At 43.0% G+C, this 287506-nt stretch overlaps 14 protein-coding genes across 40 annotated transcripts; 1 reads left to right on the forward strand and 13 right to left on the reverse strand.

Moving 5' to 3' along the window:
- Positions 1-2840: 2840 nt before the first annotated feature.
- On the reverse strand, positions 2841-36876 carry pam (peptidylglycine alpha-amidating monooxygenase). Of its 4 annotated transcripts, XM_056402899.1 has the most exons (28): positions 36799-36876; positions 35807-35906; positions 35561-35705; positions 30917-31037; positions 29984-30041; positions 29283-29370; positions 27712-27803; positions 27293-27376; positions 25945-25993; positions 25705-25772; positions 24981-25061; positions 24820-24896; positions 23835-23938; positions 22034-22227; positions 21870-21926; positions 17475-17750; positions 14307-14436; positions 13082-13198; positions 12914-12986; positions 12274-12484; positions 10276-10479; positions 9424-9539; positions 8856-8952; positions 8621-8671; positions 8156-8413; positions 7438-7497; positions 6564-6783; positions 2841-4905 (listed from the first exon to the last, which is right to left on the reverse strand). In XM_056402899.1, the coding sequence occupies exons 3-27, from the start codon at positions 35653-35655 to the stop codon at positions 6605-6607; spliced, it is 2940 nt and encodes a 979-aa protein (XP_056258874.1). In that variant the 5' UTR covers positions 35656-35705; positions 35807-35906; positions 36799-36876; the 3' UTR covers positions 2841-4905; positions 6564-6604. The 4 variants fall into 4 exon arrangements, with proteins under 4 accessions (XP_056258874.1, XP_056258875.1, XP_056258873.1 ...); XM_056402900.1 differs by having other exon boundaries at positions 2841-6783; positions 9424-9536; XM_056402898.1 differs by having other exon boundaries at positions 2841-6783.
- Positions 36877-37915: 1039 nt separating this feature from the next.
- Positions 37916-42751, forward strand: pomk (protein O-mannose kinase). Its single transcript, XM_056402903.1, has 3 exons — positions 37916-38047; positions 39402-39674; positions 41182-42751. The coding sequence occupies exons 1-3, from the start codon at positions 37943-37945 to the stop codon at positions 41950-41952; spliced, it is 1149 nt and encodes a 382-aa protein (XP_056258878.1). The 5' UTR covers positions 37916-37942; the 3' UTR covers positions 41953-42751.
- Positions 42752-45280: 2529 nt separating this feature from the next.
- Positions 45281-51710, reverse strand: LOC130186135 (thyrotropin receptor-like). Its single transcript, XM_056402902.1, has 11 exons — positions 51515-51710; positions 51367-51438; positions 50008-50082; positions 49827-49901; positions 49671-49745; positions 49496-49573; positions 48499-48567; positions 48218-48295; positions 47835-48023; positions 45682-46771; positions 45281-45603 (listed from the first exon to the last, which is right to left on the reverse strand). The coding sequence occupies exons 1-11, from the start codon at positions 51676-51678 to the stop codon at positions 45463-45465; spliced, it is 2106 nt and encodes a 701-aa protein (XP_056258877.1). The 5' UTR covers positions 51679-51710; the 3' UTR covers positions 45281-45462.
- A 2678-nt stretch (positions 51711-54388) lies between these two features.
- On the reverse strand, positions 54389-89244 carry nrg1 (neuregulin 1). Of its 9 annotated transcripts, none has more exons than XM_056404186.1 (9): positions 88803-88916; positions 87707-88651; positions 77404-77542; positions 74146-74204; positions 67667-67690; positions 65523-65625; positions 64175-64328; positions 63957-64078; positions 54389-56711 (listed from the first exon to the last, which is right to left on the reverse strand). In XM_056404186.1, the coding sequence occupies exons 2-9, from the start codon at positions 88410-88412 to the stop codon at positions 56126-56128; spliced, it is 1893 nt and encodes a 630-aa protein (XP_056260161.1). In that variant the 5' UTR covers positions 88413-88651; positions 88803-88916; the 3' UTR covers positions 54389-56125. The 9 variants fall into 9 exon arrangements, with proteins under 9 accessions (XP_056260161.1, XP_056260162.1, XP_056260160.1 ...); XM_056404187.1 differs by having other exon boundaries at positions 87707-88536; positions 88803-88888; XM_056404185.1 differs by having other exon boundaries at positions 87707-88655; positions 88803-88875.
- Positions 89245-93622: 4378 nt separating this feature from the next.
- slc38a9 (solute carrier family 38 member 9) lies at positions 93623-113783 on the reverse strand. Its single transcript, XM_056404231.1, has 15 exons — positions 113385-113783; positions 110213-110352; positions 107269-107398; positions 105948-106066; positions 105793-105856; positions 105562-105655; positions 103977-104147; positions 103776-103835; positions 102251-102460; positions 101188-101295; positions 99806-99912; positions 99469-99582; positions 98593-98741; positions 96110-96199; positions 93623-95087 (listed from the first exon to the last, which is right to left on the reverse strand). Exons 2-15 carry the CDS (start codon positions 110308-110310, stop codon positions 94922-94924), a joined length of 1680 nt encoding a protein of 559 aa, XP_056260206.1. The 5' UTR covers positions 110311-110352; positions 113385-113783; the 3' UTR covers positions 93623-94921.
- Positions 113784-116474: 2691 nt separating this feature from the next.
- On the reverse strand, positions 116475-126196 carry purg (purine-rich element binding protein G). Its single transcript, XM_056402806.1, has one exon. It carries the CDS (start codon positions 125485-125487, stop codon positions 124426-124428), a length of 1062 nt encoding a protein of 353 aa, XP_056258781.1. The 5' UTR covers positions 125488-126196; the 3' UTR covers positions 116475-124425.
- A 134-nt stretch (positions 126197-126330) lies between these two features.
- il6st (interleukin 6 cytokine family signal transduce) lies at positions 126331-142548 on the reverse strand. Of its 2 annotated transcripts, none has more exons than XM_056402804.1 (16): positions 142355-142548; positions 141952-142033; positions 139402-139704; positions 138815-138962; positions 138176-138333; positions 137828-137982; positions 136585-136747; positions 136117-136199; positions 135043-135307; positions 133288-133458; positions 131861-131962; positions 131000-131146; positions 130780-130920; positions 130147-130243; positions 129799-129880; positions 126331-129228 (listed from the first exon to the last, which is right to left on the reverse strand). In XM_056402804.1, the coding sequence occupies exons 2-16, from the start codon at positions 142019-142021 to the stop codon at positions 128629-128631; spliced, it is 2685 nt and encodes an 894-aa protein (XP_056258779.1). In that variant the 5' UTR covers positions 142022-142033; positions 142355-142548; the 3' UTR covers positions 126331-128628. The 2 variants fall into 2 exon arrangements, with proteins under 2 accessions (XP_056258779.1, XP_056258780.1); XM_056402805.1 differs by having other exon boundaries at positions 138176-138330; positions 142355-142546.
- Positions 142549-145153: 2605 nt separating this feature from the next.
- tpm2 (tropomyosin 2 (beta)) lies at positions 145154-167704 on the reverse strand. Of its 8 annotated transcripts, none has more exons than XM_056403561.1 (9): positions 167399-167703; positions 161392-161517; positions 157348-157481; positions 156189-156306; positions 155647-155717; positions 153866-153941; positions 152952-153014; positions 152793-152862; positions 145154-146284 (listed from the first exon to the last, which is right to left on the reverse strand). In XM_056403561.1, the coding sequence occupies exons 1-9, from the start codon at positions 167510-167512 to the stop codon at positions 146202-146204; spliced, it is 855 nt and encodes a 284-aa protein (XP_056259536.1). In that variant the 5' UTR covers positions 167513-167703; the 3' UTR covers positions 145154-146201. The 8 variants fall into 8 exon arrangements, with proteins under 8 accessions (XP_056259536.1, XP_056259534.1, XP_056259540.1 ...); XM_056403559.1 differs by lacking the exon at positions 153866-153941 and adding an exon at positions 154865-154940 and having other exon boundaries at positions 167399-167702; XM_056403562.1 differs by lacking the exon at positions 145154-146284 and adding an exon at positions 150697-151076 and having other exon boundaries at positions 167399-167704.
- Positions 167705-168990: 1286 nt separating this feature from the next.
- Positions 168991-224687, reverse strand: tln1 (talin 1). Of its 3 annotated transcripts, none has more exons than XM_056403140.1 (58): positions 224497-224687; positions 211892-211959; positions 209347-209509; positions 208290-208387; positions 205652-205781; positions 205382-205534; positions 204987-205129; positions 204416-204543; positions 204262-204322; positions 203815-203919; positions 202515-202670; positions 202259-202360; positions 201432-201508; positions 201056-201236; positions 200573-200686; positions 200363-200471; positions 199209-199417; positions 199004-199102; positions 198371-198427; positions 197116-197283; positions 196718-197012; positions 196168-196334; positions 195959-196087; positions 195252-195365; positions 194916-195029; positions 194307-194441; positions 194028-194156; positions 193595-193697; positions 192621-192829; positions 192384-192503; positions 191762-191959; positions 191026-191165; positions 190844-190937; positions 190439-190528; positions 189728-189850; positions 189504-189647; positions 189249-189410; positions 188280-188420; positions 187973-188154; positions 187546-187678; positions 186685-186786; positions 186381-186551; positions 184874-185122; positions 184136-184255; positions 183891-184037; positions 183458-183624; positions 183172-183355; positions 182918-183043; positions 182433-182549; positions 182117-182302; positions 181817-181924; positions 178351-178456; positions 177314-177438; positions 176917-177042; positions 176412-176474; positions 176146-176328; positions 171346-171471; positions 168991-170297 (listed from the first exon to the last, which is right to left on the reverse strand). In XM_056403140.1, exons 3-58 carry the CDS (start codon positions 209474-209476, stop codon positions 170163-170165), a joined length of 7683 nt encoding a protein of 2560 aa, XP_056259115.1. In that variant the 5' UTR covers positions 209477-209509; positions 211892-211959; positions 224497-224687; the 3' UTR covers positions 168991-170162. The 3 variants fall into 3 exon arrangements, with proteins under 3 accessions (XP_056259115.1, XP_056259114.1, XP_056259116.1); XM_056403139.1 differs by having other exon boundaries at positions 211892-211962; XM_056403141.1 differs by lacking the exon at positions 198371-198427 and having other exon boundaries at positions 211892-211962; positions 224497-224686.
- A 4110-nt stretch (positions 224688-228797) lies between these two features.
- Positions 228798-238068, reverse strand: hmgcs1 (3-hydroxy-3-methylglutaryl-CoA synthase 1 (soluble)). 2 transcript variants are annotated; one of them, XM_056404152.1, is made up of 10 exons: positions 237927-238068; positions 236037-236494; positions 235401-235526; positions 234876-235040; positions 233578-233746; positions 232972-233142; positions 232195-232301; positions 231979-232104; positions 231529-231686; positions 228798-231084 (listed from the first exon to the last, which is right to left on the reverse strand). In XM_056404152.1, exons 2-10 carry the CDS (start codon positions 236482-236484, stop codon positions 231007-231009), a joined length of 1548 nt encoding a protein of 515 aa, XP_056260127.1. In that variant the 5' UTR covers positions 236485-236494; positions 237927-238068; the 3' UTR covers positions 228798-231006. The 2 variants fall into 2 exon arrangements, with proteins under 2 accessions (XP_056260127.1, XP_056260128.1); XM_056404153.1 differs by lacking the exon at positions 237927-238068 and adding an exon at positions 237375-237589.
- A 1093-nt stretch (positions 238069-239161) lies between these two features.
- ythdc2 (YTH domain containing 2) lies at positions 239162-258493 on the reverse strand. 4 transcript variants are annotated; one of them, XM_056404301.1, is made up of 31 exons: positions 258373-258493; positions 257220-257385; positions 256951-257041; positions 255946-256142; positions 255386-255588; positions 255117-255283; positions 254694-254796; positions 254425-254581; positions 253648-253755; positions 253412-253560; positions 251701-251836; positions 250740-250866; positions 250432-250497; positions 249554-249732; positions 249363-249459; positions 248863-248950; positions 248190-248270; positions 248030-248112; positions 247833-247938; positions 246981-247100; positions 246593-246865; positions 245835-245961; positions 245334-245533; positions 244503-244692; positions 243651-243742; positions 242987-243106; positions 242694-242845; positions 241947-242088; positions 241524-241730; positions 241212-241394; positions 239162-239875 (listed from the first exon to the last, which is right to left on the reverse strand). In XM_056404301.1, exons 2-31 carry the CDS (start codon positions 257377-257379, stop codon positions 239804-239806), a joined length of 4176 nt encoding a protein of 1391 aa, XP_056260276.1. In that variant the 5' UTR covers positions 257380-257385; positions 258373-258493; the 3' UTR covers positions 239162-239803. The 4 variants fall into 4 exon arrangements, with proteins under 4 accessions (XP_056260276.1, XP_056260277.1, XP_056260275.1 ...); XM_056404302.1 differs by having other exon boundaries at positions 241524-241727; positions 258361-258486; XM_056404300.1 differs by having other exon boundaries at positions 258361-258486.
- Positions 258494-259681: 1188 nt separating this feature from the next.
- On the reverse strand, positions 259682-269488 carry dcp2 (decapping mRNA 2). 2 transcript variants are annotated; one of them, XM_056404379.1, is made up of 11 exons: positions 269222-269488; positions 267866-268017; positions 267481-267608; positions 266396-266494; positions 266156-266308; positions 265960-266072; positions 265521-265622; positions 264317-264425; positions 263210-263299; positions 262857-262932; positions 259682-261263 (listed from the first exon to the last, which is right to left on the reverse strand). In XM_056404379.1, exons 1-11 carry the CDS (start codon positions 269287-269289, stop codon positions 261136-261138), a joined length of 1218 nt encoding a protein of 405 aa, XP_056260354.1. In that variant the 5' UTR covers positions 269290-269488; the 3' UTR covers positions 259682-261135. The 2 variants fall into 2 exon arrangements, with proteins under 2 accessions (XP_056260354.1, XP_056260355.1); XM_056404380.1 differs by having other exon boundaries at positions 262857-262908; positions 269222-269487.
- Positions 269489-271180: 1692 nt separating this feature from the next.
- On the reverse strand, positions 271181-276231 carry LOC130186243 (uncharacterized). Its single transcript, XM_056403159.1, has 5 exons — positions 276129-276231; positions 274254-274439; positions 273088-273209; positions 272718-272792; positions 271181-271669 (listed from the first exon to the last, which is right to left on the reverse strand). The coding sequence occupies exons 2-5, from the start codon at positions 274378-274380 to the stop codon at positions 271541-271543; spliced, it is 453 nt and encodes a 150-aa protein (XP_056259134.1). The 5' UTR covers positions 274381-274439; positions 276129-276231; the 3' UTR covers positions 271181-271540.
- A 361-nt stretch (positions 276232-276592) lies between these two features.
- On the reverse strand, positions 276593-281868 carry psmb10 (proteasome 20S subunit beta 10). The gene is made up of 8 exons (XM_056403155.1): positions 281673-281868; positions 279824-279917; positions 279624-279721; positions 278570-278710; positions 278134-278249; positions 277979-278037; positions 277062-277213; positions 276593-276874 (listed from the first exon to the last, which is right to left on the reverse strand). The coding sequence occupies exons 1-8, from the start codon at positions 281735-281737 to the stop codon at positions 276763-276765; spliced, it is 837 nt and encodes a 278-aa protein (XP_056259130.1). The 5' UTR covers positions 281738-281868; the 3' UTR covers positions 276593-276762.
- Between the last annotated feature and the right edge of the window lie 5638 nt (positions 281869-287506).

Genomic DNA, 287506 nt, shown 5'->3' on the forward strand with positions numbered 1-287506 from the left:
GGAAGCAAACCTGTTGTTCTCTGTGTGGAGGGAAGGAACATGAGGAAGACAAACACTGGGCTTCAGATAAACTGGAAGTGAGTGTCAGCTTGTTTGGCAGAAATCTTTGCTCTGTGCATTCTGGGATATCTTACTTTACATGGAGGTGGAAACATCCCAGATACGTCAATACAACAGCAGCATCAATACTACAGCCACTACTAGTAATAATGATAATGGTTATAATAATGATTAAATGCTGAATCAGCTCCACAGCTCTGATCTGAAGGAATATCACAGGTGTTTAAAGGTACATGACTGTGTGACCACGCCCATCAAACACCTGCACCTGCACCTGCACCTGCACCTGCACCTGCTGCTGCCAACAGACTGAACCGATCCCTGATTAAGCTGCTGGTCAAAAGTAAAGGATTCATTCAATCTGAATGAACTCTGGCTATAAATAGATAAACCTGGAAACAACTTAATGTCTAATAATTACAACGTTTACATGAATATATTTTAATGAGAAACACGAGAAAACAGATGATTTCCACATGACAAGCACAGACATTCAGTCTTAATACAAAACTGACAGAGAAGCTGCAGAGATGCTTTCAGAAGAATAAAGAAGTTACTGTTATTTAATTACTTGTTAAAAAGCTTTGATTTCTGGGGTCACATGACCTGGTGAATTAGAGTTTACCTTCAGAAACACAAATAAACAGCTGACTTACCTTTGGTGTCTGATAAGTCCTGATATCAAAGCTGGAAGAGTCAGATCTGAGAAAGACCTGCGGACTGTATGTCTCTGTATGTCTCTGTGTCTTTGTCTCTGTATGTCTCTGTGTCTTTGTCTCTGTATGTCTCTGTATGTCTCTGTATGTCTCTGTATGTCTCTGTGTCTTTGTATGTCTGTATGTCTCTGTATGTCTGTGTATGTGTCTGTGTGTCTCTGTATGTCTGTATGTCTCTGTATGTGTCTGTGTGTCTCTGTATGTCTGTATGTCTGTATGTCTCTGTATGTGTCTGTGTGTCTGTATGTCTCTGTATGTCTGTATGTCTCTGTATGTGTCTGTGTGTCTGTATGAGTCTGTATCTGTGTCTGAGAGCAGCTGCTGCGTTTCCTCACTGTCCACATCGTCTGCTCCACTTCTTATTGTTTCTATTCTCAACGTAAAGCAGCTTATTGGACCTAATCCCATGAGCCACTGGTGATGTCAGCTTGAAGCTCGTCTGCTTATTCACTGGTGAATGAGACGACTGAGATAAAACCAGATCCTGGAGCCGTTTCAACAGGGTCCTGCAGGTTTACATGCTAAATGACTGCACTTATACAGAGCTGTTATCAAAAGGCCCTGGAGGAGTGGCAGATTGCAGCCAATTACCTCCTGAACAGAGAGATTGATACACTGCAGTTTTATTTTTACTTGAACTGACATGGTTGTACTTCTGATACTAAAATATGTGTGAAATATGTATATGTGTGTGTGTGTGTGTATATATATATATATATATATACACAAACACACATATATACATTTTTACACTTTTACATTTTAACATCTAAATGTTATTTTCACACAGTCTTTAGATCTGCACCTGACACAGCAGCTCCACATTACTGTCTAGATACATTATCTCATCACTTATATCAGACTGTGTTGTCTTGCTGTGCTCCCCGATCTCAGAATTAGAGGTCAAAACTATTAGAATATTAAACCATGGTTTTCCTTCAAAATTACGCAACACGGTTCAAAGAAAATCCATCACATAAAGGAGGTAAAGATGACACCTCCATCAAGCCTCCATCGTCATCAGTGACAAATCCATCACTTCCATCATATATTAGACGCACAGTCAATAACTTCTGCCTCTAGGGGTCTCAATCGAAACAATAAGACAAGACAGCGTTGGATGACGTCATGAAATAGTGTGGGATCATGGGAGTTGTTGTTTTCACCACCATCACCGTAAGCTCCTCTCGGTTTGGATTCCTTCAGTGTCAGTGGTTCAGGAAATCAAACAGACCTGGTGATTCTAACCATTAAAAACACTGAATGAAGCAGTTTGACATTTAAAGTCAGAGTTTGAGCGACGCTGTACGGAGGACAGAGACTCAGGGAAGAGCTGGAGCTGAGATTGATGCTAACCTTTGTTCTGATTGTTTCTCTGATAACTTATGAATCAGACTGGTTCAAACATAGAGCTGAAAACCCCCAAGGTGTAAAAAGTGTATTTGGCTGAAAATTAGATAAAAGCACATTGAGGATATGATGTCATTGACAGAAGACCAAATGACTTTACAGCAGAAATAAACATGTTCACAGCCTGGTACAAAAACAGTTTTGGTCTCTAGAGCTAATTTCCTCCTTCATGACAACTGTTCTGGGGAGAATCTTTATATAACACACCCATTTACATTTTATTGTGGATTAAAGTTCTGCATAATTTAGGGAATGGCCGCTTTGAGTGACTGGTGGGTAGTTCACTAGCTAATTAGCCAGGAAATGAATTACCTTTGGGTTAGCTTTCTAACAGTGCTAACGGGAGCTATACTTGTCACAGTCTGGAATCATGCACCTCGATGAAGTCTCAGCTCCACACACGCCTCACCTCTTTGTCCATCTTTGGATTGGCTGGAAGTTAGGCGGAGCCAGACACCGCCAAGGTGGTGACAGAGGAGCAGCTTCAAGAACTGCTCTTCAGAAACCTGCGGATGACGTTACGGAGACTACGTCCATCTTTATTTACAGTTTATGGTCTGAAGAAGCATACTGGTTGATGTTACCAGATGTCTTAAGAAAAATCATCAGTCATCCAACCTCTGGTCTGACACAACAACCTCTGGGACACTCTGATGCTTTGCAGACACTTTATTACACAAATAACATAGTTACTGAAAATAGTACTCTTGCAGCAAAACCAGTGTGTTACAATAAATATCAGATAGCCCACAAGTGACTGCAACATCAGGAATGCATTTCTCTGGCATGCTGTTGAGGAAATCATTCATTCAAACTTTATGGCAAACTGACGGATGAAGGATGAAAAGAGCTGGGAATGAAGGAGTGAGCAGATGAAATGAAACCTGAGAATACAGACTGAAACTGAATGTTCTGAATGGACAAACAACACATCTGTGTTTCTCTGTGTGTGACTGTTTATGAGGCGTGTGCTGGGAATTAGCTTCTATTGATGGTTATATTAGTTGTTACATTGTTATTCGGGCGACTCGTGTTTGTTGACACCAGATTTCACTGAATAACTTACTTTGATATTTCCAACCATATTCTCAGTTTTCCATTCGTTCTACTCATAAATGAGTCATTTATACAATCACAAATGATCGATTATTCATTCATCATTTGAAGTTAAGTCTGAAGCAGTGGACAGAAAAGGAGAGCGTGAACTGAGGAATGTTAGATTCTGGTGGAAACTATTCAGACTGAACTGAATAATGACAATATAGATTTTTGTTATCTAGATAAATGGTAAAGAATCCTAATCCTAGCCCTTTTATACTGTGCAAGTCCTGACATTGAGTCTAATCCTACATCATTACTGTCCTACATGATACAGTCACTGCAGCGTAAATCAATAAATGAGCCCAGTGGAATGTTTTCATTAAACTGGATTCTGATGTGGATCCATTCAAAATATGAAGACAAACATTTAAAGGACAATTCCAGCTGTTTAGGCTCTGGGGAATATATGTGGGTATTTATAAATGTTTTCTGAAATTTCATAGATGAGCTGATTGATCAAGTGATCAAGAAACCAGCTGCCAGATTAATCAATAATGGGATAATTGGTAGTTGCAGACCTGTAATGTTAGGTGATGCAGTGCAGACCAAGTATCAGCCTCTGGGGCTGAAAAATGAAGTCAACACTGGAGAACCAAAGACTGCAGTTCCTCTAATGACCACTAGAGTCTGGCTCCAACAGTGAGTCAATCCCCATAGATGTTTAAATGTCCAACTTTACAGCAGAAATAAACGTGTTTACAGCCTGGTACAGAAACTGTTTTATTAAGCCTTAAAGTTATGTAGAATTGAGGGCGTGGCCTCTTTGAGTGTCTTTGAGTATATGCTTGCCATAATCCAGCATACACCAAAGTCTCTGCTCCACACATGCCCCTCCTCTTTGCCCAATTTAGGATTAGCTGGGAGTTAGGGGCGGAGTCAGTCACTGCCAAGATGGTGACAGTGGAGCAGCTCACTCTGAGCTTCAAAATTGCTCTTTAGGAACTTGTGGGGGACATCACAGAGGCTACGTCCATATTTATTTACAATCTATGGTGCTGACTTTTCATTCCGCTTTAAACTTCAATGTTCATTACTGTTAATTATATGACTAAAGGACAGCATGTGTTTCAAATGGAGAGCAGAAATATAAAGTACAGTACGTTCTGTAGGAGCTAAAACAGACGGACTGCTCCTTTAAGTCACATGTCAGATGTTCATTTCTCAGTTCACGCTGTTTCTTCAGTTGTAGTTTGATTATCAACAGTGACAGTGCTAAGACTTGGCTGTTAACAATGTTAGATTGGCACCGCACACACAATCACAATCTCTCTCACACACACACACGCGCACACACACACGCACACACATGCGCACACACACACACACACACTTTTGTCTTTGTGAGGACACTCATTGACATAGTGCATTCCATAGCCCCTTACCCCGATCTAAACCTGATTCAAACCTGAAGACTGGACAGCGTCCTCACTGGTTCAGGTCTACGACTCAAAGTGGTCCTCACAGCGACAGAATTACAAGTCCACACACACACAAACATAAATATAGACATATATCTATTAATATCTTGAATGGAAGAGAGATCAGTGTAGTAGAAGCTCTACTAGCAGCAGCAGCAGCAGCTGTTTTCATCCCGTGATACATGTTGTAATGGCAGGTGCTGAAGAAAGGCAGAATACACACATGAAAAGGCACAAAATTACAATGAAATGTCACCGATGTAAAACATGAGCAGTTCAGCTTCAGTTACGCTGTGAACAGCTTCACTACATGGAAGAGATTCATGCAGGGAGGGATGCATTTCTCCGGGTAAACTCAGCTGTATATTCATCAGTGCTGTTAAACTGTGTGTTTGTAAAATCATCATAAAATATCAAACTTCTGTAACTGATTCTGCTCAACTGAGTCTCACTCACATGTTTACATGTCATTAAAACACAAGTCCAGACTCAGACACAAAGCAATAAAATAAACAGTAGACTACTAAACAGGTGACAACAGCAGTTTCCTGTTTTTCCTCAGGGCCCTGTTTTAATGGAGCAAACAGTGTGACCAGCACAGAGGCCGTGGCCCTAATAAACACAGAGCAGAACCAGAGACGTGAGGGCGTCTCCACCTGCTGCTCTCGTTCATGGATGTGCAGCAGCTCCAAGTGTAGAAGAGCTGATGGAGGTGAACAGAGATCAGAGGAGGTGTTGCCTCATAAATACACTAAATAATATAATAACTACTGTCTCATGTGTGGTCACATCATATCATATGAAATGACACTTAAACTAAAAACCTGGAGAGGAGCTGATGCACAGATTCATGAGCTGCTGACATCTGACCAGTGTGATGTAGGTGGAGGTGAGTGGTTTGTTCTGTAGCAGCCTGTAATCAAGGTAAACACAGTGAATGGCCAGGTGTGATGGCACCATGCTCTGGTTTGGCACAGTCAGAGGCTGCAGGGGTTTAATGGTTTAATGAAGCTGCTCTTAAACTCATCAACATGCACCAATGAAGAGTGTTTCATTAAAACATTCTCTCCAAGCGTTTAGTTAGCTCCTGTTGACAAACTCTACAAACTGACAGCAGTGTGACGTTGCTCCAGAGATGTGGTTCTGAGACAAGAACTCAGCTCTGAAGACCCAACTTCTCCCAAAATACCAGGGTTTCTCTTTGTGAGCCCACCTGTGTGTACCCCTCTCTCACCAATGTCACGGTCAGGAAGCTGTCAGTGTGCTGGTCACAGCTCCACCATGAAAACAGAACCCTTAATGTTTTCAAACAGGTCACTGTCAGTGTGAATGAATGAAGACGTGAACTGACCATGAAACACATTTCAGTCGTAGAAATTCTCCTTCTAAAAAAGTCATTCAGTGAAGTTTGGTACATTTCCTCATGAATTCAAAATAAAAGTCCAGTCACCAGCTCAGACGTGTTTTCACCTGTTTCCATTAAAAAAAAAAAAAAAAAAAAACTCATTTCAGGAATTTAGACAAAGTTCCTGAAACAAGGGAAACTCCAGGATAAACTGATCTGAGCCCATCAGCAGGTTCTTCTTCTCTTTTAAGGCTAAATCTTTGTCCCTGTGGATTGTGCTGATCATAATTATAATAATTCCACTAATGCTGTTTGATTTGGGGAAACAAATCTTTGACACTCTTATGTGTGAATGTGTCACCGAGGCTGTATCAAGACCTCGGCTAAATTAAATAAAGATTAAATAAACCGCCTAAATTATACCAAATTATTTTATATACAGTATATATTTAAATATATAAACAATAAGATTGGCAGCTAACACAACAGTTACACACTTGATGAATAACATACATCTTGGCAATGTAAGCAGAAGGTGGCTGGGCCCAGAGCGTCTAGGAGGAGGACTGAGGAGGCGGCAGAGCAGAGTACTCCTCGTTCTCAGAGTCACTGCTGTCCTCGTCGTTCCTCTCTTGGTCGCTGCCTTCGGTGCTCAGCTGGTCGAAACCCTGACGACTGTAACCCTTATGGGACGCAAAGAAGTTCCCCAGATTCAGAGTGCCCACCGCTTTACCTGAGCAGAGGAGGAAGCAACACGTCACTGACAGACCGATGTATCCTTCTCAACAAGGACTCAAGAATACATACCTTCAATTCATAAGTTTTTCTTAACTAAAGGTACATTAGTATTATAAGAAAAATATACTTAGAGTATTAAAAGTTTTTTAAGCTGTCAGGAGTGACAGTTTCAGCAAATATGACAAAAAGTGTTTCCTCTGAACCTTTCAAGGATGGGATTGGGGCCGAAAAATAGGTCTGAGACCAGTTATCCCTAGTTTCAGATCGCAGAGTGAATCATGTTACGAGCTTCACCGGCTGTCAAAGAAATGGAAATGTTCATGTAACTCAAATGTGTGAGCACAGTAGCTGAGAAAATCTATTTGGTAGTTATCAGTGGATGTTGTACTAACAGGTGTAGCCTGCTAGATGACTGCACAAGCACAGGCTGTTCTTGTTCAGAGCTACTCTCTGTCTGTCTGCATGTACTGTCAATGTTCAGTAACACTGATGTCATCCTGTGAAATTCAGATCCACTGGTGTGTAGAGAAACCATGTTTGTTTGGAGATTGAGGTCATAGAAATTACATAGTACAGGTCAGAGAACCGGTTACCTGCACAAGTGAAAATACAATGGGTAAAAATTATCTTAATGTCAGAAATGACTTACCTCGTATTTTTCCCAAGATCCCTCCCACAGAACTGGGTTCAGTTTTCACCTCACATCGGTCTGAAAATATACAATATTCAGAATATTTAGCTGAACACTGACCAGCTGTTAGAAAAGACCACAGAGCAGAGTGAACCGGTTTCAGGGTTCATTCCTATTTTCAGGAAAAGCTTTGTATTTAGAGTAAAAGCTAAAAGGTAAACATGTTTTACATTAATGCCTATGCTTCATTGTATCATCTGATCTGTGTAAGAAAGATGCGAACACACTCTCTATCGGCTTCCTTTATGTCGTTGATCTTGGTGTTGTGTCTCCCCTCCCTCCCTCTCTCCCTTTCCTTTTCTTTCCCTGCTCTTTCTCTTCTTTTTCCTGCTCTGAACAAATATCTTCTAACTCAAGAGCTTCCTCAATCGTAGAGCTATAAAAGCTTTAAAGATGTTTCTCTCCAAGTCCAATTGTTACGGCTCCTCTGTCACATAAACTCGTCCTGATTGGTCCTGTGGACTAAAACTGTGCAGGTCATATCCTCAGATACCACTTACTATCAAAACTGATTTACAAGCACCAAACGCACACTGAGGAGCGCTTCTTGAATAACTTCATTGTTTGGGGACAAAATCCACTGATTTATATATAAAACGTGTCCTGCCATATGGAGGTCTGTGGCCTGGTCTATTGACGGACCCTCTTCACTACAGCATCTAACCGTCATACATACTGTTCCTCCTCCAGCAGATGAAGACTCCTATGGAGATGACCAGCACCAGAGGGATGAGCAGCAGTGTGGTGATGATGGCTGGAAGTACACCGCCCCCTCTGTTGGGCTTCACTGCACTCTTCTTCTTCTGGTCCTCCTCCTCCTCTCTCTGTTTCTGTGGTTGAGGCGGTTGAGCCACAGCTTGCTTCTCTTGGACGGCTGCGGTCTTCGACATGTTGTGTTCAGGCCTCAGCTTCGTTTGGATGATCGTCTCCATTTCTACACAGAGAGAAATTTTTTATCAGGGTGACGAGCCTCTGATGTAATGGCCTGTACGTTAAACATTGTGTGCATGTGTTTTGATGTGTCTCATATTCCACTGTTGTGTGTGTGTGTTTCTTTGTCAGCAGCATCGGGCAACACCCTCAGCATCAGGAAGTACATATACTAACATGATGAACACAGTGTGAAACTCTGAACACTCACCTTCAAGCTCTTGAACCTCGATTCCCGCTTTCTTTACAGAACGATGAGACTCTGGAAAATTAAGAAGGAAAAAAATTATAATTGTGGTGGTGGACAGAGTTTAATAAAACTCTTATACACAAGTTAAATTACAGGAAGGCAGTTAAACTTCTGCAAACACTGAAGAAAACAGTGGATCTGTTTGACCTCACGCACACACACAAGTTAAGACGGAGAACGTCCGGTCTGATCTTACTCTCAGTGGTGAACTTGAAGACTGATTTACTGCCTGCATCTCCGACAAACACGCTGCCATCCCTGGTTTCCACGATGTCATGAGGCATTTTAAACTCCTGCAGATGAAGGAAAACACAGATTAAAGGCCGGTGTCATCGCAGTCCAGTTCATGTAGAGGTCCGGAGCAAGACAAACCAACTTACTGTAACGAGGTTAACTCTGACCTGTGTTTGCATCAGCAGTCTCTAATTCATATAGTAGATACATGTAATTAATCTGCTTTAGGTTTTCTGGATCACACAGACTGGAACACTGAAACCAAACCTGGACAGGTACGTCTCACCTGCTACTCAGGTAACAGAATGAGAGTCACAAAGGTTTCTGTGAGTTGTGGACGACCACCAGAGACAGGATGTAATAACTGGACATCTGTCACATGTACGTGAAGGAGGTCGAGACCTCGTACCAACAACTACGTCAAAACAGCCGCAAAGATGATGAATGAGTGTTTAATCATACACAGCCTACACCACAGAATATATAGGACTGAATGAGTGAGGTGTGTGTGTGTGTGTGTGTGTGTTTACCTTCTTGTTTGGGCTGAACGTATCCAAAATGTCCTTTGTTGAGTAATTTATAACAAACCCTCTGAGTGGAGCTGAGTGATACGGAGATTCTCCATTTACTGCAAAGATCAAGCCTTCTACACACACACACACACACACGCACACACACACACACACACACACACACACACACACACACACACACACACACACACACACACACACACACACACACACACACACACACACACACACACACACACAGTGTTAAAGGAGCATTTCTAGCTAATATCTCCTGACTTTTATCCCTGCGTATCGATCACATCAGCATCTTTAGATGTGTTCGACTTTATGTGACGATGCGCAGCGCCGACTTGACGTGATGCTGGACTTATTAACACATTGCATGCTGGTTGGAAATTTTGTCAGGCTTTTGCTGGCGCTGTGCAGCGTCACCATGTCACATGACATTAAAACCTTGCGGGAAGCAAGGTGCCTTCAGTGTTCAGGCGGCTGCAGTTGCAGCACAGCACATTTCTTTTCTTTTCAACTCCTGGCAACATGGTGGCCCTTGTTTTCTATTCTAACTCATACAGAAATGTAATATTTAACATATATGTCCCTGTATTAAGAGTGATGTTGCTATATATGTCACCTATAAGAGGATATATAATTATCACATTGATACATCCTCTGGATAAAAGGATAAATGTCTATTATACATTTTTATATGATGTTATCAATATATATTTTATTTATTTATGCAAGTTTATTAAAAAGATATACATATAAATATTTTTCCTATGAATTTCTCATTCACTGTAATGTCCACTTGTTCCATGAAGGTCCTGCCCAGCTCAGTCCTTCACTCACCTCCAGCAGGGCTGTAGGTGATGGCAAACACCTCCCCTCCAAACTCCTCCTTCTTTATTTCCTTGACGAACTCTCCGGTCTCAGCGATGAAGCACTGGATACGTCCGTTCTCCCTGTCGGCTACACACACCTCCCGTCTGTCAGGGAGGAACACCAGGCTGTGGGGGACCTGGAACGGCACCCGCCTCCTCCTGTCTGACGAGCCTGCAGCCAGAGACATGAGACCAGAGAGCTGAGGGTGTGTCCAGCGGTGTGTAAACCTACTGAAATATATAAATATATATACACATAGTACAACAGAAGCTTACGGTGTCATGTTATGTAAGAAGCTGAACCAGTTTTTCAGATTCACAGCTAAAGAAGGTCAAATTAAATTCAAACAGGACGACTCAAACTAAACATCTCACTGCTCGGTCAGGATTTCATCAGTCGGATTCACCAAACTCTCTCTAACCCTGTGTAAGGTTTCCTGTTTTGCTCCATTTGTGGGAAAGTTTGATTCACTATATGAGCTGAGTCCCATTTCAGGGGCTTCATCCTGCAGACCACGTCCCAGTGGTGCCACTAGTCTGTCCGATTTCAAAGGCTCCTTCAAATGCGTCCTTATTTTATTAGACAGCAAAGGCTCCAACATGTGGATCCTTCAGGGTCCAATCAATCCCAAGATTCATTGTGTGCTGGTAATGTAATATCCAGCACACAATGGTAATGAAAATATTTTGGCAGCAAACAACACTGACAGAGAGCCTGAGGGTTACACTGTTAAATGTAAGTTCTGGGTTTCAGCTCAGTTCAACAGCTAACGAAACAGCTGTTAAAACCAAGGGCCTTAAAACCTCAAGTTTTTGTGGAAAAAATTTTGTGTCGTCAAAGTTGCTAGGCGACAGGAGCTGCGCTCTCTGATGCAATGGTAAGGGCGGGAACAGCTGTTGACGAAGAACCCCACCTTCGTAGGCCGCGTCCTCCTAAGGATGTGGCCCCTAAATTGGGACACAGCTGTTGTTTCCCAGGAGCAAAACTAAAACCATCCATCACAGAGCTGTGACATCTGGAAGGACAGGGGAACACAGGTGATGGAGGCTGTTCACCTGGACAGAGATCTGCATAAAGACCATGAGACAGCTGCTGGACTGACAACGTTTTCTAACAACTAACAAACTGCAGAAAGTGTCACGGTTAAACAGTCATGACGAAGAAACGAAAGGAACGAAACAAATAAACAACAAAACAAACAAAAAAATCATCAGCGCTCTCAGTGAATCAGCCGCCATGATGACTCATCATCATAATGATCTGGTGCAGGTGCAGGTATTCTGACCTAAAAATGTAATTATTCCACATTCATTCACATTAAAGTTCTATGTTTATGAAACTGTAGAGAAACGTAGCGTCTATATGACTTGGACCACTGTTACTGTCAGTTGTCAGAATGTTAAATTCATTCTGATTTTAAGACCCAAGCCGCTGCGGTGAGTAGTGAGCCCAAAGGTGCGTTCCTGTTCATGTTCCCCTGAGTCAGTGTGTCTGTTACATTCACTGACTCATTAGTGGGTGTGTTAAAAACAGATGCAGAAAGAGGAAAAGTGGACATAAACACAGAAATAACACCTGTAACACAACAGAAGAAATTTGGGTCATTTACATTTGAGGGAGGTGAAACTGTGAATGTTCATTCTGTTAACACACGACTGAACCAGGAGCCTTGGTCTGACAAGACCTGCTTTAACACATGCAGGTGTGTGTGTACGGGCTTGTTTTACTATATTCATGGGTTCCAAAAACCGGGAGCCCACTTTACTTATGGGGTCCACCAGCTTTGTGGGGACCAAAATGCTGGAGCCCATAAGTGTAAATGTCCATTTGAGATGTGGTTTAAGGGTTAGGTCGGGGTCAGGTTTTCAGTTGTGATGGGTAAGAGGCTGAAGATTGCATTATGTCAATAACTGGTCCCCAAAAACATACTAAAACAAAAAGGTGTGTGAGGAGTCCGGTTCCTACCTGCTCCCCACTCAGACAGGTACTGGCCCTCAGCAGAGAACCTGAGGATCCTGGCGTTGCAGTATCCGTCAGACACAAATATGTCTCCGGTCTCTGGGTCCACGGCCACGTCAGTGGGCTGGCAGAAGTGTCTACTGTCACTTCCTGGTGTGAAGGCCTCTCCCAGAGCCAGCAGGGTACTGTCTCTACCATCGTTGCTCACCTTTAACACCTGGTGAGAGCACAGAGGGGGAGGGGCTCTTCACTGGTCCTGTTGTATCAAACCTGAGTCTGTTCTGAATACTGAAGCATTAGAACTGACTGACAAATGATTAAACAGTTTATAATGACTGATGATGTTGATACTTCATCATTAGCTCATCATCATTATGAACTGTTGAAGAAATATTGTTCTACAGTATATAACACTGATCATAGTTTCCACTGCCTAACCCCACCCCTAATAATATCTAACACCTGATGATGAACACCTGTGACTTTCATGGTGACAAATGAAGACAGGTTTAAACACAGTTACAGGATGTATTAAAAATGCTAGAGTGTAAATATGTTTTTGTAATTCATTGATTACTTACTTTCTGAGTTTCCATTATCAATAAACTGATAGTGTGATCAATAATGTGTGGAGAGAGTATCTTACCTGATGAAGAGCCACGTCAGTGACCCAGTAATTATTCTCCTTGTCTGTAGTTATTCCATGAGGCAAATAAAACCTGAAACATCACAGACATGAATCATTACATGACAGTTGTCACTCTTGTCTGTGATACAACGTCACACTCATCTCCGTCATCACACTGTCACTCACATGTTTCTGCCCGAAGCCTTCAGGATGTTGCCTTTAGCTGGATCCACAACCAGAATGGTGGACTGCTGGATGGGACCCAGAGACCTCTGCTGGTACCTGGCCTGGTTGTTAAAGGAGCTGAAGAACAAAGAAAACAGCTGATTTTATAAGTGAATCCACAGGGAGAGAAGAAGTGATTTTTCTCTATGTTTGGAGGATTTCCCCTGTGAATTACATTCATGATTTTTTTAAAGGCTAAAAGCCTGTTATTGAATCATGAGAACATTTCAGAGCGATAGAGACAAAGAGCGCTGCCGTAACCACAGTAACTCACTCACACACCTGACTGCATGTTCGCAGCACAAGGGAGTCATGGCATCATGGGACAAAAAATACAACAACAGATTGTGGATGTTTCTCTCTTTGCCCAGATGTCTGAAGAACTCTCTGCTACTGTGTCTTGTCTGTCAGTGTCTTATCACGCAGCAGCGTTATCAGTTATGAATTAGTTTTTCACGCTCCGCTCTCTAGCTGTATTTTTGTTTCTCTAATTGAAATGTCCAGGTGGTATCTGGACATTTCAAGGGAGAGGAGAGAACACGTCTAGTTCGCCATGGAAACACAGCTCAGTAAATACTCATAAGATGTTAATGATGCTGAGCTAACTCAGTAATTAACTTTAGAAAAGTCACCACAGAGCAAAGCAATATGACTGAATGTCAGACGCTGCTGTTCACACCATTAGAGACTATGTGCCTGATGCTTCTGATGATGTGTGACATCTGATATCAGTAACCTATAGAGCTCGTCCTTAACAATGACCTCAAATCTTTCTGTTTGTAGTTTACAGAATTACTCACCAAGACCCAACAACAAGATAGAGTGTTAGGTTTACTAGGAGATTTTAAAAAATACAAGCGTGATGTGTATGATGATATGATTTAACGCCTGGATAGAAGCTGCTGCTAACTGCTCTGCCAACATCTGCCAAAGCCAATGGGAGAGGGAGAATGGTTCAGTAACATGTATGTGCTTTACTTAACTAAGACTGTGTTTGTTTGTTGGCAAAGTGAGGTTTGATTTTTATTGTCACAGTTTGACTGCAACAATAAGATCTTACTATTGTGAGATTGTCACACCTTGACTATGAGCAACTCACATGACATCTAAAACAATATTCATTCATATTGTTCAGTTTGATGGACTGACGGCAGTCCTGCACCCACAGACAGGTGGTGTAACTCACTTGGTCCCCCAGTGGTGGTCTCCTCTGTGGAAAATGACCAGGTTAGAATCTGAGTCCAGGGCAAGTCCTGATACCTGACCCAGCTGCAGAGAACTCTGTGGCCACCCTGACACTGGCTCCAGATGGTAGTCTACAACACACACACACACACACACACACACACACACACACACACACACACACACACACACACACACACACACACACACACACACAGTTAACAAAAAGGCTTCACAGAGATGCGTCTTCTTCTCTCAGTTAATTACACCCACACAATGTTGAAATGAGTTAACATTCAAACACACACGTCAATCACAACAACAACATGTTGCTTCTTGCAGACTGAACTACACTCAACTCCTCATAAATCCAAACAGTTTGCTCTTTAAGCTCTGAGAACAGGTTATACTTGTAAATAACTCATTCCTATGATGTGTTCTTCCATCTCATTACAAAGCTAGAAGGTTTACAGTTGTGCCAAACAGCCACATTAAAAAGCGGGAGAGGGGTGAGATGTGATAATCTCCCACAATCCACCTGAGAGGTGCCAGAAATATATGAGTAACCCTTCATGTCCACAGGATCTGGACGTGTTGGTTTCCCTCACTGTTTTAAAGTGGACAGGAAACATTTGTTGCACAGCAGACTGAACGTTTCAGCTCCTTCAGATGTTCTGTGACTGACTATGACAGAGACTTGTGTTGACAGAGATCAGTGCACATGTGTGGAACATTTCCTCCAAGTGAAGTATAAGTGAAAATATCTACACATCTGTGATGTCCAGAGTTGTCCGTGTACGCATTCACAAGTCAGTTTAACTGAGGCGTAATGAGATGGATCAGCTGATCAGTGCAGCACTGGCAGTGATGTGGGACTGTTGTGAACTGAAGCAAAGTTTTCTATTTAACAGTTTTGTGTAGTGATGGACAGAACGGAGCGCTGCGTGATGTCAGCAGAGCACTCACATCAGCTGACTGCATTCATGCTTCACCATCAGCTGCTTGACTACCAGTAACTAGTAACATCCAATCATATTCAGTGTTTACGTGGCCCTTATAACCTCAGACGTATCACTGACTACTGTCCTGACAAACTTAAGGCTCCTCATGTCTTATATTACTGGTTACATTTATTCGTATCAATAACGTATCAAAACACTCCAGCTGATCTCCAAACCAAACCAGATAAGATCATTAAGATTATTTAACAATCATCAAATATCAACACCCAAAAACATGTGAAACTCACATCAGACAAAAACCCGAGTCATGATTCAGTCAGACCTGAACAGACATGAAAACACCACTGTAAATAAACCTCCATACATCTGATGAGAAGATTCTATCTGTGTGTTGGAGCAGATTTACTGAGTGAAGTTGTGTTGCTGTTAGTCTGAACTACACATCCATGGTTTGTACAGACTATATTCTCCGAACCTTTGGGTGAGCTACTGGGAGAGCCCTGATCTACATGTTATCCTGACAGATTTCTGAGGGAGATTCTGAACAGTGTCAGTCCCACAGTTTTATCCTCTGTAAACTGCTCTGTGATGTTTCCCTGATATTTTAAATTTGAATTATCTGAATACACAGCTGTTCTCATTAACATGTATTAATTATGATTTTGTCAGACAAAGACACCGTTATAACATCTGATCACCATGACAACAGTCATGTTGTCAGCCAACACCATGACGACGCCCGGTTAACCTGCAGTGTTCATGAGCCACGACTCAGTCACTACTTCATACCTGTTCTGTTGTGGCAACAGAAGCAGAAGACTATGATGTCAGCTGCATTAAAACACAGTACAGCAGGAGGAGACCGACACTCAGCAGAACTGAGCTGTGTGACAGCAGAAAACAACCTTCAGCTGTCTCTAACCTCCTCCGTGACCACTCATGTTAAATGTTGATGTAGTCAGTGATCCAGCTCAGCTGCTGTCATTAATAAAGTAACCTTTATTAATGCGGATTTCATTAAGATGACGTCTGGACCACAAAATAAAGATAAGGTGAATGTGCTGTCTGTTCTGCTCTTCACCAGTTGGCTCTAATGTAGTTTTACCAAATGAAGAGGATGGAACAGAAGAGATGGACTCAGGTCAGCAGTCAGTGTCACTGTGTGATCTAAATCCATACAGGACGCACATACCAGGAAATCTCATGGTGACTAAAAAATATTTAAGACTGGTCTAATCTGAATTTAAGACAATTCAGACTTTTAAAGACTTGAGGCCTTTTATAAGAAAATTAAGATATTTCAAGGACCTGTGACAGTGCAGGATTTAAACTTTGAAGCAACATTGACAATGTTTTTATGAGAAAGAAAATACATGGCATGTCTGTTAGACTTCAAGAATACACCTGATTTGTTTTGGTGAGAAACACTGAAACCTCCTTTAAAACAACAACAACCTTCTACACTGAAGTGTAGCCAAAACAAACGAGGCCTTTGGCTGTTTCCAAGGGGAAGATGACTGAGATATCAGACAGGAGCCTCTGAGCCTCTCTTCTGATTGGCTGACTGTTTCTCACTGATCTATATAAATATAGCAGATGTCAGGCAAATGGATTTGGATAATGGGTCCAGGTGGGCGGGGCTTGGGGCATGGCTGAGAGCAGTGACTGCTTTGTTGTGACATCACAAAGTTCCAGAAGTCCTGTTGGCTGGTTTTGGGCTCAGTGTCTGAATACAGGCTGTGTGCATTTCTCAGTGGACTGAGGCTTTGATACTTTCACAGTGTTAATATAGAACCTAGACCTGCTTTATAATTAAATAGACATCTACCTTTAGACTGGATGGGACCTTTAAAAAAATGCACCAGGCTGCAATGGTGGGGGCTGGTTTGAGTGAATGTCAGTGAGTGACAGTGATGAAAGGGATGAGGAGACAGAAATGAGGAGGAAACACAGGATGCTACAGCCAGGGAGGAAAAGACCTCGTGAAACAATAAGGTTCACATACTAATCCATACATGCATTTTTCATTGATTTTAATTTCATCAATAAAAAAAGTCTGAACATGCATTCAAAAGTTGAAGGTGTGTCCAAACATACATGTAGTATGTATGTTACATACTGGACCACGCAAAGAAAAAATAGATGTTTTCAGCACCAATGACAAAAAATAACAAAAAAAAAACAAAAAAAAAAACACCAGGACCCACCTTGTCCTGTAGCTAGCAGCTTGCTTCCTGGGGACTTGGCTGTGGCCTCAAGCTGATGGAATTTGTGGACTCTGTCCCTCACCAAAACAGGGTCCTCCCTGGTCTGGAAGGCTAATGTGGCACTGGGAGAGCCCAGGTCTGTATTTTGTATTAAGCTATCAATCTGAGCCACCAGCTCAGCCTGGGCTCTCTGCATCTCGCTGGGGTTGTACTTATGAATGTGAGCTATGTCCTTACTCTGGCCTAGCAGCTTGGACATGAGAGAATAGAGGTCACCTGTACAGACAGACAGAAGGACAGGAAAGAGAGGAAACAGAGGACAAGGAGGTTGAAGGCTGGAAGTAAAGTCCTGACTACACAGGGAAAATGCAGTAGTATAGTTAAGAGGACTGACAGAGAAAAATGACAGAGCATGAGAGAGGGCCCATGAAGAGCTGGCTCCAAAGAGGGACAGTTGTTAGCTCATAGCGTCGACTCACAGGCTAGAAAACTCTCGATTCCTGCATGAGCTGAGACAGCAAACACAATGAGGATGTAGGTAAAGGGCTGGACAGAGCTTAGCAGAGTAGGGAGAGGGAGGGGTGGGAGGAGCAGAGACGCCGGCCTGGAGCACAGACTATCAGTGTCTGAGAGGATGATAGACTGGAGTCAGCAGACGTACGATCAAGAGTTGTTGGTTTGAAAGTAAATCTCAAAGATCTCAGATATTCATCAGCTCGGCTAAAGTTTGTGCAATAGCACCTCGACACTCCACAACGCTAAATCAACCGACCAATCACGACAGACTAAGATTCTTCTGGTTTGGTCGACTGTTAGGGAGCAGCCCTACACATGAGACTTTGTTTCCATATTGTCTCGACCTCCTGTGCATGCGATACATATAAGGTAATACATACTGTCTCAGTTGGTCAGGACGGTCAATCAGCCACTTAATTACAAAAAGATAAAATTACCATTTTTGCTCATTAAAGTTTTTGCAATTTCATTAAAAATCAAAAACTGAAGACTCTCATTAACAAAAGTCTTCAGACCTTTAATCCAGTTCTTTGTAGGACCCCCTCTTCAAACTCTGAACCTGGATCTGGTCCATCTTCCTGACGGATCCTCTCAGATTTAGACTGGACAGGAAGTGTGAACCGTCCTCTTCAGGTCTCTCCACAGGTTGTCTAAGGTCTGGATTTTGGCTGGGACACTCAGGGACAGTCACTGTGGAGCTGAAAGGTGGACATCCTGTTTGGAGTTCAGAGAGTCTTGTTCCTCCTGCTCTCAGAGTCTTTAAATGCTGTCAGTCAGACTCTGTCTTCTGACTCGTCTCTCCCAGAGGACTTCTGAAGCTCTATTAGAGAGGCCACTGGGTTCTTGGTCACTGACCAAGACCCTTCTTGCCCAGTCACTCCTTCACTTGGCAGTGACTCATTCTTCACCTGAAAGGAGTAATCTACTATATTCTGTAAGTACAAAAGTCTCTAATCGCCAAATCTCATTCTAAGGCCGTGTTCAGAACGACAAGCCCATTTTTAATTTAAGTGGAGCCAGTCCGGACTCTGCAAAAATGTTGAACCAGGACCAACTTTTGCTGCAATGCGGCATCGTCCAGCAAGACAGCAGTGACCAATCACATGAGAGTCAGCGCACACTCCATAAACTGCTGTATAAACTGCTGTTCAGTGTCCTGGTGTCAGATGAGCCTTTCCGTTCACAGATCTGTTTCTCATACTGAACTTCCTGGACTAGATTTCTTCATCTCACTCAAACAACACAAATCATTCCCACCCTGTGCACTGTTCAAAAGACTGTCAGTTATTCTCCGTTCACCCTACTACAGGTGTCAGTTGACCAGGTTCGTCTCCCCCACTACCTGATACACCGTCACCACCAGCTGTTGAACAGTTAAATCTGAATCCAGTACTGATCTATAAATGAGCAAAAGCTCAGTCATCAGTGTTCAGCCAAAGGAGCTCTAATCATGTCCAACTCTTTCAGTTAATGATGACCACACAAGTCAAAAGACAAAGCAGATTCAGATCAGTGAGACCAGTTTCACAAAGATATTTCAGACTGGTCTGTAGTGTTGGTCCAGTTTTCATTTTGCTCATGAATTAGTCTAATGTTAGTCAGACCATTTCACAAAAATAAAGCCAGAAACATAAGACATCTTACCCCCAGGCTAACTCAGGCCTGAGACCAATGTTACCATGGGAGCAATCAGTGACACCTGCACTGAGCAGTAGCCCCCAACAACAGAAAACAGGGAAATATGGCTCATCATTTTATGGTTTCTGGTTTTATTGTTTCACTCTGAATTCTTCCAGAAGACAAACATTTTCTTCCTCAGTGGTTGGATGTTGTTCCTAGGTCGGCCATTTTTTTATTTTGAAAAGTCTCAATTTACCCAGAACTCTGGGTAACTAAAGCAGTTTAGTTGTCATGATAGTCAAGAACCAAACTGCTCTGTGCAACAGATGAATTTATACGTTTATCTGAAGTCTGGCTGTTTGTTCTATCTAAGACACAGTCAAAGTCTGTCTCTGTGAAACCAGCTCCAGGTTATGCTTCAGACAAGTGAACGACCTGTAGGGACGTAATGACAATATTTACCAGAGTCAAACAAATAATCAAAAAGAGAAAAAAAACACGCAATGCACACACTCTACACACTGTATCATGCGGACAGTGTGCGACAACAATGGAGACAGATCACACACAGCCTGCAGGGACAGACCAGTGTCAGCTGAAAAACTACTGCATAGTCTAATTAAAGTGATCTCATCAAAGTGTAAGTGGTGTACCATTAGTTAATCTCAATATTTAATATTTCATAATGAGAATTTGAGTCAACCAAATACACATCCAGAGCTTCATCTTCTGCAGGCCCCGGAGCAAAGCTGTTATAAGGAGGGACATGATCACTGAGCTCGGAAATGTAGTGATCTTCATTACTAAATATTCACTTTGGCTGTGGTTCAACTGTTACTGTAACCCAAAATATAACTCATAAAATAAATCTATAATAATCTTTAGAATATACAAAGCATTCAGACAGTCTTCAGACCCCTTCATCTAGTCTTCCACTAAAATCCTTTAAAGTCATTTTCCCCTCATCAATCTAAAGGCAATACTTCATAATGATGAAGAGTAAACTGAATTTCATATATATATATATATATATATATATTTTTAATTTTATTATTTCTGGCTTTTTGTGCCTTTATTGACAGTGCAGTAGAGAGAGACAGGAAATGGGGAGGCAGAGAGAGGGGGTATGACATGCAGCTAAGGGCTGTCCGATGAGGGACTCGAGCCGGGGCCGACTGCAGCGAGGACTGTAGCCTCTGCACATGGGGCGGATGCTCATCCAACTGAGCTACTCGCCCCAATTTTATATATTTTTAAAGATTTAGCTCCATCATTGAGGTGTCACTCTGCACAGCCTCGCTAGGAAAATTTATTCCAGGGAGCAGGAAATGAGGCTCTAACCAACTATCAAACCTGAGATCCAGAAGTACCAATCCTGGCTGCGGAACAGTGACCAACTCAAAATCTTGTAAGGTTACTACAGTAACGGCAGTCTCCCACAGTGAGTCTTGAGGGGGCACAGCAGGAGTATGGGGTACCAGGACCTACAAGCTTACAAGGTCCTCATATAACCTGAGTGAGAGCTGTGTTCATATTCCCAGGAAGTCAAACACGTTTCCAGTTGGTGTTGGCGTCCAACAGGGTTGTCCCTCGTCACTGATCCTGTTTGGATCTGAAGGCACAGCCGAGAGGACAAGAGTCCAGTTTGAGGACCACAGAATTGCTGCTCTTTGCAGATGATGTGGTTCTGTGACCTCCAGCATGCACTGGGGTGGAGCAGAGTGTGAAGCTGCTGGGATGAGAGTCAGCACCTCTGAGTCTGAGGATCTCTCCCTCCAGCTTTGTTTCTAGTAATCAGGTTTTGGTTAAATTCATGCCTTTACTTAATGTTAATTTATCTCTGCCACTACAACCTTACTTCTGTCTCTTGTAAATCCTGCCTGTGCCACGTTTGTGTCTGGTTTTAAAAGGTAGGGAAAATGGACAGTCGAAATAACATGACCTCTGTAAATGCAGTGGAATCATCCTCTTTTAACATGTCTCCTGTTGTCTGTGTGATCCTGCCTTACATGCAATGAGGAGTGAGATACACACTGAACACACAAATGAGACACAAGCTGATACTCCAGCCTGCTGCGAATGTTTGATACATACGGCACATGTGTCACATCTACGCCTCCAGCTAACCTCAGTAAATCTGGACAGGAGTCTGGACATGACAGTCACTGAGTTACTGGTGAATGTAACAATGAGATGGGAATGGGCTTTTGTAGTGAAGCGAGGGTGAATACTTGTGCAGCTTATTGTCCTTGAACTCACCCTGATCCAGAACCTGGTCTGCTTTGCTTGCATCCAGCGGTGATCTGTTACCTTGATCTGTGGGAGAGAGGTGTGTTTGAATCTCACATTAGAAGAAGAACAAGTCAAACATGCTACACTGAATACTGTAACTCTGGGTTAGATGTGATGTGATGCCTTTGTACCTTTTGAGTGTCCCATGTGCATCATGGAGTTCATGTGACCTGGACTGACAGCGATGGGAACACTGGCCTCTGCTGGAATATGTTCAAACAGCTCTTTGGAGCCCGTCTCCATACAGTTCATGAAGGGGATCGCATGTTTGCTGTCCATGTAGTACATTATGTAGAAGTTGCACATTTCATCATCAGAGGTGCCGCTGCAGACAAAACAGAAGAGGACATGCAATAAATATATCGCTCGTCTAGAAACACGGCCTTGTGGTTGTATTCCTTCACCAACCAGTCCAGTTACAGAATTCTACACTTTTGTCCAGCAAAATCTAATCAGTTCATTTCTGAGTCCGAATGAATGTTTGTGCCAAATGTGAAGAAATTCTGAGATATCACGAGAGCGTGACAGACGACCTGAAAACATCTGACCACAGAGGTGTAAACAGACAGATCATCTTTATGGAATCTATGGAGATAATTTCCCACCAAAACAAACAAACAAACAAAGCATGTTTTACAAATGTCCTCCGATTCACTAACAGTGGTTTGCAAATGCAAAAACCACATTAACTAACTAATGCATTTTCTTTTGCAAATGCAAAATGTACCTCATGTTCCACAAAATATTTCTAATATGTCATGCTTCAGAAACAAATACAGCAAGAACAAAAAAACATGTCCCACGAAGACAAATAAATATCACGTGACTTTGGCACAATCTTCCCACCATGACTCTGCTGAGGATTTATGTCCTGAGAATTTCACCCTCAACAACAGCAGGTGGCACTCAGAGTCAAAGAGAGCAGACTGAACATTTTAAAGCTTGATGTTGGACATACAGTCACTCCACATCCAGCCAGGTCTTCTCATGAATTCTCACCATGTGTCTGCAGCAGGAGGAGGCAAGCTCAGCTCGAGCCATCCTGCTGAACTACTAGGGGTTGACTTCAGGGACTAACACTATTTATATTGTACCACTGTAGAATACAATGGGCTGTGCCCTCACTGGGCCATGTTTTCCCTCCCTTCCAGACTGCAAGTGTGAAGAAACAACAATCCTCTTAAACAAGGCAGTTAAAGTTTAATTGTTGAACTATTAAAAAGAACAAAAAAGATATGTGGCGCTCCTAATGACAGTGGAGCCCAAGGTTCTGAGCCAAACCTCCTCAAAAATTACAAGCCAAGGCTACGGCGCTTATACACGGCTTTGCAATGTTTACAATAAGCTTTTTCAGCTCCGACACCAAACTTCGCCTTGCTCTCTTCATGTTTACCTGCGATGCCTACGGCAGCCAGCTGAGTATTAATTTTTCTCTGTTGAAAATTTAAATTGCGCCCCGGCTGGTTGCTGCCGCGTAGTGAAATCCATTGCGTTGCTTTAAGACACACTACACAACACAACCTCGTTGATACACGCGTTAGATCGATCAGATTGCACGTGACAAACTACAGTGATTTTAGAGCTGTTTTCTGTCAAAAATAAATCAGAAATTAATTATAGTGACAAGAAATGCAACATTCCAGTAACCGGCAAACTCTATGTAGAGAGAGAGAGCTGCAGCAGCGGCAACACAGCTGCACTCTGCCAGCAGTTGGTGTGAACGCACACGCAACGCAGGCAGAGTGTTCCAGTTGTTACCTGTGATTCATTTATATTTACATTTATATTTCAATACAAACACAGACCACAGAGAGCAACAAGAGCTCATCTGTTATTCAAGTGGACTGAGCAGAACCTTGAATTGAGTTACAGGTCATCTACAGTGTGCTGCAGTCATGCATTAGGTGCCTCAGGTTCACCAACAGAACTCACCCAATGTAGGTTTTGGAGGTTCTGCCCTCACCAGAAAACACACATCTGGCAGCGATGGTGTCACCGTACTTCACACTCAATTCCTTGTTGGCAGGATAGAAAGCCTGGAGAGAAACACAATCACTGCTGAGCAAACAGCAAACAGCACAAACACTGTTGTGATCAATATGTTCCTGGTTGGATTCAGATGTGTTACTGGATTTCATCAAATAAAAACTAGGAGTGAATTAAAGCTGGGTCTCTTGTAACGGCTGGGGGTGTGGTCATCATGAACAAATAAATGTTAATTTCTACCACTTTAATTTAATGAATTCATTTTCAACACATTGTTGTTCTGGATTATTTATCTGAAGTACTTGGCACGTCTTTCTTAAATCCTGTTGTTGCATATGGTATGCCTGCAAATGTTTCACAATAAAAGCCCTGTTAAAAAATAAGGTGTTACTGTCCACCGAAATGCTAGAGGGATTTTAATTTGAAACGCTTACAGGACGTGTTGAGCTTGTATTAACAGTGTAATGCTGTAATTACAAAAGGGCTAACAGGAGCAGAATAAAATATGTATGAGGTGTTTGATGATAGAATTCAAAACAGTATGAGTTGGAGGAAGTATTGATCATCACAAATAAAATCAGACTTTGATTTTGAAATTATTTTCCTTATACATCTGTTATTTTAGCCTACTTCCTGCCTTTGTGTTCTTCCTGCCAGTTTCCTGTGTCACCTGTGTCTCGTTAGTTAATTAGCCTCTGTGTATGTGTAGCCCCTTTCAGTTTCCAGAACTTTCTGTAAGTTTCCTGTGAGCTTCTTGTCTTTGTTCCCTGGACTGCCTCACCTTCTCAGTTGGAGCCTTTTTGGCATCACACAGAAAACATCACTAAAAATCACTCAGAACGTACGAGCTGCACCTTGAACCTTTAACCAATCAGCTACCAGGACACTGATAGACGTCAGTATTTAATTACCTTCTGATGTGATGACATACCTGTGGTAGCTGAGGGGACTGTCGTCCAATCAGGCTCCACTTCCCATCTCGGATCCTGTAGCCACTGACCACTTTCCCTGTAACACAAACACACATCCAGACTACCGCTGATACCGATACAAGTCTCTCTGAAACGGACTGAGTTCTGTGGTTTGACTCACCAAGGTGGTGTGTGTGGGTCCTGAAGGCGAAGGGGTAGATGGGATGTGAAGTGTAATCACAGGCGACGTCTGCATTGGTAACTAACAGAGACAAATAAGAGGATGTTAAGGCCCATTCTGTGACCTCTGTACAGCCTCTTTCAGCCCCTCCAGTCCTTTATCTGCTCCAACAGTAACATGTGAAGGTCGACGATCAGGTGTAAAGTGAACTGGAAACTAGATGTGGATCTGTTCTTTAATCTCCTGCAGTTAGACCTGAGTAACGTACCAGTACAACACTGTGTTCACCTGCTTTGACCCAACAACTTCCTCCACAAAGGAAAATATTGCGTCAGTGTTTAATGTTGACTCAACACGATGGACAAGAGCCTTTAGTAAAGTGCGGCACAACAGATCATTTAACAGTGTTGACAGAGGGATATATCACAGTGACATAACATATTGATGCTTGTCAACATGTGGGTTTTCACACACAACAGCACGCACAGCTGTTTCATACGTTGACGCTGTGAGTTGCCTTTAGGGCTGGGTTCAGAGAGCTGGATCCATTTTGGTTCCACAGAAGAAGAATAATCAAGTGTACATTATCAGGTATAATCACTTCTATTTTATCTGTCTTTTGTGTGTGTGTGTGTGTGTGTGTGTGTGTGTGTGTTTCTATAACAGAAAAGTTATATCTCTGAACCTGACAGATTTAAATGTAGGAAACATACAGTCAACATACCTCTTTTCCCTGGAAGGATGACTGTGTCCACAGACATGAGCAGGTATATACCAGCTATGAACGGCTGCCTTTCAGGAGGGAACACAGAGCCACAGTTAGAGGACCGGAGGCGCTAAGGTTTGACTCTGACTTGGCTCAACACACTGTGCTGCTCTTAATTCACACACAACAAACAAACTTTCACAGCTCCCTCCTCTAAGATTCTCTATTTCAGTATTGATCAGAACACTTGATACTTACGGCTTGGACGTCATTCTTAAGGAGAGTCCTGAGCAGTCTCTGTGATGGTCTGCAGAGCAAAATAAGAACTTATGAGCATCATAATCGCTAAATATGTCATTAACATAAAGTGCATAAATAAAAAGTGGATGATAAGCTAGAAACAGATGATGATGATCCAGTCAACCAAAGAGATTTCAGGATGAATCACCATCTCTAATGTCAGTGAACAGTCTGAGGTCTTATCGCTGTATTACAGCGCGCAGGTGTTTCTAATAAACTGGTGAAAACAACAAACAAGACGAGGGGCTAGATGCGTAAAATGCATACGTCATTTCCCATACATAAATTGGTATTTATAAACACAGAATGTGTCACTTCACACATTCCTTTGACCGTGTATACACACGATTTTCCAAAGCGCTCCAAGTTACAGTGAAGTGACAATACAAAATAAGACACGTAATTCAACATAAAATAACCAACTTCAGAGAGCGTCATTCATTATCATCATTATATGTTTTGCTGTTTAAATGATAATAAAGGAAACATTGAGCACAAACATTATTTCTGTATTATGAATTGTTAAATTGTTATTGCTGTGTAATCTCCTTATTATTTCTGTTTTGTACTATTTTAATATTTACTAATCACAGAGTCAGAGCCTCTGGAGCCTCATTAAGACTCTATAGTCCCAATAAATGAAGTTCAGAATAAACCGATTTACATTTGGACTGATTGAACTCTAGTAAACTCATGCATGTTTTTGCCTCAGTTTCACAATCATTGAAATTGTGCTTCTTTCTCATCTAAGGGAGTGTCTGTATCCATTTATGGTTCATAGTGGAAGTGGAAATGTGGCTCGTGCACATGCGCCCAATTTCTCAATCCCACGCTGGGACTGATGGGAATGGTTTTGCAGGTATTTGTAGTACCATAGAAAATGTGACCTGATGGTGGCACTAAATGAAAACTGAGCTGTCACCAGAGTCACCAGGTTCTGCTCTAATGTTCACACCAATCCATCCAGTGACTGTAAATTGTATATTGTAGTCTGGACCAACAGCTGATGATCCAATTCTCAAACTCAAAAACTGCAAATGAATAATCATTATTTGACCAAACAAAAGCTAAGACATTAACAATGAACTAAACTACGTATATCACAGTATTAGAAATATTACATGACAGCTACAGCTGAGGGGAAAAGTTACTACACAAGTTCCTTTTTGCTGAGTTCATGTTTATTGAGGAGTGACACCTCTTACTTCTACACTCTTGAATCTTTCCAGACTTTTACTAAATTTGATTCAAGAATCATCTCTACGAAACTTAAATGTCAGTAGTTAAATTTTCCATTAGGACTCACCTCTGAAAGCACTGACATCTCCATAATGGATCTGCAGCACAAAGTAACTTATTCCTGAATTTCTTCCGACTTTAAAACCAACATCTGAGGAGACAGAGAAAGAGAGACATGAAACCACAGAGAGATAAAACCAACAAAAGACAATAAGATGTATTATTGTACTTTCTTATAATAAAAGCTCTTTGCTTTTGTCTATTTTCAGTGAACTAACCACTACTAAAGAAAATAGTTGCTATGAAAACAGTGAGGTCTGTGGATCATACAGAGTAACAGGGACACTGAATACTACAACATAAACTGCATTTCCCTCCATTGTTTTGGTGAGGGGACACACATCCGTCCACATGGTTGGATACAACCAGAGTCCAGTGTAGAAACAAAAAGACTTTTAGTTCTTGTGAAACCCTTGAAAGACAAACCTTTGGGGAGTTTAGTGGGGGGTGCGTTGCGAGCCCAGGCGTACATAATGGAGGCTTCATCCTCACAAGTGCCTGGTACACTGCCACAGTCCCTGGAGAGAGAAGTGAGAGATCAATAATCAATACACTTTGTGCTTATGGATGAACACAGAGGCAGCCACAGAGCAACACAAACACCGACTCCCCACTACAGTAATGTGCTGCAGTGTTTGGATGTGAGGGACATACTGGTCCTGGAGCAGTTCCTCTGACACACTCAGGAGGTAAACAACAGAGGGTCATGTTACAGTAGATGTTACTATCATACAGACACTTACATCATCTACAAACTGATCCTTTTTTCTCCTGGAGGAACCAGAACAGGAACTAACCACTGACTCGTTATCACCTTATAAAGTTGTTATGGTGAAAGTGTTTATAAAACGTGTCTATCTCCACCTCCAGCAGCTACAGAGCAACAAGATGATCCATGTGGATCCATGAATCTCTGTGTTTGATGTGTTTGGTCTCCACCAGCTCCTGAGGGAAATATCTGGCTCTTTAGCTGCTAAATACTCCACTATGTTCAGAAGCTGCTCTCTGACTGTGTGTCTGCTGTTTGCTGCTCAGCAGGTATCGGACAGTGGCTTTTTACAGCTGAGACAAACAGCAAAGATGCTACAAAGCTCCACAGAGCTGAGGGGAACTGCAGAGCTGGTGATAACTCTCTGTGGGTTTGTCACTTTGAACATCTTTCACATTACATGTGGTTATTGGACCCAGTAAATGTGTCAGAGGCCACATTTTTAGCAGCTTTTAAATGTTATGTAATACTTCCTGCTGTTGTTTGCTGCACTACTGATTACAATAAAAAACAATGCAATGTCTGATCACTGCTGAACAACGCAGCTCTTATATGCACTGGGGTTAAAGCTATGATGATCCGTGACGATGGAGCAGTATAACACTGGTCCTGAACTTTCAGGTTCAGGTTCTGGAGCTTTGCAGCTCTTCACACCAACCTAACCCAAGTGGTTCAATCGTAACTTGACTTATCAGGTCAAATAAAATATTAAAACTTTCACCCAGTAAATACAATTGTTTTAATATTCATTTGGAAACTGTAAAATGCTATTCAGGGCAGGTATAAAATGTCATTTAACTGGTGCCTTTACTTGTTTTGGGTGATATCCAAAATGTCAATACAGTCCAGTCCTAGTATTGCAATATACAATATTATCAATATAATATTGTATAATTATATGATGGTATTTTATGTTTCAGGTATAAGTGATGCTGCCACTAAACAGCAGTTCAAAGTTTTGTCAATGTACAGTAAAGTAGTGAATGAGGGTTGGACTGAGCAGCAGGGCAGACTGTGCAGACATGCAAAAAAAAAACTGACATTATGAAAAATATCACATATGGTGGGAAAATATGATGATAATTTAATATTATTGAATATTGGCCTGAGCTTAGGCTTTGTTTACCATTTCCAGGCTTCCTGCTGCAGCAGAGAAAAGAGCTACAGAGACCTTACCAATGAAACCGTTCAGATACTGTAAACACTGTGCGCTGAGGTTGGATCTTACCAGTAGCTGCTGGTGGAGACAGGAGTCTGGCAGCCAAACAGTAGCATGTGATGGACTGTGTCCATACTGGCATGAGGTATGAAGTCCACTGAGGAGGAAAAGAAAAATTTAATAAAGAACTGAGCTCTGTTACTTAACACACTTTATGTCTGAAGACTTCACTCGAACCATTTCTGTCATCTTGATTCACACACACACACTGTGTTAAATCATGTGCCCACAGATCAGACAAAGTTGAGGAATAAACACATGTTGCAGCCCCTCAGTGTAGAGGTGTAAGAGAATATTGATACAGGATATCATGTTTACTGATGCTGTATCGATTCTCAACAACACTGCATTGATTTTAAGGTAATAGTTTACATGCAAAGGTTAACACCAGACAGTGATTCATTCTGTGATGGTAGTGTTATTATCTATCTTCAGCTATTTCACTCTTACACTCCATTGTAACAGCATAAACTGAGACAGGAATTAACATAAGTGTTAAGTCTACTACTGCTACCTGTGCAGTGTCTGCTTCAGCTGTTGGTGCAACTGTGACGTTTACTACAGCTCTAACTCTGACATCTCGTCCAGCTGCTAACAGCTGGATTTACCCAGACTATGACCATCTAGTCAATGCAGGTGCAGATGATTTTTGCTTGTAAAGTAGGTCTACAGACAGATAACAGATGAAAATACTTTGAAGATATACTCACCTATATACGCATCTCGACTCGTTGGCACAGGAAATGCCATGCACAGGTAAGTGTCCGACTGAAACATCAAAGACACGCGTGATGATATACATTCATGAATGAAGAGAACAGTCAGAGAACAGTTATGAAATGTTCATTAATACAGGTGTGTTCATTTTCAGACTGAAAGTTATGTCAGCTTCTGTGTGTCATGATGACCGCTGAGTGACAGTCAGCGCTCTGATAGAGATAGATCCTGCAAAGTCCATAAGTTCGACCTCACAACAGAAACTTATTTTTCTCCATGAACTACAGCTGAGGACATAGAAATATTCTGTTTCCTTCAGCCCACGTGGAAGTGAACAGGCATAAATCAGATCCTGTGCTCTACATAAAGTAGTAGAAATATGAGATAAAAAACTTTTTTTTCCTTCATTGTTTTGGCTCCCAGCTCTGACAGGATAATATTGTGAATGTGTTCAGTTGTGACACAAAACTCAAACCCATAAAACTCAGGAACTGAACTCACTTTTCCTGCACAAAAACTCAAAGACACACTTCATTCAAAGTGTTGAGATGTGTTTTAAGAGGAAATGAGTGTGCTGAGGCTGGAAGCATTTCAACACCATCTGGTTTCTAATTCCACAAGCGATTATGATAATTATGGCTGCAATTAACGATTCATTTCATTCATTATCAAATTGTTTGCTACATGTTTCTTTGGTAATTAATTGTTTGAGCTCTAAAAAAGTGAATAAAAGTCTTCAGATGTTTTCTTTTGTCTGTTCTACAGGAAAAGCAGCAAATATTGGCATATGTGAAGTCTGAAAATGTTCTGCTCAAAAATGACAAAGATTAAGCAACTATTGAGACATCTGCTGATTAACTTCCTGTAGATTCATTAACTGACTCGTGGTTTCACAATGAGTTAACATTTCAGAGAGACGGACTCACCCCGGCCGGGATGACACCAGGCATCCGAATGTCCACAGAGAAATTGTGAGGGTTTGTAAAGACCTGCTGCTCGGTCCTGGACGCACAGCTGCTGGGATCCAACAACAGGTTCTCCTGAGACCTAAGGGAGGAACAGGAGGGAGGTGTTTACTGACAGCTTTATGACGGGACACTCAGTTAATAACAGCAGACAAAGCAGAGTCATACTGCCTCGTACACAACTGTCTATACACTCAAAAGAACACACAGTCAGAAAAATGATGTTTTCATGTAATGCTATTTTTTTTCAGTTTATGTAACCGAGGACTTCTTCACTCAGTCAGACAGTCAACACACTGACAGCACATCCAGCTGCTGCCTTAAAGGACAAAACAAAACAATGGATTCATCCTACTCACAAGTGACTGTGTGTGTGTCCAGAACCTGATAATTCTCATTCTTCTGAGTCCAACGAGCCGAGTGACATGTTCCTTCGTATGGGTGTGCTAATTCTAAACAGATCCACAGACTAACAACAGTGATCACTCTCAGTCTCTGACAGTAGTCTCTGTAATGCAGGGGGTCACTGCACATGCTCAGACACACTGTGCTTCCCTGGTTTGTTGTGCATCACAACCTCTGGATGTGATGGAGTTTTCAGAGGAGGAGACACAGGGAGAGGCTGAGGGCAGCAGTGGACACTATAATGTTACTGCAGCGACTGACAGCAGCACTGAGGAGCCAGACAGAACTTCAGGTGCAGCTGCTCAGCAACACCAACAGAGGCAGAATGTAGATGCTGCAATGAACTGTCTGATCTGGAGCCAATACTGCAGGAGCTGCAGGAGACCAGGATAAACACCTGGGGCCAGTTGCACAGCACCTGAAGTTTTCTACTTAAGTATGCCACTTCAACAAGGTGGAATTTCTCCTTAGCCGAGGGAGTTACTTAAGTTTGTTGACAGAATAACTTAAAAGGTTTATTTTGCTAAGGAAAAACGTTAAGGCACTTGCAGCAATAAAAGAGATTTTACAGCGGTGAAATTCAACAGTTTCCATGGTGACTGTTTGTTTGCTGGCATTAGCGTTATCCATTGGGTTCTTCTGACTGCTGAAAAACTCTTGTTGAGATATTCATCCTCTTCATTTATCACCATAAACTCATGTTGCGGTTAAGATACAATCAGAGGGACCTTTAGGTTTTTCTTTACTTTGGTCACTCAGGTCTTCTGTGCAAGAGTTTAACTAAGTGATTCCTTAAGTATAGGACTAAGATAAGGAGAAATCCTTAAATACTTAAGTGAACATTTTAAGGAGACCTTAAGGAGAAGACTTAAATGTGTTTTGTGCAACACTTAGGAAACCTTAAGTTGGACTTTAAGGAAAGACTTAATTTAAGATGCTTTGTGCAACTGGCCCCAGGACTTCTCAGAACACCTGAGGGCCAGGAGAGTAGGAGACTTCCTTCTGAGAACATCACACAGGATCCACAGGGACAGAGTGGAGGATCTAATGCTAACTCTGTACAAGCTCAGAGGGTAAAGAAAAAATGTTCATATTGTAAACAACATATATATATTATGTGTCTTCTGCCTAATACTCCCAATATAAACTGCAACACCCACATGTTTTCAAATGAAGAAAACAATGTCACCCAGTGCAACAGTAAGACTAAGTGCTGTGCAACAAAAGGAGCTGCACAGCGCAGATGAAAAAGATAAATGAGGCTCTGCATACACAGATGAAACTTGTTGGTACATTCAATATTGTTTTGGCCTTTTCATGGGATTTGTTGACAATAACCAAAAAAAAAGAAAACTGTAGCCTTATACTTTCAGCTGTGTTCAGATCGTCATTAGCACAGAACTGTCATTGATTTCTATGAGCCCACATGTCGATACAGAGTGGCTCTGGACCAGAGAGCGCCAGAGAGGTGCAGGATTATCTGGTGTTGTAGTATTTCAGACTATTAAAGTTAAAACTGTTCAATGATTTATGCTAGTGGATATTTAGGTGCTAAGGGTGAGTTGTTGTTTAAACATCTGCCTCAGGGAAACTATTTACAACCACTGATAAAGATCACCCTATGGGCATGTGTAGGGGGGCAGCCGGAGGTAACAGAGGTAGATAATTGGTAATTTATATGTATACATTAACTGTCTTCCTTTGAGCGTGCTGAGCTTTAGGTTATACTTGAGGTCGGAGTCAGACGGGAAGGAGGAAGCCAGCAGAGCCAATCAGAAGACGACAAAACGCCCATGCACATTTCTTTGTTTGTACTTGTATAAATACACTGGATCAGGGAAAGTTAGGTTGTCAGACTGTGGACTGACCAACACTTGTTATTGGTTAGGAAAAGGCACATCTGATCCAGAATTCTGTAATTGTTCATTGCTTGCTGAAAAGATTCACTAAAAATTTGAACTAAATTCTTTGGTGTGGACATTCACTGGTCTTTTGAGTATTTTGAACACTGCACTCACCCCGTGGGGGTGAGAGTTTTTTTCTCTAAACAGCAAAAGCTCCTTCACTGGTAAGAAACTGAACGTCTCATCTTCAGCTGCAGACCAATGAAACATCATGTGACAACAAACTGACCTGGACAGTCAGTTCAAATGTGGCCTTACAAAATCAGGTACAAGTTACACAAAGACTGTCAGTGTAAACTGAGACTCAGCAAAAATGTCCCCGTGTTTTAATGTAAGTAAACCTGGGGCCCAGTGTATAAACCATGCAAACACCATTTACCACATATTGGTATATGGTATAACTGGTATTCACTGAGGATGCAGACAGGATGTGAGCACACACAGACACACACTTCAGACCAGAGGGATCTGAGAGTGATGAGGTGATGAACAGTTATAAACTTAATTGATGCCATTTGTCTGGTCAGTTTTTTGTCTTTTTATCTCTGTTGGAGTCTTCAATTTATTTCCCTTTCATATGATCCTTTATCATCAAGCAGGTTGTAAAGGCTCTTTTGTAAAGGCTATAAACTTATTGATCCTCTCAGATGTTTGGTGATAAGTGAGAGCTCATCGCTGAAGTTGAATGACTGATGATACACACATTATAAATACACACACACACGTATAATAATTGCATGTCATGGTGGCTGCTCTGGCCTTGTTGCACAACCTCTCTGGTCCGCCACAGTCAGTGACATTACTCTTCTTTGGCATTTCTGTTCACTCAGGTCTAGAAGCAGCAGACTGAGCAGCAGGATGAGAACAGACCGGTGTAAGGCTGACTGTGGAGGGGGGATGAGGTCCTGCAGCAGAGCCTGGTTGCACAGTGACTGAGGTTTATAAAAACTGGGGGGCTGCCCATGTACTGCTTTATACATCTAATGAAAACAATGTTAATGCACATTTCTTTTCATGTTTTATTTCAATACTTTTGACAATTAATTATTTCAGATTTAGATTTTTTATAAATTTACTGAGTGCAGATTTATGGGCAAAAATGGCTATTTAAATCTACAATAAAGTGAAGGGATGTGAATACCTTCTGAAAGTATTGTATATTCTGTATATTCTGAGTTCTGAGTCAATTACATGACTGTTGACGATATTCTCACTTACAGCATGTCAGTACGTAACTACACAAGGAGGTTTTCACTCTCTCGTGCATTTTACAGAACAGATTCTCTGTCATTTCAATTAATCCATGGACATGTGTTTTACTCACTGTCCGTAAATGCAACACAAAGAGTGTTTACGCTTCAAGTCCATTTTCCGGCGTTTTACACATATAACTACTGTGACTGTACCTAGTTTGAGCATAGGTAACGTACAATTCAACACTGCACCTGAACACATCCTGTGAAGTAAGGCTGTGCTGATAGATGCTGATCGCTGATAACCGATAACTTTGCCAATGTCAAAACGATATTTGGCTCATTTTCTCATTAATGTATCAAATTAATATTATTAGTGGTAGTAGTTCTATTAAACTAATATTAAACTGAATTGTCGCACCATGGTTTCAAATTGGCATCCCCCACATATTAGTCACTTGCTACACCGAAACACACACACACACACACACACACACACACTCTGACAGACTGACTGTCATTGACACATTTGTTGTGTGTATGTGCTGCGCCATGATTAAACAGAGTGGAGGAGACCTCACTTAGTTCAGTTTCTCAGCTGCTGCTTTTTATGGGTGTAACTAAAACTTTCAGCTCTAACAGGGAAGTGAAGGGACAGTCAACAAGAGGGAGAGGGAGAGAGAGAGAGAGAAAGAGAGAGAGAGAGAGAGAGAGACTATAAGCCATAAATAGAGGTGTCTCTGCACCTCCCCTGCTGATTTTGTGTGATTATTGTGAATGCTACGGTTATTACATATGAATAAATAGGCTAATGATTTGTGATGACAGTTTAGTTTTAATATAGCATAGCACTTAAACATACTATACACTATAAAATGTCTTTGTTATCCTACTGCAGCTGTGTTCACTATAAACATAATTGTGTCATTAATAGGAAAAATCCACTGGTGGGTGAAATGTTGTTTTGAACAAGAGGAATGACTAAGATCAAAGATTTAATAATAATTTGATTTCTCACCAGATTAACAGCTAAAACTTTTACAGATCTACCATTTACATTTCTAATCAAATTTATCAGGAACAGAAAAAGCTTTAGTTCTTACCTTTTGGACCTGTACAGAGGGTTTTGTATTTCCAGGCTGTGGCTGTGACTGATGAATGCTAGGACCACGACACAGAGCGTGGGGACTCCCATCATGCCTGTGATGGCACCGCGTGTTCTGCTGCTGCTGCTGCTGCTGCTGATGTCTGGGATGGAGAGGTGAAACAGTGGCAGTGAGCACTACCCTGTAACCCAGGAAAAGACCAGGTAGATATACTGCACTGAGTGTCAGAGTGTCCTGTCACACCTGGTGTCCTTGCTTGGCTTGGTTGAGGAGAATGTGAAGGTGGTATCCCTGCTGGACCTCACTCCTTCACCATGTTCAAACGTCTGTCTGAAGCAGCCACCTGAAAAATGCATGTGTGTTAAAGGACTGGTGATGTGACAACCCAAACACAGTAGACTCTGTCAGTGCATCTCATTTATTTACATGTTGGTAATAGCGTTGGTCCATTTAATATAACCCATAGATACAATATACTGTATATTCCTCCTGGTTCTTGAGATGCACACTAAGCAGGGGTACAGAGTTTGATGCTGCCTCAAACTGCACACTTGCTTGATTTTAAAACCATCCTCTCTGACCAGGAGGACAGCTTACAATACTACAGGATAATATACTCATCAATCATCAGCACTATTTCCTTTTATTCCCAATTAATTCCACTGTTACCTTCACAAACAGCATCGATAATCGACTTAATGGGGGTTTTACTGCACTGACATAGTGGTTCAACTTGTTTCCAAGTCCTCAGTAACCACGCACTATTATAATACAGATAAACTCCCTGTGTCTGTGTGTACATTTCTCTGTCTCATAAACCTGTTTCCTCAATAAATTAAACTGGTCAGACAGAAATGAATCAAAATAAACCTCAGACAGAAATGTAAATGACTCTAGTATTAATGGTTCCCTGCCTACTGTCATTAGTAAACATAGTCAAATCCTCTGTCAATATTCTGATGTTTCTGAGGAATAAAATGAACAACCACAGGGGAACGTCTGCTTTGTCTAATCAAGAAAAATGTAATAGCTAACAACTCAATGCACTTCATCACATAGAAAAATCTCAATATTGATATATTAGATATAAATCAGCCATGCTCATTGTTGTGTAATGGTCTAACACACCCAGAGGTACTAACCTAACAGCAACCACGGTATAAACAGTTAACTACCCGCCATGGAGCTCCAGCCTTTCTCGTGCAAAGTGTGAAGCTGCTGAAACTCACATTTACCTTGAAACCCAGAGGATGCTGATAGATGGCAAAGAGAGAATCAGTGAGATGAGGAGCTGGCTCGGTGACTCATCGCTGTTGACTGAGTAAGGTGGAAATAACAGGGAGAGGAGGAGGAGTGTGGAGGGGCAGTGCTGCTCTGACATCACAACCCTCTGAGCAGATACATGAAACTATGGAAACAGGGCTCATCCCACTCATGGACCACAGCACGTATTCCACCAGGGTTTAACACTGAACATGTTCACGGTTACACAGCCACCTCAGACCCCATTTATAACCACCTTACCATCCCAGCATCATTATAACACGGCTGTTACTTTTATTATCCAAGTAAGATAACAGCAAAGATGGGATACGAATCTACAAAGGCTACGGTGAAAATGAAAGTATACCTAAATACAAAACCTGTTTTATTGTAGCAGTTTGAATATGTTCACAATTAACGGCGCTTCTTTGTTTTTCATAATAGACTCTGTTGAGGATAAACATATGTCACGACTGAACTAAACAGGAAGCGACAAAAGAATATAGCCAATTTTAATTGGCGCTTAGCCATTAGCTATTAGCTAACATATAAACACGCCAGACCGCTCAAAACAAGCTAACTGTCAGGGAACCAAAGCAGCCACAGGTAAGCTGTCAGTCAGTTAGCTCCCTAACTGTAATGTTGTTTGTCATGTCAGTATGTTACATGAGCTAACGTTAGCTATCTTGGTTGCGTTGGTGTGTTTTGACAGGTTAAACATGGCATTGAATCTTAGCTGAGATCAGTTTCAGTGAAGATGTCTGAACTGTAGCTCATGATAAACTAAAAAGATAAAGGGGGAAATATTTAAGAGATAACACGGTACCTGCTCGCTGCAGCTGGACGTCTTTCCGTCGCTTGTACTGAGGTGATAATAACCTGTGTCGTTGATACGAACCAGTATCAACCATACTTCCATCTTTTCACAATAAAAGCATCAACTCTACAAACTTGTGCGCACGCACGCGCACACCGACACGAGCACGCACGCACTCACAGTCTGGAACTGGGCAATATGCTCTGACAAATGTGGAATAAAAAATAACAGTGCTTATTCCCATTAAAGATATGAGGCTTTTATTCTGTAAATCTGACCGGAAGTTTTTTCCTACATGGATGCTGGTAGAATTCCAGTCTGTGTGTTGTACTCATGCTAGCAGTGAACCCGTCCGCTGCTTGTCGGGCTGGATTATTACACCATGTGAACCTGCGCTGCGGCAGGTATGTTAGTAACTGTCTATGTCTGATGTTCAGTTGTTGTTTTCACTGTTTTAGCCTCTCTACACTGACTGGACGTTAGATTACTGTGCTATACTAAGCTCTGCCTGCTCACAACTACCTCCCGCTACAGCGACAGCTCCCAGACACTGTGATGACTTCTAGAGCAACGTACTGTTTAAAAAGAATATTAGCCTCTTTGTCGGGTTCGTCACTGCTGATACACAATCTGAAGTCCATAGAGTATGAACGTTTAAGGTGACCACTGTTGCCCGAGGCATAAGCCCCTATGGCCACCAGAGGGCCTCCGGGAGAGCTGGGCTGGCTAACTACTAGGTTACTACTAGTTTAGTTACTACTGGTTTAATCAATTATATCTCTGAACGTCTTGTGATCGAGATACTCAGGTGTTTTTTAGCAGGAGCCAAATTTTCCACTGAGGTCTCCTCTCCAAAAAACAAACAGACCAAGTGATTAAAACTAGTATAAAAACAAAATAAAGCATTTTCACATTAAAAAAAAATCTGCATAGTTAAAAAAGTGTGGCTTAATGTGGCTTTGATGCTTCTGGTAGACAACCACAATGCTGATACATTAAAATCAGAGCTTACTTTAGGTTTGAAAATTTGGGTACACAAGTCAAAAAATGTATAACATAGATCTAGTCAGTTTTAGATTTTTTAATGTGGAAAGGTTACGCATTATACCGTTAAAGTATTAGTAAAATTACTAATTGAAAACCACTGATTTAATGTGTTATCCTTTAAAAACTTGTTATATTATCTATTGTATAAAATCTTCATCTTAAAAATAACTAGTAACCAAACCTGTCAAATTCATGTAATGGAGTAGAAGTTAACAGTAAAATAGCATAAATGGAAATATTCAGATACAGTACCATAGAACTGTAAATAAGTACTCGAGTTAATGTAAGTTAGTTTCCACCACTGTTTAAGATAAAACAAGCCTCACTCATAATCTTATTGCACATTTCCACTGAATATGACTATGTGTTATTAGTGATTGTATGTAACAAACAGAGGAAGTTAAACTTAAAAACATTATACAGTATAATACCTTTATCGGGACATATAGTTGGGGGTCATTCATGTAGCAATGCAAAGCAATTTCATGGCTACACAAGACTTGCCTCCAAGGCGTGTATATAGTAAATAAAAGGGAACCCAAAATAGACCCTAGGGGGACTCCACAAAATATAGGAGCAGAAGAAGAGGAGGGATCGCCAAGCATTACAGAGAAGGGCCAGTTTGACAGATAGTGACACAGTAATGAAGTTACTCCTCAGTGTTCTGGACCTAGTATACTGATGCTCTCACACTTTTGCTTTCCATTTCAGATACAGAGCACCATGGGTCGGAGCAGGAGCAGTAGTGGTGTTCCTACGGTGGTGGTGGGCCTTGCTGCCTTGCTCTTCAGCAATGTTTTAATCTACTTATATCTAGCCTCTCTGTATCAGAGTGATGTGCAGCTGGTGTCCTCTCATATAGGCTGTCAGCCTCAACATTTTAAAATGGCCACCATGAAGAACTGCACCCCCTGGCTCCAGTGTTCACAGATCAATGCAGAAGTACGCAAGCTGAAGCTGATCGGCCAGGGAGCCATTAAGAAGGTAGACGGTCTTTTTCACTTTATGTTGCATTTGTTTTTTATCTGTGATTGAAAAAAAGAAACCTGACAGAGGTACAGGAAACCTCAGGCGATGTCTACTCCCCATCCTGTGTTCATGCTGGATCTACCAGCCCAATCAAGTTTACTGCTAAGGACTACAAATAATATTCTGCTAGGAATGAGGGGTGGGGGGAAAACAAACAATTCACATAAAATTCCTAATTTTTAACTTCTATGATTCTGAATGATTCATAGACATGAAATTGATTTTACTACATCATTAATATGCTGTGTGCAGCACCCTGATGGTATAAACACTAGAGTTATTTTGAATCTCTTTAGGTGAAAGGTGGACATCTGATATACCTTGGTACTATAGTGCTACACTACATCACTACTGTAACAATGCTTTCCCTGCATGGAAGAAGCAAATTCTTATTTTAATGCTGCAAAATCGACCACCTGTACGAAGTGGTTGATCTTGGGTGTGTGCACTACACGGTGTTCATTATTTTATTGTTACAGATTTGTGTCTTTATTTAAATGTGACAATACCTGTTGAAGATGTTTCAATCTATTTTGTTTCCTTAAAGTTTTTATCTTCAGAAAGTCCTGTACAAACAGCTGTTCTACAATGAGCTCGTCTGAGTACTGTGCACTCACTGCCTGTTTGTATTTTCATGCAGAAACCGCTCAATCAAATAAAGTCATAAGTGCTATGAACCAGTGATTTAAGAGAACTTCAATAAAACTTAATGGAAAATGAATATTCAGTGCATCAGTGTGATGTGCATCATGGCTGCCAGTTTACTTTTTTGTTTGTTTTGTGGTCTGTTTACTGTTTACTTCCATAACTTTGACAGTATAAAGTACAACAAAGTATTCGAGTCACATTGAGGAAAAGAAGGAAAAGCCTCAGCTGCTTCTGGCAGCTGCTGTTTGTCTGTCTAACAATAGAATAAACTCAGTTTCTCCACAATCTTTTCAATGTCCTGATGATGATGATGATGATGATGATGATGATGTCATTATATTATGACTTTATTTTCATAATATTATTACTCTTTTCTTATAAAATTATAATTTTATTCTTGTAATATGACTTTTTTTTCTTTAAATATTATGATTTTTTTTCTCAAAATTGCACCTTTATTCTGGTAATATTATGACTTAATTCTCTAAATTTCTTTTTTTTTTTTTCTTCCTCAATGTGGCCCCACTACTCCGTCGTAATAAAGCCAAGGGTATACTTTAAACTAACTAGATCTCCCTAGTGCTTAGAGCTGGGGAGCAATGATGATGCTAATCTCGTGAATGCACTCTCCTACCGAAGTACAGGGGACATTCATCAAGTTGAAATGAGCCATTTAGAGCAGTTGTGTCCAGTTTAACATAAGAATACAAACGTGTTGTTGCATGAAGCCCACTGTTGTTGGCCGTGGTCCATATGTTGTGTGCACCTGTAACTCTAGACTTACTAACCTCAGCATCCACTCTTCTTTGCTCAGGTGTACCTGGCTGAGTGGAGAACTCAGAAGGTGGCTCTGTCCAAACTGTCCTCTCTGGATTACCTGGAGGATTTCCTCCATGGATTGTCCATGGTACAGGCCCTGCAGGGGCCCCACGTGGTGCAGTTGGTGGGGTTTTGCCTTGAAGAGCACACCCTGGTCACGGAGCACCACCCGCACGGCTCACTGCTTAACTTGGATGTTGTCCTTGCACAAGAGCAGCACCAGCAACATAACACGTGGCAGACACGGCTGAGGCTGGCGACGGACTACGTCTCCATCCTCCATTACCTCCATAACAGCCCAGCTGGGCGGCGGGTCATGTGTGATTCCAACAGCCTGGAGAAAACACTCTCCCAGTTCCTGCTGACTAATGACTTTCACCTGGTGGTGAACGATCTGGATGCGCTGCCTGAGGTGGACGCATCCAGAGGCTTGTTGGTGAAGTGTGGCCACCGAGAACTCACTGGGGACTTTGTGGCCCCGGAGCAGCTGTGGCCGTTCAGAGACAGTGGGAAGCCATTTTCAGACGATCTCATGCCTGAGTATGACGAGAAGACAGATATCTGGAAGATCCCAGACGTGACGTGGTTCCTGATGGGGAGGGTACCTGGAGGAGACTTAGCCCACTTCCATCTTTTTCAGATCCATGACCAGTGTAAGAAGGAGGACCCAACGCTCCGCCCCTCAGCTGTGGATGTTTTAAAGGTGTACAAATCAGTCTACAGCAGCATGGTGCGAGACAGTGTTGGCTTTAGAGACATGCTGTAGAATAATGACTCAGTTTTACAGTGTGGTGCAGTGTAATAAATGCTACTTGGTCTGGAGCCGGTGGAGGATGTGGGCATTTATTTTTACAGTTTTGTCACTTGAATTAATCTGTTTTATTTTATATCAAGACTCTTTGGAATGTGCTGTTTTCACACAAGTCCACTGGAAAGGAGGAACAGAGTGTTTAAGTCATCGTGCACCCAGGGACAAAATATCAGCTGCTGGGCCCCTCGTATCTTCTCAACTCTTTCTGTGCAATATGTGCAATTTTTCTATGTGACACAAACTGATTTATGAATATCCAAATATCAGCCTAGTACTGAAGGTCTTGGAACTAGATTTTGCCCCCGTGCCAAAATCCAGTTCCAAGACCTTCAGTCTAACTAACCTTCAGTCACACTGACACAGAGTCTTAAAAACCAGGTATTACAGCAGGATCACAGGTTCCTGGCTCTGCTTCTTTCACTTCACGCCAAATTCAATCTGACATGGACACAAAATCTCCAATGCCCAGCTAGTCTGAGAGGGGGGTGGGATTGACTTCTTATTCAAGAACATGAAAATATAAGCAGCAGAGAAGGTTGGATACTGCCTGACTGTAGTCAGTTCATGAGATTAATGACAGTAACATGTTTGATAAGAAATTATGATTTCCACCTTTGTAGACTACTGTTGTTAGCCCGCTAGCTATGTTAGCTTCAGTTTATAGTAACAATGCCACCCACTCTATTTCCTGCCCTGCTTGCTTTTTCTGACACCACATAAGTAAATATAAAAAAATAAAAATGTATTAAATAAATTCTGCCTGGTGACATCAGGTCTGACTGGTATGATGGAGTGTTACATTGAGGGAAAAAGACATCTGTAATTTCGAGGATAGAATCATAATATTACAAAAATTAAAAATGTAAAATTTCCCCTCGAAAACACAGAACTTTTACAATTGTACAACTTTATTGACATTATATTATGACTTTTCTTGTAAAATTACGACTTTATTCTTCTAATATTATGACTTTTTTCTTGTAAAATCACAACTTTATTCTTGTAATATTGTGAGTTTTTTTCTTGAAATAAGATTTGTTCTCAAAAATTAGTGCTTTATTGTCGTAATATTAGACTGCACCCTAAGTCAGGCCAAGATGAGCAGGGCTATCATAGGGTCTCTGTCTGGGACTGTATGTGATGTCTTTTTAAAAATGTATGGCACTGGATAACTAATACGATTTCAGACAGGCCTAAAGCTGGGGTGTATGTAAATACATAAGAGATGGATTTAGATCATCTCAATAAAGTAAATTATACAACAGCTAGTTCCGACCAAGTAATTTGATTGGTCGAGAGGCTTTCCATGAGTGTTTATATATAGAGCATAACAGCACTGGGACTTTTAACTATGACTCAGCTGTACAGGTGTTCTATTAACCGCTAATCATCGTAACATTAACGGTCGTTATCTTAGACTGTAACAAACTTTGCAAATATGAATATATTCCAGAAATAACAGTTGAACTTAATGATGAGGCCGCTATGACCGAATCACAGCCGTGATATTCAGAACATCATCGCTCCCTCTCATGTCTTATTGCTGGATTATTGCCTGAGAGGGAAAGACTGTGGCTGCACTTTGTTTGTTTTTGTCGTTGTTGGTTTTTTTTTTGTTAATGCGCACTTGAAGAGTGAAAACATTTATCAGCAGCACTCACACTCCTCAGTCGTGGCATTTAAATTGCTCTGAATGCATATTCAGATGTGTGTGAACACTTCCCAAGTCACTAAACTGCCAGACACCTGAATGCAGCATTCATCAAGTGAAGAGCCTCAAATGAATGAAAGCTTTCAGCTACAACAGCTGAGTCAATCATGTTAAAGATGGAGGAGTAATCTGGGAGATGTTAGTCTGAGTTAGCTAGATTTGAAAGTATCCAACCGAAAAACTTACACGTACTCGTACTACGTACTGTGGTCGTCTTGTCAGGTAATCCACAATCCAGGAAGCAGGGATCCACCCCTATCCCTTCTTCATTGTAACAGATATAAGATGCTGATCAGATTTTACAAAGTAAAAAGGAAACCAAAAACAAATTGTGTAACAGGAATTGAACCATTCCTTCTGTGTAGTACTGTCCAGTTGGAGTGGAGTATTTAAATGAAGTGCTCAGTGCAACGCACAGAGCTACAGCTACACAAGACGCCACAGATTGCCTACGACTATCTGCATGTGTCAACGCAACATGAGAGATGAGGGACAAAACAATATACAGTTCTCTGGTGAAACTGCATTCTCAAGTTTAACTGAAGCTGATAATAAGGCTTACGTCTGGTCTGAATGAGACGAATCAAGTGGAGATCTTCCAGAGCCAGGCCTCTTAGAGAGAAATTCCCTCTTTGTACATGTACAAAGAGGGAAAGATTGTTAACTGCTCTCTGTCTACTGGTATTTTTCTCTCCAATTGTGAACATGCCACTATTTACCCCTCTTAAAGAAGGCGTCTCTGGATCTTTCTTTCTGTTTTTTCTTTCTGTATTCAATTTTAGAAATTTTCCAGACTTTCAGGTTTTTGCTCTGCAGAGCACTGGGACTGCTCCGGTCAAGGTCAGCAGTGACTTAATGCTTCCCACTGATGCAGGCCTGTATGTCTAAGTGTCCTTGGGCAAGATACTGAACCCCCACTTTGCCCCTGATGGCTGTTCCATCAGTGTATGAGTGTGATGTATGAATGTGTGAGTGAATGGCTGAATGTGGCAAGTATTGTAAAGCGCTTTGAGTGGTCAGTAAGACTAGAAAAGCTCTATATAAGTACAAGTCCATTTACCATTTACCGTGGACACTCAGTAGTCGTTACTGCATTACTACATGAGTACTCAGTAGTCATTACTACATTATTACATAAGTATTCAGTAGTCATTACTACATCTATACATCACATAATAACACCTGAACATCAGTACAGAAATGACAGAGACTAATGTTAAAGAAAGATTATCGGAAACCTAGATAATGTTAAGAGCTATACAGAGATATTAAGAAGCAGGTTATGTTCAAAACTAGCATAAGACTTAACTAACATATAATAATAAAGACTAGTGCATATAAATATACAAATTTACAAATGATATTGATGACATGATACAGTCCAGAAACCGAGTGAAGCTTAATTAGTTTCTAGTTTAGTTACAGTTGAGCTACCTAATGTTAGTTAGTTTCTAGTTTTAGCCTAAGTTACAGTTTTACTAACTAAGTTAGTTGTTTGTTGTTGTGTTTGCAAGTACATTTATATATGAGGACAATTGTTGCTCTTCACGTCTACTACTACTACTACTAGTACTACTACTACTACTACTACTACTACTACTACTGCATGAAAGATTAATTGATTTCAAAAGCAATTTCAGGACATCTTGTTGCTAGGTGATTCCCATATTTCGATGTTTTGGGATGTGGGTGATGGACTGCGGGGCTCATACTGTCTTTCTGTATATGTGGGGATTAGTACTGACAGGCTGGCTTCAGTAGAGGTGTGCTTGCCACTGACAAAGTCCCATCCGGCTCAGCAACATCAGGATGTCTCTGTGAAATGCTTTTGTCAGGATAACATAAAAAAATGGGTGTGCACAAGAGTTGAGAGGATAGAAAAGCACCAGCAGCACCTGTGGAGGAAAACATAAATCAGCCTTTATTTTATACACAGAAAAAAATCTGGATTAAAACCAAAGAGCAAGTCGTACCTTTGAATCCGTGAGAGTCATCAGTGGTTGGTGGAAAGCTGCAAACAAGCCATAGAAGCAAATGGGAGCCAGACACAGGAAGCTGGTGAAAATGAGGACTGCCATACGTTTGGCCATGCTGGTGTCACACCTGCTGGACTGGTGCTGCGGATTGTGCACCATGCAGTAGATGTGGAGGTAACATAAGCACACCACCATGAAAGCCATGATGTTAATCATCAGAATGGAGACCACATAGGCCTGAGCAGCGGTAGTCTCGGTGTCCATGGGTAAGCAGATGCTCACTCTCTGGTAGCTGCTCACACCAAACAGCGGCAGCAGTGCAAGGACCGCACAGAGCAGCCAGCCGACGAGCATCAGCACAGCCGCGTGACGTAACCTCATGTTTCTGTCTGGCCTCATGGCGTAGAAGATGGCGTGCCAGCGCTGAAGGCTGATCAAAGTCAAAGTGTACACAGACAGCTCGCTGGCAAACACTGATAATGTCCCTGCCAGATTGCAGCCACTTCCTGTTTGCCAGGCGATAGCATAGTGGTAATAATGGGAGTGTGTGTAGAGGTCGACAGATGCGATGATCAGTAAGTACATCCCCATACAGAAGTCTGCAAACGCCAGGTGGCCCATGAGGAATCGGGTGACAGACAACTTCTGCCGGCTTGTCAGCAAGATGAACATCACCAGGAGGTTAGCTGAGATGGCTAACAGGCTAACCCCCCACACCAACACCCTGAGGAAGCCTTGACTCATCACATCCTCACAGGGGTTGAGAGCATCAGGCACGGGGCTGCACCAGGGTCCATGATTATCTGTGTGAAGATCATCACACAGTGCAAAGTCAAACCCTTCACTGAGCTGCTCTGTGGTTAACTCCACATAATACAGATCCTCAGTTTCAGACGGCTCAGTCGGACAGATGGGGGTGTTGTAGTAATGACTGTGATTCGTGGAGCCGGCAGTTGTGAGACCAAAGCTGCCATTCAGACGTTGGTAGATTTTGTGTCCCCGGTACCTCGGAGAGAGACCTGCAGAAGATCCCTGCAGCTGCCCCACAGCAGTCCGGGTCAGGTTGCAGACAACTGCCTCAGCGTGTCTGAACACAGATGAGAAAGATCATTAATCAGAGAATGAATCACAACATGTTCTTAGATGCACTCAAATGTAGAAATTGTCAACTTGTTGCAGGGATGGACAGTAACAAAGTACTTTTACTTGAGTACTGTACTTAAGTATATTTTTCGAGTATCTGTACTTGAGTTTTGTTTTTCGGAAACTTATGACTTTTACTCTTTACTTACAGTATATCGTACTTTTGACTCCACTACATTTCTATGAAGTACTCCAGTACTTAAACTTAAGTAAAAATCTGAGTGAACAACTTTCACTTGTATTGGAGTCATATCTGACCAGGAGGATCAATACTCTGACTCAAGTAATGGAGTCGTGGACTTCATCCACCTCTGATCGGTTGTAGTCATTTTGTTATCAACGTGTCAGTCAGATAAAAACCATAGACCACCTGCACCATATACAGTACATATAAATCTAACATGTGAAGGTGAGGTCAATGAGCTCTTCAAAAGATTAAGTGAAATCTGAAGGAATAATTCTGTATACAGGATTATATCAGAGAATATATAGATACAGAGTTTATAGAGAGCATAAAAGAACAAATACAAGATGAACCAAATAAACAGACAATTTAAAAACCATTATGTTTGTAATTAGTGTAATTAGTTATTCTTTGGTATGGTCTGAAAAACATTAGCAACAAACACATCCTGTGTGTCGTATTAAAACCAGGTGTCATGTTTGGCCAGACCTGTAATGTATTGCAGTGACAGTGAGTGGACAGTAGGAGGAGCCTCATTGTGGACTCTGTCTCCTCTGATATGTATCGGGTGGGGGTTCAGAAATCAATAGTTCTGCTGTTTGAGAATTAGAATGAGTTTTACCTGATGAAGACTCAGTACTGAAACATTACTGCGACTAAAGGCCATCAACAACAACAACACACAAACTTTCTCTTTTATTTCATCAGTCCAGACCTGTCCACCAGCACACACTGCAGGTCTGAGGGCGCTTTGGTATGTGAAGGACAAAATACACAAGGAGAAGAAACCACAGTGGGAAACAATCTCTATTGTCGTACTCACCCTCTCCATCTGTTCAACAGTTTTAGACCGCAGCAGTGGCTTGGGAACGTCAATTCAGCACTCTGTAAATGGAGGAAGGCCCTGAAGGGGGGCAGCGCTTTGAGGGCCCAAGTGTTTTTAGCTTGGAGCTTTTCAATGGCCTCCAGACCTCTTGAGGGCAAAGAGCTAAGTTTGGTTTCTGAAATGTCTCTGGAAAGACAAAGAGTTCAGGTTACTTCACGTGGACACAGAGCTGGAGCAGGTCCTGGAGCCAGACTCAGACTCAGCATCTGCTGCATGCACAAAATAAAGATTCTGTTTGATACAAAGCAGCGTTCCTTCTGTTTTCTCAAGAAGGGCATTCATTCATTTTTTATAATCATGTGCAGATATCCTTCACTCACAGGTGAGTCGGGCCGTGAATCACACCATGGAATGCATTTTCATCTATTTGTTCCAAATCCAGGTTCCTGTGAAGATACCTGAAGAACAGAGAGCAGGTGAACGGCAAAGTGCTGCGATCATAGTGACACATACAGAACTCCACATTACTACATTACTTCATCAAAACATTTTAGTAATTCAGCCAGTTAAAGCTCAAACACATTAAAAGGAGACTAAAAGCACAGGAGTTGTACATAACCACAATATTGTTGTTTCACTGCAATAATTCAAAATGACATACACTTCCTCCAGTCTGCTCCCGTTGAAGGCAAAGCTCTGGATCTCTTTCAGGCCGTTGCTATTCAGCATGCTTAAAAAAAAAGAGAAGGGGGGGGGGTGTTATCAAGTGAACCCTCCATTCATTTATTCCATACAGAGGAAAATTTGTGAAGTCGTGGACTCAAACCGCAGACATACGTCTTTATGGTTTATAAGATTCTGTCTGTGAATATTTTACTGAGATTAAATAATGAAACACATTTAAAAACATCAACTCTGTTGGGTGATGTGTCAATACACAAATATACAAAAGCGAAGCCAGAATTTTAAATGACAGTGATAATGAATAGATGGAATATGAGACCGACACAGAGAGAACAATTTAAAAGTAAATTTAAAAGACACTATATAGACATATTTTCTAGAATCCCAGATTATTACTATATATCGTATAATCACAGAAGTCGACCCCAAACGTATCTATAGCCTGCAGTTGGTCTCCGTCTGCGTCTTGTTGAAAAGACACCTCGACGTCTCTTCTGGTACTCTGTGTCTTACAGAATTCAAAGTGAAATACAACTATTTTCATTTTTGCTAAAAACCAAAAGACAGTGATATTTATAAACGGCAGCCGGGAGGAGATAATGTGAACACAAGTTCATATGTGTCTGCACGAAATGAAGACACTTCCCAGCAGCAGCAGCAGCAGCCTCTGTGTGGACCGGTCCAGATGAGACGTGGACATCATGGCTCCTCATAGACACGCGTCATTTTAATTATCTTGTCTCTCAGCCAAGTTAATTACAACTCTGGACTGATGTAAGATGGATTGACATGGACTTTTGACAGAAGTTGTACATAAACAAAAAGAGAGGGGGAAAGAAAGGAAGTGACTGGTATTGATAAGTATTGATAAGTATTGGTAAGTATTGGTAAGTATTGGTAAGTATTGGTAAGAGAAAATGATCCTAAAACCACCATAAAGTGACATTCGAACCACTGAACTGAGGCCCACTCACATGCTCAGAGCGTTCTCACATATCCCACTGAAGGAGTTAGCAGGGATGACGTGTATGAAGGCGTTCTCCAGTATCTCCCTGTTAAAGACGAATGAAGGTGAAACATTTTACACTAGTCGTACACTTTATCAGGCATGACACATTTTCAGTTATTTCTATTTAAAATGCTACATACAAGATAAAATCCTCTTGGCTGGACCGGATGTACTGTAGTCCAGGAAAGGAGGTCAGACCGGTGTTGGTGATCCCACTGGGTTCAAACAAACCTCAGTTAAAAGTTTAGACAACAATTACATTGTTTTCTATGATGCACTGAGAAGATTTCACTTACAGGTATTTTAAATTAGGCAGGTCCTTAAACGCCTCATGGTCAATGTGTGACAGTGTTTTGATACCATTCAGTTGTCTATTGGACACAAACACACACACACACACACACACACACACACACAGATACTCTGTTATTTTCTGGCTTCACTTTAATCACAATCAGGTGTTGAAGGGTGACGTACATGTGGGTGACTCTGGACAGGTTGTAGAAAGAATGTCTCTCCAGATGTGTTAAAGTGTCGTCATCAGAGATGTAGCTGAAAAAAACAGACAAATACAGCATGAACACAACCAGATGAGAAAGATCCATGTCTTTCTCTAGGAATCTGAAGTTACAATACAACCACTAGTTGTATATTGTATTCTTGGAAAATTCAATCACGATTCTTTATAACACCTGTCATCCAAACAAAGCACTCTGAGGAGGCGACTCCATTTTCCTGGAGCAAATGTGGGAAGGTAGAAGGCAACTGCACCCATATCTTATATTCCTGCGCTGTGTTACAGAAATACAGGACTGAAATAAGACAAGTTATGGACACTATTTCTCAGTGCAAACTCTTTTTGAAATTATTATTTCCTAATTATTATGCCAAATTATTACTTGGCAGAATACTGCAGCATCTTTCTCAACTAACTCATTACTATCTTTTCAGAATATTAAGAGTAGTGTCAAGGTTATGAGGTAAGTAGGACCCAAATGCAGGCAACACATTGGGGACGGTGCAGACAGATTTATTTGGCACAAGATCCAGGGAACAACAGAGAGACAACAGGGATAAACAGATGAACTGGAGCACAAAGACTATATAGACACAGGAGGCAAGGTTCACACAGGTGAAACACATCAGGGCGGGGCAGACAATCACTACACAGAAACAAGACGACGACAAGAAGCAAAAACACTGTGACACAAGGAACTAAATTACAAAATAGAACAGGAAGTGCGAAAAGTCCAAAATAAAACTAACAAAAAGTGTCTGCCATGGCAAAACATGACAAGTAGCAGTATTTTAACACGTAACACCAAATTGGCTGAAAACAGAGGCACCATAATTAAGCAAAGGGAGGGACACAATTAATGACATTTATAAAATGGAGATAATAATTGGCAGGATTAGAAATCTAGCAGAACTATTGACGTAAGATGGAAGAGGATCCAGAAAACAAGTATTAAACACAAATAATATTAATGATAAAACATAAATAAACAAAAAGAGAGGGGGAAGAAAGGAAGTGACTGGTATTGGTTAGTATTGGTAAGTATTGGTAAACCGGCCCCCTGGCAGGTCACCCACACCAAAATTGTACTGTTCTGCAAATGATTTGTCGGCCCACATGCAATACCTTTGCAGCCCACCAGTGGTTCCACAAGTTGACTGCTCTGCAGTCTGTTGAGTCTCACTGTGTTGCACTCTGCAGCCTTGGCGGAGGGACTGCTGTCTTTGTTAGTTTTAATACTCTTTATTTTTCCTGGTTAGTGACTCTTCCTGTTGTTGGTTTGAAAGAAAAGTTAGTGATGGGAAAAAAGAAAATCTTACATGTGAGAAACGTTGGCCAAGTTGGCGAAGGCGTTCTGAGGAACAGAGGAGAGTTTGGTCCCAGTAAGCCACCTGAAACAGACAGAGACAGTCTGGACTGGTTTCAGTCCTGATGAAAAGCCTGAGCTGAGAGAATGTGGGTACTTACACCTCCTGTGTGCTGCGGTGGAAAACAGGCAGGACCTCAGCGCCGACACAGGACACACTGAGGACGTCCCAGTCACAGTGGCAGTGAGCCGGACAGTGATCCAGAGGGAGACAGACCTCCACAGTCACAGAGACAAGAAGCAGCAGATTCACACCAAGCGTCATTGTCAGAGCCGTGAGTGGATGGTGGAGACACAGTCAGAGGTTCACAGAGGGGAGGGGCTGTCCGGGGTTCAGACCAAGAGTGGAAGCAAGAGGCACTTCTGGTCAAGACCTTCAAAATAAAATGGATGAACATATGTGTAAATGTAAAACAAATTATGTCAGCTAAAGTTTAAATTCAGGGCTTCTCTATTCAGTTCCATTCAAAGAACTATTTTATTCAGCTTTCATAAGCGGTGTATAAAGATTTAATAACTGGTTTCTAACACATTATTGAGATGGGGCCTTTACTGTCAGAGGAGATCAGACTCTCAGAGTCAGTTCAGTTTTGTCTCACTTATTTACATATTTATAAAAAAGTTATTGTGTGATGTCTTTTTAATTTCACTTTGATTTGTTTGGATGTTTCATATTTGACTCATGTGAAGCACTTGATATTTGTTATTTGGAAGGTGCTATACAAATTAAGTGTTTTTATTATTAAAATGTAGTTGTAAGTGTTTCTTATGTTAACAACCATAACTCCTCTTGTGGACACCCATCAGTGGAGGCTGCTGTGTGAAACACAGCTGTAATAATATAAAATACATGTAGAATATCAAACAAGTAATAGTCTTCATAGGAGACATTATAATTGCTGTCAAATGCTATACATTAATTAACACTTGTACAGTATATGAATGAAAAGTGTTTTATAAATCGTCTATTAAATATTTATAGACCGACACTGTTAATATAAAATGATCAGATAAACAGGGTTTTGGGGAAATATTATTAAATGTTCAGTTTCCATCATGTCAGAACAAGATGGAGGGTGTGATTGTTGTTGAAGGTGTAGATGTTAATTCATGTTGTATATTTGAGTTGATTTAGTAAAAAATATATTTACAGTGTTTATACAGTTAATTATTGACATATTTATTTTATACAATTATTATTTACATATTTACAAATTTAAATATTTACATGTGCATCAGTTACAGTAACCTCCAAGTGACCCATAGCGCCACATATCGAAGCCTCACGTAACAAACAAATAGTGAACAAAAGGCAGAGCTGAGGCTGAATCCTGAAATCACCCCGATATACAATGACTGGTGGAACTGGTTTTTGAGTGTGACAGACTCAGAATGAGGCTTTCAGCTGAGTTTAGGGTTGATTAATGAGCTGGAGTGACGAATCTCTGCGACCCCTCCTCCTCCTGTGCTTCAGGTTGTGAACATTAGTATGAGTTGGAGGTGTTGATTCATTTATATCACTGGTTCCCAACCTGTGGGCTGAGGCCCACTAGTGGGCCGCAAAGGTATTGCAAGAAGGCCGACACCATTTTTGAAAGAAAACTATTTTGGTAAAAAGATTTAATGAAAAAAAATGTATGTTTCAAAGTTATATCCTGTAATTTTTCCACATTAAAATGTCTAAAAACAACTGGACCTGTGTTCTATATGTTGTTGAGTTGTGTTCTTACATCATCCCAAATGTTTCCATCAATTCTCAAACCAGAGGAATCTGTGATTTTAATCATGGTAACGTTTCATTGGTCGCCTGTCAGTGACATCATATCCTCTATGATCATGTGTCAGTGTGTTTGTCTGACAGAAGCTCGACATTGACTTTTATCTAGTTTTAAGCCACATACACTTTTTCCACCTTGGTGGTTTTCAGCTCTATATTTGAAGCAGATGAAGGATTTTAGTCGTCGGACGTCTGGATCTGAAGTTATCAGAGAAACAAGCTGAGGAAATGTTAGTTGTGGAGAGGAGGACACCTCTGTGGATCGTTCAGCTGCTGGTAAAAACCTGCTGAACGTCTGCTTCATAAGTTTTCAGAGAAACAATCAGAACAAAGGTTAGCATCAATCTCAGCTCCAGCTCTTCCCTGAGTCTCTGTCCTCCGTACAGCGTCGCTCAAACTCTGACTTTAAATGTCAAACTGCTTCATTCAGTGTTTTTAACAGTTAAAATCATCGGGTCTGTTTGATTTCCTGAACCACTGACACTGAAGGAATCCAAACCGAGAGGAGCTTACGGTGATGGTGGTGAAGACAACACGCTATATCATGACGTCACCCGTGTTTTGATATTGTTTTGATTGAGACCACTAGAGGCAGAAGTTACAGACTGTGCGTTTAAAATGAAATGATTCTTGTCAATGACAGGAACTTAAATGTTATCGTACACTTGTTCGCTATCTCAGTCTGACGAAAAGATCACATCCATGGTAAAAAAAAACTGGAGAATCAGAATAGCTGATCACTGACTGAGGAGCTTCTTCTTCTCTGGTTTCTCATCAGATGTATGGAGGTTTATTTACAGTGGTGTTTTCATGTCTGTTCAGGTCTGACTGAATCATGACTCTGGTTTTTGTCTGATGTGAGTTTCACATGTTTTTGGATGTTGATATTTGATGATTGTTAAATGATCTTATTGATCTGATTTGTTCTGGAGATCAGGTTGAATGTTTGAACCGGTGATATAAGACATGAGGAGCTCTCAGCCACTTTTATTTTGTCAAAGCAGCTCTCAGAGGAGAAAAGGTTGGAGACCCCTTGTGTAGGTCAGTGTGATGATCAGCTATCAGGGATTTACGATACTATCAATGGGCTAAAACCATCATTATTTCACACATATATAAACAGATGTTAAACTGAACACAGTGTTCATCATTCCCGCTGCAGGATCAATGAACAGAGATCAATCATTCTGACACTGAGTCACAAAGCACAGAAATGATTTAATGTTTAATAAGAAACAACAGCGCTGAAGGTTTTCATGGTGTATTTACATCATCTGAAGACACTCCTAGACCTAAAAGCAATGCATCGTGGGTAATGTTACGCATACAAGTGACAAAATATGACACTTAAAAGTCGTTTTTTTTTTTTTTTTATCACTAATGACCATGTGGAACAGATGGCTACATATATCTGACATTTTAAATCATGTTTGTTAAAATATAAATGTGTATATCATATACTGTCATAGTAATGAATGCCTGTGATTAGCAGGAATTACCAAATAAATAAGAAATAATCTTAGTGTAAATATAAAATACAGAAGTATGGCCACCATTTAAACAGTGTTCATGGGGCAGCAGGTCTTTGTCTTCATATGCTGAGTCTACATACATACATAAGAAACTATGGCTGATTACAGAGCCCAGTAATGGTTATTTACTCTTCATAGATCTGTTTATTCTGGAGGAGGTGACAGTCTTTGGCAGGTTTTATAAACTCTGTTCATGTTAGTACACAAGTCTGTTTTTAAAATCACACACACAATGAGACGGGACATGTGAACACAAGCAGTGGTGGTTGAAAAAATAAGATAAGTGCGTACACACAGTCTCTGGAAACTGTGACAGGTCCGGTCAGGACAAAAATAACTGTCTGTACAGATAAATGAACCAATTAAAGCAGGTTACCATCAGGTTCATATTCAGCTTCTTTAATCCCAGAATGCATCAGGAGCACATGACGTCTTTACACAAACGAACCAATGATTCAGTCTTTAGTTCAGCACACACTCCGCAGACACAACCAGTAACACACTGGTGATGTATGAGAACTGCTGGTCTTCACCACCTGAACTGAGTCAGGGTGTGGACGCCTGCCAGCACGGACAGAAATGAAACTTTTCAAGCATTATGGGAAATGTAGTTCTGCAGCATTAAGTCTGACCCATAAACCAGTGCAGGTCCACATAAACATTCGAACTATAAACTTCAAAATGCAGATAGAATAAAAAAATCTCTGGGGTTTGTGTTAAGCTCATAACTGAGTGTTAGTAACAATAAAGACTCGACTGACTGCACCTGTTCCTACAACAGCAGGAGACCAGGTCGTCTGTGGTGTCGTAGTCCAGTCATCAATAAAAACATTATCATCTCTAGCATCTTCTCCACCTCTCATCAAATGCAGGTAATCAGCTGATTCATCATTCACTCATAACCATCAGTCCAGATGTTAAAGTTCAGCCCACAATCAGCTCGCAGGTGACCGGGTAACAAGGGGCGGAGCATGCACCTCGAACGCACAAGACTTATTCCAAACTGTGGTGTCACTTCCACCTGCAGGGCGGAGCAGGTTAAAGGCAGCCAGCAAGTTATTTTTGATTGTTAACTGGAGGATTAGGATGGTGAGTATACGGCCCAGTATGCACTGCTGCAGTTCCTTTAAGCAGACCAAACAGAAAGGCACCGTTGATATTTCTCTGCACGCTGCTACATACCAGTGTATGGCACTTTTCCTACAACACATGAACACATACATTTTTTTTTCTTTTTTTTTTATAAAACTCTTTATTCACTACGTCACTAAAATAAAAGTTTCATTTTTCATCATTTATCTTTAAAAGTCTTTACACAGCAAATCATTTATAGAAAATAAAGGTTTAATAGTGATTACTTCTTCTTCTCCTCAACATAAAGAATTCTCAGCGTTTCTTTGACTTTACACAGCAACTGGATGTTGTTGGGTGGAGCTGAATGACCTGACTCGCATGTCATGGTGTGGTGCTGCTGGGTTAGTCCTGCTGCTGTCCAGAGCCCTGAGCGTCAGGGCCGCGGTGCTGTCTGTGGTGAGGAGGGGCTCCTCGTGACGCAGCACGTGACCGTTGGGGACCGCTGCTCTCTTCTTGGTGCTGCAGTCACTGACGTTGTTGTTTGTGTGGATTACCTGCTCAGGTGATGCTGAGAACTCGTGGCTGGCAGCTGTGTCGTCATGGTTACCTGTGTAGTTGACATCCTTCGTAGTAAACAGTGGGCTGGGCGGTAAGCTGTGAGCCACGTGACCGTAGTTGTAGTGGGCGGAGGTCCTCTTCTGGTCGTCCCGGTTCGAGGACTTGTTTGGCTGACGCCTGTTTGACAACAGCAGGGGGCGCTCCTCCTCCCCAGAGGGGCTCAGAGCCACTGAGGGGACGGAGATGGCCAGGCTGGACAGGGGGGCCGACATCTCTGAGGGAGGGGACCCTGGAGTCGCAGGAGAGGTCTGGGACACTGGAGACAGCTGAGTTGGGGTTGTCATAGCAGATACAAACCTGCAACAGAAAGATTCACGAAATACAGATATTATTGAACATATTCTGAGTGTGACACACAACAAACAGTATCACTGCAGGGCTGAGGACATCCGTCATCCACCCGTTTCTCCAACCTGATTATCCTGTTGAAGGTCAGGAGGCTCAGAAAAGTTCATAGCATAAAGGTCGTCAGTCTGTCAGACGCCCGAGACGCGTGGATCACTTCCTCTCTGTGACTACATCACTACAGATCGTGGAATTTGTTTCCAGCGCACATGGTTCACAGTGTTAGCAGCAGCTTCATTCATGACATCATTCACATGATCTTCAACATCATCCGTGACCATCTTTCATTCATATGAAACCGAAGTGTTGTTGTTGTGAAAGACAGGTTCAGGCTGAGAGGAGGGTGTGGTACAGATAACAAGACAATTATTGATTGGTTCTCACAGTCACCTCTTAATTAACCCTTTAATAGACAGCTATTAATCCAGTTGGATCTGCAGGTCTGGACTGTGGGAGAAAACCAGAGGAACCCAGTGCAGCAACAGGAGCACCCCCCACACAGAGAGGCCCTGAACCTGGCTGAGGTGACAGCACCAGCCAGAGTCATCATGTCACCTACAGTATGATGCATTCATCAACACATCAACAAGTACACAAGTAGTAGTACTACTTCTACTTTAAATGTACATTCCTCTGATTCTGTTGTAGCAGCCAAAAGCACATAAACCCACAAATATCCTCTGATCATCAACAACCTCACTGGTATGGTACAGTCACATTATATCTGATCAACACACTCTCTGTTTCACCCTCACTTCACTGAAGCCAGGGTGACGGACACATTCAAGGATGTGCTTCTTGGTAAACTACAACCCCCAGCTGTCTCTGCGCTCAGAGTTCACCAGAGTTCACACTGAGTGGATGTGCACAGCCGGCCAATAGAAACCTACATCGTGTTTAAAACTGCAGGAGGTTTTATCATTAAATTAAAATATCATTACCAAACATATATATATATATATATATATATATATATATATATATACATATTTATATATGTATACAAAATATCACTAAAATATTGTTGACAGATGAAGGGAAAGCTACGGCGTGATGCGATGACGTAGATTCTATGTCGACACTTCCTACTGTTGCAGCCCTGCTGTCTACTACAGGAGAAAGACCAGTTTACGCTGTGATACGTCAAAGAGTTCGCAGGTAATTATATGTTTTTGTCATATGTGACACTGTCATTTTGTTTATATTCAATTATATCATTAGTAGTTTTATGGATTATGAGTTTATTTGTTAAAGATACCTGATAATTTGACTGATTCTTCCAGTTTATTTAGTGACATCAGCTGTTATCAGCAGCACTCAAGATGTTGATAGGCAGAGGTGTTCAGTAACAAAGTACATTAACCTGAGTACTAAAGTATATACTTAGAGTATCTGTACTTTACTAAGTATTATTTTTTTGTAAACTTATGACTTTTACTCCACTACACTTAAAAGACAAATATTGACTCAACTACATTTCAGAAGTGGAATACTCTTATTTTGAAGCAGCTTTTATCAAAGGAATGAATTTTTCTTTTATTTTGAAAATGTGATAGACCACACACTGTCACAGCCCTGCCGTATCTTTCTCCCCTCCCCTGTCATGTCTCTGTGTATGTGTGTGAGGGCGTGGCCTCTCTCTCCACACCTGTGACTCATCACTTCATCAAGCCTCCAATACAAACACCTCGGCTGATTACCCGCTCTTCACCAGATTGTTCAGTCTGAGTTACAGTAGCGTGCGCTCGGCCACGTTAACTCGCGTGAAGATCTCACAGAGCTCAGTGGTAGTTTGTTTTGGAAATTTTTGCCAACTTGTCCTTTCCTGTCTTCACTGCTCTCGAGCCAGTCTCTGCCTGTCACACCACCTCAACAGAAGACCCCCCCCCCCCCCCCCCCCCCCCCCCCCCCCCAGCTGTCTCCAGCACACACCACCCAGCAGCCTTCCCTTCCCTCACCATTGTTTTCATTAAAACCACTTTGTCACCCCTCACCTCTGTCTGCTTTCGTGTCCAGGAAACTTACAAAACCGTCACATACACTGTGTTCATCACAGGAGAAAAACCAATCACAGCCAACTCCTCCACTGTCAGACACGTTTGTATCTGTCAGTGTCCTAATGATGGTGATGTTAGATTAAGATGAGGCAGAAGATTCTTCAAGTCATTGTTTGTTTAAAATTTTGTAATAAATGAAGATTCCTTTTGTTGTAAATGTTTTCTGTGTGTAACACGACCAAAAACTCATCACTACCTGTAGAAGTTTGCCGTCCAGCTTTGGAAAGCATGCTGAGGTATTAAATGTTTATTTCCAGGTATTTCCAGGTGCTACACAGACTCGCTGCTAGACAAGCTGCATTGCCTCATTGTCTGTGCTGCACGGGCACAGAGGGTGGAGGCCTTCTCTCTGGCCACATCACTGTCTCCACCTCTCTACAGTCATATCTCAGGGAAATGACTGCAGGCTCATTTTGATGTTTAAGTTGTATAAAGTGGAGTCAGGTTCAGGCTCAGAGCAGAGAGATCTGGGATGGTTACAGCCTGTTAAAGGATGGAGCATATATGACTTGGTGATGCATTGTTCTCTGAAGCTCACACAGGCTGTGTTGTGCTGCCTGGCCCAGTATAAATACTAATTACTCATCCAGGTGCAGGATGGTGCAGCTGCAGTGGATATAAATAGTTTGACGCAGAGCGAGCAGGATACCACACCAGTGTGTGAGTAGAAACATGAAGCTGCTGCCGTCCTGTGAAGACAGCTGTGCTTTATTCTGAACTCTATCCTGTGTTCAGCTGCATTAACACAGTGTAGGTGACCACAGAGAGGGACAGGAGGTTTAATGGCCTGATGTCCATTACAGTCCATGTCTGCACAGTGTTATATTTTCAGGGTTGGCGAGGCCTGTGGTGCCCGCTAATGTTCAAGCAGTGATGTTTTGAACCTCCGTCTCCTGGTTGATAAAGTTTGGACTGTTCCCCTAAAAGTCGATGCATCATTTTTAGGTGCCTCACAAACACAGAGTGACAGCTGTAAACTTCACAAACCTCACAACAGACTGAGATGGAAGTGGAAACATAGTCTTGTGAAGCAGCTTGATTTATCACAAGTGAGAATCATAAGCTATTGGCTTGTGGCTGAACCACAGTGGTTTGGACCAATCAGTGTCCTCTCAGGGAGGAGCTACTGGCGTCTCCAGGGCAGTGACTGTTTCGGTTTTCATAAGAGAGGCAAGAATCATCTACTGACATGCTAACGAGCTTTCAAAGCTCCTTTAACTGAAGCTTGTTGCGTTTCCTCTCCTGTGTGCTCCTACTGATTGACAGATGGTTTATCCAATCACCTGCAAGTCTTTTTCAAAGCTCCTGCCCTTTTGCAAACAGCTTCCGGTGAAGCCCTCCCAGGTGACTCAGCTCAGGTGTCCGGCTGACACACACTCCACAGAGCGGCAGGTTTCATAACTGAGCCACGACCAAGACGCTGATCATGTTCCACATCAGAGATGATGAACAGAGACATTGAAGGTGAATTCTTGGGGAGAATTAGTATGGTGTGGTGCTGCAGGACTGACATCACATTCAATGATGTATTTATCCTAATGAAGAAAAGACATCAGTAATATTGAGTGTGGATAAAAACAGCATCTGAAACTCCTGACTCAGCACCAGATGGAGCAACACCTGTGTGAAAACAACACACTGGATTCTTGTGTTTGCAATTTGTCGTACAAATTAATTACTTGTAAGAAAGAAATGGGATGTTTGAAGATGTTTATTATTATCATTATTATTATTAGGAGCTGAGAATGAACCTGTGGAGAGCAGGTTCTGTTAGCTGTAGCCTCCTGAAGGGAATTGATGCTTTATGCAGGTGAACAATATAGGCCAGAAAACGTCATAAATAATTACTGTTTTCAGATCAGCTGCTATGGGTGATTTAGTCACTGTGTGTTTTAGTCTACTTTAGCTCCACTTGCTGTGTGTGTATTTGCTGTGTTGTTGTCAGTTTGCCCTCCTTGTTCTCTGTTAGTGATGAAGAGTTGAAATCAGTCAGTTACCTTGATTTAAGGCAAGTCGCTGTCGGTGTTGAGTGTGTCTTGGCACGTCTTTGAACGAGCACTTAAGTCTCTGGTGCCACCAGTAGCGTTCAGACGACCCCGGCCGCCCTGTGTGGCACTGTGGCTCTTCTCCGCCAATGACATCACCGAGACAGACTCAGTGTCTGACACAACACTGTTGGTCCAGTCATTACTCCAGCTGCAGAGACAGGGAGGGGGGCGTTTACATGGGGAAGGTTGCAGACAGGCCTCTAGACCTTTATGACATAAATATCATGTGGGTTCAGTTTGTTCACAGTCTGCAGGACTTTCAGGGTCCGACTCACTGACGCAGCAGATTTTTATGTTTTACGACCGGAACTGTATGTGAAGCTGAGGACTGAGTATAATGTAAGAAAATGGACCCAACAAAAATGTTTGGTCTCATTCTGTTTTCACCGTCTTCATCTCCATCACTGTAGTAATCCAATTCGATTCTACAGGGTGACTTGGTGCAGAGGAGGCGCAGCACAGACCCAGGATCAGTCTGTCTCCAGCTAACTGCTCATTAAGCAGTTTGACTGCTGATGAAATGGTCTTTTTCTGTCTTTAGAAACCCCCCCCCACCCTCGTTGTGATGACCGTTCTGTCTGGATGGGTCAGGATGACGTTAGAGTCGACCCGCAGAGAGCTGCAGGTCTCAACAACATACCGGACCGGTTCTGATTGAATGTGCCTACGAACACACATCCTCACAGACACCTTTAACACCTGCCAGGACATTGGCTCCTTGGTTTCAAAGCCACCACCATCACACCGGTGCTGAAGAAGTTACCAGTGTTGTGCCTCAAGGATTATCAGGCTGTAGTACCCTCCCCACTCGTGATGAAGTGCTTTGAGAGATTGGACAAGGATCACATAACACCCAGACTCCTCGTGACACTTGACCCCAAACCATATCATCAGCATGTCTGGAAAATAATAGCTGCTATGTCGGGATATTCTCTGTATACTTCAGCTTAGCCTTCACTGCAGTCATCCTGTGTAAACTGGGTCTGAACACCCCACCCTGCAGCCGGTGCCAAATACAACATGAACTACATGGTCAGGTTTTGAAACGACAGAACACAAAAGAGAAGGAGAGAACATCAACAACCGGTCAACAGGACAAAGGAAATCAGTGTTGACTTCATGAACTGCACACACACTCCACACTACATCACCAACACCGCTGTGGAGTCAGTCAGGAGCAGGAGTTCCCAAACAGCAATGTAATATATGACATATATGTATATCACAAGTGATGTTGCCATATATGTCAGCTATAAGGGGATATATTACATACACATCCTCTGGATATATGAAGATATATGTTTACAACATATATGAAATACCCAGAGTAAAATTTGTATATGTACAAATATTACGTGATGAATTGTTATATGGTATAACATGTTGTGACCATATATGTTAATGATATATATTCAATTTATATATGCAAGTTTATTAAAACAACATACTATAAATATGTATATGTTTATTTGTTTTTCTTATTAATTTCTCATTCACGTCTATCTTCTCATTCTAGGAAAGTGGTCTCAGACTCTTGGAACCCCTCTGTTTATAACATCAAAATATATTGACAGGCTTTAGGATGGATATACTGTATATTTATAAATATACATGTCGTACACACACTCATTCACACACACAACACTGTCAGAGACTCACACACACTCAGTCCTGCTGTACATACTGTTTACACTGTGCAATAATTCAATGCGCTGCTGTCTCCAGCACTCAGACTACAATGCTGCCGTTGTCAGTGTTTACTTGTTGTTATTCATTGTGCATGTTTATATGTTGGATTGTTTGATTCTTTTTGTTGTGTATTGAGTTAGGAGAAATGTGATTTTGTTGTGCTGTGCTCTCTCTACCGCGTGGTTTTAAATGTCAGTAAAGTTCACAGTGACATCATCATGTGATCAGACCCAGGATTAATGTCCTTAGCTCCAGTCAGTGAGTCAGTCGCTTCAACAGGAGATGTAATGATAAACAACGATCTACAGCCTGTCATTAATGTAACTGATGTTCTGATTGATCCAGGTGTTTTGATAGCTACTCAGCCTATCAGCCTTAAATCCAGATGTTTTCTGGGCACAGCTGTCACTGTGCTTCATTAAAACACAAAGTTTCACTTGTATGAACTCAGTGAACAGTGAAAACACCTTCCTGCCTCAACACACTCACACTGACATCACCTCCATCTATAGATAATATGCAGAACACTGTAAGACACAGTGGGAATATAACAGGAAACAAGCACGTGTTCTTAATGCTGAGCTGTTCAGCTGTAAACATCTCAAGTGCTTTATTCATTTTGATGGAGGCTTAAAGTGCAAGTGTGTGAGTTGCAACAACCAAAGCCCAACACTTGGCTGACCAATGACTCCATCACTCACTCTGCAGTGAGTGTTGATTACATATGTGAGCCCAGGACCGAAGCAGCATGCAGATGGCTCTCAATAAATAAATAAAGTTAACTGATTTTTTGACTGGCCCACTGATGTGCTACTGATGGCCAGTCTGACTATGGAGCGGTCAATAGCACAATCAACAATAACAGTTTGTTGATAGAATGTTCTGAAAAACTTACACACAATATGATCTTGATATATGTCTTACTCTGCTTTATGTAAGTGCTCATTAACCCAGGATATTGTTTGATAAACATGCATTAACAGTGCATTAAGCTAGAGGTTCCCAACCTTTGGGCCGGGGCACACTGGTGGGCCATGAAGGTGTTGTCAGTGGGCCGACAAATCTTTGGCAAAACAGTAAAATTTTGGTGAAAAGATGTAATTCAAAAAAATGTTCTTAAAAGTTTTCAAATGAAATGATCTTTAAAAATGTTGAAAAGATCCATCCATTTACATTTGTCTCATATTAAGGCGTATCACTATGATGAGCCAATGATAGATAGAAAAAACACCATCAGACTCCTCTGTACTGAACAGTGGCAGCAGGAAACACTACAAAGTTAAACTGCACCACACACAAGTGGAATTACTTTAGTTTTGGACAGCTGATGCTGACCTTCCCCTGAGCCAGACCAACTTCAAACCAACTTTACCAAACAGAATAATTGTAACTTCCCTCCTTACCTTTGGCTGGAGACGTGTGTGAGTGTTGTGGCTTCATGCGCAGATAAGGCATATTTGCTTGTGGAGAAGGTGGTCTCTGTCTCCTTCTCAGCTGCATGCTGCAGGGAAATCCCATTACATTGCTATAAAAGAGGAGCAGAAAACAGATTGACAGCTGACGTGAATGCAAAGACTCAACAGCATGTGATTTTATTTGATACCCACAACTAACAGCATACATTGATGAGCTGCAAATCTTGAAGAGGCAAGTTAGAAATCTGACGTCCTCTGGCTGAGCTCGCCAGGTTGGGGCCAGTACCAGTTTTGGTACTATGGTTCCTCTTATTCCTCAGGCTCTGCCTCAGACGGTCATGGAGCTTCTTCCTCTGCTTCCTGTTTGTGAAGAAACAAACTAGATTGTGAGGCAGCCCAGACCACAACTGGACAGCATATCTGAGGGGAGAGTCCCAAATGTACCACAAGAGAAACATTTGCCCCAAACTTCATCTAATGTTATAATGACTGAGTGTAGTAATGATAATTAATATTTAATAAAAACAAAATACACTTCATGATATTGTTATTGTGTCCAGTAGCACCACCAAATCCCCAAACTTCTCTCAGCTCATTTGGTTTGGTTGTATCTCTGCTTGTTATTATGCAGACGATGTTCCTCTTTACCCTGAAGTTCAGTGGATGTGTCGCAGCTTTCTGCAGCTACATCACAACAGCCAAGCATCTGAAATATGACATAAGGCGTCACCTGGATGCTAACTCAAAGCTGGATCCCAGGAACCTATGGGTCATTGTTCATACCCAGTAAAACCTTGAGAAATAAATGAGTTCAGTTACTCTCATGTTGACTATGGTAATGTCCAGCATTAATGTTTAATCCAAGAGACTCTAGCACAATTACAATTAACATTCTGCTGAGCAGTTACTCTTTAAGTCCAAGCATCAACCTCTGGGGCTGAAAGATGAAGCAAACACTGAGGAGCCAAAACCTGTAGTTCCTCTAATGACCATTAGTGCCTGGCTCCAAAACTGAGTCAATCCCCATAGACTCCCATGTTAAACGTCCAACTTTATAGCAGAAATAAACATATTTAAACTTCAACTGTACAGGAAGTGAATTTTTACATAACTGGCCTGTTTACATTTTATTAAGGTTTAAAGTTATGCATAATCGAGGGCATGGCCACTTTGAATGAAGCGTGGTTGAGCGTATGCTTGCCACAAATCAGCATGCATTGAAGTCTTGGGTCCACCCATGCCCCACCTCTTGACATGTTTTAGTTAACCAGGCATGGCGACAGTGGAGCTGCTCACTCTGAGCTTCAAAACCACTCTTCAGAAGCCTGTGGATGACATCATGCAGGCTACAATATTTCTTTATTTATAGTCTACAATTAAGATTCAACAGTCATGTGACCCCTGTGCTGGCTTCACTACACTGCTTCCTGTTGGGCCTCTCGGGTGGTCAAAGTCTCACTCTTGGGGATTTGGGGGCACTATTGGACACTACAATAAAATCAGGGAGTGTTCCTTTAAGTTATAAATCAAACATAAAAATGTGACTTGAATTACTTTGTTTTGCAGTAGGCAACCACACACATGATTCCAACGACTAGGAGTGCAATGCAGATTCCTGATATTGTTAAAATACGTTTCTGATACAGCTCCTCAGCTTCTGAAAAAGAGGACAGTCCACTCTTAGAGCGTGGTCTACAACACACACAAACACACACAGACACACACATAGAGACCATTCCAATCATAAACCCAAACAATGAGAATTGGCTGTGTATGGAGGTTATTGCAGTTAATGCACCTTCGTATTAGAGGTTTACTACTGTTGATATGACTGACCCTGTGGAGACCCTCAGGCTCCCCTTTGGTCTGTGGTTACTTAGGCTGATTGTTTACCTCTGAGTGTGACCAAAGCATTAGCATGAGAGTTAAAGCGGTACTCCAGTGATTTAGTGTTGCACCTGCACAAAGTTTGAGGGGAATGGTCAAAGCTGAAGCAGCAGACACTGAGACATCCTGACTTTAGTCCCAAGTATGGTTCAAGCTCCAAAAACACTGGGTCCTACACTTCCCACAATGCACTGAGTCTCTTCACAGTTGATTCTTGCATTTCTTAGAAAAAATCAGTGGAGTGTCCCTTTAATATAATGATCTGATTACATGCTGCGACTGAGAGCCCAACCAATACATCACCCGGGTTAGGTTTACTGTATAACATGTGGGTACACTGGTATCAGTGTATTTGTCAGCCAATGAGTCTCCTTCACATACACTGGTCACACTTCTTTAAAAACCAAATTCAGGTGGCTCCTTATCAAAAAGGTTTAACTTGTGTATTTATGTTAAAAAGGAGAATCAGCTGATACACTGACCTCAGATATTTTCACTCCTTATTAATCCTGTATGGACAGGGCTCTCGTCAGCTATCAGAGAGAAATGGCTCTAACATGCACTTCACCAAATCCAGCTCTCTACTGTTTCTGTTCAGGGATGGTGCTGCAGTCGAGGAGGTGTCAGGTCTGACAGTGCTGCTTCTCTATGGGGAACAACCCTGCGGTAACTGAAGTGGGTCAGTTCACTCAGAGAGGATATACTGTGGATATACCTGCCTGGGAAACATGTACACTGATTTCTACACAGTATAATGTTAAACACTTCATTGTTTCTATTCGCTTCTCTTTCTCTAGCATCGTCCTCCACTGTTCGTCAGAGCCTGAACCCTCTACCTACACATTTCACTGAGTCATGTTTTGTCTTTGCTCTGTTATTCACTCAGTTTATTTTCTATGTGTCTTCATTCTCTCTGGGACGTCCTGCCCTCTGACTGTATTTCATACTGTGACACACACTATGCATAACTAATCTTATTTCATAGTGCATATTTTTGAACATCCAATAGTTAATGTGAGTTTCACTTAAACATCACAGTCTACCTGAATGATCTCAGACTCTTTATGGAGGAACAGAACCTGCAGTAACTGCATCATGTATCTATATGTTTAAATATGCTGCTTCTGCATGGCTCAGGGGAGGCTGATAACACACACGTTAGTACATTTAAGCAGATAAAAGATGACCCTGCCCTCAGCGTGATGAGAGGAGGCAGAAACTACAGAGCTGCTATAAGGAAGAAGGGATATGAGGAACAGCTGCAAACATACAGAACATCTGGAGGAGGTGGAGACAGGGAGGCAGGAGGTGGATGGAGAACATGATGCCGCTCTACTGTTTCATGCTGAACACTGGGTGCAACAGAAGATGCAGGGAGGGAGAGCTGAAGGGAGGTGAACATACAGCACCAGGTACGTACAGCCTCTTTGGCTTTCAGGGTGGACTCAGGTAAACTGGACTGTTTACCTGGATCTGAATGGTACATGTGACATTTGATGTTAACACAACCGCCCCACACACACGGAGACACACATACATACACATATATACATACTGTATATATTACATATGTCTGTAGAGGTTATCGTTTTGACTTCGAATGTCACATGTACCATTTCTAATCTAGCTACATATATATACAGTATATATATATATATATATATATAATATATATATATGTAGCTAGATTACTAGATTATGTGTATAATGGTCAGGGCTGTATGATCCCTTCATCTGAAGACGTAGGTTTAGTAGAGGGTTGTAGCTTACAGTCTTACATCTGCAAACTAAGAGGAAGGAACAGTCCATACCCATAAATTCAATCCCCAGATGTTCTGTCAGTGCAGAAGGTGACAAAAAAAGAAAATTGGATTTTACAGACGAGCTGGTATTTATATTTTTCACATGTGGTTTAAGGTGAAAGAGATTTTTCTCTATGGATTAAGGGTAAAAAATAATTATACACAAACTTATACACTGTCAATATACACAAGCCTAGACAGACCCTGTACAGTCAGTGAGCACTTTATTAGGAACAGCACACTAACACTGGGTAGCTCCTCAGCTCTTCATGTCATGGATCCACCAGATGTTGAAAATTTCCTCTGAGACTCTGCTCCATGTTGACATGATGCAGCACATCATTCAATCTGCCAATCTCCTGTTCTACCACATCCCGAAGGTGTTCCACTGGGTTCCACCAGTTTGTGACATGGAGCATGATCCTGCTGGAAGGAGCCATTACAAGAAGGTGAACTGTGGCCATGAAGGATGAACATGGTCAGCAACAACACTCAGGGAGACGGTGACATTCAGACCATGATTGATTGGTGCAAAGAAGAAAACACTCCCCACACCATCACACCGCCACCACCAGCCTGGCCTGTTGACACCAGGCAGGTCGGACCATGGATTCCTCAGCACAGATCCACATCCATCAGACCAGGTCTTCAGCTGTCCAGTGTTGGTGAGTCTGTGTCCACTGCAGCCTCAGGTCTCTGGTCTTGGTGACAGGAAGTGGAACCTGACGTGGTCTTCTGCTGTTGTAGGTAAGACGTGTTGTTCACTCTGAAGCTTCTCTGCTCAGCACAGTTGTACAGAGTGGTTATCTGAGTGACCATAGCCTTTCTGTCAGCTCCAACCAGTCCGTCCATTCTCCTCTGACCTCTGACCTCTGACCTCTCTCATCAACACAGAACTGCTGCTCACTGGATGCTTTTGTTACTTTAAAAACTCTAGAGACTGTTGTGTGTGAAAATCCAGGTGATCAGCAGTTTGAGAAACACTCAGACCAGCGTCTGACACCATCAACAAAGTCACTGAGATCACATTTTTCCTCATTCTGATCTTTGATGTGAACATTAACTGAAGCTCCTCACCTGTACCAGCAGGAGTTTATAGAGTGAACTGCTGATAAACGATGGATGATTGGATATCTACATGAATAAGCAAGTGTACAAGTGTTCCTAGTAAAGTGCTCACTGAGTGTATACATATATTTATTTACATATACTTGAATAAACATTAAGTCTCATCTCAAACTGATCCTAAAGGTACAGGAAACAACTAACATCACCAGTTTACTTTGATTTCCAGAGACCATTTATATTGGATGCAAATAAAATCTTGCCATGTGGTGTAGGTTGCTATGGCAATACACATAGACATATATACATAAACACTGTACACATTGTAAAGGTGATACAAGGATATCACAACTATTAACTGTAAGTTTTATCCATCATATACTGCACATAAAAGACACAAGCAGCTCCCTGTGTCACTGTCTTTGTGCAGCTCTTTTTCCAGACCAGAGTGCTGATATTGGCCCGATCTGTAAAACCCCACATTACATTCAATGATGTCTTTTTACATCCACTGCCAGATTAGATTCTTGCATTCTCCAGTATTAGATGTTGTTTTCAGGTCTGTGATGGGCACAGGCTCCAGTCTCCTACACAACATCGTCTGCACTGACCCTGCACACTGACCGACCGGCTCTGAGGCAGAGAGAGGAATCAACAAGCTGTTCAGTGTTACTGTACAACAAAGCTACAGACGCAACTGTGAAACATCACTGTGTCTACACTGTAGATAACAAACACACTGCTGTCACTCCCTTTTTTGGCTGGACTGCAACAGCAGGGACAGCCCTATAATAATACTGACTGACTGACCGAAAGTCTGACTGACTGACTGACTGACTGACTGACTGACTGATGATATTTCCACCACTGGTCAGCAGAGTGCCGAGCTGCAGTCTAATGAGCCGCTCTGGTTTCCTGGCTGCTCTGGGACTGTGGGGAAGAGGAGGAGCGCTTCCAATACACTGAGCCTCGCCTCCATTACAAACAACTTTGCTTCCATGTATCATTATTACTAAAGGAGTCAGAGGAATAACTAAACATAACACACACAGAGCAGAGAGAGCAGGAGAGAGGGAGGGAGAGAGAGAAGTCATCGGTAACGAGGCTTCGTACTAACGACTATGACCAACTCTACATATCAAACAGAGGGAGTTCGACATGAAGACCTGCCTCTAATAAAAATCTGTTACGTTCTGGAGTTGAAGTAAATAAAGACTAAACTATTGTGGATCCAGACGGAGGCTGTGCTCTGTGTGAGAGACTAAATAACAAAGATAGTCTGTCTCAGAGTATGTGCCATTTGGGCTTAGTCTTTGCCCAGGCCGGGTTCAAGTCTGACTTGTGGCCCTTTGCTGTGTGTCATCCTCTCTCTCTCTCTCTCTCTCTCTCTCTCTCTCGCTCTCTGACTGAAATAAAGGAAAAAGCCTGGAAAAAATAACTTTAAATAAGAACGATATTGTGTCTCTTCTAAGTTTCTCTTTGAGTGATCATGTGACAATAAATACAGTCAAAATCACAGCTCAGTCTTTGTGCTTAATTAATGTGTTTAGTGATTTTATCAGATGACGTCACGGTTATAAAATCAGGATTTGACCATAGGCAATCCAGACATGTTCTAGTTTTTGACCTAGTCTTGTTACTTTGAAAACCTCACTCATTACCAGACTTTACAACAGTCCAACAACAGAGCTCCTGTTTGTTCTGTAAGACTGTGTCTGTTTAAAACCAGCATCAAACAGGAAGTAAAAAAACACAGCAAAAATGAACATTTACAAATTCACACTCCAAGTTTCCTGTACCTTTAAAATACTAATGAAACCATGTTTTCCTATCACAACACCAGCGCAGTGTTTACTGTGATGAAACACCTAAACTGATCTGAATACAGTTAATGGCAGTGATTTGGTTTGATACATGCACTGAAACCAGTGTGATTGTATTTAGACTGAGTCGTTAGTGGGGGTGGGGGTGGGGGGGCACGCTCAACAGCCAACACTGTAAATCAAACATGCTATGATCATCATGCACCATTTCAAACACATACTTCAGCCTTACTGTTATTATATGACTATTTTCAGCTTACAGCAACATTCAGTATAACACTGGGATAAGAACATGTGCAGAGTATTAACAGTCGTCACTCTGGACTGTGGACAGTGCTGCTGCTCTGATCTCCATCACACTCACATCAGGTTTGTTCACAGTGACACTTTCCCTCAGCAGAAACATGCAGATGTGAAGACAACCTGCTGGTTGTGTAAATGCTGGTGGAGTGGTGTGGTGTTGTTATAGGAGGCAGGGGGAGACTGCACTGTTGTTTCCATTAATGATGAACCTTAAAACAGTTTTTTAAACCCTAACCAGGATCAACAAGTTGTTTTGGGGCCTCAACATAAACCCATCATGACAGCAGCTGTATATTATAACAGTGAAGGGTTGTTTGGAAGGCAGTGACACACAACTTGTCTTGTTCAGTTTGGAGGATTTCTTGCTTCAGGCACCTGGATAAGCTCCTAGACCACTTCCTAGAGGGGACAGAATCTTCTGATGTCTCAGTGCAGGTTTGACCTCCCTTTAAGGAACACAAGCTCAGGTTTAGATCTCTGCGGGAGGGAGTCTCTGTGGCTGAGGTCACACAGTGTTGCATCTCGGTACCTTATCCTTCTCACCTATTTTAAAACTCAACACCATCTTCTAAGGTTTAAGGTTTTTAACTTCTTTTGATTTGACTGAATCCAGAAAAACTTTGGCATCTGGTCCAACGTACCTTTTTGAAGCATCCAGCCCTGATGATGTCATTGCCTCCTTTCACTAGTCTACTCAGAGGTTTCTTCACCATTCGCTTATTTTGTTACACAGTCGCCTGACAGCAGCTGCAGCACCTCCTGTTCCAGTTACAAACCAACAACTACTGGGCAGGAGGGAATTCATCCACCTCACTGCCTCAGTCCGGAATCAGGTCCAGAGGAGCCTCACCATGAGGACCTAGTTCACATGGGCATATAACCCCAACCCTGGATCCGGTCTGTCAGACAAAATTCAGACACACCGCCGCCAAAAAACACTGCTCTGCTCTTCTTCTATAATTCAGCTAATAGTCTTGTTGGAGAGATTCCAGCCGACCACACAAAATGGTGGCTCCTGACTTTGTAGAGCTGACTCAGCTGACTCAGCTGACTGTGCTGCCCCCTGACTCAGCTCAGACTCTGACCTGGAGTGCCTTCTTGGCTCACTCTGCTCCACAGAGGCTTGTTACGCTCCACTCCGCTTGAACACACCAAAGCTGGAGGAGCAGTGGAGTTTAGTGCTGTCACTTCCTCAGGTAGATCTCAGCCGGCTGTGGAGATGGATGGGCAGTAAGGTCATCCACCCTCTGCAGCCTCTCAGATACTAATATTTTTTCAGGATTGCAGGATTTAGTCTTGAGAAAGGAGACCTGAACAATATCTCTTCCTCAACAACCAGAATGACCGACCTCGGCTGCTACAGCTACAGCGTCCTCTGATGCAGCTGAAAGTCCGTACAGTACGGTCATCTCCTCGCTGAGACGTGGAACAGAGGGAACGTGTATGTGGACAGAGACAGAGACTCAAGGGCACAGTGAAACTAGAACATGAAAAATACAACTAAGGTAAAATGTTAGTGTGTGGTTCATGACAGGACACATGTCGAAGGGATTTCCAGAAGAGTCTCAGTTCCTTGTTACAGTTACTGAAGAAAATGACACGCCCCATGACTGAGAGATGCTAATTAACCAGAGTATGTGCTAATGCACCAAACACTGGCTGCGGAAAAGGGTCAAGAGGTCAAGCAGCTAGCTGCCTGTTATGGATGTTACACACCTTGTAGCTATTCTTGTTATTCTTAGTCAAGTAGCTGCTAAAACTGGAACAGCTGTGTCACCTTCAGGGGCAGTGGTTCTCTTTTTATAGCGAGTGTTAGATGTTTTATATTTACTGTGAAGCCTGTACCTCTGTTCATCAGAGTGTCTGACTGTCTTGACCTGAGTGTAGCAGTTTTTCAGCTAAATCACAGCTGAACTCTCAGAAACTGCTAATGAGGGTCGGGTCAGGGTCAGGAGACAGGTGATACTGTCTGCCTCTAACTGCTGAGGAAAGAGCTCAACAGCAACACAGAATAGTAACAGACCTTGTTTTTATAATGTGTAGTTAATGTTGCACATATATTTTCTTTTTCAGTCACACCAGTAATCACCTCTGTCTCCTTAAAATCTATGTGTATGTGTGTGTGTGTGTGTGTGTGTGCATGGCAGACACTAGCATGTCTGCACCTGCAGCTCTAAACAGCTGCTACAGGGTCGGGGCAGGCTGCAGCTCTACAGGTTGATATTATTGATAATTCTGATAATATTGATTATTGCCTGGTTTAAACCTCTGTGAATTGACTCTTTGTCCGTATCTTATTAATGGCGTATGTATATTTCTCTGTTCAGTAAAGGTTTTTGACATTGATGGGAAAAAGTTAATAACTGATATAAAACAGTTGCATCAGTGCTGTTTGCCTGATGATCACAATGCATGACTCCTGCTGGCAGCTGGTGTATTGGCCAATCGTTTGACACCTAACAGAGGGTGTGGCATGCCCTACAGCAGTGGCCTAATGCGAGGTGATTACAATCTTTTTCTTCTTTTTCAAAACAGAACAGATTTGGTGAAGACAAGACGTGATCATAAAAATATCTATATATTAATAACTTCAATGTTGCCGGACCACATCATATACTAGTTTGCTATCTCAGTCTGATTGTGTGCTAACAGATTACATCCATGGCAAAAACTGGAGAGTCAGAATGCAGAGCTGATTAGAAACAGGAAGAATTAACAGGAAAGAGAGACAAGAGACAGAGGGTGAAGCAAAGTGATCACAACCCCCATCAAACAGAAAAGAAACATTGATCTTCGCCTGCTTTTAGTTCACTCCTGAATAGAAACTGTGCTGAGAAGGCACAATTTGACCTCCATATTGTTATGGGGTTGGATGTGAGCCATCAACATTTTTTCAGGTGGGTCATGAGTTGTTGAAGGTTGGGAACTGCTGGTCTAAATCAGTTTCCTTGACAGTTTTGAAGCATGTTGTTGACTGGCAGGTTTATACAGACTGAAGCATACAATACGTCTGAGCACACACAGTAAGGATTGGAGCACTGACAATTTGCAAATCTTCCAGTTTAAAAATGTAAATGTTCAAACTTAAATAAAAGTTGTGTAACTTCTACAGCAGCACATGCAGCATCAACATCCAAAATAAAATGAGCACAGAGACACAGAGTTGAACATGCAGGGAGGTTCTGGGCTGCACAAACCACAGATCTAAGGAGGAACAACGAAACAGGAGCACGGCACAGGAAGTGTTAATTGAGCATGCTCAGATAGAGCCATAGACTGAAGAGGAAGTAGACATACTGTAAAAGCTGGCCATTACATAGTTTTGGCAGCGATCACCAGTAAATTCATTTGGACACCTGGTTAGGAAATAAAAGAGACAGAGAAGAAGAGAGAAGGAGTTAATTTATACAGGAGCTGAGCAGAACCCACGACAGTCACCACTGGTGTTGGCAGGAAGGGCCAGCTGGACCTACATGTCCAGGTCCTGTCTGTAAGGCTGGGTCCTGTTAGTCACCTCAGACCTTCACACACAGGTGAATCATCATCTCCAGGTGAGGGAGATGATGTGAGAGACACGAGCCTCCATCAGGCTCTGAGGTTGGAACGGTGTCTTAGCAGCTGACTGAAATTTGCATGTATGTAAGTGGCCACTCAGGGTAAGCCTCGTGTTTGGATGTAATATAATCCTCTATAAGGGAAGTCAGGATCCCACCTAAAGGCAACAAAGGCCCAGATGTGTGGCAGTTAAAAAGAGCACTGAGGGCTACAGAGATGGCTCACTCAGCCCTGAAGTGGCAGCAGCCCAACCACCAGTGATCCCTGGGTCTCCTGCATGTAGACATGTCTTTACTGACTGAAAAACATCAAGATCATCGCTGCTTCACCAACCACACAGCGGTCAGTCCAGCACCGGACCAGTGGAGAAGTCTGGATGCAGAGAACACCCATCGTCTGAGTGTTTTCTGGGGATGGTGGTGAGGCTGGATGGGAGCAGCAGGAGGTCGTCTGTCTTACCTCCAGACGGGACACACCTTCACCTGAGGTGGAGGCCTGCGCCTCACTGCTCTGAACAGAATGATGGGGTGTGATGAGATGTGACGTACATGCAAATTTCAGTGCACTACTCCTCCTGTGCTCATTCAGGGGCTCAGGATTTATCACTGTCTCTAAAGGAAACATGGATTTCTCCTCCGTCTCTGGGAGAAAACATGAGAGGGTGAAACACCAGCAATGACATGTGGGACTGATACAGTTGTGTTCACATACGTTTTGGGTCTGAGACTTTCTTAAGCACAGCTTGTTCACATCGGTGCCCAGTGTATCCCGCCAAGCACCTGGTTGAGTGGGTAGAGAGGACAAGAGATAAACAGCACTGACATGTTACACACAACACATGAACACACATGGACAAACACAAAGACATCCAGTGTACAGTCACAACACATGGCAGGATCCAGGATACAACCCTGTCACCAAACAACTGAGCTGATGAGACCGTCCTGTAAAAAACAAGTCCATAGGTCGTCTGTGCAGCAGGTTATTATGACCCATAGTTACGTTTTGTTGCTAGGCGACATCTAGTGGTTGTAGTAATGATGACAGGAGCAAAGGGAAAAGTGCGGAGACAAAGTCCCCGTCAGGAGGAGGTGGTGGATGGATGAATGTGACACAGAAGAGCGGTGTTCCATTCCCATGAGAAACTAGCTGTTCATGTTGTTTCTATTTTCCATGACTGTTCCGCAAAGTTAACCACTTTGTTATTATTGTAACCATGACAACAAAGATTGTCTAATGTTGAGGAAGTACTTATTTGAACCCAAATCATTTTTCCTAAACCTAACCAAGCCATGATCAGTATTATATTTACCATGGCGACGGGGGTAGGTCCACGTGTTTATTATTGTAACCATGACAACCAAGGTCTGGAAAGCCTGCTGCCGTAGGGGCTTTATTTCAGGAGAAACTATGGGTCGTATCAGAGGGTTGAAAGAAATGACCTGTGTGGTTGTTCAGGTTGGAGGAGTTGTTCTTTCACATTCTCATGAGTTTACTGGGAATGGGGAATGGGTGCTGGGAATGGGTGCTGGGAATGGGTGGTAATGGGTGCTTTTGCCCAGAGTCGTTCTCTGAGGTTTACACCTCCATTCAGGGGGTGGACATCTGTGGTGGTCCTCATGGTTTTTGGCAAAAGTGCTGTTACTGTTGGGGCCAGAACCCATTATCCAGACCTCAGACTTCCAGTAAAGGTTGCTTTCTGTGGCCTAGCGCCCAGGACAGCGAAGGCTAGGTTCAGGAGATCAGGTCTTCCATCAGAGGAACAGAGCAGTATTCAGAGCAGCAGAGTCCAGCTTTGTCAGCGGTCTGAACATTAGCTGTGAACACTTTGTTCTATCCTGACAGTTTCGTGAGAGCAGAGATTTTGCTCATTTAAGGCTTCCTGCTGGGGGTCAGGTGACAGCAGCCTGTGGTGTTCAGAGCTCAGATCACCTTCAAACTGCTATCCTACAGCTACCCTTAACTTAAACCCTCTCCATCTAAAGTCAGAGACAGTTTGTTTGGATCCAGAGTTGTTTCCATTTCCTGACAGAGATGAGGTGCTTAAACATCTCTTTACTTCACAGACTTCAGACAGGTTTGCAGCTGCTGTATTACAGAGGAATCCAAACACCAGCTTCCTCATGCGTTCTGCTTTCAGAGTTTCTGTGTCAGTGGGTCAGGTCTCAAGAGGATTAACTTCCTCTGCTCCTCAGCTCTCCTAAAAAAAACTGCAGTGCCACACACTTGCATGGTGACCTCGTGCCCATTTTTACCTGCATGATGCTCCTGAGATTTTGTTCGAGTCAACGAGCCTCAGCCTCTCATACTAACAGAGTTTAGTTTTATATGGCATCTGTTAACTGTGCAGGTGATTTAGGGTAACTCATCACAAATTTCAACAAGAGTCCTCATTTAATGTGACTCCTGCATGAGGCCTGATTATTTGATCAGTGGTGATCAGCTGTGAGACTTTCACACACAAACGCTCACACAGAGCATGGCTGTGTGCACCACGCATATGTTTGGGCTCTGAACAGCCTGTTCCGATTGGAAGCTGATTGGAGTTTGATAAGGACCAAAGCGCCTCAGAGAGGTGGTTCCGTGTGCTTTGTATGAATTATTACAGCAGCTAACACTCTTTCACTGGTTTAGACAACAAACACCATGGAAGATTATATCAGCTGTAACCCACGCGACTCCCAGCTGTTGTGTGGTTGACGTGCTCTCTGTAGTTTCGGAGACCTTTGACTAGTGGTGTATGTCGGTGTGCCAGTCACTGGATAAAGCCACTAAACAGCAGTTGCAGACCTATAGTTAGTCTGTACATATGTCCCATAGAAGGGGATGTATTCTGTATGTGTAAGAGTTACTGTTCTGTTGAGGACAGTTTCATTCAGCTCCATGGATGCATGTCGTAGTTCACAAGTCATTTCATTAACAGCCAAAGTATAGAAAAACACAAGCAGTGACATTCATGTTCAGTCTGAATCAAGGTCAAACCTTCTGTCCATGTCCTACCTGCAGAGAAACTTTGTGCTGCCTGGCATGATTTCAAGGGTGAAGCACTCTCCTCCATTAACGCAGTAGTTCTTCTGGCTGTCGCTGCAGCGTGTCACATGACTGGAGGTCTTGGCTGTACTGGTGGTGCTGGTGGCAGCTGCAGAGGACAGTCATAATTAGTGCAGCAAGAAAACAGTACAGACACATAATGTAGGTTACACCGAGCTCAGCTCTGTCTGCATGGTCGTTGAGTGTGGATGAAACATCCCATGGTTCAATCCTATTTAAAGGACTCCTCCAAACAGAAAACATCCATTCACTACAACACTCTCCGTTCATATGATCAGTGTGTCCCAAACACTACTAACATGTGAGCCAGTGAACCACTTAACACACTCTTCACTGCAACGAGCCTTTTTGGGCTGGACCGCCACAGCAGGGCCAGCCCCTGAGTGAGTGAGTGAGTGAGTGAGTGAGTGAGTGAGTGAGTGAGTGAGTGAGTGAGTGAGTGACTTACTGAGTCAGTGACTTACTGAGTCAGTGACTTACTGAGTCAGTGAGTGAGTAAGTGCGCAAGCGACTGAGTGACCGACTAAGCGAGTGACTGAGTGAGTGACTGAGTGTGCGAGTGACTGAGTGACCGACCAAGAGAGTGAGTGACTGAGTGACTCAGTAAGTGAGTGACTGAGTGACTGAGTGACTGAGTGACTGAGTGACTGACTGAGTGACTTACTGAGTGAGTGAGTGACTGAGTGTGCAAGTGACCGACCAAGCGAGTGAGTGAGTGAGCGAGTAACTTAGTGAGTGAGTGAGTGAGTGAGTGAGTGAGTGAGTGAGTGAGTGAGTGATTGATGAAGTTACACCATTTGTCGGCCAGCTGAGTGTTGGATACTCTCAGCTCAGGTGTCAGGTGAGAGCTACCTGCCTGTCACAGGAACATGAACAGCTAAAGAGAAACTACTGGTGTTAAACAGAGTAACACCAGCTGACATCACTGTCTGCAGCCCAGCAGGAGAGCTGCTGCACATTACTGCAGGATGTCATTACTGAGCTGGAACCGAGTGTCAACTTTATGTCTACATGAAAAACAAGGAACAAGGAGTCGAATCTTCAGTTTCACAGTCAAACCAACCAGGTTTTTACCTAGTCTTCTTTCATGAGCAGCTGGAAGCTGTATATTTATTCATGCTTTGGTGAAAACAGTATTTGGAACATGAGTGTAAAGTGTACTAGTGGGCAGAGAACTTTCTAAGGACTATTGGAAACTTTTCATGGTGAGATAAACCAGGTCCTCATTGTGGGTGTCTGCTCTACTGTTGTAGCCTGACTACAGCTGCCATCCTCCACAAAGAAGCAGGCTACAGATCTTTCAGAGCCATCTCTCAAACCTACGAGCAGCAAGTATTTCATCATCAAAACATGGTTTTTGTTTAAATCACATTCTACTTTTACACAAGGACAAAAGTCTGGTATAAAATCTGTATTTTTAAAAGATGGAGATGTCATCAGAAGATATTGTCCCTACAGTGAAACAGATTTTTAACAGTTATAGTGTGAAGCCCTGAAAGACAGAAAGAGTCACAGTCAAACATCTCCACAGAAAACAAAGTGATGAGTCATGTGATGTGTGGAAGAGCATCTTCTCCATCTGACTCATCTCAGCATCACTGAGTGAAAATAGATAGATAGATAGATAGATAGATAGATAGATAGATAGATAGATAGATAGATAGATAGATAGATAGATAGATAGATAGATAGATAGATAGATAGATAGATAGATAGATAGATAGACAGACGGACAGACGGACAGACAAACAGGTAGACAGATAGATATATACAGGTAGACAGACAGACAGACAGACAGACAGACAGGTAGACAGATAGATAGATATATAGACAGACAGACAGACAGACAGACAGATAGATAGATAGACAGGTAAATAGATAGACAGACAGACAGACAGATAGATAGACAGGTAAATAGACAGACAGACAGACAGACAGACAGACAGGTAGACAGGTAGATAGACAGACAGACAGACAGACAGACAGACAGACAGACAGACAGACAGACAGACAGACAGACAGGTAGACAGGTAGATAGAAAGACAGACAGACAGACAGACAGGTAGACAGGTAGATAGACAGACAGACAGATGGCTGCTCTCTGAGGTAGAAAGTGTTCTTGCTTTCCTGAATGCAGATGATCAGAGAGCATCTATTCTTAAAAGAACAGAGGAAGTACGCCTCAGGCCTCGGTGGGTGGGTGGGTGCAGTGAACACAACACTGCCAACATGTACGTAGTGCCATTATCTGAACATTACACAGCACTCTGCAGCACTGCAACAAACAGCTAGCTCACATTACTGTCCCTGAGAACACAATGAATGAGATATGACCAGACATGATGCAGCAGAGCAGAGATGTCAGTGAGGCTGCGAGACAATGAAGAGCTGCTCTCCATTCATGTCTTTATTGAACATGAACTCTTAATGTTTCATAAATATCGCTCCATGCAGTGGTGTGTGTCTGCGGTGCAGGGCTTCAGTTACTCTGCCCGTGTTCATCCTCATCATGGATGATGGAGTGCAGTGGGGGGGGGGGGGAGAGATTTCCCTGCTTGGTTTTGCTGGTGGATCAGAAACATTAAACCAGAGAGCAGTGACGGTGCTGGAGCTTCGCCAACAGGCGGCTTCACTCCTCTGCTGTTCAGCCTCTTTGGGCAGAGCAGCCACTCTGCTGCAGTGGATGGTGTTTCTATCAGGTGCTGTCAAGGACAAACCAAGATGCACTGCAGCAGCAGAACCCTCCCTCCGCATGATTAACTGGGGTCACAGCAGTCACTTCTGTCAAGGTCAAACAATCATCTAAACACTGGAGGTAAAACCATTCTGCTGTCCATCCAACACACTGATGACACACTGACTGATTCAAGTTTGGGACTTCGAAAATGTTTTCGGCATCTGTCAGAGCTTGGTTTACAGTTCTACTATAGTTCAAAAAACATTTAGAAAAATCTACTGTCAGTAACAAAAAAAAAACAAACAAGATAAGAAAAGAAACCCTGCCCGTGCAGACACACACATGCACCGACTGATCCATTTCAGTATTTGAGGTATTTTAAAAACAGCATGATGCTGCATGTTGGAGAGGCAGGATTGAGCAACTAGAGGCATTACAAACCTCAAATAAATGATCCATACACACAACAAGGTGGTCTGTGCTACAAAACTGCTGAACAATTAAAAGCACAAGGCAACTCTTTGGGCTGAAGTGAACTAATTGTATAAATTATGATTTTATCAGCTTGACCACCTTTACAGTGTTTCACTACAGCAGTCCTCTCTCATTCTCTCACTGAGCTTGTCATTGCTCCTTTTCTTTACGTTTCATTTAACTGTGAGACAATGTTTTTGCTGCACCAGTTTCATGATAAACACATGTTAATGTGAAGGAGTCACAGGCCTGAGTTATGACACTACAAGAAGTACTGACCTCTGTCAAGGTTAATAATGAAGAAATGTTGTGTGACTCTGTTGAATGAATCTAAAATAGATTCTCACATTTTAACATTTTGTTTTATCGTCACTTTAAAACAAAAATAATTCTATTAAATCTTCAAAAAAAAGCACAAAAAGAAGAGCGGGTCAGAAAACAACAAGGAGTGATAATGAATCAACAATTCACAGTTTGTCAGAATTCAGATTTGGAGTTGTGCTCAGCTGAAATGGATGAAGGAAGAGGAGCAGCAGCTCCTGAGGACAAACAGAGGACAGAGTGTCTGCAGAGTGGACTCCAGCAGCTCAGAGCTGTAACACTGACCCTACATCAGACCAGTCGAGCTCACACAGAGGAGAGACGCCTGGAAAGGTAAAATCCTGTCACAGGACATTTAACACAAGAAGGTTTTGTGGAGAAACTGTTTCTGAGTGTTTCTGACTTCGCCCCAGGTACACAGTAACTGTAGCTCTGACATTTGGCTCCTTTGTGATGTCACATTGTTAAAACATCTTGAAGTGATTCTATCATCTTTTAAATGTTCAGTGGTAAATCTAAGGTAATCTTTTACTCTTCACAGTGTGACACAGTTTGAGTGTTTGAAAATGGCTTCCTGTTGACTCATCCTCCTGTGCCTTAACTGTACTGCGTCACGTTCTCCTCCCGCAGCACACATCCTCAGTTATCACACTGCAGAGATAATGGCCCTCTCAACACCATCTGTGTTTCAGTCACATTAAACAGTAAGATGTCTCCATTGCAATTGACCAAGGTCAAGATAATGACATGGCCACACCAAGCATCAACCTCTGAGGCTGAGACATGAAGCCAACACTGAAGAGCCAGAAGCTGCAGTTCCTCTAATGACCACTAGAGTCTGGCTCCAACAGTGAGTCAGTCCCCATAGACTCCCATGTTAAACTGTCCAACTTTCCAGCAGAAATAAACATGTTTACAGCCTGGTACAGAAACAGTTTTGGTCTCTACTTTTGGATTCGGTTCGGTTCGGAGTTCGGTTCGGAGTTCGAACATTTGAGCTAACGCCGTATCTCACTCTCATTCGCGTGTCTAGCCTTGTACATTTGTATATGCTATAATTGGTGAATCCAAGTTTTTGAGAGTTCATACCTTGAAAACGGTCAGTCTCAGATGTTTGTATTATTGTAATCTGGATAACTTTCCCCCCAGATGAACAAAGTGGCCAGATTTATTACTAGTCTGTCTCGTTACATGAACAAACAGGGTTAGCCTACAGATTAGCAATCTGTTGGTTTGCATGGGGGTTGACTCGAGGAGTCAAATTCCCAGCCTAAATTATTGTTTCAGTCTGGACATGTCCAACCACTTCAGGTGTGAGGTCTCTCCTTATTGGCCAGGAGGAAACAACAACAAAACTCAGTGGAATCCTTTCACCTGATGTATTTGGGACATAAATGATCTGACCTATGACTACTCATTGGTCATTACTACATTATTACTACATTATTACATGACTATTCAGTAGTCATTACTACATTATTATATGAGTGCTCAGTAATTATTACTACATTATTACATGAGTGCGCAGTAGTCATTACTACATTATTACTATATTATTACTTGAGTAACTTAGTAGCCTTTACTACATTATTGCAGGAGTGCTCAGTAGTCATTGCTACATTATTACTACATTTTGACATGAGTACTCAGTCTTCATTACTACATTATAACTACATGACACCATGCCCACTGAGACCAATGTTTTGTTTTAGTGTTTGTCAAACCTCTCACTTCTGAGGAGGAAATAGTGTTTCCAGTAGGAGAAAGCTACACGCTGACTCCGGAGCTGCAGATTTACTAGGTCTCCTGTGCAGCACATTAGGATGCACTAAAGTACTGTGCTGATAAATTATATATTCATCTTAAATTACTAAAAATGCTGAATGCATAGAATATAAAAGGAACTGTTTCTGCAGTTCAGCTGCACACACACACACACACACACACACACACACACACACACACAAAGCACATGGCTTTGATGAAACATCCTCTTTGAAAAGCTAGTGTCCGTCCTACAGATGAAGTTCATTCATAAATACAGTTCATGTATTAAGCTGACCTGTCCATGTTTGACCGTGACAAAACTCCAACATTTGGACTGAGGACCAGAACAACGCCGCACCTTAGTGTAGGTACAGTCTATTCCCAGGAAACAATGTAGGTGTATATAAAAAGCTAACACTTGCAGTTTGTTCTTCAGAATTGAAATATCCTGATGCTGATCGCCATTGAGATAATTAAAACCAATTTGCATCATATTCATTCATAAGTAAATGCTAATTAAATTCAAAAAAACTTTACGCAGCAACAGAAAATTTCTACCCATAGATTAGGAGTTTTAGATTTACTAGGATATGTTTTAAATGGTATTGTCACAACAAAGTGCCTTTTTTTATGGGGAAATATTGGACTATTTGGCCTCTTCACAAAGTTCACAGAGGAAATTCCTCTTTTGTAGAACTGATAACAACATCTGAAACGTGACAACGAGCCCCAGGTTCTTCATGGTGTGACAAGTAAAAAAGGTTCAAAACACTGCTTTAATCTTTAGAAATGTATATTATTTTATGGCAACATAGACAGACGAAAGAAAAAGAAAACAAAAGAGTAAAAGTAAAATCAATCCTATTGTGAATAGGATAAACTTCTGTTCTTTCACTTTGTGTCAAGCATGTCATGAAATTATAAAATGTAAATTTAGATTTAAAAAGTGAGGTACACTGATTTTCTGCTTTTCAAAAAACAAAAAAACAAAACTGAGAAACTGCATGCTGGAATTAAGGTAGTGGCGGGAGAAGAGACCAGCTCCTGGTAAAAATTTATCATTTATCTCATTTAGCTCAGGTTTGTTTGAGACTGGTGTCAGCAGTTACTGTATTTTCTTGCCTCTTCTAACCAACTATTATTATAGCTCATACTGTAATTACATCACACCTGCATGTCTCTGGGCTGTGAGGTAACCGGATGAAGTCCATGCAGATAGAGGGGGATCGTACAAACCCAGATTCAAATCCAGGACCAGAACTATGTTGTATCAGATACTGTTGTTTATCATGTTGGAGTTGAGTAACAGCCATATGTTTACATGTTAGCCAATTTCTACTTATCACAGATATGTCAGTATTGTTCGCCAATATCTGTCAAGAAGTTAAACTGTCAACGTTGAGGTCATTTTAGAAGCGGCGTCTTCAGGACATCGTTTGTCCGCTGGGTCCGTCCAGATCCTGTTCACGATTCTTTCAGAACTAACACAAAAATCTTTACAATAAATGTGTGTTTGTGTTAATTGGCCAATATGCTGTTATCACATTTAAACTGTCAAACATCCCTATTGGCCTAAACAGCCTACTGATACTGTTACGTATAGTCTACTAATGTTCACAGTGAAATATTTAGTGTATAGAAAATTAACATGTAGTAGAGTTTCATGCACCTAAGCTGCAGTTTTCTAATTGAGCTTCATAGATCTGAGTAAAAATATTTTTTCCACAGATTTATTACTTTATTTTTGAGTTACATGCTTGGTTTTTTATACTTTTTATCACTTTTTTTTTTATCAGCTGTGTGTTTCAATTATTTCACTATGCAGTGTGGTGTGGGCCAACAGTCATCACCATACTCGTAAAATAGATTTAACTTTTTATGACTGTTCAATAAAACACCACCACTGACAGCAAATCCTACCGTAGGTCTTCCAACACACAGCAGCAGTCATTCAATTTTAAGACTAACACTTCCATCATTCATTGTGCCATCTGTGTGACTGACTACTCCATCGTCACACCAGCTGATCTTCAGCTGGAGGAGTGAAGAGAATCTTGACCATCCTCATCTCATTGATGCCACATATCCACAGAAGCATTCGTAACCCGACTATTTGAAAAGATGAATTTAATTTTAGAAGGTAGAAGTGTTTGCAGAATTAGGGTGGACGGCGGAGGATCTCACAGACGGTTGGGGAGGAGGTCTATGGACAGGTTTAATCTCAGGAGTGCCAGGAGTTATATATATATATTGCAGATGCATGACTGACTGGTCAGTTACTGAGGCTATTACTCTGCTTCAAATCTGATCGGCTGCTGCATAAATCATCAATGAATCATCAATAATCTGCTTCTGCATGAATCATCAATGCTGACTAAAGTGATGAATGCAACACCATGTGAAAACAAACAGCTTACGTTAGCTAAGCAGAAACTGCACATCAGTCACATTGCAGTCTAGCAATCATAGGATGTAGCAGTCTAATGATAGGGTGACATGTTGAATATAATAACAGGCTGGTAACCTGTAGTTCAGTGAGGAGGGACAGAGCTTTGATGAGTATCAAGTTCTTGCATCCACTCAATGTCCAGATTGGGGCTAAAACTAAAACTGATGCAGTCTAATCCAATAGACTGCCATAAAGCCTACAGTCATCAAGCTCCTAAAGTTCTGTGTGTGTTGGGACTATTTTGTAGGGGTGTTAATTTAACTCTGTGATCACACTGACCTGAACTCTGGGTCCAAACCTTTTACAACATTCCATATGTGATTTCTGAAAAAAAGGCGGGTGTTGCCCCCTGGGTATTGCGTATTTGTCAGTCTCAGTGGTTTTGACAAACCACACATGGATCTGATTTGCACTGTTTTCCCAAGAGATGGGGCCGAACTGGCCTTTGACCATCCAGAGTAAACAAGCGCAGATCGAGATGCTAACGGGGCCTCCTGTCAACATCAGGGCTGATGTGCAGGTGAGTGGATATGGGACAAATTTTTAAAGTCCTTATAGGACATGGAACCAAGTTTAATATGTCCTTCGTTTCTGGTCAATTGATCTTTCATCCATTGTAGCTCAAATACAACCAGCTTAACAACTATTGCAATTTCAATTAGCTTGCCAGTGTAGTGTTGCGTTCCATTTACCTTGGAAGTTGGATGTCAGAGTTGGGAATGATGTCACATCTGAGTTGATCGATTGCAGTACAACAAGTGGGAAGCTTGTTATTGTTGTTGCTTGCTTGTTGTTTTTATTGTTAGCAATACCAGTTGATAACAGCGCATTACTCCATATTTTGCACATACAAACACAGTAGCAATAGTTTTTGCAATTACTCATGTAATAACTATTAAGCACTCATTTAAGAATGTAGCAATGACTACTGAGTACTCATGTAGTAAAGTAGCAGTGACTACTGAGTACTCATGTAATTATGAAGCAATGACTCTTTTTCTTGGTCTCTCACCAGTTGTGTCATTAAGACATAACATAAACTATAGTTTCTGCAATGCCTTAAAAAATATAGGATGTCCAGAAAGACCCTGGTGCATCCTTATTGGAGGCACACTGGTGGTTTAGCAGTGTGACTGAACACGTCCATAAACTATTAAGGAGGAGAAAACTGCCTCTAAAATCATAGCAACACCACTGCCACAGATTGAGGTCATCTACATCTCCTGCTGCAGTAAGACGCTCCTAAGTATTATGGGGGAGACCAGCAACCCACCACACGGTCTGTTCACCCCCCCCCCCCCCCCCCCAGGAGAAGAGCCACAGAGGATCAGAGCTGAGACAAACCTCAAAGACAGGGTTTATCCCCAGGGGGTCAGACAACTGAACTAAAAGCACCTTACATGACTCCGGGATGAGCACATTGTGGGATTAGTTGTTGTTCATTGTTGTGTTTTTTCTCATGTTATTATATGTAGTTTTAATGGCTGAGAGCCAGGGCAGATGCGTTTCATTTGAATGTAGCTGTACTTTTTAAATGTTCATAACAATAAAACTTGAACTTGGTTGGTGAATCTGTCTTGAAACAGTCACACAAACAGACCTCACACAACAAACGATCAGGAGGCTCATCTGGTCTATTGATCCCTCACTGGCTTCCCACCAGCACAGCCGGGTGGGGAATTAAATACTAGCAGTTAGTTACAGGCAGTTAACTACGCAGAGATCAACCCTCTGCTGATTAAGTGGAGCTAATCCCTCACTGAGGCACTGGTTGGAACCTGACCCCCTCCACCCACACCATCACCTTCAATTAGCTAACCTAGATCCAGTGTAATAAATCACACAGTGATGTGACTACATCAGGAACGTCATGGTGGCGAGCCACTGGCAGACAGACAGTATTAGTGGTTGTTTTTCCCTGCGGCAGAGGAATGGAGGGGGCATCAATTAGCCTCCAGCAGGCTCTGACCTTGAAATGGAGCACAGGCAGAAAACAGGAAGTCTCCCTGTACCACAGCCTGGAGTTTCAGTTTGTGTCATGCATCATTTATTGATTTTCACTTTTTCATTCAACTGGCAATGTGCAGCCACACATTTTAGGGACCTTCCATATCGTACGCTGTCTACCTTCAGAATAACACCATCACAACATCCATCACTGTTGTGTGTATAAATTATTGTGGTATAAATTAAGGGATGGTTAATACTTAATGAGGAAGGAATGGATGTTAGAGATTACACATCCACTCACTGTGGGCATGAAGCAGTTTATCTATGGAGCAACATTTCAGAGGCTTGGTCATGGGCCTTTGTGCTGCACTCTGCAAGTCTCAACGTGCCTGCTTTCAGGCAAAGAGTCTGAAAGCAGATACTTCCTGGCTCAGCTGAAAGAACGCTGCATTTACAAAATCAATGGTAAGACAGAAAAAAAAAACATTTGCATACGTAGTTTGTCTTTACGCTGATGAAAATAAGTCCAAGGTTACTCAGGACTACAGCCTGCATCCCTGCCCATCACTACATCCATACACACCGCGTTCACTGAACATGTGCTGGGTACTTACAGATCGTGGGGATGATGATGTCGTTGGATTCCTCTGTTGACTGAGGGTGGGGAGTCTGCTTTGAGATGGTGGGACGCTCTGCGTTGTATTGGAGTGTAAAAGAGGAATCAGACTGAGTCACTCGTGGCGTCTGGGGCACGTACGGCCCTCGTGTAGATTTCTCTTCCACTACAACCTCGGGACGTCCTGGGGTAATGGCGATGGCGGTGGTCAGGGAGACAGTAGACGGAGATGAATGAGGAATCGACACAGTTAGTCCCAGCGTGGGGTCAATGGATATTATAATTGGGTCCTGTCCAATGGGTTTAGGATCCAAGTGAGTGGGTGGTTCATACTCAAAGATCTTATCCACAAAGACCCATTTAAGACCAGCTGTGCAGAGGGCTAAGCTAAGCAGACAGGCCAGGATAGGCAGAATGCAGATTTTCTCAGAGTGCAGGCAATTGTTAATCTGTTCCACCTCTATGCACACACAGCAGGACCCTGGCAAGGCCACAATTCCCAAAGCCCCCAAATGCTCCCCATCACCATCACCACCTCCCTCCGCAGTTCCCTCAGCACCCTCCTCCCCACTCTCACCAGCTGCCTCTGTCTCCTCAGGTTTCTCCTCAGGGACTTGTCCAGTATCAACAGTAGAGCCGGTGGGGGAGGCCGATCCGGGAGGGGGGACTGGCCCTGCAGAGAGGTCCTCCATTCCCTCAGTCATCCTGTCCAACTGCTGGATGAAGGGTCTCTGAACAGCTCAACTCTTAACTGAGAGCATCACACAGTGGCTGTCTGCCACCGGTCTCCTCAAGTACGTTTTCCATCATGAGGCTGCAGAGTCAGAGCTGGGATTTCAGAGAGAAGTAAAAACGCTCTTCAGACTGAGTCGAACCTTGTTAACAGTCTGGGAGGTCTGCAGACAGCCTTCTGTGCACGAGGGACAGGAGTTCCTCACTCATGCTTTCTTACAAGAAACACAATTATGAGTCTATAAATAGAATCATCAAATTAGCTGCAGGCAAAAACGAAAAAGATGGCCAAAGAATTCGATTCCTGAAACGTCCTGTACGGTCTAGCAGTGAGCAGTGGTGGAAGAGCGGCGCTCACTCACCTGAGCACTTGGGCAGAAGAGGCGGTGTCGACGTGCTGGGCCGGCTGCAGCTGCAGTGGCTGTAGTGCAGAGGACAGGACGGCCAGGCACTGCAGAGGCAGGAGGGACATGCTGCCTTGTCTGTGAGCTCCAAGCTGAAAGGCTGAATCATCAGGGAGCGGCAGGTGCCCTTCCTCTCAGCGCAGCCACAGAAACAGATGAGTAAGGGGAAAGAGAGAGAAAGAGAATCAGAGAGAGAAGGAGGGGGAGGGGGGGCTGCAGTAGCACAGAAGGGCAGAGAAGACGGGATACTCCCCTTTTTCTTCTCCCACCCCTCCTCTCTCAATCTTTCCTCTCCAAGTGGTGAACAGGGCAGCCTCTGGCCTCCTCCCTCTCTGCCTCTCTTCCTGTCTGCTGGTGTGTCCGTGCTCTCTTTGCCGGCTGCTCCCAATCCCAGCACAAAGCATCCAGCTAAGCAAGTTCCTACTTGATCCAATTAGAGAGCTTGTCAGCCAATCACAGGCAGACAAACTGCTGTAGCCACACCCTCCAGCACCACTCCCCATTGATTATGCTGATACTAAAGGGTGTGTTTTTTGTCAAGGGGAAGGAGCCAGGGGAGCAGACATATAATCCACCCCAAGAGGATGCTGCCATTGTGTTCTACTCTTCTCAAGTATCTGCATTCAGTAGTGTAATAACATAATAACACAGATGATAATGATAATGAATACAGTGCAAGTCAGTCGCACTGACGGGGCGCGCGCACACACAAACACACACACACACACACACACACACACACACGATAGTGTGTTAAATGCTGCCTGATTTTGTTATAACACCCACTAATGGGGCCACAAAAATTAAAATCAGGGAATGTGACTAATTTTTAAATGAACTAATTCAAGAAAGGAAAAAAATCATGAATCATACTTAGAACTTTTATTTTGGTATCCAGTTCATCAGATGTAATACTGTCTAAACTGGGGATATTGATCAGAAAACTCACACTGTCTCCAACAGCATGCACGTGTGACAGAAAGCCCCCAGACCGCCAATAAAACTATTAACTCCACAACCCCCAGCCCTGCTGGCTAATGGGCTAGCAGGACAAAGTCTTCCTGAGGAGTTGGGGCTTAAACAAGATGAAAACCGTCAGAAAGGTCAGGTCACCGCCACACTGAACACTGACACTGCTGTGACCCTTTCAAATCCTCAGACAGAATTAATACCAGTAATGGTATCTGTGGGAGAGGACTTCCTGTCAGCCCCCTGAATTAGGGACCTCCATATTGATTTATTTCTCAGCATTTCCATACACTTTGTAAGGAGGACAAAAAGCGCCCTAGAAAATAATTAAATGAGCATGATAAATTAAAAATGAATAAATAGATTTTTCACAAAAGAACCAATAAATATATCAATTGGTAATAAATAAATAAGATTTTTCTGTATTTAAATAAATGTGGAAACAAATATATAAATGAATGAATACAGAAATTAATTAATCATTAATTGTCTGTTTTCAATGCTTTTATTCTGGATTTTAATTCATAATTAAATCTAATTAAAATGATATAAAAGTGACAGATTTCATTGTGCAGTTGAAAATATTGAGCAAACATTGTATTAATCCTGCATAAATGTACAGAATGACTCAGTGAACAATGATAGGAAGAAAATACATGGTCGAGTGTTGGTGAACGATGTGTGAAATTTTAGGTTAAGTCTATACCACCCTGCGCCGCTCCGGTACACAGTCTTTACCAATGAGCTTCCTTCACTATTAAAAAAGGCTTGTACTTCAGTTTGTGCTGATGACGCCACAATATATTTAGCAGAAGCAACAATTGGTGATTTAAATACAAATCTTGATCAGGAGTTGATGTTAGTTGTAGACTGGATCAATAGCAATAACGTTATTTTGACTATGTCTAAACAACCAATGTTATAGGAATAAATAATTATTTATGTAACACATTGCTAAAGCAGGTGGATGAAGACAAACTTTTGGGAGTTGTCCCATGTAGCTCTTTCTTGTGGGTTAAGAACAAATGTTGTCTCTCTTGGTTTGAAGTAAAAAATAAATTGCTGTATTCATTGATGGTTTACATTAGGAATGACATAACAACAAGGACTGGAATGGAGGAAGGAATGGAATTCACTGGGCCACAAACTAAATTCATTCATCTCAATGGTAATGGTGAATAATTTCAGAGAAAGACCTCACAAAGTGAATCTATCTGAATGACTAGATACCACCAAAGAGGAGGAAGAACATTTCATTCTTATTTCAGCTATTTTTTGTAGTTTGGGTGAAGCAACTCATTAAAATGAATCCGAGGGGGAAAAAGTTCGCCTACATAAAGTAGAGTCAAAAACACAATAATGCCAAACCACAACTATACAGGCCTTCACCCACAGACACGGACAGTGGAAGTTAATGTTTTTGCATAGATTTATGGGTCACAACATGATCACTGCCGCAAGTATTGTTGCATATAAACAACAATACTGAAAACTGTGAAACAATGATTCTCCAGATGAAATCATATGTGGATGCTAAAAATAAAAAATGTAGTTCAAGTCAAAGACAAGGAAAACTTTGGCTAGTCAGATGTTTCAAGTGTGACAGCTGCCAAGACGGTGACTGCGGGATGATAACAGTAAAGTAATAACAACCACACCATTGTTAACTACACACAATGACATATATATATATATATACATACATATATGTATATATGTATGTGTATGTATGTCTGTATGTGTATATATATAAATATATATATACACACATACATACGGCACATCACTGTAATGTAATACAGTGATGTGTATTGTAATACACATCACTGTATTGTAATATTTACAGTAAGAGGTAAGAAGGATACATTAGTTAACCCCCCTGAACTGTTGTTTCTGCCTCTTTTGGGGGGAATCCAAGTCTTAATCAGGGGAATGCAACCACCTCAATACGTCACATAATTCTGACCCTCCTCTCTAAAACTGGACGATAACCTTCCTCAAAGTTACTGAGCTTCCACAAAAAAACTATAAGTCCGTTTTATAATCTTGTGAACATCCTGGATCCCTGGAAAGACGAGAGGATCACACATGAGTTTTAACAAAATATGAATGAACTAGGGGGTAAAGTATGTATCAGTGACATCAGTGGTGTGAGTGCATGAATGAGGAGACGGTGATGTGTAATGAACAAAGGAAATGAACACAGGGGAAAACCATTCACCCAGGGGAGACAGCGACAGATGACTGGATCCGCCAGCCTATACCTGATGAACAGCCAGCTCAGGTGTTAGTCACCTCCTGCTTATCTCCCAAAAAATGGAAAAGGACCACCCACAAAGATCAGCACAAACAGGAAGTGAAGAGGGTGATCACATCATTGATTTCCCATTTAAGGTTTGCAGAGATTATAAGGACACCTCCCTCTTGTCTGCTTCATCTTATCTGCTCACTAACCCAACCTCTGTCGTACAATCAGCAGATTCAATATTTAAACTGAGTCACTGTGAGCACAGTCTGAGCAGAAGAATAAAGCAGAACCAGGGGTGCAAACTCACCAGGGGGTGAAAAATGTGACAATGATGTAACTACTACTAACCCACCACTCTCTTTCTGATCTGTCTTCTTTCTTTTCATCATTGTTTTCCGCCAAACGTGCTCTGAGCTGTCTCTCTCTCTCTCTCTTATGACACAAACTTGATGGAAAGTAAACTCCACCGCTCAGTGCGTTTGAGCCAATCAGATTTCGACAAAAAAACGAGGGTCATTCGAGGGGCCGCTCGTATTTAGGTGATAAATGTAAGTGACAGGTGACAGGTTTGCGCCCCTGAGGGAGCTCCAGCTGCCGTTTCCAGCTTATTGGAGACAAAGGAAGTTCAACCAGTTAATAAATCCAAGGTTCACTGACTTTTTCCACCAGAACCAAAAATGATTAAAGACTGTGTTTAATAAAGACTCATCTTCAACTGTTTGTGTGATATCAGGTCAGAGACACTGTTTGTCTACACTTGTGAGGATCAGGTCACAGTTTATGATGTTAATGCAGTAAACCAGCTCATTCAGAGGCTTACTGACTGTTCTTCAAACTGATCATATGAGGAAAGAGACTCCAGATGTTTTGACACAGGTTAAAGACACAAGGACACTACACCGTCTACTGATCTGTTCCCTCTGTAAATAAACTGGTTGTGATCAAGTTGAATATAAGAGAATTCACTCTGATCATGTGATCGTTTAAAGCAGACAGTGTCACTGTGAACTGTAAACAGCTCAAAGGCTTCAGAAGCTAAACTGAAGATCCCACTGACCCGACACTCTGTCTGCTTTAAATCATCTGACCAGATAAATCCAGTTTTCCATCATTTTCTCAACCATTTCTACAGTAACATTGAACTCACCACTTCAGTTTAGACAGAGCTGAACAATGAATCAAAGTATTATTGAAATCTCAATGTGGTCAAGTGCAATGTTCAAATCACAGCAGCTGAAATGTTTTGATGAAGGAGAAAATGAATCACAGCAGATCAGAAATGAAGCGCTGTGAAGCTACAGAGACGCCCCGGCCTATAAATCATATTCTCCTGATGATCACATCACTTTTTATATTTTCTCAGTGAAAATGACATGAAAACAATAACTTCCAATTGAAACCGTTACTCATCTGTGATGATCATTTTACTGTTTTCATTTCTAACTAACTTTGCAAGAACATTGTTACTAATGACTAATTAACATTACTAAAGTAAGACCTACATAAAATAAACCAGTTATTCTTCACATTGGGTTAAAATACAAACACCAAACTCCTCCTCTTCCAGACTGATATGGTTTATTTTCACACACACATTCCCTTTGTCTATCCTATCATTAATAAAAAATACAACACACTGAGGACAGCAGCTAGAATATAGGCGTCATATAAACATGTCAAACATGTAAATCAACACTATTCATAAAATTAAAAGGTTGTGCATAAAGTTTCTTCAACAGAACATGGCTGTCCTCAGAACATACAACAGTTTATATGATCACAAAGTTAGTAATGATTCCCTGGTGTCAGACAGACACACATCTATATGAAAATAAAATCACATGTAACAAATTTAAACCTGCAGTAACTGATTGTTTTGGTCTCTAGGGGGCAGTGAAGTGAAGCACTGACGTATCACCACCTTTTAAACAGACAGTGACCTCGTTATCAAACAGCTGCTTATTTCCACACATCACCATGGTGATTCATGTGGAGAGGTGATGAATCTCAATCCAGTGTCCCCTCTCTTTTAGCTCTATGTTTGATCTCCACCAGCTCCTGATGGAAATCCACTATGTTCAACAGCTGCTCAGACTGAGTCTGTCTGCAGGTAGAGGACAGTGGAAACATCTGCTGCAGCTGGAAAAGACACGGATCAAGACTGAGCTGAAACTCAGTGTGAAGCTCTGTGAAGCTGCAGATTCAGACTCTCTGTAGGTTCATCACAAAGAGCAAAGCCTCTCATATTACACATTATTATTAGATCCATTGTTATTATAAAAATACTGATTACAGCCGCTTTAAAGTTCACTCGCTGTAGTAGAATTAGTGCTGGATTGAGCTGCTGTTTGAACGGAGATAAAAACAGAGCTTTAATAGTTTAAAAGACACTCCCCTGCTCGTGACCACACACACACACCACAGGTTCCTGCTGCTGCTGATGTTATTAAAGAAACAGTTTCAACACACTGTTTGCCTGGGCAGGTCTGGGATCAGTCTGGGCAGGAATAATCAACAGTATCATTCAGGAAATTATCTCCCAGGAAGATTTGATCATAGAAATACCACGGGCTGGAAAATAAAAAAGATAATGTTATCAAACCGAGACATTTGACTCCTCTTCTTCCTCTGAAATGGAAACCTTTACAAATGACATCACTCTGAGTGTGTGATATTTAATCTGACATCACAGCCACACACATTAACGCTGACCGTCTGCAGGGTGCTGTGGGTTATCAGGGCATTACACTGGCAGCCATGGCCTAACTGGGATAACACACACCATTATTTTCCATCTGAAATCTAGCACATCTTTTAGTCTTGCCTCTGATTGGTTCAGAGCATCTACGTCTGACCGTCTCTACATGAAGAACTGAGCCAGCAGGTTGGCCAGGCCCAGCAGGATCAGGAAGCTGTGGAAGAGGGCTGAGGGCCAGCGCAGCGTCCCCTGACGCTTCAGGGAGATCATGTGGATTAAAGCAGGGAAGACGAACACGAGAGCCAGGCCACATGTCGCTCCAGAAAACCTGCAGGAGGAGACAGAGTTAACACCAGCACAGTTAGACTGATCACTGATGCAGCCTCGAGACTGAAGTCTGTGATGATGAATTAACACTTCAACATCAATGACCAAGACAGACAGGTTTAGATTCTTTTGTTACTCCCAGGCTCAGTCATGTGACACGTGCGTTATCCAGAAGCATGAAGGAGGAGAGGATACTTCAGAAAGAACCAGGTTTGACTTGATCAATGATTTCTTGAATAATGGAGCAGGGTATGAAGTTTTTATTCTCTACAGGTTCATGTGTGTGTTAGACGCTGACAGTGAGCAGTCACACCAGCTCCTCTCCTCCTTTCACATCAGCATATTTACAGACAAAGGTGCTGGTTGTCAACACTGCTTGTTCGCGCCAAATCATTTTGAATGAGCAACAATCACTGAGGAAACTCCAACACACAGCTGACTGACCAATGGTGTAACTCCATCACTCAGTCAAGTATAAGGCAGGCTGCATTATTGGTTCAAAGAAAATCGTTGACAGAAATTTGTGTTTGTCCCACAAGTGTCTGATTCTGGAGTTTGTTGCGTGATCACTGAGGAAGAATCTCAGTAGTCTTCCTCTTTCACACCTAACAGTGATTACACTGTTCACCTCCTGCTCACCGCCATCATGGCCGAAGTTTCCTGTCTCTGCTACCTGGACATCGTCTCCCACACACTGATTCGTTGACCATCACGTATTGATTTTCTATTTCTTTTTCTACCATTTTATTTCATTGTAGAGCTGTGCAGCCCCTTGATTCACTCAGCCTCTCTCTCTCTCTCTCTCTCTCTCTCTCTCTCTCTCTTTCTCAACTCTGTTTTCTCAGTTCAATATGTTTTGAGAAAAGAGAGGAAAAATGTACATACATAAATATATATATATATGTAAATTTTTCCTCTTATATATATATATATATATATATACACACAGCTGTCAGACACCAGCTCATTCACACACATGCATTAGTCACCATGCAGCACATGTGAGGAGGGAATGAGACTTACCGTATGATGGATCCAATGTTGGGATAGTACTTGGCCATCAGGACGCCAGCTGCAACTATGACCAGGTTCAGAAACAGAACGTGGAAGAAACTACAGAGAGACACAGTGGAAACTGATCACGTGATGAAATATTAAAGACGACTGAACAGACTGTATCAAATGTAATAACACAACATGTAATAACATAGTACTACACTTTAATATTTATGACCGTAACAACACACAGTTCATCTCCAGGAGTCAAAGTTTGCGCAGCCCAAAGTTACAGCAGGATGAGAACATGAGGGTGAACTGGCTCCAAGTAGGGCTGGGCCATTAATCTCATTTTATTTTCAATTACAAGATGAAACGATTGTTGTGCCGCACCCCCCCCCACAAACACTATCCCCCATCCACTTCCTGGTTGCATTTTGGAGTATGTTAGCAACGTACGTAGGAGTGCATCATCTAGAGTAGTTTGCCAGTTCACTGACTTTCTATATGCAGTCAGGAGAGACCACGCCCTGTTCGGCTGCTGTCCCACGCTCACATAATCTTTTTTTTTTTAAGTTCAAAACATGCATGGTGCTGCCAAAGTCACTGACTATGATTTTTGCCATAATTGAACAGCCAGAGCTCCAACACACGTCTGACATATCATCACATTACACTGAACAGACACAGAGCAACACGATCATCCATGTAGTAGTGTTTGAATGTTAGTGTGTTCTCCAGCTGCTCTCTGGCTGACTGAGTCTGTCTGCTGAGCAGGTCATACACAGAAGCTAGAAACATCTGGAAACATCTGCTGCTGCAGCTAGAAACAGGATGATGAGAGTGAAGTCTGTGAGAGTCAGGAGCCAACTCAGAGACAGAGATGGAACAGATCATTCACACTACAACAGCTACACAGTCACATTACAAACATCTGATTCTTTAATATTAACATATTGATTAGAGCAGCTTTATTGTCAGTGTGAAAATAAATCTGTACAAATTGACCTACATTATTAAAAATGTCAAAAACTGATAATTGATTACATTCACTGCCCTTACTGTAAATGATCACATAATGAGTTTGAAGGTGATCAGCTGAGTGTAATGAAGGTGTGACCAGCTGTCAAACATATGTCTCTGTGTGAACATGACAGTGATGATGAACAAGAAATGACAGCAGAGAACTGTCAATTATGTGTTTGAGGTCATTTAGTAACAGTGTGTCCATCACACAGTTTGTCCAGCAGAGAGCGCGCACCCTGTAAAATCTCCCCTCAGTAAACACAGTCTCTTCCTGAGTGACTAAAACTGATGTTTTATAGTAATAATGGATCAGATCACAGTGTGAAAGGCTCTGCTCTTAGCGATGAACCATCATCAGCTGAGTCTGTAGCTCCCCTCAGCTTCACAGAGCTTCACAGTGAGTTTCAGCTCAGTGTCTATCTGTTTACTGTTTCACTCTCTTTGCCTGGTTTGGAACAGAGTGGAGCGTTTAGCAGATAAAGAGCCAGATATTTCGCTCAGGAGCTGGTGGAGACCAAACACAGAGCTAAAGACAGAGGGAACACTGAGAGTCATCAGGTGACACAGACACCACAACACATGGATCTTCAGGATGATCTGTTGAAATAAGCAGCTGTTTGACAAACTATATCACTTTAAAAGGTGATGATATGCCAATGTTGTGTTGACAGCTTGTTTCAGCTGCCCCCCAGTGGTCAAAACTAACAGTTGCAGCAGGTTTAATAATCAGTTTCATGGATCTGATGAGTTCAAAAATGACTATCAGCATTTTTTTAACTTTCACTGATATCTGCAACAGCTGCTGTTGGTGGGGCTACATTAAAGACACCCGGATCTGGGTGGTCCTGAAGCTGGTGGGACATGATGGACATGATGAAGACAAAGAAATATTCCAGACTGAAAAATTCAGATTTAAGGAAGAATACAAGAAAATGTGCAAGGCACTGATTAATCCCTCAGAGTTCAGTTTGGTCAGTTATTTAAAATGATAAAAAAAATGTAACATAGCTTTGACATGAGTCTGAGCAGGATCTCCTTAAAGACTCAGGTTTAAGTGGATCAATGATTGTGGATCAGGTCTGGCCCAGAAACAACCAGTACATGTATAAAACAGGTGCTGCAGGCTGGAATCAGAAAGTTTGCAATATGCCCCCCTCTCCTTATTACACCATGTGTTTGAGTGAGGAGACGTGATGAGTCCATTAATCCACCACAGAAGTTTCACACAGATCTCAAGATGCAGATGTTTTGAGTGGAACTGACCTGTTAAAGTAAATCCAGTCACTCACTAGGACACATCTCAGGTCGGAATGAATAACGTGGTGCTGCCATTTGGTCTGACTTTCAGGTTAGTAATATTTGACCATACCTTAGTATGTTTTGTTAAAATATGTAGTTTGTGTAAAAATGATCAGTTATCATCATCATCAGTCTGCTTCCACAGAAATAAGAGGAACATTAATGATGAGGGTTAGGGGTCCTACCTGGGGTAATGATTGCCAAAGATCTGGCCCATCATCTGGACCCGCACCAAGTACCCCAGCAGGGGGTAGACTGTGATCATCTGGAACAACAGGAAGGTCCGAGCCACAAACACCATCACATCACTGCTGGGGAAGTTGTCTAAGAAGTTCTGTAGGAGAGAGGAAAGTGGAGGGGGATTGTTTGAAAAAGCTTCAGCCTCTGTGGAAATTAAAACTGTGAGTCTGTAAAAATGGTCCGGCAGTTTGTGAATCCATACAAAGACACAGAGAGAGAAAATGACACTGACTGATTTTTAGAGAATCTGACTCATGACCACTGAACCATATGTGTCAGAGGCATGTGCTGATATGAACAGATAAATCTTAAATCACAAAGAGCCCAGAGACAGACATCTTTGTTATTTAGTCTCTCACACAGAGCACAGCCTCTGTCTGGATCCGTCCTGAACTCCCTCTGTTTGATATGTAGAGTTTGTCATAGCGGCTAGTACAAAGCCTCGTTACCGATGACTTCTCTCTCTCCCTCCCTCTCTCCTGCTCTCTCTGCTCTGTGTGTCTTATGTTTAGTTAATCCTCTGCCACCTTTAGTAATAATGATACATGGAATGAAAGTAGTTTATTTGCTGTAATGGAGTCGAGCCTCAGTGTATTGGAAGTGCTCCTCCTCTTCCCCACAGTCCCAGAGCAGTCAGGAAACCAGAGCGGCTCAGTAGACTGCAGCTCGGCACTCTGCTGACCAGTGATGGAAATATCATCAGTCAGTCAGTCAGTCAGTCAGTCAGTCAGTGAGTGAGTGAGTGACATTTGAGATTATAGGCCTGGCCCCACTGTTGTGGTCCAGCCAAAAAAAATAAGACACTGAAGTGTAAATCTTACTGGTTCGATGCAGTCTTTGAAGAGAGGAGGTGAGGGGAAGGCAGCAAAGATCAACACTCCCACATACAGATAGGTCAGTCCTACTAGAAGATAGGCCACAGACAGGTCCCGCACCTGAAAACACCACAACACATTTACCTTAAAAACAGTATCACTACCTACTGCGTTTCCTCAAAAGGGGTGTTTTGGTAAATTTAGTTGATATTTTATTTGAAGACTCTACTTGATCACGATGTACTTCAGTCAGAAAAATGGACTAAATCAGCAGAGACCAGATTAGTACAGTGTAAGACATACAGGTATATATATATATATATGTTCAGAGTGTGTTGCTCACATTGTTCTCTTGGTTCTTGTTGCTCTTCATTAACGTGATGACGCAGTTGTGAATGAAAAAGGCCAGAGTGAGGACTCCAGTCAGCTGAGGGAAGAGCAGTCTGAACTCTGAGAGAACAAGACAGAGATGATTCATCTGAAACTGCACAGAAACAAACACATCCACACGTCCTCTGCAGCGCTCCTCTAGTGGTTAAACTGTCCATGATCCTCAACAGGGTTCATCCCTCCGGGAGCATGAATGTGTTCAAATCTCATAAAACTCTGACTGACAGATTAAGAGATAAATCCTGGCCCTACGTGGCACCAGAGGAAGCTACAGCGAAGGTAAGGGAGATCCGATTTACTCTCAGGGAACCGCTGAACCATTTAAGTGCTCAGTAACAGTCGAGCTGTCTGTCTGTGGAAGAGTTGGACGTAGACACAGAAGAAAACTCTCTCACTCATGTATTATCATATAGAAATATTTCTAAAAGGTCAATTGAGTAATAGATGATGGATAATAAATAGATGGACAGGAAAATGTATCTTTTTTTGGCAAATTCATCACAGCCAATATCTATTTAACAAAGGTCATCACCCTGAGGAAAAAATCTTAATCATAAAACAAATAAAAAATAATAAAAATCAAATACTGGTTTAAACTAGTTATACACATTGATCAGCAGCACTGTCCAGATTACTTTATACACCCACATATACTGAAGGGACAAATACCACTGTGTTCTAGTAGGAGCCAATATCCTCATATACAGGATACCTCGACCACAGGTAGGTATAAGAAAATATATAATAATAATAATAATAATAATAATAATGAGTAGAAGTCTCAAATATAAAACATCCAATCAAATCAAAGTACAATGTAAATAAAAATGAAAAAGAAACCACACAATAAAAGCTTCTTTATAAAAATGTGTCTTAAGAAGTGAAGAAGAAAAAACTGAACTGACTCAGAGAGTCTGATCTCCTCTGGCAGGTTGTTCCACAGTTCAGGGCCCTGACAGCAAAGGCCCCGTCTCCTTTGATTTTTAACCTAGACCTTTGACCGACCTGCAGTGAACTACCAGAGGATCTCACACTGTGTCCTGGATCATAAGGGGATAAAAGCTGGGGGGGTCAGCCCAAACCTGACCTTAAAAGTCATGAAAAGAATTTTAAAATCAATCCTAAAATAAACAGGCAGCCAGTGTAGAGATGCTGAGTCCAGGGGGATGTGAACACATCGTTTGGACTGGGTTAGGAGCCGAGCTGCAGCATGCTGAACTAACTGTAGTCGGTGGGCTGATTTTTGACTGAGACAGATATATAGTGTCTGTGTAGAGTATGTCTACCAGGTTCATCTGTGGAAAGAAGAAGCACTAACACCTGCAGCAGGTTTACCTGGAACGTAGAACTGTGTCGTGTCGATCCAGTGGAACTCCAGGTGGAACCCGAGGCGGACAGCTTTAACGGTGACCAGCGCGATCAGGTAGACCACTGATATGGTGCCTGGGTGAGACACAGGAGTTCAACATTCAGAGGGAAAACCCACAACCGGAGGTCTGACTCTAAACCTGAACCCCGAGCTGGTAAACTCTGGGTCTTTAGTACCACAACAGCTGATCAGGGTTAGTTAGTGAAATAAGCCAGTTCACCGTGGAGCATCCATCTGATAACACTGCAGGTAGAAACCTTAAGGAGGACGACACACCTTAACCTCAGAGAAGGAAAGTGCAGGAATCTCACTGTGTATTATACATTAAAACTTTTTATGTTTATTAGCTGTAACCTGACAAAACACAGACATGAAGATGAACCAGATGACGCGTCTTTTACTAAACCTGGACTCTAGTTTACATACAGAGCAAATCTTAGCTCAGCAGCATTTAATGACTTTATCTCAATATGTAGTCAATTTAAACACAGTAACTCAAATGCTATTTATGACGGAGCATTGGGGTCACATTGAGGAGAAAAAAAAAAGAGAAATTTCAAGAATAAATTCGTAATATTTCAAGAAAAAAATTCAGCATCAGGACATTGAAAAGATTGTGCAGAAACTGAGTCTATTCTATAGTTAGACAGACAAACAGCAGCTGACACTGACTGTCTTTTCACCTGTTTGATTGGCTGATGAAATATTCCAATAAATTATGTTTTTCTCTCTCAAAATTTTATATTTTTAATTCTCGTAATATTACCATTTTTTACTTGAAATATTATGATTTTATTCCAAAAATCAATATTTTGACTTTATTCTCAAAATTTCAGATTTCTTTTTTTCCTCACTGTGGCCCTGATACTCTGTCGTGCTGTTTAAACCGGTTTGGGCTTTTAAGCTAACTTTAGTCCAGTTTCAAATGTCTTTCCAGCTCTACCACTGTCATCCTCACTCAGAAATATCCCCATCATCTCCAACATGACTCTGATACTCTAAACACCACTGCTCCTGCTTGCATCTTACCCAGGAAGGTGAACCTGGCGAAGAAGGAGGCTGAGCGGAAGCAGAGCAGCGGCAGCAGCAGGATGATGAGGTAGAAGGGGATGGTGTTGGTTTTGCTCCACCAGTGTTCAAACGAGCCGGTGTCAGACGTGTCATTTCCGCTGTTGCTGAAGATGAGCGTTGTGGTGGTGTGGTTCCTTCCAGGGTCAGTGTTCGGGTATGGACAGATGACTGGAAAACAAACCAACAGAGCGTCACCATCTGTCCTCTTACTGTATTTACTAAAACTGAGCTTTTTCCTGCTTGACATTCAGGAAGCAAGTTGTTTGTAAATGATGGAGTGTGCAGTCAGGGCACAACCAACATACACATGTACCTACACAGAATAAAACAAGTGACTAGATAAATATTCACAGTTAACCTGAAAGGACAGAACTGATCTTTACTTACACCAGCACAACATGCTGTATATCTGGAGTGTGTACTGTATTAATGGACTGTGCTGTTACAGAAAGGCTGAGTGAGAGTGTAAGTGCTGAACAGGTCATCTGTGGTTTCCAAGAAGTTGTGTGTAAATGAAACTGTAAGTGTTATAGTCTATAAATATAGTTCATTAACAGACTTTATGGAGCTTGTAGTGTTATCTGACATCTACTTTAATAGCAGCACTCACATCCTCTGTTCTGAATGTAATTCCAAATAGATTTACCACAAACGTGATGTGAATATTCAACTCGAGTGTAATCCTTTTAAGCTGCCTTTGGCGGCCATATACAACATGCTGTAGATCCCTTGTTGCAGTCAAGGAAGCCATGAGGACATTTGGAATACTGGTTACAGCAATGTTTAGTTGACTGTTTCTAGCTATTATCCTATTACTATTATTGTAGGTTTTTGTTTTCACAGAATAATTTGCACTAATTGTTCATATAAATAAAACTGTATTTATATGCAGTATATATAATTATACTTGCATTGCACTAATTGTATATTTTTGTTTGCTTTTGTTCCCCCAGATAAACACAACTCTGTAAAGTGAAATGTGCTGAAAGACACTGAGATCTGCCCTTACTGCTGTGGGACTTGAGTACACCAGCATCTTTACATATCTATACATTCATATTTCACAGTTAAGATAAAAAAAACTGAAACTTGACAAAAATGAAGAAAAATGAATTAGCAAAAAACAAGTATTGGCCAATAAACAAAGATAAAATGATTTGATTCCAGGTTGTATATTACTACCAAATACACAGGCTCTAATCAGCATAATAATTTTTTTCTGATGCATCCTGTCTATCTTTGCTTTAAATTCAAGGTTAGCCATGGTCACCCAACAGGCCGCTCTACACTGTGTGACTCTGAGCCTCCCAGACCAGAGCCGTGAGAGAGACGTGGTGAAATCTTTGATGACACATGTCCAAGGTGAACTTAGAGACCAAAGACTGTGTCTGTGTGACAGTATCAGAATGTCAAAAAATGTAGGACCACACTTTCACTGTGTGTCGACTAATGAAACAATAAAGTTGTAGTTCAAGTGTCTCACCTCTGTCTGAGCCGTTGGTTCCAAACTGTGAATCTGACATGTTGACGTTGTGAGCGTAGTCTGGAGACAGACGAGTAAACCATCAGGTCTTCTTACACATTTAAAAAGGTGCAATCACTAATAATTTATCAATAATTTACCAATAATTTATCATCTCTCTGTACAAAACAAGCAGGCGCTGATGAGAGCTCTGTGACTTACTGTAGATAAACTGTCCCGTGTTGTAGAGGAAGTTAGACATGAGGACCCAGTATACCACCATGGCTCCAATGAGGGACACCATGGAGAACACCAGGCTGGACCACTGGCCAAATTTACCAAAGTAGTACCTGCACACATCCGGGAACTCCCAGTCCGACGTGTCCACATAGGCTGGACAGAACAGAGAGGGGACAGAGCAGTGAACAGCTGATCACATCATGGATGAATGGTTGGTTGGATGGATGGATGGATGGATAGATGGATGGATGGATGGATAGATGGAAATATATTGGATGGATGGATGGATGGATGGATGGATGAATGGTTGGTTGGATGGATGATAGATGGATAGATATTGGATGGATGGATGGATGGATGGATGAATGTTGGATGGATGGATGGATGAATGTTGGATGGATGGATGGATGAATGGTTGGATGGATGGATGGAAATTGGATGGATGGATGGACGTAGTAATTAGAGCCTTTTACCAAACAGCCAGAGAAAAGAGAACAAACTAAATATTTTAACTGTGACCATCACACAACTGTATCATCACATCGTCCCACATGTTTCCAGGCCTCTCTACTGAGCAACACTGAGTCATCACCGCACTGCATTCATCATTACAATGTGAATTTAACAGAGAGAAAACGACCTGTGGCTCCTCCCACTTTCTCTCTTTGTATAACACAGCTGACATGTAGAAGAGTCAGGGAGGGAAATCAGCTGCAGTGAAATCTGATCAGAGATCTGTGACCTATGAGTCAGTGTGTGTGCCGCTCTGAGGTGTGAAGGCTGACGAGTACATGCTACAGGAGTCACTCCTCTGTGGAAACATCCAGACTCTCATCACAAACAACCACTGGAGGTTATGAAGCAAGCTCCTGGTTAAGTGGAGCTGGAAACGTCAGCTCTCCTGCAGAGCCCATTGCAGAACCTGCTCCTGCCTTGGATCAGGGAGTCTGACCTTCAACTGAACCTCATTCAGGAGTTTCTTCATTCAAGTGTCTCCTGGGTAACTAGGCAAAAATAAAAACCTACATACTGACTCTTTCCTGCTCACTGATTTCTTATAGATAGATAGATAGATAGATAGATAGATAGATAGATAGATAGATAGATAGATAGATAGATAGATAGATAGATAGATAGATAGATAGATATAGATAGATAGATAGATAGATAGATAGATAGATAGATAGATAGATAGATAGATAGATAGATAGATAGATAGATAGATAGATAGATAGATAGAGCACACCTAGGTATTTATAAGTGTGCATCACCTCAATGTTGTGTGCAGAGGGATGTAATTATGAAATATCACATAAAATATAATGAAGAGATAGCATGACGTTTTCAGTGTAACGCATTACATGAAATAAAGAATACAAGTTTTCTGAATGAAGCAGACGCTGAGTGATGGAAACAGCAGATTATTTAGGTTTTTGATGACTAGCAGCACACGCAGGATAATTCAGTATATTACCATTTTTAAATGTTATGATGACTGGTAGGAAAAAAGAGATAACTGATTATTAGCAGAATAATATCAGTATAATCGCCAGTGCTGCTGACTTACGTATGGCCTTTGGGGATTTGAGGACGACGTAACAACAGTAGAGCATCAGCAGACCGACGAAGATGAGGATGAGGATCCCCAGAGTGAAGCCAGCCTAAAGACACAAACACACACTGACGAATCAGATTTATTGTGCACACACACTGCAACACAGACATGTCAGTAACAACTGTGGTCAATACAAAAATACTCATTTGAGATTCAGTCTCTGAATATCAGGGGGTAAATCACCTGCTTTATACCCCAGGGGATGCTGAGGATGGACGTGCCCATCATGGTGTTCCATATAGCAAATCTGTGAGGAGAGCAGAGCAGGTGATGAGCACAGCAGACAGACACCTTCATCACTGAAGAATGAGGAGAGGCGTGCTGCTGACAGGGCTTACATGGTGATGATACTGGGGTTTTTAGAGGAGGGGTCACTTCCGGTCACCTTGAAAGCCGTCCCCAGGGGGCTGTAGATGTAGATCTCCTCCGGCCGGGGGATCACATGGTTTGGAGGACTCTGGAGGGAAAACAGACAAGAGAGTAAAGATGGAGTCCTCACAGGTACAGCAACATGAAAACAACATGTAACGATCTCATACAATCAAAATATACATGAAACCAAATGAATCAGACACCACATGGTGGATTAACTGTTGTGGTTTATCATTATACAATGGGTTATCCAATTGGGGTTAATTATTGTGCTGGAGAGTATGATCTTTGAATGTTCTTCAAAAGCTGGTTCCCAATATATTTACAAACCTCACTTTGCTAGAAAATGAACAAATAACAGACTTTTTTTTTTTTTTTTTTTTTTTTTTACAATAAATCAAATAAACAGTGTTATACACATAAATACAAATAAAAATCCTCCACAGTCTAATTCAGGGGTTTTCAAAGTGTGATAGTGGGCACCCCCCCACCACACCTTAGTTTACTTGATTTGATTCGCTCGATTCCTGGATACCTATGGACTCATGGTTATGTTATTAGCCTTATACTGCTGTTTGACATAACTGGAAACTAAACCAAATACATAAAAGAGGTCTGTCCTGAGGCTTTTATTAGTTTCTGACTCTGGGAAATAAGGAAAAACAGTAAAGTTCACCAAAACTACTCTATCTTTAATCTATGTCTTTAACCAAATCACACACATTTAGGCTAATTTACATGATAACTAATGGAATAACTCGTTTTTCTCTCTTCTGTTTACTGAGCCTCCCCTGGATCTGATTGGAGCCCCCCCGGTGAGGACTGTCTCCCACTTTGAAAACCTTGGGTCAAATTCACTCATGCAGCACTGTCCTAACTGTAGAACCACAGTATCATTAACTGAATACATCAGAACAGCTTCATATTTACAGCCTGTCAGAGAAAAACATGTACTTCAACAACCTGCTGTTTATAAGTGAACTCCCTGACTTTCAATCTACTTATTTATTTGGAAAAGAACGACTCAGTCCCTCCAGATACTAACATGAGAGGTCGACTCAAATACTGAAAGAAAAGGAAAGTGACAATACAACCCTGAGAGGAAACCATTCTGTTTCTCTCTAACCCTGATCCTGGTTCTGTTAAAGAGTTTTTCCTTTCAGTGTCACCAGGTGCTGCTCACGGTGAATCTAGGTCTCAGTAATAACATTACAAAGAGTGTAGACCTGCTCCATGTGACCAGAGCCCTGAGATTCTTCTACATGAACAGAGATGCAGTGGACGTACCAGCAGCCTGTCAGAGGAGCCCGTCAGTCTGCCGTAGTAGTGGACTCTGCTGTTGAGGATGGCGGCCTCAGCAGTGACCCTCTCCTGAGGTTCATCATCCACGATGTTCCTTGGCTCCACGTGGAACGGCCTGGAAACAGACAGAGAGGAGCAATGTTCAATCTATCAAACAATAAATCAATTAAATCATTAAAGGCCCTGTATGTAAAATTGTTATTAATGACATCAGCTGCAAGGTGAACTGCCGTCAGCTTCCTGTTGCTTGTGCTTTGTAGGTGTGAGTGAACATCCTGGACATCGACCAAAACAGTGACGTGACTGAATGTGATCGACCTGATCATGTTGATAGATGAGGTAACTGAAGTTCCACTGTTATTATTGTTTGACTATAAACTAGATCTGAGATTATAGAATATATTTACCTCTCCAGTGCACAACACTAAAACACAGTGTGGAGATACAGAACGTCTGACTTGGTGAAACTACAGTTTCACTGACGTCATGTGTTTTTGAAACAGGATTCAATTATAATGTAATATCATTATCAACTTGTTAGCTAGTACAGAGACTGTCCTGTGAAAAACGAGCCCACAGGTCGTCTGTGCAGCAGCTTATTATGACCCACGGTTACGTTTGGTTGTTACGCGACATCTAGTGGTCGTAGTAGTTATGACAGGAGCAAAGGGAAAAGTGCGGAGACGTAATATAACGTTGGATGGATGGGTCAACAAAACACAGGAATATGACATTCCCATGTGAAACCAGTAGTTTATATTGTTTTTTATCCATGACCGTTCGTTGTTATTATTGTAACCATGACAACAAAGATCGTCTGATGTTGAGGAAGTACTTATTTTAACCAATATCATGATCTTTTCCTTAATCTAACCAAGTCATTACCGTTATTATAGTAACCACGACAACGTTCGGTACGCCGCTCTCGGTACAGTCGCATATTTATTGTGGTAACCATGACAACAAGGTCATGTACATGCCGCCATAGGGGCGCTATTTCAGGAGACACTCCTATGGGACGTATATTTGAGGGTAGGAACAAATGAACAACCGTATGGATTGGAGGACTTGTTGCTAGTACAATATAAGCTAGTGACATTGAACTAACCTATTCTTGTTACATGATACATTACCTGCATTTATATGACACATTCCTGTTGGCTAGTTAGCCACTGTTTGTCTAGTTTTCACAGAGAGGCTCAGCACAGTGACACTTACTGGGTGATAACACTAACAGTTAGTTAGCTCAGACAGAACATTATAAATAAGATGTGCTGTCACACTTCATTACTGATGTTTCCATGACAACTCTCATGTCACTAAATCAAAGCTCTGATGTTAAAGACATTTTATATCGTAAGGTTATGTTTCTGTACTGAGGGGGCACAATGATAATCCTAAACTGACATCAGTTATAAACAGATGATAGGAGCAGGATGAGTAACAGACTGGAGATAATGAACATGAAACTTATAAATCACAGGCATTTTGTTTTGTGCTGGGAGCTGTTTTTTACATTACGCTACAATCCATTCTCATGTTGGCAATAAAAAGAGAGTTTACATGTAAATTGCTTCTTACATATAAAAAGCCATAAACTGTGTAAACCTCCTGATTCCAGCTTCTGCAGTGTGAGGAGAGGCAGCTTCTCTCTGCTTCGGTTGGTCATTGATCTGTTTGTGATTTTTCCAGTTTTCTGACATTTTATAAACATGAAATTGATCACATTAAAATAGTTCATTGCATCTGGACTGGAGGAGCTCATAAGTTCATACACATGAACACAAACACACGTGTGTGTGACTGATGTGGCGGGAAGCTCATCGGTTACTGTGAAATACCTCACTGATGAAAATTAACACAAACTGTTAATTCAGCTCGGGCACACACACACACACACACACACACCACACACACACACACACACACACACACCACACACACACACACACACACACACACACACACACACACACACACACACACACACACACACACACACACACACACACACACACACATATTACGTGTTAGTGTCTACCTGTCAGTCCCAGGAAGTCTCACTTGTTTATTATCTAGTGAACAGTGAGTAAAACACAAACAGCCTCGGTCTATCAGCTGACCAGAGCCAGACTGGATCCAAAGATCATGGTGATGAAAGAGAAACTATGAGATCCTCCATGTGTTTAATCAAGTCTTCCTCTAAAGATGTCTAAGCTCACTTTACACAGTGTGAGGACATGATGCAGTTTTTAACAGCTCATACACACAGACCACCTCACAATGTACCTCCACAGTAAACACATGGAGACACATTTACACCATCACACATTTAAAATTGATTGAAACCTTTGGGATGATGTAAGAACACAAATCAACAACTTATAGGACATAGGTCTAGTTGCTTTTAGGCATTTTAATGTGGAAAAGTTACAGATTAGAACTTTAAGTCACAAGGTGTGAATACAACTGGTCTGTTTCTGGTGCAGTAAACATGTCTCACATGTCACTGTTTATAACAGAGGGGGTTTACCATTTACTAATCAGTTCATCCTTGAGTCCAAGTGAATGTTTGTGGCAAATTTAAAGAAGTTCCCTCAAGGTGTTACTGAGATACCGCGTTCATGAGTGAGCGGGAGAGGGTTTACTCTTTATTATGCCTCCATTATGTTGAGATGGACAACATAATGCTTCTGGCCCTGGTTGTTGCCGGCATGGAGGCATAACAAAGAATAAACCCTCTCCTCCTTATTAACATGTCTATGTCTCTGTTTCCCTGTCTCTGTGTCTCCTCTTCCAGTAAATGCATACGCCTCCTTCATGTTATCTATTGAACATCCTGAGCCTATGAGCATCTGTGTCTCACAGAGACAGCTCAGTGCTGGTAAGTAGTGTGTATTGATTGGTGTAGAGTTTCAGTGTAATTCACCTTTTAGCCTTGACGTCCAGAGAGTCTGTGGAGCCTTTGTGTGAGTAGCTCTCTACAGTTTGCTCTGAGCTCAGCAGAGGCCTGTAGTCGTCCTCCATGATGCCTCGACTGTCCGCTACAGCTCAGCTCTCATCACCTGACTGAGAGGACACATGTTGTAAAGTACAATCACAGATAGTCACAATAAAACATTATTTGTGTGGTACAGTTGTTTACTGCAGTCATGTGTAGCTGACATCACAGTGAACCTTCTTCAAATCTTGTTGTGTTGTTCCACTGGTTCACACTCACCTCAGCACACTGTGAAAATCTACCAGTAAACCTGGGTGAACTATAATACTGAATATTGTGTCTGATGGATTATCTGACTCCAGCAGAGTTCAAATCCCTCAAAGCTGATTTTCATACAGTGAAAAACAAACTTGGCCAAATTAAGCTGCTGCTGGGCCTCGATCAACACCCACTCCTCGACACAATATCACATGGTCCAACTAATACATGAGGAATATGAACCATGTGGGGTCGATAATGAAATAATGAAGGTGTTAAAACACAGGTGCTCAGGATCATGTAATTACAACGATGTATTATGGCCACATTGAGGTAAAAAGAAATCTGAAATTACGAAAACAGTCATAATAATAATAAGAGGGTACCAGACCCTGAGGGTACCTGCTCTGTATCGCCCTGGCAAAGAGAGAATGATGAGTGAACCACCTCAGCCTCATCCAGACCAGAGCAGTGTGTGGTCCAGAAGTAGAGTGTCAGTCTTGGAGTCATAGCTAATTTTTTGTTAATTTATTAAAAATCAAAAACTGAAATTTCTCATTCACAAAAGTCTTAGCTTTGTCTCCAAACTGTGAGTCCACCTGGGACAACCTGAACTGACTGGACCGAGTTCAGAAAGACTCTTGACACCTGTGTGTGTCAGGTCCAGAGACCATGAAGTCCAATGAACTCTATAGACCTCTGTGATCAATATGTGGAAATACTCATGTCATATTGGCTGACAGGTCTCTGATTGATGGGGTTACTATGGTTACTGTAGCCAGTTAAACCAATGATTAATTAATTCAGTTTGTAGTTTGATTTTTCTCTGATCATGTCACAAACTGACAGTTTACCACAGCTTCTATAGAGCCAAACTTCAGACTGTCATTTAACCAGGAAATAAACACCAATGATCCAGACGTGTCACACACCCACACACACACACACACACACACATAGACACACATATCACTGCAGGTCAGTGTCAGAGGTCAGAGGTTTTGAACCATCATCGACCTATCAGGAGCCTTCAGACAGAAGAGAGTAAAGAATAAACTCAGTCACCAGTCTGCTTTTTATCTACAATGGAAACACTGTTGTTGACTGACTGTTGTTCCTCCTCACACTCTGTGGTGTAATGTGACAAACTGCTTCCATCAGCCACCTGTGGTTACAAACATGATGTGGTTCCCTGATAGAAACTGCACAGAGAACATGGAAAAACTCACATTACCTGGAAGGGAATCCAACTGGACTACTAGTTAGGCTACTAGTTAACATTTAAAATTTTTAAAAGATAATTATCATTATTATTAAAAAAACACCTGTTCACATTTTAAGCAACGTGTAGCCCACATGCAAGATACAGTATGTGCACTGGTTTCAGTTCAGTTCATTCTCTGGCATGTTTTACTCTCATGTACGGTGGTGTTTTCCTCCTCTGCTTCCTGTTTCACTGTGTGTGTCAGCAACTCCACACACACACACACACACACACACACACACACACACACACCACACACACACACACACACACACACATAGACACACATATCACTGCAGGTCAGTGTCAGAGGTCAGAGGTTTTGAACCATCATCGACCTATCAGGAGCCTTCAGACAGAAGAGAGTAAAGAATAAACTCAGTCACCAGTCTGCTTTTTATCTACAATGGAAACACTGTTGTTGACTGACTGTTGTTCCTCCTCACACTCTGTGGTGTAATGTGACAAACTGCTTCCATCAGCCACCTGTGGTTACAAACATGATGTGGTTCCCTGATAGAAACTGCACAGAGAACATGGAAAAACTCACATTACCTGGAAGGGAATCCAACTGGACTACTAGTTAGGCTACTAGTTAACATTTAAAATTTTTAAAAGATAATTATCATTATTATTAAAAAAACACCTGTTCACATTTTAAGCAACGTGTAGCCCACATGCAAGATACAGTATGTGCACTGGTTTCAGTTCAGTTCATTCTCTGGCATGTTTTACTCTCATGTACGGTGGTGTTTTCCTCCTCTGCTTCCTGTTTCACTGTGTGTGTCAGCAACTCCACACACACACACACACACACACACACACACACACACACACACACACACACACACACACACACACACACACACACAGAGAGAGAGAGAGGTCGACAACTCGTCATGTTAATAAAAACAAGTGTTCTAATCTCAAACCATAGATGTCAATGTCAAACATGGACATTTATCAGATGTTTTACACAAATAAACTCACCATTATTTTTATCTTTATCATTGATGTCATGTTGAAAAATAAGAAGAAGAATTCTGAGTCTATAATATGACAAAGGTCTCCTCTGTTAACTGTCAGGTGAGTTTACTTAATTTTTCAGTCATTAAAGTTTATTTGTTGTTGTTCAGTTTAGGTATTTGTGTCAATGTTGTCTGACTCTGCTCACTGCACATAAACAAACTGAACTAAACCTGCTCCATAGGTCAAAGGTCAGGACCATCATCCAGCTGTGAGGATTAGGGGTACCCAGGTTCAGACCCATACCCTGAGTCCTGCTCTGTGCCTGCAGTGACATGAAGTGGTCTGAGGACTCTCTGACACACAAACAACACAGACACACACAACACACACACAGTCAAGCGTCTTCTTCCTCATACCTGCCTCCATCAGACTGACAACTACGCACTCAGGTGGCACGTGACCACACCAACACACCTCAGTACAAACTGACAAACCACACAACGTTTGTGAAAGGTCTGAGTCTCCACCTGAACCATGAGGTCTCAGTCACAGAGACCGTCCTCTCCTCTACTTAAACTAGTTCCTATGAATCGGAATTCAGAGGAAACAAAGTGCTGAGTCTGCAGTCCAGATTCAGCTAACTTCAGCACAACATGTTGTGAGTCTTACCGGGCGGTGGCTGTCTGTCTCCCTGTTCCCGCTTCACCGTAGGTTGGCGAACTGTCAGTGAACCCCCCCCCTCTCGGACCAGACCCGGGCCTGCTGTCAGTGAACCGTACCGGTCTGACGTGACGACCCTTCCCGGGTCTTCAGCTCATCTCAGGTCTGCTGTGTCAGCAGAAGTTCCCTCCAACGAGCAGGACTTACGACCAGACGTCAAGACACTTTACGACTCGTCCGCGGAGGACCGCAGAGGAACGCGACAGTTAGACAAATTAACGGTCGACTGAAGAGTCAGACAGCAGGGAAGGTGAAGAGACGAGCACCCCCTGATGACACAACAGTTGTGTTCGTGTTGTTGTCATCACTGGAGGTCTGCTTCTTCTTCTGCTGCTCCTCGGGCTGCCTGTTCTTCTTCTACGGTCTGCACAGAGTTCAGTCGCCCTACCGCCCCCCTGTTGGACCGGATGTGTGTGTTTAATGTACAGAGGATGTACTGAATAAAATCATCATATTGACCACTCTAATGGAACTGATCAAATGTAATCGATAGACCGCCCTGTCAGCACAAATATATAAATTATATTATAAGCTATATTATAATTTACCATCTTGTGACTATGACTTCCTGTCTCATACTGTACAGTACAGTACTGACAATTGTCACTGAATGAACTTAATACTGAAGAAATCTAAAAACCTGAGGATTCTCAGGCGGGTTATTGAACATTTTCCCCAGATGCTGAAGCCTCCAACATGTTTTTGTGTTGTGTTGTCTGTGATGAGTGTGTGTCAGCTTGAGACTGTAATAATTGGAGAGAGCGGGAAACAGTTGTATGCAGTCTGACAGGTGAGACAGGTGTGTAGGTGCGAGGCCATCACACAGGTTCAGTGTGATTAATCCTCCATAAAAAAAAAGTCTGTCAGTTTTATATTTGATTTTAGTTCACGCAAATATATCTTATATTTTCTATGTGAGGACTGCTGGGTTTCACTGTACTCACCAACACAGCTGATAATACTGATCAAGAGCCTGTTGATAAGACCTGCTCCGGGAGAGGAGAGGGCCCAGCTGAACCTGGACAGGTCTGGGGGCAGGGCTGGGACTCAGCACCTCGTCAGCAATCCAGCAATAGTACAGCTGCTCGGTCGTTGCTATCTGAACAAAGCTGACAGATACAGGCACTCACAGAGAGATAATCTTCTTGTTCAGAGTAGAGCAAACACTGCAGGCTATGTATTCAAAACTTTTATTTGTAATGAAGAGATGAACAGTTTGTTTGCTCTTTTTTAAATAATAAATATAACTCGCCTCAGCACAGAGACTGGGACTGCACCATTCAGAAGCTTATTCATATAACCTGTGTTTTTCCTGTTTGTCTTTAACCTTTCCCTTAAAAAGAATATGACACTTCATTCTTCTGAGGGCCAATGATGTTCCTCCCATCTCCTGCCACAGCTGTTGTCGTCTTTATTCAATCATTAATCAATCAAACAAATCAACTTTATAGTACTTTTTTTGTGCTCCTGCACATAAAATCTGAGATGAATGATAAAATAATAAAAATAGAATCAAGAATAAAAAATCTAATCTAATCTAATATTAATAATAGAAATTAGTCTTTACATATATCTGTATGATTTTTGTATGTCTATGTATAAACCATGTGCATTGATTTGTATTGAATCCTCTACATTAAGATGGACAGATACACTCCTCTACTAATAACTTTATGGTTATAGATGAGTTATTGTTAAGGGAAGTCCTGGATCTTTGTTATCAGACGAATGAACCTTTTAAACTGTATGAAGAAAATGACGTGGTCATCCCAGCAGGGGGCGTGGTGGAGGCCGTGCTCATCCATCCCACTGCAGCCTGTAGGAAACAGCCTTGTTCTGCTGTGATCACATGTAGCTGATAAAACTGTGAGTTCTTTTACATGTTGACAGTCCATTCATAAGAAGTCTGTTTTCTCACTTTATAGTATTTCACTTCATCTCACAGTAATTATGAAATGATGAATCAGCAGTGATGTTGGAGGAGAACACACAGTGACCAGTAAGTTATTAGGTATACTCAGCAAAATTGAGCACATTAAATGTAGGAGAAAATTGCCCCTAATTATGTATTCTGTTTGATATTAATAGATTATTGTTATTATTATACTGATCATATATGTGTGTGTACACACACACATATATGATCAGTCTGTTGTTCTATATTTGTCTTATTCATAACAAATCCCATATAGACTAAAGATAATAACGTGCTGGTCCTTCTCTCAGCACTCTGATGTGACACTCACCTCCAAGAACACTGCTTCCTGATTGGCTCAGTCACTTCCTGAAACAGCTGCTCACTGTAGTTTTTATCAGACATCACTCAAACAGGAGGAAACAGTTACTTTATTTAGGACTATTTTCAGCTGTGGATTAATCCGCATTTTGTGTGTTTGTTTGTGATTGTGTGTGTGATTGTGTGTGATTGTGTGTGTGTGTGTGTGTGTGTGTGTGTGTGTGTGTGTGTGTGTGTGTTTGTGTGTGGAGAAGGAGAAGCTAAATGACTAAGATAATAGATTAGCTAGTAGGAAAAAGAAAAGCTGCTGGAAAAAGGAAATGGAAATTAAAAAAGGAATCCAGGTATGTATTCCCATTTTTAAAATGCGTTCTAATCTAATCTATTTATAAATGGTTTATTTAGTGAGTGTTTCGTGCTGTTTTTATTCATCCATTTTTAAATCTGAAGTATTTATTGATGCAATCTATCATTTATAATTTCTTTTTACAATTCCTATTCTTAATGCCTATTAAAATATGAAATGAATGAAATGCTTTACTTTTCTTGTGACATCCCTGCTCCTGCATACAGATGATCCCTGCTAGGAGACCTTCAGTGTAACTGCACATATTAAATACCAGTGAAATTGGAGTGTGACTGATTGTTAACAGTCCTGTATTATATGAAGCACTGACACAGACGTGTTTCCTCTGTTTCCCTCCTCCTGTCTTTACTTGAATAGTTTGAGGACATATTTAAAATGAAGCTTGAATATGTATTAATGTGTGTAGTGTGTGAACGGAGGAGAAGTGAAGACCTGATAATCCTGTAAAACATTTAATGAAAAACAGAAAGAGAACGATGACCAGTACAACCAATAAACACAGATTTTCATTTCCAGACTCTTTTCCAGCAACAATCAGCACAAGTTTCCGAACTCAAACAACTGTGACCTTTGACCTGTAGTGATGTTTGCTGTCCTTTAACTCTGCTACATGAGAACTTATTATTAACACATAAACATCTGAAGAAGTAAGTACAAAATGATGTCAGTAGATTGTCTCTAGATCTTTTAGACCTCTGTCACAAAGGCAGTATAACTGTAAATAGACACGACCGACTGCTGATACAGTCTCGCACACTGTTGGATCATGTCGTTCTGGCTCAGGGCCACAGACAGACTCAGCCCGGTCCTGGTTCTGGCTCTGGTTCTGGTTGGGCTGAGGAGGCTAGTGAGGATGATATTTACAGTTAGACTGTTTGTGATCAGGATTTCTCCCTCTGCAGTCTTTAGTTAGAAATTCCCAGCTGAGTGAGAACCACCTCCTTGTGTTCCAGGGGTGAAGAACAGGGAAGAACACGACACTGAAACTTAGTCCTGGTTAAAATGCGACGTCCCCTCACTGCGTCAGTGAGTGTGTTTGGAGGAGGAGCTCACACATGGTGTCAGGTTCCTGTGGCGGGCCGTCGCATTTTAACAGAGTAAGTTGGAATTTCCAAATTTCCGACATCTTTGGGAAGCAGCACTATTTGAGAACAGCTGTCGGACATCGAGTTTCTCTTTTTTCTACTTTGATAGTTCCTCTGCATGCATTCAGCTGGGGTCCATAGAAGCACCTTTATATAATGTAACATAGCACCATTTTTTCATATAGTTTTCCTATTGTACTGGGACCCGACCATTGGCATGCATACACTCTAAAAACTTTGTTTTCTTGTTTACCATTTCTAAACGTAGCATTGATTCAAACGTTACAAGGCAAGTAATGAATATTCATACAGTACTTTACATGTAGAAGATGAACTAATACAGTACACGTTAAAGAAAGTGCTAGAGTACAGAACCTCCTTGTTTTTTAGTCTTACTCTACAGGACTATAGGACACACCAATGTATTACATTACATTTATCTAAATATACACCTGTTCACATTGTCATTATTCACTTCAGTTCATTTTAAATGGTTTGACCACACATGTACATTTCCCACTCTGAAACTCTGATGCTGAACAGAAGAGCAACGAAACAGCAAACAGACGTCTTCTTCAGGATGCACACACTCACATCACTCTACCTGCACAAGCACAGACACACACGTACACTTTGTCCAGGTGAGCCACACCTCTCTGCCGGAGATCTGACTGACTGTTCTCTGTTTCCACTGGTGGACTTTTCTTTTTGAATCGTTTCTATCTGATAATATAAAGCACATGAGTCAAAATAAGCATCAACAGGCACCTCCACTGTCGCTGTGGAGGCGCTTTAAGGCGTCAGGGTTGGAAACATTAGATCTTTGTTAATAGTTCATCACGTTGTTCATCAGAGTCCAACATCCTGTAGCCCTCCTCCTGCCGCTTCCTCCTGTAGCTTCCTATCGGCTGGTACCAGACTTAAAGGAGCAGACCGTCAGTTTGTACGTTTATCACAACAACCTCTTTCCAGCAGCTGTGGTCAGACTGTGGCGGGAATACACTGCTTCTGGTTGTGCTTTCATACTGTGATTCTGACGCCCTGACACCAGCTCTCAGCTACACCTCTGACATGATGTTATCTAAAACCTCAGAGTGAACAGACGGACAGGGGAAATAAAAAAACTAAAATGTTAACTGTCAACCACGTGTTAGCTTTTTCCACAGCTTTAAACTGCGTCTCACTGAGTCAACCGTGAGATGCAGGTGAAAGGTCATTTAAACTTCATATCACGGTCTTCCTCAACAGATGGAGGACCGGTCAACAGAAGACTGTGGGATGTGGTTGAAAGCTCCAGAAAGAGTTGGGCAGTGAACCTTGAGTCAGGATTCTTGAAAGTGACAGAGAAAATAATGAAGTTCAGCTCCGTTTTGAGCCTGAACCTGACCACAGCTGCTGTTCTCTGTCAGTGAGGCAGCCTGACCTCCACCAGCCCACATTCACCACCAGCTGTCTGACTCATCTGGTGGATCTGGAGCCATGAAAATAATCAGTAATGGCTCCATTGTTTCTGAATAATTTACCGAGAATATTTCCTGTTGATAAGTCTATAATTTGGCACAAATAATTATTATCCAGATATCAACTTTAAAAACCACTTCATGTGGAGATGAAGGTGAAAGTGAGCACACAGAGAAACTGTGTGAACACAGAACAGAACAGAAGGTCAACTTAGAAGCAGGAAGGGTTCTCTGTGTGAGACTGGACGCTCCAGAAAACATCTGGATTCTACCACGTTTCATTCAGTAAAGTTGATGATGTCACATAGAGCTGAGGAAGCATCACTTCCTGGTTTCTTCGCTTCACTTCAACAGTCTGTAAAAAAAAACAGCTCTCAGCTGTTTCAGAGTTTTTATGTTTGTTTTCTACATGAATTTAAAAGATTCTGTCAGTCGTGTGTTTGACACCAACTGTATATACACACACACACACGCAAACACACACATATGTGTGTGTGTGTGTGTGTGTGTGTTGGAGGAATGAAAGTGAAGGTTAATTTGTTATATTTTTAAATCAGGGTCACTGATTCTGTACAAATAATTAAAATCTTGCTCAGCTTTTTAATAAGGATCCACCACTGACTCCACAGAGAAGACAGGAGCAGGACAGAAGGAGAAGAAGGGAAGAAGAAGGGAAGAAGAAGAAGAAGAAGAAGAAAAGAAGAAGAAAGGTTGTGGAGCCAAGATCATCTTCATCCTGAACTCATCACTGGTCTCATGGAATCTGTGAAGCTGTCAGTGTTCAGTGTTCAGACCAGGTCCTGTCCCCCAACAGGACCTGGTCTGAACACTGACAACTTCAGTCTACGCTGGGCTCATCTCACAGAGGTCAGTGAGACTTAAGAGTCTCAGTTTACATCAATACACACACACACACAGAGCTGAACTGTCCTCTCAGTGAGACAGACTCAGACCAGGAGCTGGTCTAGGTTCAGCTCCTCAGATTCTCTAAGCAGGGATCCATGATTGTCTCTTCACACCAAAGGCCTGGACAGACGCTCCCTCTAATCAGCTGATCACGAAGCAGCAGAACAAAGTGCAGCTTTTCTTTAAAGTGCTTTTGGGGTCATATTTGGAACTGAAGGGACAAAAGACCGTTAAACCTTCAGACTAAAACCAGGTCTTCATCTTCATGTCTGAGACTCTGGAGCTGAATCAGATCAGTGTAAAGATTTTCATATATATTCTAATTCTAAATTATTTGTGCTTTCAATACTTCCTACGATGATTTATAGAACTTTAATCATTTATATGAAAATAAAACGACTCACTGAACCATCACAGTTCAACAACACACCAAACACAGCCAGTCCTGTGCTTCTCATGCGCCTGAACGCATCACGAGTGGCTGCCACCTGTCCAAACCTCTTCCCTGTTGAGTCTTCTCAACATCCTCTGAATTATTTCCTCCAAATAATAAGATGCAAAATGAGACATTGTGTCATCACAGTGAACATGACACTGAAGTCAGAGCTGACAGCATCACTTCACTGAGATACAGAGTTGGACTCAGACACCTTCAGCTGCTCAGAGGACAATACTGAGCTTAGTTTTGACTCTGCTCTTTTAGCTCAGCAGATAACTGCATCTCTCAGCGAAATCTTTGAAATGTGGATACAAATACTAAACTAAAATCCTCCTTCAGTATCACTCCTTTGATAAAACATGTTAGCCACTCAAAAATTGTAGCTGGCCGCCATTTCTGGCAAGGAAATGTTTTGCAATAAGTTCATCCACTATTTTCTCATATGAATAATCTATGTGTCAATTCAAACATTTTAACAATGTAGATGGTGAAATTTAGTACATTGTAATAAAAAATTGACAAAATATTACTCACAAAAAAAAATTACTCACAAAAATGCTCGCTAACTAGCCTAGCGCTACTGACTAAGCCTAGTGAGCTAATGTTAAGACAAGTAAACAAGGAGACTATTAACCTACAGAACTTTTGGTTCATTGTTCATAATAAATGATATAAATTAATGAATAAAAATTTTTCACATTACACATTAGAAAATTGCACAAATAAGGCTCTGAGGAAATGTAAGAGTTGAGAATTTGACATCCTCATAGTCTAAAACATATGATGACATTACAAAATTATTTTATCCAGTGGGTAAAATTCTGTGGTAAAATATATGTTTCTGAAGTGGCTACTGGGATTTTTCAAATTAATGGCCCCGTAGGAATAATCATACCAAATTTGATGCTTGTATCCACATTTGAAAGATGATTACATTTATCTGTTGCATTATTAGATAATTCGATCATTTAATCACAGCTCAGTATGAACCTCGTGCAGTTTCATATCATCCAATGATACTGTGAGTCGCACAATAAACACAACACAAAATAAGAAGGTTGTATTTTGTGTGTCAGATGTAACAGGATGGTAGAAGCTGTTTTCATCTGTCTTCAAACTGAACCATCTCTGGACACCGGCCAGCCAATCAGAGCCCAGTCTGTAAGACGTACCTGTACGTAGCAGATACCATGTATGAAAGATCACGACAGGATCTTTGACTAGACATTTTACTGCCAATGTTGGAAAATAAACAGCACTGTGCAAACGTTATAGAGACTCTTCATCATCATCATCATCATCATCATCATCACCAGGAGGAATCTGATTGGTCGAAGAGTCACCTAGCATCAGGACGAGTCCAAATACAACCAGTCATAAAGTACCATGCAGAACTGTGAGCAGATGTACTGAGAAGAAGTGGTGCTGGTTAAAAGCCAAAGGAAGGTCGCAGCAAATACTGGTCTGATTTAGTCTGCATCCACACTGATACGTTTCCATTTTAAAACTAAAACGATCTCTGTCCACACTAACACACCTGAAAACACATATGACGTGACCATTGACGTCCACTGGGCATGTGTGAGCCGGTGTAAACAGGAAGTAGATTATCTTCTCTGCAGAAGAAGTTAAGACAGATGTAGCATTAAAATACAGAATTTAACTGAACAGCTGCTAGCAAAAACAAGAAGATCAGTAACACTTGTAATTCATTATCATGTTGTATTCACAACTGTTAGTTGAGGCTGATGAGAGCCAATCAGAAGGCGAGACACAAGTCATGTGTCATCAGTTTCAGCTCGTCCAGACTAGAACACATCCTGGAGTTTTCAAAGTAGCACGTATCAGTGTGGACGTAGCCTGAGATTTCTTCTCTTTAATCTGGATGAAGTTCACTGAGAAATAATTAAAACCCCCAACTCCTAAAACTTCTGCACAGTGCTGTGATTTTAAATGTCTTTGAAAACTGAATTTTAATTATGTTTAATAATTCATCTTTTTTTATTTTTTTATTTTATTGAATTAAACTTCTTGATGTGCTGTGTCCATTTCTTTTTTCCATCAGAGGGAGGTCCTGAGCTCTGGATCGTACCATCAGCAGATCAGTATCTGAGCTGAGCTCTGTCTTCAGCGAGCAGCTCTGACTGGATGCAGGTCACACAGCTCAGAGCTCAGACTCACATCCAGCTGTGATGCAGACGCTGCACCTCATGAATGTTTATGGACCTGCAGCCAATAACAACACAGGACATCAACACGCTGACACGTCACCTCCTCCTCATCATCAGAGGAAGGTGAAGGACACAGCACACTGGCACAGACACGTTTTCATGTCGACCACTCATTCATCCACCCGGAGCACCGACGAGGTGTTCACTGACATCAAGGTAACCAGCCTCTACCTTCACCTGTTCATGTGACTGAGTCAACACATGTCCACAGCTCCACTGACTCACATCACTTCACTCTCTGAGCAGCAGGTGACGGAGACGAGTTCAGATACTGTCAGTGAGTGAAGGTCTGAGGGGCCTGAAGTCAAATAGAAATATCATTCTCAATGTTTCAAGTATCTACGAGAGTTTTAAAGGCATCACTACACAACCTGCACTGAAGGGTCCCAGTCTGAGGGTCAGGGACCCAGGGGGTCGTGAGTTAAATCTCAGGGGTCAGGAGATGATTGAGAGGAGAAAGAAGCAGAAGAAATATATTTCTGAAACATTCTGTCAGACTTTGATCTAATCTCTGTTTTTTACTGAATTTTTTCTCATGTCACAAAAATTCTTCAAATAGTATAAATGAATCTGAGGAGAAGAATCTCTGTGGCTCCTCACACAATCTTTTTTATTCTGAGTGGTCACAACAGGTCTGGTACCACAAGTCTGGGTACTACAGGTCTGGTACCACAGGTCTAGTCCTGCAGGTATCCCTCACAGCTGCTCTTTGCCTGATGTCTGATCTATGATGGATGTTTCAGTTCTGTCTGAGACTCATGGGAGAGAGCAGATGCTGTCCACACTGGGATCTGATCCCTCCTGGTGGTTCAGGTCTGTTCTCTCTCATGATGATGAACTCAGCCAAACACCTCTGAGTCCACATCAGACCAGAGACTGAAGGAGAACGAGTGCAGCTGCAGCTGTGAGGCTGTGGAGCTGTAGCAGGTTCAATACTTTTCCTTCAGTTAGTGTAAATAATGCAAGTACACAAACACAGGTAACTATAGTAACGACGAGATGAGTGGCAGCAGCCACTGTCTGTTCTCAGGGAAGATTTCATATAAGATCAATTCTTTTTCAAGTGTTTGAGGCATCAAACAAGTGTATGTGTGTGTTTGTGTGCGTGTGTGTGTGTGTGTGTGTGTGTGTGTGTGTGTGTGTGTGTGTGTGTGGACTAAGTGCCTGTGTTAGAGGATAAATTGCACTAAACACTAAATATTTCTGATTCATGTTTGTCTCTTTGTTAATCTTTGTAAACTGTTTGGTGAGTTATGTCAGACTGACGGGGGCAGGGCTGTGTTGGTGTCTGCCACAGGTGATGACCGGTGAAATGTACCAAGTCCAGTCTGAGCCTGATCCAGAACCAGAAACACCACACAGCAGCACTCTGGGTCCTGGTTCTCCTCTGAGGCTGGACTCTGCAGCACTACACCTTTTACACCAGGTTAGCATCTAATCAGCACATTGCTACATTTCACACAATGCAGGTGTTTTACCTGCTCAGCTCACCAACCAGGAAGCGTCAGTTCATTTTACACAATATGACCTATGTGTGTGAGTGTGTGAGTGTGTGTGTGTGTGTGTGTGTGTGTGTGTGTGTGTGAAATGTAGCAATGTTAATTAAATTGTACTTGTTATGATGAATAATGGATTTCCAGTGTAGCCACAGACTGAGGGGCAACACACAGCAGCACTGAGCCTGTCTCTCCACTGACCCCCTGCACCCTCGGTACAGCAGCAGGCTGCACCTTCACTCCTTCCTCTTCCTCTGCAGGCGGTGCAGTGTGTGCTGCAGCCTCAGCTGATGCAGCTAATGTGTGTTGCTCTCAGTTCCTGCTTCAAGCTCAGGGGCCAGCAGGGGGCCCCAAACAAGCTAATTCCTCACTCCTACTTTGAATTTAAATATAAATATCATCACTAAACTTTTATTTTCTTCTTAGAATAATTTCTTCATTTGTACTTTAGATAAAAACTGAACTACTCTGAGCTCAGATTCATAAACTTCATGTGTTAGTGCTGTTAACCAACACATGTTAAAGTGGCTTCACCATGTGTCACCTGTATGACACCTGTGTGACAGTGCACTGTTATAATTAAAGAGGGGGGGGGGGGGGCTAAGTGGCTAAAGTGCAGGACCCAGCACTGAGACATGATGTAGCATCAGGCTAATGAGTGAATGACTTCTTGGCAGGTTGATGAGTCGTTACCAGCCCTTGGCAGATGAGCCACAAAGTCAAGGTAGGACACGGACCCCGGGACCATCACAGACCGCCTCCTGTGAAGGTCAGTCCTGCTCCTCGCTGTCCTGACGGCCGTCTGTCCTCTTCTCTTTGTGACACGAGAAAATCCGTCGCATCTCCTCCTCGTACCGGATGAAGTTCTCTCCGAACCGGGCCCAGGCTTTGAGCGGGACCGTGATGGTGTTTCTGTACGGCTGCCGCACCTCGCTGATTTTTAAAAAGATACCGTACCGGTTGGAGCCGACGTCGAAGTAAAACCTCTTGTTGTCCACGCGAAAGGACGCGGCCTCCGGCAGCTCGGGGCTGTCGTCGTGGTTCCTAGACCCGGCTCGGCCGCGGTCGTCGCTGTCCTCGTCGCCGTAGTCTTCGATGAGCTGCGACAGCGCGTCTCTGAACTCGATGAGCCCCTGCGCAGGCAGCACGATGGTCTGCTCGATACCCTGGCCGTAGTAGCCCATGGTGCCGTGTCCTTTACTGACAGTCTGCCGGATGCGGAGGAACCGGCCTCTCTGGTTCTCCTTCAGGTCCAGGAAGTACTTTCTGTTGTCCCTCTCGATGAACTCGCTCTTGAGGACGCGGTGGGCATGGTCGTCGGACACCGCGGATCCGGTGGGAGACAGCGCCGCGTGCTGCTCCTGCGCTCTCCTGCGGGACTCGTGCGCGCGGCCCTGGCCGTTGTTGCTGTGCTCCTCGAGCTGCGGCGGCGCGAGGCCCCCCCGCAGCCCGATCCGGGCGTAATAATCTATAAAGTCTCCCAGGCAGTAGCGAAGCGCGGGGGCCATGGACATGGACAGCGTCAGCTTGCTCTTCCTGATGTTGTCGTGGCGGCCTCTCCCGATCCACACCTCGGCGATTTTGAGGAAGCGTCCGCGGACGCTCTGCTTCACGTCCAGGTAGAAGCGTTTCTTCTGGATGTCGACGCGTTTGGAAGCTAACTCCTGGATGTCATTGCCCTGCTGCTGCTGCTGCTGCTGCTGCTGCTGTTGCTGCTGCTGCTGCGACCCGCTCTGGACGTACTGCTGGGGATATGTGGGTCTCGGTAGAGAGTCTGATGCAATCTTCCCCCTGCCTCTGTCCATCCCTCTGCAACATCCATCAGCCATCATGGTTTATGTTCCTCCAGCAGACAGACCAGGACAAAGCGATCCCCCATCCCAGTGGGCGACTCTCAGACGAATGAAGCGGGTTTATTCATGCACCCGGCAGGAGCCGCTCAGCTCAGCCCGACGCCTCGAATGACCTGAAAATGGCAGCTAGTTCTGTTCATCAGCTGATCGAGCCTCTGCGTCCCAAATAAAGGTCAAGCTCCACTATTCAGTCGTTTCCTCCGCAAACTTCACCGCCGTCCTCCATCACCTATGAGCCTTACAGCCGCCCCGTGCGCCGAGGAGCCAGGGAAGCAGCCAACCTGAAATGGGAGGAGGCGTCCAATACTACATGAACCCGATGAACCCAGTCCCCCCTCCCTCCCCGTCCTGAGAATACCTCAGTTAAAGAGACAGGCTTTACACAGGAGGAGTTGGATCCACATCATCTGCAGCTGATCCCAACATGTTTATCGATTATTGATTTGAGGAAATAATGCCAGAGAATCATCCAGTGCTCGTTTTATTCAATAAAGAATCATTCTTAAAGAGAAAATACACATTTACTTAAAAGTCTATCTCAGCAGAGACACTGCTTCATTATTAAGACTAAGTGTTCTCTTCTTCCAAGCCTCTTCTGTCTGGAAAAAACAGACTCAATGCTGCACATAATAGAAATAACTACATGATAAATCAAATATATGAGATGAATCACCAGACACTGTCAAAAGGACAAATCTGACTTAGTGACTCAAAATGTATTTGTATTATTGTCTAAATGCTCAGAGGAAAAAGCCTCTGTATCATCAGATGTTAAATTATGAGGTAAAGTGTGAAGCACAGTAACAACAGCTGACACCAACATGTTAGTTAAAAGATTTATTTTCATATTTCATATTTATTTCATTCATATGATGATCTTTTACAGTTCACTGTCGTCTGCAGATAATGAGACACATGACGTCTTCCAGGTGTTTCCAGCCACTCCACTTTCATTAACATGTCACTTATCACATGGGTCGTTAAACAAACAGCTTTTTTTTCTCCACATGACGATTGATGGTGAGTGATGTCTGTGTCACCCGATCAATCTCAGTCCCCTCTTCTGGTCTCCACCAGCTCCTCTCACAATATTCAACACATTATTATAAAGAATATTGAGTGAACCCTTCAACTGAGAGTGACTCAGGTCACAGTGATAACTACTCACAGCTGTACGTAGTGATGTCAGCAGAAATCAGAAATGTGTTGATTGTTCTCAGTGAGATTTGTTTACTGTGAATCATGGAGCTGATAGTTGTCAGGTCCATCAGAGACTAAGACCACAGCTGTTAGTGATGACAGTATATTGTGTGTGTGAACACAGAGGGAGGAGGAGGAGGCGGTGGCACCGATGCTTCCTCTGACACAGACTGTGGAAGAGGGATCATCTCTGAATGTGGTATCTAGAGATGAAACATATAAAAATTTAATATCATCATGATAGTGAGCTAAATAATCACGGTTATCAGTGTTATTGTTAAAATGTGCTGGAAATGTTCAATAAGTAAAGTCCAAATGGAAACTATAGATATAATAATCAGCAGCACTTTTAGTTTGCATTGAAACATTAAAATAATAAAAAGGGACCAGAGCACTACTGGGTTTCCCTGCTGCATATCCACTCTGTCAACAAGGGAGTAACAAATGTATTATTATTATTTTCCTGCTGTAACTTTTAACTGCGCTCAGGGATGAAAGAGTGAGCTGCAGCCCTGAAATAAGTTTGGAAAACACACAATCACCGATTGTGTGGGATCACTGATCGGCTAGCAGCTCCCTCTTTCTCCCCTGTGTCTGTGTCTTTGCTCTGTGCATGTGGTGACACTGCTCTCTGCAGTTGTGTGTGTCCTCCCTGAACAGAAAGACAGATTCCTTGGACAGTGTGAAAGGAATCAATCACCTTTTAAGAGGTTTACCTGCTCATATTAGTGTAAAGGTTGTCAGAAGGCTGAAACTGTCACTGCCCTCCTCTATGTTCTGACTGACACTAAACCATCCCACGTTGCTTGCTGCGCATGTGTCTTGGAGACTGTTGTTGTTTGATGCTACAGTACAGTGGCCATGAGAGCTCAATGCACTGCAACTTAAGAAAACCCATGCAAATAGACAAAACACAAATAAATACAGAAAAACATCTTCATCAGTTTGACAACATGAGCTGCAAATACTCACAACATAAGCAAATACACAAATGTGCTGCAAGAAACAGAGACGACAACATTAGTGTTTTCAGGGGACACTAAAAGTGATGAACCTGGGACGCACTTGCATGGATGTATTATAATACATCTAATACATATGATCCATGTGCACTTATTGTTCAATGTTTGTAACCTCACAGGTCACCAAGCATTGAACAACCAGTGCGTCCCAGCAGGTTCATCACTTTTCAGGGTTTTCAAACTGATGAAGATGTTTTATAAGTTGTTTGTGTTTTGTCTGTTTGCATGTGTTTTCTTAAGTTGCAGTGCGTTGTGCATTTTTAAGTGATTTAATGTGAAGCCGTTTCATCTCTAGTATCCGCAGTCAACACTGGGGTCAGAGCGGAGTCACCTGCTTCTATATATGATCTGATGAAGCAGTGGATTCATCTTTAAACTGAACATTAGTCATATGACTGTTCTGTTTCCTTCAGTTAAGTTTTTTATTTGAACATGCGCCGTCATCATTACCTGTACATGTCAGTGTGAACTTGTGTTACATTCATGTGCAGTGCATATACTGAAGCTGAAAACATACTGTGTGTACGTTAATGTCAATGTAACATCTATGCAGAGGTGAGACTCCTCCACCAGAGGGTGCTGCAGCACAGACAGAGGCTGCCTGCTGCAGCAACTGGCACTCCTCAGTCTGAGCTTCACCTGTGTCACGATCAGAGCGTCCACATACACTTGTCACGTATGATTGACCATCATTGTCGATAAAGATATGTAAATGTTCATGTGAATGCAATGCAAACTATTGGTCCAAGCTCCTATTCACATTGTATTTACAGAGTCTCCCAGAGCTTCCTTGACTATGTATATGTAGAAGAGGTCTTCTTCAGAAGCTTGAAATGCACATTAACAAAGGCACAGAAGCATTGACACAGGTGACCCAGGATCAGGTCCATCTGTGGTCTTACTGTGGCCTGTAGCCACCAAGCTGAGGCATGTAGCTGGAGACTGGTGCTGCTGGCAGCCAGTCAGCTGACTGCTCATCTGTAGGTGCCATCTGCTCAGAGTCCTCCTCCAGGGAGCAGAAGTCCAGAGGCTCCAGCATCTCCTGCTGCTCCGCCTCTAGCTGGTTGGTGCTGTCTTCGTTCCCTGCGGCGTGTGTGAAGCAGGACTGTCGGGGGTAACGCTCCTGCACCAGCATGTCTGGGTTCTCCTCAGAGTCCAGCAGGGGCTGCGTGGACTCGGACCGGGAGAAAATGCCCTGCTGGGGTTGGGAGCTTGGGGTCTGACCTTTGTAGCCACTGAAGGCCACCACGGAGGAGTACTGGACGGTGCTGGCTGTGGTGTCGGCCATGTCGCCGCCCTCGTCGCTGTCGGACACACTCTGGCGAGGCGAGGACATGCAGGAGGAGCCGCCAATCCCGCTGCTGTGCTCTTCAGACATATACTTGTCCTTCTTCAGAGGAAGACTGGTCTTATCCTCCTCAAACACACACTTTGCATCACACACATCCACATCGAGCACACTGATGCCTGACAGACAGTTCTCCTTTGGTGTCTCTGCCTGCAGAGGACGACAAAGAGAAACACTGAGTTATAATCAGGCTAAAAACTGACTGTTATTACCCACAGATAAACATGTGACAGTCAGTGTTAATGACAAATTTCAACTGTCTGACACTCCAGTTCTATTTCAGTCTACCTACAGCAATCTGCTGTGATTTTCAGAATAAATGAATTAATTCATAACCCATAAGAACAGAAACTCAGTCTGTAAATGTACATGATGATAGTATGGTCTCTCTCTGGGAATAAGCATGCTTTCAGGTGGACCCTAAATTCTGCAGGAGGTTTCCAGCAGCCTGTGAAGGGTGTAGCAGGGAAGGTGCCTGAGGAAATCAGACTGGCTGAGTCTGTGACCTTCTTAAAACATCATGTTATCAAAGCCTGAGTTTATTTAGTTTGTCTTTTTATTCCATCTTACACTGGAACTGGTTTTATCTTTTTATTGCAGTGCGATGGCAACGTGTTTGGACTCTGCTTCATCCAGGCAAACCTCTGCAGGTTCTATGGATACAGTGTGTAGGTAAACTGCTTGGTAAACCCTGTGTGTCAGTGCACAGGAAGTCCTTACTTTTGAAGGATAATCAGGAGACCAGTTTCCAATGGTGCTCTCTCCAGGGTTCGGTATCTGAGGCCAGAAGTTCCTCTTGATCCTGTAAGACAGAAAACAGTCAGTGGTGGTCACACATCAGCTGCGGCACTGTGGATACCACTACACTCACTATTAACATGCTGTCATTCACAGCGTGTCTGAGTTATGGGCTTGGTGAGCTGTGGTGTACAGTTCAAACTGTTTCTGAGGTAAACCTGAAAAACTGCACTCCAGGGATGGGACCCTCCGGTGCAGCTTCACAACAACAACAACAACAACAACAACAACAACAACAATAACATGTTCAGGTGTTTCAGTGGAACTTACACATCTTTTTTGTAGAAACAAAGCAGCATCGTCATGACAAAGACAAACAGAAAGCCAAGGCTGACGCCCACCACGATGAGCTCGATCACTCCGTCCTCTGAGGGACAAACAGAGAGGATGACATCAGAGCCAGTCAACATCTGTGAACAGACTTCACCTGCACAGCTCCCACCCCTCATCACCCCACATCACACCTGCAGATATCATCTATGATACTTGAGAATTATGTTTGACTGTTGATCTGTGTTTCTGAGGAACACTGTAGTTAGAGCAAACACACAGGAGGAAATCTACTGTACAAAAGATCAGGGACACAAACTTTGAGTGTTTCTACTTCATGTGGTCTTTACACTGACCTCAGCCACAGTTCATGTGCAGCTGAATCAGATCTAATGGTGTTTTTTAAAGACAGGTTTGGTGCCAGTTTGGAAAACATGTGGAAACTACACCTTCATATTAGCTCCACCTGATCCTGATCCCGTCACTCCGACGCATCCCGTTTACACCAGTACCAACAAATCCACTAATATATAACATTATGACTTTTGCTCTCCAGACATTATGAATATGTGTGTTTGGAAAATTAGAACCTGAGTCCGAGACATGTCTGAACGTAGGAAAGGTCACACTCACCGTACTTGGGAGTGGTGAATGCGTGACAGATGCCTGTGGCTGAGCCTGCGATGGTTGAGGCCATGACGCACATTTCATACCTGGTGTTTCCTGACAGTGAGGTCAGAGTGTATGAGGTGGTGTTACCCGGAACTAACACACCTGTAAAACACACGTCAGCAGTTAGGACACGGTCAATAAAACCTTCAGATCTAACAGGAACCATGTGACGGGTACACACTGTTTTTCTCTGTGACACTGGAGTAGAAGATTGTGTAGTTGGTGATGAAGCCTCGTCGGCTGTGTGGGGGAATCTCCGTCCACGTTACCTCAGCGTGGTTACGTCCCGGTTTACCGTTCAATTCCAATACAGGACCTTCCAGAGGAGCTGCAAGAACAACAGCATTGGACATGTCAATCATACAACTGAACCTCATCTTAAGTCACATATACACTGACTTTAAGATCAGTCAATGACATCATATCCTCTTTGTTCATGTGTCAGTGTTGTGACTGTCTGGATCACAACACCGTGAGATAAACTTTTTACATCTTGGTTTTTAACTCGGATAAAGGATCTTCGTCATCAGAAGTCTGGATCTTAAGTTATCAGAGAAACAAGCTGAGTAAACATCAGCAGCAGCAGCTCAGCTCCTGTCCACTCTGACACCTCCTGTTTCTGCTGAACAGTCAGAGAGTCTCTGATTTTTAACATGAAACTTTTATTTTCATCAGCTGGTCTGTTTGTTCTGGAGAAGAGGAGACCTCTGCTAAAAACCTCCTGAACAACACTGAATGAATATTAACAGGGAGAAGATTCTGATGATCCCACAACATCACTTAACTCCGTCTCATTGTTTTGATTGAGAGCCCTCTAGAGGCAGAAGTTCCAGATTGTGTGTCAAATTTCAAACACATATTTTCAATTACATTATTTAGATTTATTTTTCTTTCATGACTGAATCAGTCATTTTTCATGGTGACATGAATTAAAAGTCAACAGAAAGAGCTGCTGGTTATAAACATAATCTAATCCTGAGCTGTTTTTAATATTTACAACCACATACAGTGATTTCCCCACCAACAGTGAGTGTAGTCTTACCTCCCTGCTCCAGAAAGGCCTCGACCCTCGCTGCCTTCCCAGGCAATCGGTTGTAGATTGGATACACAGACACGGTGTAGCAAACAAACTTCTCAAGGTGTCCTAGATTCAACATCGAGACCACAGATGAAATTATATGTCTGAATAAAATCTGTACAAGTTGAGGGTACGTGAAGTGGTACTCCACCCAAATCCAAAATCTCAGTATGACACCCTGTAGACTTGAAGGAGGCTGAAGTCTTTCATGGAGAACAGCTGCATCCAGTTTGAATTCAGTTTTCACAGAGTTAATAATAATAAAAATGTAGAGCTGAGTCTGCAGCAGCACGTTACTGCCACGATGACAGGAAATAGATTTTCTCAGTTTTTTTTAACGAGAAACGTTTCTTCTAACAAGAACCTTTACACTTTTCAACAAGATATTTATCATGTCATTTCTTCATTATTACTTCACAACACATAATACTGTTCTCTCATTACGAACACATCATCAAACTTTATCAGTGTTTCACTCGATCAGCATCAGCTAGAAGTGATGATTTAACAGCGTTTCATCCTTCATCACTCAGTCTGTGAAGTCTCAGTTGTGTTGATTACACTTTAATTACAAATTCTGTTACTTTACATAAGAACTGACCATTTACCAAACCCTCCTGCTGTGTTATAGCAATTTGAATATGCTGTATTTCACCCACTGATCCATGTGGCTGTGATTCTATCAGTTTCCATGAGTATGAAAATCTATAACACACTCTTCAGCTTGGTCATGTGTCTAACATAATGAGCATCACATCTGGACTAGTCACTGGTACTGTGAGGTGATGCAGAACAGACCTGATGTTGACTGTGATGGATCAACAACAGTGGAAAAAATATATTCAACAACAATGAAGTCTACAGACAACGTGTGAAAGCAGACGACAATCCATGTAGTTACAGCAGACATTAAACCTGCAGACACACTGGTGTGGTTCTGCAAGCTGCAGTTTACCACATCACCACTAGGGCGCCCTGTACCATGACTGCAGTGAAAACATTCAGGGCCTGGACCATTATCAACATGCACACACACACACACGCATGCAAGCATGCACTACAGGTGTAAACGTGTATAGCAGTGTGTATCACTGTTGTATTTCTGCAGTTCTAGTAGCTACTCTGAACATGTGACTCACTCAGGTTCAGACTTTGTCTTTCATATTTAGGTGAGTGTCTGGAACACACCACGCGCACTGATGGATCATAATCAAAGGTTTGAAGTTTTCTACAGTGTTCAGACTGAAATCCACAACACCTGCTTATTTTGATGATCTCCTGTCAGTATACAAACCTCAGCTGAACACATAATTTTATACATCTACAGGGTCAGAGTGGTTCATTTTCAATGAGGACAGATTTTATATGACACTTTGAACTGACAGACTCACCTTTAATGGCAGTGAGTCTGGTACTCCTGTTCTCCCTCTGCCAGTCCACCTGATCTCCAGTGATCCACTCCACCACGTATTCTGACACAGCTGATCGGTTTGGGGGTGTCCATTCAAGCCACAGCTGTCCCCCATTGGACCACACCCTCAGCCCTTCCACCGGGGGACGTTCTGTAACACACACACACACACACACAGACACACACACCAACATTATTGATGGAAAGTCTTCACAGTTTTTGTTGGGACTGTGTTTCCTGTTCAGATCAGTCAAAGGTATCACACACATTCATGTGATGGGTTCACACTTGTTAAGACATTAAATACAGTGGTTATCAAACACATGTGAAAACAAACATTACCATCAGTGGTTTGTCAGAAGCACATAATGTGTGGTAAACAGGCCTTTATTTAAAAGACCCGTCTCACAACGGACATTCAGACCTAAACCAGTGTAGAACTACATGAATTTGTATGTATGTGAGTATGTATGTATCTATCTAGCTCTCTCTCTCAGGTACATGATGAGGAACACTCAGCAGCTCAGCTCAGGTAACTACACCTGAGAGGAACATGTGGATATGGAACATCTATCATTATATTATTTATATTGAGAGGTAGATTTTGTCCACTTGAAGACATCTCACTCTGGTGTGTTCACATGCACACACCTGTCTCAGCTTGGTTCTGGTCTTGTCCAACAGTTAATAACAGTAATATGAGGCTGATCTGTGGCTCATATTAACTTTATCATGATGGTTCACTGGTTATCACATTCAATATCACTATCAATCATTTCCAGATCTATCTGCCTGTGATGATACACTCTGACCACCAGGTATCACTATGCACGTTCACATGTTAAAGATGAGTGACCTGTATGAAGCTGTGTCTGACCTTTAACATGGAGCTCTTGATGATGATGATGATGATGTCATGTTTTGAGCTACATCGTCATCACTATGTTTCTCAATGGTTTCTACCATCCACTACTTCCTGTGGAGATGTTTTTAAGTAAATGATGACAGGCAGATCACTACTCTAAATTCTGTCTGAAACACTCTCATCAGAACCATGAACCTTCACCGAACAACTTCCTCCTGATTTTGAATCTTAATCATCCTCCAAAAAACTTTTAATGAGATTCTTCTAAACAGCGACTCTGACTCGTGTTTCATGTCATGTCCTTCACAGTGAACAGAGCTGCCTATAGCGAGTGTGTTCATGTCCAAATCAGTAATTAAAGCACAATGTGCTGCCTTATGATGCCTTGATTCATATTACAGGTTGTGCTAACCTGCGAAAATATCTTAACACAACAGCTTCCACAGAATCCTGTCTACTAATGCTAATGCTAACCCTGAGTTATCAGTGGAGTGATCAGTGACAGGGCCTGCACTGCACAGGGAGGTGAACATACAAGATTATTAGCTGTGTGTTTCAACAACACGTCACACTGTAATACACAGAACACATGGAGGCACACGTCAGTCGAACTACCTAGTTGGAATACCCCGATGGTTCAGGGATTAACTGTGTCCTCAGTTCCATACATTGACAGCTTCTCTGTCTCCAGTCATCACTCTGTGGTCCACTTGATAATTAAAGCAAAATACCCGGAAATCATGTAAACATAACACCTGGACTATGTCGCTCAGTTGAAGGACCAACTAATTTGAAGAACTGAGAATAATACCTGCAGCTGTTCAGATCATATACTGCGGCTTGTAGCCCAATGTTACCATGGGGACCTACCAAGTGCTCGTTCAGGGATGATTAATGATGCTGGAGCAGACTTCCCCGCAGAATTGACGGCGATGACATCCACTATGATGGACTTCCTGACAGCCAGGTAAATTTCTTTAAGGAAAGTGATATTCGCCCGGGTAGAGCTGCAGTCTTCCTCTGACTTGTTGACGGGAATCCTCTCCCACTCCAAACTTCCATTCATGACTTTTTCCCAATGGCTTCGGATCTTCATGTCAAACCTGATTATCCTTCCATTGGCGGTCACAGGATCCTGTCAGGACAGAGTCACATGCTGAAGGTTACCCGTCAGCATCAGCATCAAAAAGTTCTGCTGACAATAATCACCGGTTAGACTGAAGCTGCTCTCAGTCTCATTACACTGCTGACAACTTTAACTACATTTCTCTGTATACGTTCAGATTATATACAGTATATATATCGTTTTTCTTTCTTCTGTAAATACCAATAAAAAAATTAAAAGCTGCTTTAAAAGAATCAGGCTGGTCTTTCCTTTGTCCTTCAAATTAAAAGCACATTTAACAGTGAGTGGAGTTTATACTGAAACACTGTTCAGCTCTGACAGTAGAGTCCTGCTCAGGCTCCGGTTTCTGTGTGGTCTGGGCAGTTAGAAGTCTCTAGTTTTCATGATTTTGATGTTTTGTTTTTAAATACAAAAAGCCACATAAATAATAGTATTGTTTTAATAATAGTAATAACTGTTATCTATTAATTAATTCATTAATTATATTGATAATAATATTAATAATATTACTGTTTGTATTTACTTATTTCATATATAAATGGGCTAACCTTCTGAATTACTTTAAGTGGGCGAGCATTAAGTAACATTGAGTCTGATCACATTTATGTCACTGCATGTCACAGTGGATGACGATATGTTGATATTTGATATTTAGCTCCTCATTTACTTAATATTCACATATCTGTACTGCATGAGCAGCTCTGCAAACACAAATTCTGATGGAATAAATGAGACTGATAAATAATAAATAATATCTAATATTTACTTAATATTAGTGTTATTAGGTGTAACAGTGTTTGTGTCATGTGGGTATTTACCTTACACAGAAACTGCACTCGTCGTTCACCGATGCTGCCCTCCTCAGAAATGACCCCCCATAAATCTGGTTTACTTGTTGGTCCTGAGTCGAAGAAGAGGAAAAAGACAAACAAAGCTTTTATAATACCACATCATCTCACTGTATCCTCTACATCTATGGGTCAACGTATGGGTTAATGTTTCTGTCAGTGTGTTGGGACCAAACAATGAGGCTAAAAACTAAGATGTGCTCTTCAACCTGCACACAGTGGTTTCCTTTAACAGGGATCAGACCACATTCTGTTTAGATACTGAAACACCTGCAGACAGGTGTGAAGAAATGAGGATTCATACTGCATCTGTCAGGTGTAACAAACTAATGAGTTCAACATCCTTCAAGTCTTTCAACTTTCTGTGAAAACTAGTTGTATGTAGCGGTCAGTTATGTTTATGTAGTAAACATGGTCTGAACAGACAGTCATACTCACGGCCTTCTGGTGTCCTCTTGACAGCGTGGTGACTCCACTCACTCCAGTGACCGTATCCTTCTTTAGAATTTTTACAGCGAACCTGAGTGACATATATCGTGTCTGGCTGAAGATACTGGATCCTGAAGGATTGTATGTCCTTGGCTGTCTCCCCAAGAGGTACCTGAAGGACAATAAAGACATGTTTTATTGATTTTGTCAGCTGACCAAACATCCACAGACACACAACAACAAAAACAATAGCTGTGTCCCAATTCAGGAGCCGTGTCCTTCGGAGGCTGCATTCGAAGACTTATTGCGTCACAGCGGCGCGACTAGACTGTTTCATTTCAAAAGGCTCCTTCAAATGCGGCCTTCTTTTCCTGGGCAATGAAGGATGCAACGGTTGGATCCTGTGCTGCCAAACCTATCCCAAGAGTCATTGCACACCACTAATGAAACCGACAGAGAGCCTGAGGATTACATTGTTAAATGTAAGTATTGGATTTGGATACAACAAAGATTTTGTGAAAAATAGCTACGTGTTGCCGAGGGCCACACCTTCGTAGACCGCGTGCTCTGAAGGATGCAGCCCCAGAATTGGGACATAGCTAATATTTCCCTGAGACATAAAGACAAACACTGACATTCAAGTTGTAATTCTTAGAATTATACAGGCCCCATATTTAGATGTATGTGACCGTTTTAACCACTGGAGGCAGTAAACACACCATGAGCAGATACTCTATCACAAAGGAAAAAGAAGAACTGCTGTTTCTCAGGCACTGAATGAACTAAAGACTCCTTCACACTGTGAGATTTCTTCTTAGGTTTACTACAGGCCACTGTGTGACATGGATATGATATACATGGCTACGACACCAGGTTTTATGTATGTAGAGTCTATGATGATGAAGTTATGTGATGCCTTTCATTTATCCATCTGTGTTCAACATTCATCTTTCACTTACTCTTTATTTACAGAACACTAGACTGAAATGTGAATAAATGACAATATTATTGACCAGCCTGTCTGTCTCTATCGTTCATCAGAAACCTGAGTGTGACAGTGTGACCCACCTGCTCACCTGCACTTCAATCAATAACCTTCTCTGGTGCATTCAAGTGGTGAACAGTTTCAGTTTCAGTGTGACATAGTTCAAATCTTAAGGAGTCAGTGTTTAGTCCAATACCAGTTATGTATAGTAATGCATATTACATAGAAATGTTTAGGGAAATCAACATTTTTGTGAATCATACTCACATAGGTCCAGCTTTGAGATCCATTTTTACAGAACCTGATCTGATACATTAGTGTCACATATTCTTTAACAATAGGATGAGTCCAGTTTATAAGAAGGGAGGTGGAAAAAGTCGGCTCTGAGATGGCTCTGACGTCTCCTGGAGGGTTGGTCTTCACTACAAAGACACAACACACAGTCAACAACATGAGAGACGGTGATCGTGATCATCATCATCATCATCATCAGTCACATTTCAGCAGAGCCAGCACTGTTAATACAGTGAATACATGTGTTGGAGATCAGAGCTTGTAAACATAAAGGAAACATAAAGGAAACCTAATGATGTTACAGTACAACAGTGAACTCACCAACATATCCAGATTCTCTCTTCAGGTGCTCAGTCTCCACTGTTCCCAGCTTGTTTTTAGCCTCCACCCAGATCTCCATCTCCATGAAGTGAGGGAACACACTCATAGAGATTTTGGCGCTGTTTTCTTTTGTTGTGACGTTGTAGGAGGCAACGCTGCTGACATAGGATTTAACACCATTAGAGGAACACAACAGTCAGACCTACACTGGAGTCAGACCTACACTACAATATAGGGATGGAAATTGATAACATTTTATTGATACCAATGCCATTATCGATTCTGATAAATCAATCCAATTCTTTATCGATTCCCTTATCAATTCCTGTGGATTTTCTGTGTGGAAAAAAGTAGGCCTATACACAGTATCATTTCAGTATCAGCAACACAAACTTTATCATGAGTCTCTGAACACTGAACAAGATAGATAACTGCTCTGTAGTTGCTCACTCCCTCGATGAGCAGGTGCTGTCTGCCTTGTATTCCACCAATCAAGATCGTGCCATCTCAAACATTAAATTACAGCAATAAAACTCTTTTATCAATATTCTTCCAGCTACTTTAAAAACCAGTTTGATTTGATTTCATCAGGCTGATAATGAAGCACAAACATTAATAATCATCTGGTGGTGTACTCACGAGAGGACTCTGAAGTACAGAGTGTATTCTGTAGGAACATATGAGGTCTGACGTCCCACTGCATCCCAGTGACAGGTGACAGTTGAAGAGATGTGCTTCTTCTCCTGCAGAGCTACACAGGTGAGGTTCTCAGGCTTCTCTGGACGATCTGACAGAGGAGGAAGAACACAATTACATTTTTTTTAAGTTATTTTTTTGGGGCTTTTTGTGCCTTTAATGGACAGGACAGTAGAGAGACAGAGGGACGGGGAATGACATGCAACAAAGGGCCGTCCGATGCGGGAGTCGACCGGGACCTGCTGCAGCGAGGACTGTAGCCTCTATATATGGGGCATCTGCTTAACTCACTGCGCCACACGACACCCTAACACAACAACACAGTGTGGCCTTTACTTTTACAGACATTCCTGTTTGAATATCTGAAAGACAAATACTGTCACTGTCCTTTCTAATAGACTGTTTGTAGTAAAATGATCATTACTAACACAAATACATGCTTAACCTGTGAACATCAGAAAACAGCCACTAAACCTCCTTTATCTCAGCCACCAGTATTAAATAAAAAATGAAAAAATAAAAATTCTTACAGCCTGTGGTGAGTATAATCCCGTGCATAAATCTGCCTTCGTTCAGGATAACATTGGCGGACACCTTCTTACAGAGGCAGTACAACCATTCTTGTCGTTCACTGGTGACAGTGAAGGTGACGCTCAGAGCTGAGCTGTTGACCTTCGTGTAGTGATCTCTGGGTATAGTGGTTTTAGACAGGTTCCAGTAGAGGTCATCCGCTGTAATTTCAGCTGTGTTGATGATCATGCATGTAGCCGTGAAGGTGGTCCCGATCTCCAGCACCGGAGACTGGGGGGCTATCACCAAATGGTTGTTATTACCTGAAAAGCAACACAACAACAGACACTGTCACTAAGTCACAATCACACACTCATCAGCAACAACAGTGTTTAACAGCAGCATTAAAGAGGCAGGAGACCACCTAGTGGCTTAACCTGGTACTACAACAAAACCAAAGTCAACTGTTTGACTGATGGGATGCATTCACTGAATCTCAGCAGAATGGGAAGAATGGAACAACTCCCGTTATTCCAACATGGTGGTTATCCCTTGTGCTAAGCTAACCCTGTGGTCTCAGCAGATAAACTGCCTCAATGAGCTGCTGTGTTGTGACATGTATCTGTAGCAGTTCATTACCAGGTGTGATCAGACACACTGTGTATACACACTGAGCTGACTAGATTATATTTTAGTTTGATGTGGTGCATTGGTCCTATAGTCTGTGTCCTGTCCCTCCAAGATTACAGACACCAAAACACGAAATGCTGCTCAGCACCAGAGGTGCACCATCAGGGAAACCAGGCAAATGTTAAGGGAAAAACAGGGCCTCAATGACCCCCTCATACTGGTTTATTGTTGTCATTTTTCAATGACAACTACAAAACCCCCTTAAAGAGCACTACATAGTGCACATCAGCTGCCCCAAAACCCTCTCAGTGGGGCCCCTGATGATGTGTGTGTCTCCCTTCGGTAGACTAAGACCCGCTCAGGTAAATATTGCATCAGCCCACCTTATTTCACTCTTTTCAAACAAACAAATTTTTGAGCTGCGTGCGCTGCAGTAACTGATTGAGATTAGTATCACCTGCTTTGCACTGTGTGGCATTATCATTGTCTGAAAAAGTTGAAAAAGTAAGGAGCTCATTTATACAATGTTTGCTAAGGACCAAGCTACACCAAGTACAAGCTACTGCTAGCTTGTGAGAATTGACTCTACCACAGCAAAAGCCAGGAGTGGCCACTGGTTTCAGGTCATTACACCTATGAACAGGTGGGGGTAATGATGCACCAAGAAAACCTGAAAAGACAAAAGCTTCCACTCAGGAAACATCGATGTTAACAATTCAAAATATTGAAAAAATAATCAGCTTTGAAATGTTTTATGAGGAAGGAAATTCAACACATCCGTTAGGCCCCAAGAGTACACAGAATGTCTGTAACCCCTAATGTAAACAGAACAGTCTGTTTTTCCTAGGTACCTTAAGGCAGCATGCAGGGTAAAACTGTCTTGAACTGTGTGAATGGTACTGTGTCCATCCCAGGGCAGCAACACATGACATTTAATATCCAGACAGCAATATAGACAACTCTGAGGTTACATAAGTCTGATGTTAATGTATCCATTGAATGATAATACTCTATAGACTGCTGTGGGGATGAGTCCTAAAACCTGGAAATAGGTTAGTTAACATTTGTGCACCTCCAGTTCCCTCCTAAGTAAGATTGTTGAAATAAGGTCTGTGGTTAACACAAGCTTACGTTTTATTCTACGACATAAAATTCGTCAGTAAATACCTCAAACCTGATTTCTTTAAGCTTTTACGTCTCTTAAAAAAGGCCGTATGCTAACAAGTGTCTAAATGAGACTACATAGGTTGTCGGGGAAGTTAAACGTCATTGCAGCAAACTCCAAAACTGATCTACTCACCAGCAGAAGTGGAGGACTTGAGTCACAAATTTAAGGACTTGAGACTTGCTTCACTAACACTGATAAAAGACTGGACTTGACTTTGACTTGGTTTCATGACTTGAGACAGATGACTCAAAAGGACTTGACTACTATTAGATTCATGAGGTTTAAACAGCTGCAACAGTGTACAGTAATGCTGAAAGTAGAACTAAACTTTCCATCACTTCTGCCTCACAGATTTAAATGTGTGAACTGGACCTGATCATCAGGGTTTAGTATAACTTGACTTGACTCTCACCATAGTAACTTGGGACTTGAAGGTTAATCCACCTTTACAGTCTTGTTGTGTTGTGTTTAACGCTGTCAGAGGAATGGCTTTTGTAGAAGAGGTCAGGGCTAAATCAAACTACAAGCTGAGCTGAGGTGTAGTTGGTTTATAACCTAACATTAGCTTTTTACTTCTGGTGATAGGTTTTTGGCTTCAAACATTACAAGGTGGTGTTGCTGGCTGTCACATAACTTTTGTCTGAAGTAATCCAAAAGCCAATGGAATTTTAACATGAGGGAACCAAGGTGATGCTAACCTCAGGGTTAGACTACAATAATATGTAATCGCTGCAGCTCTGTATTAGGGGTTAAAATGTAAAATGGTACTGACCACCTGTGGTAGGTACAGCAGAGACAAGGCAAGCTAACCCCAGCAGCTGGAGCACTCTCGCAGACACCATGATGACGACTAGCTGTTAAGAGGAGACAGAGGTTAGATCAGCTCTGTCTAAAACATCACATCCTTATTAACTTGAACGTTAGTCTCATCGAGGCGTAACGGTAAGAATAGCTTAGTAATACTTCTGTAATATGAGGGTTCATTGCAGTGTTAGCTAACAGCGGCTACCGTACATTCTAAGTAAGCACATACCAACAGTTGATGGTAGCTTTATGCTAACAATATACACAGTTATCAGTGTTGCGAATTAAATATTTAGCACTGGGAGCTAACACTGTCATCCACGCTAACGCCATATTGTTTCCGCAGTTAAAAGCGAGAGGTTGTTACTCACCTAACTGACGTCAGTTATGGTCCCTGAATAATCTTTGCTAGATCGATACCATGTCTCTTTATGGCTGAGACCAACAATGGCCGAAACAAGTTAAAATAATTTAAGATATTATTAGTGTCACGTCCGTGTACTTCTCCGGTAGGACCTCCCACTTCCCGTCAGGGGAAACTGGTTTCACAACATTTTGCGGCGCTGCCCCAGACGGACTCGACCTCACAGTGAACGGATGGCACGACGTCGTTTCTGAGGACAGTCTGCTCTGACGCTGGTAGTTTAGGAATCTGGTTAAATTCTCAGTGAAGACATACTGTTTGGTGATTGGTTAGAGGAACTGTCGGTCAAACACTTTTACTCAATCAGAGAGCTCTGATTTTACTGCTCCGGTTCTGCGTATCATTCACTGTTGTTTTCCAGTATGTCTCCGCCCCTCGTGCTCACATGAATTCACAAGCTTGCAAAGGACCTTGACCAGCTTGGCTCTGAGCTTCCAGGTAAATACTGTTAATGATACTCCAATAAATAGTTGTAGAAAAAGAAGACCAATGACCAGTGATCTAAATTTATTATTTATTTTAATTTCTATTTTATTTATTTCATTTATGTCCCTATATGAACAGTTGTTCATACTGTTAATAATACTCCAATAAAGAGTTGTTGGAAAAAAAAAGACAGATGGTACTTTTATCTTAATTTATTTTTTATTTTATTTTCTATTTCATTTATTTCATTAATGCCCCTGGAATGAACAGTTATGTGTAAATATAGTCTTAATAATACTCCAACAAAGAGTTACTGAAAATAGAAAAAAGCAGATATAAGTTGGATTATTATACAAGACAAGACCACAGAAATCAGGGGCGGACTGAATAAATACTCATGTGACTCCATCCCAGGCCACCCAGTTCACAAACCACCAGAGCCCTGAATCTGTAGGCTGACCCTGTTTATTGGTGTAACAAGTACCATCAAAAACATTGATACACCTGAGTCACCTGAAGTCATCACCTGTGAGCTCAGAGCAGTTTGTGTGTAATGATTTCATCTTCACTTTGTTTCCTTAACACTATAAAATCTCATAATAATGAATTATATTCATAGACTTTTATTGTTAACCAGGTGTCATTCAATCAGTTTGTCATATTGCAGAAACTTCCTAATTAGGGTTATACATTCTTAATTAGGGAAAAGCCATCACAAATGAATAGTTCTTAACCAAACTTAAGACAGGAGAAGTGTTTTACACAAACTATCAAACATCTCAACATCTTAAATAAACTCTCCTAACTGTAGGACTGCAGACGAGAGAATATTTCAATCAAGGGCAGAAATCACACTGTGTCTTTTCATTCAAGATCATTTTCAGATCAGTCCTCGTCAGCTAACGTGTTAAGGATTGTTGCTAGGGAGTAGAGTTACTGTGACTGAGTGAATGAGGTTCAGTCAAGATCATATTTTTCTGACAATATCCCGTCATCTCGGGATAACCAGCTTCCTTATCTTGAGACAACGGGTTAAAAAAAATATTTTCGAGTATGGCCTTTCTCAGCTTCTGTAACAGAACATGTGGCCTGACTTTCACCTTCATCCAAGTCACTGCTCTTTTTTTGGGGGGGCTTTTTGTGCCTTTAATGGACAGGATAGTAGAGAGAGACAGGAAATGGGGAGGCAGAGAGAGGGGGAATGACGTGCCGTAAAGGGCCGTCCGATGCGGGATTCGAACCGGGGCTCAACCCACTGCGCCATTCGACCTCGTGTCTTCTCAGAACTAAAGTACAACACACTGTACTTCACACACTTCCTGTGTCCTTGTGTAACACAGATGAGTGTTGTCATGTTGACCAAAGTGTTTGGGAGTAACAGTGAGCAGTGTCCAGATTTGCACAATAAATGGTCAAGAGAGAAAGAACCACAGCTCGTTAGCACGCAGGTCTAACTGACGGTGAACTAACAAGTCAAAGATGAGCTGTGCTGGCGTGAAACAAGATGTCGGTCTAACTAACTGAACCAAGTTAACTTGGTTAATGTTTATCTGAGGTCTGAGCTCTCTCTGTTTTTTCTTATTTCCAGCGAAGATCAGTGAAGTAACAGGTTGAATAAGAGATGAGGCAGAATCAGTAACTTCTTTCAAATCACTCCTAAAAATCATTTTTATAGAGTTGCTTTTATAGGATGTTGTCTTTTTATCATATCCATATCACCCTTTTATTGCTTTTATCGTGTTTGCAGGTGTGTGTGTGTTTTCTATCAAGCTGCTTCATCTAATTGTCCTTATTTATATTGATGCATATTGTTTGCGCTCCTTTTGTAACTTATTTCTGCCTTGTTTTTGACTTTCATTGCTTATTAAATGAAGTTATTATTATTATTACATATGGACGAGCTGCTACTTCCTCATCATCAGTAGGTGACACCCTCTGTAATCATCATCCTTACCTCTTCATCACGCCAGACTGGGATTCATTCACACTTCTCTCATTTATCCAAACACATTCACTCAGTTTAATTCAGTGAGCTCACACTAACGACCCTGTGTCTGTAATAAATAGAAAAACTATAATCATGAATCAATAATTTACACAGCTGCATTCAGACGAATCAATACTGCGGTATTGATTCGTCTGAATGCAGCTGTGTAAATAGAATGCCAGAATGCCAGGGTAAACTAATGCCAGGAAGTTAACAGTGTAAAGATGAAGCCACATGTTGTGTTTGCTCCAGACTCGGTGAGTATATGAACAACTGGAAAAACATCAGCACAGACATGTTGGAATTATGATGTTTATTGATTCAGGAATGCAATTGTTTTTTTTTGTTTTTTTACAGTATATGAAGCTTTAATTCAATGTTAGATGTGTTTCAGCTCCCAGCACCTCATTCATCTGTTAACATGGAAAATCGGATTCCTACTGTTTTGTTCTGGTCATTGAATTGAATTAATAATCTGAGGATGACTTTTTAATTCACTGAGGTGTCACAGTATAAACCTAAAGATGACTTTAAATCATGTAGACAATATGAAAGTGGTTCATTCTACTATTAATAGACCTATTTCAATAATAAAAATAAAATTTAATCATTTAAACATAAGTGTGATCTGATCTGACAGAGGTGGTCAGGTGTGACCTGGTGGTAAACAGGTCTCCTCAGGATTCATTCTCAGGTTTCTATCATGGGTGAGAAACTAATGTCTGATTTTCTTTGGTTCTACTTTATCATTCAGTGAAAACCTGTAAAAACAAATGTTTCCGCTGCAGACTAGAAACAGGAGCTTGTGTGCAGTAGTATAGCTCTCATATGAGTTTCACTTCCTCATCGTGACTGCCGCTGCCAACATATTTAAAGAATGACTGTGTGAGGGTGTGGGCTGTAGCAGAGCAGGGTTGTGGTTCAGAGGAAACTGATGTCCCACCGCTCGGTCCGGCACCGGCTCTAACACAACAGTTACGGCTCGTCCACGTTGAATTTTCAGGTGAATTCAGTTGTAAAACCACTCGAGACTGTGAGACTTCATCATTCATGTTGTAGTTATTGTGTAACAATGAGAGTCCAGAGAAAGGCTTCATCATGTTTGGTCAAACAAGTGAAACCATCTGTCTTCACACAGATGTGACTGTCTAACCACAGGCTCTTCGTGGGTGAGGAAGTTTGGTGATGATAGGATGAACTACACTCAGTCTGCTACAGTTCCTACTGCACACACAGGAACTGTCAGTTTGCAGCAGAAACTTTATTTTACTCTATTTTTTGTTAGATTAAGATTGAGCTGAGTGTGCGTGCTGGGAGATTAAACCTTGTTTTTGTCTTGTCTATCTTTCAGACGATAATTCAGTCAGCTCTGTGGAGGTCTCTATAGATTGTTGAGCTCCAGAAGGGTTTGGTCCAGGACCTGGTGCATGTCCAGGTTCTCCTCTTTGGCTTGGGCCAGTTTCTCTGGAGAAGGAAGGACACAAAGTGGCAGGTCAGTCACAGCTGAGATTCCAAATACACTTCCTGTCTGGAATTTACAGAGAACCCAGATATTCCACTCAGTCTTTATTCACAATAATAAATCTATTGGTGAATCAGTTTGGCAGTGCATCAGCAGCAGCTGCGTTCTCTCTCAACTGAACCCAGTACATACTGAGGAGAGGAGCAGCTGGAATAAGGATCAGTTCATACAGGCTCTTTTCTGAAGTCAGTCTCAAACCTGAACTGGATTCACCACCTCAGTTCAAAATGTGAAGAACAAAATATTTTCACCTGAGAAAATGTACATGTTCAAAAGTAAAATGAATTACAGACACACTGAAGTCAGAGACTGGATCAGGTCAAGTCCAGGACTGGGTATTAAACTCTGATACTTTATGGGCAGTCTAAATTGGTTTGATTGGTAGAGTGCGTACCATGAAGGTGTAATCCTAACCACAGCAGCCCGGGTTCGAGACCAACCTGTGGCCCTTTGCTCCATATGATCCTCTCTCTCTCTCTCCCTCCCTCCCTGACTTCCCTGTCTCTCTCTCACAGTCACTATTGGAATCAAGGTAAGTGATGAATCTGGCTGTGACTTGTTATTCAATGCTTTTAACTTCAAAAGTCACAACTGGGCATTGAACATCAAGTTCGTCCCAGCAGGTTCATCACTTTTCAGAGTCCCCTGGAAACACTTGCGGCTCATGTGTTTCAAACTGATGAAGATGTTTTCTGAAGTTGTTTGTGTTTTGTTGTTTGCATGTGTTTTCTTAAGTTGCAGCGCGTTGAGCTCTCAGGGGACTGTAACAAAAGGTATGGTCAGTGTCAGTGAGCAATGAGCATGCTTCACTGACACATGGCAGTAAATCCACCTGAATTCTGTCCATCAAACATTTCACCAGCAAACACTGAGTCAAAGGTTTCTCAGTACGTTCACCTCAAACTACAAATACACTGATGCATGAAAACTACAGTAAATGAACTCTCTGTGACCTCTCAGTGACCTCTGCTTCTCACACAACGATCACATTAAAACATTGAGCACATCAGGCCTGATGATGAGATCTGCTCACTACAGAGAGTTCGACTACAGTCAGCAGAGAGCAGCAGCAGCAGCAGCAGCAGCTGTGAAGCAGATGTTTGAAGGGACAACATCTGTTTGATATCAGACAAAGTTTAAACTGCAGAGCTCCAGGCCAACCTCAGCTCCTCACAGTCAGTGAGTTTGTTTTACAGTGGAAATGTTAAAAAAAACACAGATGTGATGTGATGTTTACTCCATGAGGTAATGACGGACGTCATCACGTCAACATCACTGACTCTTCTTCTCCTCCTGACCCTTTCTGATTCTCTCTGTCAGGTTTGTTTGTGTGGATGTTCACAGATTCACTGAACTCTCTTCACTGAACAAATTACACTGCTCAAAAAAACGAGGGGAACCCTTAAATCACACATCGGATCTTGATGAATGCATTACTCAAGTTGAAAATCTTTACTGATGTACATTGTATAACGTGTTGAGAACAAAATGACGTAACAACGGTCGATGGAAACCAAAATCAGCAACCCATAGAGGGCTGGATTCATAATCACACCCAAAATCAAGGTGAAATCACAGGCTGATCCAACCCATATGAATTTCATCATGCCAACTCATTATGTGACTCAGTACTGTGTGCCTGTATGCGTTCCCGACAACATCTGGCCATGCTCCTGATGCGTCAGTGGATGGTGTCCTGGGGGATCTCCTCCCAGACCTGGATCAGGGTGTCAGTGAGCCGGGCGTTGCCCCGCACCAGGAGGAACCCAGGGCCACTGCACCAGCGTCAGGTCTGACAATCGCTCTGAGGATTTCATCCCGGTGCCTAACAGCAGTCAGGGCACTGTTGGCTGTGACATGGAGGTCTGTGTGACCCTCCAAGGATCTTCCTCCCTAGACCATCACTGACCACCACCATACCACTCATGCTGGATGATGTTACAGGCAGCATGACGTTCACCTCCTCGTCTCCAGACTCTTTCACGCCTGTCACATGTGCTCAGTGTAAACCTGCTCTCTGTGAAGAGGACAGGGCGCCAATGGCGGGCCTGCCAGTAATGGTGTTCTCTGGCGAATGCCAGTCGAGCTGCACGCTGCTGGGCTGTGAGCACAGGTCCCACTAGAGGACGTGGGGCCCTCATGCCACCCTCAGGGAGTCTGTTTCTGACAGTTTGGTCAGAAACATGCACACCAGTAGCCTGCTGGAGGTCATGTGTAGGGCTTTGGCAGTGATCCTCCTCCTCCTCCTCCTCCTCACACAGAGGAGCAGGTAGCGGTCCTGCTGCTGGGTTGATGCCCTTCTACGGCCCTGTCCAGCTCTCCTCGTGTAACGGCCGCTCTCCTGGTTCCAGCATCATGCTGGATGATGTGCCATCCTGGAGGAGCTGGACTACCTGTGCAACCTGATTGGGCTCCAGGTGCCGCCTCATGCTACCAGTAGTGACAAGGACACTAGCAAAACACAGAACTAGAGAAGAATCAGTCAGGAAGGATCAGCAGAGAGCAACTGTCTGTGGACACCACATACAAAACCATTCCCTTTGGGGATTGTCTTGCTTTTGCCTCCATTGCACCTGTTGTCACTTTCATTTGCACCAAAGCAGCTGAAATTGATTCACAATTACGTATGCTTCCTAAATGGACAGACTGATATCCCTGAAGTTTAACTGACTTGGTGTTAAACTGTGATGATTAAGTGATCCCTTCATTTTGATCAGTGTAGTTGTGAGTGTCTTGTTTCAGGCTGATGAATGTGACCTGCACGTGATCAGCTGATCATTATTAAATCTGATCATCAGCAGGTTTCATTTAAAAAAAAAGAAGATTTTCACAGTGCAGAGCCTCAGAAATAAGCTGACTGACACATAACATCTCTACAGCAGAACAGACATGGCTGATATGAGAGGTGTCATGTGACCATCCTGGAGAGATTTTCGATTCAGGTGTCAGAGGAGAATCTAGGACAGAAACCTGCATACGGATCCTGAATCCGCTGCGGCAGCCAGAAACTTCACTTAACAGCTCCTGTAATGTAGAAGCTGCTGTGCAGAAATATGCCAATAAAATCATAACATCTTAAAAAACCTCTCAGTGACCTGGTGGCCATGATGAGGATGATGAGGGCGATTCATTTAGTTATTAGTTATTTTATTTGAGTGAATTCATCAAGTTTAAAGTCTAAATTCATTCAGATTAAGACTTCATGGTTTGTGACCACGTGTTTCTTCCCCTGTGGACAAAGTCAGACTATCTGTACATGAATCCTACCACAGGTCTGGACCTGGTCTGGATTCTGGACTATGGACCTGGTCTGGACTCTGAACCTTCTCAATTTTTTCCTATCAGAACTCTAAATACCAGAAAACTGGATGAATGATCCGAGTTTTCTTAAATCACTCAGACATGTCTCAACCATGAATAAATATGAACATAAATATGAACATGTGTGTGGCGTAGTGGTCTAAGCAGGCGCCCCATGTGTAGAGGCTACAGTCCTCGCTGCAGTCGGCCCCGGTTCGAGTCCCGCATCGGACGGCCTTTGCTGCATGTCATTCCCCCTCTCTGCCTCCCCATTTCCTGTCTCTCTCTACTATCCTGTCCAATAAAGGCACAAAAGCCCAAAAAAATATACTTAAAAATATGAACATGTGTAAATCTGTCTTAGCCTGATCAATAACATTTGTACATGTAGTCTTAACATGTAGCCATTAAACCACTGTCACGTCTCACTAAGAGGAAGTGGTTACACCAAGGTCACTTTAAAACACCTCAGATTACGGATGTATATAAATATATTGAAACATTAAACACTGTTTTCTTCACAGTTTCTCATCCTGACAGATGTATATGAAACCTTTGATCCGTGTGTGAGCAGCAGCTCAGTAAACAAGTAGATCTGGAGTTTGACTTTTTCTGCATATCGTGCAGCGACTTATATATATATATTTATAAAATCAATAAACAAAGTATTTCTCATGTCCCAGTTAAAATGACAATAGAAAACAAAATGAACTCTTTTTCTATCAGTTGAGACATAGACCATCTGTTCTTCTTCAAGACTGATAAACTGTCCAGCTTCAACAAAAGGGGCAAAACTGCATGTCTCAGCGTCTCATTCTCTTATAAATTATAAATATATCGTTCTCAGTACTGCAATTGTGGCCACACACACTGAAAACTAACAACCATCAGTGATTTCTCCAAACCCCGACCTGCTGATTCAGCGTCAAGCCTCGTGTTCATTAGTATAGATTTATTTATACAGCTGCGACAGATGTTTCAGCAGGGGAGTTCTATATGTGCTGTATATGAACTTGAAAAAGAGGAAGTGAACAGAAAAGAAAGAAGACCAGGCTGAAAGGAGTCAGGAGAGCTTTAATCCATTTATTACAGAGGGAGGGGGGACAGAACGGGGGGACAGGAAAGGGGAAGTACCTCAGTAAAGAGAAGAACACACAGACACAGCAGTTGTGGGGGGGGGGGCAGTAACATGACCTTCTGTAAAAAGAGCAGTGTAACACATACAGCTGACTGAGGGGTGCTGGGGGAGAGTCTTCTATCCCAGAATGCCACTGTACAGCGACATAAAGGACAGTGAGCAGGAGAAGAAGAGTTGAGACAGGAAGGAAGAGCGGGCAGTAAGTGAGAGCGTCTACAGTGTAGTCATGTCATTGAGGGCCAGGTCTAGCTCCTCACTCAGAGCCTTACCCTTCAGCTTCTGAGCATACACTTCATCTGCAGGAGGAGACAGAGAGAGAGAGACAGAGACAGAAAGAGAGAGAGACAGAGAGAGAGACACAGATACAGAGAGAGACAGAGAGAGAGACACAGATACAGAGAGAGACTCAGAGACAGAGAGAGAGAGACAGAGAGTGAGATAGAGAGACACAGATACAGAGAGAGACCCAGAGAGAGATAGAGAGAGAGACAGAGAGAGAGAGAAACAGAGATAGAGAGAGAGAGTGAGAGACACAGACAGACACACAGAGAAACAAGAGAGCGAGCAGAGTGGGCACAGAATGAGACAGGATCAGAAAAACAAGGAGAAAACTAAAAGATCTTTGTAAAGTCCAAACTGAGCGATCCAGTGTCACTGCTGTTAACGACATCATCACATCAACCTCGTTAATCCAGCCAATCACTGAGCTCAAATCCACACAGACTCAACAGAGCATGCAGAGTTATCAACCACAGCTCCATGGTTAACACGTGAGAGTCAAAGCGTCAGTATCACAGACACCTGCAGGAGCACACACTGGTCCTGGTTCAGCTGTATATGAGTCATTAGTGAGTCACACCTTCTGGTGAAAGAGTTCACTTCCTGTCTACAGCTGAGGCTCACATCATTTAACCACTGATAAACAACGAGAAGTGTGGCAGAAACAGTTCTCACTACATGTTACCAGTTCTTACAACTGGTTTCTAGTAGAGCAACAAGCACTCAGAGTCTCTAACGCAGCAGTAACTCTAGCCAGTAACAGAACAGAGGAGTTGTTAGTAACATGAGAACTCAAACAGGATCATATCAGCAGATATAATGTTAGAGCGTTAATGCCAGAGAAAACCTGCTGTTGCATATGTAAACATGTATGTTGTGACGGAACACTGTGGTGTTACGCCCCCTGCTGGCTGTTGCAAACATTTGAATGTTTATCATGATGTGTCAGGCAGCTGCTTTTAGACTTGACATCTGCACTTTGGTTGTTGTTTCTTCACTTTTCATGTTTTCTTTACTTTGTGGAACTTTTCTGTGTTTGTTTTACATAATTTAACTGATGTCATTTATGCTCCTATTGGTCTCTACTGTGTGTGAATCACTCTGAAGCTCCTGTATATGAACTGCACCAGATTCATTCCTGAAGGTGCAGTGAGGTTAAATGAACTAAACTGAACCCTGAACCACGTGTCATCTGTATATCTCAACACATCAGCCAATGAGACTGCAGCTGAGAACATGTGCATCAACAGTGGAGTGAGAGCAAGGAGCTGCACCAACCAGGATTCAGCAGGACTACACTGAGAACACAGCAGACACAGCCTGTGTGTACAGCTGTGTAGACACAGACAGAATAATGTGATGCACTGCTGTGAGATCCAGATGTGGGGAGCAGCAGCAGCAGCTGTGTCACATCAGCAGCTCAGGGTGAAGGTTTTTCTGACATCCATAAGGGGGCAGTATGCTCCATCAGAACTACTGTCAGGTGGTCAGGCAGCTTCAGAACCCCCCCCCCCTATGACAGATGAGTTTCTCACGCCGAGGCTGGATCTGATCAGATCAGGTGTGAACACGACTGCTGTCTGATGTGGTTGGGCACAGCTCGGTGTCTGGTTTACTCTCCGGCTGTAACTTGGTTCATCGTTGAGATTAGTGCAGCTGTCTGCCGCTGTAACAGCAGGTGTATTACTGCAGTCAGTAAAGTACGAGCAGAGCAACAGGTGAGTGTGAATTACCTTCCAGATCATCGATGGTCTTCTCCAGCTTGGCCACAGACCTCTCGGCAAACTCTGCACGAGTCTCGGCCTGGAACACACACACGACACGACATGTGTGAGAACACACTCTGACCTGTGTGAACAAGTGTGTTACTGTGGAGGACACAGAAGTCTCACCTCTTTCAGTTTGTCAGTAAGAACTTTGATTTCTTCTTCATATTTGTCCTCCTTCTGTGAGTACTGCAAACCAAACACACAGGGGGTTAACTCACTGCCATTAAAATACATTTACACTTAGTATCGACAAAGTGTCATTAAAATACATTGAAGTGTAATTAAAATACATTTACACTTAGAATTAACGAAGTGTCATTAAAATATATTTACAATATTAACGAACGGTCCTCAGGCATGGATGAACACACTTCTCTGCTGTTTTACTTTGAGAGAATGTTTCAATCTCTTTTTTAGGAAAGGACGATGCATGAAGCACCAACTGTGACAGTAACACTTGTGACACTTGTTACCATGGTAGCCAAAGTTTGTGATCATGAATGTTCAATACGGCACATTCAAGTCACAGAGCTTCAGTTTTTCTATGGCATAAATCCATTTGTCTATGAAACTTTAACACTTAAAGTTTTAAAAGTCTTTCTAGGATTCTGAAAAACCACCTGTATAAAATGATTCAATCCACTGCAGATAATCAATTCTGGGTCTTAATCCACACAAAGATGACGGCTGTCAATTTTTCAGTTGTGGTTCACATCATACAGAGTAACATGACTTTTACCGTCAAACTTTTGTGTAGCTCTGTGATGTTGAATTTAATGATGATCTACCAGGGGCTTCTTGTTTCCTTCAGAATCAAATGCATCAAATACATCAAATGAAGAAGAAGTTAAAATAAAGGAGCTCTGAACTCTCAGTTCATTAGAGCAGGTTAATGAGGACTGAGTGTATGTTGTTTAAATGGACACCCTGTCACTGTCACAGTGTGTGTGTTCTTTACACACTACATTTGATCAGTGTGGACACACACAGTGTGACAGGTCAGTCCAGAGGCTGACTGCCCCTCAGCTCCACTGTACCTTCTCAGCCTGGGCCTCCAGAGACTTCAGGTTGTTGGTGACATTTTTCAACTCTTCCTCGAGGTCACCAGATTTACTGATCAGAGCAGGAAAGAGGAAAGGAAGAGAGGAAAGTAGGAAAGGAAGGACAGGAAAGCGAGATCAAACCCTGACACTTTTATTGATGTCTGACTGTCTCACTCAGAGACAGACAGACATCACTCATATCTGACTCTGAGTGAGACAGTCAACGAGGGTTGAAGCAACATGTCAGGTGATGTTACAGGGAACAGGTAGGTGGAGGGTAAAGGTAGATTACAGCAGGTTACAGCCAAGATTAAGAGTTAGATGCAGACAAATCACATATATTCTATATTTGTCTTCTTGTCAACAAACCCCATGGTCCGTCTCTCAACACCTTCCCTCCTCTGTCTGTGGCTGTCAGCTCTGAGCTCATTGGTTCCTGCTGAAGGAAGTAGCTCTTTAAAAACAGCTCACTTACAATTTCATTATCAAGCACTCAGTTGTTTCCTCAAACACCTGGGCACTGACGTTTTTAACAAGCTTTACTCTTTAACAGTGAATTAAACGGTCTCCTGTCACATACCTACACAATCCTCATGATCTCTCCACCAGTCACACACTCACAGGCTCCCCCTGCTGACCAGGAGCTCTCAGTCCTCCTCTATGACCTGTAACACTTTTACTTACTTCTGTTTCAATCTGACAGATCTTCGCTTCACAATACTGATGATTTAGAAAAGACCTGTGTTCACTCACACCTTCGTGGTTCTGACTGAAACTGATGGTTCTGGTCCTTTTCGTCAGATTTGTCAACAAGAAAAACAAGATAGAAGTATAGAATATCAGATGACTTATCCTTTAAACCCCCCTGATGTCACAGGGGGTGAGTGCAGGTTAGACAGGAAACAGAGAGGGTAGGGGTCAGAGGCTGCAGGTCAGAGGACCAGAAGGCAGCAGGTCACACGTTAGACCTTGTGTCCTTTGTACTGTAAGTACCTCTTCCTCTCCGCACATCATGGACTTCATATTCTGGTCCATGAGTCTGCGCTCCTCCTCCAGGTCCCTCACTCGGCTGCAGGGTTAGTCCAGGAGGTCGGGGTGAGGGTGGGGGCAGTGGGGCACGGCAGCCATGACACAAGACAAGTCCCAAACAGATGGTGTTGGTGTTCACGCATGCATCACGCAGAAACACACACAACACACACAACACACATATCCAGGTCTCTGTGTGATTAGTGCACTCACACACGACTGATATATTAACATTCAACAGGAAATAAATCAATCTGAGTCATTGATTAATGGTTCAGGTTATTTATAAACTGAGGTCTCAGGAACATTAAGATCTGAAGATCTCTGAGTCCTGTTTTCATACCCAAACCATTAATCAATTTATTGATCAAAGTATCAGTATCATTGGATTAATCAACAGTGATTAGAGCTGCAGAATCTTCATGATTAATAGTTCACACTAATATCAGAGTAAACACAGTGATCACATGACCTCCACTATGAACACATGAATAATGTTAGTGAGTCCACTATGACAACATGAGTAATGTAAGTGGCTCCATTATGAACACTCCACTGTGACAACATGAATAATATTGACTTCATTATGATAACATTAATAATGTTAATGACTCCATTATGACATCATGAATAATAGTGAGTCCACTGTGACAACATCAACAATGTTAGTGGCTCCGCTATGAGCACATGAATGATGTAAGTGTCCTGTGACGGTGTGAGTTTTCATGGTGCAGGTGTTGACTTACGCCTCAGCCACCTCAGCACGCTCCTCTGAACGCTCCAGGTCACCCTCCAGGATCACCAGCTTACGTGCAACCTGCAGACAGTCAGCACACCTGTCAGTCACATGACTCTTCCTGATAACAGAACAGGTGTCTTCCCTTACAGACACTGTTACAGTGTCTCTACAACACACTGTACTGACTGTCACATTTTAAACAGTCAGTGTAGTGAACTGACAGAAATAATGGACGCTGGTTTGTTATTATTCCTGTGACAGTTACATCATCATTTCTAAAGTGGGCTAAATGTTCTACAGGTAAATGTTTTGCACATCAGTTTACATCTGAATGTGATCATCTTTCTTTATTTAATTTTGCAGCAAAGGGCCATGGGTCGCACTCAAACCTGTGCCTTTGTGGTACGGGCTCCACCAGGTATGAAATCTAACACATCATCTGTCTCTCTGCTTTACTGATCTGAATGTGGGTCAGTTCTCCAGTGTGAACCAGCTCCAAACTGAAACCCGTGTGTGTAGCATCAGTTTGTGGTGTGAAAAACTCCCCACCTCCTCATATTTGCGGTCGGCCTCCTCAGCGATGTGTTTGGCCTCCTTCAGCTGCATCTCCTGGATCTCCATCTTCTCCTCGTCTTTTGTTGCTCTGTTCTCAATGACCTTCATCCCTCTGAATGAGCAGAGCAGCAGGCAGCAATAAGCAGCCAGTCACAGACTGATGGAGCTGACTGGGTTTATTTACGTTTGGAGATTCTGTGTTCAACTGCTCCACCTGAATACAACCACCATTGTTACATATGATCAGCTGACTCCTCCTCTGTCTGTTAAATCAATGTCTAATTTCCTCTCTTTCTGTGGACAAGCGTCATCAGTGTAATAGTGATGTTATCAGGGTCATCTCAGCTTGTGATTACATCTAAGTAAAGATGCTACTGGTTGCATTCTGGGAGGTGTGGGGTCCAGTGGTTTTGGAGTTTGACCTGTTAGAGGCTAAAAGATACATCAGCCTCTGCTGCTTCAGTTGTGACCACAGCACAAATTAAATGACTGGATTCACCACTTTAACTTCTCTGACTACAGTGTACATTGTTCAGGACACTGTTACCTCGTTAGCAGCCTGCGGAGACCGTCCCGTTGAAGTACTACTTGGCAAATGAGTAATATTTGACCTTGTCTACTGAAACTCAACCTGCTCCAGATGTGACGTGTGTCAGGTAGTTTTTGCTAATTTAACAGCCCCTCCATCAGATGGCCTCTAGAATATCCTTCTCATTTGAGTTTACATTGTTCCTAATTATATAAAAACTGCTCTTTCTAAACGACCCTCTGAGGATAAATATATAAAAGTCTGTGTGATTTCATCAGATTTGCTTCCAGTATTAACGACTGCAAACCTGAATTTGTTCTTTAACTCATCACACACTGATAGACATGCAGCTAACAGGGATGATTATTATTATTGGTCGCTTCAGGACTTTGGGTAAAAAAAAGGGCGCCCCACAGCAGTGTAATCCAACAATGCAGCTGACTGCAACATTCAATCATTCAGGTCCTTTGTTTTTTCCCCACAGCCTCTGAATCTAACAGCTGCTTATGTCAGAGTCATGCACATATCTGCTGATCTGGTTCACTGGATGTTAACAAACCACCCTCAGTGACACAGAGGAGGGAGTGACCACACACCAGGCCTTCAGAGGACAGAGCTCCTCACCTCTCACTCTCGTCTGCAGCCTTCTCAGCCTCCTCCAGCTTCTGCAGAGCTGTAGCCAGTCTCTCCTGAGCTCGGTCCAACTCCTCCTCCACCAGCTGGATACGCCTGTTCAGAGACGCCACCTCTGCCTCAGCCTGCACATGCGCGTGCGCACACACACACACACACACACACACACACACACACACACACACACACACACACACACAGAGCAGACAGAATATGATCAATATTAGAATATAGTTTTATATTCATACTGAACAACTTTATGCTCAGTCCAGATGTTCTCCAGCTGTTCACATAATGTCTCTGGATGTGAATAACATGTGACACAGGTCTAGGTCCAGGCCTTACTGCAGTACAGTTCTCATTAGAAGACAACGCCTGTGTAAGATAGAGATTTGTTATTTTTCTCAGGAGCAAAGAAGGGCAAGTGTTGTGTCTCCAGAAGAGCTTCACTGCTCCAGGTCTCTGCACTCTACTTGAGGATGAACACCATTCTTCATGAACATATTCCCTCAAGCGATGTTAAGATGATGGTGACATAGAAAGCTGTCTAACACGCCGCTCCAACATCTCCCATAGTTCATCTGCATTGAGATCTATAGACTGTGATCATCAGTGACCCCTCGTGACCTCATCCTGTTTCTGTTCATTCAGGTGTTTCCTTTGCCACCTGTAGATGTGTTTAAATGAGCAGAATCGCAGCTCACACCTGGAAAATTATCCTGACTCCTTTCAGTCTAGAGATGATGAGTGTTGTTCAGTTGTGTGTCTGTGGTGATGTCACAGTGCTGAATCAAAGACTGAGGAAAATGTAACTGAGCTCTGTTACTGCCACAGACTCACAACCGTGCCTGAATGAAGACTTTAACATGATTTTAACCTATTAAAGAACAATAAGATGAATAAACTCAACCCAAACTGAGACACACAACATTCAGTCCAGTTTTGCCACCTCCAGTGGTCGGCCCCTGTTTGGCTCCTGTCTGGCCCCTGGACTGTATCCTGAAGCCTCGTTACGCAGTGTAATGCAGCTAACATCTTTCAGCTCACATGACTGGTAGTTATAATGAAGCTGTACTACTTCCGGTCAGACAGGTGACATTTACCTGTAACATTTAGACTACAGTGTTAGTCAGTATTTATCATACGTTCTACATGTAATGACTCAACATGGCTGTTTGTCATCTTTAAAACTCGCTCATCGATGAGTGTCCACAGTTTCCGGTGTTGTGGTTGTGGGTCCTCGGCAGGTGCAGGTGTAGGTGTGTTACCCGCTCTCTGGCCTCCCTCTCCGTGTCCGCCTCGGCCTGCAGCAGCTCGGCTCGGTCCTCCGCCTCGTAGGCCGCCTGCTGCAGGGTCTGGATCTTCCTTCTCACTGCGTCTATCGAGGTGAAAGCCGCCATGCCCTCGAGTCTTCACTCCGCTTCTGCCGGGGGTCACGGTGTTGCCGTGGCAACCGTGGTGACAACGGTGTCAGAGGAATTCTTCCGGTTACAATTTCAAAATAAAGCGATTATGATACGAAGCATAGGCGGTAGACACGCAGGTGTCCGTGAGGAAAACAGTAAATATGAATAATAATATAATGATATTTGGGTCATGTCTGGGTTTAGTGTGGGTCTGGGTTTTGTGAAGACCACAGGTGGATCCTTCCCCTCCAGCGTCTCAGTCTGTAGACCTCCTCCCTCACAGCAGGGCTCTGACTGTAGGACTCTGGCTTCAGTTCACTGCTGATACCTCCAGGTCTCTGTGTCAGTGTGATGGAGCCTCATACATCTTTATATTTAACACCATATTTCTGTGCTTGTATTGTGTAGCAGGCAACACTGATACATTTACTTTGTAATGTATTACAAAGTAAATGCTGTTACATGTCACTAGTTACTCCCCAACAATGATTATAACATAGTGAGCAGGCCCTCGCACTTTAATTCATGCTATATACCATCATTTGTAATCTGCCCCTCACCTAGTAGTAGTTCCTAGTGGTAGTTCCATATGTATCTTATCTATTTATGTATGGTAAATAACATATTGTAAATTAACTACGGAAAATGACACATTGTAAATGACATGGTAAATAATTGTGACTGCTGATGAGAACCTATGAACTCTGTATGAAATAAATCATTTCTTTAGAGCGTTTTAGGATTAATTTGGTTCACAATGGATATATTAATTAATTAAGCCTAAGTTACATTTGGTGCATGACTGTAAAAAGAATTAATTTATATTACATCAGGTTGACTATATCATAAATATTATAGGTTAAGAATCACTCATAAATTACTGTATAATTCAGCTGTTTAGAAGAAAGATAGTTTTTTAATTGGCTGTAAATGGCCTCTGACTTTTCCTTCATATCTGCTACACGTGCAGTTCAGTGTTTGTGAGCAGATGTCCTGAGGCAGAGATGGAGCAGTGAACACCACCTACAGCAGCAGACTTCTGTAAGCACTGGAAGCATAAACAAATCCATGCATTGCTCCGATTCTTTCCCATCTTTGGTAACATCAGTGTAACACTGCACACAGGAAGTTCCCACTCCCCCTGCGTCACTTTCACATTCTGCTCTATAATTGGTCATAAATGCTGTGACTCATCACTCCGAGAAACCTGCATAAATATCATTACTCTCCCGAATTATTGGCCCCCGTCCTCACAGCACAGACTGAGTATAAGTTTAGAGGTTAGAGGTTAAATTAACACTTACAATAGGAATGGTATTTAGGAATGGTGTAACAGCATGCAGCTCCATTAGTCACTGATCAGTTATGGGATATTATCTTAGAGATGGAGGAAGGTTAAAGTGGACTATGACACTAAGAAAAAATGGTCAAGTGCTGTGATGAGGCTATAATCGTTTCTAAAGCTAATAGAGACATGGAGATCTGTTAGTTAATATAAAATTCACTCTTTTTGTTTTATTCTAGCTGCAGAGGGAGGATGTTAACACAAAGAGGCTGCAACTCTGGACTGGACTGGCTGAAGCCTGATTTTAGCTTCAGATAAGGAGGTGGACCTTCAGATAAGGAGGTGTACTCCGTCCACCATAACTGAAACTGTATCAGAAAATGATCCACTATGAAAAACAGCATTGGAAAACCTGTGTCAGAGTTCACACAGGCCCCTGAGCATTATTCAAGACTGACTATTTGCTGTAGCAAAAACTGAGCCAGGATTAATTTAAATCCTGGACGAACCTGGAATAAACTTTAGTCCTTGACTAACCTGTGACTTTGTTGCTCTGTGTCTAACAGTGTTGTGTTGTGTTCAGTAGATCAGTTCTGTGTAAAACAGCAGAATAAGTATCTGAGTTTAGAAGACTTGAGGTCAACACTGGTGCATGATATACTTTGATATGATTTATAGTACTGTAGTACTGTAATATAGTACTTCAGTATTACTAAACAATACTTTGGTATACAGCATACCGTTCTGCAGAACTCAGCAGCAGTATCTGTACAGGCGGGAGTCAGCCATGGAATCAAGAAACTTAAGAACCCAAGCCCTCCACATTGGTTAGAGTAGATGGCATTAGCCTTGAGGTGCTGACAGGCTTTATGATATGTTGGTAGAATCTGATACTGCACATGACAGATTTAATGGAGTCTCTGCTGCTGCTGTCAGCGGTGGCGCTGCTCCTCTACACCACTTTTCACATGGAACTAATGATGATGACGCTTTGGAGATTTAGCACAGGCAGCTTTAACTGACACTGACTGAAGGTCAACGTTAAAATGGTTATGATTACTGCACATGTGTGAGTGTGAAGTTTGACTAACAGTAACAAACTGGTCTGTGCATATTTAAGGCAGGAGGAGCTAAGACTTGACACGGCTGGTTATAGCACTATTGATGTCACTGATGGTCTAAATTTACACCGTCTGGTAATTCAAGTTAAACAAACCAGAGGAAACAGTTTGAGCAGTGATATATGAAACAGTGACAGCACATGTAGTCAGAGTGTGACTGTGTGAGGGATCAGATGTGACTGGGCTCAATGGGATAATGTGGTCCTCAGCTCCCTTCACTCACGTCTGCTGCCTTCTTCTCTGCCTGCTCCAGCTTCTCCTGGGCGTCCTTCAGCGACTCCGAATATTTGTCCAGCTCATCCTCCACGCCTTTCAGCTTCTTCTGCAGACCCAGCAGCTCCTCCTCTAGCTACAGGACAAACACAAACACACACACACACACACACACACACACACACAGAAACAACATGTCAGGAAGTCAGAAAGCTTACCTTTGACACATACAACCATGCAGGATGTTGAAATAATGTAAAACTGGAGTTCTTCTTACACCCCTTGCAGGGTGTCCCATGAAGGTAGTATTCTCCAACCAAGACTGGTTCAGAGCAAACACATCTCTACTTACCCTGTGTCCCACAAAATACACTGTTCATGTCTCATGTTCCATCCGCTGTTTAGTTCTCAAAAACACTTTTGGTTTTTAATTCAGTATTAAAAGGTCAAAACAAAAGATAGCTCCATTTATTTACTGTCGGGTAATTCACTGTCGGTCTTCTGATGGACTGTTTTTTTTAAAAAGGATCTGAATCAATGGTGCCTATATTACCCACAATGCAACTTGCTGGTAGCGGCTAGTGTAGCCTTGAGCCTGTGGCCTGCTTCTGGAGACAGTACACAGCTGTTACAGATGTAGTACTACTCTCCAACACCGACAAGCTAAACGCTGCTTAAGCCAAAACATAAAAGCCTTGAGGTGTCAGTGTGATTGTCGGATTGCCCGGCAGTATCTAAAACCCCATCCCAAAACCTGTCCAGACTTGGCAGGGTGATTGTCCAGGTGTGTGCAGGTGTGACAGTAGGCAGGGTTTGCACTGGGAAAACCCAGTGCAAAGGTGTGCTCAGTTATCCCCATTTCAACAGGTAGGTTCGGCTGGTGCGTCCGGCCCCGCCTTCAGTCACGGTCAGTCACCACTTTGTAGAAACATGTATGTTTGAAGCACACACTGGCCTTCATCACGCTTCAGTTGCCACATGAAACCCACAGTCGCAAAATTGACTTTGGCACTGAACAGTTATACTCTCAATATTCATGTTTCTTCACTGTCTTGATAAAAATGAAACCCAGGCAGCATTATGTTTCCTACAAATATATTTGCTATTTCAAATGACTTGTGTATGAACATAATGTGTAGGAGATAGTGTTACTCAACAAGATCTAAACTAGCTCAGATTCCCCTGTAATCTGCTGTGAACGTTCAGTTTCCTCAGGAACTGGTTTCCAAAAATCAGGCTATAGTGAGATTTAAGGGTCTGTCTCATAGAGTAACTTATCCCCTCCTAGCATAACAGCTAACAGCTAACAGTTAACAGCTAACAGCTAACAGTTAACAGCTAACAGTTAACAGCTAACAGCTAACAGCTAACAGTTAACAGCTAACAGCTAACAGTTAACAGCTAACAGTTAACAGCTAACAGCTAACAGTTAACAGTTAACAGCGAGTATTTTGCGTAAGAAAAAGTCAATGAACCTTTGGAATTATCTTCATTTATGTATAAATCTGACCTAAAATATGATCGATCTCCATGTAAGTTACAATAATGAACAAACACACAAATCCTTATATGGTTCTTCTCCATATTGTAAACACCATTCAAACTATCAGAGTAGCTGGAAAAATTATGTGAACTGGAGTCAGCAGTCATCTGACCTGGAGTCAGTCAGTGAATCCAGATTGGAGGTTTGGGTTAGAGGCACTTTGACTTGTAAAAAATTTTGTTTATTTATAATTTATTTAGAGAAACATCAGCTGATGTGAACCAGGCCTCACAACAAAGATCTCAGCTACTGAGGATGAAGTAGAGATGATGAGCATGAAGCTTAGACAGTCTCAGAGTTTAGCTCTTCATCAGCCCACAGTTAAACAAACTGTCTATAAATGGAGATGTTTCAGTTCTGTGGCTACTCTCCCTAGAAGTGGACGTCCAGCTGAGATGACTCCAAGACACATGCTCCACACGGATGATCAGTAACAAAGAAGCTCCGAGTCACAGCTAAAGGCTTAAAGGAATCATTGGAGCTGGTTCACATCTCTCCAGTAGAGATGCTGTGGACTCAGAGAGCTGCTCACACCAGACATCCTGACATCATGTCTGACAGCTCTATAAGAAGAACGCTCCCAACTTCCTCCTGAACATTGAGCAGCTCTGATCAGCAGCTTCAGGAAGAGCTGGTTTCAGGTCATTGGAGCCAAAGGAGGTTCAAGCAGGTGTTAAATCACTGACTGTTTCCACCAGCACTGTCTATGTTCACTGGCTAAAAAAGTCTAACTGCTGTATTAATGCTGTACTCACTGTACAGATATGGAACAAATAGGATATGGAACAAATCGGCAGACCCGCTAATAAACACTTTTTATTTTAATGACCCCATCACAGTAATATGACTCTAATGAGAAGGTTTCTGAGGATTTTCTTGGTCACGATGAGAAAAGCTCTTTCCATTCTGGAACTCAGGCTTCTGTTATCAATAACTCATTTCCAACGTTTCAGCAGGTTGCCATTTACAACAACAGCTTCAAGGACTATAAAAAGCCAATTGTACCCAACAACAATGTCCCTAGGACAAATGTCCTTTCTATATCACTTCTGACAGTCAATCCCAGCCTGTAGCCATGTAAGGCCTCTTGGTCACAAATAGCCTGGGACAGTCCTGATCCCACCGTCGACTTTGTGGCAGCTCCCAAACCAACAGCCTTGACCGTCTTTCTGAGAGGAGCAACAATTCAAAGAAGGTGGGGGTCTTTAGAGGGGGCACAGAAATAGACATGCCAGCAGTCAGTGCTCCTGCGCACAGAGAAGTGATTGTGCAGCCATTGTAATAGCTACGATCCGAGCTCCTCTGGGAACACGTGCTATGTGGACAGTTGCATAGCTGAATAGTTTCTGTCTATTCATAGATTGCTACCTGATCTTGTAAATTACACTGTGGAGCGAGTCGTGTATGAAGGACTATCACTGTGTTCTGTGTGAGACATTAAGCAGTGGCCAACTTCTCGGTTCACAGCTGGAAGCTGCAGCTGGATTTGGCAGAGGGCAGCAGGTTAGGGATTGGTTAGTCAGTCGATGGCTGAATCTAAACTTTCAACCTCTGGACTTACACACTGAGGCCTGGCACACTTTGATCATGTTCCATAACCCCTACCTGCACCCCTACTCCCCACCCCCTTTGATAATATCATATACCGCGATGTTTGGGCTGGACTGTATCAAGATATTACATTTTGGATATCACCGAGTCTAGTATCAACCCCAGACCGCGCTACAAAGAGGCTAGTGGAGACTCAGTCTCCCGAAATGGTCATGAAAGTGTTATACTGAAGCTTTATGTAAATTATTGGCTTGCTGATTTTTATAACATATGTTATAACATATGAAGCCACTAGTGTTTGACTGCACCTGTTGTTGGTACTGTGGCGGAGAATGCGTTTTAGAATTGTTGTTTTCTCCTTATCTTAGTCTTAGACTTCAGGAATTACTTACAGTCAGTTAGACTGTTACACAAAAGTCCTTAGCAACTTAAGTTCACCTTGGCAAAGTTCTCATCAAAACAATGAGACCAGCGGAGGAGTTTAAATCAGGACCAGAAACAACATTACTGTGCTTACAGCAGGGTTAGGGTAAATCTGCACTGATCTATCAATGGATCTGAGTGGTTGTTACAGTACCTGCTGACCACAGCTGATTGGTGAAGAGCTGCACCAGAGGGCGGAGCCATTACACTTTGTTACATTCATTAACTCTATCTCATCTATGTTCACCTACATCAGCCTGTTAGCACGTTGAGTTGCTGCACATGAACAGCAGCAGTGTTAGAAATCTTACTCATTTTATCAGTAACATTAACATATCACCAGTGACATGATGTCATATACAGGATGTAAAATTCGACATATTGACTGTTATTTTAATAGTGTTTTGAAGATAACTCAATCCTTCATCAGTGGTTCATCCAATGTGACTGACGGACTGACAGGTAACACTGTCCACAAATAAGGTGAAATAACACAGAAACATGTGTATTCATGTCCACCTGATGAATCTCAGTCCAGTTGTCCCTCTCTTTTATCTCTGTGTTTGGTCTCCACCAGCTCCTGAGGGGAATATCTGGCTCTTTAGCAGCTAAATGCTCCACTATGTTCACAGGTAGTGGACAGTGGAAACACAGGAAACATACACTAAACAAAATAATAAAACAATGACTTAAACAGGTTTTGAAGAAAACCCTGTAGAGCTGGAACATTTGTCATGTCAACTATTCATCATTTTAATGCAGATTTAGTGTTGGGTTGGAGATGCTAACAATTTTACAAAGATAATTTAAAGCTAAAATAAATAAATAAGATTTATCTTTCAATATTACATGTTTTATACTATGTGTTGTACCCTGTGTGTTTAAGATGTTTGTGTAGATTGTATACTGAGGAGTACTTAACATTATGTGATGTAACAGTGTCATTGTATGTTGATGAAGTAAATGTATATTTTTATTTTAAATAACAGCTTAATGCGCTCTTATTTTGAAATACATTTTTGAATTGTTGCAGTGATAATGTAATTCTGATTACAATAACAGTAAGATTACAGTAATCCTGTACATTACATTAACACAGTTACACTATACAGCTTGTTTAACACTACTGTTAATATCATGTAAGTGTGAGTCACAGACTCTGACTGACAGTTGTCTTATTTTCTAATTGGATGATAAAGTGTAGTCGTGATTTTCACCAGTTACACTCACAATTTGAGGAGACAAAGAAAATCAAACAAGCAAAAAGTGTGTTTACATGACGTCAAATATACGATTGTCGCAGTGGATCATCCTCTGTAGAACCAGTTACTGCTGATACTTTAACCATATTTAACTGATAAAACTCTGTATAGGATAGGATTAGAAATGTAATGTAGTTTTACTTCAGTAAAGGATCCGAGTTCTCCTCCCTCTGCTGGCCAGTGTATCTATACATCAGCATATCTCTGAGGATGTAGATGATTCGGTGGTCTATCCTCAGGGGAGTCAAACTCATACACATACTGGTGTTTTATCAGCATATTCCAGTTTTTCAGACACAGTTTATTTACATTTATCTACTGTTACACCAACAAAGAGTGAATAAATAAATGAATAAGGCTCTTGTTTCTTCATCTAAATCCACAAATACCCCAGAGTCCGCTAGGGGTCTGTGTGGGTGGGGCTCTGGCTACATAGATGATCCACAGTTATTTAGTCTGGCACAGAGTGATCCTCCACTGAAGGAAACTACATGTGAAGCTGTTTTATTAGCTTCATCCTCCATCACTAAAACCACAAGTCTCCAGTCAGTTCAGTCATTCACCAGTATTCACCAGTATTAGTCAATATTCATCAATATATCTGTCTACAGTTTGTTAACATAACATTAGCCACCAGAAGCTACTGGTCCTCCCAGACCAAATATCCTGAAGCTGAGGCAGACCCCCCACCACCCTGATCCCTGATCCCTGATCCTGGTTCTGTTGGAGGTTTCTACCTGTGAAAGAGTTTTTCCTCTCCACTGTCACCTGGAGCTGCTCATGGTGGAACTGCTGGGTCTGTTATAATATTATAAAGAGTCTAGAGCTGCTCATATCAACTGGTTAGGTGCTGTATGAATAAATAAGATTGAATTGAATCAAAGTGTTTTGTTGCTGATGAGTGTAAATCATATGAATGTGGTCTCTGTCTGGACATGGTCTTGCTCTGAGGCTCCTGGAGATTTAAGCCCATCTCAGCTGCCAGGGGCCCCACTGATCCAGTCCATCATGTCCCTCTTTTAGACTCTGGACAAACCAGACTCTTCATGTTCCTGGTTGTTTCCTGTTTGTCTGACTCTTGTTCTGATCTTGTTCTCATTGTCCTTGAAACTCTGTTCAATTAACAAACTAAATAAATTTCAAATTGCTTCTGCAAAGTCATTAAAGAGAGACTTCAGGTCTTCGGGTCTGTCGGTGAGAGGTGGTGCAGGTGGTGCAGGTGACGCAGCGGAGCCTACCTGTTTGCATTTGTCCTCGGCTCCCTTCTTGTCCCCCTCGGCCTGCTCTGCCCGATCTATCGCATTCTCCTTATCCAGCTTCAGCATCTGCATCTTCTTCTTGATGGCCTCCATGTTTGCTCAGGTGTTGGGGTCTCAGCGGCGGGAGAAGAGAGTTCGTTTATCCGGACAGAGGACAGAGACAGAGACCGGTCTGTGAAAGGGACGGAGGTGGACAGGAGCGCGCGTGCGGCTTGTCTGAGCGGCTCGGGCAGGACTCGAGGATGGAATAGCAGCTGCACGAGCCCCACACTTTTTTCATTGTGGATCCGCACGAGGACGTTGTCCATATTTAGGCAGCGCGAGCGGACCAGTGTGTGTGTGACGTGTGTGTGTTCAGTATGTGGGAATAAATCAGCTCTGTCCACGATGAGGAGGGTGCCTCTGACTTCATCACAGGAGGACCAGTTCGCTCCACCTGGACCTCAGGAGAGAGAGAGAGGGGTGGAGGTCTGTCTGCGGACCCGATGACAACATGAGGGGGGAATTACACGAAGAAAGCAATAAGATCATCTCGGTGGAGAAGCTGCAGATCATCACACACACGTGATGGAGATGATCAATAACAGTTAGACTCCTCCACCAAGCTCACTGAAACAGGAGAGGACAGGTGATGATGTCACAATCTCAAACCAGCATCAACAAATAAAAATAATAAACTGTTGTTGAAGCTCTGAACAGAAATGGTTGAGTTATGAAAACATCCAAAAACCAAAGTCTGCTTTGAGTATTTTTTCCCTCCATTTCCTCTGTCAGGTCTGTGTCCATGTCCGGAGCTGAGTGGACGGGCAGACCTGGTCCCGCTGTCAGTCCTGCAGGGTTGGGGTTCGGGTGGGGGGCAGTCCAGGATCACAGTCACAGGACAGAGGTCAGTGTGAGAAGAGCTGCTGGTGTAACCTTGTTTACCTCTAATCTATTACCTACTTATGTTTCTGATTGTCTCCTTTTAATCAGATTACCTCTGAGTGCCTAGGATCTGATACCTCATATGATTCAGTACATTTTTGTAAATATTGAATTGTACACATTATATTATTATCTATTATTTATCTTTCTATGTATTAGTTACTCACATTTTACAATTTTTCTTTTTTGTACTGTCACTTTGCTGACACTGCAAATCTCCCCAGTGTGGGACTAATGAAGAACTATCTTATCTTATCTTAGGTGAAGAGGGGTCCAGGTCCCCAGGGGACCTGAAAGTCCCTTGATCTCTGTGCAGCTGGTGGTTTGTGGTAATTTGTTGACTTGAGTCCTGACTGATCCTGGTCCTGAGGTCCTGTTCTGAAGAGGGTCCATGGGTTCTGAGTTCCACAAGTTCTAAGATCTTCACTGTTTCATGTGCTATTGAAAAAAAAATGCGGCTCCTGCGATTTGGATGGTGCACTCGGCCATGTTGCGATTTCCATTACATTTCGATTAATTGTGTCGCTCTAATAGAAAACATAAGATCCAGGCTGCATCATGTTCCCTCCACAGATCTACAAGGTGACTGTGAGGTTAGTCTTGCTGAAAAGTGAATGTAAAACTGTTAAATAAATAAAAACAAAGACTGGACTGAAGACTGGCTTTATTGAATATAAATCTCTGTTACAGTGCCCAGGAGGTGGTACAGCTGTTCACCAGCTTTACATTTATACCACAAGTCAAACATGTGAACAAAAGAAAAGGCTTTGATTAGAGTCATTTATATCTGCTCTGTTTGCTCTAAAATACTGTGAAGGAAAATACAGATACGTGTGGTTTAAATGAGCTTCTGTTATTGACTCTATTGGAATCAGTTAAGTGAACATGTTGGTCTGAAGGCACTTTATAAACTCTGCTACACTGGATAGAGTGAGCTAACATTAGGCCCTTCAACTCTATTATTTTACCTCTCATTAAAAAACATTAGGCAGAAGCCGAGCATCATGGGATTGTACTGTGACAGCAAGTCTCTAGAAAGTATGAAGCTCAGCGTCAGACACTAATAACAACATGTTACTGGAGTGAGTCAATAAACACTGGAGTTAAATATATGGCTTCATCATCTTTACACAAACAAGTCCTGTAATCTAACCCAGGCCTGAATACTGCAGCTGCTTCAATTCAAATACCAAAACTTTATTCAGATACTGGAAGATCTTTTTAATACAGTTCATTCTCAACCTTTAAAAAAATAATGTTTCTCCACTTTGATTTGTTCCATCGCAAAGTTTCCAAATCTAAAAATATTTCATTGTCTCAGATTCAAAACACTGTGACACGTAACATACTGGACATCATCAGTCATGTGACCATCGGTGTGTTCACACACACACACAGACACATCTGCATAGAACATCTGTATACATGATGCATAATCAGCGTAGAAGCAGAACTCATGCTCGCCTTCACCTCTAAGATCTAACAGTGAAGGCAGAGTTTAACACAAAGACACACAACACATACACAATGAGGACATGCACACAAACACAAAGGAGGGAAAGGATGTAGATATGCTCAAAGTATAAGATCATGTATAATCAAAAGCACAGACACCTTAATAAAGACTTAAGGCACATATAATTCAGTATTATCAAAACTCAGAATCATTGGCGTCATTTTGTTTTTGACTTAAATACAGAGACTGATCCTGTGGAGGTGGAGTCAGTCTGCTGATGTTGCTTTTGCTGAAGCACGAAGCTCCTCTACATGTAGCTGGGGGAGGGTCCTGAGCGTTCACTGCTGCGTTACTGATACACTCTCACTGCTCCTGGCCGTCCTCCCGCAGCTCTGAGGGGAGGAACTTGTACTGCTGCTGTCTGATCATGGCCAGCTTCTTCCTGGCCTCGTCCAGCTCCCTCTCTTTCCTCAGCATCTCCTCCTGAGCAGCAATGATCTGCAACACAACACAGTCTGTCAGAGGACACAACTGATGACCATTCACTAAACCCCTCCCCCACACTGTCAGCACCGTGTCGAGAGTCACGGCTGTTTATCACCCCTGCCAAACTAAGACAACACATAAACACAATCAATAATAAAAACAACACAACAGAAGTGTGAGGAAACATTGAAGTGTTCTTTAATGTTAGCTGCTAACATTAGCCCAGTGTTAGCCTCTATCATTACTAAGAATCAGCCACTATTTCATTTATTGTTTGTTTAAAGAAAAGCCCCCATTTAAAACTGACTGTTTTATGTCAAAGTTAAGGCTAACGTTAGCGTCTGTGCTGCTCCTTACAGGATTTGAGGAAACTGTAGCTTCAGTCAAACTTGTTACCTGACTTGTTACCTTATAACACATTGTCGAGGTTCTATATTAATACTGTGAAAGTATCAAAGCCTCAGTCCACAGAGAAATGCACACAGCCTGTATTCAGAAACTGAGCCTTAAAACCAGCCGTCAGGACTTCTGGAATTTTGTGATGTCACAACAAAGCAGTCGAAAAGCCCCGCCCACCCCGACCCACCATCCAACTTTGCAGGATTCTGTGTTTTTACCGTAAATCTGCTACATTTCTAATGGATCACTCAGAAAACAGTCAGCCAATCAGAAGAGAGGATCAGAGCCTCCTTTCTTCTGATTGGCTCACTGACCTCTTGTTGCTAGAGCTCCAGAGAGAAGCTTGAGAGAGGAGATGTAAAACTATATTGAGATGGTTTTTGGTTCTTAAAACCACAAATATATCTTCTTATGGATCAACACTTCAAATAAAACACAGAAGAAGAGAAAAATATGGAGCTTTAAAAAACTAATGATAGGCCTACCGTTTGAAAACACAAACAACAGGATCTAGATCTAACCTGTGTCTTTTTATTTATGTTACACACTTTTTCTTTTTTTCTTTTATCTCTTTACTTCAGCTAGGTGTGTGTGTACATACAGTATTTGGGGAGCTCTGTTAATTCTTGTATTGTGTTCCCACTGTGCGTCTGTGACTCACCTGAGCGATACCTCCCACCATCTTACTCTTGACCACCACAGCCTGGTCGTCCTGAGCATCAAATGCTGCTTTCTGTGCTGCCTTCACCAGGTTATCAGAGGCTCTCTTCACAGCATTTCCAGCAGCCTACACACACACACAGACACACACACACACACACACACACACACACACAGTCAGTCAGTCAGGAGTTAATAAACATATAGAAACCAGACCTGAGCTCACTCACTGGTTTTTTTCTGTCAAACTGAAACATGAAGGGAAGCTGAGCTAAATGTTTCTGACACACAGTTTAGTCACTGAGGGGATGTGGAAACAGACTCATACAGACTGGGAGCAGCAGACAAATCAACTGTGCTTCTTGTGAACAGCAGCTCCTGGAAAGGGAATGATAACTTCCACCAGTGGTCACAGACAAAACCATAACAGGTTTTTTTTCATGCTTAGCTCCTGAGAACTGCTGTAAAAGGCAACGAGCGGCAGCCTGCTCAACTCAACTCAAAGCCAAACATTGGTCTCATTGGGCAGCTCGGCTCCAGCAAACTGGAGTTTTTTCCTTTTGCGGCTCTGTGGGCTGAAATCCGACACTGAGCTGGCACAGTCACACAGACATGAGTGAATCCTCCCTACTGGTTTATCTTTGGCTGGAATGTTACTGTTAGTCTGGCCCTGACACACACTAACACTGTGGAGATCCTCATCAGCTGTGCACACACTGAACAGGGACTGTCACAGTGCTGGTCCGAGGAGGATTCACTAGGGGCTGACGCTCATAAGTGCACATTACATCAGTCGTTAAAAGAGGAACTTAAAAGACTGTTTTAACTTGAATGTACCTTTCACACAGTGAAATAATCCACTCAAGTCCAGGGACATCCCAACACTGACCCCCCCACCCCCCACCCCCCACCCCCACCGATCCGACTGTCCAGACCAGACTCATGTCAGCCATGTTTCTGTCATTCATCACTTTAAATCAACACATCACATCACTGACAGCTCATACAGAGGCCCAACCACTGTCTGTGAGCCAGGTGGACACGTTCATGTGTGATGACACAGGATCTTCACACCTTCTCACAGGTGAACATCTGGTCTTTGAAGATGTTAGAATCCTGTTTGTCCTGATTATGGCTGCTGATGTGCTCTGATGCTTCCATATCATTGGCTGGTATATCTAGGCCCACCCTCCTTGAACACGGGGGCTGACCCACGTCTATGTTGTTGTCATCTGTGGTCGTGGTGAGGTTTCTGGCTCAGGTACGGGTCTGTCACGTGACCTAACTGGACAGTTTTGGACTGGCGTGCAGCAGTAATGCAGGAAGCCTGTGAGATGGTTTTATACTTTCACCTCAAAAAAAGGTAATGGTCAGTGAAATCCAGTTTCTGCTGTTCACCGCATCCAAAAATGACATTTCAAACGTCAACATCGACATGTCTTTAAAAACAATGCCCCTCTGGATTATCCATCCACCTCACTGTCAGCTGGGACCACCGGAGTTACTTACGACCAAAGGAACAATCCCAGTGAAGTTTAGGATCATCCACAGGGACAATGTTCCTGGAAAGATATGCTGCAGTTTCAGTCATCTCACCTCATTGTATGGGGATGAAGACAGACATCAACCAGAGAGAATTTGTTTTCATATTTTAGGTGAATGGACCTTTTATATCCAGCCTGAAGTAGTGTTGCCTGACAGTAATGGACATACGCATTGCGTACAGGCCTTGGACGATACTTTTCTGTTGTATTGTGGGATTTTGAAGGGTATGAATTTTACACTTGAATCAAATAGTCGACTAGGCAGTAAGTAGGGAACGATCTGGATCACAGCCAGAGTCAACAAAACATTGATACTAATACAAAATAAACTTTAAACGTGTCCAACTATTCCTTTAATTTCCATTTATCTGGTGTGACTTTGGATAACCGTGGGAATAACTAGTGATCAGGTTGACTGCTGTATTATACTGGATCAGTGTAGGTGGGACAGAACAAACTGGTAACTCAGTGTATGAGCCAGTCCTGTCCCTGAACCACCTGCTGCTTTCCTCAGATATTCACACATTCAACAGAGACACTGTGCATTACTCAGCACTCTGAATAATTACAGCCTTAAAAAGCACCATGGCAGTGGAGTGATGAGAGCAAGTGCTGCTGCTGTAATCATAGATCAGGGTTAATGTTTCCAGTTCTCGGTGCCATGGCCGGACTGGTGGATTGTTTCCAGAGCGGCTGCAGACATAAATGTATGGGAATTACTGGGGTGGCAGCTGCAGGCCCAGAAGAGGAGGAGATAAGCCACTGCTGATTGGAGCAGAGAATATGAGATGGCCTGGGCAGGCTGATGTGCTCACAGCTAGCATACACAGCCTTAAAGATAGTATTTTTGGGTGGATGAAGTGACAGGAGATACTTGTAGTTTCTGTTATGTCTTGGGACTGACCGCATCAGTTACACTTAAAGGTCAGAACAACCCTGCTGTGCCACATTATGCCCATCAGTGAGTCAGTGCTTTCAGTGGAGTTTAACAGGAAAAGTTTGAAAGAGACACTCCACCTGCCACACAAAGGTCAGTCTGCTCATCTCTGTCAGTCCCACAATAAGTCTGAGAAAGTCATCCCCATGATGTCATAGTGATGTCATTAGGCTTGTCTGAACTTGGACTTGGAGACTATAAGTTTATGTGAGAAGGCCTGTGTTACAAACTGGAGGAGTGGAGTTTTAGGCAGGGAGGGGTCTATCAAAAAGATTCTGTGGAGTGCATTATGGGAAACGAAGAATGTGGTGCTTTTGGATATTGAGCAATATTAGAGACTAAAGTCAAGATATCTCAGCCTTTGCTGTTTCTCAATCTGTCTGTAGTGACTCCCCCACCATTGCGTGGGATTTGTGGATTGGCCCTTTAAATTGACTGAAATGCAGCAGGATGTTTAGTGCGCTCTTACCTGTGCTAAATATAGAGCATGCTAATCCTGATGTAGCAGCTGTACATATCACGCAGCTCACCTGTAACCCTAAACACTCTACAGTCCGGTCTATGAATAGACTAACATACTGTACGCTCTCCAGCAACCTCAGCTGTTGCAGAGTGGCGGATGTGATTGTTCCTTCAGCAGGTACAGCAGCTCTGAATCATCAGCACAGACGCACCTGCCCGGGTCAGGTGTCAGTCTGACCAAGCAGGATTAGAGGGTTACAGAGCTAACTTTGGACCCCGGCTTTTCAGGTTCCAGATGACGGCTCATGTTCAAACACACTCCGTTGCCATGGTCACCAAAGCCGATTCCTTGCCTCTATTTCTCTCATCTTTACTGTGTTGGCGTCATGTTTCGGGGGACGACAGGAGAGATAGTTTATCTCACACTGTGCAAAACACTGAGATAATTCATATAAGTCTGGTTTATCTCAGATGTCAGATCCAAACCAACAGTGTGATAGTGTCTCTTTCAACACTCTGACCTCGCTGCTCTGTCGGTGGCTCTCCGCTCCCAGCTCATTGGTTCCTACTGAGGACGAACATAAGGATTTTAAAACTCAGAAACATATATAGTTTAGTTTAGTTTAGTATAGTATAGTATAGTAGTAGAGGCTCAGTCAGACAGCTTTTATCAAACAGCAGGAAGTAGGAAGTAGAGAATTTGCTGGGGACTATTTTCAGCAGCGGATTAATCCATATTTGGCGCTGTAGTGAGTATTTGTGGCAGCAGAATGATGTGTGTGTGTGTGTGTGTGTGTGTGTGTGTGTGTGTGTCTGTGTGTGTGTGTGTCTGTGTGTGTGTGTGTGACAGAGTCAGAATAAACTAGTGTGTTCACGGTGATGAGCGAACGTGTGTGTCTCACTGATGGGAGACTGCACATGAGATTTGTTCACAGTCAGAAAACGAGTCGATGTGCATGACTCCTCCCCTTTCTCAGACACTGAGAGATGATTGGATGGCGTGTTCTTTAATTCAAAGCTACATCTGTTTTGTTAAACCTCAGACTAACGGGCTGATGCAGATAAAACCTCATCAGGGTTCAGCTCTGCTTCATCTCCAGGGTCAGATCCAGGTCAGATGCTGCTGGGTCTGAGCGTCTGGTGCTGGTACCAGAAACAGAGCTAAATGAAATAACACTGATGTTTGGACAGAGTGACGAGAGAGGTAGCGTACTGATGGACTGACAGAGGTGACACCGAAGCTGTGGTAATTCATGTGTCATTCTGAGGTTCATCAGTGACCTGGAGTCTAACAGGGAGAAGCAGACTGGCTGTCTCATGGGTGTGGGTGTGATGGGGTTTGTCTGCTGTGTGACAGGGTGTTACGATACAGTCAGTGTGTTTGAGATGACAGCTGTTTGAAGACACTGTCATTTCTCTGACTGTTGATGGAGTCTGAGCTGCCAGGAAACACGGCTGCCTTCTGTCAAACCTCTCTGACTGTTCGGACTCACCGTGACAGTAGATCTGCTGACGGTCATGTGTTAGAAAGGCCATATGTACAAGTGACGTGATCATCTGCTCATTAGAAAACTGCCCAGTGAACGAGTGACCTGTCAGTCTATATAACTTCATGTTAACACCTGTGTTTGTGTGTCAGGGTGAAAACCACGTGGGTCAGAACTAAAGGCCAACAATGGCTCCTTGTTTCCTTGGTGCAGATCAGATGAAGTGAACTCTGACCTTAGACACCATGAACAACCCCTCTGTCCCTCTAACATCAGTTTAAAGGGACTGAGCTCTCAGCTCCCCCTCTGACCTTTACCAGACACACCACATAGACCAGACAACAGTGAGTGGAGGGGCCTGAAAGACTGACCTGGAGCCTCTTCATGGTCTGGGAGTCCTGGTCGGCCTTGACCTTGCAGGCCACCAGCAGCTGAGCGGTGGACGCCGCCACCTGCTTGGCTGACGAGATGAGCTTCTCCTCACTCGCGTGTCCCTGCACTGCGGAGTTGGCTGCCTCGCACAGGTTGTTGGTTGCTGCGGCAACCATTCGAGCCTGACGAGTCAAAGGTAAAATGGTGAGATGTTTCACTATCAACAGAGGAGAGTTATTCATTCATCCTGAGGGAGGAGACTTACAGCTGAAATCAGCCCCTGAGACCACTGTCCATCATCCACTGCGTTGGCTGGGATCGCTCCCACCTGAGAACACACACAATCACACTGCTTTATTATCATTAACCAGTCCGTGCTGCTGGTTGTGGGGGTCAAAATGACAATGGGAAAATTAAAGTTAAATCTCATGGTTTTCAGTTTGGATCATCCCTGAGGTGGAAGAGAAGTAACACTGAGAATGCATCTACAGTACATCTACATCTACAGGTTGCCCGGCTTCAGTTTACATGATGCAAATAATGGACTCTTCTTTTACAACGGTCAGCTAGCTTCAAAAGAAAAGCAATATAATTTATGAGGTATGGTGTCACATGTTTTACTTCAGGGTCCTCTTATCATGTTACCATGTTTTGAGCTCTTTGTTCAGGGCAAACCCTGGTTCACAGGACAAACTGACATGAACCATTCCTCTGTTCACATGTTCTGTGCACAGGTAGAACCTCTGTCCTTCAGTCTGGTTCAGACGTACCTTCCCTTGAGCCACCAGCTCCCTCTGTGCAGCTGAAGCAGCTTTCACCAGAGCACTGGTGGCAGCTGCGATGGACTTGGCTGCCTCCAGAATCTGCTCCTCAAAGTTCAAGCTCTCATCTGCCTCCTGTTCACAAGAGAGGGAAACCAATCAATAATCAATAACCACATTGTGTTATAGGGCTGTGATGATCTGTGATAGCAGGGGCTGGTCTATAGTGTAGGGGTATCTGGACTCCACAGTAACTTAGAGATGGAGGCCTAATGTTAACAGGGCAGTGTTGGCCATCAGTCATGTGTGAGGAGCTGACAGCCCGGAGGCCCTGCAGCTCTGTGACCCTGTGCTGAGGTTAACAGGCTCCGTCAGAACGCCCCCGCTCTGTAAAAAGCCCTCTAACCTTGGGCTTGGTCCTGGGCCTCAGCTGCTCCAGTTTCTTGGCAGCTGCTTCAATCGCTGCCGCGGCTCCCAGCAGCTCGTTCTCCGCGATGACGGTGGGGTCCTCGGGGTCCACCCACTCTGTGCCTGCAACACACACCAACAAGGCTCAGTCGGCACCTACAACACCAACAGTTCGCTGTCCCAGACATGTGTTAGCGGAACATGGTACAATGGTCATATGGTTCAGTGTCTCTTCTACACAACATGTCTGAGACAATTCATACGATTCTCTGTCATTTAATGTTCCACTGCACATTCCATTGTCCTCTGGCTAAACAGATACACACACTTTATATTCATTATCAAGTTTATATATGATAGACCGTTCTCACTGAGCTGATCGATTATCAGACATGGACACAGTGAGATGATTGGCCCAGAGTGATCTTTATTCTGTAACAGGTCCGAGCGGATCATCCCACATGACGTGGAAACTCAGCAGTGATCAATCATTGTATAATCATTGTTCATTCATATTTGGAGCAATATGTTCTTTATCTGTTCGTTAGCTGATCTTTAGCTGATCTTTAGCTGATCTTTAACTGTTCTTTAGCTGTTCACCCCTCAGACAAACTTCATCTTCTGTTGTGTATCTCATTTCCACCTGGACAGGGAAAATCATTATTAAAGCTGCTGACGTCACATCACAACAGGATCTTTATGACTTCAGCTCTTCACTGAGACGTGACAATCTCATATCTGAGGTGAATATGATGCTGGACTGGATGACATCAGTCTCCCTGAGTGTGCTCATCCCATCATGCAGGATGAGCTGAGCATCCACAGGCAGCAGATGACACTGTAGATCACTATTATCAGTAAATGTCATTAATGTAGATATATGTGATGTGAAACTATGAATGAATTAAACAGCTGGGAAACGTCTGGTTTCATCTCTATCCCACTGCATCAGATCAATGAGGGCAGTGGCACCATTCAGTGTAGATGAAGACGCAGACAGACACTGTGAGGTGAAGGGGTCAAAGGTTACGATACCTTTCATGGCCTCTGCAGCCTGGATGAGCTCGGTGACGGAGCCCGCCACTCTCTTGGAGTAACTGGCCAACTGCTGCTTCAGGTCATGAGAAGGTTTCTGGATGATCTGTGGAGGAAAAACAGTCACAGCCTTTAGCTCCACCTTTACACTGATGATCAACAGCCCAGCCTGTGCTCAGCTAATGCTAAGCTAAAGCTAAGATGACAGTAGACTTTCATATTCCACACACTTCGATCAAATGCTTTAAAGGACAAAATATCTACGTGTGTTTTCCTCTTTTCTCAGCTATAAGAGGAGCAGGTGAGGGAGGTGTGGACCTGGATCAGTGAAAACTGGAGATCTCCACACACCTGGAGGATCTAGGACAGGTACGCTGCAGCTGTATGATGGGTGTTCTCTTTTATTTTGGACCAATGTGTTCACACGTATGCACAGCCTGACACTGGGGAGGAAACTACAAAACTACATGAAGGGCTGTGTGTTCTTCTCTAAATCACATGTAAACAACAGTCAGCTCATACAACAGCACACAGGTCAGACTGGTTCAGTCTGACTCTGTTTTGTGTTGTGTCAACATGAACAACAGTCATGTGTGGTGAATTGTTGTCAATAATGAGTCAGTTAATGAAACTCCACTTTTTCTTCTGTGGTTCTGTTCATCAACACACTGTTGAACAGCTGTTATTCTACATCAGCTGTGGGAGACTGTGGGAGTGGAAACCAGCTCACCCAGTGTATACAATGACTGAGATTTACTAACCAGACGCCTTGATGGAACTTCTTCAAATTTGGCACAAACATTCACTAGGACTCAAGGTCAAAGGTCAAAGGTCAAGATCACGGTGACTGCACAAAACACAATTTTGTTCTTGTGAATCCCATATCTCAGTAATGCTGTCCCCAAGGACTCAAGGATAAACTGATTACATTTTGGTGGTCAAAGGTCAAAGGTCAAAGGTCAAGGTCAGTGTGACCTCACAAAACACTTTTTAGCCATTAATCAAGACACCACACAGCAATTTCATATATGGTTCATATTCAAGACTCTGGATAAACAGGGATGTAACCTGAAACTAGTCTGAGAGGAGGAAGCAGACAACCACGGGGAGGTGAGTCTAGTTTTACTAATATCGCTGTGATTTAATACAATAAACCTTCAGCTCCTGTTTGTTAACATGACAGAGCCTTTGGAAAGAACAGCTTCATGCTGCTTCTCTGCGGTTCAGCTTTCTTCAGTGAATTCTCTCAGGTTCCGTTTGTACAGTCAAGAGTCAAACAGCTTTGTTTGACCTGCTGCTGCTCGGAGGTGGTTTCAGCCGGTGTCCTCAGACTGTCCTAGGTGGCCGTGCAGTATTCAGGTTGGAGCGGTGTGCGACAGGTGCAGGGCATTAACAGGCTCAGCCCACACCCAGCTCAAGTTTATTCAGATGTGTTGTCATGAGAAGAGAGAGGCGACGACGTAACTGCACAGGAACGCACACAGCACGCCAAACTAAAGCCACACATCCACACACTGCACACCAACACACAGCACACACATGTTCACACAACACACGTGCAGAGAAAACTACCACTACCACTACCTGATCAAACTGTATTAGTATATAAGAGGGGGGGAGCACACACACAGACACTTGGTGCATCAGTCCTAAAAAAAGGTTGATGAGGTTTAAAGGTAACGAGTCTGACTGCGCTGGGTTCAACACATGAACAAACACTGAACCATGTGACTGAGTAATATGATCATGAGTCAGTGGGAAAGGTGGATTTCCTCCAGAGGTCAGGACCCAGACTGAGGCCGGTTGGTCAGGAACCACAGCCTCAGACCACAGTTCAGCTCCACTGGCCTGCTCCATGTTTTAATCACAGTGAATGAGATGAAGAGTTTCTCATTAACAGAAAATATACTTTAATATCAAAGTGGAAACTAATATCTACCAGTCTACCAAGGAGAAAGACAACCAGCTGACAATGTCACTGCACGGTCAAGTTCACATCAGTCTAAATACGCAGGATCACTGTTCAGTGCCTCCAGCTGAGTCCGGCCCCTTTAACATGCTGCTGACTCTGCTCTGCAGGTCTGCTGTGCTACGAGTGTTCAGAGTTCAACACAGGTCAGTCATGCAGGTACTCACCGGCTTACACCGACATCAGTGAGCCACAAGTTTAAAGAGCAGTGACAGAGCGGAGGGAAAAGAAAGAGAAGAGGTTATCAAACACATGAGAGCTGACATGGAGAGGACAGGTCTGAGGTCTGAGAGGTCTGAGGCTGCGTTCACACTCCTGCGTTTTCATTTTAATACGAAACTGATCTCTGTCCAGACTAACGCACCTGAAAACACACACATACATGAGCATTCACGTACACTGGGCATGTGTGAGTCGGTGTAAACAGGAAGCAGATTGTCTTCTCTGACTGTACCTGAACAACAGCTGCTAGCAACAACGACAAGGTCCCTAACACTTGTAATTCATTATTATGTTGTATTCACCACTGGTAGTCCAGGCTGATGAGAACCAATCTGATGAGAGCGACTTTTGGTGTCTATATGTCATCGCTTCCAAATTTCCGGTTTCTGTCGGTCCAGACACAACACAACCCCGGAGTTTTCAAACTACAACGGGTACAGCAGCGTTTCCAAAACTTTCAAGTTTAGTAGTAGTGTGGACGGGAGGCGAAAACATAGGAAAAAAGACGTGATTTAAAACAAAGTAGTAGTGTGGACGTAACCTGCGAGGTTAGGGAAGTCTGAGAGGTCTGAGAACATGCAGCACCACGCTGTGAACCCCGTCACTGACACCATCTGTTCTTTTACAGTCAGACTGTAAAATAACATTTAAAACATTTTACAGAAAGCAGACGTCCAGCAGTGACCTCACATACAAGCAGACTGGTTCAGCAAGCAGACTGCTGAGCGAGGCAGCCCCACCCTGCTCCCCTGACCTCAGGCCATCAGGAGGGAGCCAGTCCTCTGCGAGGAGCTGCTCTGCACCATGTTGGACCAGTCCACTCCACCCGACTCTGAGCAGATGTGTTTGTTCCACCAAGTCATGACTGACCCTGTTACTGAGTGTTTAATGGTGGAGTTGTGTGAAGACACAGGATGATTATATCACTCTACTTGGAGGTAATGGATTTCATATTAGACCTCCATTATTACTGCTGCTGAAGAAATCATTTAACATTTGACACTGGGGTCCTTTCAGTGTTCTGACTCTAACTTCCTGTTTATTTCAGAGCTGCTTTTGATTTGTCTCCGAGGCTCCAGCTGTGTATTGAAAACTCACAGTTCTCTCTGTTTATTCCAGCTTCACCAGTAATGATCATACGGTCACCATGGTGATGTCCACATTGTGTCAGTGGCTGTGGTACGGCTGCTGTCATGTAGGTTTTCTACATATAAACCACTTCTCTTCAGGACACACATGAAGCACTCAGTGTGTGTGTGTGTAATGAGGTCTTACCACCAACACATGCTCCAGCAGTCCCAGATATCCAGTGGCACACTCATTGCCGTAGCGCAGAGCTCTCATCTGGACGTCTTTGCTGACCTCAGGGTGGTAGGCAGCTTCCTGAGGGACAGAGAGAGAGAGACACCTGAACTACACACTAACGGTTCAAACAGAGGACGTCTGCTTCTAATGAGGAGGAGATTCTTTGATAAGACACATCAGTGGATGGTGGTTTTGGTTGGATGAGCTGCTGGAAGCCTGACTCATCACCACCCGTGGACCCCGACCTCCTGACCTGAAGCTCAGGTGTACCTTGCAGGAGTGCAGCATGTCAGCGATGGCTCTTCTGCTGAGGTTGGCCGTGGCGATGATGTCTTCCTGACGACAAGAGTTCCCAGCAGCCACTGCCTTCGCTGTTGCCATAGTGATTCCTTTAGTCATGCGAATGAACTCCTCTGGTGTGGTGGTCTTTGGTGGTGGCTCAGAACTGCTGAACACCTGTGGGGTAGAACCAGGGGACAGTGGGTGAGACGGCTGAGAGCTCGGTGAATCACGGGGTCAGGTCTGTGCTGCAGCGCCTCCTGCTGGTCGCAGCAGTGCAGAAACACTGATGACAGTAATGACTCACAGCCAGCTCCTGTCTGATGTGTTCGATCGTGGCCTCCAAAGCTCTGGTTCCCTTCGTGGCTTCATCCTCCACGGCCTTTACTGTCTTCAGGAGGGACGTCACGTTGGTCACCATCACCTGCAACAACAAGTCAGGTCATGTGACCGTGGATTAGACTACTGTATGAGATTCATCAGAGGTGTAGATATGTAGAGGTGTGGAGGTGTACAGGTGTAGAGGTGTGGAGGTGTACAGGTGTAGATGTGTGGAGGTGTACAGGTGTAAATGTGTGGAGGTGTACAGGTGTAGATGTGTGGAGGTGTACAGGTGTAGAGGTGTGGAGGTGTACAGGTGTAGATGTGTGGAGGTGTACAGGTGTAGATGTGTGGAGGTGTACAGGTGTAGATGTGTGGAGGTGTACAGGTGTAGATGTGTGGAGGTGTACAGGTATAGAGGTGTGGAGGTGTACAGGTATAGAGGTGTAGAGTTGTACAGTTGTCTCTTACCTTAGCGGAGTTCTTGAGCTGCAGCATGCTGGGGTCATCATGAGGTTTTCCTGCAGCTGCCTTGGTGGCGCTGATGAGGTTACCCAGAGCTTTGGCCACGTCCTTCACTGCATTGATCAGGACCACCTGTAGAGAGCAGGACACAGACACAGTCTCACCTGAACCTCACATAGAAACATAAAGTAGCATCTGTCTGAGTTCAGACGACTGAATGTGCTGGTGTGTTTTCCGACAGGCAGCTCTGTGGTCTGTACCTGGGTCTCTGGGTCCTCAGCACCCAGGCTGGCAGCTCCCAGTTTGACCACATCAGCCAGTTTGGTGATGGTGCACACTGAGGACTGGGCGGCCTGGGCCAGTCTCTCTTGACTGGCTCCAGCTCCAGACACCAGCAGCTTGGTGTCCTCCACCAGAGCCTTGGCTGTCTTCAGGATGCACTCTCTGCACAGACGGAGCGAGACAACAGGTCAGCAGCCGTCACTGAGGATGACTGACTGTACAGTACTGATTCCTCTCTACAGAGGGTCTCTGTGGTCATCATACCTGTGGTCAGCGAAGGTCTCGGCGTTCTCTCTGTTCAGAGTTCCAGCTGTAGCGAACATGATGGTGGTGTCGAGGTCTGCGATGATGCCAGACACAGCGCTGGCGGCTGTGATGCAGGCCTGGGTGCCACGGTTACCCGCCTGCAGGGACGCCAACACATGGGAGACCTGCAAGAAGAGGACCAGTCTGATGAGTGGAGGCTGGACATGAATGGACCAGCTCTATTACTGTCTGATGGCATCTACTTTGATAAGTGCAGCAAGCTAATGTGCATGTTCTTAAATGTTCTTCATGATGATGGAGCAGGTGTCAGAAGTGAAGTGTCTGGAGGCTTACTGGGTCACCATGCCAACCATCAACCTGTCACATCAGGCTCCCGTTTCATTAAAGGCACATAAAGAAAAAGAAGTGAAGTGATTGGCTGAGCTCTGACCTTCTCTGAGACTTTGCGGGCGCTTTCGATCAGCTCCTTCTTGGTGAAGGAGTCGTTGGGACTGCACTGCAGAGCTCCGGCTTTGGTCACCAGGCCTGTGCAGCTGAAACCCAGCTCGCCCACCTGCTTCTTAATGTGAGAGCCGATCTGCACACAAACACACGACAGTGATGGAGAGTGAGATATACAGCGCTCACATCTGGCCTGAAAAGACCACGTGCTGAGGTGCGCTTGGTTTTATTCACCTCATCGTTCTCTGCAGTCACAGCTGCGTATTTGGCCTCATTGGCCAGATTTCCAAACTCATTGGTCAGCTGATTGGCCAGTCCTCCGAGGTCGTCAGGGTTGGTGTTGGACTTGGTCACCTGAGGAGAGATGAGAATGTTACTTCAGTAATAACTAGTTCATGTCTCAGATTTACTCCAGGTAGATTATTAAAGAGACAATAAAAGCTGTCAAGTCAAATATTCAGGTCACTGAAGTGAAGTGTCAAAGGGGCGGGGCCTGGTGGAGACAACAGGGGAGGGGCTTGGACTGTCATAGGGGCAGTCAGACTGAAACTCGCTTTCTGTTCATTTTGTTTCTGTTCATGTGAAATGAGACAGGACACATTCGGTCCCGCCTCCTTCCTTTAGTTTGAGAAAGGGGGCGGGACTAACCTCTTATTCAGGAAGTACTGTTTGTTTATATTGTGAAGGTGACTAGGCAGCAGAGAGGAAATGAAGCTGGTGATGTCAGGGGTTTCTTACAGATACACACACTTTAGCCATAAACATCTGTACATGCAGAACTAAACCAGCCCTGTGGACACTGATTGGCTCCACCTATAGGTTATATTTACAACCCCGCGCACTGTTTCCTGTCTCCTTCTGACTTCAGCCACACCACAGGTGTAAATGGCACCATGACAGCAGCGGGGTCTGCTGCATTAACCTCTGTCTACACTTCTGTCTACTGGACGATGATTGATGATGACACCTTACCATCTCCTGTACGGTGACAGCGATGGCCTTGGCCGTCTTAACCATGGTGGTCTGGTAGTCCACAAAGGTGCCTTCAGGTTCAAGTGCAGGTGTGTCCTCCATTTTATTGATGGAATCGTTGATGGAGTCCACCATCCCGCCCACAGCGCCGGCTGCACTGGCAGCTTCAGCCAGAGTGGCCCCCAGGTCGTCCACTGCCTCTTTCATCATCTGTACAGACTCCTCCAGGGCCTCCTGCATGTGTGCTGCCTGGAGAACAGGTAACACACCTGAGTGAGTGACGCTGAGGTATTCTACCAGACTACACAATAAATGAAATTAATGAAATCAAACCCAGCAAATAAAATACAATAACGTCTTCTGTCTTACACACTGAGTACAGCGATTGCATTAGTCAACATGTGATGATAGAAGTGTTTCTCTATGAACCTTCACCACTGCTGAATTATAAATGCTGCTGGAATTTCACATGGTTCATTTATCGCCGTTCATGATGAAATGTAATCACCTCGAGCTACACTTTCTACACTGCTGCTGACTGGACGCACACACGCAGCTGTTCTCTGCTCAGTTTACTCTGTGTCTTAATACACCTGAGCCGCAGAGTTACTGCAGTCAGATTGACTGTAAAGTACATTACAGTACAGTAAAGTATAGTACACTACAATACAGTAAAGCATTGTAAAATAACAGTAAAGTACAGTAAAGTGTAGAAAACTACAGTAAAGTACAGCATACAATGTCATTCTTCAGATTAACACTGTGTGCAGCCTGTTCCATTCACTGCTGTAACACTATATATAAACTGAATTACTGATATCTAGAGGAACATCACTGAACCTGGTGCAAACATTCCTGTGGTTGGTGCCTCATGTGATCAGGATATATATAAAAGAATATCGATGTGTGTGTGTACATTTCTGCACATGTGACTGAGCCCTTCTGAGAAATTAAATATTAAAGTTTGATCACAGGCCTTTAAAGTTAGCATTAACTCCAGAGTGGTCTCATTCAAACATCTGTGCTTCATGATTATAAGTTATCACAGTTTATTTATCTGACATGCAGCTCATACTCTCTCTTTCTTATATCCCTCAGAGCTCTAGATAAGCTTCATTAACAGGTGTATTAACCAGCTGTCTCACAGCCTCGACCACAGGCGCTGCAGTACTTTGTGTGATGACAGATCAACCGATGACTGTTTGATGTCTGACTCCACGGTAGAGTCCTTTCTCATGTTAATATTACAGTTTTTATTATGACTTTTACACCATCAGCAGTTCTATGATGAGCAGAACAGGGATCTTTGTAATGAAGGTTTGTGGATAATATGAACTTATATAAACTGAAGCTGCTGTTAACATCAGTGACAACACAACACATTCATTAAGTATTAGACTGCATTAAACACTGCACCATATTAACGCTCCTGTGCTCTGTTACACCCCCCAGACTGGTTTTTCTACCAGCTCCTGCAGAGGACTCTGACCAGTACCAGGTTCAGTACCTTGGGGTTTCCTCCAGCTTCCTTGGCGGTGTAGAGCATCTGCAGGGCGGACTCAGTCAGGGTTTTGGTCTGGTCTAAGACAGCCATCTGCTGTTGGCTGCTGAGAATCTTGGACGCTGTGCCAATGGCTGCCATGATGAGCGGCTCAAAGTAGCTGGCCATCTGAGACACCTGTTCATGAACACATCATATATAATGACAAGATCAGCACAGAGACTCTGAGTCTAAGAGGTCTGAGTCTTAGATCAGCGCCTGGTCCACAGTCAGACTGCGCCGCTGTGTGGACGACTGTCAGGTGTTTCACCTTGTGTCCCAGCTGGGAGGCCTCGGAGCGAGCAGCCACAGCCACAGGGTCAATCAGGTTACTGATCTCATGGACAGAGGCAGCCATCTGCTCATGGAGGGTCTGAAACACACACACACACACACACACACACGATTATTACACTCAGGTGGACACCAACACAAACAGCTGCACAGAGACTGTAACAGGTGGAGACGCTGCATTAACAACAATCATAAACATCATATCTGAGGATGGACGTTCCGGTTTTTAACTTTATAATCTTGACACTTGAGGAAACATTAGCTGAAGAATGCCATGGGTCATGGTCGAAAGCACTGGAAAAAGTAAACCTTGAGTTTTAAAAGTAAATCTCAGATCCTCTTCAGTGAAAGGATCTGATCCAGGTGTCATCAGATGAAGACTGAGTCTAAAGGTCAGGGGAGCCAGTAAGTGGACCTTTGATCTTAGATGGAAAAACATTGGGGTTAAAGGTTTACCTACATGTGACTATGAAATATAAGAGTCTGCATGTGTAACATCAATTTAACAACTGCATCACATTCAGGACAAAAAATTATGAATGAAACAATTTTTTAAACAAAATTCTTTTCACAAACACACACACACACACACACGCACACACACAGTCCTGGTCAGAATTACTGGCACCTCTGTGTAATACGTACAGAAGTCAGAATATCGTCAGAAACAAACACAAATTAACCAGTTTTATAGAACCAGGAAATACAGAGTTTCAATAATTCAGAACCTGGTCTGTATGTGACAGTTTTTGAATGATGTTTATTTCAGCTGCCGTGGAACATTGGAAATTCAAATTTAAGGCAAACTGAGACGAAAAACTGAACATAAAGCGTTTACCTCCATGGAGATGTCCTCGCGGGGGGTCAGCTGCTGGCTTATAGCAGCCAGAGAAGCCTGGTCCACCTCTCTGATGCAGCCGTTCAACACCTCAATAGCATCGTCACATTCTCTCTGACCAGGAGCCTTCTCTCTGCACACGCAAACACACACACGCACGCACACGCATGCACGCACACACACGCACACGCACACGCACACGCACACACACACACACACACACACACACACACACACACACACACACAGGAGGAAGAGGAGGAAGATGACCATATTGATATTTCAGAGTTATGACCCTATAACAGAAGAGGTTCTTCAGATGAAGAAGAAGAGGCTCCTCACTGTGTTTTTGTGTTTGTGATGACGACACAGATTTTTCCTTCACACATTAACAGCAGAGGGATTCAGCCCCGCCTGCAGACTTTACCTCATGTTGGTGATGAGCTTCTTGATGGAGTCAGACACAGTCCTGGAGTGTCCCGCCAGCACAGACCACTTGGGGGGGTCTTTGGGGTTGACGGCCAGAGAGCGGGCGGTCTGGATCAGACCGGTGGAGCTCTCCAGCATCGTCCTCGCCGCTGCAACAATGGGCTCCATGGCTGCATGACCCTGAGTGAGTTGGGGTCGGGGGGGGGGGGCAGACAGTGAACCATCAGATCACTCTCGGGTGTGACTGAACCTACCTGTCCTCTCTTCCACATAATACCACCCACAGTGTGGAGGTGAGGTCTTACCTCGGGGCTGATCTGAGCAGGGATGCTGGCGAACTCTGGGTTGGAGGCGAAGGCCGTGAGGTTGTCCACAGCTTCTATCAGAGGACCGGTAGCAGCTCTACACTTCTCTCTGTTCTCCTGGTTGAAGGCTCCGTCCAAGGCCTGCACAGAGGACACACTACTTTAGACTCTGATGATCAGTCTGAGTGAGTGGACAAGTCTCCAAGAGAACAACCAGGAGGCTGCACCTCTGGAACAGCTGTGTTCTAACAGACCTGCTGTGGTGTGAAGTGGGACAGTCCTGGACATGGACTGATTCATTTACTAATGGAGCACCAGGTCAATAGTGACCCCCATGTCAAACACACACAATCCTCGCCATGTCAGGTCTTGGTCCTGTGCTTTAAATCAGCACACACTAGTTGACACACAGGAAGCAGGGATCTTTCAGGGGCCTGTGACTGCTGCCTGCTCGGTAATCTGACTAAACTGGCTTGTTTGGATCAACAGAAGTAAAAATACTGTTTACTTGAAATGACCTTAAGGGATTTTCACAGTGTGTGACCCTGCTGGACCAGGACGTACAGAGACAAGACAGAGTCAGTGAACCTCTGTATCACCTGGTTTTCTGTATTGTTACTTACTACCGTGAACCAGGATTACATGTCAGTATACTTCAAAAGATGAGCTCGCTCTATTGTCTCACAGTGTCTCCCGCTCCCTCCCTCCCTTACAATGTCAGAATCAGAATCTATGTTGAGGTTTTCAAACCATCACTGACTGGTCAGGAGTGAGGAGGTGTCAGGAGTCTGAACTTGTCTTTTTCAATCTCGACACATCTACTGGTGTAACAACTGACAGCACCACCATGAAGAAGGTGTGCTCCATTAAACCCAGTTCGACAGTTTGTCTATTTTTCATCTCGTCTTCAAAGTCTGGCATTTCATTTCACTCAACTTCACTGATGATGAATTTCAGAGGACCACAAACCTTGATGGACTTGACCAGGTTGGCGGTGGTGTTGGCCACTTCTTTGGCGGACTGAACAAACTGCCTCTTGGCCACGGGGTTGGGGGTTTTGGAGGAGGCCAGGCGACAGGCGTTACACAGAGCAGAGGTGTGTTTGGCCACGATGGTGGCTGCAGAGAGCACCTGAGCACAGGAGGAGAGGAGCGGAGCACCACGGTCAGTCGAGGACGGTTTCAACCACATGAAGAAGAGTCATTAGCATGATGACGCACGTACCTGAGACTGTGTGCAGGCCGGGTCCACCAGGTTCTGGCAGGCCATCTGAATGGACTGATTAGCCCGTGCAAACTGAGCGGGGTCCACCAGGCCCTTCTGACCCGCTGAGCTGTTGGGGTCTGACACTCCCACCAGGTAGGCCGCCTGAGAGCAGATCACAGGTCAGTTTACAGCCCCCAACATGTGTTTGGCAGTACACAGCAACAATAAAGTCATGACTGTACCTGTGCAGCCGCTTCAGTCAGACCACACAGAGCTTTGGAGCCGCCGCTGACTGAGTCACCAAACTCTGGCAGATTGGAGTTCTTGGCATTGTGGGAAATTCCAGCCATGGACTCACCGAGGACCTGAAACAGGAAGTGAGAGGTTCACGCAGGAGTTTGGTGTAGTTTGGAGAACGTCTTCACGGTCTGTTGATGTTTGTAAAGACAATAAGTCATTGAGCACTGAACTGAGACAGGAACATCGCCATGACAGCAGGAGGGAACAAACCTCAGAGTCATCATTCTGTTCACTAAAGTCCTGAGCAGACACTTCCAGAGTTCATACAAAACTCTCCTTCTTATTTTTTTTCTTATTTTTCTTCTTCTTCTTATTATTATGGTTTCATTATTCTTTTTTCTGAGATTCTGAAGCTGTGAACAGCTGATTGTATTTTTAATGTCAAACATGTCATATTTGTCAGAGTTTTGTTATCACTGACAAAACTTTAGTATCATAGCAAAAGACTCCCAGCTCTTCTTAAAGCTGACAAACTGCTGTTCATGTTCACAGTGGCTGAAGGACAAAGATGGACAGAAGAGGTTAAATCTTCAACAGACGCCTGAAGGGAGAATTCCTCCTCCGCCTGCTCCTCCTCCTGTAGCAGCTCTGACTGTCAGATAAAGTGTAAAGACATGAGGAGACATGATGACAGGTGGAGCAGTGTGTTCTACCTTAGAGTTCTCCATCACACTGTCGATGCAGTCGAAGTACGACAGCTCACTGACGGCCTCTGTTGGGTTCTCCAGCATCCCCCTCACCGACTGCACACACACACACAAACACACACACATAAGAAATACACACATTACCTGCACATCTCAGCTGACTGTCACATGACCTGTGCTCATCCTGATTGTTATTATCAGTCATTTCCATTCTTTCTTCAGCTCCAGTTGATTTATAGATAAAGACAGAGGACAGACGGGGTTACTACTCAGAGCATTTACACTCCAACAGTGCAGCTGTCACATATAAACCGGTCCAGTCAGACCTGATTAAACTGGTGACTGTAGGAAGAACCAGACTACAGAGGTGAAGATGAATCAGCAGGTTGATGGTGGTTCAGTGGTCGTTACCTCCAGCTCTCTCAGAGCGTTGTCACACTCCTTCTGACCTGGAGCCTGCTGAGTGCACATGGTGATGAGCTGGTTGATGCTGTCCGTCACCGCCCTGTGGACACACGGACACAGACGTAAAGGTCAGAATGGAAGTGAAAAAAGACAGAAGAAGAAGAGAGACACAGAGAAACCGTTCTCACCGAGCGGCGGCTGCCAGCTGGTTCTTCAGGTTGGGGGAGCTGGGGTCAGTGGACAGGGCTTTGGCTGCCAGCAGCAGCTTACTGGACGACATGGAGATGGTCTTAAGGTTGGAGACCACCTGTGTCTGGTCCTCTTTGGACTGGAGGGGGAGGAGGGAGAAGTTTACAGTCTCTGGACCAGAGAACAGCTGCTCAAAGACATTGAAATAAAACTGACACACACTCACACACACTGTAGCTCATATTAACTCAGTCCTACAAACCAAAAACACTCCACTACAGCACCAAATATGGATTAATCTGCCGAAAATAGTCCCTAACATCTGCTCTTTTTCCTCCTGTTTGAGGAAACGACTGAGTCTCTTTTAAAAATGAAAAATATAAAGTTTAAAGATTTTCTTCAGGAGGAACCAAAGAGCTGAGAGCCACCGACAGAGGATTGATGATTTAATAGTATTTAATATATATGGTCAAGAGAATTTTGAAAATTCATGGTGAAATAAAGGAACTTTTATTCTGAAAGTTTACAAAATTATTTTATAAATGTATATTCTCATTAACACTGGTTTTCTAAAAGGCCTCCCTGTTGACTAGATGAGGTGTCAGTTAAACAAAACAGCAGCATTGTTGTTTAAGTGTGTGTGTGTGTGTGTGTGTGTGTGTGTGTGTGTGTGTGTGTGTGTGTGTGTGTGTGTGTGTGTGTGTGTGTGTGTGTGTGTTCTCTCATCGTTCTGACCTGGGATGTTCCTGCCATATCAACACCGGCATCCAGGAAGTTGCTGAAGTCCTGTCCAAACTTGCTGGTGGCCCTGGCCAGGTCCTGGGTGGTCCCTCTGGATGCCTGGACCACCTCATTGGCTGACTGGTTCAGACCGGCCGCCGTCTCGTTAAGGTTAGCCTGGACCTCCTGGAAGCTCCTCCCACTGGATGGGAACTACAGGAGGAAGAAGAGGATGATGATGATGATGGAGGACAGAGTCAGAGAGAGACAGGAGGAGAGACACGAACAAAATTGGAGGTGGTTGTTATGACAACACCATCACCTGTTCACCGGTGTCAATCATGAGAGGCTATTTCTGACTAAAGACAAACTACAGTGGAAATATAAAATTATAAACTGGACTATAAGATTTCAATAAATATTGATTTATATGGAATTAAATTAATTTATATTAAATAGTTTACTCTTTTAGCTTCACACATTACTGAGGTAAACTGATCTCAGTTTCCTTCGGCTCAGAGTCCCAGAGTCTTCAGCCTGACACCCACAGAAACAGGGACAAACATCAATCATCTCAGTCCCACATGAAGGGTGTGGTGATGTGATCTGTCTCACAGACAGGTACAGGTGTACTCACAGAGTCAGACAGGAGTGTCTTGCTGGCTTCACCCACGGTGCGGATGGCGTTGTCCACATCCCTCTGACCAGGGAGGCAGTTCACACATCTGTTCAGGGCCTGAGCCACCGCCTTAGCCACCTACACACACACACACACACACACACTTGAGTCAAACACTCGTGTCTTTGCAGGTTGATTTCCATCACGACTGAATCATTGTGTCATAACTGAACAGATACAGAGTCTGAGTCGGACCTGGGCCAGCCTCTGCTGACTCTCTGCGTCGCCAGGCTTAGCGATGGCCCTCTTGGTCTCTTCAATCAGGTTGCCTGACTTGTCCATGACGTCACCGGCACAGTCCAGCATGGCGTTACGAGCCGGCGAGTCGTCTGTGGTGGCGGCGACGCCTCTGGCGGCCGAGGCCAAGGACTTCAGAGCCTGGGCCACATCTCTGGCTGCCATACCTGGATCAACAGGAGAGAAGTGTGGTGTGACACTGTTCAGATATTACAACTGTTGCTATGATGACCCATGTGATATGTAATAAACAACCAAAAAAACAAACGCAGACAAAACATACATGTGAAATGATCAGACACAGTAAAACATGTTTCATCCTGTTTCTAACTCTGTGTCTACACATGATGCATTCAGGTGCAGCAGCAGAGTTGGTCACCTTTGTTTTTGAACACTGAGCTCAACACACATCCCTGTAGTGATCAGTGTTAAACAGACTTCAGGTCGTGTTCACAGGTGTGTAGCTCAGCTGTTAAAGAGACAGCACCTCTGTTCTGACAGATACGAGTCAATGATGCTGAAATGCGGCATGTCATTTCTTTCAGTGATGTAATTGGTGGTTTTCTTATTCAGACTAAAGCATCAGCCAATCACAGAACTGCCACTGCCTTGCCTGAATGAGGATGAAATGAGCTGTGGTAACGTCTCATTATAATGAGCTGAGGGTTGAAATTAGCAGTAGTTTTGAGCATATTAGTTCTTCATGTGATTGGACCTGTCGCAGACACTCAGCTTGTACATGTTTGGTTCTTTGTGTTATTGATTTAACAGGAGCTAAAATGTATTTTATCGTTTCTAATTCTAATTATATCACTTCCTGTGGTGAGTGGTTGAGCTCTCTTTCACACTTTAATATCTGAGGTTTGTGAATCTCTCTGTTGAACAGTGACTCTCTCAGGGTGTGAGGAGGTGAGTGTTCCTGTTGAACCCACCGGTGTAGTTCTCGTTGCCCTGCGTGGCCTCACTCAGCAGCTGAGCGATGGCTGAGCTCACAGCCTTGGTGCTGGTCCCCAGGTCCTGAGAGCATTTCTCCAGCTGAGGAGGAGACACACTGATCAACTCAAACTGTGAGGAATTCTGAGACGTTGTGTGTGTCTCTGTGTCTCAGTCCGTTAATTCAATGTCTTTATTGGCATGAACAAGAAGCTATGTTGTTGCCAAAGAAGCAGTTTAAAGAATATTAAAATACATTCATTAATAAATATGAGTTGCATACTGATACAGATTTAGATTTTCATATAATAAAATAAAATACAGTATCATTTAATACAATACAACACAATTTTATACATTTATTTACATACAATCATGTAACATCATATACATGTGTAGTGTGGACGTTGTGAGTCTGTCTCTGTGTCTCACCGTCTCTCCTGGCAGTGGTCTCAGTCGTCCCTCCTCCGCTGAGGCCTTGGCCTCCTGGATGTCCTTCTCCAGACCTCTGACCGTTGACAGAGCGTTGTCGATCTCCAGTGGACCACACGCCTCTTGAGCCTGCACACACACACACACACACACACACACACACACGCACACACACACACACACACACACACAAGTCAGAAACACAAACACCTGATATAGTCTGTCGCTGTCTCTTACTGAAGGTGAGTCCTCATGATCCAGGCTGTTTAACAGACGTACCTTCTGTGAGGCGGTGCGGAGCTCAGCCAGAGCGCTGGCCAGGTTCTTAGCGCACTGACTGAGCTGCATCGCTGAGGCCTGGTCACTGATGGTGGGAACAGTGGCCTTAGAGGCTGTGACCATCTTAGCTCCAGGCTGGAGGAGGAGGAGAGGAAGAGAGGAGGAGACAAACTCTGAGTCGTGGATTTGATTTAAGGAGCAGACTGAGGCTGTAGCTGTTAGAGGACAGAGTCTAAATATCTTATGTTTCCTGAAAGTGGAACTAAAGTTAACAGGTCATTCAAATTCATCCTTGAACCATGAACATCTACATGTACAAGTCAAAGCCATTGATTCTGAACACTTTTTCAGTTCCTCTCACAAACACAGACACAGCTTCCAGGTTGTTTAACAACTGTATAAAGACGAGCGTGCAGAGACTTGAGACTTGAGTTTGGTGACATCACCACAATGACTAAATGACACAAGTCTAAAACAGTCTGAAGCTACATCCATCACGGTTGTACCATTACTGTTCTGTGACTGTACTGCTGTAACACTACAGAGGGTTCAGCTGTATTGATGAGGATGTGCAGATGTGTAGTCCTGGTCCCTGGTGGACTGACAGACCTGCAGGAAGTTCTGACTGGCACTGATGAGGGCCAGCTGAGCACTGGGGCTGTCAGGCTGAGACTGGCTCCCTCTGACCCCCTGGACCAGCTGAGGGATCTGCTCTGCTACCACCTGAGGACACACACACACACACACACACACACACACACACATTACATTAACCCACATTAATAAATGTAATAGTTGACTATTCATCTCATTAAGTCTCACTAGAATTAAACCATGTGTTATCATTAGGTAGAAGTGAAACAGACAGATGATAAACTGAAGCCTCTGTGTGTGTGTGTTGTAGGGGCTCAGGTGAGCAGACAGGTGCAGATGGTGGGCGTTTACCTTGCAGCTCTGCACCAGCTGCTGCTGTGCAGCCTGGTTCCTGTTGGAGGAGGCAGCGTGCTGAGCAGCAGCTATGGTCTGAGTGGCTGCCGCCGCCGCCTGTTTGGCTGCGTTCTGACAGGAAACAGGAAACACGTGTCAACACTGGGCATGTGTACAACCAGTAATACACATCATTCAAGTTATTAAAGTAGCACAACATTAGCAGCCAACAGCAGAACAGTCATAGAGAGACTTGTTTAGAGCTGCCGTCTCATGTCTCATGTGATCTTTAACCTACATTCACTCAGTAAAACAGCAAGCTGTCACCTGATCCACCTACAGGAACAGCTGGTGAACATGTGGAAACACAGGCTGCAGGTTGAGACAGGTGAGTTTTATGTCAGACCACAAGAAGAGGATTTAATCTGAAATATATCCAAACCAGTCAGATCCATGTTGTTCATTTCCAAAGTGTTGAAAAGGATCTAAACCTGTCACTGTGAGGCTAACACTATAGCGCAGGTGTCGATTTTTCACACTTCAAAAAGGCTGAAAATAGTCACAGTTAAAGTCACTATTTCCTCTCCGTGACTCATTTTAAAAGCAGCTGGTAACTCTACCTGTGAGGACCTGTTAATTAATCAATCCCATAATTCTGTGCAGGAACACAAATTACACAAAGGACTGTTAACATCCCTCAGGTGTCTGAGGTTCTCTCCGGTTACCTCCAGCTTGTTGACCAGACGCTTCTTGATGGCGTTCTGGGCGGCAGCGTTGGTGGCCATGCGGAGACCTTCGGCGGCTTCTCTGAGCTTCTGCTGCTGCTCCTCGCTGTCGGGGTTCGCCGCGGCGCCCTGAGGACACAGAGATCATTACAGACCGAACCGAGGAGGTCTGTTCAGTGTGTTCACTGCAGACACAGAAAGAGACAGACCTTCGCCGCCTCCACCATCTTGGCGGTGGCATCAGCCAGCAGCTTGGCGGCTGACAGCAGCTTGCGTGAGTTCTCCAGGTCTGACTCTCCCTCTGCGTCCATCTTGATGGCGTTGACCAGATCAGACGTGGCCTGGGCGAGGATACGAGCCTGGCGCACCATCTCACCTGAGGGGGTTAATGAGAGGGAGAGTTAACAGGATCGATGTTGGATATGATCAGTCAGGTGATCATGTGTATGAGGTTGTTAATGTTGTTATTGTCTTCTGAGAATGTGATTTACATTTACAGCAGCTCACCACACACTCTACATCACAGCGTCCTGTGACAGTTACCCCCTGCTGCTCAGGTGTCATGAGACATCCATGGTTCGTCCTCTGGACACCATGAACATCACACTTTACACAAATCAAATGTTTTTATACTGAGCTGAGGTCAGAGGTCATAGTTCATCCTCTGAGGAGCATGACGTTAGTGAAACCAGCTGTTGTGGGAGGATGAACGGAGTCAGCTGTGAATAAACGTGATGTGTGCTTCCTGTCGTCACCCACCAGCGTCTCCCATGGAGCTGAAGATGTTCTCCGTCACGTCCAGGATGCGGTCGGTGGCTTCCCCGTGTCGTCCAATCGGATGGCCTCCACTGGCGTACTGTTTGATGTGTTGCAGCAGCTCATTGAGCGCCTGAGTGACGCCTGTGGCAGCGACGCCCACCTGTTTCAGGAGGCCCTCGTCATTGGTGGCCCCCTGCGATGCTTCCACGCAGCCTTCCACGGACTTGGCCACCAGCTTGCCGGCCTCGATCAGCTGCTCCTGACACACCGGGGAGCTGATGGTTGGAGCCACCACCTTCATGAGGGAGAAGATGGAGAGAATGAACAGAAGAATAATAAAAAAACTAAACAAACTGCTCCGCTCAGCTGTCAGAACCTGTCCCAGGTAGACCACTCACCCTGGTGCAGGCCACCAGCTGAGACGTGGACAGAGCGCACTGAGTGGCAGCAGCGATCACTCGGTTCTGCTGGGCCGAGTCCTCCGTCTTCTGGGCCACGTTCTTGGCTTTGAGCACCAGAGCTGCGGCAGCGTTAGCAACAGCTTTAGCCAGCTGCATCAGCATGTCCTGTTAATGACACACACACAGTTAGCATCATGTAGCACTGGTCACTGATCAGTCAGGGGAGAGAGATTATTTATGAAATTATTCAGAAATCATAATTAAAATCTGAGAATAATGATCTGACAGAGGGAAGAGAAATGATTTAATCAGACATGAGGAGGTTTTATCTCCTCACAGCTGATTAAGTCAAAGGTTCTACATCTTCTATTAGTTCAGGTTCACCACTGTGAGTCAATGAGTCAGTTAGACTTAAATCAGACGACACCCACACAAATTTCATCCCAGATAAACATGAGCAGGAGGATATATTAATACTGATCTAAACTAAATCACAGAGTGTTGTCTGAGAGGACAGGTTCAGGTTTTTAGGTCCAGGAGCTGATGGTGGCTGTGATCACTGCTCCTGTCCATACTGGCTCTAAATGACCCCCGAACCACACTGTCAGAAACGGGACAGGGTCTACAGGTCTGTGAAGACCTGAAGTAGCTGATCTGAGCCGTCAGCAGTCTGAGGCGGACCAATCAAGATCCACCACTGGAGACAGTCACAGTCATTGTAACTGTGTCTGCTGCAGCATCGTCTCAGGTGCAGGTGACCATCAGACTGCAGGTTGACTCAGTTCAGAACCTCAGCTCTGACAGACTCCAGGTCAGGGTCTGGACCCTCGTTTCACAGCCACAGAGAGGAGGATGTTTTGTTCTCAGGCTCTCAAGAATCTCAACTCATCCTCTAACCCGAGAATCATAAAACTACAGTCAGAGCTCTGTCATTGATTACTGATTATTGATCCATCAGAATGAAGGCCCACACAGCTGTTCCAGCTGTGGAGACATACTGCCTTTGATACTGGGTCTCACACTCTCACACACACACACACACACACGATTAGAGAGTGAAGAAGAATCTATGAGAAGCTTCCACCTGCTGGTTCCCACTTCAACTGAATTATTGACAGATTATTGACAGATTATTGAAAGATTTTTGAAAGATTGACTGTATAATATGATTTAGTGGACTGGATCATTCACTGCTGCCTTGTTGATCTGATTGGTCCTTCAGAGTGAAGCATTTGTCTTGGACGTTTGTTACCATCATCTGACAATAAGAGGAGACTGTCCGTCTGTTGCCTCTGACACATCCTGGAAACTGTCACATACAGGTGTTAATACATTGTAAATAATTTTTTTATATTGTATTGACTTATATTGTACTGCAACAGTATTAACACATATTTTATAATTGTATTGTATTGTATGTATTTTTTGATATTCTGTAAACTGCTTTGGCAACAACATGTTTCTGTTCATGCCAATAAAGTTTAAGTTTTAAAATTTAAATTGAACTGAACGGAATTGTTAAACAGACACCGGTCCTCATGTAACACTCTCAGTCTCCTGTTTCAGTCCCTCAGCATCAGGGGCAGGAAGTAGTTTCAGTTTACCTGACCTCAACAACCATACACCTGACTCTGATCTGATCTTTATTAATGAGACATCAACTGTGAACAGTTAAATAAAGTTAACTTTGAAGCACAGATCAGTGACTCATCACCAGGAGAAACTTCTACACAGGTCCAACCTGCGGCTGATGGGTGCTGCTCAATGAGGCTCAGTAACATCTGATATCATCACTGTCTCTATCTATCACCTCTCTACATTATCACTACACAGTAACATGAAGCTCCACCAATAAAATAAACAGTCAGAGTTCAGATGGACACACCTGGAACTGTGGATCAGTGTCAGTCTCTCCGATGTGGGACAGCAGCTCTCCACTGGCCTGGCCCACGTTTCCTGCAGCTTGCAGCAGATTCTGACGAGGCTACAACCACAACATCGACACATTAACACATCGACACATTAACAATGTGAACACCTGGCCTGTCTCCTGTATGACTGTAGTACTGTGGTGTAGTCAGGTTGTGTACCTCTGTGTTTGCAGGCTGAGCCGTCTTCAGCATGTCGGACACGGCACAGGCCAGGTTCTTAGCGGCCCCCAGCAGCTGCTGCCCGTTCCCTCCTTCATCCTCCATCAGCGCCGCAAGCAGCTTCACACCCTTCGACATCTCCGTCAGGTTGGAGGAAATGGTGGTGACGGCACAGCCCACCGCCGTGTAGTCCGTCTCTGCTGGGTCACCTGACCAACAGGTAGACAGGTAACTGTGTTAGACTACTCACAAGCATTATTACGATGATGATTATGATTAATGATAAAACAGGGAGCATAAATTAAAATTTAAATGTTAAAATACATGTAATATCACAGGATGAATAATATTATTCTAATATTATATTATTATCATCAGTATGTTTTATTCCTATGGTTCAGAGCTGTGTGCACAAACTCCATCTCCATCACTCATCATCTGTAACCAACGTGAACTGATGCAGGGCGTCACATCCTCCACGTTTCTGTCTCCAAAACCTTTTCTAATGGATCAGAACCCAGTTATATCAGCAGCAGCTACAGAACCAGAACCCGAACTAGTCCCTGATCAGCAGAAGGTCAACTCTGCGGAGACACCCTGGGGTGAACTGGTGACACATCACTGGAGAAATAACCTGGTATGACCTTATTAAAGATGCTTGATGTTGTTTTCACTATGGAAACGTCTTTAATACACTGAATCTTGTTTTATCTGGTCCCTGACAGACAGAGATTCACCAGCTGACAAACTTCCTGTCTGCAGGTGTGATCCTCATCAGGTAACAAAGGCTGACGAGGACAGAGACATGATGCCGACATGTTCAGACCAACTATCCACCTCTGGGGCTGAAACATGACGCCAACGCTGAAACCTGCAGTTCCTCTAACGACCACTAGAGTCTGGCTCCAACAGTGAGTCAGTCCCCATAGACTCCCATGTTAAAATGTCCAACTTTACAGCAGAAAGAATAATGTTTACAGCCTGGTGAAAGTATGATCGCCACAAACTTGCTCCACACACGCTCCATCTCTTTGTCTTCACCTTTACTGAAGGTGAACTTGATCAACAGTGAACCGACCTCTTAACTGTTCTCCTGCTTAATGTCTGAGCAGAGAACATGAATACGAACACTTGAGGGTCTGAGCCGATCCTACCTGCTGTGAGGTTGACCATGGAGGCGGTGCCTGCTGTGATGGCGTCCACCTGGGAGTGGATCTCGTGTTTGGACTCGTCCATCTTGTTCTTGCGCCAGGCTTGAGAGGCCTGAAACACAGAGACGACCCTCAGGTCACACAGACGTAGAGAGGACAGATCAGTACTCACAGGTATCCATGTGGACTCTGAATAAAAGGGGGCAGGCTCACAGCATCTGTTCCCAGTGGGGGCAGAGTATCAAAGTCATCCAGGGAGGCCTGGGCAGCCTGGACCGCCTGCATGCTGGAGTTGATGGTTCCAGTCAGCGCCTGTTGTGCTGAAGTCTGTGGACACACAAAGACACAGTCACTAACACAACTCACTGTGTTACAGGTTATACTGTTTATAAATGATCAACATCAGGAGTTCAGACTTGTCTCTGTTTTATATAGTAACTGTATAATATAAATATAAATAAATAATATAAACAGTGACTGTAATTAACTTTGTTACTGTCAATAAACCAACATGTGTCAGTCCTCTCTGTGTCTCTGTCTGAGGCTCATCAAAAACAAGACCTGTCCTCTCAGAGACACCACAGGTTTTTATGATGTATTAGTAAACAGGACCTGGTTCTTATAGGACAGACCAGAGACAGACTCACAGCTCAGCCTCACTCTGTCAGTTCAAGTCTCTGGTGGTCTTTGTCTTACCAGTGGGGGCATGTGTCCTCGGTGCATCTGTCCACTGGTGATGTGCTGCTTGGCCTGTGGCATGGAGCCCATCTGGAAGCTCTCTGGGCCCCCGGCTCCTGAGCGCATGATGGCCGGCAGGGCCACCGAACCCGTCTCCACCTTCCCCACTTTGTTGAACTGCTGCTGCAGCACTGTGGACCTGGAGCGATGAAGAGGAGGAAGAAGAGAAGTTACCTGAACAGAAGGTAGGCGAGCTTCTGATGGACAGGAGCGTCAGTGTGTTAGCATCCCCCTGGACAGCAGGAGGACACTGATGGATCTGAATAAAACTAGTACTCAGTAACAAACACACACACACACACACACACACACACACACACAAACACACACTTACTTCTTGGGGGACACAGAGTCTTCCAGCATGGTTGACTCTTCATCTCCCTCCAGGCCAAAGTGGTCTTTGCTCTTTTTCTGTGAACAGGTAGTGATGACATCAGTGGTGACATCACAGGAGCAGGTGAAACACCTCTATAATAAACTGTGGTTTGTGTCCTCTAACAAACACAGGTATATTTCTTAGGACAGTTGTCAATGGACAAAGTAAACAGAGCTGCTACTGAGAGATTTTGACAACAGTCTTTACTCTGAAACATGAGCCTGTGTAACTCAGAGCCCCCTTTGTCACGAGCTGATCAATGCAGCTTCTGTATGGACCTATACAGACACACTGTCACCTGTCCGTCTGTACGGCTGCTCCCTGTTACACAGCTGTTTCTGCTGTTAAAGTTCCTCTCCAGATGTGTTTTAAACTCTAAAAATATAAACATATTTAACATGGTTTTCACACATAAAAACTGGGTCTGAAGCTCATCTCCTCTTACTTCCTGATTGAGAAATCTGGATCAGGTCGTGTCAGACCCAGACTCAGATGAGGAGCCTGTTTAGACCAGAACCAGAGACTAGCAGACGGATCAGAACGGTTAGCTTAGTTAGCATCTTTTATTTGTTTATGTTGTTTGTTAGCTTGTAACCGGCAGTGGCTGAAACAGTGTTAGTGGTTATGCTAATGCTAACTCTCTCTCTGTCTGTCTGCCCTCTGACAAGGTTTCAGGTTTATTTAGCCCCCCCCCACTAGTTGACAGGTTGGTTCCTTAGGTTTGTAACTAATATGAATAAAACATGTCACCACAGTGTATGATGTAGGTTTCATATGAGTGTTACCTTCTTTAGGATGATGTCGATGTAACCTGCGATCAGCTGAGCGATCTGCTCCCCCTCAGTGGTCTGCACAGAGTAGTACCCGTCCTGGTAGTCTCCAAAGTCCTGACGGCAGAACACAGATCATGTGATGGAGCTACAGTCCACTCCATAACCAAGAGGAACAAGTTCCCCTCAGACCAGCAGGGTGACACAGACCCAGTTAACACTCACACACCAAACCCCCTCCCCCTCAGGACCAGTGACACCAAGAACCTACCAGGGTGAAGCTCTTGGGTGAGGCCGCCCAGCGCTTGATGTTGGTCAGGTTCCACTCCTGGATCACTTCCTTGGTCTTCTCGTCCACCCTCATTACGCTCTCTTTGGTGATGCCCAGCAGACGAGGCACCAGCTTGTTCTTTCCCTTCATTTTCTCCTGCAGGAGGTTAAAGAAACAGTTCAGCTGTGATCATCCTGAACCCTGTTTACACGTCACTACAGGCGCATATTATATCCACACTCATACAGCAGCTTCATATGAACAGAAGATTATCACTCAGAGGATTAGACTCAACCAGATTATATCTAAAGAAAAAGAAAAATACATCAGCTATTGGACTGATATTACACGCTCACAACATAAACTAGAAACATATTTGGCCTTAAACAGACAGTAAACTGCGACAGATGACCCGACCACAGTAACTGATAAGAACCTGAGCAAGACACTGACAATATACAGTCCGTCCGTAGAGAAGGGCAGACACAGGCAGACCTGGCTGCCCAGAGAGGACAGGCTGTGCCGTTACTGTGACTTCCTGACACACCGTCAAAAATACACAAACATCAGGGAGGAATTCTTCGAAAACAGACAGGGAGAAATGAGCCATCATTCTGGGGGGAAAAGAAAGAATGTGCAGTGTTGGCTGCTAAATGTATCACTTCCTGTCACAAGAGAAGACAGCCATTTATAGAAATATAGAAACCAGATGTATTTATTTGTTAACTGCTGTATGTTTATGTGTGTGTATATTTGCATATATATATATATATATATATATATATATATATATACACACACACATATATACATAGGTATATGTGTATATGTACATAATTATTTATTTTTTTCTTTTTCTTTATTTCACTATCAATTTAGTCTATTAACAATCATATTGTATTTTATCATATTAATATTGTTAATTACATTTTTTTTGTTAATAATTTAATTCCATTGAATGATTGTTATTGTGCTTTGGCAACACATTGAAGATGTAATGGCAATAAAGCCTGTTGAATTGAACTGAATATGAACAGGTGTTTCATCACCATCATGGTTCTGTTTAAAGAAATAAACCACATGACTGTTCAACAGTTCTGATGGTCTGTCTGGGCCATGGGTGATAACAGTGATCTACGTAGGACCGTCTGCGGTCTGGTAAACTGAGCTGCTGACAACACTCATCAGAAGCTCTGTGTGTGATGTTTACATGTGTTCTTATCTACAAAGCTTCACCTGTTAAACCTCTACAGCTCTGTGATCCACCAGCAGAGCTGCTGAGAGTTAACCCTCTCCTCACCTTGACCAGGAAGAAGGAGACTCCGTAGGTCTTCAGAGACCGGGCCAGCTTCACGTAGCTGACTTTGGCCTCGATCTCGGTCATGTTCTGACAGTTTTTATGAGCCTGCAGAGACACGAGAAGCAGTCAGAGATCAGATCCACTCACAGGAGCAGGAAGTAACAACACAAGTCTTCTCTCTTTGATGTGTCCCATGATTCAGGTACATCTGTCGGGACACTTTACAAAGTAAATCCTGTTTCCACTAAGTTCCTCTAGACCAGCACCACACCTCAGAGTTCCCTCTCTGCTGATGTTTGATTTCGATATTAAGAGTGCCGTCATGTAACTGAACTAAAGGAACATTATATGACTGTTGTTCATGTAGCCAGGACTACTGAGGATCAGATCAGTGATCAGGGTGGTGGACTGACAGCGTCCTGTACCTCCACAGAGTCCAGTTCTCACCTGGAAGATCTTCTTCTCCCCTTTGTGCTTGATGTACTCTTTGGGCAGGAACTCCTTCAGACTGAGGAGAAACAGTTCAGCTCAGATCAAACATGTTCAAACACACACGTCACATGATCACGTTAAACAGAGAGAGTGTGAAGGCGGTTCTCACTCCAAGAATCCAGGCTTGTGTTTGGACTCGTTGTGGTCTCCGAACTGGATCTGACACTGGTACCCTGCAAACTCACAGGCCTTGTCGAAGGAGACGGGATGAGACCCGTTCAGGATGTCATCACGGGCCTGCGCGCGCACACAAACACACACACACACACACACACACACACACACACACACACACACACACACACACACACAACTCTCAGTTAACTCTTGTCTACAGCTACAAAGACTGTGTTAGCACATTATCAAGCTTTAAATAGCTCGCTAGCTTCCAATATGTAAATGCGAGCCTCCACCTTGTAGCCCACCATCGTATTTTGAAGAGCCGCAATGCATCATGGGGCAGTTCAGTATGTCCAGTATGCTCACAGCTTATTCTCATGTATTAACTTTAGCTTTTATCTGGTGAAAAACCACAGAAGAAGAACTCTTGCTTATCTGAGTCCTCCTGCAACTAGAAGTTTCTAAAGTGGGAGATCTGAGAGCAGAAACAGGAGGAGTCCAGCTCATTACCTCTGAACTACAGGGTCTGACTTCTCAGGTGTATGACGGTGTGTACGTACCTGCACGTAGAGCAGGTTGAGCTGGACGGGGTCTCTGGAGTCCACGTTCTGGTCTGAGTAGAAGAACTTCCTCCTCAGCAGCAACATCTCTGTCTCCTCCACACCCTGTTCCCTCAGCGTCCTGCCGTGGTCCAACCAGTTCACTGAGGACAGACCAGACAACGGACTTAGGACCGACAGGGACTCGGTGGTCCTGGACTCTGATGATCCATCAGAGCTGCAGACTCTTTGCTCTGTGTATGTCAGGAACCTGACAGTGTACCCTGGACTGATGCTGTCAGTACAGCTGCTATGTAGCTACACTTGCCTGGTGTTTGTGAAATGACCTCTGACCTCCCTGACAGCTCCTTCCTGTGTGTGTGTGTGTGTGTGTGTGTGTGTGTGTGTTGTCATACATTCATCGTCTGTGTGCAGCTTCTGCTTCAACTTCTCCATCTTCTTGTCGTCTCTCAGCAGAGTCTTGTCTCGTTTCAGGGTCCCCATGGTCTCCTCCTTCTTCTCCTCTCCGATGTCTCTCACCAGAGAGTACTCGTCGTAGTTCGTGATGCCTGAGACACAAACACACGGAGGTCACATGACACACTAACAACCGATGGACAGAGTGACATCAGGGCAGACATCAGCCAATGAGAAGATAGTATATAAGAGTGTGTGACAGAGCTGACCTATCCGAGCACAGATGGTCATCAGCATGTCACTGACGATCTTGGAGTCGTCCACCATGACGGTCTTCACTGTGCCGTCCAGCATCCGGATCTTCAGAGGTCTCTGCTTCTTCTTGTAATCCAGAGTGTCCTGACAGACAGGTGGACAGGTGCGTTACAGAGCAGACAGGTGTGTTACAGAGGAGACAGGTGTGTTACTGATCAGCTGACCCAGGTGTGTTACAGAGGAGACAGGTGTGTTACAGACTAGACAGGTGTCTTACAGAGGAGACAGGTGTGTTACAGACTAGACAGGTGTGTTACAGAGGAGACAGGTGTGTTACTGATCAGCTGACCCAGGTGTGTTACAGAGGAGACAGGTGTGTTACAGACTAGGCAGGTGTCTTACAGAGAAGACAGGTGTGTTACAGACTAGACAGGTGTGTTACAGGGGAGACAGGTGTGTTACAGACTAGACAGGTGTGTTACAGAGGAGACAGGTGTGTTACAGAACAGACTGGTGTGTTACAGAGGAGTCAAGTGTGTTACAGAGGAGACAGGTGTGTTACAGACCAGACAGGTGTGTTACAGACCAGACAGGTGTGTTACTGATCATGTGACCCAGGTGTGTTACAGAGGAGACAGGTGTGTTACAGAGGAGACAGGTGTGTTACAGAGCAGACAGGTGTGTTACTGATCATGTGACCCAGGTGTGTTACAGAGGAGACAGGTGTGTTACAGAGCAGACAGGTGTGTTACTGATCATGTGACCCAGGTGTGTTACAGAGGAGACAGGTGTGTTACAGAGCAGACAGGTGTGTTTCAGAACAGACAAGTGTGTTACAGAGGAGACAGGTGTGTTACAGACTAGACAGGTGTGTTACAGAGGAGACAGGTGTCTTACAGAGGAGACAGGTGTGTTACAGACTAGACAGGTCTCTTACAGAGGAGACAGATGTGTTACAGAGGAGACAGGTGGGTTACAGAGGAGACAGATGTGTTAAAGAGGAGACAGGTGCGTTACAGAGCAGACAGGTGTGTCACAGAGGAGAAAGGTGTATTACTGATCAGCTGACCCAGGTGTGTTACAGAGGAGACAGATGTGTTACAGAGGAGACAAGTGTGTTACAGACTAGACAGGTGTGTTACAGAGGAGACAGATGTGTTACAGAGGAGACAGGGGTGTTACAGACTAGACAGGTGTCTTACAGAGGAGACAGATGTGTTACAGAGGAGACAAGTGTGTTACAGAGGAGACAGATGTGTTACAGAGGAGACAGGTGTGTTACAGAGGAGACAGGTGTGTTACAGAGGAGACAGGTGTGTTACAGAGGAGACAGGTGTGTTACAGACCAGACAGGTGTGTTACAGACCAGACAGGTGTGTTACTGATCATGTGACCCAGGTGTGTTACAGAGGAGACAGGTGTGTTACAGAGGAGACAGGTGTGTTACAGAGCAGACAGGTGTGTTACTGATCATGTGACCCAGGTGTGTTACAGAGGAGACAGGTGTGTTACAGAGCAGACAGGTGTGTTACTGATCATGTGACCCAGGTGTGTTACAGAGGAGACAGGTGTGTTACAGAGCAGACAGGTGTGTTTCAGAACAGACAAGTGTGTTACAGAGGAGACAGGTGTGTTACAGACTAGACAGGTGTGTTACAGAGGAGACAGGTGTCTTACAGAGGAGACAGGTGTGTTACAGACTAGACAGGTCTCTTACAGAGGAGACAGATGTGTTACAGAGGAGACAGGTGGGTTACAGAGGAGACAGATGTGTTAAAGAGGAGACAGGTGCGTTACAGAGCAGACAGGTGTGTCACAGAGGAGACAGGTGTATTACTGATCAGCTGACCCAGGTGTGTTACAGAGGAGACAGATGTGTTACAGAGGAGACAAGTGTGTTACAGACTAGACAGGTGTGTTACAGAGGAGACAGGGGTGTTACAGACTAGACAGGTGTCTTACAGAGGAGACAGATGTGTTACAGAGGAGACAAGTGTGTTACAGAGGAGACAGATGTGTTACAGAGGAGACAGGTGTGTTACAGAGGAGAATATTCACCAAAAAAGCTTAATATCAGTTCAAGTGTTCCCTTAATTTTGAACATTGTCGTCAAGCAGCCCTTTACTTTTGGAACTACATTTTCCTTCATATTCCTATGCACAAGCACCTTGTGGCGTTTACTATATTACTCTTCGGATCAGCTGTTTCAAACAGAGCTAAGCGCAGTTGTGTTTGTGTAGGAGTACGATGGGGCAACGGTTCTCAAACTGTAGTTCCAAAGTAAAGGTCTGCTTGACGGCAGATAAAGTGAAAATATTCAGAATAAGGCGAACACTTCGACTGGTATTAGCTTTTTGAAAGTGGCTAAAACATGTCTTCTTCTGCTGAGCCCACCCACAGCAGCTCATCACTAGGCTTCTGTATGGGTGCTCCTGCTGCTTCTCTAAACTGAGAGCTGATCTGACACTTCATTTAGTTTAAGAGAGCTTCCTGTCTGTATCTGAGTCAGCACAGTGTTCTCGGCAGGAGGAGGGCTTAGTCTCTGCAGAACCAGACACAGGTCCAGACCACACTGGGCGGTCATCCCTCCATTTCCTCAGTGTGTTTTGTGAAGTGTTCAGTGGTGTATGAGTGAGTGCCAGAGTGACTCACCCCATTCCTCAACATGTAGTAATCCAAAGCCTTTCCCGCCTCCAGCCAGATGCCTTTCTTTGGGTCTTCGTCAGACAGAAACAGCCCGTAGTCATTGGCTGCAAAGGGACACAGACACTGAGTGAGTCACTGTGGTTCTGGACGTACATGTATACATGGACGCCCAGTCACTGTGGCGCTGCTGTCTCCAGGATGTTCATGTTAACTGGGTCAGCTGATCAGTGGGTGATCAGTAGGTTACAGGTCTCAAACTTGTCTCCTGAAGGTCACACAGGAGCAGAAACAGAGGGTTAGAGCTCTTTGTGCTTCTACATGTTAAATGACTGACAAGCTGAAACAAGCTCAGAGCAGCTGTTGAAACAGCTCACTGAGGAGCAGAGTGTTCTCACTTTACAGCTGCAGAGTCTGTGATCAACCAGACCCAGAGCGCACGGCCACACTTCATCTGCTGTGTCCCTCTCTGTGGCGTCGACTCTTTAATTAACTGATTCTAGTTTTGTTTTCTTTACACAGTTATTCACGTGTGGACAGAATCCGTCTTCATGTTAATGCTCCTGTGTGACTGCTACATCTGCTCATCGTTTCCTCTGACATCAGAGCCTCTAGTAAAAGATCCTTCGTCATTATGATCATCAACACCTGCGGGAGCCTGGAGCTGTGTTTTACAAGCTGCAGTGAAGTACTCAGCTCCATGTTGGACAATCTGACTGAAGAACTAATCTGTGAACCAGAGACCATGAGAATAATTGTTTTCTTCGGACACTCATAGATTCTCTGATGGTCTGGACAGGGGGTCGGGTTCTGATAGAAAACAACATGTTGTCTGAACTCATCAGAGGTCAAAGGTCTCCACAGCAGTGTTGTTGTGAACAGAAATTGTTGGACAGAATTTTTCCCCACAGTTTAGAAGAAGATCAGACATGTTTACTGATGGTTACCCCCACCTCAGAGCAGCTCTGAAGAAATATACTGGCAGCCTAAAACTCAAGAAGAACAACGTACGTGTGTGTGTGTGCGCGCGTGTGTGTGCAGGGTTCAGGGTGAGAGGAGGACTCACGTTGGCCGAGCTGCGCCTCAGGGACCCTCTCCCTGATGATGCGGCAGGCGTCGTACACCATGGTGGAGGGCTCAAACTGCATGGTCTTCACCACATTCCCCACGCCGATCTTTAGTGACAGGGCCACCATGATTGCTGCTCTGCACCTCCACCCAGCTCACACCTGCATGAAACAGTAACAGTCAGTCAAGAGGGGTCAGATCTTTGTATAGCTCAACATCACAAACTGTTAACAACAGTTCTGACACAATGTGTGTCAGAACTGGCTAGCTGTTTCCACCTTCTTCTTATATGTTGTTGTCAGGTTAAAACAGTTTCTTTATTTTTCCCGCACTGTTTGTTGTAGAAAGTCCATTCAAACATCAAATGTACCTCTCAATCGGCACATTCCAGTCTTTACTTCACAGCGTTATGTCTTATAATTCCCGAAATATTCAACGTTTTGTTGGGAAAATTTCCCATGGAAAAAATGCGTTGCCTGATCCTTGTCAATGTCTGGGCTGCATTTCAATATGATACTGACTTGAAAAATATATTAATATATTTCTAACCATTTTGCAGCTGCATGTGGAGACAGAGACATTTTAGTGACTTACTTTTCATCAGAAATAAATCAGAAATTAATTTAAAATGAAAAGAAATCCAACATTCCAGTAACCTGCAAACACTATGTAAAAAGACTGAGCTGCTGCAGCAGCAGCAGCAGCGACGCAGCTGATGTGAACACACATGTGATTGGAGCAATTCAGCATCATTAGCTGCCACGGCCACGCAACGCAGGCAGTTTGTTCCCGGCGTAATGTAAAATAACAGCAGAAAATCAGGAGGAATCAGGAGGATTTTTTAAATTGCTGCCCATACCACAGACAAATATTTTATATCATTGCTTTCAGCACAGTCTCCTCTCTCAGAAAATATATAGCTTTATGTTATAACAATTATGATATTTTACTAGTAAGCCTGAGTTCGAGAGGGTTTTAAAGATATTTCAACTGACTCTCTGTCTCACTCAGTAAAAACTAAGCATTTAAAATCACCATGCAGGGATGATCTAAATCAGCTGATTAGAGACTTCTCTGAATTCTGTGGTGTTTATCAACCACTTTAGTCATCCTAGATACATTTCCAACACTAAGGAAGGACGGAAGGGTGGAAAGACAGTTAGTTGCAGCTCTTTCATCTATTTTAAATGTTAGATGAAGAGGAAGTACGTGCCAGAAGTGTCTTCACTGAGGGGATTTCTGAACGCTTCTCGCAAACTCACATTTCTCAGTGCAGAGTGAAGTGGAGATCAGAATGAGGAACAGCAGTTATATTTACATGCACACACGAAACCAGAGTGTGAGAACCCGGTGCAAACAGGAAGCCGAGCTACAGCACAGGCTTTTATAATCTGAAACATGATTACTGTAAAAACATATTTATATCCACATGGTCAGTGCATGGATTCTCCACCTGACCTCTGGTCTGTTGTTGTGTTTCCGTCAGCAGTTAAGAGAACACTGGTTAATACATCATGTCAGTCAGAGCAGTGAAACTCTGTACACTAATGTCATCTGACATCCCTGCACACAAGACAATCTCAGCTCAGAATCTACCCCATAATGACATCAACTCAGGAGCTGAATTTAACTACAGCTCAGTGATATTTCCATGAGATACATGCTTCCACTTCCTCTGGACAGCTGAGGAGGATATCACCACCTCTGATGTCAAATATTACAGAGAAATACAACACACACAGCACTCATCCAGTTTCTATAGAACTAATTTATCACTTTGGAAAAGTCAACTACTGTGAAACCTGTTGAGTCCAGTGTGATGGACTGAGGACACTCAGCTTTAAGTGCATTCTTTACACCGAGGTGAACCACACCACACAGAACACACCTGCACAGGTCCTGCTCATGTTACACATGTTAGTGACAGCAGAAGATCACTGAGTGAGTCCTTCTCGTTAGTCAGCTGCATCAACACTTTACTCTGTACTTTACTACACTTTACTTCACTTTTCTGTACTTGACTTCAGTTTACTGCACTTTACTGTGGTTTACCATAGTTTCTTGTACTTTACTGTACTTGACTAGTCTTAAGAAGATGGAAGAGGAGTCATTCTGGCTGCAGTAACTGTGACTCTCTGGTGTGTTAAGACAGAGGGTGACAGATTGAATGTCACAACACAGACACCCCGAGTCTCACATCCTGCTGACACTGTGTCATTATCAGTTCCTCCTTCTTTTTCTGGCCCCCTTCCTGATGACAGGCGGATGGGACTGGAGTGTGCAGCAGGGGAAGGGGGGGGTCACATCTCAGGATACAGCCATCACAGTGAATGCTGGGTATTGTAGTAACAGATAAAAGAGACATCTATGAAATACGTGTCCTCCAGCCCTCTGTGAGGAGGTTTACTGACTGTCTTATATCCATTATTACACTGAACAAGGTGAAAAGTCCTGATGTCTGCTGCTCAGGTCACTGGTAGCACTAGTCTCACAAACATCCACCTCAGTGTGTTAACATGACAGAGGGTGAGAACAGTAAATACCTGATGTAAACCAGTGTTTGAGTGACAGCCCTCCTCCCTGTCAGATGATCAACTCTGGTTTCTTCTCCCTGCTGAAGAAAAGACAGCCGGTTACAGTCACTTTAGTCACCCCGCACACACTTCACTGACACGACACACACTCTACACACACCTCAATACTACAGTCATGTCTATACAGTGTATATGAAGCTACAGCTAGCAGCTAGCTTAGCACAAAGCCTGTGCAAAGGTAACTGACTGATTAACTACTGGGTTGTTTGATCCATACAAAAGTGTAAAAACCACAAGTTGGTGTTCTCTTCAGACTCAGTAAATACACAACTGAGTACGATGTCTTATATATATATATATATATATATATATATACGTATACGGGCTAAACAAAATAAAAACAGGAGCTGTAGTTTGTTTTATAAAGGTAAAATGTTTCACAACAGACCATAAATGAAGCTTTGTGGTGCTACAGAGACGCCCCGGTCTATGAATCATATTCTACAGATGTAAAGGAACAGACCCAACTATAATCACATCATCATAATAGTTTTCAGTGAAAGTGACCGCTCCCACTTAAATCATGACTTACATCACAATATCTGTCAAAATAATTGCAATATGAAGGAAGGCTATGGCTGAAGGATATGCAAAAAATATTGTGTTGACATTATCAGTTACTGTGCAGAGAATAAACTGTGTGTACATATATATATATACACTTTATTTTCTTTTATAAAAATAAAGTGAAGGTCTGATACTGTGACTAATGTGACTGTCGGAGAAGCCTTCATCATCTGTGATCTATTATTATCTATAAGCTAAACTAATTAAGTTGAGAGAGGCGTTGACACAAAGAAACAGAAGAACTCTCCTCAGCTCGTCACTGTTGTTCACACCGACTCGTTAACATTCAGTCAGTTGTACAAATAGTTGACAGGCTGCCTCTTGTCTGCTCAACATGTCTGGACTGACTTCAGCTGACTCCTCTGCTGCTGTTGTTGTTCTCATCATTCTGTCATAGATGAAATAACATCTTCATTCACTCGGTTATTTTAGTCTGGGGGGAGGGGGGGGGGTCTTCCTCTACTCTGGAATGACAGCGTTCTTGTGAGATCTCTGATGTCACTTCCTGTTTAAAAAGCTCTTAGTTTCCATAAAAGGAAATTTCAGTCATTAGTATCCTCCCAGCTGTGATTCAGCAGCAGCCAATGGGAGGACAGGGGAGATAAGGATCTACTCATCTGAAGCTCATTCAGCTCTGAGTGATGCAGGTGACACTAACTATTCCTGTATGATCAGAGGGTGTCTCTATTTTATTATCAGAGACATGTAGGAGCATAAACATACACAGAGAGCGACCAGCTTCAGCCCTCCAGTCTGATCAGGATCAGCTCAGATCCTGATTAGAGTCTGGAGACACTTCCCACTCCACCCTGACTGAAAGGGAAGTGCAGAGTCACAACAGTAATTGCTACAGTGACTGAGAAATGAGGAAGAGACCACAGCAGCCAATCACAGTCAGTGTAACACTACAAACCAACAGAGGCTGAAAGACAAGGAGAAACATGTTCTGGTGAATTCATGTTTTATTGGAGAAAATATAAGTGTTAATGAACGTGTAGTAACTGTAGCAGGAATAAGGACGATTAAAAGTGGTTCAGAAATGAATCAATAAGTTAAACCTTCAGTGTGTTTGACTGTGACTCTTCACAGAGTCAGGTCTGTTCACGTGACTCCTTCAGATGTGAAACCAGATCAAAACTGATGTAGTACACGTGCTGACTGAATGTGCAGCTCATCACTGCTAGCTCCCATCATGCATTCTGTTTGTGCTCTGCCTTCTTGTTTAGTTTATCTAAATACTACTGAAATCTAGTCCATGTGACTGACCAGCTGTTGTCAGAAGTATAACTGTCACTTCAGTTTTATTTATACAGCTCTGAATCACAGCGGAAGTCATAGTAAGTGGTCCGTACTGTATATAGTCTGTGTCCAGTCCTGTCACCCATTCACTCACATTCACAGAACTTTTCTATCACACACAGACACACACACTGAAGATACATCAGAGGCAATTTGTGGTTCAGTATCTCGCCCGACAACACCGACATGTGGACTGGAGGAGCTGAGAATTGAACCACCAACCTGCTGATTGGGGCTCTATTCATACTGATACATGTCCTGCATGTCAGCATGTCAGCAGGTGTAGTCCTAGCCAAAGGTGTTTGGTTTTGTCATTTAGTTTGGTCACAAACTAAATGACAAAAATTAATATTATAAGCTCTAAATAAATGAGGCTTAGATCAATGAAAACAACTGTGGAGAACTGTGAATAATTCTAATGTGACTGAGTCTCTTATTGAGATAGAAGGTCTATTTATTACTGAACCACGTGACTGCTAATTATTTTAATAACTACTTTATAAGAAAAGTGGATAAACTGAGAAACACCATGAGTGTAACAGCTGACTCAGTGTCACATACCATCATAAAGGCTGTTTTATCAAAGAGGAGCATGTGGTTCATATCCACCAAGTAGAATCACACATCTGTTCTCTCTCTGACAACATATCTCCTGGTCCAGATGATCCAGATCCCAAATATAAATCCACGACATCATGTCACAGGATAATAAACCTGCTCTCAGTCGTCCCGTTAGTCCTCTCCCAGTGCTCAGTAAATTATAACAGTTACAGTTTAATTACCGCCCAACAGCGTTCATATAGAGAAGGTTCTATCAATGAGAGCCTTTCAACACGGGGTCATGACCTGAAAGTTCCCACACTCCGTGTAATGAGGCGATGACATCATGAGCATCCACCCATGCCTCACTTCCTGTGACCAAGCAAATCAATATACCTGTTACATGATATGACTGAACAACACAAACAGACAGATGAACAACAGCTTTATCCCATGTGTGTTCCACGGGCCTGGTACTGTACATGACACAGACCTGGTTCACTGACTCACTGTAGGACCAGTCCAGTTCATCATGGCTTAGATCAGCTCTAGCTCTGTGTCCCACAGAGCTCAGTAACAACCTCAGAGTGTGGACAACAGACATCCAGGAGGCCTGAGTATTAATAACCTGGAACTGAGCCATCAGAGATGTTAGTGAGTACAACGACATACACATGGAGCATCAATGTTAGCTCTCAGCAGCTAACATCACCAGTCCTGACAGAGGTCTCTCAGCTGACTTCAGCTCCTGTCAGTCCAGTCCAGACTTCCACTGTAGAGTGACAGCAGTCAACTGTCATCCTGAAGACACACATCCTGTCTGTCTGCAGCCGTCAGATACTGAGCATCTCATCCTCCAGGCCTCACTCTCTGTCCACCAGGAATATCACAACAACTTATCTCACTGAGCCAGAGCAACACATTTTACTGTCACAACCACAATGCTGGGCTGATAAGTCCAGCATGTGATACTGTACTCTGATACAGTCTCTATAGAAAATACCAGTCAGTTCCCTGAAGCTCCTAACACACTACTATCATTTGTTTCTCTCAATCAAGGGACTAAGATCTAATTACTGAACTGAACCGGTTTGAGGTAAACAAGTCTCAGGTACAGTTCACAACTGAAGGTTATAACACAACAAACTGCTTGGCTCCTGTTGGTCTGACTAAAATAGACAGCAGAAATATACCTAGTGTTCTCCTGCAGTAGCGACACTGTAAAAGTGGATGTGATTAGTTATCAGTAAGGCAACATGTCAGTGCACTGTCAGCCATGACAGGACATAGATGCTGACCTGGTCAGGATAAATCACTCTACACATCATCAACTTTCTGTTAAGTCCAACAAAGTCATGTTTTAGAAGAGAGTATAAAAGAGCACACACTTCACCATGTTTAAACACAACTGAGAGACAGAGAAACATTATAATGATTTATATTTCAGAATATTCCTTAAAAAACTTCAGTCTACAAAACCATAAGCTGATTAATCAATTAGTAATTTCATAGAAAAAGAAGCAAAACTGCCAAAGCAGAGAAACACAGTAGAGTTCAACAGTTCAATAGTCCCATGTGAATTTAAGGTTTCTCTATGTCCCTCTGTAACATGATGGTGACACCAGGTTGTTCTCAGGCCATGGCTGTGAGCTGGACACATTAATTCTTTGTCTTCAGATCTGTTTGCAGAAAAAAGGGTGAAACGACACCTGTCCTCTCTGCTCGCTACAAGCAGACGAGTGTTGACAGCAAAGCAGTAGAGTGAAAAAGCTGTGGTGAACAGTTCACGATGGGTTCACAGTGTGCACTGTGCACACTACACAGCACAAACAGCTCTTTGAAACCAAAAACCTCCACTGTCTCTATTCCCAGCTGTACTCAAGACTTCCTGTGTGATCATGACTTTAACCAGCCTGCTGCTGCTCTGCTCCCTGCAGCCCTGCTCTCTGTAGCCCTGCTAAGCTTCTTTAAGTTAGATTTACTGAAACATTTTTAGCTCTCATGTTCTACTGTCCAGTACATGCACTGACATCACAAGCTGATACATGTCAGGTAAAAGTAATGAAGAGTGCTGCTGCTGCCCTGATAATCACACAGACTGATTTAATATGTGGAGCTGTGACAATAATTATATTAATATACAATAATTGGTCAGTCATCTTCCACTCTGGCATCACTCTGACGCTACAGGAAGTGAGAGCAGACACAGGCAGTGGTCCTTATTACAGAGCTCACTACCTGACACACCTGAATCTAACTGAGCCATCTGTTCCTGCTGTTAGATCCAGCTGTGTTTACTCAGCTGTGACACTGTCTCAATGACCTGGTCTATAACATGTGTGACATCCCCCACTTTGAATTCATTCACTGAATGTCATGATCATTTGAAAAGAGGCATGGCATTAAAGCTCCTGACATTTAGACTCAACCCCTTAAACTCCTCTCTGTTCTGAAAAATGGTTTTAAAATGACGTGGATGTAACTCTACACTTCTGCTTCATTTAATATTATTGTAATATTAGCTCTGCCTCTGTCTCCACCCACCCCTCAGACCCAACTCCGCTCATCAAACAAACCTCAGCTTGTTTTCTGATGTGCTGCTGTTCACTACGCAGTGACAGGTGGTGATACAGAGTGTAGAGTGGAGTCAGGAGTCAGTCATGTTTGAAGCAGAAGAAGAAGAATGTGGATGTATCAGTGTTAATGTATTTCATGTCTCTCTCTAACATCATAAATGTAACATAAGCTCAATTATCAAACAGCTTACAGCTAATGTCAGATAAACCTCAGCCCCGATCACCAGCTCTGACTCCTCTGATAAGCCCCGCCCCACACTTGATGTCATTAGTTCCTCAGGTTTGTGACGTATGAAACGCTGTCTGAGTCTCTTTTCATTGGTTCACTGCAGCTCCACAGGGAACACTCAGTCGTGGTTGTGACTGATTCGTTCACTGATGACATTGACACCATGTGGACGTTAACAAGGTTAAAGACTTGACTTTCACTGGAGGAGTCTCATATTTACTGTTGGTCTTTAAATCCAGTTACTGGATGAATCATCCGAATCATTCATCATCAACAAACAACATCAACACTGGACAGGCACAGCAAACACAAACAGTCAGACCTTATAGAGACGGAGGAAAGCATCCTGAACCCTGCTGCATGGTGGGAGAGCTGTCACAGAGCACAGGCTGAAGATGTCTTATTAGCACGTCTAACCACAGCAGCTCTTTAGTCTTTACATTGAAGACAGCGGAGTCATCGATGTCAGTGCATGAGGAAATGAGAGTTTCCTCAGAACTCATCTGCTCTTCTCATCTATCTGATACCAAAACACCATCATATGGTGTGTGTAGCTAAGTCCTTCCTCTTGCACTCCTCATTATGTCAATATTGAAAGAACTGTGAGGGAGACACAGCCTTTTAAAACACAGCGCCAATACTGCAGCTGTGAGTTGATTCATCATTAGTCTGAGGAGTGATGATCAAAAAAAAACAAAACTCTATCAGAAAGGTCAAATGTCATTGGGTTCATTGTTAAAAAGCAGGTAAAACTAAAAAAAGCCAAACAAGCTGATCGACAGGAGAAGAAGAGAAATGAGCACAGGTAATGAAAAACGCTCTGCGGAAAGTGAAGGACACTCTGCAGGAAGTGAAGGACACTCTGCAGGAAGTGAGGAATGCTCAAGTTCCCTTCATCCAGAGGATACTTCAGGACCAGAACTCAGGATGGATTCACCACAAGACCAGAAACCCCTGGTGAAGCTCAGAGTAAGGAGACCAGCTGCAGCTCACAGCTTGTTCCAGTCCTGGAACAAAGGAAGCCTGTGGACTGAGGACACAAAGATCAACCTCTCTCTAAATGATGGAAACAGGAGCAGCTCATGATCCACAGCCTCCACCTCATCCATCAGACATGGTGCTGGTTCTGTTCTGACAGTCTGGTGTTTACTGATGATGTCATAGCTGATAGACGCAGCAGGATGAACACAGATGACTACAGGAGCAGTCTTTGGTTGCTGCATCAAGACTCACTGGACCACATCTCATCATTCAGCAGGATCCTGAACACACTACCAAAGCAACCACAGAGCTTCTCAGCGTGAAGAGGTGGGAAATCCTCAACGGGTCGAGTCATTCAGCTGATTTCAGTCCACCTGCTGAAGACCAGACTAAAGACAGAGACCCCACACCAACAAGAGCTGAGGGAGGCTGCGGTGATGGTCTGAGAGAGATGTGTCTGCATATTCCCGTCTCTGTGCGTACACACAGTTTATTTGAGAGTCTACAGAGTTTATTCAGAGTTTAGGCCCCCGGTCTTCTGGTCTTCTGGTCCTCTGGTCCTCTGGTCCTCTGGTCCCTCCTGTGAATGAGGTACTGGTACGTATTTAGCAGGGCAACATGAGCCTCAGACTGTAGAGAAGCTCTGCAGCCTCCAGCCCTGCAGAGGAATTCAGCTGTACATTCCTCTGGAATACCAGCATCAGAACAGAGACGGAGACAGAGGAAAGAGAGAGAGGCTTTATTCAGCCTCAGTCACTGAGTCAGCTCCAGATCTAAATACGGCCAATCCCAGGGGAGAACAGGAATGTGAGGACAGAGAGACATCAGATAACATCTCATCTCCAATTTAAACTGGTCCCAGCGACAAGGAGGGAACCAGCTACAACAGAGCTGCTGGTATATAGTGTATATTTACACTCATTTAAATATAGCAGTGAAATAAATGGGTTATTATACTTTATATAACATTTCATTCTTTCAGACAGACAGATCATTATATTGGAGAGTGGACACTTCTATATCATTAAAGCCTGAACTACTCACAGTTTCACTGAACTCAACAGGGCTTCATTTATAATAAGCTAATACTAGCTCTGCCTCTGTCTCCACCCCCGTCAGCCCGACTCATCAAACATTATATTATATTGTGTGCAATGCGTTCTTTTTAACTTACGTGCACCAATCAGGAGAAGCATTCCCAATTTTATTGTATTTTAAATACAATGGCAATAAAGGCTTTCTATCTACTCTATTTCTGTAACTGTTCACCCTGAACGGGGCCTGAGAGGGGTCACAAAACACACCTGACTGTGCTCACCTGTACACAAACTCTGACCCACGACTACCAACATGATGGAGACACTGAGGTGAAGCCAGACTGTAGAGATTAAACATTTAATCACTTCATCATCCATCATCCATTGACACACACGCACGCACGCACGCACGACACCACCTGTGTCATCATCAGCCGTGACAGAGAAACACCTGTGTGCTGGATGTTGGCGTTAAAAACAGTGTTTATTGTGCTGTTTAGATGTTGAGTGTGTGATGTCATCAGCTACGTGTTTATAGCCTACAGATGTTTAACAGAGACCAGGAGGTGAGCTTCAGTGTATCTGCCTCCTCTGGTCGTCAAGACTGACAGCAGAGCTTTGAAGGCATCCATCTGAACCTCCTCCTCCACCTCCACCTCTGATCGCTGTTTAACCTCAGGAACAAACAGCTGCTGCAGCCTCAGCCTCTCACACTCGTCCACGGGAACAACACGTAGATCAATGTCCCTCTGGGAATATGGAAACATGGATGAAAGTTGCAGAGTTCAGCATCTGAACAGACCTTCACATCAGCGGCTGTGTGATGCAGTGACAGCTGGATGATGAGTTATAAGACCCAGCACAAACAGCGTTTACCTCTTAATTCAGCTGAGCTCATACAGAGTGATGCACCAGCGTACACGGGATTATGCAACACAACAACCTCATGTAACTGAAGTCACTAAATGAAGAATTCTGGTTAACTTTCTCAACAGGAAACTGTTTCTACAAAATTAGGTTTTAGTCCCAGCCCACAGTGGGCGTCCCCCACCCTCCACCACACCACCACCACCGACCCCCGTGTGAAAATGACACCTTTTAACAGGACTTTCATCACAGCTCATTCCACAACCTCAGCCCATGTTAATACGTTGAGCACAGTTGTATCCAGATATAGAGATATAAGAGTTGTTCAGAGAGAGACCTCTGAGGACTGGTTCAGTTCAGAAACCACCGTCACCTCCGCCTGAGGCTCAGTCTGACTGTACTCTCCTATGTTGGCTCATCATCTGTGGTCTGTGGTGTTTTGTGCCCTAGGAAAACCAGTGAATTTGTCACTGCTGTAACACTAGAGACCAGTTCACAGGTCCGTCTGCAAAAGGAGACGAGAAGCTTGTTTTCTACCGCTCTCTACACCACCACTGCTTTCTGTGTGGATAAATAAACCAGTAGACTCTTCAGCATGTCAATGGTGCTGACGGGTCACAATCACTCAGGATCCACATAGATCCCACAACCTACACAAGTCTCACCTCAAACTTTAGCTTGGAAAAGAGCAGGGCCTCTTCAAGTCGCAGCGAGTAAAGTCTGTTCAAACATGGAGACCACTGCCTTCTAATAAATGGATCTAATCTCACCACAGTCTGCCGCTACAGAATCCTTACATACATGTGGAGAGTCCTTGTTTATCTGACTGAACTCCCCAGGCATCTGACACAGGCTCAGGAACTGGCTCAAGTCTAAAACAAATGATTTCTTGTGCAAGGGGAGTGGCCACACATGTTGTCTTGACCATATATGGCTGAGAGAAAACACTACAGCCGCTCACTGCAGCGCACTGGAATGAAAAGCAGTTTCCTTAACTGGTGTGAGAGTGGGCCACGACACAGACACTGACACCTCTCTAACACAGCCTCCACTCCACTGCACAGCTGGATACATGTGGCAGGTGGATCTGCAGTCACTAAAACTACTCCAGGTCCAAATGAGAGACATGCTAGACTGATCACATCCTGTCTTCACATTCTTGTTCCTGGACGTCAGTCTCTGGCCCCTCCTCCTGATGACATCACACCAGTCATGAATCGACAAGGCGCTGATTTGTTGCCCGCCAATGTGTAGTCTGTCATATCTCTCAGCCAAGTCTCAGCTAGAATCTATCACTCCAATCTCCTGGTTTACACAGTGACTGTCTTATTGCACAGAATACTGTGTAGCGGCAGGGGGCGCTGAGGGGGCTGGTAACATGCATGTATGAAATCAGCCATGTGTTCAGTCTCAGTTTAAACCAACAATCTCATCCAGGTAACTAACGTCTCTGTTTTAAGTGAAGCCTCACTGACACCAGACTTTTTCTGATATTAGATTATTGATTTATCAGCAGTTGATCGCTGATAAATCAATAATCTAATATCAGAAAATACCATCAGCTGTCTGATCTATCAGACAGAGTCTAATCAGAGCTTCACCACCAATCATCATGGTAATTATAACTGTGCAGAGTAATGACAGAGCCTGGAGTACACTGTTACATCACTGCTACATCTCTGCTACATGGTGTAGCATCACTGCTACATCACCTCTATATCACTGCTACATCTCCGCTACATAACCTCTACATCTCTGCTACGTCACTGCTACATCACCTCTATATCACTGCTACATCACTGCTACATAACCTCTATATCACTGCTACATCTCCTCTACATCACCTCTATATCACTGCTACATCACTGCTACATCACCGCTACATCACTGCTACATCACCTCTACAATACTGCTACAAAACCTCTACATCTCTGCTACATCACCTCTACAATACTGCTACATCACCTCTATATCACTGCTACATCTCCTCTACATCACCGCTATATAACCTCTACATCTTTGCTACATAACCTCTACAACTCTGCTACATCACCTCTACATCTCTGCTACATCATCTCTACATCTCTGCTACATCATCTCTACATCTCTGCTACATCACCTCTACATCTCTGCTACATCACCTCTACGTCACTGCTACATCATATTCATGAAAGAAGGTTTTCATGTGGTGCTGAGCAGCTCTAATATGTACCGGTTGCAGAGACTCAGACCTCCTGGTAAGAGTCATCATTTCAGCTGCTTAAAAAGAACAAAGTCAATAACATTACTCACTTCAGATACATAAAATAACCAACATTGTCAATCATAACGTTCAGGTGAAGGTGCAGATGATTACATTCACTTCTTTTGACTTTTTCTTCTATCTAATTTATTCTATCAAACCATCATGCAGAATGTTTTCCGCCCCACACACAAAATCACTGAGGAGGCTTTTCATTGTGACCAACATGGCCTTGAAAAATATCACAGAACTGAGCTAACTTCAGCTCAGTGCAGACCATATTGGGTAAAATGTCTGGTGATCATCAAACTAACTACAGAATGGTGTGTGTGTTTGCAGCACCCCCCTCCCCGAAGTATTGTGGTCTGTTGCTCTGATTAAATAAAGTGAATGTACAATCAGTCAGTCACTGTCACCTCATCAGAATCACATCCTGAATAAGATCTTGGTGCTAATGTTCTGTCATGGTCAGTGTAGTTACAGCACGAGCTGACGGAGCTAGCAGTGTTAACTCTGCTGTCCCAGTAGAATGTAACTCTGCCACAGTAGAATCTATTTTACATTAGGGTGTAACTGTGTCACAGTGAACTGTAACTCTGTCACAGTATTAATGTAACTCTGTCACAGTAGAATGTAACTGTTACAGTAGGATGTTACTCTCTCAAAGTAGATTGCAACACTGCTACAGTAGAATGAAACTGTCACAGTGGAATGTAACTCTGTCACAGTTTTAATGTAACACTGGTACAGTAGATTGTAACTCTATCACAGTAGTAATGTAACACTACTACCATAAAATGTAACTATCAAAGTAGAATGTAACTGTCACAGTATTAATGTAACACTGCTACAGTAGAATGATACTCTGCTACAGTAGAATGTAACTGTCACAGTAGAATCTATTTCACAGTAGAATCTAACTGTTAAAGTAGAATGTAACTCTGATACAGTAGAATGTTAGTCTGTTACAGTAGAAACTATTTCACAGTAAAATGTAACTGTTACAGTAGAATGATACCCTGTTATAGTATAATGTAAATTTGCTACAGTTGAATGCAACTCTGATACAGTAAAATGTTACTGTTAAAGTAGAATGTTACTTTGTTACAGTAGAATGTAACTCTTTCATAGTAGAATGTGACTGCAACAGTAGAATCTAACTCTGTTACAGTAGAATGATACTCTGTTATAGTATAATGTAACTTTGCTACAGTAAAATGTTACTCTGATACAGTAGAATCTAACTATCCTACAATAGAATGCTAGTCTGTTACAGTAATGGTAACTCTGTTACAGTAAAATGTTACTCTGTCACAGTAGAATATAACAATGCTGCAGTAGAATTTAAATCTTTATCAGTAGAACGTAACTGTCACAGTAATAATGTAACACTGCTACAGTAGAATGTAACACTGCTACAGTAGAATGTAATAGTGCTTCAGTAGAATGTAACTGTCACAGTATAATGTAACTCTGTTATAGTAGAATGTAACTGCAACAGTAGAATGTAACACGGTCACAGTAGATTACACTGATGGACAGTAGACACTGGATGGAGTCAGTCACCTTTCACCTTGAGTGGCAGCATGTAGCATGTAGCTTGTAGCATGCCCTGGAGCACTGACTACAGACTGTTATCATCAGCTCGCTGGTAGTGTTCACATTCAGACCTGCCTGTTGCTGACAGCAGTTTACAGCTCAGAGTAAACGTGTCTCCGTCCACATTCCTCCGCTGTCGCACACCACATCACAGAGGTGGAGGAATCTACACCCGGAGGCTGCACTTTCTGTCTGTTTGTGTAGTAACACACCCAACACTGCTCTTTGTTAGCGGAGCTGCTGAATACAGGGACTTCTTAAAAATAGGAACTCAACAAGATTACACAATTATACACACAGGCGCGCGCACACGCACACACACACCTCATCAAAATGCCAGACGCCCTAACTTATTGTCCGGAAACTTGAGCAGGTCTATAGATGGAGCAGTGATAAAGCGCCAGTCCTGAACAACATCGTGTTAACTAACTGGAGACTTTCACACACTGTTCTGTGTGTGTCTGTGTTGTGTGTCTGTGCTGCTGCTACACATTTGCAGGCCTGTGTCTCTGCTACTTTCAACAACTTTTCTGTCTCCACATCGAGGCTCTGCTGACGTCACGGCGTCGTCGCTACAATGGTGGAAACTTTTCAAACTTAGAAACTTTCATTCTGACCTGAGCGCGTCGATGATTTCCCGCCGGCGGAGCCTCGACCTCTGAAAACCACAAACGGTAGCGGTCCCTTAACCGTTCCCCGGTACAAAGCGGATTTTTTTTAGCAGGGGAAAGGCCAGTTAGCGACTTTTCCTCGGTTCCCCTCCCTATCCGCTCTGGGCTCTGCGGCTGCTTAAACTCCACCCTGGCTGGGTGCGTCGCGCGGTGCGGGGCGGTGTCCGCTGCTGTGGAGCCTGTAGTGGACTGCTGCTCTGTGGCGGGCGGGTCTTCCTCTCTCCCTCTCTCTTCTTTTGTAGAGATTTCAAACACACACTTTTAAGGCATAGTTCCGTTACACAGCTCCAGTGAACATTCATGTTGAACTGTACGAAAGACAGAGAGAGGAGAGGACACAGAAAAGAGGGTTCGGGTTTCAGGGCTTCTCTGTCCTTCTATTCAGGTAGATCTGTTCACCTCCTCCTTCTGTTTGGGGCTGCACCTTTAGGGATTCACATCTATGAATAACATCTTAGTTATTTAACAGAACGTTTCAGTGTTTCTCCCATAGTCCTCAGTTTTAACATAAACTTAAATATAAAATCCTGCACAGATTCACAGTGGAAGAAAACCTGTAAAGTGCCCCTGACCCAGGAGCTGTTCTCACAATAAACGGTTTATCTAAGACATCAGTGGAGGAACAGATGTGGTTCAGGAGCTCACTTCTCTGGATTTCTCTTAAAGGAGAAAATATAAATTTCTTCTCTGAATTCTTGTAGCTCACATTTTACTGTCAGCTGATTCAGATAATACACTGTTAATAAAACACTGATAATAAACTAATTAATGAACCTTTGATACAGAGTCGGTGTCAGGACTGAGTTAGAGAACTAAAATCTTTGAGGTGAACTCCATCACTTTATTATAGTCTCTGAATAAACAGTTAAGATTCATTGTTTCCTGTGATAAACTGTGCTCCCAACTGTTCAGTGACTGCTGCTGGTGTTTGTAGCGTGTTAGATATAAAAGATTATAGAGTAGAACAGCATTTAATACAGTCATATGACCTTAATCAATATTAGACTAGTTAATTAAAGAGACAGATCATCTAAACAAACAGCAACTCCAATAGTATCAGAACTAGAGATAAAACTATAAGAAAATTGATTGAGCAACAGGGTCTGTTGATAATTGATTCATTGTTTCAGTATTTCCTGGTCCCAGTCTGTCAAATCTGTTGTCATACATGACATTAAACTGATTATCTGAGGGGTCTGAACTGTTAGTTGAACTCTGAGAAACTTTGAGTGCCATTTTCACTATTTTTTAATATTTCATAGACTAAACACGGAATCCACTAATTGAGAAAACGACTGTCAGATAGATTTATAATGAATTTTAATTGGTTGCAGTTCACTGAGCTCCAGTGTAAGATTTCAAAGTTCATTACTTTGGCACCATCCGGTGGTGGAGACAAGGAGGTGTCTGGAGAACAGCAGCAGCTCTCACTCAGTGAACCTGTGTTTCCTGCTCTGACCTCTGACCTCCAGACCCTCCACAGGACTGAAGCTGTGTCTATAAGACTTTAACTGTCCTGTTAAGTCCATTCTAACTCCATCAACATGATATATGATTATAACAGTCAGACATTCCCTTATTAACTCCCCCTCAGTGACCTTTGATCGTCTGTGTAAGTCTGAACTGCCTGTAAATTTACAGTCCATTCTACTATGGTAATCAAAGGTGGACAAAGTACAAAGCTCCTTCAGATCCTCCCGGTCAAATATGACTCCAATACAAGTGAAAGTTGTTCAGTCAGATTTTTACTGGAGTTAAATTACTGGAGTACTTGATCTTTCAAAATACTGAAGTATTCAAAAGTACATTATGTCAAAACATTGTTGTATTGTTCCACATTTGCAGAAGATAATGACTCTGAAACAACCTACTGACTGACTGGCTGATTGACAATAATTGTCTTTAAGTGTAGTGGAGTAAAAGTCAGAAGTTTAAAAATAAAATAATACTCAAGTACAAGATAGAACAATACAGTACAGATACTCAAAAAATGTACTTTAGTATAGTACTCAAGTTAATGTACTTTGTTGCTGTCCACCTTTGATACAAATCTATAGTCTTATAACTGTGCTGAACCCTCAGTAATTCAGGATCAATGTCCCACATGATTTTCTAAAACCCAGACAAACTCTTCATCTCATATCTTCTGTCATCTGATTCCTATCCAGCCCAGACCGTCCTCTCCTTTTCCCATCATGCAGCAGACTTTCTGTTGGATCACCGTCTCCACGCAGCCTCAGGGTGACCCAGTAATTAGTCACCAGCTGCTTCTGACCACGATGACATTTCACCTGCTTCACCTCGGAGTGAACACACTGAGGAAATCCTGACTGCTGATAAACATTCTGCGAGCTGAGTCTGCAGAACATCCAGGTCTGTAGCTCAGACTGTGCTACTGATCCACATGCAATACTTCCATAGTCTAACCTTAGTCGAAAACTTATTTCCATTAGTTTCACATTAGATTCCCTGACTCCCTTTCTTGTGAAGAACATAGCTTTTGTTTTTTCCACTGATCCACGTTTTGTTTCTCATTTTTCAACTTGATTATTGCAGTTTCTTAACACTTCTCCACAAAGTCTCATCATGCACAGACACTGATCTGCCTCTGTCCACTGGAGTATTTACAATACATCATTTATCATAGTGGAAATAAACTAGACCTCATACAGTCCCTGAGGAGTCCTGTCATTGACCTGACGGCTGACCTGTCTTCACCTTGACTCAATATTTTCCCTCTCATTCCCATTAAGACCAGTTTTATGTTATGGAAAGATGAATTTCTGATTTCAGCATCAGAAAAAAACACATAGACCATGTGACTCCATCTTTTACAGAAGTGACACACTGTCCTCATAAACATGAAAAGAAATCATTACTATTATCCAGCCACATGTGTCATCTCCTGACTGTATCCAGAGTCCATCATTTACTGCTTCCCTCTTCATATCTGAATGATGCTCTGCAGCCTTCACACAGACCTGAATCCTCCCAGTCTTAGATCTGATCTCCCTTTCATCTCTTCTGTTAGAAAACTCTCTTCTTGTTCAACTTCCCAGCATGTTCTTCTTTAACTGTCGGTTGTTCGTCGTTACATCCTCCCTCCTTATTCTGTTTTTGTTTAACAGCCTCAGCATATGAGACTTTCTCCTCCACCTCTTTTTCCAACACTTCACACCCCCACTCACTAATCTACTCTCCGATCCCCTCCACACTCACTGTAAAACACTGTGGCCTCCCTCCCTCCCTCTACACACCAATCTCTTCTTCTCTTTCCTTCAGTCTCATCTCCAAACTCCTGAAACACCTTAGAGGTTTTGGTCTTTATTCTCTTCTATGTCACATCTGCCCATGTCAGTGACGCTTTGTTTATCATCTCCTGTTTTATTTTGATAGGATTTACCTTGTGTGTCTGTACTTCCTGTCCAGTTTCCCGCTCTTGTGATTGTCTGCACCACCCCGATGTGTTTCACCTGTGTCAAGTTATTTCTGCCTCACCTGTGTATTTAGTCTCTGTGCTCCAGTTCTCTTCAGTTCTCGTGTTCCCAGCTGCTTCCTGAGTTTGGATTTTCTCGTTGTGTTCCTGCTCCATGTTGGGTTGTTTTTTTTTTGCAGTGCTTCCTCTGGTCTGTGAGTTTTGGTCTTCTTTACTTTCATTACACCTGCCAGCCTTCACCTGTGTCTGCATGTCTTCTCCACCTGCACTTCACTGTTGCATCCTATTAACATCTTTCCATCTTCTCAAACTCTAATATATATCACGTCCTCAACTTGTCCTGCAACTTTCTTTTTTCCCTTAAATCTCATCTTTACATTTCTCAGTCCTGCCCTTGTTTCCTTCTCCTCATCCTCTCTTCCCTCACGCTCTGATCCACCTCTGCTTGATGCCTTTTTTTTTTCTTTCTCTTATGACTGTTCACCTTCATGGCTCTCCTCCCTCTCATCTCCTCCTCTTCTCACTCACTCACCTCATCATCTTCCTCACTAACCAACCACTCACCATGAGGAGCTACAGCTCAGGTGTAGAGACTAAGCTACCTGCTGCCACCACCCAGGGCCGGCCTGACCCTGTATGGGGATCCAATCAGCTATTGATGATGGTGTGGCTGATAAATGTTGAGGCCCATACAGTATTTATCATGTAGTTTTAAAGAGTGTAGGTGATGAGGTGAGATCTCACCTGCAGACCTGTGTGTGTGTGCGCTCATGATTTCATGATTTATTGATAAAAGTAATTCTACACAGAGTGTCTGTGAAGTTCATTTATTCTGAATCTACACATTTACACAAAGTGTCATCAGATGAGATATCTATACAGCATAAATAATCTTACAGTTTGTACATTACCATCAACACAGGTAAAGATCATGTGACTCTGAGACAGGTCCCCCCCCCACACACACACACACTCTTTACGTGTGTGTGTGTGTGTGTGTGTGTGTGTGTGTGAGCAGGGTCTGACCTCAGAGGAACCAGGTCTGACTGTACATTTAAAAACATCTGTACATGATTCTGTTTACAGGTCATACATGTTTGTTGTAAGGCTTCTCAACGTGGTCACCTGGACGTCAATAGTCCAGACTCCAGTGAGCCCGGCTACCAGCTGATCCAACCAGGACCAGGAGAAAACCAACAGTTATCTAAGGCTGTTGTTTTCTGCCTGTTTATGTTGCTGACTGGAGCCACAGTCAAACCAGTGTCAGTGTTAAAACAGGAAGAACAACCACACTGAGAAAAACAGGAACTAGTGTGATGATAGGACCTGAACCTGGAGCTAAGCCCTTTGACTTTAAGGCTTCAGTATGAATGTGATGGACTTTGATGAGGAGCCAACAACACTGGATCACAGCTACAGCTGTGAAGCTGTGGCTGTTTGGTGAGATGAACAGAGACCAGAGTCAGACTGGAACCATCACTGAAGTCCTGAAGCAGCAGTCTGCTGTAGTGTACGAACCTGCTCTGACCGACTCTGCACAGTCAACAGTGACTGCTGCTGCTTCACAGGCTGAAAGAGGCAGAGCCGCTGATGATCTGGATTCTCTGGTACCTCAGCTCTCCATCATGTGTGGAGTAAAACCTGCAGCAGTGCTGCATCATGGGACAGGTGAGGAACTGACATCTGTCAGTTCATACAGGAAGTAAACACACAGACGACACAGGTCATATTCATGCCTGTTTCCAGTTTGTGATTGTGATGATGAGCAGCCCCTCACCTCAGTAGAGGATGTCATGTGACATCAGGTCACTTAAACATGTGAGTCAAGTCCAAACATCCTCATCATCCTCAGAGCTTGACTGTCAATACTGATTTGATGCATGTTGAACCTTTAAAGATGAGACACAGAAAAATCTAAACCCACTGATGTTGGTTCACTGTCTCCATGGTGATGAACTGTTACTGTATGTGTGGCAGTGAAGAAGAAAACACATTTGTTGTGGTTTGGAAAAAATTAATATATATATTATACCAATAATTAATATAATCTTCTATTAACTAATCATCATAATCAACATTCAAATATCCTGTTAATATCTACACTTTCTGATCCTGATGCTGACCCTGACACCACCGGTCCACACAGATTCAGTTCACCATCAGTTTAACTGAGCAGCTGCTGAGAAGCTGAAACCAGAGGATGTTTGGTGACATGATGAATTCACTCTTAAACACTGACAATTAATTCATCAATAACCAGATGAGGTCTCATCTCCTCACACTGCTATCACAAACAGTCAGATCTGATGAGGAGCAGCAGCGTCTTCCTCAGTGGGTTTAGACTTTTCTTAAAAACAGAGAAACCAACATCAGAGTAACTCAGAGCAGTTTCAGTGTTGACACGTTCCTATGGAGCAGACTGTGACTATGTCAGCTTGGCTACAGGTGGAGCATCAGCTGCTCCTGGGGTCTGTAGTCCTGTAGGAACTGATCTCCTTATAGAAAACTGAGGTATTGAACACAAACAGCAGGGTGGGGGTGTGAGCTCTGTCTCCCGCTGGGTTGCCGTGGCAGCAGTGGCAGCAGCAGCACCAGCACTCTGATACATAAACACGGTTGAGGCCCACTTCCCTTTGTTCTTTAATCAGCAGAAGGCCTGAGGCCACACTAATTATGGTCATTTCCTCTTCCTGTCTCTGGCTGCCAGCTGCCAGCAGGAAGTTTGCTCCCAAACATCTGCCTGTGCCCCTCCCAGATAAACATCTGTCCATTATGCACTAATGCAAAAGGAGAACATGTAAAAAAAAAGTAAACTTTAAATAAAAGGTTAAAACAAACTGTGGTGATGGAGACAGACTGGACAGCAGGGCATCATGGGAAGGGTACAGGCAGGACAGAAGCATCTGTCCACAGGCATGACTCACTGATCCGACCTAATTTAGTTTAACATACAATGATTTTCGAGGTGACCTCTGACCTCTAGTGCTGTCTGATACCTCTCAGAGGTTAGCTAAGTGCTCTCAGTTGCTGACGGTGGCCTCGGGGCTGGAGCTGGCTGCAGGGATGCGAGGCATCTTCTTGGCTGGACTGGGGATGTGCTGAGGAGGAAAAACATAGCATTTATTTTTATTAGTTTAGTTTATCTAAGACAATGAGAGAGGACTCTGGTCACATAGAATAACATATAATGCTGTGATACTTGAGCTGGTGCTCAGCCTGACGAGCTCTGACAGCTCATTAGCATTAGCATGTTGCAAGATGATTCTTGCCTTTGAAGAAACTTTGTGTGTTAAAGTCTCTCTTACTAAAACTAAAAACAGTCCCTTCCCTGTAGCTGCCAGTTGCTCCTCCCTCAGAGCATGCTGATTGGTCAAAACCACTGAGGTTCAGCCCTCAGTGAACAGCCTAGAGCCTGGAAAGATTTTCACCCACTGCTACTACCCCCTGCTGGTCATCTACTGCATGCACAGGTGTAGGAGCTGTGCATGTCCCTCTCATCCTTATCAGATGTAATGAGATATAAACATTTACTCCTCCTGTACCTCGGTGGCCGTGCTGGTGCGAACAAGTTCTGGTTCTGCCGGCAGGTTATGGCTCAGAGGTCTGCGGGCGTATTCCCTGCGGTGTTTGTCGTCCACTCGCGTCAGGTACCAGGTCCCTGGGAACAGCTCGTCCACTGAGCCTCGGGGGACATAGCTGGCTGCAGGACAGAGAGAGACAGCAATGATCAGTGACAGCAGGAAGTGAAACTGAGTATCAGGTCAGGAGTTAGAACAGTAAGAACCAGAGCAGTGTTCTTCACTGGGACAGGACTCCGGACTAGAGCAGTTTATGACGGGTTAGACTTTGATGCTCAGGCTCAGTAAAGATTCTTTATAATGTTATCCCCTAACATCCCCCTGAGCAAACACCTGGTGAAAGTGGGGACTTAAAGCTTCCTGAAAGACTGATTTACTGTCACTGCAACCCACCAATGAGAGCAGCAGTCATACCTAGGTGGTGAGTCTCCTCCCTCAGCTTCATGTTCTCAGAGAAGACGGCAGGTGAAACCTTCGTCCTGGAGTCCAGTCGGACCTTCAGGTCACTGAGGCTGGACACCAGTTTGTCCAGACCAGATCCTGCCGCAACCAACAGAAGAACACACACCGTTAGTTTATGTTGGACTTCCATCCACGTCACACAGCTGAGGGTAACTGAGGCCGACTCACCAGGTGTGTGGTCCTGTGTCACTCTTACAGAGTACAGCGTCGCAGCAAATCCTGAACCGTAGGAGAAAACCCCGATCCTCTGTCCTGCTATCTGTGAGGGTGTGTGTCTGTAACAGAGACAACACACACTCTGCTTACACAACACTGACACTGATGTTTCAACAGCACCTCACTGTGTACCAGGTCATTTTACAGCTTCTAGTGACTCTGCTAAAAACCTGAGGTGTAACTTCCTCTTTAGTCAAGTAACAGTGAGCTGCAGTGAAAATAAGCTGGTGGTCTAGACCCACATCAAGAACCACCATGGAAACAAGTCCAGGACTTTGTTGTGTTGTGCTTGACATTGTGCAGGTCCATGTAACTAGGGTCCTCTCTCATTGACAGATCAATTAAACTAATAAAAATAAACCTGCTGTGACTTGTCTTGCCCTGAGTGCGGCCTGTCAGGCTGTGCTTCCCCTCAGGTTGTGCTGCTCTGCCTGATAAAACAACGTTGAGGGAAACAGAGTCTGTGATTATCAAAGTGTCATGAAGGGATCTGTGAAGGTTGAATGTCCATCAGATCCAGCTGCTCTGTCACATCTGTCATGGTTCAGTGTTCACTGGATTTTCATTTTAAAGCGTTTGTTCACATGTGCGTTTCTCTGCTGAGAGATGATGTTGTTGTTTTAATGACATCATTGATTCCTGAAGGGAATGACTTTGGCGTCCTTGTTAATCCCCTCCCTGAATACATACAAATTTATGAATGAATGAATGAATGACAGTCAGACTCACTGTGCGATGAGTGAAGCCAGGCAGCCGTAGACTGAGGGGGTGTACATGTTTCCGTTCTGGTTGGAGATCAGCAGGGAGGGTTTGGTCTTCCTCTCAAACAGATCTGCACTGGCCTTCATGAAGGCCTTCTCCACATCCCGGTCAAAGTAGGTCTCCTCAGGCCGTATGTCTCTGCCACACAGAAACAGACACTCGGTAAACAACAGAATACCAGAAACAACAGGTTTTGTTTGTATTGTCACAGAATAACTGAGTTATTGAGGTTTCATATCTAGTTTTGTTTTTATTTTCTCTCCGATTTTCCTGATCCACCCTGATACAGTAGAGGTCAATGAAATCTGAATTAAAAAGTCAACAGTAACATCACCAGTGTCCTGATGACTTTAATCTACAGAACATGACTGACAGTTTTCACAGGGACTTCTCTGCTTTAACGTAACTGAGCAGGTTTAACACGTCTGAGCTGTCAGGTCCTGACAGACCACTTCAGCTCTGTTTTTACTCTACAAGTCCACTTTCCAAAATGTGGGAGTGCTCCTTTAATGAGGAGATCCTTTATCACGCCCAGAACTGCGTCTCTGTGCAGTTGCTTTCCTCTGAGTGTACCTGAAGGCATCGAGGCCTGTGAAGGGTCCCGTCTCGGTGTTGGGGCTGGGGTGGCTCAGGAAGTCGTTCAGCATCAGTCTGGCCAACGACTTCTGCACCAGTTTACAGTATGGAGAGTGAAAGACCAGGTAACCAAAGTCCTCCAGGCTGAAGAGCTTCTCTGATCCGTCTGTTGAGAAGACGAACAAGAATGATGAGACCACAGAGACCGTTTGGTCTGAAGAACTCCTGACACACTGATCTGTCTCACTGTCACCGTTGCACAGTGCAATGAGAACAACACAACACATGTTTGTCTCCTCCCACCTCTGCACCAGATACAAAAATACCAAAGTGACAAAGTTCATTTGAAGGTGAGGAACATACCAACCTAATGAACATGTTGACACATCAGGTTAAAGGCTCATCTCATTAAACCACTTCATGGTCACTGAACTTAAGTAAACTTCTTAGCACAGCAAACAGGTAATGTCCTAAACCCTCTTAACTCATTAGACTGTTATCCATCCAGTCCCTCCACTGCACTCCCCTCATGGGTCTGACTGAGCACCTGAGGTACTCTGACCACCTGATATAAAGAAGACACATCTTAGATCTGTGTCTGCAGGTGTTTTAAAAAAGGCCTCCTGATATATTTGAGCTTTACTAACATTAGGGGGGATGGGCCAGGACCAATCTAAAAAGAAGATGCACATCTGTCAAAGGGGTAAACCTGTGGATGAGTTGTGATAATGTATTAAGAATTTGTAGTTCACTTTACTTAAGGTAAATTAAGACAAATGTTTCAAAATATGGTGATAAATAAATATAAAACTGAGATATGATTATTATCATGAACGTAGCAGAGAAAGTCTTTATTTACTTTGTATGTTTGACACACTGGAACTCCTTGTCTTGCCTCTTGTTTAGTTTCTGTTTGTAAAATAAATATATATATATATATATATATATATATATATATATAATAGTTTGGTGTCTAATCTTAGTGGTGAAAAGTTTCTTTCTGTTTCTGCTTCTCCTCTTTCTCATTTTCTCTGACCAGGAATTGGCCTGTAGTGAGAGGGTTGCTGTTTCATGTAACGTTATGTAGAGAGGGGCGGTGTAATAAGCTATAGCTTCAGCCTACACCTCTTCAGCCAGTACTGATGATCACTACTGAAGGTGTCATTTAGTAGAGGAGTGTGGAACACACCTATACACCTCAGGTGCTAAGTTGACCTCTGACACCTCTTCACCTAACAAGCAGCTGATCTGAGAGGAATATAAAAACAAGCCTCCATAGATCAGTCTCCACCCACCTCTTTGCCACTGAGCGTGGATCTTGTTGCGATACACAGAGTAGCAGCGGTCCAAGGCACTCAGGTAGCACTCTATCGACAGCTTCCCGTCCACCACAGGGTACTCTGACACCAGGTCTGGCTTGTAGAAGTCATATGCATGCTGCATGTGGGTCCCTCGCAGACCTGCACCAAAGCAGGTGTCAAACACATTAAAAACACACAGACTGAGCTGGATACATTTAAAAACATCACTTAAAGGCCTGTTGTGATAAACAGAATGACTGTGATACTCTTTGGTATTTAGAAGTAAAGTTCAACACCTCATTACAACATACTCATGTCACCACTGCACAGTGAAAACAAGCACAGCTCTTATTGATTTCCACATGTCAACAGCAGCTGAATCCAAATCAAAACTTCAGTGACTTGGTACAACAGTTCATTCAGCAGTAAACATTCAATCAGCTGAGTGACAGTGGGCTCTTATCAATACATTGGTCACTGAAGAGTCCACTAGAGGCAAACAGTTATCAGTGAACTGACCTCGTTCAAAGGCCAGAGGAGCATTTGGTCCAATCAGCATGGCCACTGCACCAGCCCCCCCTGTAGGCCTGGCACTTCCTGTGGCGTAGACAGCAATATCCCCTGCTACCACCAAAGCATAACGTCCTGCAGAAAGGATAAGATAAACAGCAGGACTCATTTTAAAGAAATATACACACATACATTTCCTCTGTAAAACTGTTTCATCAACACAGCAGCATCAGTCTCACACAAATCTGTCCCAGCAACACACAGTCTAACACTGGTTAAAGCTGATTAAATACATGTCTCAGCTAAAAGATATAATCTGATCAGTCAGGGTGTCAATGATAAAACTGAATGAAAACTTCTCCCTAAGATTAAACTGATACTGTCACTGCTACTGCTGAGAGGGAGCATTGTTCAGACTGACCACATCTTTTATTCAGTAGGGAAGATCCCATCTTTACATATCTACAGGGTCGTTAACACTGAACTGAGTATTTATGGCTTATAGACATTACAATGGAAAAGAGTTTTATGTTCAACACAACTGATAAAGAAAATAACTAGCAGAAATAACTAGCAGATTAATCAAGAATGACAATAATAGTTAGAAAACACATCAACAACAGTGACACAGGACTGTTGACTCACCATCCCATGAGCTGGACTCCACCCAGTTGACAGCATTGAAGAGTGCAGCTGTTCCACCATAGCAGGCATTTGTGGTGTCAATGCCCTCCACATCTGTATTGCCCGAGTCCTCAAACAGCTGCATGATGACGGTTTTGACAGACTTGGACTTGTCAATGATGGTCTCAGTGCCGACCTCCAGTCGACCCACGCTGTCGTAGGACAGGCCATTTCTCTCCATCAGCCTCTGGACCACAGTCAGGCACAGAGAGTTGATGTCCTCGCGGTCAGAGCAGAAGCCCATGCGAGCTTGGCCCAGGCCCACCGTGTATTTACCAGCTGCCACGCCGTCATACTGCTCCAGCTCGGTCTGGTCCACATACTGGGCCGGGAAGTACAGTTCCATGGCAATGATACCCACGTCTTTGGGCCATGGTCCCAAACAACTGATTGGAGCTGATCCAGGCATCCTGAACAGGCTGAGGAGAGGGTTCACATTCAGCATTGTATTAATTTGACAGATTCGTTTGTTGTTAGTGTTGGAGCCCTGCAGTTTCTAAATGTCCACAGTATTTAATCGAGAGCCTGTAATGTCTCCTGACTGCTAATGTTGGACTGGGGTCTGAAAAGAAGGGTGGTACAGACACACCACCTATCAAAGCTACACAGGCACAACCGCCAGCTCTCTAACCTTTACCACTGTAATAACATTAAGAAGGTTAAAGAGCACATTAAGTGGTTAAAGAGCACGTTACTTCAGTAATACCAGTTACTATTTACATCCATCCAGGCTGTTAAAATAAATGCACCACCAGAGCAGCAGCAGCTATCCCAGAATAACTTTAAAAATGAGACTAGCTATTTTTCCATTGGACAGCTGTTATTTATATATACGACACTGCACTTTAATAACTACAACCAAGCTAATACCACTGGAGTCTCACAACAACACGTTATTTAGCGTTTAACATGAAGTTTGTGTCGTTGTTGCACTGTCAGCTCAGAAATATTCAAGCTAACGTTATTTAGCTAGCTGATGTAAGGTTACAGCTATCAGACAAGGTTATAGAGAACAGTGGGCAGCTAGCATGTCAGCTAATATCGTTGCCCTAGTAATGACACTTATCGTGGTGATTGAGATATAATCATCTGTCTGCTTTACTTGACGTTAACATACAAAACAAACACATGTTTTTAGCTAACAAAAAGACAACGTGCACAAAGGAAGCTATTTGCGTTAGCTAATTAAAAATACATACGTAGAGTCTCTTCTAAACTGAAGCTAGCTATTTACTGTGGCATCTACAGTGTAAAGTGTGGCAGCTAGCTGTTAGCTGTCACACTGGTTATTACACGTACCTACACAGCTACATACAGCTCGTGTTTGGAGACACCAGATAAAGACACAGAAGTAAAACTGGGTGAAAGGGCAGCGGGATTTCCTGAAACTTAAGTCGTTTAGGACCGGGACTGAAATCTGTAGCCCGTTAAACTGTCATATTGGGGGGTCAGTTGTGTAAGAAAGACTTGTTTACTGCCTGAAAGAGCGACGACACCGGATTTTCACACCGAAACTAGTAGTTCACTGAATCTGATAGGTGATAACACGAAGCAACAGCATGATTTCAACCACAGTGAGTTGGCTACCCGGACCAAATAGCTGACGGACCCACTTCCTATCCAGGTCATGGAGCCAGACTTTAGCTCTGAATTTAACGTTAGCTGACAGTGTCTTCTGGTGTTTGTAGACCAGCGGTGTTAGAAAGGTGTTAGCTAACTTAATGAAGCATGATTCAACCTCTCTCAGTTAAACACACAGACGCACATTCTCTGTTGACAGAGTTGACAGTTAAAATTAGACTCTACAACACTCTTGACTTTCAGATTAAAAGCATGGTGAAAACCTCTCACCTGTATGTGAAGTGGACAGACGCTGACAGTAACTACTCCGCTATTGTTAGTGAGCTGCCGGCACTACTGTATTTATATATGACGATGGCAGAGCGGTGAACACCCTGGACTACAGCACCTGGTCTCCTGTCCAATAACAGCTCACACACAACATGCGGCGCTACCAAGTCCCGCAGCTTTCTGTCCAATGGGATTTAAGGAATCACAACCACGCGCCAGAGCCGCGTCAGCCGTCCAATGGCGTGACATGTACGATGTCTGGTGAGAGAGAAGGAGCCAATCAGATGGTGACATTAATTCCTGGCGCGGCAGTGGTACAGAGCAGTGTGTCCATGGCAACATGTATCCATTCATACAGTCAGTGTCTCCGCTGTCAGGTAGAAACTGTGAAGAAGAACAACTTTACATAACTTTACTCACGTTAATGCAGCAGAACAACAATGTGAAAATACAGAAATGTTATCGGCTAAATGTTCTAAAATATCAAAGTAAAAGTAGTTGTTCTTCAGTGCCGTGATCGTAACTTATGGTTAGGGTTGGGGTTCAGAGCTCCGGGGTGCCTTGGGCTAGAGCCTCTGCATAAAGTGACTGTCAAAGTCACAGAGCTCAGTTTGTCTAGCAGAAGTAAATTTAACCCAATAATTACAGAATACAGAATGAGCTCTTTAAGACATATAATATTATATTATGGGATTCTGATGCATTTCATGTTGTATCTGTGTAGTTTGATGTGTAACATTTTACTCCACCTGTTTACCTGACTGCTGTGGTTACTCTGCAGATCACGCACTGACTCACTGTAAATGTTTTGGTCTTATGGAAAATGAACACACTCAAACTGTGACAGCTGCACAGCTGATTGAAATGTCCATAACCTTCCTGCCCTCACACACTCACACCTGAGGTTTTTCAACAGGTTACATTTTGTCTTCATTGAGTTGACTCTAATACACATCACATTCACATTGAACACATAAGATAACATACAACATACAGCTTTTGTTTCAAACATTTAAACATTTATTTAGTAGCCTACTTTTGTATTCACTTGATTTTTCAGTACATTAGCTTCTATTTGCTGACTGAAATCATGTCAGGGGTCTTCTTAACGAGAATATAGAAGGGTCTTGTGAGTGTGTGGTAATCACTGATTAATGTATCTGCTCCTGTCTCCTTCATGTAGCAGCTGCAGAGTCAGAGACACTGTCAGCGAGCAGTTAGGACATCACACTGATTTAAGATGAAATCAGTATTTATTGTTGTCATCTCATCAATACAATGTCTTAACTCAACAGTCCACAGTTCATTGTTCACCTCACACAATTCTTCAGTTTTAAACCTGAAACATGTGTGAAGGTGTTTTCTGTTGAAATGAGTTAATAAATAATTAGTATGGTCCGTGCTGAAGCACAACACAACTTTAACATACACAACATTTACAGCAAGTCAACAGCCATGTTAGTGGATGTACAGAGGAGCACTGTCCATCAACTGTAAACAGAGTACACACATAAAACACATAAAAACTGAAATGAACTGTCAGGGCTTCTGTAGTCATCAGGTCAAAACACGCTTCATCAGTTCTGTCGGATTAGTTCTATTGCTGTGGAGAACATTCACAGAACCACAGACTCTCACTGAACAGACTGATGAACACAAACTGAAGGAGAACCTCCTCTTTGAACAGACTGAACTAGATTAAACAGAGACGCAGGAGAAGACGTACGAACCTCGTACCGTCACTGGCAGTGCAGCGGACTGAAATAAAACATGCTCATATCTAAAAACTCTGACTGATAGAAAAATATATGGTTCTATCAATATACAATGTTGGGGGGGGGGGTCAGAAGACAACCTGGTGAGTCTGCTGATGCCTCTCACTGGAACTGACTCCCAGAGTTTCTCTCCCACAGCAGCAGCAGCTGACTTCCCACCTGAGGCTCCAACTCCTGTAGAGACAACAGACAGGAAATGGTTCACATGAGAGGACAGGAAGTGCTTTACCTACAGACAAAGAAACACAAGCTGCAGTCGAAAAGTCTTTTTTCTTATGAAGGTGAAATGTGAAAGTGAAATGAGGTGAAGTATCTGAGCAGCATCATGATCACAGCTGCTCCACTTCTCTACATGAGGAGGAAAGGAGCTTCAGTGCTTCCTGTCCTATCTCCTTCAGCAAAGGAAACACTGGAGCTTCCTTCACCAAAGCAAAGGAGATAATGCCGTCCCACAATTCCCTGCAGCAGCAATATTTAAGGCAAAGCACCACTATAGCTTCAAAACAGCAGACCCACGTAAATGTAGAAATTACAGAGCAGCTGTTTTATGTTTGTGACACGATCCAGAACTGACGGAAATCCTTGTCTGATCCACTGAAGCCCGAATCCATAAATATACACCAAACAGCCAGTGGAGCACTGGGGTTGTTTTAATGTTGTATTAAAACAGACCCAGTGCTCCACAGGGGACTGTTCTGGCTCTGTTCCTGTTCACCCTGTATTCGGCCGACTTTAAATACAACTCTGAGTCCTGCCACATCCACAAATACTCGGCTGACACAGCTATTGTGGTGCATATCAGGAACGGGCAGGAAGAGGAGTACAGGGATCTGACGATGGCCTTCAGTGAATGGAGCAACAAGAACTGCCTCCTTCTGAACTCCTCCAAGACCAAGGAGATGGTCATGGACTTTGGGAGGTCTAGGCCCACCCTTCAGCCAGTCAACATTCGAGGGAAGGACATTGAGGTGGTGCACACTTATAAAAACCTAGGTGTGCACCTGGACAGTAAACTGGACTGGTCCCAGAACACAGATGCCACCAGATCAAGGGGCAGATCCGGCTCTTTTTCCTCAGGAGGCTCAGGTCCTTTGACGCCTGCAGTGAAATGCTACACATGTTTTATCAGTCAGTGGTGGCCAGTGTACTCTTTTATGCTGCTTGTCCAGCTTGACCAGCTTGACCAGAGAGACTGGACAAGCTGGTCAAAAAGGCTGGGTCTGTGCTGCAGGAGTCTGGACTCACTCAGGAATGTTGTGGAGAGACACATGCAATGTAAGATGGAGGCCATCTTGGACAATACCAACCCTCCTCTCCACAACATTCTGGCAGGACAGAGAAGCAGCTACAGCTGCAGCAAACGTCTCATCTCACTGTACTGCAGTATCTATCTATCTATCTATCTATAGTTATGAACAGCTTCTTCTTTCCAACTGGTTCTTGTACTTCAGGTCTACTGGTGACTGGGGGAGCAGGACCTCACCGGGACCACTCATACTCAGACCCTCACCTGTCCGTCCCTGCTGATCTGGACCTTCTTGTTGTCGTTCCAGGGGTTCAGGATGTGTTGGGTGCACTGGAAGGGGAGACTCTCCTTGTGGATCCACTCCACACTGAAAACCCCTCCCAGTCCCACGAAGCCCCAGTCCTGACAGCTCTCCTGACTGATGACTGATGTCATGCGAGCGTAGCCCTGTGAGACAGACAGAATACATCAGTTTCTCACAGAGGGGTCAGGATTCAGACACACGGTATAAACTCTGATCTCGGATGATGTGAAGCCTGAACCAGGTTTTAGAGCGCCAGTTCCTAAGTCTGTTACCTGGAAGCGACCAGAGCCCTGAACAGAGAAGATGAGGATGATGAGGTTGTTCTCCAGGAAGGCCTTGGAGAGTTTGCTCTCATTGTTTGGTGTGGTGGACCAGATCCCTCTCTGCTGAGAAATCTCTATGTTCCTGATGCTGCTGCTCTTCATGATGAAGTACCGCACCGATGAGACCAGCTGGGGGGAGACGGGCTGAGAAACCTGCTGGGGACAAAGGAGATCCACAACATCACTAAAGGGACATATACATCCTTTACTGAAGGGTCTCAGGGCCAGGAGCCGGACTAACATGGTCCTCTGCTGATTAGTACACTACACAATTTGTTATAAACACACACAGATTATACACATAGACACACACATATATACACAAGGCTCAGCACAGAGAGGAGCCGCCAGTGTTTGTCCGACAGTGAATACCTTTCCTGAGGAGGCGGGGCTGTCTGAGGTCACAGAGCAGGAAGACAGACTGGAGGAGGAGTGAGGGTCATCACACAGAGAGGACTCATCTCTGTGGACTTTGAGCTGAACCAGGCCCGAGGCTGCTGGGCTCCTACCAGACCTGAGGAGAAGTGGAGAGTCAGGTCTTTATTATATACAAGAATATTCTGTCATGTTTTAGTATGAGGTTTCTCTTTTTCTGATCTGCTCCATGTTCACGTGCTGCCTTTATAGTGTGTCAGCTCTAATTCCATTAGTACAACAGTGGTTTATATTCACCACTCTGCTCTGTTTCTGTTTTATTCACTGATTAATTCATTTCTCATACATATATTCAATGTATCTGTTAAATTTCTAAGGGCAGTCTTGCACCAAACTCTCAGCATATCCACCTGACCGGCACTAATGTATATTCTATATTACAGCACATTACTATTAATGTACAGTGTATATTTACTACATAGTAGATTTAATGTATAGATTTTTTTATTTTCTATGGTCAGTTTTTTCATTTCATTCTGTTTTATATTTTTTTTTAGTCGACTGTAGTTATTGTAAATAATTTGGCTTGGTCCTTAAACTTTTTTAACTGTTTGTATACCTGATGAGTCTCTGTCTTATTGTTCACACATCACACTGTAAAGACTGAAGAAGAAGAATGTGACAGTCCAACCAGCAGGAGGAGGACAGACACCACCACACATCACACTGAAATCTACTTTATACTTGTCATGGGTGGTGTTGGTGGGTAGTTGGGGGCCGTTCTTGGAGTTCTTCACAGAGGCCTGGGACCCCTCCTCTGATGACATTGGCCGGGGCCGCTGGCCAATCCCAGAGGGCTGCTGCAGGCCGGCCCCCTGCTCCTCCGCTGCCAACACCTGAGGGACAGGTCAGGGACAGTCATTTACCTGGATCATGGTTCATAAAGACATCACACACATAGTACACACATAGTACACACATAGTACACATAGTGCACACAGTACACACACACACATCAGAGAGAGAACAGGACCTACAGACACCAGGGTCCGGATGATGGCCTCGTCCTGCTGAGACCAGGGCTTTGAAGGGCAGCGGATCCTCTTGATAAACAAACTCTGCCACTTCTGTCTCAGCTCAAACACCATGCCAGCAGCCTGACAACAGGACACACAGCATCAGACAAAACTGACATGATTCAGTGAGAAAAGATTCAGCTGCAGAGTCTTTAAACAGGTTGATCAGAATGTTTCTGTTTTATCTTCATTTAATGTGAAAGCATTTGGGACCTGCTGCCTGAGTGCTGAGGTCATGAGACAGCTACAGCTGAGAGTGTTGTCCATATAACAATGGAATATTACATTACAAGATTCATTTAAAGTCCCTCCAGGAGCAAGTTTACTTCTGTTGGATAAAACCAGACTACATCACTGTGTTAATGTGTCGCTGTGGAGCCGTGTAAAGACCATGGTCAGATCCAGAAAACCTAAAACTAAGATTTCCCAACGTCACAGCAGTTCTGACATATTTATGTCTACGCTGCTTGATCAACAGCCGACACTGATCAGATATGTGGGTGGTCAAAACATCTGGGAACCACTGGTGTAGTACACAACACAGGTTAAAATCCAAACTGATTAAAATCCATAAACAAAGACTGAAAAGGTTGTGATGACAGTGATGACAGTGATGCTCCCTCACCTCTCTGTCCAGCTGGAAGACGAGCCAGTCGTCTATCCTCAGCTCAGTCTGGTCCTCTGTCTCACTGTCACTGTTGTCGTCCAGTGGACCGTCTGAGGGACACGACATGAAGACACAGACTGAACCAGAATCTCCTCCTGTCAGAAAACACTCATCAGGAAAGAGTGTTTTCATCAGGAAAGAGTGCTTTCACATGAGAAACGTTGTGACGTTGTGAGTTTAAGTAAGGTGAAGACTGTGAGGTCATGTCTCCTGTTGATCAGCCTCAGACAGGAGCAGACCAAACATGGCTGATGGTGAAACAGTGTGAGGTTTGGAGGAAATATCAGAAGTCTCATCAGAAGCCGTATCCATCTCCCAGGGAGGGAAGACTTGGTTTACATGTAATTCAGTATTTCTTATTCCTCCTCAGATTCAGGAACAACAATTTAACTCTGCTCCTGGTCCTGGTAGACCAGACCAGCTTCACTCTCTTAAAGGCTTTGTAAAGGCTGTGGGAGTTCTGCATGTGATCTGTGGACTTGGAGGAGGCTTGTGACCACAGCCCTCTGGGTATTGTGGGGATATGGAGTGATTGTTGTTTGTATAACCACAGAGAGACTGTGCCCTAAGTTAAACATGTTCTCTGTGCCTCATCACCAGCTGGTCTGTGGACAGAATCTCTATTCAGAGCTGTTAGCTGAATATAGTGTGCACTGTCTACCAGAATTAGACTGAAGGTCAAGAGGTCAGCATCAGGAGTGATACTAAATTCAATGCAGTCTGACCAACGATCTAAATATCTCACTGTGTGTTCTGACAGATAGACTCAGTCCTGACCAACACATGCAGTCTGTTCTATGACTAGTTTACCTGTGGCTCTCTGAGCGGCAGGCTCCTGCAGGGCAGAGCTGGGCAGCTTAGCACAACCTCCAAAGATGGCCACAGTGATGGGAGTCACCATGGAGCAGCAGCGCACACTGGCCATCCTGTGGCCCCGGCTCATCTCGTCGTAGATCAGCCAGTCTGTGGGAAGACCCCGGGCCAATTTGCCTGAGCTGTTCTACACAACAAGAACACAGAAGATGTTTTGTTTCCCTGTATGTGTCATACACGTGAGATGAAACATAAAAATGAGTTGAGCTCAGGTTAACTTTCATACATGACATTGGCCTTTACTGTCAACTCAATACTTCCTCCATGTGTTTCACATTAAAAGCCTTCCAGTTGTTTAATTGGAAGAATTCTTTTATTTTTTATTGTTAGACAAAGTGCTGAGCTTCAGTCAAACCGTTTTTCCCAGCTTGTATTTGTTTAAACCGACTGTACACAGTTTCTATCAGAGTTATCCTGTTATCAGCCTGTTATTTCAGCTCCAGCTCTTCCTTTGGAATTTATGGGCTGTTTAATAAAATGGTTGTTAATCAGTCTGTCGGTGCTTTGTAAAGAGAAAATCCACTTCATCCAGTAGTTTGAGGTAAAGTGAAGAAAATACCAGCGGTGGCTGAAGTGGATCCATGTGTATTACAGTGAATTATGCTGAGGTAACTGTTGAACCTGGCTGGGCTGAAAACAAGAAGAACAGAGACCACTGTGAAGGTCTGACTCCTCTGTTCAACAGGTAGCAGGTGAGTTAAGACCCCCTGGGGATGAGACCACAAGGTGAGGACAGGATCACATACTCATGACGTGATCTGCTTTTACCTCCTTGAACTGGCTCAGGATAGAGGTGGGATGAAAGTGGACCTTCTTCTCCCTGTTACTGGAGAGCAGAGAGGTCTCCTGGTTCAAGTGGACCAGGTTTGGATACATGCCAGCCACCAGGGCTGCCTTCACCACGGCCCAGTTCTCAGAGTTCAAGTTCACGTCACGGATGTCACTGCCTCCACGGGCCCGCACAAAACCTGGAGACCAACAGGTTCACAGTCATCAACGTATTCATTCATTCATTTATTCATTCATTCATTCATTTGACAAAAATTGTTACAATTAGAAATGTCAAGTATCTCATTATTATTTTGATTATTATTGTGAGGAATGGTTGTTGCAGCTTAATTTTAATGTGATAATGACACAAAAGCAGTACACACACACACACACACACTCACACACACTCACACACACACACTCACACACACTCACACTCACACTCACACACACACACACACACGGTTGACTGAGGATGGATTACAGAGTGAAACTGACCAATAGCACGGAGCTGTCCCAGCAGCTGTGTCCTCATGCCCAGGATCATGTCCATGGTGGCCTGAGACAGGAAGTTCTTCTCACAGAAGGACCTCTCCCAGCCCTCACTGCGAGCCTTCTGCCACGCCTGACACCACACGGGACAAAAACATGTTTTTAACTTTTGTCCTAATTAATGACTCGATCAAGTGAAAATTCTGAGCTTCTATATATTTGACTTAAGGGGATGAAAATAAATCAAAACGCTAACGACATTCATGTTTGTGTGTGATTAACTCCTGTCTAAAACTGAAATAAATCCTGTTAAAAAGCCATTTTACAGTCCGTTACTTTCTCACTGTGTGAGACCTTAATCCCTCCACTGCCTCCTGCTGCCGTCAGACTTTTACCATAAGTGGGAAAATCTTCCTCTGGAGTGACGGGAAGGGTCTACTGAAGCATTAATCTGCTGATAGGTACATAACACAAGCTCCCACTCCCTTTAAAGCAAAGCAACATCAGGCTGAACTTCTTATCAGACTATATATAATATATACAGTTATCTCCCACTGTTTCATTTGAACAGTGTTTAGAGACCATAAGAGGAAAAGTAGTCAGTTTGACACATTCTGTTGGTTAGTAGAGATGTGTTTTTCCTTCTTTCCTAATTGTTGATCATTGTTAATTAGTTGTGACCATATCCAGGTTGGGAGCTTCCCCTTATATCCATCACTTCACATATTCACCTCATAAAGCAGGTCTCATGTGGACACACCCACCTGGAAGGCTCTCAGCAGGGCCATGTGGTCGCTGAAGCTGCTGGATGTGAAACGTTTCCGACAGTGCAGAGCGGCTCTTTTCTGAGAGCCCTGGGCAGGAAGGACGAAGGGGTCACGGTAGGCCAGCGTACAGGCGATGGTCAGAATGGGGTCCAGACACTTGAGCACAACAGCGGACAGCACCATCTTACCCAGGTGGGGCTCTACAGGTAGATCAGCCAGGTGGTAGCCCAAATCAGTCAGGTCCTCATACTGGTCCATAGCATCTATTGTCTGAGGAGAAAGGTGACTTACTGTGTGTGTGTGTGTGTGTGTGTGTGTGTGTGTGTGTGTGTGTGTGTGTGTGTGTGTGTGTGTGTTGTCTACAGTAGGGTTTGTTGTTTGTTACCTTCAGCATGTGCACAGCGTTCCTGATGGCGTGAGCAGGAGGAGGTTGAGGAGCTTTGGACAAGAACTCAGTGACTGGAGAGGAGGAGGGAGCCAGCAGCTTGGTCTGCAGACACAGTTCCTTAAACACAACACGACACACCGTCCATGAGTCTGCTGCAGGTGTGAACATAACTCTGTTGGTGCTTCAAGAGATTCATTTCATTCTATGAGAATCCTCTGATAGCATGGCAGCCATTGATCTTTTTCTTCCTTCCGATGATGACCTCAAACTGAAGCAGACATCAGGCTAGAGGCTAGAATACAGTGATGTATAAAATGCATTACATAAGTCTATATAACACTTAGGACACTGTTGTATTTGTACAGTGAGCAGCACAGAGCCCCACACTGAGTAAACATCTCTGCTCTGGTTCACAGAAGTGCAGCAGCTCAAACTGCAGAACAGCTGCTGGAGGTGAACAGAGATCAGAGTAGTCGGTGATTCATAAATACACTCAGCCAATCACAGAGAAGCAGAACAACAACAGCTCAACTAATGAAGAATCAGCTTCTGCAGGAGATCATGTTGTTGTGTGGATGGTGCAGAGTGACACGGCGTGAACACACAGGACCAAACATACTGTTTTTAACAGTTAACAAGAAAATAATAAAAATGATGTTCACATTATATCGTCAGTCTGAACCCTGTTCAGTCTTCATTCTGCTCCGTCTCATGTGACAGTGAAGTGTTTGTGCTGTGCTACATTTAAAGAATAAAACATGAGAAGCTGAAGACAGGGTGTGTGTGTGTGTGTATGTGTGTGTCTGTGTGTGTATGTGTGTGTCTGTGTGTGTGTGTGTGTGTGTCTACCTGCAGAGGCATCCGCAGCAGCTGTGGAACCTGGAACTCCAACATGTTGTTGAAGCGGAGTCGACTGAAGAGGTGGAAGCAAACCCCCGGTCTGCAGCGTCCAGCTCTGAGGACACGTTACACACTCAGTACATTCTTTCACACCACTTTACAATCATAAACTATAAGCTGAGATCACTGAGGTCACTCTGTGTTACCTCCCCTTCCTCTGCAGAGCGCTGGCTTTTGAGATCCACACCGTCTTCAACATGGAGACATGACTGAGGGTGTCAAAGGACTTCTACAACAGGAAACACATTCATCAGTTCATCATGGACCACACGTTTGTTTCACTTTTATTTAAATCCAAGACTTTACCTCTTTGACTTTTCCCGAGTCAATGACAAACACCACGTCGTTGATGGTGATGCTCGTCTCAGCGATGTTGGTGGAAAGAATCTGAAGGAAAATGACCAGTTATCTTCAGTCAGTGAATATCTATTGATGTATGGTAGAAAGCAGCAGAGTGTGGATGTGCTCTGTGTACTGACTTATGCTAATTATTACAACATGTGATGAAAATCTATGAGTTTCATCATAGTGTAACAGCTTCTCTCTGGGATAAGAAATAAAATAAATGTTATGGAAAATTTCTTTAGTTTCACTTTTATTAGTTACCATGAAGAGAATGAGTTAACCAATCAGGGCACTGCTGGTGTGTGTTTCCCTTGAGTGTCTTGAAGGTTTTCTTTATTAACCCATTTATACCGGGTGCTGCGTAGCGCAACATTGTTGGTTCCTCGTCATTTCCATGACGCATGCAGCATATAAATATGTAAAATATGTATAAATATATCATGAAAATGACGAGGAATCAACAATGCTGCACTACGCAGCAGCAGGCGGGGGGGGGCTACGCAGCAGCGGCGGGGGGGGGGGGGGGGGGGGGGGGGGGGGGGCGCTACGCAGCATCCGGTATAAATGGGTTAGGGTGAATACTCTGAGCCCTCTAATGACCCAGGTAAATCTAAAGGTAAAGTCTGAGACTCACTATCTTCCTGACACCAGGTGGAGCTGTCTTCATGGCTTTCTTCTGATCCAGAGTCTGCATGTCTGAATGAAGAGTGAACACCTGGAATCTGAGAGACAACTCTGTCAGACACACTACACACTGTCCTGCTGTGATAGACTGACACAAACAGACCATGTTACAGTCAGTTACCGTCTGCTACAGTCAGTTACCGTCTGTTACAGTCAGCTACAGTCTGTTACCGTCTGCTACAGTCAGTTACCGTCTGTTACAGTCAGCTACAGTCTGTTACCGTCTGCTACAGTCAGTTACCGTCTGTTACGGTCAGCTACAGTCTGTTACCGTCTGCTACAGTCTGTTACTGTCTGTTACGGTCTGCTACAGTCAGTTACCGTCTGCTACAGTCTGTTACTGTCCGTTACCGTCTGCTACAGTCTGCTACATCATTGTAATAAAACATTAAAGATACTGCTTGATGTTCAGATGTTGTCTGTTCTTCTTATTTGCAGTTCATATCTCACCTATCAGAGTGGAAGGAGAACCTCTTGTCGTCGTACAGGATGCGGTCCCTGAGGGCCACAATGTCATCGTATCCGGGGAGGAAGATCAGGGCAGCACCTGGAGACCAAGATAAGCATCATCCACATGCTGTGTCATCTGGCTGTGTGTTCACAGACATGTGGTGGTGTGTAGTCACACTACTGAGGCTCACCGTCACTGGTGGTGGAGCAGATGTTGTGCAGCAGATCCATGATGAGGTCGAGGTCCACCCACTCATCATCAAAGCTGTGGTGGTAGAGTCTGAGCAGCTCCTGCTCCTCGGTGCTCAGCTCTGCACTGTCACACTGCAGCAGGGAGGACTCGTCCAGGCTGCTGGCCTCTCTCAGAGGACTGTAGAGGACATGAAGGGACATGAGGGGGATACTACACACAGATCTGGACAAACCTTTACTTCATGTACTGTTTCTTTAGGGCCTGTATGAAAACTATTTTAAGTGGGGGGTGGTGAGGGGCTTAACATTAATCATTTCACCATTAATAACTAAAGGAGTTAAAACAAAAAAAAAAAAAATGCTACTGGAGCTGCACAATTAATTGAAATATAACTGAAATCTCAATATGGCCAAGTGCAATATCCAAATCATAGGAGCTGCAATTTTTTTGATGAAGGTAAAATGTGTCACACTGTTGTGAATTGTTAGCACCATGAGCCTTGTGGTGCTACAGAGACCCCCCTGCCTACAAATCATATTCTCCAGAAAATAAGAACATGTTTGTTTGGTACACAACCAACAAAAATCACATCATCATCATTTTAACATTTTTTTCAGTTAAATGAAAAAAACCTTCCAACTGAAATTGCAATATCTACCAAAATAATTGCAATATGACTTTTTTTTGCATATCGTGCAGCTCTAGATGCTACCACAATTGACATTTTCTTAATGAAACAATAATTTCCATAGAACCGTAAAACTCCATATGTACTGTATAACAAACACTGAGAATGATGCTGCTCCAGTGTGTCCTTTATACATTTTGCAGTGGCCCGAACAGATTACTCCTATCTGAGCTCAATATTAGACTCACATGGAGGACTTGAGGAGATCCGCAGCCTCTGTCTGCTGGAAGTGTTTGGCAAAGTCTAAGGCCGTCCTGAAACCAGATGAAAACTGTTACTGAGTTGAAGGAGATCAACAACAAACGAAGAAGAGGACGAAAAGTACAGGTGTAGAAAATGTTGAGTCTGCAGTTTGTAAAAGACGCCTGGACAGTTTAAATCCAGACTCACACTAACTGTTAAAAAAGCTTCACAGGCCGAACTGGTGAAGACCCACATTAACCTGGTTCAGTGTAAACTGTCTCAGCTCTGTACTACAACATGAAGGGCCGCCTACCATCCATTGGACGCCTTAATGCTGATGTCCGCCCCCATGTTGAGCAGCTGCTCCATGTGTGTGAGGAACCCTCGACCGGCTGCCACCATCAGGGGAGTGGCCCCTGTCTCACTGTGCGTGTAGTCCACTATAACACAACAACACAACACAGCAACAGTATGAGGGAACAGAGGCTTCAGATTCTTACATCCATGCGACACACCAGGGGCCAGATGCACACAACTGTGTAGATTCATGACTAAAGCTATTTGTATGTACAAAACCAGAAATATTCATACACATTCTTTTCATCAGCACTATAAAGCCATGTGCGTGCATGGTTCTTCTTTATAAATCTCATTTGCACAAGCCTCATTTCCATTCCCACAATTAGCCATGAATGAATTAAAACACTCCCTTATTCAGTTTGTATAAAAAACACAGTCTGTGTAACAAGTGATCAGATACAGAGAAGAAAGACGAGAAAGAAGAAGAAACTGTTACAAAACCCAATAGATACTGACTCTCATGTCTGTAGAGTACAAATGAAGCTGGAGCCAGGAGATGATTAGCTTAACTTAGCTTAGCATAAAAACTGGAGGCAGATGGAAACAGTCTGGCTCTGTGTGAAGTTAAAATACACCCGTACAGGTCACTGTCTAACATGATGCATCTTCTGTATTTAGTTCAGACAGAAGGTTTCATGAGGAGTGAAGTGGTGTCTGTAGTAAATACTTTGTCACCATATATATATATTCTTATATTGTAATATCTATAATATAGTATATCAAGATGAGGTAACACTGACCTGACAAATAAAGATTCATCATCACACTGATGAAACATTTTATCTGTATCTGAAGTGATTATATCTAACAGTGATATCTAACAGTGTTTAAATGTCAGGTTTTATAATCTGTGTTTATGAGAACATGTAGTGACTCCACTGAGGTGACTCCACTGAGGTGAGCAGACGTCGTACCGTTAACTCCTTCATAGAGGATGAGGTTGAAGAGCTGGATGAAGGCATCCTGGTCTTCACCGAGGAAGACGCTGGAGATGCAGGAGTCCATCTCCTTCAGCAGCCACGGCTCCAACTGCTCTGAGCCGGTCTCAGTCTACAACACACATCACACACCGAATCCATTAAGCCTTTAAAAGAAACTTTGAAAAAAGCTGTTTTATGGGCCGTCGAGTGGCGCAGTGGGTTGAGCAGGTGCCCCATGTGTAGAGGCTAGAGTCGGCCCCGGTTCGAATCCCGCATCGGACGGCCCTTTACTGCATGTCATTCCCCCTCTCTCTGCCTCCCCATCTCCTGTCTCTCTACTGTGCTATCAATAAAGGCATAAAAAGCCCCAAAAAATATAAAGCTGTTTGTTCCAGTGTCGGACGTTCTTCTAAGTGTCACCAAAACATTCACTCTCAGTCAGTGTAACACTGACAAGATCAATTTTCCATTTAAAAGAAAGTTTTTATTTCTGTTTGTGTGCGGAGCTCCTGAGAGGGATCTAGGTGTCTGACTGAACCTGTGTCTGATTGGCTGGCGGGGCTGGAAGACTCTGTGTGTGTATATGTGTAGTGATTTTCCTGTATGGTCCAGGTTGAAAAAGCTAAGCATGTGAAGCTAACATTAGCCTTGTTCTGCAGTGTGTTCATGCTACATAAACAGCCAGAGTCAGACTGTGGAGATTAGACCGTCACTGTGAAGGTGATGAGCTGAGCAGGCCCCGCCCCTCCTCAGGTAAACACACTGTGTGAGTCAGGAGGAAATGTGGTGCTATAAATGTTTGTAACATTAGCTGCAGCAGCTCAGTGCTGTGTGATCTGATCTGGCTCATTAACATCCCTCCTCTCTCCTGTAGGGATGCAGCGGTTCTCCTGACAGTAACATGCTGCTGACACACTGACGCTTCAGTGTTCATGATGTCATAATGTAGCAGTCAGAACCAGGACTTTTACAGTGACACTTTACATCAAGCTGATAATATTACTGTACTTTTATTGTGGAAGGATTTTTCATGCAGCACTTTATCTTGTACTGCAGTACTTTGCTCTACTGAAGCCCAGTGTGTTAGGAATTCATGTTGCAAACAATTTTGTTTCTGCTGGGGATAAACAGACCCACCAGCCAATCAGACGTAAGTTCAGCACACACACACACACACACACACACACACACACACACACACAAATATAAAAACTATTATTTTCTATTTTTCTAACCTACATTTAACAAATAGAAAATTAGAAAAATCACTCCAAATGAAAAATACAATTCTAGAAATTCTAATTCTATTTTCTGTTTTCGAATTTCTTATACGGTTGTTTGAACTGCTGTGTTCAACTGTGTTACACTGACTTCGCTCACTGCTGCAGTGTGTTAAGGGAAAACCAGCACCATAATATAATCAACATTAGCTCAGACCTCTTTAACATACTGTATCATTCCCCCAGTAACTGTCTGAACCTCTCTCTGCTCTGGTTTCTGTTCCCAGTGTAAATGGAGTCAGTTCAGTGTCTCATGGTTCTGTGTGGTTTAAATACTCTGACTGGCCTTTACTCTCTGAGTGGCACACACCAAGAGTGACTGCGGTTTGTTTCCACGTGTCGTTCCTCCTGGCTCTCACCCAGCTGTCGCTCACACTGCTGCAGAGGACATTTGTAGAGGATATTTTGTGTGCGTGTGTGTTTACCAGCTTGTTGAAGGAGGTGTCCCCTCTGTCCAGACAGCTGTTGTCCTGCAGGACCCCTGGGACAGACTGAGGACTCCTCTGCTTCTCGTCACCACAGCTGCTCTCCACTGCCTTACACCACTCAGTCAATCGTCTCTGTTTCTTCTCCTCTGACAGACAGAGTCAGACACCGGTGAGAAGAAGACGTCTCTCTATGTTTCCTCTGACTCGGTGGATAATAAATAAAAGCCTCTTACTTCTCTGCGTCTCCTCCTTGTATTTCGTCTTGTCCTTGCTGTCGAAGCCCGTCATCCTCAGGACGTCCTCCAGAAACAGTTCCTGCACCTCAAACTGTCTCCCTTTGACTACAGGAAAAATTGTCTTCATTTATTAATAATCAAAGATTAACATCCCACTTCACACCCGAAGAGGAGGGTCAGGGTCAGAGAGAGGGTCAGGGTGAGGGATACCTATTACTAAACCGTTCCTGAAGTGTGTTATAGATTCATCACTCTCCAGTATTCATCGGTTTTTACATTACTTATAATATTACATAACAATATTATATAATAGTATAATATATTTTTACCTGTGATCTGTAACCCCTGAGCTGTTTTCACTCCTGTTATTCCAGGATCAGATATATTTACTCAGAGTTTTACTGCACATATTCCAAGGACATTTTAATGACAAAGAAAATTTAAAATCACTGATCTTCATCCTTATTATTATTATTATTGTTATTGTTATTATTATTATTATTATTGTTATTATTATAAATGATGTCAGCAAACATGAACAGCAGAGTCTGTGTGTCTCTCTGAGTCTGTGTGTCAGATCTGACTCAGTTACAGGGGCACTGTGGTGACCTTGTGGTTATGATTCATACCATAAATTGTGACTGCGCCCTGTTACCTCTCTTCTGACCATGTGTTAAATAGATAGACAGACACAGATTGAAGAGTGTAGAGTGGGAGCAAACATGTAAACCAGTAACAGCCGGTGAGAGGACTGAGCTACTGAATGAGACTTACGGTGGATAACAGGACAGGAGCCAAAGTACTGGAGGAACAGGTCTGTGTCCAGAGCCGCACTGGACAGGATCAGCTTCAGTGAGGGGATCTTCTGGAGCACGTCCCGCATCTTAGTGAGCAGGAAGTCAGTCAGACCGTCACGCTCATGCACCTCATCCTGGAAAAACACAAGTCACTTTAATGCCATGTGTTAGATCTGTGACTTCAAACTGGGAGCTGATAGAGGAACTTAACCTGGTGAACTGACCAGGTGAAGTCTTGATGCTCACCACAATGACATGAGTGACAGTTGTCAGACTGGCATCTCCAGCCATCAGTGTCCTGAGGAACACTCCACTGGTGCAGAAGGTGAGCAGTGTCTTTGGAGAGACCCTGAGGACGTCAACAGATACAGAGTTACGTCAATGCTCAACAAAGTGTTTCCTCAAGATCACAAATATTAGAGTTTACAACAAACTGTCAACTCTAACTTTAAATGAAGTTAAATAGTTATCTTAAGTTCAGGCGCAGGCCACGCCTCTAAACACCTGTCAGACTCCCTTTTCAGACATTCTTTCACCTGGGAGTGAATGCTGATTGTTCCCTTTCCCTGCCGACAAAAGCCCGATTTCAGCAGGTCATAGTGGGTTTTTGGACCAGTGGAAAAGGGGCTTGAGTTTCATCATAAGAAGAATTGGTCAGTGCTCTCCTACCTGCTCTCCAGTCTAATGTGGTAGCCCACAGTCTGGCCCACGCTCTCTCCTCTCTCTGCGGCCACTCTCTCAGCCACAGCGATGGCAGCCAGGCGTCTGGGCTGAGTGCAGAAGATCCTGCAGGGCTCTCCATTCCTGCTGCACTCATCCAACAGGAACTGTGGGATCTGGACAAAGAGACTTGGCTTTATCCTCTGAGGACCACGAATGTCTGAAGCTATTTTCATCTCTATCTGTCCAGTACTTGTTGGACTGTCTGTCTGACCCACCTGCGTTGTCTTTCCGGAGCCGGTCTCTCCCACCACCAGTACCACCCTGTTTCCTTTGATGAGCTGGACGATCTCCTCCTGACGTTCGTGAACAGGGAGCGAGCGTCTGAAACTGTCCAGGTCTGAGGGACTCCTCCTCCGAGGCACCATGGGAATGCCGTTGTTTAAGCGCCCGCTCGCCCTGTTCCTGTCATAGCTGTTGTCTGAGGGATGAGCAGAAAGTCACATGACCTGAAACAACACACCTGCTGACCTCCACTCAGATGTGTTTCCATGTTGAAATGAAGAAGCCAGGAGAGCATGGTCTGATGAAGAGGACTGGCCTTTCTGTTCACACTGGAATATGAGGATTTCATCACCACTGAACAACAGAATGACAGAGTGAAGTGTTCCTGTTTACGTCACTGTGTCTGTCTGTCTAATGAGGTCTAGGTCTCAGCATGTCTAACCTACCTGGTTACTAACCTAGATTACTACCCTGGTAGACTAACTTGATGACTAACCTGGTTACTGACCTGATGACTAACCTGGTAAACTAACCTGGTTACTAAGAGGCTCACCGTGCTCTGCAGGCACAGACATGCCACTCTTGCTGTTGGGCAGCATGTCTGTGCGTTCCTTGTTGCTGATGGGAAACCTCTGGAGCAGGCTGCGGATGAAGTATAGAGAATTGTGGGAGAGGGTGAGGGGCATGGTGGGCCGAGGTTTGTCTGACCCGTCCTTCTTCCTGATGGTAAGGAAGCGATTCGGTCCTTTCCTGAGAGAGACAGAAACGTCTACCATTAACATATTTGTTAAACTCTATACACTGTGTATTTTTCAAGTGACAGAAACTGTAATCGTAGATGGTTCAAACATTTCAGGTTTATTTCTACATGACTCATTGAAAACTGTGTAACTCTGTCGCCCATTTTATCAGATGTGATAACACTGAGCTCACCAGAGACTTAGACCTGGAACAAGGTGATGACAACGTTGTGACTTTGTATGTTTGGATCATTTATGTCTCATGTCTGGCATGTGTATAAGTCTGAGACCATGAGTCAAGATTCTTCTATACTGCATTTGTTTGAATGTAATTAAAAATACTATTTGTTACGTTACAACTGATTGACTATCATCTGAACTATTAGAGTGAAAAGCTGAATCTTTGAAAAATTTCAGAATATCTTAGTATTTGGTTTGTATATATTATATATGTATTAATTCTATATACTCAATGTAAATAAGACCACTGCCATCAGAGGCTCTGTTTACACTGACAGACTAGTGACTGCAGTGAGTAGAGGGTTTTAAGGTTTACAGTGGGGATCAGCCACAGCTAACCAATCACAAGTCTTACTGTCACCATGTGGTCTCTCTGTCCACATCAGCTCCAGTGTGGCCTACAGATGCACCACAGAACTACAAACCCAGCCTTACTATGAGAGAAACGCTACCTATGTGGGACTCAGTGGGTTTGTAAATCACTCTTCTCATTCTCAGTCCTGGTTATATTTCCAGCACTGTTCCTGTGAATGACACTCAGACACCTGATGAACTCAGGTGTGTCTGGAGGAACTTACCCTTTGCTCTTAGAGATGTAACCCAGGGACTGAGCCATCCGATGGATGAAGGCTCTCTCAGTACTGGACAGGGAGGAAGGAAATTCCATCTCTGGTCAGTCCAGGAAGAGAAAGGGTAAATGTCAGAACACTACAGCACTCCGCCATCACACTGCTCTCACTGGGACAGTGGCGTCCCTCTGTCATGCGATTTTAACAGAAACTAGTGTATTAATCAAGAGAAAAGTGTGACTCTTATCTTCTGCTATGAAACAATGAACAGCTGATACCTCTCTGGTCGCTGTAGCGAAACCTCTCCAGAGAGAGGTTCACTGCGATCTTCACCTCCTCATCGATGTGGATTTCTTTGAGGCCTTTGTAGGTGGAGCCTCTGGGTGGTGTGCTATGGCTCTTGGCTGCTTTGTGTGAGGCTGTACCATGGTTCGACATGATGCACTGCAACACAACAACACATCTGATCAAACAACTTATGAACGTTTATAATATGATGTTATAATTAACAACATGTATTCTGTCTCAACACTCATTCACTAACAGATAAAATGTTTCTCTAGTAAAAATCTAAAACTCCTTGTCAGGTCCTGTTTACATCGTCTTTGTTTCTCCACTGAGGTCAGAACTTATTATATATTATATGTATCCCACAGTACACCTCCTCTAAACATATAGAAATCATATATCATTTACCATAAATAAGTTTATTTACACCATTGTCCACATAAGCCTGATACAAACAGAAAGAAGGATGTTGTAATTTCATTGTTTAGTAAAAGGGGAGCACCATTTAGTTTACATAGACCTGAGTTCAGCAGTGACGAGGACGAAGAGGACTCAGTCTGTTAGCTTCAGTCCCTCGGCACCATTAACTCTTTCTGTCACTCTCTGTCCAGTTCATGTGGATCTTATGTTATTATATGCTCTTAGTCTTTGAGTAAGAGGCTGAAGGTTTCATGACAGTGTTGTAAAGTTGACCACAGGTGAGTTAATTACCACTCGTAGTCTGACCAGTGTCTCTACAGACTGAAGGAGAGTTCAGTGAGGAGGGTCAGAGGAGAATACGACTGAAACTATCACAGGAAGATAAAGTTATGGATGTGTAACCATGTTGATCTTTGTTGTGGTTCCTTCAGCGGCGGTAAATGACTGTGGATGTTTTTATTTATCAGGTTCTGGCACCTGTAGTCCTGTTGAAGTTAACTACTGTATTTTAATGTAGCTAACTGTACAATATACTGACAGGCCAGTGTAATTTCTACGTATTTAAACTAGCGGAAAACCCGTGGTGGATCGTTAGCTAAGTTTTCCTCCAGCAGCCTGTGTTTCATTTCACCGGTACCGAAACACACTGACTGAGAGTTAGCTGAATTAGCTGAACGCCTGAGACCGACAAACTAACGCTTCGTGTCCAACCTTGTCACCGACCTGATGGACGAGATACAGAACCGTGGTCGGTGAAGAGCTCCGGGCTCCAGTGGTGTCACAAACGAACGGTACCCCGTCTCTTCAGTGAAACTGCCCCCGTGTTTCTCCAGTGTGGTTCCGCCGCCAAAAATACATCCGGTTACACCTCTTCAGAATAAGAGTCGTCAAGACAAAAACCTCTCACATTAATGACGTACATTATGTGTAAGCTAATATTTAGCAGGTATACTTTTCAGATAGAGAGAGATAGATCTTTCTGATTTAAAAATGCTTTAGGTCGTCAAAGTGAACACCTCTACCGTTGTGAGACGAACATTCATCATAAAAATTGTAAGTTACAGTTACAATTATACAAAAACTTTGATTTCCGGCTAGGTATTTAGCCTTCAAAATAAAAGCACAGACAAAGTGGTTCATGGTGGATGTTAGTCTATTGTGGATCATTGTTTTGTTGTAGAAGCTTGACTCTTCTTCACTTTGACTGTCTTGTCTATTTAAGCCTCATTTTAAGATAAAAAGTACTTGAGCACCAACATTTCAAGAAAGACAAATTTTTAATGTCTGTTTGCTGCAGGGGCTTCACTTCAAAACTCAAATAAACTGAACTTTTTCTTACACCTGTACAGTTCGTATTCAGACCCTATTCACCTTTTAAACACTGTTTTGTCAGTAGATTTGAGTTTAAATGGAGAAAGTATATTCCCAATAACCCATAAGGAAAAGGTAAAAACATGTTTTAGAAAATCTTGCAAATGTATTAAAAATCAAAAACTCAAATCTCTCCTTTATAAAAGTCTTCTGACTCTTCACTGTGGCTCCAAAATGTGGCCAGCTGCTTCCTGTTTGATTTGATTATCACTGAGCTGAGTCTAGAACCTGTTGGAGTCCACCTGTGGTAAATTAGTGTAGAAAGACACACCTGTGTATATGAAGTCCCACACGTCACAGTGGATGTCAGGACAAAAACCATGAAGTCCAGGGAGCTCTCTGTAGAGTCTTCAGGACACTTTCTGACTGTGAATGTCTAAGTCCAGACTTAAACCCAATAAACTATCTTGCAATACCATCGCAGCCCACGGGTTGGGAAACACTGAGCTACAGCTCAATGAAGAAGGAGTCTTAATACTTTCTGAAGATACTGTGTATATGATATTTATGTTACTGTTACTGCAGCTGGGTCTTATTCTGTAAACAGTTATCACCTGTTCACTTACACACCATTATTTTCCTTATTTATATCATCAGTTTAGAGTCATCACCAAAATAAGAGACTGGGATATTTGATACATAGTTAGAACTAGAACAGGAGTGAAAAAACAGACTTTATTAATATTCACAGTTGAGTCAAAACACTAGTGAAGCAGAGGACGACATGAATTCACCTTCTGTACAATCAGTAACATGACAAACATGATGAGAGGAGAGCTCCATCCAAACGTGGAGGACATGTGAACTGTTAGACTGTGGTTTGCAGTATGGTTTCAGCTGTGGAGGACCTGAATCTTGATCACAGTGGTCTAATACTGTGGTCCTCCATCATGGTCCAGAGACCAAGAGTCTGAATGTTTTCATAGCAACTAAACACCAGAGCAGCTGATGACTGAAAATTTGGTTTAAACCTGTAAACTCATCAGACTGAAGCAGATAAAAACCAGGGTCACTTTAAGGCAACACAACAGTATGTGAAAGTCTGTGGCTGAAAATATTAAATTTAAGTAGTTACTTTAATTAAAACATCACTTTCCTTTTCTGTGGGCAGATTTAAATGAACCTGTGAGGTGGGAAATACTCACTTCCTGTCAAAATGAAAACTGCCCAGTGATCCAGTGTGCTCCTGAGACTACACTGACACTATAATCAAACTTTGTATTTTCATTTTCAAACTCTCAGACCATAAAGATCTTTCATTTCATTTGTGATGAAGCTGAAGCAGCTGTGGTCTTTTCATGGTCATTGTTTCTCATGATCATCAGTCCCATGATGCTTCACTTTGTGTCCACAAGAAAGAGACAAGTTAACATCACAGCAGAATTTAAATTCAGATAGAAACCAGTTTGATTCATTCTATTATCACAGTACTGTGATGTACTGAGGAGCACACTGAGGATTATTGATTGATGGAATTTCATTTGTAAATTTTCTGGCCTTAATTAAGAATTTTCAAACATTAATAAACATCATACATAACATTAGCAGCCACAGACTTGTGACAAAGATGTGATGACACTTTGTCAGGTCATTATTCTATGACACTGAACTCCTGATAAAAACCTGAACTAATGAAGCCAACATGTCAATACACCGTCCTTCTGGTCTGACGTTCAGCTGGAGGATATCATCAACGTGTAATTATTACATCTTAAAATCAGTATCTGACATAAAGAAGATTGATTCACTGACATGTCAGAGCTGAGACTTTTCACCATTACCTGTTGACTCATGTTCACCTGAGCCATCTTCTTCTCTCTGAATCGTCTCCTCAGACGAGTCCTGACTCTTCAGATATGACGTTGTGTTTCTGTCGTGGACAGACTGAAGACAGTGTTGGAAGTGTTTCTATAAAAAAGGTCTGGAAAGACAAACAGCTCCAGTGAAGCTCACTGTGTGTCTTCAGTGACAGAAGAGCAACTCCCCATAGAGAATGTGTTCATGACAAGCAAAGCATCAAGGGAAAGGTTGTGTTCAGCAACATCCTTGTCTGGACTGCAGGTAAAATTCTCTGAGGCCATGATTAGACTTTGTTACAGGATCAGCTTCATCACGTCAGTAGTCAAAACATTTCATGATGGCATCTCTGTCGAATCTGAAGTTGAGGAACGTCTTGGAGGAGAGCAGCTGCTCACAGTCTCTGTGGACCGTCTGCTGACCGTTAGAGCTGATTGGAGCTCCGTCTGTGAAGAGAGAAGCTCGTTACACGCTATGTTTGAGGAGGATGTTCACTGAGCCCTGAGGGTCCCAGGCCGCCTGCATGTGAATAACTGTGATTAATTACATATGTCTCTGGTAATATGGGACAATAAAACTGACTGGGTGAGCATCCCTGGAGGCCACTGCATTGATGAACATACAGCAGACTTGGGTCAGGGCAGTAAAAAAGGTTAAAACATATTTACCTGTGCACACAGAGAGACTTAAACACTGGAGAAACATTCAGTGAACACACATTCACCATGAAGCTCAGATAAATAAGACAGTGTGTATGTGGATCAGCCACAGGTCAGAGGTCAGAGGGTATACTGTGAGATGATCCATGTTTCAGTCATTCTAAAGGGATTACAGGATGGATGACATCCTGAGTCTGTTCACTGCAGCATACAGAGAACCAGACAAGTCTTCACTAAGTGTTTCACTGAACAGCAAAGATTATGATGAATTATAAAATGTTTTTTTAACTAAACCTTTTCTAAACAGAATTTTAACTCTTACTTTTATTCTGCCTAACGACTCAGTGTTTGCTCCAGGAAACATGTTGGAACCTGAGGATCAATATCAGGGCCGATCAGGGATAATTTAAATGGATCACTATGGGCTAAAGTGAAGCTGATTAAAGTCTGAACTCTACTGTGTTTTATTAACCTCTGCTTTACTACACCCTCGTGTTACCTGTGAGCAGGTAAGGTCAGTCAGACACTGGGTTGTAAAATGCCTCATGACTCATGAAGCTGTGAGGCTTAAAGCTGAGTTTAGTCAGTACTGACTGTTGCCTTCAACCACACATATATCAGGTCACAACAGCCGTCACATCAGTTTGCTCGACAGGTGATGTCAAAGATTGTCTGTGAGCTAAAGTGGCTCCACTTTGAGTGTTTTTGTAGTTCCAAGAGAGTGAGATGATTCCTTCTGGATCTCTTCACATCCATGTCACATTCGCCAGTTAAACTCTTGTTCTTATCAAAAACGTATGAACAATCATTTTGTATCAGCACCTTCAGTCCCTCATAAGAACTGAACTGTGTCAGTGTGGCTGCAAATATATACAGTAGACATATAATAACAGACATATATATATATATATATATATATATATATAATTTATGAATATCAGTTTCTCACACACCCTCTCTACTCAGCAATTAAGAAACATTTTTCAATGTTTACATGATCATTTGTTCAACTGGGTGTCACTTATGTAGTATAAAAAACATAACATATATACACAATATCAGAGTCCATATGACTCGACCTTTAAAATGAGCTACACTTCCTTCAACATGTTTTCTTACCTTTCACTGAACTGTTCCACACTAATATGTTTCTACCATATGAACCACAGTATTTCTGTCAGTGTTCTGGTAACTGTGTCAGTCTCATGTTGAGAAGGAACCATCGTGTCTGTGAATCTAACAGCTCTGGAGACAGTTACACATCCACCTCTTCTCCTACACCACCCATGCGTGAACTGAGTGCTGTCGGATTATCAGACACAGAGCAGGAGAGGATTTTATTTAGTTCATTTAAAGACCTGTTACATGTATGATCCATACCTCTGTCAAAACTGTCCTGCAGTCTCCTGGGTTGAAGCCTTTTATCTTCTTTCTGTGGAAACAGTGGAAGAGAGACCTGCTGCTGTTAAACATCACCTATAGATCATAAAATGGCTTTAAAACTGGTCTGAGATCCAGAACCACAGGATCTCTCTATACTGAAAACAACATAGAGGTTTCTTACTTACTAATGTTCACCTGCTAATATTAAACAATCACTTATAGTCAATCCTTTTCTAACTCTACGCAAAATGGTTTTAAAACTGGTCTGAGATCCAGAACCACATGATCCCTCCATACTTAAACAACAGTCTGAACCATGTGGGGTTCTGCACTTATAATGTGGTTTTCACCTGCTGGTTGCTGGCTCCAGTGTCATTGGCTCCTTTCTTCACATAAGGCGAGTCCTGACATCTTTTCCCATTGGCCTTTATGGTCGGGTTCTACAGAGGAAAGAACAGAGGTTCTGAGGGAACTGTGGCCGTGGCGGCTCAGGACACTGACGCTTTCTGTGTCCCATTGGATCAATGGACCTCTGTCCATGGGTGCTGGGTAAAGTCAACCAGTCGCTGTGTCTGTGCTGTGTTTTGAGCCACGCTGGGTGATGGCAGACAAGGACATTGTGATGCTAGATCCAGCCTAAGACCTTGGTCTGCCCCGAGGGTTTACACAGCCAAACACAGGACATGATTACAGAGTCTAGACTTGTGAAGAATGAGGACATAAGGAATACAGATTTATTTTAAAGTAGATTAAGAAACTTTGGCAATATCATCATCTTCAGGGCGCTGCCTGTCGACAAATGGAGCAAAAGCTTCCAATGTTCAATGAGGACCTTGAACTTAACTGATCATGTCCACAAGACAAAGAAAGTGGTTCCTGGAAATGTAATATAGATATATAGATATAGAGGATGTACAAAGTGTTCAATGGTGAGATAATAAGAAAACTAGGATCCAGATCATCAGAGAGGCATCATGAAACTATTTCATCCAGTGATGGTAAAACCTGCAAGTTGACCAAATGCCTTTATGGCTGAGGAGAAGAGAGGAAAGAGGAGAGAGGATAGGAAGAGAGGAGAGGACGAGAGGAAGAGAGGAGAGAGGAGAGGAAGAGAGGAGAGGACGAGAGGAAGAGAGAAGAGAGGAGAGAGGAGAGGAAGAGAGGAGAGGAAAAGAAGAGAGAGGAGGGAGGAGAGGAGGAGAGGAGGAGAGGAAGAGAGGAGAAGAGGAGGTCATTGGTGTACAGTGCACCAATGTGAACCACATGTGACTCTGCAGATGATGTTAGCTGCTGGGTGAACATCCATGTGTCTCTCCTCACTGGTGTCTACACACACTCACTGTAAATATCAGGTATTGACAGACTTTACTGTGGAGCAGTCACATGACTGCATGACTGCGGACATGTATCCTGACTGGACGCTGCTGCTGTTAAATAACAGTTGACTCTTTTCTAACCTGGTTCAGCTCGTACTGGCTCAGCTGGCCCACAGCCTTCTGCTGCATCTGCTTTGTCCATCCGTTCCCAGGAAACACATCTGTACTTGTGAGGCGGCGGGACTTTGACCTGAGAGGTGGAAGGAAGCATTTTCTATAATACAGGATGGAGGGTCAACGACCTCTTAAAACCTCTGATAATGGTTTATTATGATCCATCACTACTGCACTCACTCACATCCAGCTCCTCACTCCTCTTGGTTTGTTTTTGTAATGAACAACACAACACAGGTCATCTGATATGATGATTGTTCTTACACTGAACTGTACAGAGGTTTTTCAGATGTATAGATTCAGGGAGCTGTCTGATGTGTCCAAAGTGAGGTTAATGGATTATCCTGCTATCTATGGGATTAACTCAGGATCACAAAGCTCACTCACTTTTAATTGGGTCAGGTCACCATGGTAACCTATGCTGCATAGCTAACCTGCTGCAGACCAGGTTAAAAAACTCTTCACACAACTACACTATGTACACAACTCCAGTGTGTAAGTGTGCACTCATGAGGCTCTTCTGATTCGACTGATCTAAAGATACGATCATTAACAACAGGTACAATCATGGACCTTTGACCACCAAATTCTCATCAGTTCACACTGTTTCTCATAAACCAGCTGACCTCAGACAGGAACTACCACTCTCCTCTATGTGCATCACATATTGATAACAGTTTGTTCATCACCAGACATGTATAATCATTCACATACATATTCATAGCTGTACTTTTAATATTTAGACATTATTTCTGTTTCTACAGCTTCTTGTTCCCGATCCGTCATCATATTCTTTACAGGTCATCAGGTGAACTTCTCACACTGCTCTTTTCTGCTGGTAGCACTGTTTAATTCATGGTTCTGATCATGCTGCTTGTAATGAAGGACTCAGCTGATAACCCAGGTGATAATCAGTTGATAATCAGTTGATAACCCAGCTCATCACCAGCTTCATGACTTCAGTTATGTATACTTCAGAATCTCATTAGCTCTGTGTTTGGTCTCCACCAGCTCCTGAGGGAAATATCTGGTTCTTAAGTTGCTAAATGCTTCACTGTATTCACCGACTGCTCTCTGACTGAGTCAGCTAGTGGACAGAAGGTTTAACAGCTGGAACCAGGTTGATGTAGGTAAAGTGTAGAGTGGCTGTTATCCGTGATGTATTTCTTACCGAGCGTTGTCTGAAGGTTTGGATGGAGTGTTGATGTTGTTGAAGTCCTCGTCACTGTCTGTTGACTCTCCTCTCTGCCTGCTGATCCAGTCTCTCAGTGGTCTGTACAGGTTGAGGAGTAAGTGTCACATTAGTATCAGTAAATGACTAATGACATAAAGTCACATACAGGTGTTCAACAACACTGAGGCAAACACAAACTCTTACTGTTTCATTTCTGTTTGTACAAAGACACAAACGTGACACAACATGTGATTCAGTGACTGCTGAACCTTGGACAGAGTCAGGCTAGCTGTTTCCCCCTGTTTACAGTCTTTATGCTAAGCTAGGCTCACCATGTCCTGATATCTATCTGCTCACCTCACCCTCAGAAAACACATGTGTGTATATATTTCTCTGATGGATAATTCAGTGATGACAATAACGGTTGTACACACACCTTATGAATGGGATGGCCATGAAAAACCTGTTGGGGGCCAGTCCGAGTTTAGACTTCGGGGTCATGTCGTTCCTGTGACACGGGAGCTTCTCAATAGGAAACCATTCGATGTTCTGCAGGAGGACGAGGAGACTATGAAACATGTGTGTGAGCCTCGAACAGCTGGAGACTGAGTGTTGAAAGAAAGAGGTCCTACCCTGATCTCTTTCCTGGTTTTGGGGTTGAACTTGGTGTCCTTTGACACTCCTGGAATAATGTAGAGCCGCACCAGCTGGTCAGTGATTTTCTGCTCTATGTACTTGTCTTTGCTGATACGATTCTTGATGTCAAAGCCCGTCTCCTCCAATACCTGAAAAACACAGTGTTTGAACTACAAACTGAAGCCATTCATCATACATGGCTCTTAATGCTGAACAATGAAGAACATGAGACTCACTTCACGCACTGCACAGTCATGAGGAGCCTCGTCCTCATTAACCTTCCCCTTTGGAAACCCCCAGCCTGACTTCGCCAGGTATCCCTGGACCAGCAGCACCTGAGGAGAAAGGATGCAGCAGGTGAGAGTTAATCATTCATCACTTTTCACCTTCAATTTAAAAAAGACACGTCATTTCAACTCAAGATCATTTTTCTTATTGTCAAACAATCACCACAATGAGTCTCCTCATCAGCGTGATGTGTTCATCCTCATCCCTCTGTGACTCACAGCTGTTTGTCTTCTTTGAAATAAAACCAATAATTACATTACTGCCATATTTACCTGTTGTGAGTTGACTATAAGGTTCTAAGCAAGGTCCTCGACCGCGTTTACAATAGATCCTGGTCAAACAGGATCCAGCTCAGAGCAGAAACCTTCTGATTATAAATATCTAACATAATGATGGATCACTGTCCTCAGACTATCCTTGTTCCATCCAAAAGAGACCAATTTATCTAGCCTTAAATAAATCAAGTCTTTCCATGTACCTGAGCAGGAGTACTGAGACCAGATGTGTTAACAGAGTCAGGTTCTTCATGACTCTTCAGACTGAGAATCTGTCTGTGATGATGCTTGTCAGTTTGACTGAACACCTGATGATTCTTAATTTTGAATCAACTTTTTCAGTTCATTCAGCTGGTTTTACAGGACAACTTTAAATTAATTATTCATCCTGAGTTCAGTCAACTCACTGAGGTGTTTTAAATGATTGACAGTGTAGGAACGAATGGACTTGATTGGTTAATTCAACTCTGGTCAGGAGGTGGGTTCATAATGGAGACAGACTTTGAGACCACAATGTAAAAACAACACAACATGTCTGAGGGACTGCCACCCCACCTCCCCTTCATTCAGCCCAGAGAAGCCATTTCCAGCTCTGCAGATTGTTGGCTTCGTCTTTTTGATTTTTCGATATTTGTTCACAGTAAGAAAAATTGACTGTCTGAGCTCAGCTGTTAACTTGGTGAGTACAGTATTGATATGACTGATAGAAATGACAAATAAAGCCAAGAAGTGTGTTTGAGTGTGCAAATACAACTCACATTTTCTAAGGATTCATCCAGAATGATTGCTCCATACGTGGGTACACCCATCTTGTACTCCTTCCACTGCTCCAGTACCTTCTGCACATCTTCTCCATGAGGCAACAGAAATGGACAGTGATGGAAAAGTTTGCAGCTGTCAAGGAAAACAACTAAACCAACATGAGCACCACATCTGAGGATGAGCCTGAAGAGGTGCAAGAGAACCAATCTGCTCGTGTTCATATCCAGAATAATCATGATTTCATATGGTGGCTGTTTTAACGAAAAAAAAAATAAAATGGTATGTTGTTTGTGTGCAGTATAACAGAGTGGATGTAAAATGTAAAACATTAAGAAAAAAGTAATAAGGTCAGTTAACATAATCAATCACATCTAAAGATATCAGCTTTGGCGAAGTCTCTGATCCCACAGTGAGGAGCTCCTGGAGTGTTCTGCATGCAGAAGTCCAGGTAGAACCAGTGGGCCAGCTCGATCTGGAAGCACACCCGGATGGCGTTGTCCCTCTCCTCACTGGGGATGTGCAGGATGAACCGGCTGGAGACACAGGAGAAAGGGGGTAAGGGCCGGACTAACACAGCCGGGGGCTCTGGGCCACAGATGAGCTGTGGGCCCTCACTAAACCCCCACATGAGTTTGTTCACACCAACAGACTCAGACATCCAGGATACAATTCTTTCTGCTTTTGTAAAACTTATTTCAATTTTAACTAGTAACTCCTTTAACCTGAGCCATTTATATCAGGGACCAGCTGAATGCTCTGAAGCCGGCTGACATGGCCACCAGAGCAATGGACTCCCAGCAGAGATCAGGAAACACAGAGGATGCAGAGGAGGAACAACGCAACTAAGGAAGTGCTGTGGGGCTACATCCATACAACATATTCTAACATGCCACCTGGTTATTGTTTCAACCACCCCTCAGTTACCCTGGCAACCGTGTGTGACATCATCCGCTCTGTTCCTGCAAGATTCCACACGAATGACTGTACATAAAGAAAGATGGCATGTCTCCACTTCCTCCCACTGTGCAAAAACCTATGATAGCTTTAAATCGTGACATTACACTTGTACTGTACAGCACCAAATAACTTATTTAAACCAAACTTGAAAATTTAACACAAACAAAAAACAGTGTGATAAGAGTAAGTTAGAATAAGAAAAACCATCTTTTGAAAAAGTTCCAGGACAGTAACAACTACAGTTCAACAGCAGCGGAGCTAACAACAACAATTACAGACAACTACAGACATGGTTCAATGGCAGCTGAGCAAACAACAACAACAACAACAACAACAACAGACCCAGTTCAATGGCAGCAGAGCTAACAACAACTACAGACAACTCAGACATGGTTCAACAACAGCTGAGCTAACAGCAACTACAGACAACTACAGATATGGTTCAACAGCACCTAAACTGACAACAACAACTACAGTAATGGTTTAAAAGCAGCCAAGCTAACAACAACAACTACAGACATGGTTAAACAGCAGCTGAGCTAACAACAATTACAGACATGATTCAAAAGCATCTAAGCTAACAACAACAACTACAGACAACTACAGACATTGTTCAATAGCAACTGAGCTAACAACAACAACTACAGACAACTACAGACACGTCCAGCAACTCAGAGAGCGGTAGTTCGGCTCCTGACTTCAGTTTTTGTGTCGTCGGTGAGTAATGACGAGAAAACCGTAACAATAAATGTCGGTTAATTGTCCAGTGAGCGTCGTTACCTGCAGAGGTCGTCCAGGACTCCGGAGGGAATCTCTACTCTTTTTGTTTCCATGTTGGTTGAAAACATCCCGACTCTCTCTCTCGGAGAATGCGGGGACAAAAGCCAGAGGAGCAGAAAACTACATCCGCACTTCTCCGCTCATAGTCCCATCTCCAACTTTACATTATCTATATAAAACACCTAAAATCAGCTCATAACTACTCTTCTGCTTCTTCGTATTCTTCGCCGATAACTCCAGTGTCTGATGATTGTGCTGCGTTCAGGGTAAAATAGGACGAAGGGTAATGATGGAAAACCCCGGGCTTAACGACACGTTTAATTACATTGAATGATCAATTTTGTCTAATATGTCATGCTTTCATTTTATTATCAAGTGAATGACGTCCGACATGGGGAGGCTTTCAAAAAAACTCAAATTTTCAGTTTAAAATACGACCTGAATGTTGACGAGGATGCCGTTCACAAGTGTGAAAGTCGTAATTTCCTAATCTCCGATATAACCTGAATGCGCCATCGGTTTACAACCGGAAATTAATCATCCAATCACTGTTTAGGATGAGGCCATGGGTTGACTAGACGAAACACTACTGGTTCACCTTTCTGTCAATCACCCGACGAAGGAAACGACGTTAGCATGTTAGTGTGAGTGGTACAAAGACGGTGAATTAGGCTCCGTCCAGATGAACTGGGTCTGTCACAAACACAAAGGGCCACCACGTTGCCAGGAGAATGAAAACAAAAGAAATCTAAAGGTTAAAAGGTGACTTATAAGAACATTACTTCTCATGCAACAACAAACTAAACTAAACTGAACTGTTTATACAGGTTTGTGCTAGAAATTAAAACTATAGTGTGGTGTCCATATAAAACAGCAATCTTAATAATATACTATATAAAAAGTCAGTAATGCCAAGGCTAGGAAACTATATTGTCTGTTCTTTATCCCCTTGTTCAGTTCTACAGTTTTACTAATGATCAGATTGGTGATTTAAGGGTCCATCGAGACGTGTTCTAAACTATGTAAAATACTCTGCTAATTAATATTTTGTTCAGCATGGTTTTACCACATAAAAAGTAAAAATAAAAATAAAAGCGGCTGAAGCTCATCCACTCTTATTTCTTGATTGAGAAATGTGGATCAGGCTTTGAGCCCCGCCCACTACCTGCTTGCTCCAGGTGGTCTTATTGTATACCTTATCTTTTAATCACGCAAGTGTAAATATTCTATTACTATAAAGAAAATTACATTTCAGTGTGTCTGATGAATGAGGTTAAACAACTTTCTTAGGAGGTGTGATTTAAAATGATTTGTCATTGTTCATAAATAAAATTGCATTAAAACTAGAATTTCTGCCCCGCGTTATTATGCCTCCTCCGCTCAGACTAGTTGCAGGTTACATCCCTGTTTATCTCGCATCATATAAAATATCAACCAAGTGTGTGAAATTTTGTCATTTTGTCACACAGCTTAACCCATCAACCTCCATGTCTTCATAAAACATTACTGAGATTTAATTTCATGTGTCAACAGACTGATGTAAACTTGTATTTGGTCTGAACATGTTTGGGTGAGTAAACAGTGTTGGTTTTACTGAACAGTGTGACACTGAAGGTAACTCTCATATATTTAAAGAAAAACAGATCAGTGGCCAGAGCTCACTGATGCTACAGGAAGTAGACAGTGAGATTCCCAACCAATCATGATTACAGCACCAAAACTGCCTCAGTGCTGGTCCCAGGTGGCTCAGAGTGCAGGTAAGAACAGATCTGACTGGGACATTGAAAGGAGGATCTGTGATTGGCACTAAAGGATGAAAAAATGACCTTCCCTCAATCATTTGTCGTTATTTAGACCAAACTGACTGTTTCTACTGAACTGTAATATCATCACTGGTAACATCACGAGGAGACAATGAGATCAAATCTGTGTCCAGATCAAAATAAGACAACAGGTAGGTAATAGAAAAAATCTTGCTGTTTATTAACAATTTATTCATTGGGGAACAACATTCACACAACATAATATATAAGAGTAGTAACCACACTAACACATCCAATGCATTCTGGATAGCACAATTATTCTACAACATATAAAAATACAACATAACCATCAGAATTATTTTCATTCTCTTCTTCTTCAGCAGTCGAGAACCTGTAGGTGACCTGAAGTGAACTCAGTGATATGAATCGGAACTTGTTGGCTCCGTGATAAATGGCCAAATGATAGTAACATGCAGCAGAGTCAGAACACTAGTCTGAACTGATGGGACTGAGTGGTGACGGAACGTCAGAGTCATTCGGCTGGTGCTCTCATGTTTTAAAGGTTGTCCACCCCGCGGATCCTCCTCGCCAGCTGAATGTCACGGGGGAACACGGTTACCCGCTTGGCATGGATGGCGCACAGGTTAGCGTCTGAGAATAACATCACAAGAAATGCCTCTGCAGCCTGGGAGGAGGAAGAATAAGTGCTGTGGTTAGATCAAATGATTGAGATGATCACTCTTTTTTATCCAAGCTTTGACTGTAGAAAGTGTGTGTACAGCTTCAGTGAATTCAGCTCATTTATTGACTGACTCTTAATACCAACAGACGTCCGGACAAATCAGTCAGGCTTCAAACAACATCAGGCATCACACAGATCAAATGACCATCAGCTCTGATGAAGATTCAGTTAGTGTAGTAGCATCTCTGTGTTGTGATCATTTTGCTATACAGGAACTAAAAAGTACAGATGAAGTGATAGAAAAATCCAGTTTCACGATTACAGTGAACAAAATTATCATGGTTATCAGTATTATCACTTTTTTCAGCAGGCTTACTCACTTTTTAAAAACTTACTTATACCTGCCAACTTTGGAGTGGAAAGGTTTTAGAAGGCTGAAGAATCTCTGGAGCAGTGCTTGTGGCGCATGTGTCTGGGAGACTTTTGCTGGTTAATGCTGTACAGAACCTAACCATTGTAATTAACCACGGAAATAAACGGTTATAGTGATACTTAAAATCTACTTCTAACCATCGGGCATTTCTACCGTGATATAGCTTTAAACCGGTAACTGTTTCATCTCTACTAAAAAGCTGATCAGAGATCAGTTTTTAGACTTAAACATAAAAGCTGCACTTTTCTTTATTTTATATTGATTTGAACACAGGTGCTGAAAGTCATGAATCCACAGAGAATCTTAAATGTGGGTAACATCAGGCCTCCTCACACAACCTCTCTTCAAATCAAGACTCCATGTTGTTATCTGGAGCATGTGCAGTCGGTGCTACATGTACGGTCTGCACACAGACGTCTATACGAGGGTCTGTGTGTGACTGGGGTTTTATGGTTACAGTAAGAGTTTTATGAATTATGTTTGAAGCCAAGTGAAAATGTTCAACCTCGGTTTTAGTTTTATCCCTGACTGAAATCATCAGTCTGAGGTTTTCTGAGTTTGAGGACATGTGTATAAACAGAACAGACGTTCAGCTCGGCTGTGGAGACGGTTGCTTACCTCCTGCAGGGCCAGAAGAGCGTAGACCTGCCACCTCAGAGCCTCTCTGGAAAAACTATGACACACCTCACGAACCTGAACCAGAGGAAGATCAGTTCCAGTTCATTCACAAAATCTACACCTGGAGGTTATAGAATTAATTTCATTGGCAAAACTTCATATAATTCTTGTTCATCAAATCCATGTCAAGCTGTGATTCAGTGTTTCAGTTTTAACCTCAAACAACAGATCAGTCACCACCACTGTACCAGGAGCTCTTTAGAGCATAGGGCTGATTCCTGTTCATGAATGACGAAGAACAGAAGATTTCTGAGCGCAGACATCAACTACAGCATTCATATGCTCCTCGTGGTTTGCTGCTGTTACTCACCAGGCGAGAGAACGGTCCCTTCCTGAGCAGAAGGTCGCTGCTCTTCTGGTACTTGCGGATTTCCATTAAGGCCTTGGTTCCTGGTCGAAACCTCCTCTTCCTAGGAGTCACAGGAGCCAGCTCTGGAGGGCAGACACAGAGGGTTTGATGTTTTACAGGAGGTGAGAGCACCACTTGACAAATACCAGAGGGAAGTGTTTTTAATGTATTTATGTTAGCTTGTGGAGTAGAGACATGTTTTACTAAATGTCTGATAGAGGATAGAGGTTTTTCTGTTTGAGGATCTCAGCTCTGGATTGAACTGATTTTCAGAATCAGTATCCTCTTCACTGACAAGCTTTTGTCTTGTGTGTGTTTATTTTGTGTTTCAGACGCCTTGTAGATTTAACTCTAAATTGATACATTTGGGATTTTATCGAGACAGTCTACACTCTGTCACCCATAATGACGAAATGAAAACATGTTCAAATCAAAATTGAAATCTCTCATTAATCCTCCTTAATCCAGTTCTTTGTAGGACCCCCTTCAGAAGTTCTGAATTAGTGTGTAGATTAAACACTCAGTCTGTAACAAGGGTCTCTCAATCAAAACAATAACAAAAGATGGCGTTGGGTTACATCATGAAGTAGCATGGGATCCTGGGAGGTGTCGTCTTCACCACCATCACTGTAAGCTCCTCCCGGTTTGGATTCCTTCAGTGTCAGTGGTTCAGGAAATCAAACAGACCTGGTGATTCTAACCATTAAAATCACTGAATGAAGCAGTTTGACATTTAACTTCAGAGTTTGAGCGACGCTGTACGGAGGACAGAGACTCAGGGAAGAGCTGGAGCTGAGATTGATGCTAACCTTTGTTCTGATTGTTTCTCTGAAAACTTATGAAGCAGACGTTCAGCAGGTTTTTACCAGCAGCTGAATGATCCACAGAGGTGTCCTCCTCTCCACAACAAACATATTACAGATTACAACTTAAAAGGGAAAATTTTGTTTCCATTTAAAATGAAATCTACACTGTAATAAAGGGAAGTGGTCTGAAGACTTTCTGAAGCTGCTGTACACATGAACTGGTACATCATGTACATTCCCTTTTTTCTGTATTTTATATTGTATATAGCATGTTGTGATCTCTTGTTTGGATAAATAACATAGAAATAAACTCAGTCTCACCTGAAAGTCTGCTCTTTCTCGGGGACCTGGGTTTTGAACCGGAGGTCCCTGGTGTTGGTGCCGGTGCGGGGGGGCGACGTTGAGGGGTTTTGCCCTTCCGGCGGCTGGTAGATGTATTATGACGCATCGCCTCCAACACAGGTTAGGATCACAGGAGGAAGAAACAATACACCAGTCGAGGTGAGACTGTGAAAGACGTTATCAAAGATCAGCAGGTTGATGATTTTTGTTCCATTCACTCAGTTACTGAAACAGCTGAAACACAAACATGAACACATGTGGAGTACTGACAGGATTTGCAGGTGGTCAGAAAATGTATCATTAATTCTGATAACCAACTAATCATTCATCATCAAATTCCTCTTTCCATATGGAAACAAAAACTAAAAGCAGTGCTGTGTTTTATGTTCAGGTGATTTCAGTTAATGGTTTTTACAAAAACAGTTGTCAGAAACTTGTCTTGGTCGGTCAGATTGAGGCGGGATGATAATATTCAGTGTTGAACTATCGTGTAAATAAAATGAATTAAAATATACTAAACATAATAAATGTATATGTGTTAAAAACTAAAATGTTGTTAAAGGACAGATTTTGAACAGGATATAAAACAGTCTGTGATATTGTTCACTTTAAACTGAATATAGGTTTTGGACTGTAGGTCAGATAACAGCTGTAAATAAACTTCATCTATCAATCATCAGATAAACTGATCTCAGGGAGCAGATCCTCCCCAGGCCCCTGATTCTGAGGGAGACTCCCAGAACCTCCAGTAGAACTGACCCAGATGCTCATACACACCACATCCGTTTCATTAACTAACATCTGTATGGTCCTACATAAACCTGTAAACAAATAAATAAATGATTTTGAAGACATGATCCGAGGTCTGAACAACGAAGCAGGTTCAACAAACCCAGGATAACTTTCTGTTGTCTGGTTTAACTGAACCTAACATTGTCCATCCTGGATCAGCTGTACTACGAAACAGGTTATCAACTGGCTCAGTTAAAAAAGGGCGGAGTTGTTCATTATAAGCAACATAATAAGAACCATGAACAAAGTATAAATATGATATGAGAAGAAACACTGATACCTGCGGGTAAGTTCAGTTATAGTGACGTCATAAAGTGAAATTCAACAAGGTTAAATGTAAAAGAACTAGAATAAAAAACACACAGTAGAAATAATTTCACTGATTAAAGTCAGACTGAGGATAAACTGTGAATACGAGCATGAATGAACCGTAGTAAAGTGTTGTGTATCTGAACATGTTTCACTCTATAACTTTGCAGTTCTCTTTTCCTAAAGTCAGTCAGGGTTTTAAATAAAGATCAAAACATTTGGAGTCTAAGTCTTGAAGCTCTGGTGAAAAGGTTTAATTCATTGGTGACAACGTTGAAGTGACTGACTTTGCATGTTTCAACACGTGAACAATGTTTTGATTGTTGTAGAGGCTTTTGTACGTGGTTTATTGTTAGGAGAAATGCATGAACTGTTCTGAGAACTGCATCGAGAGCTGTGAGAATGATGTTTCTGATGAGTGAAATGCATCAAAGCCATTGAGAAAAACTGTAATAAGAGAGTTGACTCGCCTGTGGATCCTGGTCAGATGGGAAACAACAAAGTGAGGACAACAGGTTAAAATAACGTTTCCATTTTCTCCCTGTGAGACCGAGTCACGGAGAAAGACTTAAGGGTATTGTTTTATTTCAGTTGACAACGGCTGCACCAGAACACTCACACGGTGAAGTTAGCAGCTAGTGTTAGCTCCGTACTCACCGTAACGGCACGTTTACTTTTAGCTGCTAATTGCCAACTGCTATCGCCATAGAAATGCACATTAACTCGGTGTGTTTATATTGGTTGTAAACTCACCTGAGGAGTTGAACAATGACCCGGGCTTTTATCAAAATACAGTGAAGTGAAGAGGTTGAACAGCACCGAGCGACCACAACACAACAGCCACAGAAATTCAAACGACGCCTCTCTACCAGCTCAACCAATTGGGTTAGAGCAACTGGGCGGGGCAAACGTTTTGGGAGCGCTTGATGAGAGCTATTTGAACTCGATAAATGGGCGGAATGTGATCGGAGTAGACATAAACCAGTGTGTGTGTGTGACGCACTGTTATTGTGAGAGGCTGAAACGCACCTTTAGGCTGGACGTAGACAGAGGGAGATGATTGGAGGTCTATTTAAAAACCAGTCAGAGTTAAACCGCAGTAGAATAAAATTATTGTTCAGTAAATGATCATTAATACGACGAGGGAAGTATTTTAAATGATTATTAATGATTTTGTCAAAAAGCACCAGTGTCACCAAACAACATCGAGACTCGGATCATTTAACAAACGCAGATTTTATTACAACAGGGCTTTTACAGTAAGTGATGCTGTGGGACAACCTTTTACATCCTGCACCACACTGGTATTTCCTTATCACTACACCAACATGTTATCACCACACATTGAACAGAGTTTATTCCAGTATAATGTATTTTTTATTGTATTTTATTCAGTGTCCATGATCTGAACAGACTGGTCGACCACATCCAGGGAGAGTGGAGTCACAGTTTTGGAGAGGACGGCCGTGGTGCCTGGTTTGTACCTGTACTGTCCCTCTCTGGAAACAGACAGGGAGGAGAAACACTGTTAGTTTGATTAATGACACAACATTAGGAGCTTCAGTACCACTGAAGGAACTCAGATTTCCTTTTACATCTGAATGCAACAGAAGATCAGCGGGAGAAGGGCTGGAGGAGACATGACTGATGCTCTTCTGATCAAAGGTACAGTATCTACAGTCTCACCTCTTGCCCTTCGTCGTGGGCTTGTCATAACCTCGCAGGTACTCCACTCCAGCTGCGGTGATAATACACAAGTCAACGTTGCTGCCTGAACCCAGGTCACAGAAAATCCCTGCAGCGATGGCGTCCCGTACGAGCTGCTTCGCCTCATCCAGCTGGAAGAGAAAGGAACAGACAGGGTCAGGACATCCAGGGGATCAGACTCCTCCAACTCCTCCAGCCCAAAAGAAGCTCCTCACTTCTCCATCTGCTCACATCTCCTGCACATGAGCAACACGACGACACACTGCCAGGTGGTCAGCTCCAAGTTCGTCAGTTTACATCATAAACATGTTTACATACATGTTTTGAAACTATGTTAAAATTCATCATCCCTATCAAATAAATAAATAAACTAAACTAAAACTAGATGTAGGAAAAAAACAAACAGACCCAGTTTAGTCTGAATGTGTCTGTGTCACAGTGTAACACTTCTGAGTTTCTTATTTCTACTGGTTGTTTATTCTACGTCTGTTCACATGATTCACATTTGTCATTTGTGGTTTTAGCCGCTTGTCTTGATGTTGTGTCTTTGTTAGCAGATGTTCACACAGTGGTTTCAGACAGAGATTTTTCATGGCTGGTCAACTGGCAAAACAGAATCTGGAAAAATCTCAGGCTCGCAGTGTGAAGCATTTGCATGGCTGGCGCTCTGAGATGTGTCAGCTTAGTGAGGGGGGCCCAAGTACCAGCTTTGTTGCCCGTGGTGGGGTCATCACTTCAAGCCAGGTTTGTTGGGCACTGGACTGTGGTGCTTCAGCTGTCGGAGCAAAACTATCCCGTTGAAATTCATTCATAGCAAGAATGCATGAATGAATTTCAAATGCTGACACAGACAGCGCAGTTTGATTAGATTACACCAGATGAAAGGAAGGTCTCACCTCCAGGTTTGGTTTGAATCTGTCCTCAAACACAGAGACCGCAGCTGCAGCTCCAGACCCTGGAACCACAACCAAACATCAGGAAACTTTATTCAAATTTAAACTGTTTTCATTCAGTATACAGTGAAGTTCATACAGTAAACACACCAACGTACCCATGGTGAGGAAAGGCAGTTTATCGTAGGAGCCGTGTGGGTAAACGCTGTACAGGTGAGCTCCAGTCACATCAACTCCTCCAACAATCAGAGATGAACCGACGTGACCCTGGTACCTGAAACACCAGACAGACGTCACTGCTGCTTCCCCTCGTTCAGCGGAAACAAGTCTGAGTTCACCCTGACTCACAACAGACTGTGACACAAAATGAATTCATCTTTCCCGCTAAAACTGAACCAGAACTCTGTTTTACTTACACTCATTCTGTGATGTGTTTACAGACTGATCTCAGACCTGTTCGCTTTATGTTCAAAACCTCACACAATAAAAAATAACTGACATTTACCACATTCTGCTCCACCTTCATCTGAACAACCTGTCCCAGGTGAGGAGGCCAACAGGTGAACTGATGTACAGAAACACAAGAAAACAAACCTGAACAGCATCTGTTTCAGCTGTCGGGTTACCATGGCGACAAGGGGTGGTCGCCCGGTGTTGAGCGTGTGCAGTTCCACGTTGGACGCCATGATCTGCGTGGTGATCTCTGCGTCTGCAGCCACGCCGGCGCCGCAGCAGCTACAGGATGTGACAGACGACACTTCGAATTTGGTAAAAAGTTCACTTGGACTCAAAGACGAACTGATGAGATTTTGATGGTCAAAGGTCAGTGTGACCTCATAAAACCCTTTTTAGCCATTACTCAAGACTCACACACATGCTTCATATTTTCTATGACTCTGGATAAACAGGGATGTAACCTGAAACTAGTGTAAGTGGCGGAGGGATACAACCATACGGTGGTGATTCTAGTTTGTGTATGAACACACACATTACATTCAGCACATACTTAAAGCACAGGGGGAAGGGGACTGAACCACCAGTGAGAAATACCTGACCTGCTCCACCTGAGCTACAGCTGCCCCACCCTGCCCTCCATAACTGTCCTTAAAAACATATTTTTTTAGGAATATTTTATCAACCAATCAAACAGGTGAAAGGACAGTCAGTGTCAGCTGCTGTTTGTCTAACTATAGAATAAACCCAGTTTCTTCACAATCTTTTTAATGTCCTGATGCTGCTGCTGCTGATGATGATGATGATGATGAGGAGGAGCCAAAAGATGAAGTCTCTCCTTATTAGTGAAACTTCTGCTAAAGTAGAATTTCACAGGACGCTCCACGTTCCTCATTTTAAAGCGTCTGATGTTTCCCCTCTAAAACAACATGGAACCTAAAATTACAGCTTTATTCTCATAATATTATAATTTTGTTTCTTGACATATTATGAGTTTATTCTCAAGATTTCAGATTTTTTCCCCTCAATATGTCTCACATTTTTACCTCTGCCCACACCTGTGATAAACCACATTGATGCAGTCTACACAAGGACAGAGTCCTAATAGAAAAAGTCATCCTGAGTATGAAGACAGACCAACACTGAGGACACAGCCACTCCCCCTGCTGTGGACCTGAACTCTGCTTTCACTCACTAGATCTTTGGAGCGATGTAGTGAATCTTCATGCAGTTCTTGTCGGCCACCACCATGTCGTCTGTGGCCCTGGTGTCTGCTCCCAGGATCACTCCGTCCTGAGGAACAGGACAGGGAAATACTTAGGACCGCACTTCACTTCTAAACCAGATTACAGTCTGTATGTGTCTGTGGTGAAAACACTGGAGTCAGGTCCTCACCTTGTAAACGATCCCGGCGATGGTGGTTCCTGTTTTTCTGGCATTGGGAGCTTTGTAGCCGAGCTCCGATAAGTTGGACTCCAACACTGCATTCCTGGAAACAATGGGTGAGCATGAGACAGACGGACTGGACTCACTGTCTCCCTCCTGATATCTGACCACTAACACAGAGCTACACTGTGTCCTGACCACCAGTGTTAACAAGGACAGACAGGCTTCACGTCACACAACAGAGTGATTTACTTTGAAATTCAACAAATAAACTCACCTGGTAAATTCTGTAATATCTGGAGTTCCACAAGAAGTGTGATTACAGGATAACGGCCCTGTCTAAATATCAAATATCCAGATCTGATAGACCCTGAAATCTGGGAGAGTCTCTCTTGAACTTAATTCCCTTTTTTATGTTATTCATTATTTTTTCTTTCTTCTTCTTTCCTTTTTTTTTTAATTGTCTGTTTTTACATCTTAAAATATATGGTACTTGTTTACTTGCTGTATTTACAGTTTATTCATTTATCTACTTACTTTGTATGTGGGTGGGGGGTTGGTGTTTTTATAAGCTTATCATTTAAAAAATGCAATAAAAAAGAAAATTCCACAAATAAAATCCAGTTACAGCTGTTCAGTGTTTACATCAGTAATATTTATAAAAACAACAGATAGACACATTCTATCTGTAAAATCACATCACCATCATTTGTTGGGTCTGTTCCTTTACATCTGGAGAATATGATCTGTAGACAGGGGCGTCTCTGTGGCAACACAACGCTTCATTTATGGTCTGTTGTTGGGACACATTTTACCTTCATCAGAAAAATTGCACCTCCTGTGATTTGGATATTGCACTTGGCTGTATTGCGATATTGATGATAATATTATGATTAATTGTTAATTGTTCAGCCCTAATTCAAACTCAATTATATATGAGAGCATTTTATTAATTACATATCAACAAACGATCACTGGCTTCTCTCTGTATTAATGGATCACATCTTACAAGATTATCTTCTTCTGCACTCATTTAAAACAGTCGAGCATCCAAACCTTCCCGGATCCGGCCCATACTTGGCCCACATACTTGTTTTCTTCTGGCCCAGTACTTCACACATCAAATCCGGCCCATATACAGCATGATTTTAGATGCTACCTCCACATCTGGATCACAATATTCCAGCTGCCAGTCACAACTGGCGGATAACAGCCGGACTCTGCCCAGATGTGGAAGTATATGGGCCAGACTTGGGCAGAAGACCTGTGGCATATATTAAGCCAGAAGTTTCAATTTGCTATCTGGGTTAAGACTGTGTTTCTGTTCATACCAGTTTAATAATGTTAAAATGGAATCTGAACACCTGCATGTCTGGATCTGACTCATCCTCCTCATGTCTCTCCTGTTTTTAATGGGAAGGTTTTGCTGTTGTCTTTATGAAGGTCTACAGTCTGAAGGTGTTGTGTGCCTCCTGGGGGAACGTACATTTGACAGGCCACAGTCATTGTTTCCCTTGCTGATTGTTGTATTTCTCATATTCAGCATATTTAAATTCTAGGCCTATAAATAAAAAGGTCATGGAGTCACAGTTCAGTTCTCAGAGGGCTTTGAAACTAAATCTAGAGCTTTTTTTTGAAAAACAAATTACGATCTTCTGTCTTTCAAAGTGGAGGTCTGGACCTGGACGTGGACTCTGTCTGAACTGGATTGTGTTGCTTTCTGTGCCACAGACAATAAAAGCACAATACCAGGACAATCTGCTGACTTTATAAACTCAGTATTAAACAGACACGCCGCAGTAGCAGAAATGATCGTGGCTGTCTCAGCCTCGCTATGAGCAGACACAGTGTTTCTTACCTGCGGCTGTTTTCAAAGCAGAAACCTCTGGACTGCAGCTCGGTGGGCTTCAGACTGTGGAGCATCTTCAGCCGCAGAGGAGAGGAAGGTGAGGATGAAGATGAAGATGAAGGTGAAATTAAAATAAGCTGAGGCCCTGTCACGCTGTGTGTCAGCGCTTTTTTTTTTTTTTAGAGGCTTTTACTTTTACTTTCACTTCTACAGAGAAGCCAAGCCTCCCTGCTCCACACTGTACAAAATATCCACATTCACTTCCTCACCCTGAGTTTGAAGGAGAGGCTCTGCATCAAAAAGCCTGGAGGTGACGTCAGAGTGAAGAAACTACACTTTTCTCCTTTCATAGTTTAGTTTTATGAAACACTCCCTCAGAGTTGGAGTTAAGGAGGGAGGTTATCTCCACTGTAAAAAAAAAAAAGAAAAAAAAAAAGAATAATTTTATTTACTGATATTTCTTGCAGTGTATTAAAATGTGCCAAACTGTTAAGATGGACTCTGGAGGCCTAAGATGTCGGCTCAGGTGATTAGCAATTTAAGCAACATTTAACATGTAGTTTAACTTTTTCTCCTGATGTTTGAAAGGTCATTTAGTAGCTCACCCTCACAGCTCAAACTGAGCTGATGATAATAAAAGTAAACTGTTATCAGGGACGGGTCTGACCCATTTGCTTCAGTTACTCAGAGACCAACCAAACTTTATATATTAAACTTACATCTGTCTGATAATTATCCAAACCATTTAAAGATGATTACTTATCATTCACTTTATTTATTTGAATGGAAGAATTCACCATACAGAAATGGAATATATGACACATATGTCCCTATATCAAGAGTGATGTTGCCATATATTGTATGTCACCCATAAGAGGATATATTATTAGATAGATAGATAGATAGATAGATAGATAGATAGATACTTTATTTATCCCCTAGGGGAAATTCATGTGTCCATTAGCTCATTGTTGATAATAATAATAATAATAATAATAATAATAATAATAATAATAATAACAGGGCTGAGGTGTTGTATAGCCTGATGGCAGTGGGAACAAAGGATCTCCTGAACCTCTCTGTTCTGCAGCGCAGTGAGATGAGACATGAGGCTTTGGGATGGATTTATATTTATGTAACATATGTTTACAATATAAGCATATATACATAAACATACATATTTGTATGGGTGAGACATATATGTCAATGTATGAAATTGTTCCAATTTCTAATAGGTTTCATATATAATTTTGACACATTTTATTTTATATAGATATATATATATTTCATATATGGAAATTCATTATATGTAGATATATTACATTTGTGTATGGGTCAGGGTAACCCTTTAGTTTACAGGCCGTTATTAAATATGTATTAATGTGAAGAAATAACATTCAAGTGAAATCAGTGAAATCAATATAATGACAAGTTGTAGTAATATAATTACTGGGAATAACTGTAAATATATTGGGTAGTTACAGAGTGAAATTAAAGCAGAATAAAGAGAGTTGGTCAGTGTTGTTATGATGAGTAGGCCAGTGTAGCTCAGAGGAGGGTAAGATAGGAGGGTCCTTTCTGTATTCAGTAATATCCTGTATTGCATTGTGAAGACGGAGGTAATACCAAGTCTCATAAAGCAGCTCCACATTGTTGTCGGCCAAAATAAACGCAGGAGCCAGTTTCCTCCACACAGCCAAGTTCTGTGACCTCGAATTTACTGATACACATACAACTACTAATTCCACTGTCACAGCTGCTCAGTTGTTTGGCACCAAAAATACCTTCAAACTTTTGTCTCAATACTTGAAGACAATAAAATCACCATGTAACTGAAATACTTTGGCAAAAATATGATATTTACTTAAAAATAGCTTTCATACAGAATAAAGGAATTGGATTTTAAAACAACCTTGGGGATAACTATTCATCTCTCATCCTTGTAAAGCCTCCAACCTCACCAGGATGTCAGCTGCGGCCTACGTAAAAGAAATCAGTTTTGTTGATGAATATCTAGAATAAACAAATTGGTTATAAGATATAATATAATATAGATATAATATTAAAGTAACAGACGTGTATTTATGGGTCATTAAGTGAACACTGTATCCTACATCGGATTAGTGCAGCAGAAGTGGGATATTGATAGAGACAATGCTGTTGTATAGAGTAAAGTGTTTGATAAACACCACAGACATCCCAGAAGTCTTTTAATTAACTGATCTGATTCAGCTGTTCATGACCACCTTACCCAGAGGTTGCCATGGTGATCCTAAGTGCTCAGTTTCTACTGAGTGAGACATGAGCTGTGCCCCAACTCAGGAGCCGCGTCCTTCAGAGGCTGCGTTTGAGGACAGCTTGCGTCACAGCGGCGTGACTAGAAAAGTCCCATTTCAAAGGCTCCTTCAAATACAGCTGACAAATTCGTGCTTCTTTTCCTGGGCAACGAAGGCTCCACGTTGCCCAACCTGCACCAAGACCCACTGCGCGCTGGTAATGACAGCAAACAACACTGACCCAGGGCCTGAGGGTTACACTTTTAAATGTAATATTGCGTTTCAGCTCAGTCCAACAGCAAACGGAGCAACTGTTAAAACCACAGGCCTTGAACACAAGTTTTTTTGAGGTAAAGTTATGTGTTGCCAAAGTTGCTAGGCGACAGGAGCTGCTCTTGTGACGCAATGTTAAGGGCGGGAACAGCTGCTGATGCCCAGCGAAAATCCACTGTAGACCAGACCGTCTCATTTCGGTTTGGCCTTCGAAGGGCCACGCTTTTGTACAGTGTCCTCCGAAGGATGCGGCCTCTGAATAGGGACACTAATGATTCAGCTGAGAGACACAGCAACTATGGCTTGCCATTCAAAGACTATTAAATCCTATCAGCTAAAGCTTTTCTGTTGTTTGAGAGGAGTCTGCTGAACACAGTGATATAAAATACTTGTCTGTGGTGTCTAAAATGTGGCATGTGCAGCCTAAAAAATGTCCTGCTTCCTATTTTCCCCACCATTTTACTTAACTTTTCTTACTATAAAATGGAAAATGTAGCACCTGGCAAACACTGCTTAAAGGTAATCCACCAAGAATTAGTTCCAAAATGAATCCACCAATCAGAATATATGTAACCTGGAGTCAGTTGGAATCACTCATTGCCGAATGTTTCCTGATTAAAACTGAACTGAAACATTTCCAGTGAAAACTGTTGAAATGTGTGTAACTCATTGTCTGTATCAGTCTGTAGCTGGACTTTGACACAAATGTCAGTCAATACATCAGGAGTCTCTAATCAGCTCATTAATATCCTTCAGCTGTGTATAACTGGAAGACAGCCGCCACCTGCACAGGTGCGCTGATGGCAGATGAAACGGGTCATGGGTCATGTTGCTGAATTAAAGGAAAGTGTAAGTGGGAAATTGTGTTTCTGTTAATAAGTTATATTTATTTAACATGGGAACTGGCAGTAGAGTTGCAGACTGTGAAATGGATAACAATTTATTTCATGGTTGTTTTTTTCCCTCCCTGTATTTGTAAAATAAAAGCAACTCAATCTACCTCTGTTACTCAAGCCGACAGTTCTTATGGTGGCAGTGGTGGGATGGTCAGTCGCAGAGCTGAGCATGCTTTTAAAAAAATGAACAGGGCCACGGTCTCAAAACCAGCAAATTCAGAGGAAGACTGAGGAGAAGAGGGAGACAGCAGTTACGTCTGAGGAAGAGGCACCACTGCTGGGTTTGGAGGCACAAGGAGCAAAACCTAAAACCCCACAGCTGCAGCCAGGGCCACGCCAGAAGGAGGCCCCTCAAACACAGAGGTAGTAAACCTGTGTGACCTGAGTGATTCTGAAATCTGACAGGTTTGATGTAGACATGGACACTTTAAAAACAAATGTCCATAATGTGGTGAATTTGACCTAGATGATAGGTATGTAATAAATATTGTGCATATCCACAATTTGAACTTAACATCCACCCGTGATATACTGTACGCACTTCCTGATGAAAATAGTCCAAATTTGAAGTTTCTCAATTTCACAACAAAAATTTGAAAATGCAATATAATGATTTAAGCAGATAAACCTTTGTGAACTATAAGAATCCCGTCAGCTGTTGCATGTTTCGTAACACTCTGCTGGTGTAGGACCTGGACGGTAAGGCCACTTGGTTTCCTGTGGTGAGAACTCGTGGCTGATGTTGGGTGCAGTATTTTGCATCTCCTCTGTCAGTGTGGGAGGTATTCTTTTGGATTTCCACATGTATTCAACTATATTTCTTATTTGCATTTAACTTATATGATCTTCCTATGCTAAATCTTCTTATATACAGTCTGAGAGGTGAAGCTGCACAACAGAACCATCAGATTAATTACAGACCACTGGCAAGATACTGTTATAAAATAAATCAGAGGTTGCTGGAGATGGAATTTGCTCATCCCTGCCAGTGGGGTATCAAAACCTGTTTAGTTTTCAGTGAGGAGCAGCAAAGTCAGCTGGCAGAAAACATCATGACTGCCTCAGACATTTATTTTGGCCTCTCTCCTGTTGAAGTTTGCAAACAATGATGTCCCTGTCCTCACAAACTGGGCAGAGAAGGAAGTAGCCGGGGCAGACTGGTTCTCTGGCTTTCTGAAGAGACATCCATCTCTTTCAATCAGGACCCCGGAGGCTACCAGCGTTTTGCCTGTGCCAGTGCCTTTTAATAAGCACAGTGTTGACCAGTTCTTCAACAACCTGGAGGAGGTGATGGCAAAACACCAGTTTGAGCCCTAGTCCATCTGGAATATGGATGAAACTAGTATTACCACTGTCCATAAACCCAACAAGGTGGTAGCCAGGAGAGGCTGCAAGCAGGTGGGATCTTTGTCACCTGCAGAGAGGGGATCCCTGGTCACCCTTTCCTGTGCTGTCTCTGCCACAGGGAACATTATTCCTCCGTATTTTTATTTTCCCCTGGGTCAACTCTCATGACCATTTTCTAAACTCCGCCCCCACAGGAAGTGCAGAAGGGGCAAAACCTAGTGGCTGGATGGAGGAGGAGCATTTTGTGGATTTTTCTGAAATATTTGGTGTTGCACACAAGGAGCTGCAGAGAAAGACCATGTCTCCTGCTCCTTGACAACCACAACTCCCACCTATCAGTTGATGGACTCAACTGTGCCAAAGAGAATGGGCTGCCTCAGCTGCCTGGATCTTAAGCAATCCAGGAAAAAACCATGACCATTCATGACATCCCAAAGATTGTGGCTGCAGCCTTCCCTCTTGCCGTAAAGATGGCCAACATTCAGTCAGGCTTCCGGGTGAGTGGTATATACCCCCTCAACAGGGAGGTGTTCCCAGAGTCAGCGCTTGCTCCCACCAGTGTGACTGACTGTCCAAATTCTGACCCAAACCCACCCACAGGTGAAGTGGTGCTAAATGGCACAGGGCACCTCACGCACCATCCTCAGATGAAGATGAGGTGTTCTGCTTGGTGTGTGTGGAGCCCTTCTCTAACAGCTGCCTCAAGGAGACATGGCTGCAGTGCATCCAGTGCAAGAAGTGGGCTCATGAGGACTGCACACCTGGACTGTCAGTATATATCTGTCACAACTGTGACTCTGACTGTGATATTGACTGACTTAATTAGTTTAGAATGAGCGTTCTTGGGAATTGTTTCTCTAATGAATTATTGTCAAAAATTCTTGTTGTTTGTTCTGTTTTCCTGTTTCTGTTATCTCCATCCAGGATATTGTTAGGTTGTTGCTTTTCAATGAAATACACATTTTTAAATTCATTTTTAATAATGACTCTTTTCCCCATTAAAATAACATAGAGACAACCAACGCCACAGTGGGGATGGTTGTTACAAGTG

This window comes from Seriola aureovittata, chromosome 18 (genome assembly GCF_021018895.1).
Source record: "Seriola aureovittata isolate HTS-2021-v1 ecotype China chromosome 18, ASM2101889v1, whole genome shotgun sequence".
NCBI classification, from domain to species: domain Eukaryota; kingdom Metazoa; phylum Chordata; class Actinopteri; order Carangiformes; family Carangidae; genus Seriola; species Seriola aureovittata.

Coding starts and splice junctions, on each gene's coding strand:
- pam (XM_056402899.1), bottom strand. CDS start 35,655: ATGATGGGAGTCCCCACGCTCTGTGTCGTGGTCCTAGCATTCATCAGT. Junction 29,371..29,983: donor GAGTCGAGATGCGTATATAG/GTGAGTATATCT, acceptor TTTCCTCCTCAG/TGGACTTCATACCTCATGCC. Junction 8,953..9,423: donor CGTTCAGCCCAAACAAGAAG/GTAAACACACAC, acceptor CTTCATCTGCAG/GAGTTTAAAATGCCTCATGA.
- pomk (XM_056402903.1), top strand. CDS start 37,943: ATGCTGGTAGAATTCCAGTCTGTGTGTTGTACTCATGCTAGCAGTGAA. Junction 38,048..39,401: donor GTGAACCTGCGCTGCGGCAG/GTATGTTAGTAA, acceptor TTTCCATTTCAG/ATACAGAGCACCATGGGTCG. Junction 39,675..41,181: donor GCCAGGGAGCCATTAAGAAG/GTAGACGGTCTT, acceptor TTCTTTGCTCAG/GTGTACCTGGCTGAGTGGAG.
- LOC130186135 (XM_056402902.1), bottom strand. CDS start 51,678: ATGACGCTTGGTGTGAATCTGCTGCTTCTTGTCTCTGTGACTGTGGAG. Junction 49,746..49,826: donor CTGCCTAATTTAAAATACCT/GTAAGTGAAATC, acceptor GTTTGAACCCAG/TGGGATCACCAACACCGGTC. Junction 48,296..48,498: donor GGGAGCAGACTGGAGGAAGT/GTATGTCATTTT, acceptor TCTGTTCTTCAG/GTATCTTCACAGGAACCTGG.
- nrg1 (XM_056404186.1), bottom strand. CDS start 88,412: ATGACTGAGGGAATGGAGGACCTCTCTGCAGGGCCAGTCCCCCCTCCC. Junction 77,543..87,706: donor CATCATCATCCCCACGATCT/GTAAGTACCCAG, acceptor TGTCCTCTGCAG/CTGCCACCAGCACCACCAGT. Junction 74,205..77,403: donor AGCACAAAGTTTCTCTGCAG/GTAGGACATGGA, acceptor TTTCCTAACCAG/GTGTCCAAATGAATTTACTG.
- slc38a9 (XM_056404231.1), bottom strand. CDS start 110,310: ATGGAGGACGACTACAGGCCTCTGCTGAGCTCAGAGCAAACTGTAGAG. Junction 103,836..103,976: donor CACGGGACAGTTTATCTACA/GTAAGTCACAGA, acceptor GTCTGTCTCCAG/ACTACGCTCACAACGTCAAC. Junction 99,913..101,187: donor GACACAGTTCTACGTTCCAG/GTAAACCTGCTG, acceptor TTGTTCTCTCAG/AGTTCAGACTGCTCTTCCCT.
- purg (XM_056402806.1), bottom strand. CDS start 125,487: ATGATGGCTGATGGATGTTGCAGAGGGATGGACAGAGGCAGGGGGAAG.
- il6st (XM_056402804.1), bottom strand. CDS start 142,021: ATGGTGTCTGCGAGAGTGCTCCAGCTGCTGGGGTTAGCTTGCCTTGTC. Junction 138,963..139,401: donor GATTATACTCACCACAGGCT/GTAAGAATTTTT, acceptor CTCCTCTGTCAG/ATCGTCCAGAGAAGCCTGAG. Junction 129,229..129,798: donor CTCCTGATTATCCTTCAAAA/GTAAGGACTTCC, acceptor CGTCCTCTGCAG/GCAGAGACACCAAAGGAGAA.
- tpm2 (XM_056403561.1), bottom strand. CDS start 167,512: ATGGAGGCCATCAAGAAGAAGATGCAGATGCTGAAGCTGGATAAGGAG. Junction 157,482..161,391: donor CAGAGAAGAAGGCAGCAGAC/GTGAGTGAAGGG, acceptor GCGCATGTGCAG/GCTGAGGCAGAGGTGGCGTC. Junction 153,015..153,865: donor TGGAGGCCCAGGCTGAGAAG/GTACAGTGGAGC, acceptor TTTGGTTTGCAG/TACTCACAGAAGGAGGACAA.
- tln1 (XM_056403140.1), bottom strand. CDS start 209,476: ATGGTGGCCCTGTCACTAAAGATCGGCGTGGGGAATGTGGTGAAGACC. Junction 200,472..200,572: donor CCCCACTGGGAACAGATGCT/GTGAGCCTGCCC, acceptor TCTGTGTTTCAG/GCCTCTCAAGCCTGGCGCAA. Junction 186,787..187,545: donor GCGAGGACATCTCCATGGAG/GTAAACGCTTTA, acceptor TGTGTGTTTCAG/ACCCTCCATGAGCAGATGGC.
- hmgcs1 (XM_056404152.1), bottom strand. CDS start 236,484: ATGCCTGGATCAGCTCCAATCAGTTGTTTGGGACCATGGCCCAAAGAC. Junction 235,527..236,036: donor GGAGTCCAGCTCATGGGATG/GTGAGTCAACAG, acceptor TCCTTTCTGCAG/GACGTTATGCTTTGGTGGTA. Junction 231,687..231,978: donor GGAGGAGACTCACCACCTAG/GTATGACTGCTG, acceptor TCTGTCCTGCAG/CCAGCTATGTCCCCCGAGGC.
- ythdc2 (XM_056404301.1), bottom strand. CDS start 257,379: ATGTCGAACCATGGTACAGCCTCACACAAAGCAGCCAAGAGCCATAGC. Junction 253,561..253,647: donor CAAGGAGGAGACGCAGAGAA/GTAAGAGGCTTT, acceptor TCTGTCTGTCAG/AGGAGAAGAAACAGAGACGA. Junction 241,395..241,523: donor AGGGCTCTGGTCGCTTCCAG/GTAACAGACTTA, acceptor TCTGTCTCACAG/GGCTACGCTCGCATGACATC.
- dcp2 (XM_056404379.1), bottom strand. CDS start 269,289: ATGTTTTCAACCAACATGGAAACAAAAAGAGTAGAGATTCCCTCCGGA. Junction 266,073..266,155: donor AAACCAGGAAAGAGATCAGG/GTAGGACCTCTT, acceptor GTCCTCCTGCAG/AACATCGAATGGTTTCCTAT. Junction 261,264..262,856: donor GCAGGACAGTTTTGACAGAG/GTATGGATCATA, acceptor CTCTCTTCACAG/ACGGAGCTCCAATCAGCTCT.
- LOC130186243 (XM_056403159.1), bottom strand. CDS start 274,380: ATGCGTCATAATACATCTACCAGCCGCCGGAAGGGCAAAACCCCTCAA. Junction 273,210..274,253: donor GAGAAAGAGCAGACTTTCAG/GTGAGACTGAGT, acceptor TCTGCCCTCCAG/AGCTGGCTCCTGTGACTCCT. Junction 271,670..272,717: donor CTCTTCTGGCCCTGCAGGAG/GTAAGCAACCGT, acceptor TCCTCCTCCCAG/GCTGCAGAGGCATTTCTTGT.
- psmb10 (XM_056403155.1), bottom strand. CDS start 281,737: ATGCTCCACAGTCTGAAGCCCACCGAGCTGCAGTCCAGAGGTTTCTGC. Junction 279,722..279,823: donor TCGCCGGGATCGTTTACAAG/GTGAGGACCTGA, acceptor CCTGTTCCTCAG/GACGGAGTGATCCTGGGAGC. Junction 276,875..277,061: donor CCCACGACGAAGGGCAAGAG/GTGAGACTGTAG, acceptor GTCTGTTTCCAG/AGAGGGACAGTACAGGTACA.